The sequence below is a fragment of the Pelecanus crispus genome, chromosome 1, assembly GCF_030463565.1.
Source record: "Pelecanus crispus isolate bPelCri1 chromosome 1, bPelCri1.pri, whole genome shotgun sequence".
Taxonomy (NCBI): Eukaryota; Metazoa; Chordata; class Aves; order Pelecaniformes; family Pelecanidae; genus Pelecanus; species Pelecanus crispus.
In genome coordinates, this window is record NC_134643.1 from 52,395,769 (window position 1) to 52,684,126 (window position 288,358).

The window sequence follows — 288,358 nt, forward strand, 5'->3', positions numbered from 1 at the left end:
GGCACGCATCCCTGCTGGCCGTTGCAACAACCCTTTGCTGGGGCAGGATCTCAACATCCCGCTCGAACAGGGCCCTGGTACCCCAGGTACTGCCTCACCAGCCAAGGGGGTGACCATTTCGCTGCACTGGCGGACCGTGCTTCTCCCAGTGCAGCTAGCACGTGGGTTGCTTTGTGATAACAGAGCAACTGTGTAGAAACATACCCAGCAGTGAGATCCTTCTTCTGGCCTTTGTTAAGGTTGCTGGAGGGTATTTGCTGATGAAGACGCAGAGATTTGGGTTTCCAGTCTGCATAGTGTAGATCCATAAAAAGAGCATTTGCCTACTGCTCACGTGAAAATCAGCAAGAGACAACATCAGGATAGGGAAAAAACCCTTTGTAACAGAGATGTCTGCTGTCTATCCCTTATTTCACACAGGTCACAAGATCTGTGATGAGAAAAGAGTTACCAAGACTGGCAGTGAGGAGTCCAGGATTGCCTAGATCAAAAATGACGAGATAGGGGAGGTGACATCTCACCCCATGCACACTGGGTCATCAGAAGAAGGTCAGAGAAGACCTTAACAGTCTTGCCTCTCCATGGCTTTTCCCAACTCTGGCAGGCCATTAAGGAACCTGTCTCTCTTATCTCATCCACCTCTCTACCGTGCCATCTCCGTCTTGTCCCACTGCCTTCTCCTGGTTCTGTACCAGCATGAAGAAATATTTTTGATCGCCCTGCTGTGGAAGTTGGGAGTACTTTACTGCTGTCGCTGCAAGGCTGGTCTGGCAAGGTGCAGAAACTACTTCGCTGACCGTCACAAGGCTAGGGCTACACAGGCCAGCCAAAAATAGATCCACGGTACCTTGTCAGAGCAGGCAGGACTTAGAAAAGCACCTTGTAAACACATCATCAGTGCTGCAACCGGCACTGGCTGACTGGCGGAGCCCGGCTGTCAGTCAGCAGAGAGGCCAAGCTGCTGGGCACTGACACCGTTGGAACTGGGGATTTGGGAAGGGACAAAGCAGGAGTCGAAGTTAAAAATGAAGTACACAGTGTTAAACCTGAAAGGAAAATGACACTGGGAAAAAGGCCTGTCAGCCAAGTTCACAGTGTGGAAATATAATACCCATTTCAACGTAAAGTCTAGTAGTCTAAGTTTCCCATTAAATTTTTTTTAATTTGAACCATAAGTGATTTTTTGTTCAAACACAGAACACAAGACCTGCTGATTCAGTGCTCTGTCCTCTAACCACAGCATCTGTTTCTTGGTAAGTCTCACGCTTCAGTACATTTGTGGCAGGTTATTTGCATTTTCACAATTAAAACTCTTAGAAAATGTATTAAATATACTAAAATACGCTCAGATGTATATGCAATGTAATACTATACATTAGCAGGCAGAAAAACAGGGAGGAACATTTACAGTCAGAATTCACTCATTTTGTTGTAACTTCATACACAGAAACCATTATTTTGATATAAACTACTGACAATGGAGTGTAAAATATGAAAGAAATATAGTTTAAATTAGGTCAGCCAACTTTTGAAGCGTTGGATAGGCTCAACTCTTGAACCAATTTGTAAGCCTATTCCTGATCCATGTAACTGGGATAATTTTCATTGAGAGTATAATTCCATGAGCATTTTCTCTGCTGGCAGTGAAATAACATCAGTTTTTTTTTTTTCCTAAGAGTTAAAATGATCTGGATCACTTCATGGATCCACGTGGTGCCATGTTTTTTAGACTGAGACACCACTGTGGCAGATAGGGCATTGTGACACAAAGCTGGAAGAAGGGATCAACTCTTAATGTGACTTTGATCCTACAGAAGATTTTGTGGAAATACATTCTTAGTAGCAGGAACATTTTACAGCATCTTTGAATTACATTTTTATTTTTCTTTGTACTATTTTTCTCCATTAATTGAGTCAAATGAGATCTCCACTGAGAATTTCATTAGCTCATAACTGCTCAAGTCCCATCACATCTACTTAAACTGCTTTTGTTAATGTGTTCGGTCACTGAGCATGAAAAAAGAATCTTACTACTGTGTTCAAAATTCTCCCTGAACTCGGTGCAGATGTCATGATCGAATACAGTGGAGTGCAAATGCAAGTATAGCGTCTTCCTAAGAATTTATTGGGGCATCTTTGGGAGACAGCATCAAAATGCTGTCTCGTCACTCAAGTAACTTATAAAACTCATGCACCTATAAAGAAATTTTGAATTCCCAGTTTTTAAAATTTAAGACTCTGTTAGATGTTGCTTTTGTTGCCCAGGAGTTCCTTCAAAAATCCTTGCTAAACACATCTAATGCTGCCTTGTTTTTATTCTGTTGTCCAAGTAAATGGCACAGAATTACTGACAGAACTCTTTTTCAGGCCTAAAAAAAACCCTCTCAAGTCTGAACACATGAGTTAGTTGCTTCTTTTCTAATACAGATTCAGAGTGTAACGAACAAGAACATATTTTTCAAAGACAAACAAATCCATTTCCTGCATGATTCAAAGGATGACATGCAACTTCCCTTGACTTTGATAGCACACAAGTCTCACTGAATCCTACATATTTTATTTTTCTTTAAAGAGCTTTTATTCAGTGATACAATTGATCTTGAAAAACCTAAGCTCATATATTCTCAGAAAGTGCAAAAATCAACCGATCTACAGAATAATTTAGTATTTAGATTTTACCTTAGAAAAAAAAATTGTATTATATTTGTCTATTCCACTGCCATTCCCTCTATTCTTAGTATGGAAAGTCACATAAATTTATTCTGCAGTAGTTCACAACTGTGGAATATATATTTGCAACATTAATTGGAATTCCTTTTCTTAATTAAACTAAGAAACATCCAACAGAAGAGAGACTAACAAATAAGACCAAACTATGTAGATTTTGAAAATGTTATCACTGCCTGCCCCATCCTTCTAAAATTGCAAAGTTCCAGAAGCAAGGTCCAATCCACAAGTCTCCACAATTCACTGTCCTGCAATACTCAAGTCTAGTCTCTAACCAGTTTCTCTCCCTCTAGTCTAAACAATGCAATCTCTAATGCTTTGACTAATGGATTTTTTAGCCAGTCCTATAATCCATATCACTTCCCAAAAGCACAATGAAAAAGTTTTTGTTACTTGGGTTCAATTGCTTTAAAAGGTTAAAAGGTAAATTCATAGCCTGGGACTAAAGTGTAATGTTATTAAAAAACATACATATTTTATAATTTTCAAAAACCATCCAAATATGTATATACCTCTGTGACAACAGTAAAACACTCAAAACCCCCAGAATAATAAATTTACTGGCACTTTTAGAAAACAGCTGCCACTTTGTGGGAGCTGTTCGAGTTATGCCTCCAGCAGTAACTCTACCTTCACCTTCCATTTCCCAATGGCAAAATTCCACTGGTTACAGATTCCACCCTGAAAACCTCATTTTACAGTTGTTCCTCAGCTAGCCTCCATTAGCCAAAGTATGTGGCTATTCAGTTTGCTCCCTAGTAAAATTCTAAGATGAAGCAGATTTGAAGTCATCATAAAGGAGCTTAGACACCTCATGAATAGCTTCTTGGAAGGGGTTAGACTGCAGGTCTGCAGAGCACCAGAAATCTGCAGGACCAAAGCCACAGGGTCGGTTGCTCATAAGTCTCTCGCCAACCCACTTTCTTGTTTAGGAAGTTGGTGTTAACAGGAGGTTCAGAGCATGGCTGTTTGGTCCTCTGGATGTCCAGCGGACAGTTCTGCTGAGCAAAATGTGCTGTATTAATTCAGAAGAACCCATGGTGGAGAGGCTCCATCTAGTTTCTCTGCTCTCGCAGGCAACTCCACCACAGAAGTTTAGTTAAAAGCATCCCCAGAACATTGCTGCTGTGCTATCCCTTTTCCCCTACGAACTCATACAAACCACAAATACTCTTCTCTCCTTATTAACACCCCACCCACCTTCCCCTAACCCAAGCACAGTTAACTTAAAAATATAGTTGAGCAAGCATTACAAGATCCAGTTACTAAAAAATAAGCAGGAAATGCATTAGTTCAGCCAGTATCAACAGCCACAAAAACCTTAAGTGTCCAGATGTTGATACTTGAAGACGGTGATACTCTAGTGGTCCAAATGACTTGCTTTCATCTCCAGCGTGGTGACTCAGAGGACACACTCGGTTCCTACACTCAAGCCACAGTGTACAACTCTGACTTCTGACAAAGATTCATGTAGGAGAAAATTGTGTTCTGTATTAGCTGTTGTATCTCAGAGCAAAGGTAGGGCTTGTGTAAAGATAGCTCAGAGGGTAAAGGAAGACTGAGGTGGCTGAGCAGGGCTGTTCACAGGCGTGTATTAATGCAAGACTTTGTACGCATAGGAAGAAAAACAGAGGAGCTCATGAGAGATGGATTCATATGATGAAGGACAAATGTTCTTTGGGGTTATTTGATAGAGGAATGAGGAGGAAAGGCAAGACGGGGTGCTTCGGATGTTCATTGTGTAGAGGGAAAAAGGGAGATACCACAGGGAAACAAAGTTGGAGAGTTGCCAGACAAGTTTCTGCTATTCACCAGAAGAGCACTTCTTTCTAGCGAGCTTGTGGCGGTGTGCTCCCCCCCGCCCCACCCTGCGTAAGCAGTAGCCACTGGTGGGGCTCCTGATGGCTGCATCCAGCTTGTGCGGGACTTTGGGGACAGATGGCAACACAGTAGCCAAGGGCTGTCTGGAGCAGTGACCCACAGGTCTTGCTGGTATGGAGGTACGGCTATAAGTCAATCATCTTACTCTATAAGTAGTGGACAGCCTAGGGCCAGTTGAGCTCTCCTGCACGGCAGCGGGCTGGGCAACAGGATCTCTTCTTGCGTAGGGATGCCTCTCAAAGTTACTCCTCGAGGTTGAGAGATTCCTTGCCACAACAGATCCTTGGTAAGCGACTAATAGCATGCTAAACTTTGAACTCTTAGCTGAGTGATACGAAGGATTGATTGCACTTATATAATCTTTTAGACATGAACTGTTGACCAAGTCTGGGACTAGGACTGGATCCAGCGCACCTAGACTCTGCTCTGAGGAAGGAGTTTAGAAAGCAAGGGGGTCCTTTCTGAACCTCATGACTCAACAGGAGGGTCTCCCTGACAGTTCTGTCTGACCCTGTCCTCTATGCAGTAAATAATCAAGTGTACCTTGCCATCGAATCTTGTTAAACCACTATCACATTTACCATTGAACTTTGTTAACTAACTGTTTTATATCAATAAAGTCTATTTTTGCTTATCTTATGAGTGGAGTGCACTCTCACTCCATCCATGACAGAGCACTTCCTCTTCCCTTCATAAGTGACCAAAAGGCTGTGGAAAGTTACTGGTATGAGAGAGTAATTGATTAGCAGTCTGATTGGGGAACTGGGCTCTGTAGATGTTACAGCAGGTCCAGAGGAGGGCCACAAAAATGGTCAGAGGCCTGGAACACCTCTCCTATGAAGAAAGGCTGAGAGAGTTGGGGTTGTTCAGCCTGGAGAAGAGAAGGCAACAGAGAGACCTTATTGCGGCCTTTCAATAATGAAAGGGGTTTATAAGAAAGATGGAGAAAGACTTCTTACCAGGGCCTCTAGTGACAGGACATGGGGCAATGGTTTTAAACTGCAAGAGGGTACATTTAGATTGGACTAGAAATTCTATACGATGAGGGTGGTGAGACACTGAAACAGGTTGCCCAGAGAAGCTGTGGATGCCCCATCACTGGAAGTGTTCAAGGTCAGGTTGGATGGGGCTTTGAGCAACCTGATCTAGTGGAAGGTGTCCCCGCCCATGGCAGGGGGTTGGACTAGATGATCTTTGAAGATCCCTTCCAACCCAAACCATTCTGTGATACTATGATTCTAAGTACTGAGAAAGGTAACTTTTTAAAACAGAGGCAAGAGAGAGGCTGGAATAAGTTTTGATGGGGAAGAGACTAAATGCTTATTTCCAGCTCTCATAATTAGTAAACTCACTGCATCATCCAAACTTTATCTTTTACCAGTGCACCTTACAAACATTTTCTCTGCAGTGTGTCAGTGGGTAATTAATTTACTTCATGATAAAAACACTTCAGAATTTAAACATGGAAAGAATGGTAACTCATTTCTCATTTGGGATGCTGTTCTGGGTTATATGCACATTCATGCAAACGCCACATTCAATTATAATAGAAGACAAATACTAAAAAAATTACACTTTTTCAATTATCATTGAGAAATCAGTTCTGGAATAGACCAAAACTCGTGATAATTTCACAATTTTAAACATTAATAAATTCATTATTTATCCAGTAATATTTAAAAGTGAGATAATAGAACCTGAACATCTGAAGTCTGTATTTCTTTCAAAAGAAAAAAACCTGTGTTCAGCCTAACTTCCAACCTAAAACTGATCCATAATGAATCAAATAATAATGTCCAAATATACGTGAGTGCATTACATGACATGAAGATCTGTGATCAGGGTTCATTACAACACATATTTCTATGTAGTGTTTTAAAAAGCAAAACATTGGTAAATTAAATTTTACAATAAATTATTACATTTTCAAATTCATAGGCTAGAAAGTAGTAAGCATGAATACAAAGGGCTAATAGCAAAAAAGATTAGCAAACAGCAAGATATTGCAGCTATCACAAATCCCAGAGACTGAATATAATTGACAATACTACATTGTGTAATAAAAGTGTGAAAGATCCACAAACTCTTTGTAATCGTATACACTGTTTTAGGTCTGTAAGTCCATCCATATAAAACACTAACAAAGTTATAGGTTATTGCGATCATTTTCTATAATAGAAAGTTACAATTTATTTTAAAAAATACAGCCAAAATAGAATTTACCAATTTAGCCAGGTTTCAGGACATTTACAGTGATTTTTTTTATACAACAGCAAGACAGCCTCAGTGAGATTGTAATGCTTACACTGAAACTGATGTACTAGCAAACCGCAAAGGCTGAACAAAATGAACAGACCAGTTTCAAAATGAACAGACTGACTTTCACTGACACTGAAGATCACACAAAGAGAATAAACATATGGACAGGTAAGTTAGTAAATGCAGAAGGTATTGCAATGAATGTACTTTTGAAAAAAGTTTAAAATATAACAATTATTTGCACTAGGAACTTTACCAGTATGAAACAAGCAACCTAAACCCACATATATATGTACAACATACACTTTCATGAAAAATGTTTGAACTAGTAAGCTTATTATGTGTAACATGGCTCTCATCTTTAAATGACAGGATTCTAAAATGTATAAAATTGTTTTTCCTTTCGTGTGATTTATATGAAAATGTTTTTTCTTGCTCTTAACACTGAAAATTTTAAAGCTGTTGAAACTAAACCTGTCCTTTCATTGGCAAAGAGACTTCGTATTTTTTGGCTAGTAAATGCCAGAGTTTGGTTAAATCCTGATTGGGTATGCAAACTGTCAGACTGCTGAAGATCAAAAAGTTGAAAAATAAATTCAAGGTGAAAGGAAGAGGTCACAAAAATAATGAGATATTTTAATGTCCACGGTGGAGCGAGCTTCGATACTCACATTTTTGTTAGCTGCTTAACAATGTTACTGAACAGCATGAAAGAAACAAGTAATATTAGCCAGTCTTTCATTCAGTAGCAAAGAACATTTATTCACAAGACTATAAATGACAATAAATCACACAGGTGGTAATGTGAGATCATGTCATCATAAAAAATAGCTGTTAGAAACACTAAGGGCCCGAGTTGAAGGTAACTTAATATGCTCCATTTAACTGAGCAGCAGTTATCTTAAAAAACCAAACCAACAAACCCAGAGCTTCACTGTTTAGCCTTTCCATGAGCTGTTGCATTATTCTGATGACTGCAATGGTTAACATCCAGAAATAACAAAAACCCATGTTCATCCCTGTATTAATTTACCTGTTTTAAAGCTCCCATTCCTGAGAAAACCCAGCTATGCCTCATTCCTTATCAAAAGCATGAATTCATAGATTAAGAATGATTAATGAAATTAGTTTTAAATGATTAATGGAAAATCTTGGTAAGGAAAGTAAATAACACTGAAGCAACAACCTGCAGTATCTACAGCTTCTACATCATCATGAAGGCAAGAGATATTACCTGCCAGGCAGCACAGACCTGCTGCACCCTACCTTTAAATCAATGCTGAACTTACGATGAACAGTTACTATTATGAAAATAATTAAGAAAATTTTTGGGGAAAAAAGGTTACTTACCAGTAGCCAGAGCTCTTTGCAATGTGTTGTGTGTATGCACATTTGCTTTGTAGAGGTCCAAACATCGGAGGCATCCAAGATCATAAAATGGGGTTTTTTTGGCCCTCACAATACTGCGGGTGTGTACTCGTATCTCTCCCCTTTCCTCAACTTGACAGCAAGCACAAAGTTATAATATTCTGTCAGTCACACTCAGCAAGGGAGAAGGGGATATGGTTATCACATATATGGACAACACATAAGTAGCTAGAATCTCTTTGGGATAAGCAACTTTTCTTTACATGCATATCCATATAGATGGCCACACCACAGATAATTAAGTGTCCCAGTATCCTCAGAAAAACGTGGCTGGCAGAGACTTCTTGGTTCTTTGGTTGAAGATTTCTTGAACTAGTTTTCCAGTTTGCAAAGATATGAAACAGAGAGATTATTGAGCAAAGCCTCAAACATAGTCTGAGAACTACTGGAGTAGATCCTGATTACGGATGCTGACTTAACCATACTATTCAAGAGAGATAATACAGTCCATTACCTGGTTTGGAGATGGTTATCCTGTTTGATTTCTCAGCTGGTCAAGAGAACTAGATTAAAGATAATCTGAAAGTCTCTGTCCCGTGCAAATAAGACAACAATATTCTCTTGCTACCCAACATGTGAAGGGAAATCTCAGACCTGAAAATACAGGACTTAAAGAGAAAAACATAGGTGGGTGAACTTCCTGATTCGGACAGAAATCCCAGATGAAGTCCAAGGGATTTGCCAGGAACAGAACAGTAAAAGGTGTGGGAGGGGAAAAAGTCAGCCATCAGTATTTGGATCTGCTGCTGCCCAGCAGAGGTGATAGGCATCAAAAAGAACAGCAAGGACATGTTTCAAACACCTGAATTTAAACAACCTAATGTGAAACATGACCAAGGTTCTTGTGCTTTTGAGTTAACACATCCTAAGAAAGTAGTATTGACCCCACAGTCAGAAGTATTGGCAGTCCACACATTACTGAAGTAGGCGAACTTGTATTCAAACAGACTAGGGAACAAAGAGGAAGCAAGAAGAGAAATCCAGAGAAAATAAGGTTCTGAGGCCACCTCCTCCAAAACAGTGCTTTGACAAAAAAAAACAGAAAAAAAAAAAGAAGGCAAAAAAGAAGCATACTGGCTATGGAAAGGCAGCTAAATACCCATGAAGGACTACAAGAACCTTGCTAGAGCATGCAGAGATGTGGTCAGGAAGGCTAGAACTGAAATTGGCCAAAGACATCAAGAACAAGAAGAAAGGGTTCTTCAGATACGTGAGCAGTAAGCAGAAACACAGGGAAGACATAGACCCATTGCCTAACAGGGCAGGGAACTACTCACTAATAATGATAAGGCAGACCTTCTCAGCATCTTCTTTGCCTCCATCTTTACCAGCATAGCTGGACCACAGAGCACAGGATCAAGTAGCTACAACAATGCATGTGTCGACCCACCAGTAGTGGAGGAAGGGCTGATCTGCAGCCTCTTGTAAGGGCTCAACCCACATAAATCCATGGGCCCAGAGGAAATCCACCCATGGGTATTAAGGGAAGTGGCTGACATTGGTGCAAGGCCACCGTCTGTAATCTTTGAAGTCTTGGAGATCTCAATATAAGAAAGAAATTTTTTACGCTGAGAACAATCAATCACTGCAACAACCTCCCCAGGCATGTGGCGGAGTCCCCATCACTGGAGGTTTTCAAGATGCGACTGGACAGGGTGCTAGATAATCTCATCTCGGCTCCCTTTCCCAAAAGAGGCTGGGCTGGATGATCTTTCAAGGTCACTTCAAACCTGGGCTGTTCTATGGTAAAGATGGATGGATTGAGGGATTCAATCCCTAACGATTTATGTCTGTAGAAACACTGGTATTTTCTCAGCTGTTTCTGAAGCACGACAGTACCACGTGAGAGGCTGCATCAGCCGAATCTTACGGCCAGCTGTAAACAAAGAACTGCATATAACACCTGAGGCTCAAGCTATGGGGTAAAAGATTTCTTCAGCGATATGAGAGAGATATGCACAATGTACTGCATTTAGAAGGAAAACCAGCTATTTATTTCCATCTTACTCTTATCTGGGTTACATGATGTGGAGAATATTGGAGTAAAACTTGCAAGATTATTGGAATGCCTGGGAAACCACCTCCAAAATATTCAGGTGTAACATGCTGTCAGCTTCCTTAAAAGGTTTAACACAGAGGACTGTAAATCTCCCATGCCTGTTAGGGCCAGAAGTGGGTTAGGGATAGCACAGGGCTAGAAAGCAGCATCAGAATTTCTAAGGAGAGCTGAATTGAAGAATGATGTACCTCCCATCTGCAGCTTGGTCCTGCAGATCGCAAGGTGGGCCTCTAACCCCGGGGGAGAGAACAAGCACAGCATATTAGCAGAAACTGTCTGTCATATTTCCATAAACCCTGCTGATGAGCTGCATACCTCCTGAAACGCAGAGCAGTAGTCCTCATACTGCTCTCCAGGGAACACAGATGAAGAGCTTGAATCCTGCGCCCTTTGAAAGCTGGAATGTGGGAAGAGCTCAGCTGCCATGGCCAACTCCAACACTCTGAAGGCTGTCCTCCAGCAAGTCTGTAAGTGCCAAGGCAGAGCAGGGGGGACAGTTCCATCCCATCAGGGGTCCTCAGCAGCGAGTGCTTTGGTGCGTGGTATTGGATATGACCAATCCTGTAGCACAGCCTCAGATTACAGAGCTTGGGTGGAAGAAGATCCAAGCAGCTCAAGTTAGTGGAATTGAAAAGAACACAGATATTCAGTGTCAGAGGCAGTTCTCTGATTCTTTTTGGTTGGTTGAGATCCTCAGGTGCTGCGAAAAACTACAGAACTCACCCAGGCCTCATCTAGTAGTCTCCTGGTGTTAGGGTGGCCTTGGAGCTGCTAGCGCAGAGTGGGCAAAGGCCCTCATTTAAGCTGATCTTTTGGCTAAGCAATTTCTGGTGCAACCATGTGTTTCTTGATTGGGTGAGGCTCTTCCTCGCCCAATGTTGCCAGAAAAAGAGAAGGTTCACGACAAACAGAACTCAGCCTTGATCCAAGATTTAGGTAATCCTAAATGCTAGTGTCAGAGGTAGACAACCACTTTTACTAGGATACTTCTCTCATTTTAAGCAACAGGTATTAAATGTGCTAGGGATGTATAACTTCCTGTTGCAAAAGTAAGCAAGAAGCAACCATGTGTTAGTGTTACTTGTCAGTGAGGCACATGCCTCAAGATAGAAAAACATTTAAACCCATCCTTAGATGGAGCTATGGAGTATGATTCAGGCAACATATATGAAGTATCTAGACCCATTTCTAATAAGGAAAGGAAAAGCAGCAGAGACCATGCTCCCATAGGGAGGTGCACTGGATTGGACAAACTCAAATTTAAAAAATAATCATACGAGACTGGTTGGAAAAGAGAACTACATAGCTAAAGGCTAACAATAATAAAAAAATAAAGACATCAACACAAGTTAAGAGGCATCTAGAATGCCTCCATTGTTGTGCACCAAGTATGAAAGAGGGAGGGGTAGTGTGAAAAAGCTTTAACTTCTGAGACCAGAAAAAACAGGAGGATGCTGTCTTTGAATACCTGCAGTATACACTTCTGTGTTAGTTTTCATAGTATAAAACAGCTGATGTCTACCAAGACATAATACTACAACACAGTATTCCTTTGCATCCACAAAACAGTACTGACCCTTTGCTGCTTCACTTTTGATCAACTGCATCAACTGCATCAACATATCATCAGAATATTTTAAAATGTGAACGTTTCTGCTTTCCCTGCCCTTGTAGTGGTGTCCAGTGTTTCGTTCAACAAGAAACAAATCTCTCTTCAAAACAACAGGAAAAACTATGTTTGGTTATCACGGTCTTGTTTCCATGGAAACACTGGTCTTTCCAGGATGTTTGATCATGTATTTTCCATTTGATCAATGAGAAAGAACTAGTAGCAAAACACTGAAAACACAACTCAGAGAGGAAAGTTAATTTATTTGTCTAAAACATCAAACTAAGTGAGATACCTTAGTTCAGTCAAAGCTTCTTCAGTTTCTTCACAAGCCTGGATTTCATAAACAAATATTCCAAGTTCATCTATCTACAAAAATAGGATGGACAATTCTTGACTATCTTCAGATATCAAGTTAATTTACAAGTCCTTGAAGATGAGATGAAAAATAGGAAGCGATCCTGTATTCCTTAGTACACTCCATCACGTTTCCCAAGTGTACTGGAAAGGAGGAACATTAGCCTTCTTTGGAAAGGTGCATGGGAAGGCTTATTGCCATCTCTTGGAGACAGGGTATGCATTTACATCACCATGACTGCCATGGTACAGAATCCTTGACTGCTACTTTTATACGGCATGACCAATTATCTGGGAGTTGTAGTCCGCTGTCTCCATTCGCAGAATATATGGGATGATGCTATCAATCTGAACATTTCCAATTAGTCCTGCAAAGAATAGCTCCTCAGTGATGGCAGCACTCATCAGCCTAAGAGCAGGCAATCGGAGAAGAAGTCTAGACAGTCTGGAAAATAAGTTTGGTAAAAAGTGTTACTTCTGGTCACAGATTTTGGTGTTATTCACAATCATGTTATCAGTAAGAGAAGAGAAAAAATTGACAAGGGACAATACTGGTCAAAATTCACTACATCTAGTTCATGAAAGGCTTAAATATTTAAATCAATAGAGTATTAAATTTATGTTCAGTCAGGTGTTCAGCAGTACAAAAAATGTGAATATGCCTGTCAATTACATGCACTGTATAATGTTTGGACTTAGACTAAATGAGGAAATATTCCAAGTAGGTGCAATTCAAAATGAAAACATTAAAAATATTTATTTTATTCCCAATATTTAATTTTGGAAATTAATAATGAGTAGATAAATAATACTCATAATATGTATGAGTACATGCATAATATTTGAAGTGCTCTAAAGGTAATTTACCTTTAAGGAGGTAAGAAGAAAATGTATGTTTTTATTACAAGAAATACTGTACAAATCGGTATCACCGATGCTCTGAAGAGTAAGTTTACAGACCTGTAAGTATCATCTGGATACGCTTTTGTTACATAGTCTTGGAACTCCATGTAAGCCTTTTCTTGAAATTTCTCAATCTGTACCACATTTTCTAGACCTGGGTGATCTGAAAAAAACACTCCACATTGTTATACCTGTTCTATATAAGATGCACTAAAATCAGTACAGATTATCCAATTGTAAGCATACTGAAATAATTATTTGGTAGCTGTAGCAACTTCACAGTTTTAGTGGACGACACTGCTTTGCCTCCTTATATTTCTTTTCATTTATGTTTTATTTAGTTTGTATAAATACAGCCAGACATTTTGAAGAGTTCAAATAAATGCAGTGCTTGCAATGTTTACATCAATCTTGATGATACAGCTCTGTTCTCTGTAGCAGTAGAACAGCATTGTCTCAATACACTGACATTTACTGGAATATTGTATGCACAAATAGCATTTGGGTGGAAGTGAAGAATAAAAGGCTGTGAACCATTTGTTTCCTAAAAACTGTATAAGATATGTAGCAATCATTCTTTATCAGCTGTTTGGTGCAAAATTTTCAAACGTACTAAATGTAATTTTTAGTAGTGATTTAAACACTTGAAATCTAAATCTTGCTAAAATGAAAGGATATTAACCTAACTGCCAAGTCACATTTGGAAATCATTATCTGGTAATTCTGAACATTTTATATGGTCTGTAATTTTTATTATCCATCTATCTTAGTGTAAATATTTTACTGTCATAGTAGCATGACAAATCATGTAGATTTTATTTCTCAGAAATAGGATCATAAATGAGCTGGCAAATTATGTGAGATAAAAGATTATTTCTAACAGTCACTCCTCTCCAAATATATGGTCTTCTGTCAGCAAAACCAGGAGTTTTTGGTCTAGCTCTGCAGTTATAGAAGCTTTCAGAGCAATTTAGCAGTTATGTGATGCATTGGACTCCCCTAAACACATCATTTCACAGATGAATATTTTGTCCTATATAGTAATTCAGTCATTCTGAAAACATGATTTCAAATTTATGCAGAGGACAAGAGTTTAGCATGTTCGTAAAGAAGCAACACATTTTGAAGAGTTGTCGTTGACATGCAATATGCATCACTTCATGATGCTGCTTTTACAGCATGTCAGAAACATAGCTAGAAGTCAACTTCTGAAAACAGTAGTTTGAAGACCACTGCTAGTACACTAGTAGCCATTTATAAAGATGTAAAGTCTTCTAGGCACTCCCTTTACGCTCATCCTTTTGCCAAAGGCTGTCTTGTGACAGTCAAACAGCTGGCTTGGCACAGAAGGTTTTCAGTAATCTTCAAGTCTCCAGCTATGGAAGACAGCAAATCAGCAGGGCCTACTAAAGGAGATGTTCTTATCTTACAACCCTGCTGCATGTGCAGCCCAGCCCCATCCTGTAGCAGAGCAGTAAAATCCCTGAAATTGTAATTTCTGGCCTGTGAATCACTGCCAGAATATCCCTTCTGTTCAAGGTGCTAAACATAACTTTCAGGTATGTGGAGATTTTGTTAAATGGCTCATAGGATCAAGAATATTGACAACACGTTGCCATTAAAGCAGCTATACATCATTAGGAATGTGATCCTGAAAGCATGTGAGCTAAAGAACATTCACCTCAATCATGTGACTGGATATAATCTTTTCCCAAGGTATTTTTCCTTCTACCTTTTGTGTTGTCAAATCTAACTGGAAGGAGACAAATTAACTTCAGACTACACGAAAAGGTAAATACTGCTTTGCAAGTGTGTGCTGGTTTTGGCTGGGATAGAGTTAATTTTCTTCACAGTAGCTAGGATGGGGCTGTGTTTTGGATTTGTGCTGAGAACAGTGTTGATAACACAGGGATGTTTTAGTTATCGCTGAGCAGTCCTCACACAGAGTCAAGGCCTTTTCTGCCTCTCACCCCACCCCACCAGTGAGGAGGCTGGGGGTGCACAAGAAGTTGGGAGGGGACACAGCCGGGACAGCTGACCCCAACTGACCAAAGGGATATCCCATACTATATGACATCATGCTTGGCATATAAAGCTGGGGGAAGAAGAAGTAGGAAGGGGGGGATGTTGGGAGTGATGGTGTTTGTGTTCCCAAGGAACTGCTACGCGTGATGGAGCCCTGCTTTCCTGGAGATGGCTGAACACCTGCCTGCCGGTGGGAAGTAGTGGATGAATTCCTTGGTTTGCTTTGCTTGCGTGTGTGGCTTTTGCTTTGCTTATTAAACTGTCTTTATGTCAATCCACGAGTTTTCTCACTTTTACTCTTCTGATTCTCTCCCCCATCCCACCGGGGGAAGTGAGTGAGCGGCTGGAGGTGCTCAGTTGCCAGCTGGGGTTAAACCACAACAAAGTGTAAGGTTCCTAGAGAAATATTTTCTCGTGTCTAACAGAACTGATTTCTTCCAACAGGCCAACAGATTCTGTCATAAATCCTAGTAGACATTGTGCTAGAAAAATGGGCTTGAGGTATTCTTCCATCATTTTGTTTCTTTCCTGGGATAACCTGTATCAGTTCTGAGTATGGGAATGCCATGAAAGCACTATTTTGGGGTAAGGAACACCTGAAGGAGAATTGTATCTCCTGCAAGCATTATCTACTGAAATTAAACAAGCAAACACCTTCCCACCCTCCACTAAGTTTCTGCTTCTTCTGAAATAACGGTGAAAAGTTCAGGCAACTCTTCAGTCCTCAGCGGAAAAGAAAAATTGCAAGCATTTTCAAGCACTCTTAATATTGCAATTAAATTCATGGTAGGTACTGCTTATCAGAAAACTGAAATCGTTCCTGTGCTTCAGTGCAAGATTCTCCTAGTCAGGAGGACTGACAGCAGGATTATGTTCTATAGTGAAAACACTCAGGATCTGATTTTCCTTAGTGATCCACAATAGAAGAATATCACTGGAATATCCTCTGGGAATTTATTATCTTTCCTGGAGAGTTCTGACACTACTTATACTGCCTTTTATTTGCAAGAACATCTTTCATCTCAGAAATCTTCCATTAATGCAATATTTAAAAAAGAAAAAAAAAAAAGGAAGATATGCAGGGTTTTGTTATGCACTTGGATGAGTACCATGAATTCCAGCTGATGCTGATGCTACCACTTTTACTGGGAGATGTGGGTACTTCTTGTAGATACAACATACAGAAAAGATCATGTAAATATGAGGGAAACTGCAAAGCAAGACCCTCACAATTCTTTTTTAGAGAGAGAGAGATATATCTCTATAAAAAAGAAAAGCTGCTTAAAATTTACATTTTGGAAGTGTCCAAGTTCCAAAAGATTTTCTCACCTCTACTACTTTTCCTGTGAAAGGGTGAACTGCAACTGAATGGAAAAAGAAAGTTCTTCTCAGATCTAAAAAAATCTACAGAACTGACAAGAACCAAATATCCAAATATCCAGTTCTCTTCCATATCCTACACTACTGACAGGGGGCAGGTCACTAAGATTCAGACAGCTTTTTAAAATTTGCTCTGATCTTTTCTGTGGTACATCAGCATCTAAAAAAGGCAGAGCAATGAGGTTTAAGAAATCTGTTGATGCTTTTAAAACTAACGCAAAATGGAGTGACTGAAGATTTACTTTCTAAATGTGACAGTGAAAAATTCCTGGAGGTACAGAAAGTACTTGAGGTTTATACATTTTTCTTTTATCAAAAGATTTGACTTTGGTTTTATATTAAATCCCTAAATTCTGAATGATCAATCTAAGACCTGCAGTATACGGATATAATATCAGAATGCCTTCAGTGAAAAGGTAATTTTACAATTGTCAAATAAAAGAAAAATAACTTTCTAATTTTCTACAGTCCAGGCATACGTGTTACATAATCGAACTATTCAGTCACTATCTGTCATAACCAGAGGACTCTTCTTCCTCCATATTGTAGACTCCCAGAAGGAAAAAATAATCATTATTTTACTTTATCTTCACTGTCTAATGTACGTCCATTAACATTTTGGAATACATTAGGCAAATACTATTCAGAAGACAGAAATAATAACATAAGGGAATGTTTGTAGTGTTCATTCACCAGAAATGCTACATGCAATATTTATTTTCAAAATACATATGTGAAGTGAGGTGGTGTGTTTCTGTAACTTTACATGTGAGAATCCATGCCCAGAGAGATAGATAGTCTTTCATATATTAGAAACCCAAGTTCAACCCATCTCAGCTGGACGTGCAAGAGCAACACTTCCGAAAACTGAACTGCAGGTCAAAAAGACTGCAGTTACTCATAAAGAGTACCCCAGAAAGGAGGCACAGAATTAAAAGCAGTACATTAAAAAAAAAAAAAAAACAAACCCAAAAACCAATGGCAGAAGCAAGAATAAAACTTAAGTCTCCAAAGTAGCATTCAACTGTTTACATTAAAAGATTAACCCTCCTCCCCTTCCTACAGTCCCTTCCAGATCCCTCAACAAGTGAGGCAGTAATTCTACAGGTGATAGTAACTGCATATAATGAAACAGGCAGAAGTTATATGGCAAAAAATAGCATAGATTAAAGGTTTACATTTGGAATAATTACATACCAGGACTGAAGAGGACGATCGCTTTCAAATATGCATATTCATATCCATCTAGGCAAAGCTTAACCATGCTGTTACAGAACTCTTGCAATTTGAAAATATGCTCCATTACTAATTTTCCTCTGTCTGTTGGCAGCTTATCTAAGTCAACACACACATAAAATATAGAACCTCCAAGTCAACACACATGCAAAAAATGTGGTCACACTAGATTTTTTAAAATAATGATTTGTATTGGATTCAAACAGTGAGAAATCTATGCCATCTATAAACTCACATACTAGGTCTGAATAATCTTGACACAAACAATCATGGACTACAACAATCTTCCCCCCCCCCCCCCCCCCTTTTTTTTTTTCCTCCTTATGTTGTACAATTAGGTCTCTAACTAAAGTTTCCAATAATCGGAGGCAGACCAGAGCTTGGAATGATCAAGGAATGGAAAGACTACTTGTAAGTGAAGAATACACTACTACAGCAGATCTGCGCTCTACATCCAAGAGTCAGGTGCCATGACGTAGGTTAGTGTACAGTTTCACAGGTTATTTTAGGCAGTCAAAGACTATGCCACTGCTGAAAAAGAAGGTGTGCTATACACAGTCCCTGATTTGCATCTAGGGGAACGTGTTTGGTGCAGAGCTGTTCCCCTTGGGTCAACAATAGCTAAGTGGCTTGAAAATCTCATTCCCTCCATGATCCATCCAACTGGGGTCCCTGGGCCACACAAACTTCCTACCTCTTGGAGATGCTGCAGCTGGCATACTGCACAACTGGAAGACTCTGGATATAAATTTCTGATTTGTGCATTCAAACTGAATTCCCAAATTAAATGGCAAAAATATGTATTTGTAGTAATGATAAAACCATGATTAATTACTACAATATCCTTTTTGGTGAACATGCTTAAAAATTATAAAGAGCAAACTTCCCAAATTCCATTTGTATCACTCCTAGAGACATTGACAGATTTATTTATTAATATCTTTACCTGATCCATTACATTTAGTGGTCTGATCAATTTGTTTTAATTTTGTCATTTTAATTTTGTTATTTATAGGAGGATCTTGTGGATATTTTTAAAACGTGAAAATCTCTCAGAAATAATTCTTTAATTCCCTTACCATAAAAGGAGAGGAAAAATCTAGTCTTGTGGGCTGTTTTTCTACAGCTTACCAATCTGTTTTTGCATAGCATTCGTGACAGTGACTTTTCATCCACGTAACAGAAAATAACCCTAAAAGTTAGTTAAACCTGAAAATGCTAACATTTTTGTTTGCGCACCTACCTTATTAAAAATGTGTTAAGACTATGAACAGATGAACACTATAGTATTTTTGTTTGGTTAGCTTTTAGTGCTGACAACCTTGTGAGCGTTCACAAGCACACAAAGAAGATTAGCTAAAAGACTCCCCTACTACTCAGAAGAACATTTCCTTCACTGTAAAGTAAATGAAAGAGGAGGCTAACTGGCATCTCTTTCATTTGAATCAAAAATATGCAAAAGATGCAGGATATAGGATTAATAAGGAATGAAGTATACTTAGTGAAGATCTGCTGAAGACTTGCATGTAGTCTAATACTACTATACAGAAGTCAACAAGCCAAGTTATGTAAAGGAAGTTTATCACCAAGCTGGCATTCGGCTGCTTTGTTTCACAGCTATGAACAGCAAGGATAGGTGGGTCATTCTTTACTTTATACCCTTGATACAGAGGAATCATATTCATAGTACACTTGTGTTCTTAACATTGATGCTGCCTGAAATATTCCTAATTTGAGCTGATGTATATTAACAGAACAGCAGAACACTATTAGACATCACTAGACACACAATAAAAACAACCCCAGTAAATGCTAACCTATATTAGATAGATGGGTGATTTTATTTTATTCTTTTTAATTTGGGGTTAAGTATCAGCATAGCTGAGTTCTGCAAAATTACTAAAAAATTCCACCTTGTGAACTGTATTTTCTGGTATTATTTTGTTTCAATGCTAATCACATAACTCTATAAACAGTAATTTTTCATTGACAATTGAAGGATAAGTAAAAGGCTTCCGTGCCGTTCAGAACTTAAAAAACATGAAGTAATTCCCCAAGTCTGGCAATGTGCACAGTATACACCTTACCTTGCTGTAAACTGCCATGAAGGTGATTAACAAATGCAGTTAATATAGTTGCCACATTCATAACTTGTGAACATTGTGCAAGACCAAGCGTAAAAAGTTCGTTCCAGCAGGCTTTTACTAATGATATGCTGTTATCCTGTCTATTAAAAAATACAATAATTTCACTTAATAAAACCAGCCATTTGCATTCACATAGTTTTTTTCAGTTTGAAGAACACTTCATAAAACATTCATCTAATTCAACATTGCAACCAGTACCAAAATGAAGCCCTGCATGAAAAATATTTTTATTTGCATGCTAGGATTAAAATAACTATTTTAGAGTGACTTTTGTAAAGAAGTAGCTTTTGGTTTAATGATCTAAAAGGAGATAGATTTCTATCACAAAAGCAAGCTTAAGTTACCGTAAATGACAACTGTCTGGGCACATTCCATCATGCTAATTTTCTTAGGATTTACACTAATTTTTTAATAACATTGACATGCATGGGCAAAACAAGTTTGCATTGTTCCTGTACTGTGAGTGTAGAATAGACTCAAAGGTCGTTTGGTTTTTTTTTTTTTTTTACTTGAAATCTGGCAGGTTGGTATAATTTCTTAATTAAAAATACATATGAAATGGAACATGTGAGATCAAGTTCCTGAGCTTCCTGACTGCTATTTTTTGTATCCCTTTCATGTTTGGAATAAGGTTTGAAATACAGACTTCAAAGTATAAATAGAAATAATGAGGACTTCTTTGCTGTAAGAAGTAGTCTTTAAATGAAGTTTCATATGTAGTCAATATTTTTTTTTCAAATGCTGAAGCTTAAAATTAGGTATATCAATCCATATTCAGGCACTTCCATATTAGTAACCTAACTTTCAGTATTGCCAAGCATCTGTAACTTGTAGAGCTTAACAAGAGCTCAGTACCTTAAAAAGGAAATCCTACCAGTGAGGAGTCAAATTCAGGTACCATGTTTCACAGTTTTAGCCAGTAAATATAAATAATGGAAATTTAAAAGAAGCACAAGACCTATCAAAGAAGAAAAGCATATTAAAGCTAGGATTTCAACTACAAAAATACAATGGAATGGATCTTTGCAATCTTCAAGAACATTTCTGATGATTTACTGCAATACTAATATGCCAAATGACAGATTAATGTAGACTTGTCCTGCACTGGATTACAGAGAGCTTACCTAGGGCAGTATTTTTTACTATGATCCAGTTCTTGTTATGGTAGACATGATACTGTACATGCAGCTTCTACACATATTTCTCACATCCCCATTCATCTCCTGTCAAAGGGACTATTCTGAGGAGCAGTGAAAATAGGCTATATTGGCTACTCAGCTGGTATGTGCGCAGATAAATGTATCATCTAGAGCAACTTTATGGCTTATCAAACTTAGATCAGAACAAGCTGATCAAACTTGAGCAGCCTCAGAAAACTAGGAGGCTGTAACCAGCTTGATGAACATGCCAGCAGGAATCTCTCTTGCCTACAAAGATCATCATGCAGGAAGAGGAACTAAGCAATAACTTGGTATCATTAACTAAATCAGTATGCCAAAGCCAACTATCTTGCTGAGACTAAGGAAAACATTGCCTGAGGAGGTAAACCACCTGGATACAATTATCTACCTTCCTTACAAAACCATTACTATGGTTTTGTTTTGGCTCATCAGCTCCTCTCAATTACTAGTACCATGAATTTCTCTTCATTTTAAAAGTGAAATGAGTCACCCTTCTGAGAGTCCAAATTATAGTACATAATGTGCTCAAACTAAAAAAGCTGCATTAATTTCAAATAAATCTCCACTTGGAAAAACGTTAGTATTTTAAGCTCTTCAAAAGAAAAACTGCATATTTATGTTAAATGGTGTTTAAATACACTGTTGCCCATGATCTTGACTGGGACTGTAAATGCTAACACAGGTAAATATTAACACTATTAAGAAAGCCTACTCCTCCATTTTTTTTTATTCAAACAGAAAAATATATTAGGAAGTAACATATTAAAAAAAATGCAGATTTTCTGTAAGTATTTCTTGTTAAATCTTTTCAGAGAGAGAGGTCCTCTGTACAACATTTTATTTTTAAAAAGCAATTCCCATCTGTTGTTATAACACTAATTTGCAGTGTCTCTCTGTTACAAAAACCTTTTAAAAATGTATAAGTATATAATGTCCTATGTTAATTTGCTAGGTATTTTGAAGTTCTGCAGGGAAACAAATTCTACTAAAGTAAAACATCGTATTTATCTGATTTTTTACCCTTGCTACTGTTTTAACTTTATAGAATTTTACTTTTTCCTTCTCCAAAACACAGGCTTCAATTACACACAATGTAGTATCTTTCCTTAAACAATGTAGAATCATTTGGCTTAAGCATCTGAGTAAACACAAATGGTAATCGCAGATCATGCTGCTTTTGACAGCCTTCTCGGAAAAGAGGACAATTCCTCACTTTAAAAAGGAATTCTCTTTGCTGCCAGTCATACACTATTTTGATACTGAATTAAAGAAAAACATTGTAGATGAGAACAGACAAGCATGACTTATATTCCATTTGTGTCAGAGCTGATACAGTATCTTTGTTTGATGTGTCTTCATAAAATTACTTCCGAAAATGACATAAATCACTTTTCCCCATGCTGTTTTGAGATGTTTTCTCATGATGATCAGCAATGTACTACTACTACATGTAGCTTAAGAATTTTAAGTGATGCACTGAATTCTGCTGGAAAAGCAGGATGTTATACAAACTGTAAAAAGAATAGTAAGAATTACTTTCTGGTTACAGCAACCATTTGTTTTTGGAAAATCCCATAAAATTAAACAACTTCATCCTGAATGCTTGCTGAATCTAGCTAACCATTTTCTTCATATAGGTTATTAAAGGCAAAATTATTACTACTAATTCACCTATAAAGATAACAATATTTGGGGATCCAGGGAGGAGCTTCTTTTTGGTGACTGTCTGATAAGCATCCTAGTTTGGGATGTAGCTATTAAAAAATTATAGGAAGTCCTATTTACTAAAAATTTATTGAAGTAGCAGCAGTGTGCAGGCATTTGATTGTTATAAATCTACTCCTTTTTCCTTCAAAACCCAACCAAAGTACCTGAATTGGACTGAAATTAGGAGTAGTTGATTCAGAAAATTTACTTTCATGATGAAAATCTATAAAATGGTTTTAATAAGTAGATTTATATTTTTAAATGTCCCTGAAGAAGACAATGAAAATAAAAAATTAAAAAATGCATATTCACAACATGAGCGAATAGAGTAACTGAACACTTACCCTAAAGCTTGGAAAGATGGAATGGAACGTGCCCAGTGCATGGACAAGAAAAGCAACCTGGAGGCAGACTCGCAGATATAGTGAACATTAAGATATTCAGGCATAGGAGAAGGCATGGTGAGCTGGCAACCAAAAAAAAAAAGAAAAAAAAAAGTGCAAGTCAGTTATTTTACTTTCTTCATAAAAACATGGTAAGACAAGAATCAGTCTTAGAGTTTCTTTTAAGTGAAAAGTAAAATTGTTCTTTAAGTAAACATGAGATAATCCTGAAATAAAATTGAATGACTGCCTTTTTCACTATTAGCCACGCTGTTATACCCTATAATAACTACAAAGCAACAAAAAAAAGCAAAAATTTTGAATCTTTATCTTAGATAAGTATTCATGCCTGGAACACCTGGAGATGGAAAATCCCAAATAAAACTCAACTTTTGAGACACTCTCAAAGAATAAAAGTTTTAGAAGAATCATTGTAATTAGAATTAAGTTGCTTTCATTTATGTATAGATAAATATATAAAATATACAAACACAGAGGCATCATTACTTTCTAAAGATTCCCCCAGAGGAGTGGAAGAATTGGCCTGAAAAATTTGAGGAGCTACCACAATTCCTGGCGAGGGTGTGTGTGAATTCTATTTCACAAAACATCTTTTTTTGTACTTCTAGTTAATACTTTACAAATAAATACATCAAAAATCTTTTGATGTGTGAGTAAAATACCTAATATACAGCTGCTCCCAAGTCCTAAAAATATAAACAATGTACATCAGAAAGGACCAGCTCTACCTTTCTCAACATACACGAGTAAAATCAGTGGCAGTACCTGCATATGTGAAGAAAGTGGGATGTGACCCAAAACTGCTACATATAGTGTTGTAGTTTTATCTTCAGAAATTAATACTTCTTAATATAATGGTTTGGCTAACACAATTTAAAAAAAAAAACCCTGACATTTGCATTAGAGAGAGATTTATTTGAGCGATCAAAACGTGCTGATAAGAGGGTGTTGTGGTTTAACCCCAGCCAGCAACTCAGCACCACAGAGCCGCTCGCTCACTCCCCTGCATCGGGATGGGGGAGATAATCAGAAAAGGTAAAAGTGAGATCGTGGGTTGAGATATCTTGTGGGTTGAGATAAAAACAGTTTAATAATTTAAATATAATAATAATAATAACAACAATAATAACAATATTTAAAAGTTAAATAATAATAATATTATTAAAAAAAACAAAGAGAAATAAATAAAACCCAAGACAGACAAGTGATGCAAATGAAAACAATTGCTCACCACCAACCAACCCATGCCCAGCCAGTCCCCGAGCAGCAGCCCCCCTGCCAACCTCCCCTTTAGTTTTATTGCCGAGCATGACGTCATATGGTATGGGATATGCCTTTGGTGAGCTGGGGTCAGCCGTCCCAGCTGTGTCCCTTCCCAAATTCTTGTGCACCCCCAGCCTCCTCACTGGTGGGGTGGGGTGAGAAGAGAAAAGGTCTTGACTCTGTGTGAGGACTGCTCAGTGATAACTAAAACATCCCTGTGTTATCAACACTGTTCTCAGCACAAATCCAAAACACAGCCCCATCCTAGCTACTGTGAAGAAAATTAACTCTATCCCAGCCAAAACCAGCACAGAGGGGCAGAGCTGAATAAAATGCCTGGTACTGAACAAGTTTTCAGATGAGCAAGCTTTTTGATTTGTCCATGAATAAAAAGAGGATGAAAAAACGGACAGAAAAATTCCTGCAGGCTCGTAAAATGAGAAATAAAACCAGAAAATGTATGGCTCACTAAAAAAGAAACCATATTTTCCCTTAAAAATTATTAAAGTCAATTAATACCATACTATCCTGGTTTCAGCTGGGATAGAGTTAATTTTCTGCCTAGCTGTCATAGTGCTGTGTTTTGGATTTAGGATGAGAATAATGCTGATAACACACTGATGTTTTAGTTGTTGCTAAGCAGTGCTTACACTGGTCAAGGACTTTTTCAGCTTCCCATGCTCTGCCAGGTACACAAGAAACTGGGAGGGGGCACAGCCAGGATAGTTGATCCAAACTGACCAAAGGTCTATTCCATACCATATGACGTCATGCTCAGTATAGAAACTGGGGGGGGGGTTGGCCGGGGGGCAGCGATCGCTGCTCGGGAACTGGCTGGGTATCGGTTGGCAGGTGGTAAGCAACTGCATTGTGCGTCACTTGCTTTGTATATTATTATTATTGTTGTTGTTATTATTATTTTCCCTTCCTTTTCTGTCCTATTAAACTGTCTTTATCTCAACCCATGAATTTTACCTTTTTCCAATTCTCTCCCCCATCTCACTGGGGATGGGGGCGGGGAGTGAGCAAACGGCTCTGTGGTGTGTAGCTGCCTAGGGGTTAAACCACAACATGTACTACAATAGGGTATATACACAAAGGAGAAACTGAAAAATACACTTAAGAGTCTCAAAATCCAGTTACAGATTGCATCAGATCCACCTATTAAAAAGTGAGAACGTGGATGCTGACTCTCTGCTTCGTGCAGCTCTTGTCTATCCAAGTCCTTCTGCATGGATTACTTAGTATTTTTAAGGTAAGAAGCTATAAAATAAACAGTGCAGCTAAAACACTGAAGAGAGCTGTATATTCTCCCAAACAGTTAACCAGTGAACTAGTGGCACGTTCATCAGAAATTAATGCCAATAGCTGAACAAATCGTTACTCTTTTAAGAAATTCAAAATAAGATTTAATCAGATCATTATTTTATATTACTATGTTAAAATGGTTATAAATAGTCAACAGTAAAAAAGTATTAAGTACCCTGAATGCTACATGTGCATCACTGAGTAGTGGCCCCTCTATTTCGACGATATTCGTGCTTGTTTCTCCACCAATCAGCTGTACGCTGGCTTCAACACTTTCAGAGTTCTGGCACGCTGCACTCTCTGCTGGGTTTAATGCTTTTGCAAGAGTATCAAATGCCCTGTAAGATCAGAACAAACAAACAAACCCCAAAATTTCATTTTAGAGACCATTTTAATTTAGGAGGAACCTGCACATGTCTGAAACCTGTATTTAGATGTGTGTTTCAAAGAACCAGATTTGGAAAATAAACGTTAGTAGCATGCTTTTCCTGACACTCCACTGAACAAAATCCCTGAAAACTCCAACTTATAGTGGCTCTGAAAAAAAAATTAGCAGCACATCCTGTTCACACTAGTTGCCAACAAATTCACAGTTTTGACATATTGATTGTGCTGCTGAATCACAGTTTGCCTTTCAAGATCTCTTTAGTGATGTTTACTGAGAGTGCTGGCATGAGCATTTTGAGGACACGATCATCAGACTGCTGTTAAAGCAACTTAATGCATGTATAAATTTTACAGATTTTTGCTGCTATGAAGCACAATCAGAATAAGCTTTTTTTTTAAAGTAATGAGTTGTGGTTAGGTTATTCAACTTAATTTGAAGACTGTTTCAAAATATGTAAGAGAAAGCACTTTCATGCTTTTGATACCATCCTTAGTACCCTTTGATGTGGGGCAGTGACTCTTGTCACATGTACAAACTTTACAGGGGAGATGTCAGGACAAGCACAAATATATTACTCATTATTTTGCCGCTTGGTAACAGATCTGTTGTTTTTCTGTTCACGAATACATCTGAGAACCACAACTGATAATATCCTCAATCAAAAATATATATACTTGATCACTGCCTACAGACAGATGACATATCCTGAGAGCAGTATACAGTGTTGCATGAAAAACTTACACACTGAGGTCTGAAAACTTTACAAAAGCTGATTATCAGCTTGTTTGTAGAGCTGATTCTCAATTTATAGAGACCACAGAATCTTAAAATCACTAATTTAATGCCAAAGTCTGGAGTAGAACTTTGACACCTCTTCCCCCCCACTCCATAGCTAGCTATATTTATTAACATACTAAAAAAATCTGAATGTTTACTCTGTTTGACATAATCATTTACAACCAAACGACACACGACAATAAAAATGCTGCCGACACTGCCTCAGGCTAGAGACGGTAAATGAACTAGTTTTTGGTACTATATGAGCCTGTATGCCTTGATGTATACACGTGAGGGTGACTGGGGCAAGCACAAGTGGACTAAACAGCTGTAAGTGGACTACAGAGATATACCTGGGACATTTTCTGTCACTGGTATACAGAAAGTAGGCATAAAGAGAATGCATTCAGGGTAAGCTCTAGAAGTTATAATGGACTCCTGCTAGGAGATCTGAGTGTCAGGTCCTGTATGGCTCACTCTTGGCAGCCTTAGGCAGAATAGGCAAACCCAGCAGCTCAGTGGCAGCTGCTGCTTAGGAAAACTAGGGTCTCTGCAGGGCTCTTCATGTTGCAGAGACAGAAATGTAAGAGAGGAACAAGATCTCTCCTTTCCCCAAAAGGTAAATGTCATATGCATCTGCCACGATCCTGCATTTATTCTAATATAGGCTGAAGAGTCCTTTTTAAATAGGGTGGGCAGGTACACTGGTTAACCATGTCTGCCCGTAATACTTTGTTTCCAACTTACTCTTGAATGCTTGCTTTCAAAGAAATCTTCTCCCTCCTATCTCATAAACTGGCAGTATAAGCCAGCAGAAGTCAGTAGAAGCTTTGCTTTCTTGCAGCTCAGCACTATGGGTCCTTTTCATACGTGAAGCCCCAACATGAGCAACGATTGCAAGGTAAAACACCAAGGAAAAGAGAATCTAGAACAAAGCTTGCCTGGAAGCTATGAAAACCTAGCCCACAAAGTGAGAGGAAAAAAAGGTAAAATCAACATTAAAATACACGGTATTGATATCCTTTGTTAGAAACAACTTTGGTTCTCTTTTCATCAAGCTCAGTCACTAACAGATATATAGGACTGCTGATAAACTGTAAAAAATGAACATAGATAATGAAGCCATCAGAGGACAAGACATATAATATTACAATATAAAAGCAGTGGAATGCTAGCCGCAAAGTTGTACACTAAATTTGTGTCAGCAAAAGTGAAAGCTTAACTACTGTAGCTGCAAGCAATGGAATGTAAAAAAATACATGAAAGACACAGATGGATAAAACTGGCTCCCTGAAATCCCTTAAACTCCTTTTCTTCACTAAACATCTGTGTCTGTTAGATCAAGCTGGCATAGGGCCTGGCAAGGAAATCAAAGCTTTAGACAAAAATTTTAGTTTCTGCTTGGGTAACAACTTCCCTTTCACAGGAATATTTAACTTGAACCTCCCCACTGGAAATCTATTAGGTAACCTGCTGGACAAGAGTACACATTAAGCTGAGTCAGAGCTCTTTCTGGCTGAGAGAGCTTGATGCCTTTTCATAGACAGATTTTTAAAACTGAACAGAAACACTGAAGTTGGCAAAAGCAAGCATCTGCAAGTGCCAGCAAATAAAGAAATGCAAGACTACTGCATCTTTTTGAACAGCCATAGTATTGAATGAAGTTTATCAGCACGTACAACAATACTATTTACACAGCATATTCTTATATTCTTTACCTAGGAGGACACAGCAAAGGCCCAAATCAGCACATATATAAAGTCACACTGACTTTCTAAGCAGCATATAAAGAAAGGAGCAGAACAAATGCATTCTGCTTGCAATTATACAAAGGAGTAGAGACCGTAGGGGAATCCTGTATTTCAGTCAGTACAAACTACTTCACTATATACCAATCTTTTTTTCCTTGATGCATTTACTCCACATACACATTTTCAAAACAGCATGTACAATGTAGATGGTGTGTAAAGGAATATTGCTGGGACAGCTGTCAAAAATTTGCATGAGATGACAACCAAGGAAGAACACGATTGTGATTGACAGAATAACTGAGTACATACTACACAGAATATCTTACACATATGCTCACCAAAATGGCTCACTTAAAACCAGTGCAAGACAAAAGTTTGTAAGATTATTAGTGAATGTATTTGTATTGATGGTGAGAATTCTGTGACTTCTCCTGTGTAGAAATAAAATGCTTTTCAAGCTTTTAAGGTGATTAATAGTTACAGGCATTAAACTACTTACACAAATGAGATCTCTAAGAAACAGTTTTCCAGGATGATACAAAGTACTGAGACTATAGTACAAGATTTAACACACGTTATTAAGGCCAACCAAAAGGTAAGAAAATCAGCTGTAACATTTACATTGAAATTAATTTAAAGTACAAACAACTAAAAGTATTTATTTCTCAAATGGAACTTCCTTAAGATTTCACTTGGAAGAATCTTAAAAGATTTATGTTCTACATGAGCTTAGGCTGTTATTACTATTATTTTTAATGCAGATAAATTTCCTACACTGCGCTGATTTAATTAATGGTCTGAATTGACAGAGACCTTCTTGGAAAGAATAGTATTTTCAAGAGTAACATGCCTTACCTTGTAACATCACTACCAGCTTGTTCTTCTTGATGGAGTTCAGATAATGATGCATCTCCGTTACTTAAACTCTCAATCATAGATAGCTCTGTACTGCTTTGTGACATGTCTTTGCATTTACTGAGATTTGCTAATGAAGTCACCACGTTTGCCAGTGTACTTAAATCTCCCTGACATGCTTCAACCTAAGGGAAAAGTATAGCGTTTAATTCTCTCATATTGGCAGCAGTTAACGTGCAACAGAAGAATCTAACTTTTACATAAATGAAGAATTGAGCATGTGAATAGACCTGCAAGAAAATTATTGTTTTCAGTAAAGGGATAATCATAATGCAGCAATTAGACACCGCACTGCTTCTAAAATATGAAATATTTAGACATTTACTTTTACAAGTAATAGCTATCTATTTCTTACAGAAAGAATGCCACAGATGGTAAGCAACTGCAGAAAGAGAATTTATCATTGCCACTCACTAGTCAGTCACCAGGACTCTAAGACTGCACTAGATTATATTTTTAGCATCTTCCTTCCTTCCTCATGTAAATGAGTCAGTAGTAATAGGGTAGCAAAACATTCGAAAAGAAGGAATGGATACAAAGTCGCCTTTAAAAGCAAGCAGAAAAATAATTCTGCTGCAGCCTTTTTGGTTTTTATATCTTTATTTAACTGCAAGGGAAGAAGGTGATTCAGTACTGACCAGCAACTCAGAGAGGCAGTAAGACATGTTTTCCCACCTGCCCCACAAAAAAAAATTAATAAGGGAAGTGCATGATTACAGACAAGGATGCTGCTGCTAACACAAGTATGCTACATGTCATTTAGCTTGCACTGTCATACTCTACAGACAGAGCCAGAAAAGTGAAATGCAATAAACAACTTCTGATGGGGCCCTTTGCAGACAGAGCAAGCGAGGCAAAATGCATGAAAACAGTATGAGGTCATTTAATATCAGCTAGAAAAATAAAAAAGCTTCCTACTGTGCATGTGTAGGGAAGTTACCACATGGCTTTAGTGGATCAGTAAGTGTAACAAAATGGTAACAAAGGAAAACTAGCTCAGAAATAAGATTGTTGCTGAGATAGCTCTTATTAGCTTTGCAAAAAAACTAGCAATTCAGGGTGGAAAAACTTAATAGTATTCATGAAATAGGAAAAACCAGCTCAGTCGTAAGAATGTTGCTGAGATAGCTCTTAATAGCTTTGCAAAAAAAAATAGCAATTTTGGGGAAAAAACCTAACAGTATTCATGAAATGCACTGTGATAATGCCATGCGATGTTCTGCGAACACCTCACTTTGTTGGTACAAAAGAAATATGTGTCAGGATTGCCCAATACAAAGAAAAATAATGCAGCCCTTAAAGCTCTCTAAAAATGCAGAGGGAGGCATTTACTTTGTAGAGTTTTTAGTGTTCTTACTATGCAAGGCTAAAAGCATTCTTGTGAAGAGAAGGCATTTGCAACACTGGCTAATGTTGTAAAGGATTGTTTTAAAAATGAATTTAACAAAACAGAAGTACAACAAAACAGAACACCCTTCCCTCCCTACATACACAATTACAGCAATCACATCACTTAATATATTGGGCATATCATTTCATACCTTATCTGGAGTCATCAGCACAGTAGGCTCACTTTTTATTGCAGACTGATGAATGTTAACAAACATTCCCGATTCCAGCAGACCTGTTGATCTGACACAAAACAGCACACATTTTAATTTTGATTAATTTTAAGATTAATTTTTCCTGTTTCAGGAATTTGCATTTCAGTAGAATTTACATACCTTGCTGTTTCATTGTCTGTTACAAAAGTTGGAGTTGCAGCTAATGGACTACGAAGATCTTTCCGAATATAAATCTTTTCTGTAGAAGCTGCACAGTTGGAAGATTTTTCTCTTGACACTTCAATAGGTTTCCTCTCACACTGCACAGCTAACAAAACAATATGCAACTATAAAGTCACATCCCAAATTACAGACTAAGAAATAATCCTTTTTTCCCTCTATTTAATCTGCAATTTTAATAATGATTCTGAAAATAACTAAAAAAAAAAAAATCCCGTAACCAATAAGCTAACAACTTGGGTAAAAACCAACACATGGATTTGATTTGTTCTTAATGAAATGATGTAGTAGTCAAAGTCTGAGATCAAACATATAGACACTAAATTTTTCGAGTTACAATTAAGGGAGAAATCCCCTTATACCTTCTTTTTAATTTGGATCTTTAAGTGGAGGCTTATGGCTTCTCCTCCTCTCAATTTCACTACCCCACACTCTCAGTTCATTCATAAGGGACTTGTGGTACCTTTTTCCATGGATTGTGGGTCTGGGTTGAACCCACATAACTTTATGCACTTAAAGAAGCTTCTCAAGTTAGGATCTTAGACAATACAGAGGGAAAAGGCCATTCACAAAGTTCAGTTCAGAACATTTAAGATCTGGACAACAATGACTGACTTCAGAGAAGCAGCAGATTTTTAATTTGAATAGCTCAGTGAAACTAGGTGGAATGAATCTGGACCTTAGCCTGCAGATACATCACCTTGCTTTGGATGGATTAGGGAACATTAAAATGAAACCTGCAGTATTATACCCTATGGGGAACTCTCTAGCTCTATGGAATAAAGCCAAAAGAAACTGGTTTACAGTTTGATTTTAAAAGTTTAAAAGGAAAATTTAATTTCTGGAAAAATAACAGTAACACAACATTGTTACTGTAAAACTTAATTAATAAATGGTATTTACAAAGTACAAATCTTTTAAAAATACACAGTAAGTTGTTCTTCCACAATTTTAAAGCGGTGCAAGTCATTTTATAGGCTGGAATAAGATCCTGAAGAGAGTCACAAACCAGGCCCATATGTAATTTAAAATACGCATCAATTCACCAGTCTGATAAGCACTGGCTACTGGCTAGCAGAGCCTCTTTAATATTGTACTGCACATAGAAACTGTTTAAGCCTATAAAGAGAATCCTGAATGTTCATTATTTTAAAACACAAAGGCAAATAGGAAAAAAACTTTTTTTTTCCAATTATGCAGTTTTGGAAAATGTGTAACTAAAGAAAAAAATTCAAAAGCTTTCAACTTAGTAGTAGACTGTGACGCTATTTGAATTTTTACATTGATAAGTATCATAAAACCAAATGTCATAATATCATCAAGTATTGACAATGCCATTAAAGCTAGCCCATAACCCACGAATGGTGCTTTGAAAGGGTGGGAGATGGAGGCAAAAGTCTTTTATCTTCCTCTGCTAAGCCTGAGCTCACTAGCTGGATCTGAGTTGCTGAGAAAGGGCCAAGGCTTCTTCAGGGGACAAATAACCCCACTAAGGGAACTACAGTACAAGACGGTGCTGAGTTTTCTTTCCTCTCCCCACTCCACTGAGGAATGAGACTTCTTATCCCAAAACAACCCTCTCCTCTGCTCAGTATTCCCCCACAACCCAGAGATCCTTTTCCTGCCTTCTGACCCTCAACCCCAGCGATTCTGTTCTGTTTGAAAAGTCTTCTGCGGAGGGGCAAAGTACTGTCAGCTGAACTAGACGGTAAAGGGGTAAAGATCCACTTTCACTGCCCCAGGTTTTCCTCCCATTCTGAATTAATTTCCTCTGTGCTGGAAAAGTGTTACTGGTTTCTGCTGACAGAATCAGGGCTGTAAGGAGGGGAATGTCCACAGAGGTTCAAGAGGGTCAGCAAAATAGAGCTGAATGGCAGAGAGCAGAGCACAAGACTAATACTGTGCGTATAGCAACAGCATGGCAGTATCGGGGCTGAAGAATTCATCTATTGCTTGATTTGCTGCATATTTAGTATTCTAATACTGCTGTGGTATTACAGTATCACTACACCCAAGGTATGGAAATCCAAAAAGAAACTTGAAATCTACAGGAATCAATAAGAACTGACCTCTAGATCACTATGGATCTCTGCCTTGTGAATAACTGCCTCTGCAGAGCTTTGCTAAGAGTGAACAGCAATTGTCAGCAACCTCAGTTGTGGAAAAAGTGACAAGAAGGCAGAAGGACTCGGAACATTCAGTAGCTTCATTTACATAGAAAAATTAAACTGCATATATAAAAACCGAACATGAAGACATGCTTGACATTTGCCACCTAAGAATAACAATTCATTCACTTTTACCACATGCACTGTGCTTACTGTCAAGCAGTATGTACACTTGAAAACATTTCAGACAACTGATACACCAAATTTGCACAATTCTTTAAAGGAAAAAGATACAATGATTTAAAAATATCAAATCACAATAACCATTTGTATTAATACAAACCGTATCTTTTGTAGCACAAACTTTAACATAGCTGCCAGCTAAAATAATTTACACTTATTCAGACTTACAATCTTGTTTCATCCCAAATGCGATGCATCTCTGCAGCCTACAGTACTGACATCGATTCCGGTGGTGTTTGTTGATGACACAGTCTTTTGTTCCTCGGCATGAATAAACTAAATTCTTCCGTATACTCCTTTTAAAGAATCCTTTGCATCCCTCACAAGTTACTGCTCCATAGTGACGCCCTAATTACAGAACAACATAAATCACTACATTAATTTTACACTGTAATATTATATTTTTAGAGTTTATATTTATTACAAACAAAGTATTTGCTATTTTACCCAGAAAAAGAACACTTTTTTCCCCCATAGGTTACAGATCTTAAACTATATCGTGGCTACAAAACAACATAAAAAAAGGCAAGTGAACCATTTTTCTAGTTCAAAGCACTTAAAACAGGACAGATTTTACAAATAGGCAAGTTGCTTATTAAATTCTTGCTGAATCTGTTGACAGCAGTGTTTAAAAAAGCTAAGAAAACAGGTTAGTAAGAACATATAAGAAACTCTTTTCATTTATACATTCTTTAGCAATTGTTTTAAAATGTCCCTACAGTCAAGCCCTGTTACTGCTCATTAGAAATTCAGCTGTTGAAATTGTATGCATTCAATCTAATGGAACCATGGAAAGCAAAAACATGGCATTTGACAGCAGTAGGTAATCACTTCAAAGCTTTACTTTCACCTTTCATTTTCCTAAGAGGGTAACGGTACTTCCTTATGTTCTTTCAGTAAAACTTCAATGAGAAAATAATCTAAAATAGCTAATTTTTTTTTTTTAAAATCAGTCCTTCTGTGAATTTTCTAATATATAATACTAACATATAAACATTTCTAGGATATACTACAGAAAAAAGTCAAGTTTAAAAATTATTTTTCAGAAGTAAATTGTTTTGATTCTGCTATAGCACAAAATACAAGTATTACTAAAAAGTACTGGTTTTGATTAAGGCCTGCTTGGCAATTCCAACAATTTTAATTCTATGATCCTGAAGAAAAAAAAAAAAGTTCTAAAACCGAAGATGACTGACAAACACTCAAAATACATACTGCGGAGGCACCAAAGCTGCTCTTTGAAGTAAGTAGGGCATATTACAGAATTATATCTCAAATATGAACTAAAGTAAAGGAAAATATATTTTTAGATTCTTTTCTCACTCCTCACAAACCCTTTTTTAGATACATTAATCTTGCCTGTCTGAACTTTGTAGAAATTCTTACAGGTTTTCTAGATTCCTTTACTACAACCATATTACCACACTATTAAAATGTAAAATTTATAAATATTTATTTTATATTAAAAGAGTATCACTAACAGTAACATTTTAACAGCAGCTGGATTGCAAATACTTAATTTCCATCCTGCAAGGTGCCTGGGCTGCTTCTGCATGTCCTCTTTGAAGTAGCTTCTTGGACTTCAGCTTGGAGGTGACTGCAAAGCAGTTTGTGCGACACTGCTTGTCACTGCTCCCCAGAACCTGCAGCTGCTCAGGGAAACATGGCACTCTCCCCAGATTCACTACCAGTGCTCGACAACCCTGGGCCAGGACAGGAGGATCATCTCCTGGGATCTCCAGCCTCTCAAGGAATACTCCAGCCCTCCACTGGGGAGCCGGAAGAGTCTTGCCAGTTGGAACAGACTAATCAGATCTTTGGCTTCTGTTTGGCAGAAATTTCCTTTGAGATGGGTGAAATCTGACATCTATTTAGAGCTCTAGAACTATCATTTTTACGTTAAACTTTGCTGCAATAGAAAATTTTTAATTTATTTTATTTTCTAAGCAGTTTGCTCTACATCCTACTACTTCTCATGATGATATCCTAACATTAACTACTTCTTCCCCCTGGCCCCTCATTTTTATACACTTTATTTCTATTGCTTCCCAAAAGGAGCATTTAACTGCAGCTGTTGTATTTTGGTATTACTGGAGGTCTACCACACAGACTTCACTCAGAAAAACCTTAAGAATTTTCTGATGGAGCAACCATTTCCCTACATAGTCTCATTTTAGCTAAGTAAAGAGCAAAGTTAAATGTCCCATCTCTCTTACACCCCATTATCTTCTGTAACAAAGAAAGTGCAAAGACAAAGGAGCTTTCAGCTAAACCATGCTGAGGAACAGCCCTTGTACTTCTCTCTCTCTCTCTTTTTTTTTTTTTTTTAATAAAAAAGACAAGACACCCTCTCAGTAATTCCACCTCTGACACATCTGGAACACCTGGTGGCAGGCATACCCGCAAAGGGAATGTGGGAGACAGAGTTCTCCAGAGCACTGCTCCCGCTATTCTTCTTTCCAATTTCTTAGCATTATTTTACAAAATTTAGTGCATGAAACATTTTTCTTTTCTTACCTTAGCACTCTACTTTGGTGGCAATATATGAATATACCATTCTTAAGCTTATTTTTACTGGAACTATAATGCATTTTTACAATTTTAGCAATGGCTCTTCGTATAACTAACTGTCCTGCATAAATCTCATGTTAGCACTTTTTTCATATACTCCCTTGTCTACTGGTGTCATATTTAAAATAATGAACAGATTTTTCATATAATCTAAGAGAATCTGTCAACAATAACAAAGTTCACCACATGGCCTTATTTTAAGGAAGAAAAAACTCTCAGCATTGTCACTTAAGTAATTTTATCAGCCAATTTTTTGTAATAGAAAATAAAATTTATCAGCCTAAGAAAAAAAGGCAAAAATTAGCTGGTAGAAAACATTAAATTTATGATGTAAACCAACAATAAATAAGTCCACCCATGGACACTAGAGTAACATTTAGTGTAATTCTCAATTGAAATGGTAGTGTATCCCTTCTGTTTGTGCACGTGTATATATATACATATGCATGCAAACTGTTATATAGCTTCAGAAGAATCTTAAACTGCTTTTATAAAATTGCACTGCCTTAAAAAGAAAAAAAAAAAAAAAGAAAGAAAAAGTAAATACCTGATGCCTTGTCTCCACATACAACACACAGATCAAACACTTTATTTAGGCCCTGTTCATTGGGAGAGTTGTCTGTTAAAATCTGGAAAAAAGTGTGAAAGAATTTAGTTTTTTCTTACCATCAAGAAAGGTTAAAATAAATCTCATGCTTGTGGTTTTCCTCTAAGATAGGGGATCAAAATACAAAGTATGAGGTTTTCTTGACTACATTTTAAAGTCTTCATAGACACCTGCCATGTCATTGAACTCCTTTTCAGGATGGAACAAAAGTTTTACTTGTAATACTTCTGAAAAGATTTCAGGATTTCATTTATTTAAATACTACCTCTGCAGAATGGATTGACATTTTGAAAAACACTTAGCATCTGCATACTCTTACCTTTTGTTCAATTTTGTATTTATATCCTAATGACTTGTTCATAGTACAAAAGAGACTGAAACATTAAACGGAACAAAAAAAATCCCTTGTAAAGGCTACTGTATCTACATTCAGATTTATTACTGCATTTTTTAATAATACACATAAATGGTGAACCGACAGAAAATGTACTCTGGACACTATCATTAACTGTCAAGTGGTATATAGTTTGGCTTGCAGTAACAGTTTGACATTATTACAGTATTCTTGCCCTGTCTCTTTCATTTATCTCTGGCACCCGTAAACTTCATTAAGCACATAATCTTAGAAGGCCAGCACTACAGGGTAGGCACTGTAGCCTTCCATTTTATCTTTAAAAACTCTATCCCACTGCGACATAAATAAAGCACAGCAAAAAATTTAAAGAAGGAACACACATGATCACAAGTAACAACCAAGCATCATCTCAATAATAATGTAAAGCAGAAAAGAACAAATTATTCTTCCCATTAAGAAGAGATTATAATTTAGAAGTTTTATGAGTTTCTAACTTCTACTGTGTCTTAGTGGGAAGCCAGCCTCTCTCATTCTTGCTTTGCATATTCAAAAGAGGACCTCTGATCAAAACAAAGATAACTTACTGAAAGAGAAATTACCCTATCGTCTATAGAGAAAATTAAGAAACCACGGTTTTCTGAAAGTTTGGAAGATAGTATAGATGATACATATGGGAATGTTTAACAAGCATACTTCTTTCTAGTTAGCCTTTGTTAACAATACTGTTTCAGAGATTCATCTATTAAGTTTTCTTTTAATGTAACATCTTTTTAAGAAAAATAATATTCATTAGTTAAAAGCATATTAACCTTTCATTCCTTCCTAATTTCCATTATTAACATTATGTATTTTCATGATATTATATAAAATATATATAAACAAATTCTAAGTTTTTCCGTAAATGAAACCTGCACTGAAATGGGAAGTTCTGTGTAAGGAAGGACTACAGAATTTGGCCCATGAGGAGATAAAAATCCCAGACTCAGAGAACTCATGAACTGACCTTGAACATGAAGAGTAAAAATTTATTATTAAGATGAAGAAGAATCACTGAAGGTGAAACAGATGACAGGAAAAAGGGTCTTGCCAAATAAGTCAATGTAGAGATAAGATAGAATAAAGGAGAGATTTTTTGCAGAGCAAATGAATGGGCATTTCAAATGAAGGCTACAGAAGAACAACAAAAAACGTGAAATTGCAGACAAAAAGATCATTTAGGGGAGAAAATATGAAAGATCCCAAAGAGGCTGCAGTTGAACAACAAATGAATGGTACTCCATATTTCACCAACTTTAAGGGGGGGGGGGAATCTCTACCCGCACATCTTAGCTGACAACAGAAAAATCTAACTAAAGTGACAGAATACTCCATTGTCTCTCAGACAAACCTATTTTGTCCAAACTGCACAACCAGAACTGGAGCTTATCATTTTTTGTCCAGACTTCCCCTATACCTGAATTTTGCTCTTTAAACCAATGTGGCACACTTCTCATCTGGCTTACACTTTTGTTGAGGATTACTTAAAATACAAAATGTATGATACCACTAAACATCCTTAAATGCCTCTCAATAGGATTGACTTTTGTTACTGCTCCCCTATCCATAGCAATCAAATTCCTTGGAGCAAGGACCTTGGATGTCCATTTGCAAAGATTTGTGAGTTTCAAAAAAATATGCAATATACAATACAGAGATATGTTTCAAGCTTGCACAACATGTGGATAGTGAATCAGAGTAGTGCACTGGCTCCCAGAAGAGCACAAACTAAAAAGATCAGGGGTCTTCACTTAGGAAAAGAGATTACTTGAAAGAGGATATGATAGTGACTTATAAAAACGATAGAATCCTTTATTGCTGTTTCTTATAGTGCAAGAGACACCTAATTAAATATTTCTCTCAGAAGATTAAAATAACTGAAGTATTCTTTGCACAACATACAATTATACTATGGGATATTATACAGACCAAAGCATACATGGCCTATATAAATAACAAAAAAGGTTATTAAACTTTAGTGGCAGCTATCAAATGTGGCGGTCTCACTGCAATCTCCAAATCAGGAGGTTGCTCTAAACCATCAACTAATGGAAGTGAAAGGACAGGCTCAGAAGGATCATTATTTACTTGTCCAGTTTTTAATACCTTTCCTTAAGCACTTGTTTCTGACCATTGCTTAAGTTTAAGACACTAAGTGGACTGTAGCTATCCTAATGTTGCCTGGCCTACCACACTGATGTATTTTAACAGCAGCAGAAATGCACACGGGTAAACAATATGCAATAACTATGCTTTAGCTGGAGTGTTGTAATCTCCTACTTCATGCTGAAGGAGCTCACATCTCCCAGTCTGTGCATGTTCTTCACACTCTTCATGTCAGTGCCATCCCATCCTTGCCATGTGAGGAGATGGGGCAGAAAGCTTGGAAGTTAGAGGGTGAGGACTCCCACACAATGTGTGTGGGAGTAAGGTGCGCTGGGGACCAGTTTAGGGAGTTACAACCCTGATGAGTTACAATCTCACATTAGTAAACTCCAAATCTTTAGTGTTATTTTCCCACCCCCACTGAGTAATGTACTTCCCTACTAAATAGTCTCTTGGAGAAACTACCTTGGAGTACAATTCACACAGCTGAACAGTAGTTACAACAGCGTATGAAAAGGAAAACAAGCAGAAGAAAATGTTAAGTGATAAAGACAAGGGAGAAAAAAGTATGTTTTCAACAATACATCAAAACAGATGGAGAATCAATGAAGCAGAAATAAAAAAGGACTATTGGTATGGCAGGAGCTGGAAATGACAATAACAACAACATTATTCTTTCTAATCTCATAAGCCAGGGTATAAATTCCAAAAGCAATAAAAGTACCAAAAAAACCCCGTTTTCTTTATAATTTCCAAGTATTCTTACTGAGTCCTAATGCAAGGGAAGTATACCGTTAAAAAAAAAAAAACAAAAAACAACCAACTCAAAAAAGGAGAACTCAGACAGACATATTTGGAAATAAAACATCTCCTCTTATCCCATTTGAATCAAAATTATGAAATAAAGTGGATTATCTACCTGGATGTGTTGTGCAGATATATCAGGGGATGCAAAAAACAGTTGGTTGACACCTGCAGCATCTGGAGTTGCTAGGATAACTTTTCCTGGAGTGGAATCTTGTCTGGCAAGGATCACCTTGCTTGGGGTAGAGCCATCATGATTTGTTAAGATGAATTGCTTGCCTGCTGAGCTCTGATCAAGTGCTGTAACAATCTGAATCTTCTGGCCCGTCTGCTGATCTGTGACAATCTAATAATACATTTATCTCAAATTGTTACGGTAATTTAAGTTCACCTTTAGGGCCCAATCCGGGCACTTGAAGAAAACGGGAATTTTGCCTCTGACATTTGTGAAGCAGGATCATCTTCCCCTCTATCACACAAGAGTGAAGTAAACTCAGGTGAAACCTTGGATTTCCACTGTATTTGAAACACACTTCAGTCAAGGGTGTTTGAAGTCAAAACCTGAATTCATACTCAAGTTTTACACATGGCCCGGGCTTTTAAAACACCACCAAAACCCTTGACAAATTCTAGCATCCAGAATTTGATGTAGCTCAGCCCTAGGACCCATCAGGTTATGAGAAATCTTAACTCTTGAATTCACTGCATACCACATGAAGTGCTTAGCACCTCCCAGATTTGGCTGCTTAACAAGAAACTTTAAAAACATAAATGTAGACTTCCAAGTGAAAAAAGTAAGCACCAAACAGCAAGAAAAGCAATAGTCTTGTTGCACCTGTATATACATTTTAGGCTTCAATTTTTCTGGTCTTTCTTTACATATATGTTCCTAAATAAAATAGATAAAACAGAATCTCTCTCCCTGCCATTTTTTTCATTTTTTAAAGGAAAAACTTACTTTCATGGTTTGTTTCATAATCAAGAACAGACCTACAGACTGTTTTTTTCCATTTTATCCCTATTTTCAAACACAAATACAGCAGACCTTTATTCAGTAATCCTTCAGTAAACTCAATATTTTGCCAGCTTTGTCAGAAGATTATAATCCTCAGAGAAAATAATCAAGATTCCATAATTCTTCTACTATAAATCTCACTTTTAGTCACTTCCTACATTTCTCCAGAAAACTGCCTGGTTTGTTCTGGAGACTAAGGAGAACCATCCTACAAAGACTGTTTCCTGCAAACTATTTTTGAACTACAGATCAATAAAATAGCTCCAATTAATTTTTTTTTTTACCTATTATTTTACCATAATTTTACCTATAACCAAACATTCATGTCCATCTATCCATCCCTAACATTTGTATCATTCTTATTACTGATTAAATGATTTATTTCATGGCCTAACACTTATAACTAGTTTCATGTAATCAGGGCAGCAATACTAATTATGTTCTCTAGGAGGAGAATAGGGGCACAAAGAAACTGAATGAGGCATAATTTCACACAAGTCCTTATCAACTTTGCTATTGCACCTTGACAACTAGCTTATTACTTTCTCTAAATGTTCAATATACTTAATTTGTTTCAAAAACCTGTCTGTAGCTTACGTTTTTAGAAGGTAAGTAGCGAGAGATATAAGTTATTGAGTACCTAATTCCAGTAGTTGTAAATCAATATGGCCACTTTCAAATATACAGAAATTATGAGTTTCAAAATATACAAAGGGAATCTGTTTCCTTCAGGTGGCCTTTTGCTATTAACTATTGAGCTAATGGCTCAAAATTCAGATTTTTTCTCTGCAAAACACAACTAAGAGCTTATTTAAGAGAGAAGACCAGGTAAGATGACAAAATTCCAGAGGCTAAAGATGTAAGAAAAGAATGTAAATTATTATGAGATTTGGGGTGCAGGGTAGAAAGACAACGCAAAAACCCCACAATAGTTATCAACACAATTAATACAGGGTTTTCCATTAAGTTTTCTCAGATATTGACATGTCTGGGACCACAAATAACTATAGCAGTCCCTTATTTCTCCTTTCTATTCCTTTATGTTGGTTCTATAATCTTTAGAAGGGAAACTTTATTGCCCTTTTAATTCCCTTCTTTGCTTAACTTTCTCCTTCCATTCTGTTTTTCTTCATTTTACAATCTTTATTTCTCCTGTGTCATTTCTGGCTATCTTCAAAGTAGCTGATGTTTGTTTTCCCTTCTCTCCAAACATCTACTTTATTGGTATTAGGAGAAATCCAATGCCTGTTATCCTCAACAGGGTGCATACATGTACAAAAGCCAAACACAGAATATTGTGCTGTTTCTTGAATTTCCAGACCTGCTCTTTGAAAGACAGTCTTATCTAAAATCTGTCTCCCTGTCAAAACCTAAAAGTACAACTATGCGTACATCAAAATAGGCATATACTCAATCTAAGTATAGCATAAAACTAACTCAAAAACCAGCATGTCCCAAACAGTGAAGATACAAATTTGAACTAAAGTTGAAATTATTTTTTGGATATATATGCTAAATTATCTTTGTTCCTATTGTAGTCCATCTCCATAATTTAACAAAGGTATGTATTTGTAGATAAATACGGCAGGACAGTAGACAGAAGAACCATTGCTACTTCACACAATTCACTTCACCTCCTATTTAACAAATAGGGTCCCAATTCTTCAAATGGCTTCCTACAATTCTAGGAGGGTGCCCATGTAGTTTTCACTACATGATATAGTAGGTATAGTGTTACATTAATATCCACACAAAGCTACTCAATCTGCACAAATAGTTTCTGCAGCTGCCAAGCATTTGACAACTGACAGAGGCATAAAAGAAAGCAGTTTAAACAATTAAGCACAGTCTGTCTGCAGCTGACCTCTTATGGCCATATACCTGCAAAAACTCCACTTAAATTGCAATGGGACTCTGAAAAGTGGAGCAGTCCACCAAAGTATAACAACTTGCAGTACCTAAAATGTTGAGATAAGAGAAAGAAAAAAAAATCAGAGGGAAAAATAAAACCACTTATCTTCTCAAGGGAATCCATCAGGGCTCAGTGACAACACATTAAGTTTCTTAATAATCTGAAACTTAATATCACTAAAGGGATAATGTTATAAACCAGGAATATATTAATGCAGAATTGCCTGCTTAAAAAATACACTTCCTCCATGTATTTCATTTAAGCACCCTGATGATAACGGAGGATAGTATTTTCCTTTATTGCTTTCAAGCCTTGTCCGTTACCAAGTTTTGACTTCCATTTGAACATCATTTCAATAAATTAAATCTCTCAATAATTCTGTGCTCCCATTTTAGGAAAAAAAAAAAGTGTCTAAACACAGAGGACTAATCCAATGGTTTATAACAGAGACAGTTTTGAACAGAAATGTCTGTTTAACAACAAATGTGACATTCAACTTTTATTCTAGAGAAATGTTAGCATTCCCTAAAAAGGGTGACTAATGAAACATGTGCCCAGGTGGCCAAGAAGGCCAACAGCATCCTGGCTTGTATCAGGAATAGTGTGGCCAGCAGGAGCAGGGAGGTGACTGTGCCCCTGTACTCGGCCCTGGTGAGGCCACACCTGGAATACTGTGTCCAGTTTTGGGCCCCTCAATACAAGAAAGACATGGAGGTGCTGGAGCGTGTCCAGAGAAGGGCAACAAGGCTGGTGAAGGGTCTGGAGCACAGGCCTTATGAGGAGCGGCTGAGGGAACTGGGGTTGTTTAGTCTGGAGAAGAGGAGGCTGAGGGGAGACCTTATCGCTCTCTACAACTACCTGAAAGGAGGTTGTAGGGAGGTGGGTGTTGGCCTCTTCTCCCATGCAGTTAGCGATAGGACGAGAGGAAATGGGCTCAAGCTGCGCCAGGGGAGGTTTAGGTTGGATATTAGGAAAAATTTCTTCACAGAAAGGGTAGTCAAGCATTGGAACAGGCTGCCCAGAGAGGTGGTGGAGTCACCATCCCTGGAAGTGTTCAAAAAACGGGTAGATGTGTCACTTTGGGACATGGTTTAGTCTAGTCTGCCCTTGATTGGTTTAGAGTTGACTTGGTAGTGTAGGTTAATGGTTGGACTGGATGATCTTAAAGGTCTTTTCCAACCTAAACGATTCTATGATTCTATGTTTTAAAGAACATTGTACTGAGGATTTTTTATTTCAAGATTTCAGGTAATTATTTATGTGCATTTAACAATAATAAAATAAAGGAAAAAATATTGATTCAAAATATAATCTCAAAATGAATCAATTCAACATTTATTTTGAACATATCACTGAGATGTATTTATTCCTACAAACTACTTTACTCTTCACATAAATTCTGCTTTGAGGAAAGTTTTCATTATTAAGTTTTATCTCATATCTAATTCATTATTATTAATATTGGTGACATGTTTGTAGATGCCTGTTCCAAGAAGGATGCCATTCGACTGAGCGCTGTTCCACACATATCAAGAGACAACCAGCGCCCCAAAGCGCTTACCATCCCATTTTGAAGCAAGAATCAATGAGTGTGGTGAAAAAAGACAAGGGACAAAGTAGCTGGGTTAGAAACAAGTGATCTTCCAGCTACATGAGACAATGAAAAACTATATACAGGTCCCTGTCCCTAGAAATAAAATTCTTCCATGTTCATCATATTTGCCGTAATTACAGTGCCTAACCAAAAGTAGTTCTCCCCCCGCAAAACAGGTGACAAACAAGGGTTAGAAGTCTGCCACTGGCTTTGAACCAACAGAACTGTCCTGCTATTCAACAACAAAGGCTCATGGGTTTATATGTCATCGTCCCACATACAGACCCTGATGCCAAAATTACATTAAATGGCTTCACACTGCAGGGACATTATAGCATACAGGTATTGACAATGAAAACAGAGGATAAAGAGATGGTGGTTAATTGATTAACATAAATTAGTTAATAAAAGGTACAGCTGTACACAAAGCAATGGAAAAGGAGTGGAGGTAGCTGAAAGAAAAACATCTACTGGATAGACAAGACTGGTACCATGACTAGAGCACAGGTAGGGGGTGATAAAACAGAAGATCATGTATGGGGGGCAGTTGTGAAGAGTTTTGGAAGGTTGAAAGCTTGAATGCAATGCACCGAAACAGGAAAAAACAGTGGAAAATACTGAAGAGTGAAGCCAGCAAAAGAAAAAGCAGCCAAGATTATATTAGCAACTGGCTCGCTTAAGTGAGAGTGGTTTTGTATGCAACAACATATATCTGAGAATATTTTTAAAATTTATTCTGCAGTTTATATTTTTCTCTAGGATGAAATTTAAAAATAAAACGTTTGCAAGGACTTGCATTGACTTTTAAGGGATAAAATGTAAAATTCTATTCCCCAGATCCTCCTAATCTCCATATACACACATCTATGTTGATTTAACTACCCACATTGCCAAAAACTTCCTATCCTGACTTGAATTGGAGATTATTACCTGGCCAAGCTATGAATTAGCATACTGGGACATACAACATCAGTTGGGACAATCAAAAACCAGTATCCTCAGGTATTAGGTTGCCTTGCACTTTGTCATGACCTGTATCGATGATACAATGCAGTATTTCCCTCCCTCCCTGCTCCAAAATGTAGAAATGTTCCAACAACTCAGTTGAATTATCAAATCTAAAAATTATTCAGCTTTTAAAGAGCAATATCATTACAGTATTGGGAAAAGTCTTTTTCGGTTCAGTGGTTATAATTTTTTGTAAATCTTAAAACTCTTAGGAGGAAAAAAAGAAAAAAAAAGGGGAAGCATTGGAACTATGTTTTATTCCTGTTTATATAGAAATTATCTCTGCAACCCAGGGCTGAATATTTACATTCAAGCAAATAATATGACGCAAATAAAAAAGAACCATATATGAAAACTGGCAGAACTAACAGTTCATCTCTGCTTTTAAAATATGTCAGATGAAGCATACCTGTATACGTTGTGGTAAAGAGAGGCCTGAATCTGCCGGGACAATCTGTATTCGTTGTGCTGTCCCATCCATTAGTGTTTGTGTAACAGCTCCCTGGGAATGGGTAATCTAGAAAAAAAGAAACAAATGTAATGTAATGGACTGACAATGGATATACTACCTTAAGGATGGATACACTACCTTAATGGACGAAACCTTAAGGTTTCACCAACTTTTGATTTCTCTGCACAAGGCAAGGGAAAGTCTGACACTCTTACGGTATAAGGAATGCAAATGCTTGTGATCTAATTTAATAGCTTAATTTTGCTAGTTAGAAAATTCTGTTTGTTTCACTGTTTTAAACCCATTTTGAAATACCTTCCAGTTTGAAATTTAGAAATACATCAAGTAAAACAATTCATTATTGACAAGTCCATGTAAGTCAATCAGACTAAATATTTATTACTGTTGATGTTCATGAGACACATACTAAACACAACACCTTTCATCATAGCTGTGCTACATTTACACTAAAATATTTTTACCTTAATGGCTTACTTAAAGTGACAAAAGAATTTTTGGTGTGGAAACACAGCAGTTGGCCTTTTCTGTCCTGTTTCTGTTCTTCTGTTAAAGCAGCAAAAACAGAACAACAGAATTCTACACTGGGGAACTATCAAGAAAGTTAGAGAAAATTAATGAAATGCACGAAGTTGGCAAGTAGTGTATCTTAAAACAAATTTAAATCTCTGTGTGAATGCTCTTGGAGACAATTTGTGGAAGTGCTTTAACGATTATCAGTATTTTGCTATAGCCAAAGGTATATGTGAGAGGATATTATTAATTAAATTATTTGTCAATAAAAATTAAGAAGTACCACTACTACCACTCTGCTATTTACAGAGGCTTGATCAGAAAGGCCAGACTTTTTACAGTACAAAGGAAGTTTGTCTTCAGAGACTTTACAGACACCTTCAAACTGAAATTTTTGTCTTAAATTCCTGAATAACTCCCTGAACTTTTTGCAGTTCAAAAACTCTGGAACGTCTGGCAATTCTGTATTAATAATAATTCTCAGTATTTACACGATTATAAAAATGCTGCACTTCAACGGTCATCCTCCCCCCCAAGAATTAATATAGAGAATATATAGATATATCTGCAGTAAAGGTACTGTTTCATAACAGGTTGAGCGCTTTTTTCGTTCCTCCTGAATCAGCTTCCTGATTTTGCAACCCCACCACCACATAAATGCTAGTACCAGGCAGAAGAAAGGAGGCAAGAGCACACCAAGAGCTGGAGGTAAGTATGAGAAGGGGAAGGAGCAGTGGGGTAAGACCTCCCCTTACAGCAGAAATACAAGCTCCCATCAGCCTAAAAGCTGATTTTGAAATTTTACCTGAAAATGCATTACTTTTGGTACCAGTCTCAGCTCTTATAACCTACTTGCTCCTATCCCTTCAGCTTGGTAGGTAAAATTGGTTGGTTAGTCATTCAGTGATCTGGAATAGGACACTGATACAGGTTACAAAGCAGCCCAGCAAAAAAACAGACAAAGGCTATTATTAGCACAGATCAAACCTTCAATCCAGATCTCCACAATGCTCAGAAGCAGACACATCAGAGCAAATGAGAAAGTGGGATTAAGCTGCTGGGGGGATCACTTAAGCTGCCAGCAGCATCAAAAGAAATGCCTGTCAAACTACTGCCCAAGCCATTTTCAAACACTGCTTTCTAAAAATACCCGATTTTTCATGAGTATGAATACCTTCCATATTCAAACAATTCATCTACTTCTTTGCTTAAGTAAAGGACAAAGAAGAGTTCATTATACAGCAACATTTAGAGTTTTAGCACTTCAAGCACTAAAATGCTGCATCAGTCTTTGAAATGACATGTACACATAGTGATTTACAGGCAATCGGAGTTTTATGTGAATTTATCTTTGCTTTACAAAATAAGCTACATATTCCAGGACTGTTTTATGCTTGCTCCCTTAAAATGTCATGATCTACATGACTTGTAAGGTAAAACTGCTCTTCAACCCCACAAAAAGTCAGCTTGACAGTTTTACTTCTATACAGAATACATTTTTTTTTATTGCAGTTTAAAAAATACTGGTAAGAATAACTGCAGTTGTTTGTGATAAATTATATTTTGTATGTGTATGACAGACTGTTTCAACAAACACGTAGCTTTCCTCGGTTACTGTTACCTGGCAGGACTGTGGAAACAAACCACCATATACTCAGTGTATCCAACCACAGATTAAAGAAAGATTGCTGGGGGCTCTTGACAGACACCTTCCCTACATGAATCAAAGAATTTCATCTTGACATAGAAATATTAATTATCTCACACTCAGCAAAAGATGGTTAGCAGTTGGCAGAATCTGAGAAAAGATAAACATTGTGCAATGCTCCATATAGGCAAGGCTATAAATTCTTTTTTTTAGTAAGTTTTGCTTTTATGCAAAAAACCTGTCCTACATTAATAAAAACACATTTGTGAACATCATCATAAGATCATTTCTGATAATTTTGTGTTTTAAAATGCTTCATGAACAAGAATTAATATCATAAAGAAATGAAAACCTACGCATGGAACACTTCTGACCATTATTTCAATGAGACACAGGAGCACTTTCTGTTCTCAGAATGGAAATACCTGTCTTTCTCCTTTCTTGTTTTACTCATGTAAATTTTTCTTGTAAATTCAATTAGAACTATTTCAACATTCAAGAGAATTACAAATGCTAGCAAAAGTACTGCTGAAGTTTCATAGACCTTAACCTATGGTTTTCAATGCGTACATTGAATAGGAACACCACCAGGCATTTACAGCTGGTCACAGATAGGTAGGAATGTAACTTCAAGTACTACATGAAGGCCCCTGTAAGACCACTTTCCTTGCTGACTCCACCTTTCAGGCAGTGCGCTCATGCATGGCATACACCTTTGACAGCAATTTTGGCTTACAAAGTCCCACCTTGCACTGCCCTGGATGATGCTTTTCAGTCCTTCTAACCATGTGCCGGGCTGCACCTTGTACCAGATAAGGGAACTGACCCCAACTAGGAGGGAGAAGACATCCCTCCACTATCCTGTAATTTTTTTTTTTTTTTCCAGTTTTGTCGACCACACAATGACACAGAGAGCTGACATGAGGAAGACTAGCAGAAGTGTGAGTATAAGTGGCGAAGCGAGGACTGGGCAATGCTGAAGTCTCACTGCTGCCAAATAAGATGTGACAGCCTCAGACACAGTAAAACCTTGCTAAAGGACAAATCCTAATCTACACTGCTGACAGAATGATATCCATGAAAACTGTAAGGCTGCAGTTTCACCATGAACAGAGACAGCCAACAGCCCTCTGCAGTGTCGCACCTCCACTCCCTCCATCTTCTCCCCCGCCTTCCTTTGGCTACCAGCCATCTCCTTTATGCTGGCTCTGGTACGCATTAAAGCCTTCTCAGACCCTACTCAACGCACTAACCCAGCAGAAAACCTTCCACTTGTTTTAGCTGGGTTAGCTTGCTGCTAGCGCGGAAATTAAACAAGGTAAGAAACAGAAAAAGGGCCTTCCCTCTCCCACGGCGCCGAGATACTAAGTCAGCTCAGTGTCTCATTGAATGACATTATGAAATTGAGAAACAACCCTCACAGAGGCTAAAAACCATCATCACACCACTCTCTTTTCCGAGTGGAACGTACACTTCAGCTAGCTTTGACTGGTCTTTACTTTCCAAAAAAAAAAACCAAAAAAAACCCAAACCCAAAACCCCCAAAAAACAAACCAAAACAAAAAAACAGGAAATACAGTCCTATTTAGACTTCCACAAGGAATTATATTACCAAAACAAAGCTACACTAGACAAGCCATTCTCACCTATACAGACAAGTGAGAGAAAGAAAACACCATACGTTACATAAATCACTTCTGTCCTTTGAGATAGCCTTAGCAACACTCAGATGCTATAACAATAAAAGCTGTAAGAATTTATACAGGATAGAATTAACCACCCCACCCTCCCCAACCTTTCTATTTGAAATCAAGACTGAGAAGGGCTAAAGTTACTTGAAAAGTAAGTCTATGTCTAGACAAGAAACCAAGAGTGGATATTTCAAGCTAAAAAATACTATTTATTTAAGATAAATAAGATACTGCTTCTATCTAATTTAAAGTGGTGCTAATTTTAAATAGACTGTACTATGATGAAACCTTCTAGATAAGTATATGTACTCCTATCTACACTCCCAAACTGTGCATCTCTGAAGTTCTCTGGCTGCAGTACAGAGATTCTGCACACAGGTTACAGAAAATGAAAACCAGAAGTTAGCAGAAACAAGAGTTCAATCTTCCTTTTGACTTATACCAAACACCAACAAATATTTTACAGTGCAGAGCATGGCAAACCTTTACTCATGAAAACAAAAATGACAACTGAAGCAATTGCTTAATTGGAAAATAAAAGCTATGTACAGACAACTCTCTTGGTTGTAAATTTTGTAACTGAAAGTGAGCAAAGCAATTCTACAACCACACGGCTCTCTGAAGACCACTACAGGCCCAAAAAGTAGAGCTGAAGAGCTAGTCACTTACTGGAAACACTGCTAGATTTTTCTTAGCTTCATTTCTGTGGGGCAAACTTTGGCAAGAAAGCCTTTGCAGCATAACTTTAAAATGGACATGGTAAGTTCTTCTTGTCTTCCATGGGAGAGTCTCAGGAAGCTTTGGGTGTACTAAAATTTTCTCTTGTGATTTTGGTTTTTACATATCAGTCTGTGCATTTTATTATTCAATGTCTCTGAAATAGGACTCAAAATTTATGTACCTCTCCCATTTGCTGTTCAATAATTTGATGGGCCAGTTCCTCTATGGTTGCCATGATCTTTAATCACCAGAATTTCCTGTCAAAGAAAGGAAAGAAGATGCTTAACATCTATAGCCTCAATAGTAAAAATATGTTTGGGAAAATATAGTTCACATAAGTAAAGTATGTTTCTAGTTGTCTGAAGGTGACATCCCTGCAGAATTTAAAGTTTGATTATACTATAAAAGTAATAATTTCTTTTCTATTTGCAAACTTCTGTATTTTTTTACAAGCAACTCACACAGAGACTTCCTATTTTTCCCCTTCTGCTTTCCCAAAAAGCAATGATATAATAAACTCCCTGTGAGAGCAGAAGTGTATTACTGACCATGACATCAGCAGGGACATAATTAACATCTTAAAAACTGGAACAGAGCAGTTTTATTAATGCAAACCAAGGCGGGGAATCTAACTTCTTCTGAACTCATACTGATTTTTTAGTACTAACAGGAGTGTTTCAAGGTCAACTTTGTAATTAATAGGAGGCACTACTTGGGAGGCAGAAAATATACATGTTTAAAAAACAGACGTTGTTTTGCCATCAATACTGTAGTTACAACATAAGAAGTCCAAATCTTCATAAGAAGAATTTTGTAGGATTTAACAGACACTACTATATTAATGCAGTATGAAGTATTCAGATGTATGCCTTGTTTGGGGATCAATTTACAAATATTCACTAGGCAGTACTTAAAAGGAACATACACAAATTATGAAGCACCATGAACACTCAATTTTCCTGACAAAAGCTGTATTAAAAACATTGTCGTATCTACTTCTATGAACCAAGACAGTACTCTTACACTAAAGGATTTATCTATATACTAAATTGGTTTTGTTTCAACTACACAAGGTACACAGGTTATACAGCCTTCTCATTGCAGGCAAAGTTATAAAGATGTTTAGTACCAACACGTTTTCCTGTATGAACATAAGAATAAATGCTGTCAGTATAAAGGATTTTTTATACTGTATAAAAGATTTATTTATTTCACAAACAGGAATGGTGCTGTGTAACCATACAAAAAGTTAGAATGCTAATGAAAGTAGTTACATATGTAGAAAAGCTGTATATATAGCTAGCTGTTTTTCACTCCTTAACTTTGCTAGAACTACTAGGAACTATCTCCTACCCCAATGATCTCTAAACTTTTCTAGTCAACCACGCAAATAAAAATGTAACTCATTTTGAAGCTCATTCTGCTCCTACAATTGGAAAGAGAGATCTCTCTTGACTAGGGCAAGAACTGCAGGCCTTGGAAGTGTGCACAGTGGTATACTAAACCCTGATCAATGCATGGAAGGGAAGACTATAGAAATATTTGGGCACTGTAGACCACTCTTAATCACCCACCAGCATGCTGCACTGTTAGTTAAATTAAGACAAAAGATGACAGGCATACACATAAAACATATGAGACTGAAGTTTATGTTGAAAAGCTTTATCTCCTTAGAAGATCTAATAAATGTCAGCACCCTTGCAGGAGCACTCTAGTAACCCACTTCTGCGTGCAGCAAGCTGCAACACAACCACTATTCAAAGAGCACTTCCCAGTCAGCCAACATATTCTGTCAGATGTTTTCTTCTTTTAAATAAAATACTTATTAGCAACAAAATATTGCATTGTTTAAACAAACAGTGCCAGAAAACAGTACTATGTCATTAAAAAAAAAAAAAAAAAGCTAAAAAGAAAAGCTTAATGCCTTAAAAGCAAATTAGACAATTATTTAGTAAGACACATACTTTTGGGTAAGAGACATGTACTTTTTGCGAAGAGTTATTTCAGAGGAAGATCATACTGCTTCGCGACAATTTGACATACCGGAAACACTGTGCACATGATGGTATTTCACAAAAAATTAAGAGTAAACTATTAAAAGTGAACTAAACTAAATGCTGAAATTCTAGTCTGATCTCAGAGCCGATCCTGCTTTGAGTGGGATTTTGGACTGGAGACCTCCTGATGTCCCTTCCCACCTGGAATATTCTACAACTCAAGAATGCACTATTTTCTTAACTACAGGGACAACAAGAGTTGCTTGCAATTACAAAAAAAACCCCAATATTTTGAAAGCAATCTGATTTGCAAAATCTTTTGACTGCCTCCACATAGATCTACTGTACAGATATTTTCAAGGACGCAATAAAGGATTATCTAATTGTAAAGTTTTACTTCACTGAGTGTCTAAAGAGCTATGCACAAGAAAGCTTATTTTGAGCAGTTTAAACCAATTTTATGGAGAATACCTGTTCCCCTCTGTCAGCCTTCTGAGACAGCAGTAACATCTTCCATTCTGCAATCACCGTCTCCAGCATTTTCTACATTATTTTCCCAAAAGAAAACAGACTACATCAGTACCATTTTCCCATCAGAAAAGCCAGGTCTATAATCCTTCCCATAACAATGTATGATTATGACCTTCTCAATTTTAGTCATATTTACCAACAGAGCCTACGGCTACTTTATTTTATGCTTTTCTAAGACTCCTAGTGTTTCGGCCTGCAGAATGAGCATGTTCCAACACGAATATTGAATACTAATTATTAGTGCTATGGCTGTGTTGCACCAACTCAGCAGCACATGGGAATGAACAATACAGTACAGTGAAAAGAAAAGCTTAATTTATTGTTCATCTAGTAAAAGCTTGCAGTCAAATACTGAACTTGCACAGGAGGCAAAGCTTGGAAAATAACTTTTACAGAAATTGACTCAGACATGAAGAATAAAAGATCCTTACCTAACATATCTGTGGCACTGCAAAATTATAATTAAAGATTCTCTTTAATGTTCTCTGTCACGCAATTACTTTAAATTAGCAGATCAACACATCAGTATTTTTGCCCCAAACCCAGTAAATGAAAGATGGAGAGATCTGATTTCTCCAAGCCTCCACGAATACTCTGTCCACAGTCTTAACAAGGAAGAAAGCTCTTTTCTTGTTAACGTTGCAGACTCATTACTACCTTATTCAAAACAATTCTGTCATCAAAAGGGCTAGACCTAATCTATCTCTTGGCTGAGCTGCCAACCAAGCTGCTGCCAGCACTGGTACATCTGCGACTTTGCAGCCAGCAGCAAAGTTTTATTTTTGTCCATGTCAGTTCTCAGCCCAAGGAATGACTTGCACTTGCTATATTACCATGCAAATGCTACTGCTGTACCAGTGGTGGAGGGGAACTGTAAATCACACCTTTCCACAGCAGCAGCAATTTACATCGTCTTAAGCCATCTGAAGTCTCCCATACTTTCCCACAGCTCTATAAATTGTTGAGAGATCAGCCTTGGAGCTTAGACACACTTATTTTTGGATCTTACAGATGAACCTGGTGAAGAAACAAGAAACAGAGGATGAAAAAAAGCAACATACAGCCACAGGACAAAACAGGCAACACTTACAATGGCAAAGTGGCCTAGCAGAGACTTCTGGTCCATAACCTGAAGTACTGGACAAATAGGAGACTGACAGGGATGCATCTTCTTGCCTCATCCCCTATTTCTAGGAAGGGTATTATTTTCTAATTGTGAGCACCTTAATAGTCAAAGCTACTTTTAAGAACAATGCAAGGAAAGCAGTGCAGTTATAGAAGTTTCACGCGCATGAGCTTATTTATAGCTAAACTTTGTATTCTCTAGTAGAAATACTCTTCAGCACAGATTTCTCAACCTCTTAGTAGTTAGCCCTCCAGTTAACAGATATTGACCCTTTCAAGTCTCAACACAGAACTAAATGGTGTCTCATCTCTGAGACGTTGGACTTTGTGTTCTTTGCTATATTGCCAAATCCTCACTGAGAGGATGGGGAGAATTTGTACTGGTTATGGCAGAATTCTGTATTGGTGCTAACAACTATCTGTAACAAGATCTCTCTCTTGTGAGCAAGACAAATAGCTATGAGAGAGAGCACGTATTTTTTCATTATTAATTCAGTGTTATCAAACAGCACTAATAAAATATTGAAAATACACAGCTCACTCAAATCCAGAATTGGCCATAGGCATCCCTCTATTCTTGCTGTTAGGAGCAATGTAAGTATACTCTTGTTTTACTCTTAAAAGCAGTGGAAGAGGTTCTCTAACAGAGATTCCCTGTCTTGGTGATGTATTATTTTTGCAGGAATCCTAAATTAGAGATGAGAAAAAAGTAGGAAGGAATTTCAAACAGAACAGAGCGTTACTCAATCACAACCTCCAAGATGCACTTAGTTGTAGCCATACAGTCTAAATGCCTCTAAAATAAAAAAAAAAAGAAAGGAAATCCAAAAGGCAGTGCTAAGCAAATCCTTTAACAAACTGTTTAGAATCGAACTGCTTTAAAGGTGGTGATTGTTAAATAAAAACCTGATGAAATCACAATGGACTTTGAAAGCCTGACTAGATGAATATTCCCTAAACAAGTGATGCTCCTAATCCCTCCCCAGTCCGAAGAACTTTACTGGTCAAAAACATTTTCTTTGAAATGTGATTCTCAGAACCAAGAAAGAGAAATCTGTGTTCACAAGTTTTCAAATCCAGCTATTTCTGAACTTGAAGAATGGCACTTCTCTATTCAAAGCACCTTCAGAGAGGTTTTTCTCAACAACTATCACCTTTAGAGAATGACTTCTAAATGGCACAGCTCTCAGAACAAAACCAATTCCTTCAAAAAAGCATAACAAACACTTAAGCATCCATCATTAAGGGTCTCAACCACCACTTAAGGACAGCTTTTAAGAATGCTGGTTTTAATGTTAATGCTTCACTGTACACCTGACAGTGCATCTTAGAAAAAATAAATTATTCTCTTTTACCTACAAGTAGTTAGCAATAAAAATTGAAAAAATAAGAGGGAAACTCAAAACTGCATAAATTCTTGATCGTAGTCATGAATTCACCAGCTATGAGCTTGAAGTATGAATCACATACATCCCAATTCTGCTGAGACACAGAAACCTCAAACCAAAACAAAAGCTTTTTAATTGCTCATCCAATCATTCTGTCCTGCTTGTCAGATCATCCTGCGGCTCAGAGGCACCCTTCTGCAGTGTCGTCTTGGTAGGAAACAAAAAGACCAACCTTCAGAATCAAGAGGTGTGTGCTTTAAGGAATTACTTTGCACCTGCTAGTTAGTTCTCCTAAACCAAATGCAACTGCCCTCACAGCTAAGATGTATCAGTAAAACAAGTCGGCTTAAAAACTGAAAGCGACTTAAACTAACATCATTTACCTTGCAGTAAACCAGTGACGGAATACCCATGTATTCAACTATGATGCTCCAGCCATATGGAAACTGACTCTCAAAGAGGCAGAAACCATTAGAGGTGAATTTTCGAAGCTTTATCTAAAAGAGCCATCTGAGGAGCACCTCATTGGAACTAGACTTGTGTGAACAGAGTACTTCAAGCATACAAACAAGATTTAACTCTTATGATGAAGAGGAATCTGGAGAATTGGTTGAGGCTGTCCTACCTCTTCAGGCTGCCTGGAATAAGCACAAGGAAACTCATGGATGCAGAACCAGCTGTCAAAGCGATACAAATCATCTGAGCATGAGCACGTGGGGCACACATACAATGGAAAAGGAATATACTCACTTGAGTAAGAATCTGCAACTACTATGGTCAGACCACAATAAAGAGTTGCTATGTAAAATTGACAGAACATTTTTAATAGCTTGCACAGACTATTAACATGTTTCCTTAACTCAGACTACTACTTAAATAAAAATGTTAACACTGTCAGTGTTCTCCTTGCTACAGCCGTACTACTAGTAGCAACAGAAAACTTCTAGAGAGAAGCTGGTAGAGATACAGTATACACTAGCTCTTGACAACTTAGAAAACAGCCCTGAAACCCATCAATAATCAATAAAATTATTACACAAACCACCTCTGACATGGCAGTTACTATAACCTATATGCAGAAATCCACTGCCTAGAAAAATATTACAATGAAGTACTGCGATAGCATAAAGCGTGTACACATATATATAAAAAATTTTATTTCTGGGACTTAAGTGGGATAATTGAAGTGACAGAATTTGTTAGTATACCTTTACAATTATAAAAAAAAATCTTTGACTAACACAATAACTAGGTTCTTTCCTAGATACAATTCGTATCAGTACCAACTGACATTGAAAAGCTACATTATGAAAGAGCTATGAAAGCAGGCTTTTTTAATTAGTGTTTACAACAGTAATCGATGCATTGGTAGAGTATACTTGGTTTTTCTGCATTTTCATGCATGCATTAGAACTTGGCAACTTGAGGCCTCTTTTGATGTGACATTAATCATCCTACTGGATTCTTTTTAGAAAACCTATCACTTGAACAAACGGAAGGGGGTATTAGCTCTTCACATTTTTGTGTTGAAGTGTTGTCATTCAAAGCCATCACGAAATAATAATAAAATGTATATATAGTTGAGTTTTTCGGCATGAAGCACCATCCTTCTGGTAAAGCCTTATTTATTTCATTGCAAATTCAGTTTTTGAGGCTATTGAGCTTGTGATAACATGTTTTTGAGGACAGACTGCAAAGGTGTAAAGTTCTTGAGTTATAAGTGCTGATAAATGCATTTATGGAGAAGCTGTGAAACTTTAATTGCTTTGACTCTCCAATTGGTAAGTTTAAAAGCTCAGAGTTAAGTTAGAAACAGGCCTATTATAGGCATAAAATGTACTGCTGCATTTACACTGTTGCAACATTGCATTTTTAAACTTCTGTAGTGAAAGTACCCTGTAAACAAAACTAAACTAAGACTGTTTAAAATGGATAAATGCCAATATATCCCTCTGGGGATTTTTTTTTAACACAGTGACTTGTTAAGACTGATATACAACAGGCCTGATCCATGAAGTTATACTGATTATGAGGATATAATCTTATGCCAGCTTCACTTCAGCAGGTGAAATTCCTTTGTGTACACAAGAACAACCAGCAGATTAATACTCCTTAGCAGTCAGTATCTCAGTCCCACTATGGCTCTTGCCAGTGAATCAAACAGTAATTCAAATTCTCCTAAGCAAGTAACAAGTCTGAAACACTGGTCAGACTTTAACAGCTCTTATAAGCAGAGGCAGCACAGCTTGGAATGCCCTACTGAATTAATCCTCCATCTCATCTTCTCACTTGAAGCGTACATGTGCATGAGCTACTTCTGAACTGGCTGCTGAATCGCCAGAGAGCAGTGCATGATTCTGAAGTTTGTCTTTACTGTGTTGTGTTAAAATGCCATGCAGTTAACAGCAATGCTCAGCAACGGGCTCAACAGCACCTTGACCATCTGTATATTATAGGTGGGATGACAGCTAGGAGTGCTAACTGCCAGGAGTTGCACTGATGTCCTTGATTACATATCAGAGTTCCTAAAGTAGAGTGTAATCTTGATTTTGGCCTGAGGAGATAGAATTGCCATGGACTTAAAAAAAAGGAAAAAAATTAAGTGATTAGCATCTCTGACACTTGCAAATATCACGCTCAACTACATCCTAAAATAAAGGCTAATGAAAATCAGGTTCCTCCCTCATTTACCTGACACAGAATAAATGAGGCTATGGCTCACGGTGGTGCACAACTTCATGCATTGCAAACACATCCTTTGTAACCAGTGTGACTTGTAACATACAATGAAAAAGTGATACCTTTTACAGGATTATTCCCTTATGTTTCCTATCTTTTTTTAATAATGTGAAATTAAAGAATATTATTGACAAGAATTTATAGATTAATTACACAATATATTTTCACACTTGCACTTTCAAGTTGCATAAACATTCAGTAGTAGGTTCTTTTGTGCGTTGTTGCTTTATTTAACTTGGTGATCCCTAAACACAAGGGCACTGACAAATCCAGCATTTGTAACAATGGTACTCTGTACTGCAATGCCTTAACTTAAATCACCTCTAATAAAACATGTGACTGCGCTGAAGAGCATGTATAATGGTGAAAAAACTCACCAACTTCAATGTTTAAATGCTAAACTTTCAGGCAGCATTTCATGCTGCTGCTCAGCTACTGAAATGGCTAGTTGAAACAGGCATTCCTATCCCATTCCCCATTTTTGCTTTATTATTTCATCTCTTCTTGTGCTGGCATTGGTATACACATAATGCCCTGCGGAGTCAGTTCAAGGAACTGAACTGGCAGAAACCTCTTTCTTATTTGTACAGTTAGGGCATAGTTTCAAAGGCCGTGTGAACAGAATTACAGCTCACTGCTGGGGAGGAAGTCCTGCTGACCCTGACCAAGCTATGGTGGTGCTGACCACACACTAGGGCAATTCAACTTATTGAAAAGACAGAAAACTAACCTATCAGAAATGCACCAAACATCTGCTAGGTAAGCACACCAAACTAATTTACTTTGCAGTCAGATTCCTTCCACCACAGACAAAAAGGGAGAATATGTTGTTAGAAGTTGAGGGAGGAAAAAAAGGAAGATGAAGGAGGAGGCAAACCTCCCTTTCCATCAGTGGTGGTAGGGAGCTGGTAATTCAGTTCAACTGCAGTGTGAAACTGTACTCTTTGTTTTCAGCCCATCCAGCTGCCTGATGCAGCTCACTGTGGAGTCGGACAAGCACCACTTCCAGCTGTGCAAAGCAGCAAGGCCAACTCTTTGAGCAGTAGCTACCTGTTGGGCTGTGCATCTTGACAGTAAAGACAAGCAGGCAGGACAGGTCAAGAAGAACTGGCTATCAACAAATTCTAAGCTAACTTTGGGACAGATGTAAAAAAGTTTTGTAGTTCACCTTATGCTTACCTAAGGTATCTATGTTAGACTTCACATCAAGTATGCTTAACCACTCTTTAGAGATCCGTGCAAAGAATTAAGTGGAAAAAATGCTTTAGCTGTTTTTTCTTCTGTTATGTAAACTTACTAATTTAGCACATACTTCATGTTTTTAAAAGCTTCTTTTCTCAAGTTACTCCAGCCAACATTCCCAAAAGCTGAATTGTTTTGTGTGAAGTGATGAATATATTCTAAACTCAGAGCTATTTGAAATTCGGAAATATTCCTTAAACACTTCATTTACCAGTAAAGAAAAAGATTTGAATAACTGTCTCCACAGTCTGAGTTTTGACCTTCAATAACTGGAAGTAATCTTCAAGGTGTTCTCACCTGATATGAATATTCCTGATTTCAGAAATGCTTCTTTTTTCCACACTTGTCCAAACCACACCACACACCTTCAAAGCACACATCAGGCAACACACAAGAAATGTTTTTTATTGCCAGTATAGGAAAGAAGTAGATTGAGTCAAACAATTGACAGTTTCTTCCTTGAGAATGCTTTGTTCTCCTTTCAAAGGGAATGAGACAAATCAAGGTAAACAAAACTTTATCCAGATGCTAGTTAAAGACTGCTAATCACATTAATATTGTTGTATTTATTATTATTTTAACAAAGCACACAATATTTTTAAATACACCACTATCATCAGTGTTAGCCCAAAAGTGGTGTTGAACCAGGCATCATTGCCATTGGTTTTCATCGCTACTTTAGATAAGCACTCCATGAGCTACCATGTCAGTGGAAAACTTTCATTAGCTTGCACTACTTCAACCACTCTTCTCTACTTCTTCCTCAGTTTTTATGTGCCATAGTTTTCCCAATATTTTAGTCAAAATAACTTAGGAAAAGCTTACTTTCTAAATTGTTTTTGGCTTACTTCAACTGAAACGGGTTAGGAAACATTCCCACAAGAACAGCCAGCAGATTTGAGGGTTGATAGTCAGAAGCACTAACCTCTCCACTAGTACAGTTATACCCAGAAGACATCAATGTTTAACTCACACCCTTCTCCAGGGACAAAAGTTACACAACTTTAATTATCCTAGTAGGAAGTTCCTACTAATAGTATTTCAAAATATTATACCAGTGTAGACTAAGGACTTTAAAAGCAGTAGCAGGAAGAATATTTATGTTTGGACTCTACATTTGATATAAATGGTAACATCTCTTGTTCCATTACATTGCACTGTTGGTATAGCTGCCACACTATACTGTACCTTGATTCTGATTTAACACCCCTTAAATGAGTAAGAACAAACCATATTGGTATGAAGGTACAACATGAGAAAATTCTGTCTACCCCAGAGATCTTCAGTTTACTTTAAAAAAAAAAAAAGTCATAACCTTGACCAGTATAGTTTTACCGGTGCAAAAACAATGCTTGTAAAATTTGAGTAGTTCAACTTACCCTGCCTGGCACTGTCAAACCAGTTTGACTGTGTGTATACGGAATGCATAATGATTCTGGTAATAACTATGCATATATATACAGAATGTGTGTTAATACAGGGGTCTTTCCTAGATTAAATCCACCTGTAGAAGATCAGACACATTTAAACTAATAAAGTTACGTAAGAACTTTCTAGATACTTTTGAGGTACAGGCACATTAACTAGATATGGCTGCAGAAGTTACTGTGAACTTTACTTTCTGTTCTTGTATCACAGTAACAAGAAATACAGGAAAATCAACATGACTTTTTAGGAAAGCTCAGAAACTTAACATAATGGAAAACTAACTGGAAAAGTATTCCCTCTTAGAAGAAACTGTCTTAATCTCTCTATAGTCATACTGCTCCAGTAGTAAATGACTTCAACAGATCTCAGAAAATGAACTAAGGATATACTCTTTTAGCTCAGGTCATCATATTGCGCTTACAGCTGCTCTGTACCTTAAAATGGAAGCCAGTCCTCATTTCCATTCTCAAACTCATCATGTACTAATTAAGAATTCAGCATAACTGTGCCAAAACTTGTTTAATAAATACCTACACATAAAATAGCACTTAACAATCCCTCTATGATTAAAAGAGTGACAGAGTTAGGGGGTTCTGTTACTTCTTTTAAGCACTAAGATTTCTTTACACTTTGGAACAGTATTCTGCAATGCTTTGTAGATAATAAATTAAGCCAAGGAATCCCAACACATTTGTGAAACAAATGACACTACTCTGCTCAATGCTTCATACAAGAAAAGCTCAATGAACATGGGAAGCTAGATGTGCTATTCTTGGATTATCGTTCTATAAGCCATATTGCTCAAGACTGTAGAACAGTTGGCAGACTTCAAGGATTAACATTCTCTTTATCAATGAACTAAGGAATATTTATGTAACTCTTGATGCCCAGTTCAGTACTGTTTATTAAATTTGCATGACATCAAGATTTAGAGAGTACAAATGTAAGAGACAGATAACCACAGGAAACTGAAGCAGCTAAACCTGCAGGCAAGCAAGGGAAGATGAGATGCTTGTAAAAGCATAAGGGAATAATTAAAAGGCACACAGCAATAGAGAAAGAGATGCATTTGCAGACTTGCCTGTACAATTAATTTAGAATCACTGCTCTCACTGCTTTTTCATGTAAGCAAGTGCAATAGTGGGAGGAGAGGTGAGAAAACAGAATTGCTAGGATAAATTTTCAGGAGACTGCCAAGTCATTCTTAGAGTTTGGGCCACCAAAGGGATGGTCTCACTTCTAGCCCTGGGGTCCTGTTGCTTTTATCATGCCTTCTTTAGAACCTGCCTGAACAGCTACAGAGCTGATTCAGTTCACCAGCCGCACAAACAACGGGGGAAAAGAAGGAGGAGGAAAGCCAAGCGGGCTGTCTGCAAGCTGAGTCCACTCACATTAGCGCTGGCTACGTGCCAGAGCCAGGTAAAGGAGACAGCCATTTAATCAGGTCAAGCTGCCCTGTGTAGTATCAGCCATAGCCTGCATCTCCACCTGAAGCTTGCAAAATCCTGCATTGGTACAGGAAGGAAAAAAAACCAAACTGGTTCCCGGCACCAGATCTGAAGCTGCACAATGAACCAGACCAGGAAGTTCAGCTGACTGAAGACTTCCCCCTCCACTGGATTAGGTTCAACCAGGTCCATTCCCCTACCTGGTACACAAAGATTATGCTAACGCAGCATAGTGAGTGCAAAGCCTTCTTTCCAAACACAGAGAGGCATTGCATCCACCATGCTATAATTACAGCATTTCACAAAGAGGCAGCCCCACTCCTGGCTGTCAGCTTTGCCTCCTCTGCATTTGACCTCCTGGTTGTATAGCTGTAAGGTAAACTGATCTTCTGAATTTACTCACCCTGCAGCTAACAATTGCTATATGTAACACAAGTAAAGCAGGTAGAAGCAGAAATAAGACCATTTCCTTCGGAAAAAGCCCATTATTGTTACACCAGCTTAACTATAACACCAAATTGCCCATATAGGTGCAGTGTGACATGCCTGCTCAGAGCATTCACCGAACTACAGCCACAGATGAGGTAGCTGATACATGAAGGTACACTATGGAAAGGACTTTCAAACCTATTCAACAGTACTACTACTACTAACTTGCACATGTTCATATCTACAGAAACTCCCTTCAGAAAAAAAAAAACAAACCAAGTTTCACACACATCCTTCCCGTAAATTAGTGCTGACATTGTTTCAGATAAAAATATCCCTTTATAAATATAATCACCTGACTCTTCCCTGTTTTGTTTTTTTTTTTTTTTTTTTTTTTGCTTTATCAGCTCCACAGGATTAGATTGTTAGAGGGTGTGTGGTTTGGCTTGGGTGGTTTTTTTTTTTTATTCCTATAAACATGTATGTAAAGCACTCTGGAAGAAATATTCAGATTAAGTGAGTCAAGGGTGAAAGCATTAGTCATGTTGACACTTACACTGTCCTGCTAATAGTTCAAAGGAAACATATTACCAAAACAACAAAACAAATGGGGCAGTTTTCACACCACAAAGTTACTGCTAAGCTATAAACAGCAACCTCAACTTATTTGGAATGAAATAACCATTAATTATAGCTAACATGACAACAGCAGAGGGTTTGGCTTTAGTTTTTTGGTGGTTTATGTTTTTCAAGGTTCTGGTTTAACTTCCTACAAAGATAGTCAAATACTTAGCTTAGTCCAGCCTCTCTTACTATCTAGTTGAACAAAGTTAATTTAAGTTAAACAAATTTGAACAGACTTTCACAGAAGGCCTGGCCAAACCAACAAAATTGATCTAAATATTGATATAGAAGGGCACTTCTTAGACCATGATTTTCAGGAAGGAACATACTTCCTTACAAAATCTGCAGCACTGCATCATAAGATACATGGGACTTGCTCAGAAAGCACAAGCAACCTTCCAGTCTCAGAGAACTGGAAACTAAGAGTTTGATTTTTCAGAAGAGAAATTGTTGCTTTAAGAGTCTGGTGAGTACTATCTAACACAGTAATCTCTGGAATCAAAAACTGCTGACTGAAGGGTAAGAATATGGACAGGTCTGCATACACCAGAGTAAGAATTTGATTGCACCGTTGCTGTTTTATCCATCATTCTCACACTGATGAAATTCTGTTTTGCAGCAGCTTACCTTATGCAAATAATGTACAGGCACAAGTTTAAAGTGCTAAAAGCAGCTTGAAACAGCACTGATAAAAAAAAATATATAGAAAGTTTACCAGAAAGTAACTTAGGTATCATTTAGCTTTCCCTGATGGTCACTGTTGGGTTGCATGCTGCAGCCTACGTATGACAAAAAACCCCATACACAGGCAGCTGTGCCAGGCAGAGCTTGCAACCCCTGCACCCATCCCAGCTGCTTATCACTTCCTCACAGTAGCTCTTAATACTCCCACAGGTCTGGGAAAGCAGATATTCACAAAAGCCCCCTGACCTGTATCAACCAAAATAACTCAGGTTAGCAAAGCCTACTATTAAAACTGCTTAAGCCAGCATGGCTGCTGAAGCAGGAGAGACATCTGCCAGCTGTGATCCACACTTTGTCCACCAGCAGAACAAGTGTGTCCATTTTAAAGATTTGACACCACTCTATTCCTCATACACAGCTAAGCTCCCTACTTTAAGCAAGGGGTGCTGGGGTTTTTTTTTCAGGGTTTTTTGACCCAGACATTAGACACAGGTTACTTTCTTTAGGGAGACTGCTTTCCTTCACAAACTGTAAGGAAACTCCAGCAATTTCACTGGCTGCACAAACTTTAGTTGCATAATATAATGAGCACACAATAAATCAAAACAAAGATTTAGTATCAGCAAACTTTAGGGAACAAGCAAACTAATCTGACCAGTGTAAATATTTAGATTTCACAGTATAGATGAAAGCCAGTTTTCACTGGACTAGCACATTAGCCTTAAGGATTCTGTAATTATATTTTGCATGTGAACTATTTAACTGCATGCTACGGTATCAGTGGGTTTTTGTTTGGTTTTGGTTCCCCATGCCCCACCCCCACAGTTTTAATAACACAACACAATCATGAAATAATTCATGTTGAAAGGTATGTCTGGAGGTCATCTGGTCCAACCCCTTTTCCCCCAAAGCAAAGTCAGCTTCAGAGTTACACATGTTGCTCAGGGCTTTGTCTTCAGAGGTTAAGAAACCTCACCAGAAAAATCAAGGCAGGCTTTAAAAAACAAAACAAACACCAGTCTCCCTTCCTATCCCACAAGCTAGCCTGGGCTATGGCTATTCTTAAAGATATCAGAACTCCCACCAAATTTGTTCCCTTCAACACAACTTTTCACAAGAAAATACAACCAACAAGAAAACCAGAAATATTGGTAGGAGTTAAGGGGAAAAGTTAAAGCTAGTTAATTTATCTACTGCGAGCTCTTTTCTGTAGTAAGCACCTTGATCTCTTGTTGCAGAATGCAACAGACTTAGCAAGTGGTGTCCAATCATCCAGCTAGAGCAAACCGCAGAAGCAGCCGAGGACTGTACACCCCACCAGGCGATGTCAGCTATGTTCCTTACATTACCATGCACGTGCACACGTACAGTTGACCACCATCACATGAAAATACTTAAGTCCTTTGATAAGAGAGGGTCTGCAATGTCTCTGGAGGAAGAGCTACAGACAGGAGCAGAACATTTCACAGACCTTAAGACTTCCCTCAAGCAAGTGTCCCTGAGGAAAGTTGTACAGCAACAAGCAAGCTGTGGGCTAAATGCTTGGCTGAACTAGGACATCTCATGTCACAAGTGGCTACTACAGACTAACAGGGGGAAAAATATTTATAGAGTTATTTTCAGGTAGAAATGCTGTTACAGGAAAAGCCACCCAAAATTAGACTGCAGAAGAAAGAGTCACCAGGTGAACACTGCCTCATCCAGTGCAGTAATGTGATGTTTTGCTTCGCCCCTGATACTTGTATTTCTACTTATACAATGCTGATTCCAAACCCAGGAAGCTGTCCTACAGAAAACTATTCGTTGCAGCTCTTCCTACTACACCACTTCCCCAAGTCCACCTTAATGATGCTGGTATCAGTGTAGCTTCAGATCAGAGATGTCACATATGAAGAAAGCCCAACCAGTATCAAAAGACTCCCCCCCGTTGTGTAAGTTTATTTGCACAACACACACCATCTCCTCTCTTCCCTCCCCAAGGTGTAAATATAAATCTACCCTGCGGTACAAGGCTATGGTTTTTACACTTAAGTCAATATATTGCAGCACTGAGAAAAGAACGAACCCACAAACACCGCATCTTAAAAGAAAAATCCCACACAACGAGACAAAATAAGGAACAGCGATAGGCTCATCTGCCCCAACAAAAATAACACCGGCTGTTACACAGGACATACTACCTTAACCCAAATAAACCCAGACAGCCGCCGGAGATATCCGAGAAGAGCGAACCGGCGGGGCGAGAGTATCAGCAGGCACAGAGTGGCCGGGGGGGGGGCTGGGGAGCAGGGTCACCCGCCCCCCGGCAGGGCCGAGGCCGCGCACGGCAGCCGCCGGCGGCCAAGCTTCAGCCCAGCGCCCGGGCCCGGCCTCCCCCCGGCAGGCTGCCCCGGCCTCTCCTCTCCCCGGGGAGCTCCGCGGGGCTGCGGCCAGGCGCCGCGGGGAGGGGGAAGGGAAGGGGCGGCGAGCCAGCGCCCCGGGCTCGGCCTCCGCCGCGGCCAGCGGGGCCGCAGAGCGGCGCCCCGCACAAGATGGCTGCGCGGAGCCGCGGCGGGCCGGAGCCCAGCACGAGGGTGCCATCGCCCGCCGCCGCCTCCCCCCGCGGCCCCCTCTCCCCAGCAGGCGGGGCCGGAGCCCGCCGCGGCGGCGGGAAGCGGCAGCCGGCGCCGCCCGGATGCGGGGCGGCGGGAGGCGCAAGCGGTTCCTGTAGGTGAAAGGTCGGGGGGCGCGGGGCCGCCGGCGGGACGCGCCAAGGCCTGAGGCGAGGCGGGACGGGACGGGAGGGACGGGCGGCGCCCCGCTCCGCGGAGGCGGCGGGCGGGCAGCCGGGCGGGCCCGCACCGTTAACGCGCTGCGGCGGCCGCCACCAGGCCGCGGCCGCCGCCGGGAGAAGTCGCTCACCTGGCGGGCCCGGCGGCCTGCTCCGGCGGCTTTATTTGTCGGCGGCGGCTCCGGCTCCCGGGGGGGGTCAGAGTTCGCGACCCCGCCCCCTCGGCTCGGCTCCGCTCGGCGCGGCCCCGCCCCGCCGCGGCGACTGCGCCTGCGCCTGCGCTCGCGCCCGGCCGCCTGGCGGGGAGGGCGGGGGTCCCGGCGCGGGGCGGGGGGGCTCCGCGCGGGGCGGGGCCCGGGGCGGCCGTTAACGGCCTGCGCCGCCGCGGCGGGTGCGGGCGGCCATTGGTCCGGGCGCTGCTGCCGCCGCCGGGCATGAGGCCGCGGGGCGCAGGTGGCAGCGGGCCGGGCCCTGAGGAAAGCGCTGCTGGGGAGGGGGCGCCTGAGGCGAAGCTTCCTCACAGGTGGGGAAACGTGGCTCCGGCCCGCGTCGTTGTGCCGGCCCTGCGGGCCTCACGGTGCCCGTCAAGAGGAGAACTGGAGTCTCCGAATCCCCGCTTGCCGTGCTTCGCGAGGAAGCGGGAATGTGTCAGCTTTCAACATCACGGGCGCAAAGGGTTTTGCTTTTGGCTTTGGGTAGCTTGGCGGGGTCTTCCCACTGAGGCAAATACACAGATGAGACCTGGAGATTGGTTTCGAAACGTGCAACACGATGAAGACGTGAACCGCTTCATCACGCTGTGAGTTACCCTCGCAGTTAACTGCAGCAGTTCCGCCAGCGGTGTTCCAAAGAGCTGTCTTTCTCTGCCAGCATGGCAGCAGCAAATTACTTCCTTCAATGTCAACGCTGCTCTGAACAGGGTTTGGAAAGGCAGTGGGGAGCCTGGCTGCTAATGAGCGCGCTCCCAGCTGGAGTAGGACTTTCTAAAAAAAGTACCAGAGGAACAACTTACTGCTGTTCTGGCAATGTCTCTACGTTCGATTGGACCAAAGTTGTGTTAGCTAATTACTTAGTTTATGCTGATTATTTTAGTGACCTTGATTTTAAGGAAGAGTTTTATGCTTTAAATAGGTCCCTTTTCCCCCTTCCTCTTCCATCTGTTCAGCAAAGATTGTATAGCTGTGGTTGGAGATCAGCAGGAATTTCAAGATCATTTAGGCCACCGGGGCTGCGTGCACAGTTTCACTCTCTGAAATTCATTTAGACTATTTTATGCAATTTCTACTGAATCAGATGACATAAGCATCAACATCTGAGAAGCAGAGATGAAAAAGCTCCAAAGAATACAAGCAATTTATGTGTTAACATTAATAAAATCATTCATGCACGCTCTTATCTTGCCAATTCTGCTGCTGCTTTTCTTCCCACCCCCGTTCCCACAGCTGCACTTACATCTAGCCGCCCTAGCTCAAGATCACTAGTTCAGTCAGTACTTGCAAGCATCGTATTTTGCTTTTTGATCAGACACATTCCCAAAAGCCAAATGCAAATGAACCTTATGAAAAATGTTAAAATTGGAGCAATTAAGTTGCTAAGCATTTCCTGAAAGTGACAATGTTACAGCACTCTCAATTTACAGTACTTGTCACTTCCCAAACTAGCCTGAGCTGCACATCCACTTTCTAAATGAAGGAGCTTACTGCAGTTTAATTTAACAAATACCAAATTTTATTTCAGACAAGGATTCTGATACCCTCAATAGAGCAGAAATGTCACTGTAACCACTAAAACATGTTTTGATTTTTTTTTTTTCTTAGCAAGTGACCTGATTCATACTTGATCTGTATTACAAAGCTGTGTCAGCCAGGATTACGAGAGACATCCCTATCAAAAACATGCAGAGAAGCAAAACCCTTTATGTTGTTACTGCAAGTTATCAAAAAACTGCTTTCAAACATCTGTCAGAGAAGCACAAGGAGGCAGCATAACTAACCTGACAGAAAAATCTCTCCCTTACAGGCCCTGCTAAAATACTTAGGCCAACAGAAACTGTGATTCAGGCATACTTGAATAGATACAGCAGAACTGGATTTTGCAAAAGGATTTATTAGTGTAACACCCTTCATTTGACCTTCACATAGACGCAACTCCCTTAATTCTTTAGAATGATGATTTCTTACGATGCTTTCTTTGCCATGGGTACATCTATTCACCAGGAGACTGAAGAGAATAGCCCTCTCGTTCTGCGTCCTATGTCCCAGAACTGTCTTATCTCCACTGATAAATGTTCAAGAACATTGCATTAATGAAGTGCTTTCTCTATGGGTTAATGTATCCTTATGAGCTGTTGCTGCAGCTACAGTTTCTGCTCATAGACCTGTAAATCACACTGCATTGTGGCACACCGGTGTAGGGAGCCTGGTTCATTCCTGGACTGACGAAACTCGCAAGGACCATCACGCCCCAGGGCTGGGAGGTGGCTTCAGGAGATAAAGCCCCACTGCTTGGCATCCTACAGGTGGGACTGCTCAGGAGCAATTTTTTGGATTGTCACATTTTGTCTGCAAGCCGCATTCCACCACAGGCTCTGCACCCGGTTGTGGAAGGGCTCTATAGAAAACAAACATCGTGAATTTGTGAAGGCATGGGCTTTTAGTTTGGGGGGCTGGGAAAGAGGGAACAGAGAGAAGAACTAGACAGCAAGAGGCAGTTAAGGAAAGATGGGGGGGCAGGAAGAGGGAAATAATTTTTGTAGCAAAGACACCAGTTTTGGTAGTGAGAGTGTGTAGTGTCTTGGCCGACATGAGCAAGGTAACTCACTTAAAATGAATGTTTCAGGTGGTCAGACCCAGCACCAGCATCAGTCTGTGCACACAGTCTACCTTTTCAGGCCGTCTTCTGTTCATAAGGGCAAAACATAGTACAAATTTTAAAGCCAGACTGACGTGCAGGATAATGACAGCAAATTCTGCCATTTGAAAATCAATGAATACACGAATTACGTAATACATAAAAACCTGAAAATATTAAAAAAAAAAAGATGCAGACTCAACTAATGTGAATTTATTTATACAAAAATGATACATATCCACAGGAATATTTACAACTTTAAAATGTTTTAATTTACAAAATCAAGATTCTATTCTTTCATTCAGACTGTACGATTTAGGACTGCTCCAAATAAAAGCCTATTTGGATGGTAAATACAGGGGACAGCAGTTATGGCAAACAGATGCATTGAATGTGTCCTTCCAAACATCTCTTTACATTATGATTTAATATACATAATAGAGTAATCAAGTTTCCACACACACAAAATATTGAGTAAAATGTTTTCCATAGCTGCTCAGCTATCCATTTGTTTTAAGTCCTTTGGGCACAAAAAATAGTTTTCAGTTAAAGAGAATTCAGGATCCTAGAACCTTTCATTTGTCCAAGAATAAAGATGCTAGAGCTAATAATGCTAATGTCTGTCTCATACTCAACTAACAAACCTTAAATTAACTATAGATTCTTATAAGAAGAGGTAGCCAGGTGTTTAAAAACTTCTGCTCTTGTTTTAGTGTTTAGTCAAATAAAGAAGTGAACACTTCTAATGGTAATGAATCAAAATGGGAGGCAAGCTGGAAAAATAGGGTAAGTCTGAAAAGCAACCATCTCAAAATGTTATGAAAATGCCTATGTTGTGGGTTCTTCATACGACATGAAGCACTAGTGCTGGAGAAAGAGGAAAAGAAATATTCAAACATGGACAGAGACAATTTATTTCACACAGAATTAGACTGCAATATGTGTACTGCTGTTTTTAAGGCTCCGTTCCAATCTATTTCTGTCACAGAAAGATTTTTTGATTGATTAACTGCTTCTGGAAGAAGTCCTCTGACTTTTACAGAATACTTTAAACTATTTTCTCACTGCACCAAATCCTTGAGAGGTAGTTTGACGCCATACGAGGCAGAACTTGGGCACCATATTCAGTATGTATTTGACTTATTGCTCTGTTTTGCAGCAGGGAGATCGATGTCAAACCATAAATGGAAATTAGCTGGCTCCTAGCCAAATTTCTGATTAATTTGCTGGTTCATGGCTTTCTATCTTAGTTGGTGTGCAGTCCCTATAAAAACATTAAGCAGCTTTTCCCTTTGACGGTATCAACTGGAAGAGCCACATCACATCTACGTTACATTGGTATCAGTTTTGGTTTGGATACAGTAAAAACCATGTCAGAAATCACCCTGAAGAGACATGCTAATAGCTTACATGGCTTCAGTCAGCAGCTGTTTTTGAAAACTAAGTAAAAGCCCTTTATATATAACAAGAAAAAAATATTAATTTATCACTTTTGTATTAAAATATAAGAGAATAAAGGCTTTGATCAGACTCGCACGGAATTCAAACACTATCTGGTCAAATCGCTAGCGTTGAATGGGGGAAGGCAGATCTACAGCCTTACGTCCCTGATTCAGAAAGGTACTCTACCGAAATGCTGCAAGTCAATGAAATTACTTGTATACTTAGTATCAAGCATTAGGCTTCCAAGCCCACTACTAACTTAACAGAAGCTCTGGAAAATCAAGCTTCTTCAGAGCTATGTTAGTATTTTAGACCCAATCTTGAGGTATTTGAGGGAATAAGAGAATTTTGGTTCGCGTTTTCATTCTTGGCCTTTCTGTGATGACTACTAACTATACTATCATCTATTCTCTTTCCTTTGTCAGGCCATAGAATAGCTATTAACATGGGTTCAAACTATTAATTAAAAGTGAATTGCTCTTAATTCTGTTACCACAACTAGCTTTATTCAGAGGACTACTGAGAAGTGTTTCATACAGTAAAATTAACTGGATACATACGCATCGCATTTGACATAAAAACGGCTTCTTTCCATGTGTTTTTCATAGTTCTAGTTCCATTTATGCCATTGTAGAGTTAAAAATTTTTCAAAAGTTAAATAGAATAAATGCACCAGAGTCATCAGTAAGTATTTCCTAATGAGGTATACTGATAATTTTCTTAAAGGAAAAAAAAAAAAAAACCAACCAAACACCTAAAACTTAATTGTGTTTTAAAGTGTCAAACAGAACAAATCATAGTGTAAACAAAAGGTATTTCAAAGAATGGTATACATTTCAATGCCATCTGCACTAAAAAAGCTGGGTTTTCTTGGTATGGCAATTCCAGTTTAAACACAATATTTAAATTGACAATAGCTAAAAATTTTGGGAGAAGGGGGTGCATATATTTAACGTTCTTTGAACAATAGTTTATACAGTGTTTCATACTGCGTACAGAACTCATTTGACACAAAGTTTTGAAACAAATAAAATATTTCGTCTTTTCCCTGTATATCAAAAAAAAGTATTTTTTTACTCCGCTTTAAATTACTACTGGAAACATAAAAGAAAATATATCCTGCAGTTGTTTTGAAGATAACTCATTTAGTCTCTTTGGCATTTGTAGTACTGTAAAAGCTCTAGTGCCTTATCTCTGTAATTGCAAAGTCTGTTTTAAAATATTTTTCCCCTTTCTCTTTTTTAATAACTGAACTGTACTTTGCAATTGCTTCCGTGACACAGAATCCGTTGTACTGTTTTAATGTACTGGTATGCAAGATTTCAACTGCCATTCAAGGAAAGGAGCAGCAATATTATACAACTTCTCACAAAGGAGTTCACATAGCCAACAAAGATCCAAAACCTTTGAAATTCCTATTCTGATCTGTTCTTGCTAAATTGCAGAGAGAGCATCAGCAGCTCAAGACCTATACACAAATCATGAGGAACTGTACAATTGCAACAGATTTGTTTTGTGTTTTGTTTTGTTTTTTAAAAAAGCACAAACTTTACGAATATGTTGACCAACCACCTGCCATTCTGAAGACATGGGCACTTTGGACCTCATTGCAGATCTCACAAATAATTCTGACCATTAAAGTAAACATTGGAATTTAATAAATAACACAGTTTGTATCAACACAGAAATACACACAATTCTTTAAAAAAAATACTACCTTATACTAAAAATGCAACAACTCCTAATCCTGACAAATATACAGTTTTGTGTAGGTTGAGACGGCAGGATTCTGTTTCTTTGAACAGCTGCTGTACTCTGTTTTACCACCATCCTTGGACATTTTCCTTTAAACTTGCAGACACGATGCTGACACTGCTATAATATGGTGCCTTCTTGAAAAGCTTCTATCCACCTATTAGAAAATTAAACACTGTTAGGAAGTTGCTGGTAAAAGTATAAATCACACTGCTGTGACTAGCTACAGATTCACACAAGTAACATCGTACTTCCATCACCAGTTTGTTAGTGCAAATGTCAGAAATCTGTCCGATGAGTCCAAACACACAACGCTTGCTAGAGACTATTAGGTATCAGTACAAGGCCAGACGATAGAAACTTCTTGCTGTACCTCTTCCATACTGAAGTTACATGCATAAAGAACAAGCGAAGCTGGGGAAGCAAATACTCAAAAAGCAAGATATGCCAAGGTTCTGCCAAGTTTAATAACATGATTGCATACCTTTTAAAAAAACCCAATGCTGCTTTCTCTTATTTCACTGCAAACGTGATCTGGGATGAAACAGGACACTACTACAACTGAGGTAGCCACCTGCATAACCCACGCCCTCCGCTACTGCAGCTGGTACACGGGTATTAGTGAAGGACTAATGGGGCTGAGGGGGGAAGCCACAGGGCACGTGGGCTGGGGTGGAGGAATGCTGCCTTTGCATGATGACAGAACTTCCCCTGTATTCATACACACAATATGTGCCACTTACGAACTACATACTAACAAGATACCCTGTACGTTATATCCGTGGAAATACAAGTATATGTAAGGGGCGGAGGGGGGGAGTCCCAAAGAGCTGATCCAAGGTGTCCTAAACTGGAAATTGCAAGTCAATATTCAGATACTTTTACCTACAGCTGTGGTTTCTGTTCCTACTTGATTATGAGGGTGATAAACATCCTCAACCTTCTCAAGGTTGCAAAAATTTATGTTTCTGAAGCACTCCGATGCTACACTGACAAATACGGTAAAAAATGGAATAATTTTGTCTTCTGAGTGAGGGCTGAACGGTCTGCATGTAAAGTTAAGGGGCCCACATACTGATGATTTTTTTTTTTCCTGAGTGAAAATCTTGCAAGAACTGAATGAGACAAAGATTGTAAAATTATCTTTATCATGGAAATTCAACCCTGTCTTAGTATTCATGGAGTATCTAAATGTTAGTCACAGATGTCGGCTCTTTCTAGCCCTGACTGTTTAACTTTGTAATTGTGTGCATGTTCTTTGAATTTAAGCTTTTGGCATGAATGTATACAGCACGTGTAAGTGCTCATGCCTGTCTGCACACACAACTCAAACTTCTTCTTTTTAGGGCTCACTGTATTTTCCACTGCCATCTATTCATTAAAAATAACTAAAATGGAATACAAATAAAACAAACTCATAAACAGTTTAAGCATTGAACATAGTACTGGACTAACAAATTTAAAAGCTCAACAAAAAGTAAACATCTGTTAAAATTTATTACTGCACTTACACAAATATGTCAGCTATTTCTTTGGCCCTAACAGGAAGAAAAATAGTGTCCACTGATGCAAACAGGCCAACAGCATGTTCTTTGTTTTTTCTTTTAATGCTATCAAAGCAGCATTTATTCTGGAGGTTCAGCATAAATCTCCCAAGGATATTAAATTCTTGGAGAAAGCTTGCCATTTAAGGTACTTAATGTTATTCCTAGCCTCAGTAAAATAGAGTGTGTCCAATTTCAAGTTTTCCCACTGATGACAAAAGCCATTGTCTGCATAGGAAAACAAAGCTGTTGAATGCCTTGGATTTTTTGTTTTGTTTTGTTTTATATAGTACAAATGAGGACACAGTGGAAACAAGAGAATACTATCTTAAATAACAAGGAAACATTTGTGTGCATCTGCAAGAAAAATACCCCCAAAAACCAAATAAAGACTTCCAGATTTTGTGTGTAGAGAAATGTCATTAAGCATGTTCTCAGCTGTTCAAAATTTTCAGTAGCCCTGGGTACTTTGTTTTTCAGAATATCTGTACTTCCACAAAACTATACCTGCAGCCATTTGAATGCTTAAGTATTAATAATGGACTAGTTAATGCATTAAATCTATTTTATTAATGTAAAATCCATTTGGGAAAACTGCAGTGAAACCAGTCAGATAAGCTAGGCATACAGGCAAGATAACTTAAGTGTATTGCTTCCATGCTCATTTCTAGTTTACTCCATGATTCATGTAGCATATGTTTTCTACTGATTAATGACCAAGGTTCTAGGTTACTTTCTATAAAACACACACAATACATAAATAGGTAAATATGACTCCAACTCAGACACATCAGCAGGACTTGACATCAAACAGCTTGTGTGAGTGTTCTTTGAATTCAAGTTTTTGGTCTGAACACATTAAGTGTGCCTAGGGGCTTGTGCACTTCTGCACACACAGTTCAAACTTCTGTCCCTTTACTTTTTAGGGTTTGCTTTATCTTTCACTGTCATATATTAATTAAAAATAACTAAAATTTACAGCTGGAAATAAAAAAAAGGACACATCAGTTAATTCTTAAAACACATTTTCTGGATTTCTGCAAAGGTAACATTCAATTTTCACTTGAGCAAACCATGGATAGAGGAATGGGCTAGAAAAAAAAAAAAGATTTCTTATTTTGTCTTAGACTTTTCCGTTCTCCTACATTCATTCTTTTGCAGAGGACAGTCTGCTTCTTCATTTAAAGCATTTCAGAAGTCCTAACAAAACCAGGACCTTGTGCTTAAGTAATTTAAAAGTTTTATTTACATATTACATAATATGCATCTTTTGTACATATGCTTAATCTGTGACTATTAACATTCATGACTTCTGAAACATTTTCTAGAAAGAAATAACAGAAATGAATTCAAATAGTTTCTTACTTTTGAGCTGAATGGGGATCATCTGCTTTAAATATGTAAAATAAAGTGTTTTTGTGCAGTAAATGGAACACTCTAGACTCTGAGTTTTCATCTTTTACTTCACTGACTGTGAATCCAAGTAAAGGCTGGCTCTCTAACGCTGCCACATCCTATTTTACAGGGAAAAAAGCAAACAAGACAAAATTAGAGCTTGTAAGACATACTAAGGAATGCATTTAGACTTTACTCATGCACCATACCGTTGCAACAGATTACACCACAAACAAGTTGTTACAAATAGTCGTGCACAAAATGCCGCTTTTTATAGTCTCCACGCACGAATCAGGGGACAGGAAATGACAAAACCTCATAGACTTCAACATTGCTGTTCCTCTTTTTATTTCCCTGGTAACATCTACCTTGTCTTTGACTGTATAGTCTCATCATTCTGCCTGGTAAGGACCACTTATAGCAAAAGATCAACTACCACCTGGCAGCAGACCAAAGGGCCATCTAGCCCACTGCTCTCTCCAGCAACCTTAGCAGTGAGTTTTCATGTCTTAAAAGTGATATGGGATGCAATTAGCTGCACTGAGTATACTAAAAGGAGGAGCTATGGATGTAATCTATGTTCTCAAGCACTGGAGTCACACTCCAAATGTTTTTGATGGCTAAACTTATTTTGCTTTCTGTTGCTGAAAATTAACAGGATAGGGAAAAAAAGTTGCTGAGTGTTCACAAGTGGTTGGCTAGGAAAGAGTAGCAAGAGAAACTGTACCTTTTTACCTTCTCTTCATTTAATTTCAAAACCTGGCTAAAAAGGCAACCTTTTCCCTTCCTCATTCATCTCAATTCCTTTTTTTTACGCTCATGTCTTTTGATTAATAAATGCAATGCACAGCATTTTTGGAAGAAAAAAAGGAAAAAAAAAAAAAAAGTATTTTCATCCTGCACCCAATTCCAAAAGAGTGTTTTGTAACTAGGCAGGGTCCTGCAATGCTTCTGGACAGAAAAAATAAACAAAGAATGTACATAAACTGTACTGACGCATCAGGTGAAGACTTTGGTAATTGCCTCTACATTGAAACAAGAGTATCCTGTGAAAGCAGCGTTTCTTGACATCGGAAAACAGTCAAGTAAGGCTTAGCAATCTGTTTTATCATCTTAGGTCTCTGTACCACTAATAAGTGGTCTTTGTATCACTGGGAACTAATACAAGTAGCTTAAGTGGGGTTTCCTGGCTAAGGCCACACTGGACCTTCCCTTGAGACTCTCTAAACAATGTCTCCCGCAATGGCTCATCAAGATGAAAACTACGGACAGATCTTCCTTAGTTTAAGGAAAGTAGCAAAGTAGGAAAGAGTTAATTTTGTGATTGCAAGCTGCAAACTGAAGCTACTCTGGAAGGCTGGTATCTCAGAGGAAGCCAAGCAAAAGAAAATTTAAGGTGACTGTCACAGACTAATACGCCTTTCTTTACAGTTGCCAAAGTCTCCTTTGCAACTGCCAGAAGAGACACAATGCTCTAAAATATATTTCAAATCTTTGCAAAAGGAGTTGTTTTGTACGTAATTATTTAAGATATTTTCAGAACTACTTATGGTTTTTTACTATTGCCAATGCTGTGGTAGAAATAACATCACAGGTTCTGGACATAATTCAGAAGTTCTAAAATAAAAGTTGGCACTACAGCAGGAACAACCCAGGAACAAATCTGAGCACAGACCAGGAAATAACTAGAGTAGGGGTGGCATGGGGGTGAAGAAGAGTAATTCTCTACATGGTCAGGATAGGTTGGGCCTTACATTTTGAAAGAAAGTGAGGGATAGCAATACCTTTAAACAGATGCTTTGGATATTTTGCTCTTGAAAGCTATTAGCAAACTATAACATATGATACAAAGAAGTGAAAACCAGGATCTTCCAAGTGCTACAATACATCCATACATGTTCCAAAGCATTATAAGATGCAATAAAACTACATCCTCAGCACATGCTAGGATGTGCAGAGCTTATATGTATTGGTTAGACATTATTCCACACTGCAATAGGACTACACATTCTAAATAAAAAAAGCAAATGCCATTAGATAAGATGCATTTCTTTTTTTTTTTTTTCTTTCTCCTACTGCAGCACTGTATACTAAATAATAACTCCAGGCTGAAGATGACAGTTTGGGGACAAGTAAAGAGATGTAGTTTGTTCATTTTCTAAGTGTTCAAAACACCTTATGGAACTGCAAAACAAGACACTTCAAGACGCTTTTAGAATGTTGGCTTTGCCACTAGTCCAGTGTGATGCATCAAAAGAGACACCCATGTATTTAACTGACTCAGAACATGCCTACAACTGTGCAATGGTGTGCAGTGCAGAGGTACTCAAAGCTAGGTCTGGAATCAGAAACAGTGTAGCTGTATGTCCTGGTTTCAGCATATTATGGTACCAAGCTTCCTGGGCCTTTTCAAAAATACTACATGGCAGTCAGATCAATTACTGTTAAGGTAATCTAATTTTATAGCTTGTTTTTAGATTATAAAAATAAACAACTTTGTTACAAAGACAGTATTATCATTGGATATTTGATTTCTAATACGTAGTCTCTTACCTCACTAGCAGCATACGTGTATAGCACCTTATTTTTTATAACAAACCATAGGTGTTTCCATGGTTTCTTACTGCCCTTAGATCTGTGTAGGTAGCCACTCATTGTAGAGTCTTCCGTATTTGCTGAAACCTGAAGAGGGGAAAAAAAAAAACCCAAAACAACAACAAACCAACCCCAAGAGAATATATGCATCTGTCCAGGTTTTTGCAGTACAGTTTTTTTTAAAAATGGATCTCCAGAGCCCTGTCCTGTCAAAGACTCTTGATTCTTACCTGATCTCAAGTTTATGTTGCTAATTAACTCAGATGGCTGAAAGAAAAACAATTTTGTCTGCCACCATCTATCTGGTCTGGAAGAGAGGTTTCTGCAGTCACTAAGGGTTGGAACTTAAACTGGATGCAACAGGACAAGAGAGGGCTGAGACTCTGAGGACCACGTACAGCTGGAGAACACACATTCCTATGTAAGAAGAAAAATTACTTCCTCCCATTCCCAAGACCTCCAGTGTAGGTAGGCAGAGTTTAGCTCTACCTTTCCTAATCATAAGCCAAGAGCTGAGCTGGTGTAGGAGTCTTCTCATTGACTGTTGGTACAGAGGTAAATCACAATTCCTTGAAACACAGGGAAGCAAGAAAGAAATTACAATTCTGACTCTCTCTGAATCACAGTCTCACAGGAGTTTATGCAGTTTATATACTGCTTCATCATTCAGGTCCCCGCCTATATAAAACTAAGGCCCAAACCACTGTTACAGGAGAATTTTGACTTTTGATTCTAGAGAAGATGGCTAAAATACAGAATTATTTTTTTCATTGGTAATATGGATGATGTAATACCAACAAGGCATTGCTTTTGACCAATAAAGCACTTACTTCTTTGAGGGCTGCAGGGATTTTTTTCTGCTTTCTTCCAGAGGGAATACTATGTAATACTGTAGACAAGGCACTTGATGGAGATTTATGGTTGACTGGGGATCCGCTCTTAGGAGTGCACTGGTTATCTAAAATGCATAGGATGAATATATTGCTTTCATGTCACACATGACTAAACACAGGCAATGAGTCTTGGACTTTTTTTCTTAAAAACAGCTGACAGTTTTATTCTGATTACAGTGTTTCAATAGTAACACCCAATCACATTAAATTCAGTGTTGAATTAACTTTTCAGTATTATCATCAACACCATGAGTTAGAATTCCCCAAATCACAATCAGACTAAAAAAACCACAAGAAATTTAAAACTAAATGGATTGGTCATGTTTGTTTTCAAAGTCTGTTTTCTTGATGTTGAACTACCTTTGCCCATTAGCAAGGTGAAAATTAAATCTTAAAATCCACACCAAATTTTTAGAGCTGTCCTCTGCAGTTCAGTCTGTGCTTTACCTCTGTTCCCCAACTCTGTCCTTCAATTCTATACATCTGTTATCTTCTCAGCTTTTTTCAGCATGTATGCTGTAGAGCTCACACACACACTTCTGAAGATTCCCATCTCCAGAGCACGTGCTGTCTTTCTCCACTGCCGCAGGCAGTTCCTTCATCTCTCTTGGAAGATTTCTGCAACACCTCACTCCTTTAAACCCCCATTTTCTAGCAACACCCACCACTATTTTCCACCCCAGCCTGGAAGGCGTAGGGCTGCCCTAAGCTTCATTAACTCCCCTTCCAGAGTTGTCACTGAACATGGTGAGGCTCTGAGATAATGAGCAGAGCAGGAGAGTAATTGGATTGCCAGCTGTACCGCACCTGCTCCGCAGCTCTTTTCCCAGCTAAAAGCACCTGCCATTGCCTGCAGCACAGCAGCCCCTAGGGCTGAGTGCAGAGACCTGCAGGTGATCCAGGCAATCCACCTTCCCCATCACTGCAGGCTCCCACCGCCACTTCAAGGGTTGTCAGCGCTGCTTTCCACATCCCCATGACAAATGCCACTCCGAGCATGCTGGAAGCCATAGCTTGATTATTTCACTGAGGCATCACAGATTTCCTGATACCCTAAGAGAGCTTGTGTCGAACTGGAGCCCCTGCCAGAGTGAAGGGCAGCAAACTGTTTCAGTCCCTGCTTATGGTTCATTTGTGTATTTTATACTAGACTCTTTGGACAGAATTCAGAGCAAGTCTTCTGAGATGGGACTGGATTCCCACCTCACTGGGAGGTTTCCCCGTTGATTCTACATTCATTTCTGCATAGTGATACGAAGCTTCTTCAAAGAGACAGATTTGAGTTCCCTCAGGATGAGAAGGAAACTGACCCTGGATCTCCTCCCTAAGCAAATGTTATTACCGCCATGCATCAGGAGTACCACGTACTCTGAAAGTGTTTCAATGAAAATAGCTCTAGCGATGGTGTTTTACATTGAAATACATGTTCCCAGTGGGCGGCAGGCAACTGTTAAGAGTTTGCCCTCAAAACTAAGGCGCAGATATGCCAAATTCTCGAATTCCAGATGAGCCAAGGCTTGAGGCTGAAGAAATTCAGCTTCAGTAAGATGAAGACCTATGTCTTCACAGAGCCCCAGAACCCCAGCAATCTCAGCAGCTTAGCTGGCAAAAATGAAGTTTACAGGCTGTCCTGGTTTCGGCTGGGATAGAGTTAATTTTCTTCCTAGTAGCAGGCACAGTGCTGTGTTTTGGATTTAATAGGAGAAGAATGTTGATAAAATGCTGATGTTTTAGTTGTTGCTAAGTACTGCTTATGCTAGTCAAGGACTTTTCAGCTTCCCATGCTCTGCCAGGTACACAAGAAACTGGGAGGGGGCACAGCCAGAATAGTTGATCCAAACTGACCAAAGGGCTATTCCATACCATATGACGTCATGCTCAGTATATAAACTGGGGGGGGTTGGCCGGGGGGCAGCGATCGCTGCTCGGGAACTGTCTGGGTATTGGTTGGCGGGTGGTGAGCAATTGCATTGTGCATCACTTGCTTTGTATATTGTTATTATCATTATTATATTGTTACTATTATCATTACTATTTTACTTTCTTTCAATTATTAAACTGTTCTTATCTGTACCCAGGAGTGTTTCTCACTCTTACTCCTCCAATTCTCTCCCCCATCCCATCGGGGTAGGGGGAGTGAGCGAGCGGCTGCCTGGTGCTTAGTTGCTGGCTGGGGCTAAACCACGACACAGGCATACAAGTTACAGAGAGTAAAAGTACACATGAAGGACACTGGGAGGTCATGATAAGATGCAAGGACTTTAATGTACACTTGTACCCTGTTATTAATAAAAAGCAATGTAACACTAGTTATCTCAAAAAGAAAGCGGCATAAGCTACATGTCATTATCATAGGGCAAATGCATGCATGTTTCTGGAAGGAAGAGCTAATGTACTGCAAATTCAATTCCTAACTTACTCCACAGAAACTTTTTGGGGGTCTTATAACCTCAGATGCCTTTAGATTGGATATTAGGAAAAATTTCTTCACTGAAAGGGTTGTCAAGCATTGGAACAGGCTGTCCAGGGAAGTGGTGGAGTCCCCATCCCTGGAGGTATTTAAAAGATGTGTGGATGTGGTGCTTAGGGACATGGCTTAGTGGTGGACTTGGCAGCGCTAAGTGAACAGTTGGACTGGGTGATCTTAAAGGTCCTTTCCTACCTAAATGATTCTGTGCCTATTGCTTTTCAGGCACTAGCAGCATTAGGCACTTGAACCCAGCAGTAAAGAGGAAGCACAGACATACCGTGGTAATAAGGGCCACAAAAATAAGACAGTTTGTGCAGATTTTCTTTACCTTGTTTCTGTAGCTCCCTGAAGCAATGATCACATACTCTTGCTGGCTGGTTTTTCATATAGTCTAAACCATGTTTATTTGATGAACAAGCTTGACAGACAATCTGGAAACGCATAAAAGCATTATTGTACATGATGTGCACCTGTAAATCACTAAATGGTCAAAGACATTCACTTCAATACTGTTAATCCGATAACAGAACCTGAAATAGGCACTATTTTACACTGAAAATGGTTTAAGATCTTGGCTTTTCTTTATGTCCTTATGTTCAACACGCTGCTCTTTCCTCCTCTAAATGAGAAAAATTTAAACAGAAAAAAAAATCACTGAATTACACAAGTCAATAAGACAATGTTAACAATCCATGAAAAGTAGAATAAGCCTACTGTGTTACTGAACTGTTTAGATCATAAGCTTTTAAAGAAATAACTAAAAATAGTCATTGCTCTCTTGACAATTTCTCCACAACACAGATGTCTCAACTGCATTGAATTCTGTATGCTTACTTGATTAAAACAAGAAAAATAAAGGTTTATTAGATATACCTTTCATAAGTGTTAAATACAAAATAAGTCTGGTACTAACTTAAAAACAAAATCATTATTTATCTTACAAAAATTAGTGAGGAAGGCATTTTTCTAATTTCAGCTAACATTCTTCATTTGTACTACGTAATTGCAGAAGCAGAGGACAACCGTAAATAGTACTCCAAAATGCAAAGTAAGAAACACGTAACAGGTTAAAAGGTTGAACACTGGTCTGTCATAACACCCTATTCAAAAAAAAAAAAAAAAACAAACCCAAAATCCCCAAACAACCCAACACGTTGTTTTTAATCCATACAATTGTGTCATAGTACAGTGTTCTCTTAAAAGAGTTGTTTGGGCGCAATCAGGCTCCATCTGTATTTGTCACACAAGGAACCTGATGACTAACTGAAAAGGTAATCACAAAATTGCCTAACCTTTCCACATGCCCTGCAGTGATGCCTTCTCCATGTCAACGTGAATTCACTTGTACAGATCATACACATAGTGGCTCTAGTATCAGGGATCCAAATTGGAGCCTTTGATCCCAGCGGACTATCTTCTTCCTGTTTCTCTGGATCTGCCTGAGAGAACATAGGCAGAATACCATTACCTTCAGTGATGAGAAATAAGATTAATATTTATCAGTGATTATAGGTTAATTATGTTGGAAAGCCTCTGATAAATTGTCATAGTCTTAAATGTTATCTACTATTTCATCAGTGACCGTTATAATGCAAGCCTCAAGACAGAGCTGCATTTAATTAGTTCAAAAAAGCTGTGTGACTTTCAAGCTTTACCAGCCTATTTATATGAATAGCTGCTATAGTTTAAAATATTTTCATTTAATTTTTCTGTTCACAAGAGTACCAGGAGAACCAAGAAAGCTGATTTGGGTTTTTTGGAAGAAAATAATTTTAAATTTATGAAGTAGATAACATTGTGAAATATCATTCTGTTCTATCATTTCTTCACTTATCATTTACCATCCTGTTTTATTATTCATCATGGAATGCCTCTCATTTCTCTAAACACCTGCAAACAAGTTTTATATTCAAAAAGGGAACAAACCAATAATAATGGTGTGATATACCTCTTCAAGACTTTTGCTAGGATTAAATGTGATTTTCTTTTTTGTATATTCTTCAATTGACTTTGAGATAGCTTCTAACCACTCATCTCTTTCTGTAGCAGAACTGTTGGAGGAAAAAAAAAATCAGTTTATTATTGTTATTAACATTTAAGACTAACAAGCAAGTGTTGATTAGAATTCTATTAGCTTTATTACACATTGACTTAACTCTCTTGCAATTTCAGTTTTATAGACCATCTCCAGTTCCTACTTAAACTGCCATTTTTTTTAAGTGTCCACATGGTGTCAGTTATTTGTGTTGATTAACACTAAAGAAGATTTCTGTGTTTGTTGTTATGATGTGGATTCCCTCCCTCCCTTTCCTCCTTCCAAAATACCCTGTGATTGTTTCAAGGCTTGTATGTCAATGCTTCCCCCTTCTCCCTGGACCCTTGAATAGCTTGAGTAACCCTGGTGTAAATGGTGTTCCCAGAACAAAGGCATGGGCCCTCCCTCTTGAGAGGGTCTCTGAAATTTCAGCAAGCCCTTTTTCCCCCCACTTCCTTCTGCCTCAGGGTGCAGTTTGTTTGCTGTGAAACCCCGAGCTTCTGTCAGAAAAAACATGCTGTCTCTTCCCCAGCCTCGTGCTTCTGACTGACTGTTCCTACCAGGTCATGCTGCTTTGAAAGAATCCTTTTTTGCCAAATTTTTCCATTGGATTAGCTGACCCAAAGAGATAAACAGATAAGCTTACTGTATGTCTTTATCCCACAGCTGGTGGATCACTAATCAAGTGCAAGGAAAGCCTTAGGCTGACGTGGCATGGCACAAGGAGTAGGGAGAACAAGGAGTGCATGGCACAGCAGGAGCCTGCAGCTATACTGGGTTACACGCAGTGCCAAAGCACTTCTGAGGCCATGGGCTGACAACTGCTTTCACATAATATAAATCCGTGCTGCTGCTGCTGCAAAGGACAGCCCAATATACTCCCTCTCAGCCACTAAGTCTCATTTTCTCCCTTGTGCCAGAACACACACGGCTTCACAGTGGGCTGTAAGTGCAGTGGGCTGGACTGGGAAATAAATCCTTATTACAGCAAGCCATCGACCTGCCCTTCCTCTGGATCAATTTACCGACTGGGTTCATCACACAGCTGAACAACTACTTGTGCCAGCACCATGGAGGGTGCTCTGAGGAAGGAAGAAGCAGTTTTTTGGCAGAGGAACAGCTAGACCGCTTGTTTAAGATGCCATGCCAGCTTTAAAAGGGCTTCTAAAATTTAAACTAAATTTAAACTAATTTAAACCTACTACCAACATTTTTTTTTAATTCCTCACTTCTTAAATAGTATCAAATAAATTAATTAGTTTAAACCAAGGAACTGAGCATGATGAAAAAGGAAAGTTAGGGATGAGGAAAGCAATGATTTACACACATTAGGTGTGCAACACCGATTATTATTTAATGGCTTTTGTAGGTGAATTGGGAAGCTTTGATCATCTTTGAACCTTTAAGGAAAATCCTTTGAGCTGGGGTTTTGAACTGGATGGAACTGAGTACTATACAGAATCAGAGAGGACAGATCTGGTAAGGTAAACACAGGGGAAGCCTGTGAGGCACGAGGGAAAAAAAGGATCTAGCGCACACAGCAACAAAATCAGAACAAAAGGAGAGGAAGTAAGATACAAGCAAGGGCAAAGCAATGTATTATTGTCTGTCCCAATATCTCACACTGAGTGAACGTTTCGTTCAGTTTATTTACCTTTGCTTCCTCATCCGGTAAGAACCATCCTGGTCTGCATTAGCTACATAACATTGATAACTAGCTCTAATCAACTCCTTCGGCTTTTTCAAAATCTGGTTACATTTAATTAGGTTCCTAAAACTGTATTAAATAATTTAATAAGTTGGCTCAGTTTTGGGAGATTAAGCATCCCCAATCACATGGGGATTGCTACATATGCGGCTGCTTGCCCAATGAGCTACATGGGTTACACCCCAATATTTCACTAGGGAGCTCACACTTGGTAGGTTTGCTAGTGCTGGCTTTTAGGGTTGTTTACAATCCTTCAGAACTTAAGAGGAAAGGCGGTGTCATCAGCAACTGAACTGATGTAATGGTTTGCTGCCGCAAAATAGACAGTGTTTCTTCTGCTGTTGCTGCCAGCCCCCGCCCCAGCTGCACAGCCCTACCACCTCCCTCACTGCAGGTCCAGTATTTGTTGCATCCTTCCAAAAGCTGTTTTCTTTACTAAAATGGCAAGGTTTTCTTCGGGTTTATTTTAAATTTTTTTTTTTTTTTTTTTTAATTTAAGATTCTATTTAACAAAACAGCATAAAACTTTTAAATAGATTGCAGACAGCCCCAGCAATTGTTATTGCCGGTAAACGTGTGCGAGGGCCACACGTCGCAGCTGCCCAACGGAGTAAGCGGCTCGGTGGTCCCAGGAGGGCTCACGGAAGTGTGCCCCTGTTGTTTCCAGGATCAGAGCCTTAGGGCACCTCTCCCAGCTGAGCTAGTCTCGCATGAGCTACCCTTATGTTAGGTGAGGCAATGCAGCTATGTGTGCCTGGGGTAGCTCTTTGCTACCTTTATTGAGGGGGACGGGGCCAGCTGGCCTCAGACCACATCAGGCTGGCACAACTATTGTTTGCAGGACCAAAGCTTGACTTCTGCACAGCGCTGTATCACGCAGATGCGCTAACTTGTTTCTCCAATTAAGAGATTTCTAGTACAATACTGCATTGTACCCTGTAAACCAATACACATTCCTACAGATACCCCAGGAAAACTGAAACCTCAACCCAGACTAAATAAAGCAGAATATAATACAGTCAGTAAAACTAAACCCGAAGTGACAAAGACTCTTGCCTAAACATTAATCTATATGTCAGTTATTAACTGGCTTACATGTGTATTACTAGCATTAATAGCATAACATACTATTACTATACATATGTGTTTTTCACCAGCTTAATTACTCCCCTCCCCATCTCTGCCCCCAGGATCATTTCAGAATCTCTTTCTTAGTGTACACTCCATATAAGGCTTATTATTTGAAAAAACACAGAGGTGAAATTTGTCTCCAACATCTGTAAGATTAATTTGAACAGTTTTGTAATCGAGATTTTTACCACCTAAGAGCCAAAAAGCTGTTAGAATGAGGTATCATCAAAAGGAAGATGCAGTCTGTATTGACAAGATACTGATTCTCCTCACATCCAGGATACTTATCAATAGGAACAATAAAATTAATTGGGAAAAAATACATGCAAGCACCTATTGCTGGTAGTTTTTCACTTGTTTCCCTCCTACACCACAACAGACCCAGGCCTCGCTTATAGACAGATAACAATTTGAAAATCCTCATTTACACCTGGGGTCCCCAGCACTCCTTCATCCCAAGCGAACACAACCTCTCTCCGTCACTGTTGTGTAACTTAGGGCTCTTGCACACACATAGCTTCCAGCAAGTATAAAAATAACAGAGCTGAACATGCTCCAAAGATGCAAGATCAACAACACTAAAAAATAAAGATCAAATCAGAGCCGCTTTAGTCAGTAATATGAAGGTAATTTCAGTAATTTCAAGGTCAAAACAAAAGCATGTCACAAACTCTGCCCAATTTGATGAGAATGTTATATATAGGGGTCTTCCCCTATGGACCAGCATGTATTTCACAGGAGTTGCTTTTAATTTACCACTTAATGAGTTCCTCAAAAAGACAAGTCTACGCTGGTTTGTGGAAAATAGGTAGGTTGTATTTCAAGATTATAATCTTTTCACAAGTTCCAATGATTTTTTACAGTTTTTTAAAACAACTGAATTAAAAGTGAAATGCTGTTTCAAGTCAAGCAGAGATAAATCCACATTGCCTACTGCAATCCTAGAAATGTCTTGTGACACCCAGTCACCAAGACACCTAAGCAGCACGGACCTGCTCATATTATTCTGGAGCAGAATCATACCCTGAACTGTGAAATGCATCTTTTTTTCCCAATGTGCAACAGAACCATAAGAAACATCTAAATTTCTTGAAAAAATACAAAAATATGCCTTTCAAGTCTGTTGTTATAAATAACTACTGCTCAGACAATTGAGCTACTTCCTTTGGCTACTTTGACAGGGTTAACTCTGGTCTACCCCTCAGCTAGAGATACTGCTATCTTTGTGCAGACATCCTCATGTTGGTATTTACAACGTCACACAAAAAGCAGCAGTCTGGCCTTGCTCAGCTTTGCTAAACAAAAGAGAAAACACGTCTTTCTTCATTGGCATCAGCACTGTCACAAATGTCAGAACATATAAAACTCCAACTCAAACACAGTAAAAGCAACAATCCACAAAACCAGGTCTTTGCTAAAGGCATCTCGGTGAAGGCAGACCAGAGCTGCGCTGGTTTAGCGGCCATGTATCCCTTTGGTGCCGCATGGAGAACTGGGTTTTCTGGTGAAGACAAGCACCATTCCAGTAATTGCTGCCATTTCCATAATTTCAGATTCACTGAGATCCATTTCTTGTTTCAATTACACTGTTATTTTAGCTAGAAGACCAGGATGATTTCTTCCAATTCATATCAGTTACCAATAATAATATCAACATGTATTGTCATACTTTATATCCTGTCCTGTTAATGCACTGACAGGCTATATCAGTAACTTTGGAAGAACAAAAAAATACTGAAAAGCAAAGCCTAAAATTAATTGAATTGAAACAATTTTAATTCATGTTCCTCTCAAGGAAAGGCAGTGAGAGGATAATATTTCAATTTACTTAAAGTTTCTGAATGTGTAGCTAAGCTGAAAAGGAGGAACAAAGCAAGAGTTTTATTTACTCTGATTAGCAGTTAAGTGTCTTGAGGACAGCAGAATTCCTACCAGCTGCAGCCTTAAGCCCAAATTGCTCAAATTCCAGCCACATTTACTATAGCTTTTGTGCTTCTATCCATCACTTCACAATGGGCAGTCTTCCTTACAAGTCAGGGTGACCTGTATTAGAGACTGCAAATTCCTATGGTGTCTGTGAAACTTACTACACGTGACCAGGCTTCCTTTCTGCCACCCCATTTAAAAATAAACTTAAATTTTCAAAATCCGATTTTGAACGTGAACAAAAGTAAATTAGAACAAAGCCTACCTTATTTCCAGAAATCCATCTGTCACTCCCTCTATTCTGTAATTACTCTAGCCAAGGGTAACTTTTTATTACGTAAGTGCAAAATAAGCTATAAAAAGCTTATGTGGCCTGTTTGAAACCATGTGGGTTTTAAATAATTTTTCATTTGTAAGACTTACCTTGCTGAAAGAATGAAGGATCTCTCTACGCTTTCAATGTTCAGTTCATTCTGATATGCTTCCTGGGTTGGCTTTTTAACCTTCAGTTCAGAGAGAAAACTTGACATTCAAACTGAAATTGTACTTTTATAGTTGCTTTAGTTTTACTTGCCATAAAATCGCTTAGATTTTTATTGCAAAGGGATACACTGGAGAGAAAAATCTCAGAAGTAGATCACACACCAGTCCAGAGAGCCCAGCTACACTAAGATTACATGCAGCCTACCTTTTTATTTCACTGGGGCCCCATACAAACACCAGAGCTGTACAGGGGAATGAAGCTCAACAGCTGTCAGACACCTCCAGCTGTGCTTCAACACGCCCAGGCCCATTGCCCTCTAAGCACTTCCTGCAACTGGGCAAAAAAAGGTACTGCTGCTGCTGCTGCAGGGCAAGATGTAGCCTACTGGTGTACCCCAGAGTGGGCATCTGCCCCATACCCCCAAGGGCTGGACCACCCTGCTGATGCTTCTGAGCTACCAAGTTTCAAACATAAGGAGGTTTAACAGGTAAGAGTGGTTCTGAGCCACCCCGAGATACCTGCTGGCAGAAGAGATTTTGCAGCTCTGCCTGCAAAAGCTTGGACCTGGGCACCAGATCTGCACTGCAGCTGGCCTTGGTGCTTTTCTCCGACAGGACCAGAGGCAAGTTACTTAATTCCCGAGGCGACGGTTTGTTGTTCCCACTAACTGTCATGTCACGGACCATGTCAATATATGGCGTGCATGTCCCTTATCACTACCCAGAGGGGCTCAGGGCTTAACTTGGATGCTTGTCACAAAGGCTCAGAAACAAAAACCCTCACAGTTAGCAGATCTCTATAAACCATGGAGATTTGATCCACCAGAAACTTATCAGGCAGAGATGTCTAATCTCTGTGTGTGGGCAATAAAAAGCAGTTACAAGGCAAAAGTAAGGCAGTCTAAGCAAAATACAATACAAAAAATAAGTAGGCAGACTCTTTCAAAGTAGGACAATACTGGATGAAACGCACATAAGATGATCCTGTGGCAACAGAGTTTTTTAGGGAAACCTAGACAGCAATCCCACAGGCCATATTATGCAAGAAATTTTGTCGTGGCTAAACCACGACAAGCCTGTAGGATTAAAGCATCTTTAATATCTCTTTTCAACAATGAACATAGTTGCGTTCTGAAAATTTGAAGGCCTGAGTTTAAATAGATTTGGAGAAAGACTCATTTTAACTAGTGACTTACCTTCATTCCAGCCAACGACAGCATGTTGTTGAGTTTATACATCCCTGACTGAACTGGAGTAGTATACAACAGGGCATCATTGAACTGTAATATGGAAACAATGCTTTTAATGACTAAAGATTGTTTAGAGACAGATAATTTCAGATGCATTTTACTGGAAGTACAGAACTCATAAAGCACTGAGATCAACTGTCCAGAAGGGTATTTTCTACTTCCTATTATTCCACTTAGAACCCAAGAAACATTTTCATGTATGAATTTAGATAACAATAGGTGCCTATTTATATCCTCCTTATGTAAATATGTATTTGGCACATGAGTAAACAGTCCACGGATGTCAAACAGGCTGTCAAAAAGGACAAAAATGTTTCTCGTGTACACAGCTATATTGTATAACAAACTACTTTAAAAGGATATTAGAATTAACCATTCAAACAGGGCAAAACATGCCAGAAACTCGGAGATAGCAGAATTAAGATTAGCAATTCATGATTATAAGGACAAACTTATCCATATGTACCATGTGAATTTTACCAGTTCAAATGTGCATCTACTGTTTAATTCCTGTTCTACCAGACTTGGCTTCATTCAGTGCACTTACTGAACAGCTATTAAGATTTTTTTATTATTATTTTCTGTGTTGTTCAACACATGGATCCAAACTTCATTTACTGCAGATAACCACAGACCAGAAAACTGAACTGTCTCGTAAGTTTTTGCTATGAGGTTCTTTGCAAAATAACCAAATGTTTCACAAGCCTTACTAAATTTTCACAACATGATCAACAGAAAAATCACTGCTTAACTGTCTAAAGGTATAAACACTAACCTAGACCTTTTATATTAAAAAAACCCCAACAAAAACCCCAAACAAACAAAAAAAACCCCACCACCCCAAAAAACAAAACAAAAAGAAAATCCAAGCTAGAGCCACTCAAATTAGCAACATGTGATTTGGGAAGTCCAGCTTGAGATAGCACCAGATATTTGAGAGCTTGACCTTAATTGATATCATTTGCAGTTATCTCAGTGCTTTACATGCTACAAAGTCATCTCCAGAGCATAAGACGGGCACTTGCAAGCTCAGAATACATACTCCATGACTGCCTAGGGAAATATTTATTCATACTACAGTAACTACAAGACAGATTTCAGCCAGGACTGTAGACCAATAAAGCCACAAATTACACACGGCAACAGTCACTTTACTATCTAAATAGAAGATATAAACAAAAGGTTCAAGTGGAAACAGAAACTTCAGAGACGCACAGAAGTTTCAAAACAAAACAGTGGCAAAGACAGGAAGAGAACCCAGCGCTTAACTTCCAGGCCAGTGCTCCGCGCAGGATGCAAGCAGGCTCGTGCAGGGGAAGGAGGGAGGAGGAGGGAGGGAGGGAGGAAAGGGTGCAATAGCAGCAGACAAGTTGTAGGTTTTAAGATCTGGTATGGCTAAGTGGGACGGAGTAACGGTTAGTTTTCGCACTACCGCAGATAACGTCTTCTCATAAAAGCACTCAAATTTTAAATGAGCATTGTTCAAAACAGCACATTTTAGTGAGAAATGGCTTTCTATTAAAATTAGTGCATATGCAACAGATGATCTCTCTAAATTAGAACTGAGCAAGCAGAAGAACAAGAATTGGTCATTTTTTCCACTACCTGAAGTTATTAGTTATTTATGGTTGCGGTGTAATGTTTCAACCACTTAGAATTACACTAGTGTTAGGCACACAGCAACATACACAGCATCTTACCAGAAAAAACATTCGTGGCTGCATGACCTTCCGGGACAGCTTCATCAGTGTTCCCTCTTTCAGAAAGACCTAGCAAATTAAAACAAGCAATTCAAAACCTAGCTTTTCAGGGCACAAGCCATACAAATGAGCTGACTTTTTCATCATCATCATTATTATTACTACACTAGAAGGGCTGCAGAAGTTTTGGGATTCAAGGTTCCCTTTCTGAGAAAGGCTGTTCATCCTTGGGTTTCTCTAAAAGTGAGTGTGAATGGCTGCATTAGTTTTCCACACCGCACTTGAAACCATGACAAATACAAGGTTAAGCTTGAAGAAAAAAAAGCCTGCCTGCAAGATCTGGCAAGGAATCGTATTCTAAAAATCGTAAGTTTTCATCAGATAAATGTCTAACAAAAAGCCCCCACATAGAAGCAGTATTCACTTGACTGTTAGAACCGAATAATTAAGTGATGGACCATTTTTCTTCTTGGTATATGCCAGCTTCAGTACTTTGCTTGCAAATCATCTGTGCTGCACTTTTACTGCAATCTGCTGAATGCCACCTGGAGGACCTACCCTTCCTGGCTGTACAATCTCATGGTGTCCATTTAAACTGTACTGAATCTGCATGAGTTTCTGAAAGTTATCCTACAGGGAGAAAAAGCAAAAGGTAAGTAATTGCCATTCCATCCGTGAGAGAAAAAGCTTTACTCAACCAGCTTCGTAAGTCAAAATACTTACTCCCTGCTTCATGATGTCATTGGCATGGTTTGCAACTTCTATGACAACAGCTAGAGCATCTGAAGGATGAAGAAGTGATGCTTTGGTTATACAGACTCGTTCACATTGGTATTATGTAAAGCACAGGTACAACATTCTCTTCCACATCACGTCAAGATTCAAGGACCTGATTGTACAGTCACTGCATTCAGGAGCACTTCTAGATCCCAGTGTCTTTGGATCATGGTGTAACAAGTGTGCCCTAGCAAGTCATTGCTTCAACCAACAGTGTCAATCTTTTCTTAGAGCTGATCAAAACAGTCCACAAGCAAAATTAAATTCTAGTTTCTTACACAAAGAAATACTTTAATTTCAACATCTCTACTTATAGCAGAAAAGTTAACAACATTTTAACTGAGACTATGTAGAGATTAAGTTTTTTCCATTTTACACAACTGCCTCCAGTGCCAGTCATGGAATACTACCTAGAAAAACTATCCAAATCTTTGCTATTTCCTTCTTCTGCCTTTAGCTTTGCTGCACCTTATGATAACAGTATAAAGTTCAAATTTCTAAATTTCAAACTTTTAATACCAGAAGGAAAAAAAAAAACAAACCTCTGAAAGAAAAGAGCTACTCGACTGTAATATATGCTAAGGTGTAACTGCAAAAAAGGGTTACATAAAAGGATTATGTAAATTACTGAACAGTGATTGTATATGAGACGGAACCCGTCCAAGGATCTTATCCAAAAACCTGTAATTTACTTAAGGGGGGGGGGGGGGGGGGGGAAGAGACCCATTTAATTGAAACCTAGAACAACTGCTCTGATAAAATGTAGTCTCTGAAGCATTTAGCAGCTTCTGAGTAACTGAAGTGCAGTCAGGCACTTCAAACAAAGGAACTACATTTGCTTAAAAGTCCACAGAGAAGGAAGCCTATCAAACCAGGTAAAACAAAAGCCTTAGGGTTTTTTTCCAGATAATCATTAGAGTATTATATTCCAGTATCAGTAGAGTATGTAGAATGTATATACTTCCCTTATTGTTGAGTTCATATTCAGAAAGAAAACATGTTGAAAGATACCGCTTTCTGAACTGAAGGGTTCAGAAGGTCCTGAAGCAATATAAGTAACTTAACTGAGGTGCAAACAAAAAGCTCCTCCTAAGTCAATCTAAGGAGAATTTTGTTCAAGATTTTCATGAAGCAAAGCCATGCAAGCACAGGAGTCAAACAGTTAAAAGGCATAGCACATATCAAGCATTTGATCAAAATTTAAGTTTAGATATAGATGTCATGTCAACTGAGTCTGCTGAAAAATAGCTGGTGGTCTCCTACTAGGAAATGTTGGAGCTGCTCCAGCCAAAGCATATCAGGCATTTGATCAAAATTTAAGTTTAGATATAGATGTCATGATGTCAGCTGAGCCTGCTGAAAAATAGCTGGTGGTCTCCTACTAGGAAATGTTGGAGGTGCTCCAGCCAAAACACTCCCCAGCTCCTATCCGCTTGAAAGAAAATGAAGGGAAATTTAGCTTAATTCATGAAGACAGGAACAAGTACCTGAATTTTTTGTTATACTTTCCTTCATCTATCAGCTATTACATCTATTAAAAACTTAAAATTTTATTCATTGACTTCAAGAAAGATTGAAGAATGTTACAGCAAATTTGCTGGTTATTGAAGGGAAAGTTCCAGGCTTTCAGGGCTACTTATAGAGCCAAGACTAAACAAATCTAAACAACAACATAAAATAATCTACAGGGTCAAAGTCCATAAACAAAGTGGGTTTTGGCAGGGAATTTGGCATTCCAATTCCTACACCACTTAGCTGGACCAATGTATTCAAATGAAGCTCATCAGGAGGAATTGTGTTGTTTGGGGTTTTTTTCCAAGAATACTAACCATAACCAAATGCAGTCTTCCCCCCGCCGCAATGGAATTTAACAACTAAGCAAAGTCAGAACTAAGTTAAGCTTAAGTATCACAAGAAAGATCTTGGTGAGTAAAGATTAGATTTTCTTACCCAGTTTCAAAGATAGACTATCAAACATGTCAAATGCATAAAGTTAACAGTTATTGTTACAACTAAGCTTCTGCTTTTATCTTTGATGTATGAAGGGAGAGAAAAATGCTGTGGAAGGTACAACTACGAAAAACACAGAAGCTGGAGAAATCACAAGAAAATGTAAAGTAAAATATATACTCAACTTGCTCACTTTTGAAGTGGTCAATTATTTAACGTGCAGTGCAAGCATTAGTTTGTTCACAGCCATAAGAAGTGCAAGACAAACTTTTCTCTTAGAGTCATAATTTAAAATGTTTTTGGCTTATATTTTCAATATACTCAAACGTGTCTAAATGTCCTAAGAAAGATATTTACTTATAAATTTTACTGTACTGTATCAGCAGACAAAGCTATAAGAAAGCAAACTTGACTCAGTGTATTGAAGGCACTCTGTACTGCAGTCCAATCGACTACATCTGCACAACCCTCCTAAAGATAACGGGCTTGCACAAATGTCACTAAGGAGACTGAAATAAGTGACAGGGGCTCATGTAAATGAAATGGAAACATTGACTGGGAGCATTTTTACTACTGCTGAGGCACACACATGGAAGAAGGAAACAGTCTGAACATGCATTGCATTGCTACTCTCAAGTTAAACCAGCTTAATCCCAAACTACCATGAAACATGTAGTCCTGTCCTCTTCCATCGCCAACTATTCCTTCTCATTTCTTCTTATCTCCTTTCCCCCCACATGCAGGCAAACTTGTGGAAGTCACTTGTGTTTGTGCAACTTGGTCAAACTGGAGAACTCCTCAGGTTAAATATAACCCAGAGCAGCTCCTTGATCTTGCTCATTCCTGCCACATGAACACTTGTCCTGGCAGAAAGAGAAAGGAGGAGGCCAGGAAGGCTTATAGCTGGGGAGAGCAGCTGGTAGACCAGACTACCTATCATGAAAGGTCTACAGATGCAAGGACTGTCTCTTTCAATAGCAGTGCCCAAAATACCTGCTTAAACTGCCTGTGGAACTTCACTCTTATCTCTTGGTTTCAACTCAAGGGTGAGCTGATACCACTGTCAGCTACAGACTTCTTGAAACACAAGTTTGCAATCTTTCAGTATCTCTGCTGAGAAACTTAGAACTAAATAGAAAACATTTCTATTACTGGCTTAGCATTTTGCATGCATTTAAAATTTAGAAACATTATCATATGTACATAAGCTGTTATTTCTTTAATCTAAAGAGACATTTACCTTGAGTATCCCTATAGTCTGCAGATTCTTCTAAAAGATTCTTTAAATAATCTGTATAAAGAAAAAAATAATATAGAGATAGTTTTGTTAAAGAAATAAACAGCACGAGAAAGTAGTAAACCCCACCTTTTTCCTGGAAGTCGTCTTTTCCAGCAGACCTATGCCACAAAGATCTACTAAATCTTTTCAATCCGTCAATGTAATGACAAAAGGAAAACTAGCATTTCCATAATGAAAGTATACCATGATATCTTGCTCAGGGACGAGAAGGTTATTGAAGCGGCGGCCTTCTCCAAAGACAAATGCTGTGTTGTATATATTATTCCAGAACAAAACAAGCAAGTGAAAAATAAGTACATACTTGCAATCATTTACCTTTAAGATGATGCAAAAAATTTGAAGATTATAGGTATTTTCCTGAGCACCTAACTTGTCTATAGGAGCTAAGAAAAATAAAGTAGTCCATTACAGAAGATCTGATTATGATTAATATTTTTCAATAATAGAAGTATTATTCCCCCCTCCAATGTTCAAAAAGGCATTTTTGCTTTTCAATTATAAATTTAGTTCCTCAACCACGAGATGGCACCCTCAATCCATTAAAGTCTTGGTAGTTTTAAAATCTACTTTACTTAAGCTAAAATTAACTCCAAATGTATGACTATACAAGAAAACATCCCCCTCAAGTTTCCATTCCCTGGTTGAGGGTCTAGTTCACCAAAAAGTACAATACCCTGTCAAAGATTAATATATATCCTCAGTAAAAAGTCAACCATCTATTCTCTACAAGCTACAGCTTTGAACTGCTTAAAATTGAAAGAAACCACATCAGAAACTTTCAAAGAAATATACATGTTAGATTGATAGTATCTACAAATACTGATTTAGAATTACCTTTTAAATGAGGTATTAAGATTCTGGCAGGTCTACTGAAAACTAATCATATGTGATCTAGCAAGCATTCAATTTTAGCTTCACAGTTGTACAAGTTTCATGTAGGAGTGAAATAATTCAACTCCCATATGCTTGCCCTACCCATATTCATCCTTTTACTCAAGAAGGATCAGGAGCCAATTGTTCCTGCCTTCATAAGATGTCTTGCTTCATGCATGCCCCTCAGAGACCGCTCGGTGTATTGTAATCTTTTCCTTATGCAAAAAAAAAAAAAAAAAAAAAGAAAAAGGAATTATGAAACATGTTTCTGCAGTAGAAACACTATGAAGAGTGAGAAATCTTGTCACAGTTAATGAAAGCTTTGAGAAAAACAGAACTACAGGAAGAACAATATTTGGCACTGAAATTTTTTTTTTTTTGGCAAAGACCTAAGGGAGGATGCAAGAGAGAAGCACGAAGAGCAGGTTGGGGTGAAGGAAGAGGAACTAGCTGGGGTCTCCTGCAGGGAAAAGGGAGGGAGCACAGGGAGGTCTGGCTGGCTGGGCCACGGGAACACACACAGCTTTCTGTTCTCCTCGAAGTTTTGCCTGATTGCTATCAGGCGCTGGTCAACGTGTGATCTTTTAAGACAAGTCTGACATGGCACCAAAACCTCTCCAGCTACACTCCATAAATACTGCATCCTTCACACCCCTCAAGATCTTGTGCTGTAGTAGCTGCCAGACATTCCACTGCAATATTTAGGTGAACACATATTCCATTAAAAACAAAGTTCATCTTGCTTCACCTTGGGTTATGCTGGTAAGAAGCTGGTGTGAGAGAAAGAAAAAAACCAGCAGGAGGTATTTGGAAAGGAACTGAGAAGAGCTCACGTTGGTTTTTTAACTTGGTTTAACCTAGAGGAACCCACATACACCACCAGCTGCCCCCTCCTGCCCTGCCTGCTGGTGGGTGCTCTCTCAAGTTGGAGCTGTGCCATGCTGCCCGGGCAGAGCACTCTTGGGACTCCACTGTAAAGCGAACAAGTTAAAGCTTTACAGTTGCAACTTGCTATTCATCGGGGCCAGCACAAAGGACTTCAGTGGGAACCTCCCAGTATAAAGAATGAGTCCTCACAGCTTATACAGAAATACCAGCTTCTTAAATCTGCCAACCACACACTCACCTCTACGGGCTGGGAACAAGAGGTGGGGTAGGTATAATGTACTCATCTGCAAAGGTACTGCTGGCATTCTAAGAAACTGTCCCCAGTACATGGAGACATCCAATTTAATATGCAAAGTAATTGCACTGGAAACTTCAAACCAGAGACCCAACATGGGAACTAACTGTTTCTTGGCATATTCACACTTTATGACATGTTCCCCAAAATAACAACACTTTGCATTAGTCAAAAACATTTTTTTGATGGGTACATTCTAGCATTTTAAATCATATCATCAGTGAATAGAAGAGGGAAAATTAGAGATTTTAACATAACTGCATTCATTTAAAATTCTGTATTTAAAAAGGAAGGCAGCTTTGCATTACAAGACTGAAGCAGCCAATAAAACTTGCAACTGTAAAATCCTGAAAGTGATAAATACATAGTTTTCATCTTAATACTCCCTATGTACATCTGGTAAGTGGCCCTCAGTTCATAGCTAAAACTCTGCTTCAGGGAAGCATCAGAACAGGTATTTTCAGTCTCTTCTGTGCATACACACTGGAATTCTGTGCTTGCAACTACTTTTTGGAGGTACTGACTTAAACTATACATACAAGTGGATTTCACAGACATTAATAACGTTACAGTAAAAATTTAGCAAAAATATTCCTAGATAAAATAAATACAGAAGTCAAATCTTAACGTGGAATGGTATCTACTGTCTTTGCCAAAAAAATTTTCCACTCTGAAATGTGCTTTAGTTGTTCAGACTGGGAAGACCTCAAGCATACCTTCAGAAGGCAGGCTTAGAGATTAAAATTCATAGCTCTGCTGGATACCCCAAAACACAACAAAAATCAACACAAAAGCACACAAGTACTGCTTCTGTGACAAATAAAATTTCCTTATGCCCTGCTTCTACCTGACAGCAGCCAGCAGCTCTCTCTTCCTTCTTGCTGGGGGGCAGGAACTATCGCTTCTTCCCCTACTAAAAATTCTCTTCTGCTTCATTAACTACTTTTTGTCTCGGGTTGTCTAATTTAATTAAGTTAAACTCAAAGCAATCGTTCCCCAGCACGTAACTGGCCTCAAGTCTGACAACTCTATTTCCGATCTGCAAAGCAGCAGTGTGCTGAAAGGCTTATTTTTCATACCCCTCAGCCTCGCCTTACTATAGCCCAGTTAAGGATAATAAAAGACTCTCTCTCTGCAAACCTTATGTTGAGAAAAAGAGGAGAGGGGCTTATTCTGTGACAATGAAGACCCTGTTCATATTGTACACTCTCAAGTCATCTGCTCAAATCAGAGGTTTTTGGGAGGAAAGAATCCCCTCTCCTTCATTTATATTAAAAGTCAGAAGCCTCTAATTAACCTCCCCAAAACCCCATCTAATAGTTGCTGTATAGAGCTCAGGGCCACTACGTGGAGAAGTGGAAGCTCACTTGCCGGACTGGAGAAGCTGTATAATTAAACAGAAACACAGCTGAGCTGCGCCTCTCCTTGGCTGATTTATGAGTCCACCTGGCTCCTGCTTTTGTTAGCACAAAAGTAACTCCACTTCAAAGCACAGCAACAATCTTGTGATGTGACCATGTAGCAGCAGGTTACCAGTACAAAGCTGCCCCACTGACACAGAACATCTAAATAGGAAGAAATCCCTGCTGACTCAGACCTAGCAGCTTCATCTCCTGAATTATTTTCGCTCCCCTGCTCTTTGCTGCCCCTTCCTCCCTCACCCACAGATCCCCTGTCTTCGGTTGGGGTGGCTGCTGCATCGCTGCATCTCGCCCACTGCAACGACAGATCCAAATATTTTGCGTGTCCTCCGACGGTTTTGCAGCACAAGTTTATATAGAGATTGCTCAATATTACACAGAGCTGCTGGAAGGTAACAGAGCAGATGGGTCATCCACAGAGATACAGAAGAGTGAGAATCTCAAGGACAACAGAAATGCATGATAGACTGAACCGACTGAAAATGAAACAGATCCAAAATAACACTCCCCAGCCCCAGCATAATTAAATTCTTAGTCTGACCTCTTTTATTGCTCCCAAAGAACAAGAGAAAATTACTTTTCTAAATCAGCAGCCAGCATTGCAATCCCATTCCTGTCAACAGCAATTGCATTTGCAGGTGTACTTAAAGCTGGGCAGCCACAGTAAGGTCTGCAGACTGGGGATACCCACAGCAACCCTCATCACCACAGAATGATTTTTTTTCAGCTCTGAAACAGCCTGTCCCAGCCACAACCACCATTAATGACCATGAGGGATTCCCCTTCAACATCTGAGTTTTGTTCCAGTGCCATTCACCCCTGACATCTCTCGCTTTGCTGTGTATATTGACAATGGCATTTACTCCATCCTGATCCTCTGTTCAACCTTTTTAATTAAAACCTTTGAACTTACCCAAAGCTCCGCTGATGTACTCTGCTTTGGAGTGTATAACAAGCCTATACCATGCCCTAAGTCAGCATCCTTTTCAAATAAAGCAACTCCCCAAATGCCGTTTTATGGTTTGATTTCATCAATTAAGAGTCACTAAGATTTTCCCCTACAAAGTAGTCCATTTAATAAGGGGGTTTCACCCTTTTTTCAACACCTGTGACTTTAATGAGATGATTAAAATGAAAACAGTCAATGTTAATAACTTGGTAACTGCTGTATAACACCTAAGTCTGTATCTCCCACAGCATCACTCGTCTACATATTTGCTGGGGAAATGCCAACAAGCTGCTACAGAGCCAAAAAAAAGGTCACAGCATTTTATTTTGCAGTTACTACATAAACAGAGGCTATTTTTAAATTGCTCATCAAGAAGCAATGGCTTTCAAAAACAATGCCTTAAGTATTTCCAAATCTTTACAGGAGGCATCCCCCTCTTACAACAAACACATCTCAAAATACTTCACAAAGGAGGCCTCTATCATCGCCCTCCTTTTACAGAAAAGAAAGCACTGCATCACGGAGATGACTTGCTCAAGGTCACCCAAACATGCCAGTGCCAGAGCAGGGTGTAGAGCCCAGATTTCCCAGTCCCAAGCCAGCTCTTCAGCCTACAACGCCCCTGTAACAAGTCTTAAGCACTTACTAGTAAACATACACTAAAAACATGTGTTTTGCCTTTAAAAGAGAATGGATTTTACAGACACAACACCTGGGTGGGGAAGAAATGGAGAAGCTACTTGCCGAAGTTCACAGTTGCATAGATATCTTTCACTTCCTTCTCCCGGCTCCAATTTTCCATACTATTTTTTTCTTCATTTAGAAAAAAAACCCCAAAAACCACCACTGACAGAAAAAACAAAACCCAAAGCAAAACAGGAGCATTCCAACCCTCTAAGGAAATTACTGGCTTCTATTACCGCAGAAGCAAACAAAACCCACCACAGGTTTCATGTTTTCCAAGTATTGCTGAACGTACCATCAGAGAACACACCACAGTGCTGGGAATATTAGTACCTCGTTTGTGTATCTTGTTGCAATCAGTATTAACAAAGAAAGCCTCTAAACCCATGCCATGTTTTTAAAAAAGCTTCACGTATCTGAAGTCAGATAAGCACGCTTTACAGGTGGATACAAGTGCCTGAAAACAAGTTTCCTGGGACATGTGAAGACCGGCTTCTTAAGCCTGCAAAAGAGCTTGACTGTACCTGTCAACAGGAGCCTGTATTGCGGAATCCTCTGAACCGGCTTGAGCAGATAGTGTTTGAGGGCCAGACTAGCGCAGCGGGGGCTCATCTGAAAGAAATACCAAAAAAAAGTAACCATTCTGTGATGGTCAAGGGTTCCAGCAAAAGAAAACAGAGCTATAAACTACTGATTATCTTAAAAAGGTGTCACTACCATGGCGTTAAACACCACACTACAGAGCAAGCATTTCCTTGTGGAAGATCGCATGCAAAATTAATCATGCATTTAAAAACATTGGTAAGCACTCATACTCTGGATTCAAAACAGGTGCTTTCGCTTATGAGGAAGAGAGAAGCTTCCCAGAAATAAAGGAAACACCAGTGGCAAGGGCAACATGCTCCTTTGCAATCGCCGCCAGTGTCCATTAGGCAGAAAGGCAGAGACGACAGCAGTGCTCACTGCAGAAATTTTAATTAATCCACAACTCTAAAGACAACACAGAATTACAAGATCCATGCTTCAAAAACATTAATCTTCTTGAGTTTGCATTCAAAATAATGCGCATCTGAAACACTGAGACCTTAAAAAGGCCGCTTCTTCCTGTTTTTGCTGACTCTACCTCAAGCTCTTCCTTTGCCCACTGTAAGTAGCCTTACGAGCCACTTTTCAAAGCAAACAGAGCAGGGGTTACCCAAGGGAAAGCCCGTGTAATAAGAGGTAAATTCACAGTTTGTGTGGATCATGTGCTTAGGGAGCTTACACCTCTTCTCTGATTTGTTTTAAGGGAGTTATATAAAAATCTGGCAATGTTCTTAAAGAGACATGAATCAGCTTTCATCTGATTGCTGCATGTGCTGAGTTTGAAACTTCTAGAAATACACAGATGAGAAAATTCACTTTTTTATGTTTCCAACTGAAATGAAACACCATTCCCATGAGTAAGCTATGGCCCTATGATGTGGTAGAGAAATCAACCCAGTTAAAATAGGACAATTAATCAGTGCATAGTACAATCAGGAGACAAAACTAAAAAAAAAAAAAAAGGCAGCTAGAGATTTTGTTAATGTGTCTTTGATATAATTTGTAGCAAATGCTGCATTTTCTGAAAATCGAGGTCCTTTATCATATCTCACAGTGGTAGCCAAAATCACTAGTTACTTCACAAAATCTGAATTTACTTCTTTCCACTTCCACCCTACTAAGTCTCAAGCCAAGACTGCAGAGAAAAAAAAAAAGCAAACCACCAAACAAATTGGAGGCTAGTCTCTAAAGCATTATGGAAGATCACAACTGCTGAAAAGCCACAAAACAGGATATATCTTACAAAAGACTACAGTACCTCAAAGTCTTTGACTACTGAAGCAAAACCTGCATTCTTCTTACACTGTTCATCTAATAGTGCAACATTTTTATCAAATTCTTTGATGTAAGTTGAATACATCTTTAGGTAAGGACCCTTTTTAACAAATATATCAGCAATTCTTTGATGTTCGAGCCTAGAAATAAAAAACAGAGCAATTAGAAAGAGCTAAAACGAGTGTACATCTTAACCCTACAGCAAAACATCTTTTTCACAGTAAGATGTGATAGTTTATGTTCTGAACAAAAAGCTTACAGTTCAGCAGACAGGCATCCATCTCAGTAGCTACTCTGAAAAACCTTACCAGGCACACCTCGACACACTAGTTTAGTGTTAGATGAAAACCACGTAATAGACAGTCTGTTTAAAATGGTCCTGAACTGTTTGAACACAAGGCTGGATTTCTGAGGAGACAGGTCTTCAAGATGCAGTCTCCATCCCTCAACAGCAAGCATGGGATTACAGTCTTTACCCATTTCAGTGCCTTTGTCAGTAGGCTTTGTGTAGCCAATTTAAATCAACCCACCAGTGTAACTGAGAATGGACTTCAATGGGATTGTGGCTGTCAATCAGCACTGTGTCTGGTTAGTAGATCTCAACTACCTTTAAAATGCAAACCGGTCTTCAGGACAGCCTCCTTTTCCTTTAATGAAATCAGTCCACTTATCATGCCCATGCAGGGACCAGAACTTTATTTAAAATTTCATTTTTAATTGAAAAAAGCATGATTGCTAAAACCATGTATTGACATGTCTTCTGGACCTTTTTGGATACATCTAAATGTCAAAAAGTACATCTAAACGGAATATTATCTCCTGTACTTTCAAAGTCAATTCTGTCATTTAAGAAGGCACGTGAAACACAAACAAGAGTCAAACCATGGTCACATGGAGTCACATAAGCCACAGAGATAAATTTCGACATCAAAGGAGTGGTATCCCTTTATTGATAGTCACCAGTGAGATAATCGCTCTTCCAGTTCCCTCAGGAGGTCCCGATTGAGTTCGTACAGCTGAGGTAGGTAGTACAGGATCTGATTCAGGATTCTGTCCTCAATCACTGGCTTTCCAAGCTGCCTAGAGGCATGCGCCACAGCGTCCCGGAAATCCTGCCAGAGTACAAAGAGGACAGAAACCCCCCTTCCCATGAGCGAACAGCCTTCAAAGCACCAACGCTGTGCAGACAGCGGCGTTCCCTCTGCAAACATTCCAAGCGCTGCTCCCTATTACCAAAGGCAAAGCGGGCACCATCTGGGTTATGTTTCTCTGCAGCTTCAACTTACTCCCCTGGGACTGCCTTAATCCCTTTGGTTTGACGCTGGAGCTTTACTTTCTTGCTCCTGCATGCATAATGTAGTTGTTGTTCATTATTTTTATAACATGCCCTTAAGAAATTTGCTGGTACGACATATGAGGAAACTAAGGGGGGGGGAACATGCTTGTATCTGCAAGGGTGTTGGCAGCCTTGAGTATCTTCTTGCTAATATTTGGGTCAAAAAGCAAACATGTTATATCAGCTAATACAATCATAATATCTTATTTTAAAATCATACTAGTTTTCATAAGTCATCTACAAATGCCCGTGTGGAAGATGTACCTCTTGGACAAAAAAAATATAGGGTCACAAAAAATTACTGTATGTAGCAGCTCTTCTATATAGAGGAAAATTAACACCTAGGAAAAAAATATTGTAACAACATATGGGAACCATGAGATTTGAAATGTTAATGATGATCAAAACCAACAGTGGTACCTTCAAAACATTTATAGGGAGGAGGAAAACCCCGCTTACACTTGAAGGATCATTTTTATGCTATAACCAGCTCCTGACAGGACAAAGCTGAGGCTTACTGGTCCTCATTAAACTATTTAGAATTAAAATCTTGGCCCCACACAAGTCAGTATGGCCAGGATTGTATCCATATTGAAACTCAGTACCCATTACACAAGGTATTTTCCCTGATCACATGCAAACAACATTTTCAAAAAAGGTTAGCAATTTAGCATTTCACTTGAAAAATAACAGTCTGAACTGACAAAAAAGAAAATCCAAATTAGGTGGTGCGCTGTATTGTCATGTCTCACTTGAATTTGGGCCACAGTGGAAAAAAATATCAATCCGTAATAGCTCTTTTTGAGTTGGTGGTCTGCTGAAACCAGATAACGCGTGCACAATATATAGGGATCCTGAAAAAGGTGACCAACCACATGTTCCTATTCCTAAGTACAACAATGAGTTGTATTTTAAATGTGGATGGGGTCTACACCTGCCTTTGAAAATCTGTAGGGTCCTCAGGTTGAAAAAAGAAAAAAAATTTAAGCCCCCACCTTCCCCCTCCCCAGGTCTACTATTACAGGTCTTACTAGTTATCTCATCAGTCCAGCATCTGGCACTATTTAAGGTCTCTCAAAGTTAAGCCTCAACTTTCCCCTGCCCTCCCTCCTCATTACGTCAGCTCTGGGCAGCGTGAGCTCCAGACACACTTTCTTGCTTTGTGACCCTCTGGGTCATGAAGGCTGTGACTGGGCAGAGTTATGACAAGAAACTGAAAGGAGATACAGGGCAATGGCTGTGATGGGGGAAGGCTGAGAACTAAATGCAAGGGAGTTAAAAAACAGATGGCGTTATTCATATGGAAATGTTCTGTTTTACATCCTCTGTGCAGACTAGTGACACATAGGTTAACTACCAGCTGCATCTTATGGGTTTTCCTGACCCTAGGGCATTGCTTAACACTGAAATGATACATGGAATTACAATGGCAAAAGCTCAAACGAGGCATTCTGGAGAGCTTCGCGCAAAATGCATCATCATATTATGATAATATTCTTTCCCACCCCCCCCCCCAATCACATGAACACACAATATACTGTATGTACTTTGCCATGGGATGAAACAAGAATTTTGTCTGAATGTTATAAGGCACGATGAAAAGAAAAGCAGTTTTGTCTGTAGCGTAATCAACAGCCCAGGCTTTTCCCTGACCAAACAATAAAAGGAGAGCAGGGAGCCAGGTTTAAGCACCAGTAGATAAGACAGGAATGTAATTTGTAGTTAAGAGCATTTATTTAATGTCTAGATAGAGCTTTCAAAGAGTCTGCAGGATGTTTTCCAAATACAGATTGGGTTTTTCAACTAGCTTGATCCAAAGTCCATCAGCTTCACCAGGCTTTGGATCATGCCATGAAAGCCTCTATCATTAAAACAGCCAACCAAAACTCTGTTTCATCACCCCTTCCATCCCCCTCCACAACTGAGTAAACGGAGGAAGGCCTGCAGAGAGGAAACACAGGAAAGAAAGATAATGTGAAGCTTTTGAATGATGCAAACCAGCCTGCTAAACAACAAAAGAGCTAAACTTCAACACTTTTTTTTCTTTTTCTTTTTTTTTTAATTATCAAGTCTTCACTACAGAAGCAGCACAATGCATTTGTCACTGTAATCATATTAAGATTTATTTTTAACCTGGCAGTGGGTGTGAAGTAACTGTCATGCCAAGTTCATCTTGAGATAAACTTAAGAGTTGAAGGCAGAGAGCACATGCCTGAGGAGTGGGGGTAGGAAAAGTCAAACAAACGTAACAAGGTTGGAGTTAACAGGGTTTACACTTCAAGGTACTGGCCTTCCGAGAAAGTAATTTCTTATCCAAAAGGACACAACGTAGCATAGGCCTGTTTTAATTACCAAACATAAAATATGTTAACTTAAAAAGTAAACCCTGAAATTTCACTCCAACTGGTGGAAGGTATTCAGAGAAGGACAACTTTTTATACAAATAGGTGAATGACTCAGAAATTAGAAATTGCAGTAATAGTAATTTAATACACCAGAACCTAATTCCTTCTAAAACTAAATCCGTTCACTGCTAAATAAAAACAGAATCACTGTTGCAAATAATACACACATTGCTCTGATATCTATATATATACCTGCAAGGAGTGATTCGTATTACAATCACATTTAGCATGTAGTACTATGTAACACTGCTGAAGAGCCCTGCTTTCATCAGTCTGTTCAAAGAGTCACCTGAGCTGTCCTGGAAATTATTCTGTTTGAAGCAATGCAGCAATCCATTACAGTGAATTTTAAAGAGAGAGATGTTCTAATTAAAAATGAGCCTTTCAAATATTACAGTCTTACTCATTAAAAAAAAAACTTGCCATGCTTTGGAATTAATGTGCTTATTTCACTGAAAAAGACCATTTGCGACTCTAGCCAAAAGTTTCATATGCCGCATGACAGAAAACAAAAGATTATGCTAGTTATACTGAATCATCCCAGCTTCTTAGCAGGATAATTTTTCCTTTCAGAAGCAGGGAGGCTATTGTACACTTTCTGAAATGGTGGTTTACAGTTTCTAGTTCTACATTATATTTTGGTCCAATAATAATCTTCTGATACCACTTTTTACTGCTTAGGCAAAGGCAACTGTCTTCACACAGCTACTTTAAGAGGACAGCACCCATCACCGTCCCTGGAAAGCACATTCTTTCCAAACCAGCCACAGTTTATTCTAGACTAAGACAGCATCCCACTGCGTACTTGTCCATATGAAAATCTAGTTTAGACAGTTTTAAAGGCTTCTGAGTACATATTTTTGCTGAATTACTGCCTGATAAAACATTCCCAACTTTAGGGAATTTTATTTATTCTGTTAGTATACACTCCCCCTACAGCTGTGCTGCTTTTTAACAATATTTGAGGAGGATACCACCATTCGCTGCTTTTGTTTCCTCCCACCCCTCCTTCAATGCAGCTTCCTTAAATAAGCAAAGGACCATGATATCTGAAATAACTGTGACCCTGTTGTGAATCATCTGCGACCAGCCCACGCACTTCCCCTCTGCAAAGGCCCTGACTCACAATTCCTCTCAGTTCTTTCCACCCAGCACGCGGCGAAGCGACCTGCTCGCGTCCCTCTAAGGAGCAAAGGAACAAGTTTAGTTGTAAACCAAAATAGGTACTGACCAGACTAAACCCTCGCTCAGGTGCTGATGGGTTAAGTGCACCTTCAGGTACCTACTAGCTGAATGAAGATGATTTCAAATGGGTGAAATTAAAACTCCCCGTAAATTTAATTGGAAGAGAAAGAACTACATGATCTAAACTCAGTCACGTATTTTACTCCTAAGGCTTCAACCAATATTCATCTTGGATCTGTTCTCCTAGAACATACCATCAGCAAAGCAAAAATAAGCCATAATCCCTTCCGCTGAGGTACAACTCCCAGCTAAATACACCTGCAGATAGCTCAAATATCAGTTTAATTTAGGGAAAAAAAAAAAAATGTTTGTGCTTGGATGCTCTTCAAGGAACACACACACATCCTACCAGGGGGAGGAGGGAAGGGGAGGAAGTTTCACGCTCTGGGGAACAGCCAGGCTGCTATATGTGACAAACTGTAAACACGACTGCTAGGGATACAGCTAAAGATAATTTCACAAATACATTATTTAAAATATAAATAGGCAGTCATAACTATAGTTAGACTATTAAGCAAAGACTGTTAAGTTAAACTATAGCAACGATAGTTCATGAAGACCATGAGTAAGTGTGGATCGTGACATTTTTCAAACATACAGAATTGCTTCTGGAAAGCTGCCAAGTAGTTCCACACCTTTTCTCAGGTAGCAAAATCATTTATGAGTATTTAACAATATAATATAAGTTAATTTTTTACAATAATCAATGATTTGACTGTGGCATATTCCCAGAATGTTATTTCAAGGAATAGGCTGGGTAGTAGAGCAATGTTTCCTTCCAAACCAAAACTATTTCATTAGCCTTTTTAATAAGATGACTACAGCTGCAATTCGTTGCCAAATGCCTCAATCAGCAACTCTAAAGCACTTCATAGACTAAAACTTTATCAACATGTTCACCACAGACTGGTCAAAAATTAAAGTTCTACAGTTGGAGAAAAAGGAGTTGGAGGTTGAGGGAATTTTTCACACCCAAACAGTAGGTCAATTGTAAGCCAGAACCAGAGGTCAGGACTTCCCTTGCTCCAAAACCCATAGCTATTTTATTCCTCAATATGCACATTACATTCTTTTTCCAAATCTACTATGAATTATTTTTCATAATATTTGGCTACAAAACACAAAAAGTCTAAGTTTATATATTAAAAACTTTATGTATAATTTTTATATATACGTAATTTTGCAAATGTCTTCTGAAAATGGAAACATATTAAACCAGAATTTCTCACTCTTGTAAGTGCCTCTGGAAGGATACACAATAGGAAAAAAGAAAGATGTTTGACCTCTTATCTGCCTTCTCCAATAAGAAGCTGATCTTGCGGCTGCAGAAATGTTACAGGTGCCTCCTGACAACCTCCTACTTGTTCTCATAGTCCTAATAAAGACAGAACTGGCGCCTAAGTCAGATGCGCAGCTCTAAAGGCTCAGGCAAAAGCTGGAAGGGTTAAGCTTTTCTTTGCTCACACCGCACAAAGTCATACACTAAGCCTTGCAAACCAAGGAGCCATCCCAAAAACCATGTTTCTCTGCCGGACCAGAAGCCTCACTGCCCATACCATAGCAGGAGAGGAAACAAAATCAGAGTGGTGGGTTTTGGCAAAAGAACAAAATTAGGAACAAAAATGGGCAAAAGAGGTGACAGCAAATAAGCCAAGCAGCTTACCCTTACAGCAACAGGGTGCTGCTGAGGAGATCCTCTCACTTGTGCAAAGCAAACCATTTCCAAAGAATCCCATACAAACAAGTACAAACAGCACCAATCCTGCCTTACTCCTTTCTCCAGGAACACCAGGTGGGTTTTGGGCACAGAGCATCTCAGACTGCCGTGACAAGCTTGTTTCTCTTACATCACTTGTGTTTTACATCCAATTCACAGCTCCTTTTTTTTCCCTGCAGGTGCCCTTAGGGAAAAAAGGGCGCTTCTCTAATCTTCTTAACCCTTATTTACCCTCTGGAAGCCAGGCATGAACCATCTCACAAAGATGCATACAGATGAGCTGGTTTCATTTAAGCCCCTTTGTTTTCAGGAATTTCTAACAGCATTTTACTGGAATCCTGTCCTCTAAAAGGGCATTACAATAATTACAGAAACAAAGAGAATTCAAGATTACATCTGTTTGATCCCTCCCTCAAGCAACCCCATTCACCTAGTATGTTTGAGAGAGCATCAGTGTGCAAAGCTGGTTAAGTCCCTTATCTCTGTTATGACCAGCTTATTTCGTATTACAGAAGTGTCCCCAAGCATTTATCATTTTCTAGAGAACTTTTGTAGTCTGTCTTCAACAGAAGCAGCCAGGTGTTACAAAGCACAACAGTGTCCAAATAGGCCGGCACCCTGGTATCTTGGAAGAGTTGCTCCACCCAACTCAACTTTGTCAATATAAAAGAGAAAAATGCTAAAAAAAAAAGTCAGTGGTACTTGCAACCAGTTTGCAACCACATTCCCACCTTCTCAACTGCTTTAGACTCCACTTCAAGTGCTCTAAGCAGCAGCAACTTAAAACGCTTTTTCTTACATCAACAGTCCTGTTCCCTGGCTGTGCTAAGGGCCATGAGCTGCATTAACTGGCATTGGTAAAACAGACTGAGGAGAATAGTATTAATTTCAGATCATCACTAATGGAATTAGTCACTAAATTTCAAGTATTTACTCTTTGGAAAACCACTAATAGGTGGTTCAGAAGGTGTAACGGACCATCACCTGAGCAACCAAATCTTTACTATGGGTAAAACAGCCCAGCCTGGGGAGAATCTTTTAATTCCAGAAATCTGACAGAGGTTGTTTGACTGGCAGTTAGTAATCCTGACACTGAAGCCAAAGTGGTTAAGTACAGGTAACATCAACAGGGTAGTTTTATCAACATTTACATACTATCCATAAGAAATATATGATTAAATAAACAGACTTAAGAATATGTCTGTGACACATATACACAAATCCTCAGGCATACCACTTTGTGTAAATAAACCAACATGTTTCTGCAACCTTTCTCAGGTATGGCAATTTTTATTTAATGAAGAATGCACACACACACACACACACACAGAGCTTCAAAACTAGTGCCCAGTTTGACAAGGACCCTCACCAAGGTTCATGCTGCAGGCCAGCAGGCAAGTTGAGAGCAAAGTACTTCCTTGACTCCTAGCCTAGCCTAGCATCCTTTCTGTTAGACCAGGTTGAATACATGTCGATTGTTATTGCTAGCCAACAAAAACATTTCTAATGGGTTTTTATTTGGCAGCTAGAAGCTAGCATACTGTCATGAACAGAGTTGCACGTTATCCATTAAAACAAAGTAAAACACATCCTACAGCACTGCGCACTTACAATGTGCAGACAACCTGAAGTTTATCCCCAAAACTTCCTAAACTCCCTACTACTTTCCCTCTCCCACATTCTTCCTCTGCTTGCCTCCATCCTCTGCACCAACAGCCTTTGCTTCCAGTACTGCTCATGTTACCTGAAAGACTGGTACACTGAAAAGCAAAGACACCTTTAAGGTGTAAGTTACACGCCTGAAGAATATAATGATTAAAAATCATATAGCTTAAAACTTGTTTCTTCCTTTAACCAGTATTTAAGCTTGAGTTCTGTACTAGAAACCATACCGAATATAAATTATACATTGGCCGCAACCGCCTGACTCAGCTGTTAAAAACCAAGCCTTAACAGAACAGGAAAATCAATTACTAAAATGGAAGGCAAAAGAGGAATCAGCAAGTGGTGTGGTAAGTTTTTTGTTTCCTGAAAGATCTCCATATTACAGGACTATATACATCCATCTATAAGAGCCTTTGTTCCCAGTTTCACAGAACATGCTTCTCAAGAGACTAAGATAGACTAACGCATCTGTTTGCAATATAACCACTTCTATTGCCCAAGGAAAAAAAAAATCACTATGCTTGCACTTAATAAAGTGACAAAATGGTACAAACACATATCACTTAGAAGCTGACAGAAAACACATAAAATGGAGCTAGAGAAAGCTAAATTCTTCATTAATTTACTATTATCACCTTCTACACAGCATGTTTAACAGATGACTGGTCTGCATAAGCATGGATTAAGGACTTAACCCTTGCTGTGCACAACACATTGCATATATGACAATCACAGATGCTTTCAGAAAGCAAGCACCTGTCAAAGAATTGCAGCCCCAAAAAATATGCTGCCATGGTGATGGATGCATCATTAGAGCTAATTAGATTACCTGAAGAATGTGTATTTTTATTTACCATTTCTAAAGGTAAACTGTTCCCACTTCCCCCCCTTACTTTAAAAGTTATTCGAACCAAAGATTTTATTTTGTTTGCTAAGGTACAAGCTGGCTTATAAATATGATGCTGATTAACATAAATGGATATATATTCCATTTTCAATATTCAAGCAATATCCCCACTCAGCTGGAAGACCGCATACATTAATTAAGGAGTTGCAGAAGGAACGACCAAAATATTAATCTATTATATAAAATCTGAAACTTTAAACTTCTGCTTAATTAATTTTTATGTTTTGAATACGTAGACACAGTAGGAAAAAAGTCACGTTCACTACCATAAAGCCTAAACATAGAACTTTAACAGATTAAACATAGAAGAGGAAGCTGCTTTTTTTTTTATATACTTACAATGTGTAAGAGCTTTAGCACATCCACAAACCTATCAGAAAAGCAAGAAAAAGCAAATAGTTACATTTTAATTGGCCAACTGAAATAAACTGAGTAGCTGTTAAGTTTAGATTGACACTTACACTTTCTCTGAGCTCATGATCTCCTTGGCAATATGGTAAACCTTTGTTTTCTTTCCAGCTGCTTTACTCTGCAAATAAAATTATATGTTATACTATGCACCTATTAAAACTGTCGTAAAGATCATTTCAGGCTAGTAGTTCCTAAAACCCATTGTCATTATTCTAATGTTATTTCTAATAAAAGTGTTTTATACTGCTTTGTAATCTCCTGGCTTTAAAATCTTCTGGCTTTTCAGGATCTGTGAGAAATTCAATTTAGCTGGTAGCTGGAAACAACAATGTTAGCTAAGAGTAGTTTTTATAACAGTAGCAGCCTTTCTATTTATTACAGGAAGCACTGAAGCCCATAACGAATGTAGCTCTAGCAAGTGACAATTATTGGTTAGCAAAAGTAGTAAAGTACGGATAATATTTGTATATTATTCAATTTTTTTCTGATTAATACAGTAATATTTGCAGTAAACTCAAACGGGTTCCAGGAACATCTTAAAAGAAATACATGTTTTCTTTACTGAAAAAGAAGATGAAAGGAGTAAAATATCACACTGAAAAGTCAGCTTCTGACCATCTACTAAAGGAGTTGCTGAAAAACTTAGCAACCGTACTGCAAAGCTGTAGAAGTGTGAGCCTTGACATCTACCTGAAACACTGTGAAGATGATGATGTTTTTTACATGCACACATTTGTCTTCCAAAAAATTCAATGCTACTATTCCACATCAGATATAAGGAACAGGTATAGCAAAGCAAAAGAGTGTAGGTGTCAGGATGCAAATAGGTTTTCTACACAGTGTAACTCCCGTGTATAATTTCCCTCAGATAAAACACCTTTCTCCATAACAGCTCTCATGGTTTGCCATATGCTTCTCTTCTGCCAGCTGTCAGCACATCTATTAGATATTCAGGCTTTCATTTCAATGGGCTGCAAAGAAAGAGTGTGGATGAGGAGCACTAAAACGTCACAGGACGTACAACACAAGTGCGATGGAAGTCCTGGGGAGACTGTCTTGAGTATGGTAGTATAATATAGGCATTGAACAGTCTATCTAAAAAAGCAGATATCAGTGAACCTTTGGTTCATAAGCACTTATTTTGCAAGATTCATCTGGAGTTTTAGATCTTCTCCAAACCTATAAACAAGTCTGAAGTACTAGAAATCAAACCATAGAACCGATGATATTCATAGATTGGTCTTAATGATATTGTTATATTAAAAAAAAATCTAAATTATTTTTTTCATTTGAATTTAATTGACACAGTGCCAAATTACTAAAGTAAAATCAATTTCTAAATTTAATACTTCAGTGTTGCATCACATATATGCAAAATACATTATTTATTTTATATACTACACAGACTTCTTCACACAGAGCTGGGATTTTACCTCTAAAACTAAAGTTATTTCCAAAAAACCCTTAGATCTACCCAGTGAGGGTCAATCAGATTCAGGCGAGATTGTAACACCCATCCTCATGCCTCGACGCCTGTTTAGAAAGCACAGCTGACAAGACTACAAGACTGAATTCACAAGTAACTCAGTTATGCAGAGCAAGGTATCTGCCATCACTATAGACGTGACAGTTGCAAATGAGATGAAAATTAGTGTTTTGAGAACAAGATGCTAACACTAAACAATTACAAAATGAAATATCACAGTCTGTTTTCAATGCCATTTGAAAGACTTTTCACATACCAGCTGGCACTGAAAAAGCCACTTTGCATTTGCTCAGCCAAAGATACTCTGGGCCTAAGAGAGTCTTTAGTGGGAGAACCGAAGGGATACAAATTGGGCTCTCAGGCACGGCATTGGGAAGGAACCTTGTAACTCCTCTAATGGATTTAAAAAAAAAAAAAAAAAAAAAAAAAAAAAAAAAAAAGCATCAAAACAGCCAGATGCTAGTGGTAAGGAAAAATGAAAACAAGCCCAGCTGACGACTGATGCAGAAACGGCTTCATTCTCCTCTGCAGCTGCTCTCCCTGTTAGGAAGTTGGTTGTCAATCCCCAGCTGCCGGCCGCACGTGCCGCAGGCGGCTGAAGCAAGCCGACGAGCAGATGCTTCACAGCAAGTGCTCAATTACTGCGTGAAACCTGCCCGAGAAGCCTCAAAACAGGGACGCTTTCCTGTAAAGCTCCATCGTGAAAGGCTGAGGGCATTTCTAGCCGCCCGCGAGGTAAGCTAGCTTCTATACAGGTACAGTCCTGCTTAGTTTCACAGGAACGAGCTTTTCCCTCGACTCTCCATCCTCCAATTTATTCCTCAGAAGAGCTGGTTAAATGACATTCAGGTCTGACACATCATCATCAAGTCTTCTCTTCCAGCACTAAAATGTCCCTTTTTTTTTTTTTTTTTTTAAATTATTATTCATTTTTAAGGAAAGGAAGCAAATATAACAACTGTCAAAAGAAACAGAGCTGCCAGTGCCGAGGAGAGGCACTAGTCTGTGGGCAGGCTGGTGTCAGGGCATCCAGGACTGAGACGTAAAGCGGGTGTCCCCAAGGAAAGGGACAGGACCCCCAGAGCTTCATTTCATTCTAAATAGCGTTGTCTTCCTGCTCCTCATTTGAAGAAGAAATAAGGTTAAAATAGGGGAAATAATTCCATGCTGGCACTCGCAGAAGCTAGCAGAAGGTCAGACCTTGACCACAACAGTCAAGTGTGGCTTACACTGCTCCAAGAGCCACGGAGGTGGCTCTGCAACCCTACAGCGACAGGTCTCTCACGCACACACCAGTAGTCTCTCCTGAGCACCAAAGGAGTGAATTAAGGAACTGAAATGCTGAAAGGCAGGTTGAGCCCTTTGCGTTTCATGCCATTGAAATGGAAGAATTAAGAACTGATTCCATCATCTGTCCCCTGTGCACCAAGCAGTGATTTGGCAGGTTAGCGTGCAGAACCTGCAAACACAAGAAAGCTGTCTGCACAGAAATGGTTCCTGAGACACAGCCGTTGCTGCATGGCCGAGACATCCAAAATAGGAACATCCAGGCAAAACTACAGCTTCCGAGAGATTTTTTTAGAAGGACTTTCTCAGACCTTGCAGCCTTCACCTGGACTCTTTCCCTGAGCTTCACCAAGGCTGACAAATCAAAGGTTGATTTTAAATGCTTAGTGCACAAGAGACACTGTGCAGTCTAGGATCAGTAAGGCATAGACAACCTCATTAAAAGGTCTTCACAAGTCTCAAAACTGAAGATCTCTAAACGTACATCTCTGCATGTAGCTCTAATAGAGGGGCATGGTAGGCAGGTCTACAGCTCTACAATTCAGTGAAAGATCAAGAAGAGATATGCCAGGCAACACACACTTTGTACTGGCATATTTCTAAACTTGACCTCCTAATACCAGGCTAGCATACACATGTTAAATTAAAATTCTAGGAAAAAACCCACCCACTAAACAATAAGAATGATGAAATATATAAAGTTATGTTGACTCAGTGCCTTTTATTTGAAAATATCCCAATAGGGTACAACTTACAAAATAGTGCAAGAGTGAGGAATAGCTTCAGGAGATAAAGATAAAAAGATACCTGTTTATCTTCTTGAGCATCAGGCTCCCCTTTGCTGGAATCAGAATTTGTGTCATCATCTTCATCAGAGCTGTTCATGATATCTTCTTCATCTGACTGAAGATCTCCCATTACCATGTTAGGATGATCATGGTGTTCTTCTAAGGACCTAAAATTAAAATATGTACAGTTAATAAGCATACCATACTTTATTTACGTAAAGAGCTTTCTGGTTTACCCCACAATAAATTGTCTACTTGGTATCAGAAACATTGAAAATAGTAGCGGGTAGTCTGAAGATGATGACGACAATGGTAGGCTTTTCCATAGTGGACTCATAACTCTGCAATGTTTAGCTATGCTGGCACTGACAGTGAGCAAAAGCCACAATACCTTTGGAGTATTTATGTTATTCTTGTCCATTAGAGTTTGCCTGACAGCAAAGTTTGATAAATCTAGTCCCTTATTGCTATGTGCATGTATAGAGCAACATTTGTACCACATGTCGGAAGCATAAAGAAAGATCATAGACATTTTGCTCTATCTCACAGCATCAGGACTTGTTCCAGACATAGTACTCAAACTGGAGCTTTCTGTCTGAAATTTTAGATGCATGTATATATACAGGGTTGTACCATTCTGCCCAATAATTCTTAAAAACAAGAAAGCTGAATCTTTTGTGATTAAAAACTCCCATCCCCCAGAGATAGACACCTTCCAGGTAGCTCTCAAAGCTATAAAATATAACCTTGTTCTGCTGCTGTACAATGATTATAGAGGTCTCTTTTCATTACCTTCAGCTGTATTTGCAATATAGAAACTGCATGAGACAGGCACACAACCTTCTTCCTCTAACTAGCCTTGACAACTTCAGTACAGATTTAAGAAATGCAACTCTAGAAGGAAATAAAAAAGGGGTAGGGAAAGATAAAGAAAACAGAGACTAGAGGGAACCGAGCCCGAAGTTTTGGTAAAGTTACAGAGAAACACGGCAAATCCCTAGGCTCCTACTTTTAATCCTTAAAAATATCTGCTAATTGCCAATTACACTAAAGCTGTGTCTAAATTCACATTTTCTGTATTCAGGGCCTGCAAAAAGATGCTGGGATGCCACAGGCTTATTGTGATATGAGCCAAAAGCGATTAGTTACCCTACAAAACAAAACGCAAATCCAGAAACTCATGTGCCCACGCTAGTGCAGCCAGCGGAGATCTCTCTGTGCTGATCAACACCTAATTTTGTGCAGCCAACATCTGTCAGGGCTACACACTTTTCCACATAGCTGCCCTCTGCCTCCCTACGTGAGGGGTGGTTATGGCTGATCTTTTCCTAACTTTGAATCACATGAAAGCAGGGATGGAGGGCAACTCTTCAGACTCACCACCTCCAACTGTGATAGTTACCAGAAAGAAAAGCTGTCAGCGTGGATCCCATGGGAGGTGGCTGCCAGTAACATGAATAGCAGAAGTAAGAAATACTAGCTGCGTGAGGATGCTCTGGCAGCCACAGCAAGGCGTTGATTTTTCAATGCTCAAGGCAGAGTTAAAAAAAAAAAAAAAAAAAAAAAACCCAACCAAAAAACAACACCACACAAATGCTGATCACAAATAGGAATATATTTAGAGATGAAGACAAGATAAGTTGGCCTGCAGACAGACTTTGGTCGGGCACGAAGACGTAGAAAAGATTAAAATAGCTTGGTTCCATTAAGACAACACAGGAAGGATGCAGGAAACACCCAAGCTGTTACTGTCTCCCAGAACCAAATGGGGTGGGGGGGAGGAAGGAGACTGCAAGCTCATCCCTGAGTTCAGATGAGACCCTGAGCTAAGATGGCAGCACCCAGGATGCAGAGAGACACCAAGTTATTTCAGTTTGGAAATTATCAACTTCATGCAGAAAGACAGCGTGCAGCAGGGAGACAAGCACTGAGGACGACAGTGCATGGAGTACACCAGGGACGGTTCCTGTGGAGCCTCCGAGAGCTTCAGGAAGGCAAAAAAGTGGCTTTTCACGGGAGCTTCCCCTGGAACTGCACTAGCAGGATGATAAGACTTCTGCAGTTCCTTGTTAACCTCAGCAATTCAGAAAACTCTTTGCCTAGTCTATCTCATTCAAACATCTTTATATCATCTGTAGCTTTACATGAAGTAGATATATCCCCCTGCTTTATTCAAAACCTGCAACAGAAACAACTACTGCTACTCCTTCCTTTGCTATATTATTTATAGTTTTACCATGCACATCTGTCACTGAAGCTACATCTGATCTGGGATTTCTTTTTTTTCATTGCAAAAATGTATTTAGCGCTTTATCTCCAACCACACTGGAATTAACTTTTTAGTCACTTATTCATCAACATTTACTTCTGTTAATGTACATTTTATTGCCCTTTTTCCTATCCTTAATATTTAATTGCTGTTTTAATTTACTTTAACTACGATTCCTTCCCACCAAGAAAACATTATTTCCACACTTGTGAAATCACAGTCCTTTTGCCCAAGCACGTTCTACAGGATGCCCGTTCCCAGATTTTGCTATCATTTTTCATTTAAACATTTCCGGGCAACTGTGCTAACACTTAAAATTTTAGAAAAGCTGCCTTTTTTGAAGTCAGAAACAAGCATATTTCTAGGTGAGGCTGTATTCTGCTTGCGCAAACATAACCCTGCCACCACTGAAGGATGAAGATCAAGCTAGCTGACCTGTGCTGGGTGAAGAATTTTCTAAATGAAAGGTTAATCGGCTTATCTAATAGGAAGTTTCAGTAAAAAACTACTAAAAGTTTTTAATAATTAACTACTGATTATTTAGAATGTTTAGTATGTGTCCACAGATGAGAGCCATATACATTTTTTTTTCTTCCTGGGAATCACAACAACCCTTAAGCAGTAAGCTCCTTTTCTTGCCTTTGTGGTGTGTATGCACCTACTATTCCCGTAAAGGAAGCTATAAGAGCCGAGACAACCATCTACCACATCTTGCCTACAGTATCTGCCCCACCAAAGCACCTCCGAGTAATCCCTATACGTCTTTACCCTGTATTTGCTCAGCTCACAGCCTAACACAGTCCTCAGGTTCTTCCACCTGATACATTTTGTTGAAGTTTTTTTGGTGTTTTTTTTTTTAAATTTTTTTTTCTTCTTTCTTTGTTTTTTAAAGAAAAACCACAGTGGATGATTAGATGATTAACAATCGAAAGTCGGTTCACCCCCAGCCATTTTCCAGAAGCAAACAAGCTGCCAGTTCAGGGATAGGGTGCAATACTGTAGCCATGGGTAGATGCACTCCTGGTGGTATCGGTGGTTGTGTCCTCTTCTTCAGAGAAGATGGTGACAAAGTCACTGTGTTGATCTGCCTTTATCAGCCATGTGCTGGAAAACATGTGACTCTCCTTGCACCTTACGCCTTAACCTTTCATCATAAATACTATGGCTTTTCTGTTGAAACAGAATGCACTTTACTGATTATTCTTTCTGTACTTTTACCTCTGAAGTCATCTATAACGTAAGTGTAGAGTTGTCTTTTAAGTTATCTCTGGACGAAGTGGAATCCCTTGTAGCCTTTAAACGAGTTTGGTAATAGTAGCAAATCTTTAAATAATCAGAATCTTTTCTACCACATATCAATTCCTCTATTCCAAAATACCACAGGCATGCAGTAGTGGTTATTTTTAAACAGCTCTTCTGATAGGTATTTTGGGGATACTGTGAACTATCACTATCTTGTTCCCTCTTTTTTGTGCTACCCACAGCACTACTAAGAGAAACTTCTGCATTATCAGTCATGTGAAACACTATCACTGCCAACGCACTGTGCTACCCACTGAGTAAGAATATCTTGCCATATCTTGTGAGCAAGTTACCTAAATATAGATGTGGGGCTTTTTTATTTGACACATAAAACAAAGGGATCATTAGTTTGCCTCGGAATGAGCAGTTTATGGGATGACACATATACATTGTGCTGTATTTTCCTAACGATTTTTTATTTTTCTTTACGCCAGTAAAATATTAATGAAACAAAACATGCCAGTCCCAGTCAGGCATACAGCAAGAAACTCAAAACTTAAGAATTGCCATCAAGCTATTACAGCCAGAAAAATAAATCCTAATCAGCATAAAAACCTCTTACTGTCTTCAAAAGATGACCAAGACTAGCTTATCTGTATTATTATAGAAGCTTCAAATAAGCCTGAGGCTTCACTTTCAGGCACTGTTGATTTAGACACTGCATAGGACACTATAGCCTGAAGTCACAATTAACATTTCAGTCTCAGTTCCCAATTCATTTAGAAGGCAATTAGTATTTTAAGCTTGACTGAGATGACTCAGAGACATTCTCTACCATGGAATGCCCCAACATTAAGTATTTTATAGTATATTGGAATTACTTCAAGTGTTAGCATCACCATAACTACTAAAAAGCAAGTTTCCACAGCTCCAGAGTATTTGTTAAAATAGATTCATCCAAGCTGCTGCTTTACACATATTTCCTTGTGATCTTCATTATTTTTAGATGGTTTTTCTACTTCCAGTAAGGAATAAAAATACATAGGAATGCTGAATGAACAGAACCTTGCATACAACACTCTGCTAAATTCTTCTTTTCTCATCCTTTCGTTATTTCAAAAGGAGTGTCCATTCTACTCTGCTTTTTGTAGGAGTGTCTCGGCATCTTTATTGTTCTTCTGTCTCTTCCTCCAGTATTTCATTGCGGTTTTTTGTGGGTGTTTTTGTTTGTTTCTTTATTTTTTTAAGAAAGCCTTCAACACGCAGGCAAAATTACACAAACAGAAGTTCCTACTCAACTAAAAAATACACACCAGAACACCAGAGATCCAATAAGCATACCCTACTATAACATTTAATCTCAAATCCTTTTTGTATTATTACAGCATTTCACAATCCTTTCACAGCTGCTTGCATCTCACTTTCCTCTGGAGAGGTAGCAATTACTATTGCTGGTTCATCCATTTTCATTTTTTAATATCACCAATCCCTGCAATCAATTTAAATAATTAAGGCATGTTCAGCTGCTTTTTTTTTTTAAGACCTAAAAGCACACTTGCTCTCTGCGGAGGCAATAGCTGATAAGGCTGTTATGTTTTTTCAGAGCGCCTCATACTTTTAATAGCTGTAGTTAACGCAGCACTGACCGATTCCCTCAATGGATCCTAGCCGTATGCTTCTGGGAAATCCCACAAATAAAAGACTTAAAAGACTAAAGGAAAAAAGAAAAGAAAAAAAAGTTCTATGGCATCTTTTCTGTTAGGTCCTATCTAAATTCAGGATCTTTCTTTTGAGGTACAAAGAAGGGCTGTAGATATAGAAATCAAGCTAAGATCCCAAAACAATTTAAGAAGCAATTATCTGATTTGGATGCTCAAGGCAATAGAAGATGCTCTTGGAAAGCCAAAGCAAAAGTGAAATTATTGCTTGGTTAATAATTACTTGATTTCGTTCAGTGATCTTCCTTTTGCTTTAACACTTTTTATTTAAGACAGTTCAATGTCTTTAGTATTTATTTACTGCAGGTTTTTGGAAAAAAGGAAATCAGCTCTAGAAAGCAAGCATAGATGGCAAAGCACAAAGATAATGAATGCTAACCAAGATCACTCTTGACCTCCTAGGGAAGTTTTAAGAAAATATATGACAGGATTAGTGATCAGCAAGATTAATAAAGGCATCAATTAATGTACTTTTTGGATGAGTTACATTGTTGCTGCAATACCTCAGCTCCACAACCATCCTGAAGAAGCCAACATCAGTGCATTTCCTTTTGCAAACCAGTCTAGAAAGCGTAAAGATGAACTTCATATCACTCCAGATGCACCTGGACCCTAACCCATCATATTCACCTCATAATTGAAACTTCAGATTCCCTGAACAATTGTGACTGTCTACCATTGTAGCTAAAAAATTTCCCCCCTCATCGTCCTCTTCATGTCCCCCTGCTTTTCATTTCTCCTTCAGGCATACCGGACCATTAAGCAGTAAATGAGGATGAAATGCAGCCTGGGCCAAGTGGCTTACTTATCTGAGTTTTTCCTACAGCATCAGTCACCTCTCTGGTTTAATGACAGATGCACAGATGGAAAGAGCTGAAGGTGAGGTCACGTCTCTCCTCTCTAGGTGTAGTGGACAGTTTGAGAAAGGCTGGTGGATACTGCTGCAGCTCGCGCGGTGCTGGCTTGGCTGCCAGCACTGGGGACTGGTTGCCTTATTGCAGCCAAGCTGCCTGGGCTTCAACTTCTCTGCCAAAAATGGTGCTTTTTTACAGCGAGCGAGTGAGATAGCAAGGTGTCCTCTCAAATAGGATTTTGCATGATAGCATTAAAGTTATGCCATTAGTTCTTCTGCAGTGACAACTGAATGATTTTAATAAGTTCTTCATATTATTAGGACTAATGACAACAAAAAAGGCAACAGACCAGGAGTTTTTATTGGTCTGATGCTAAGGAACATGACAGGCAGTTAATCTTGACCTCCCTTTTATTTATATTTTTGAAGACCACCTGAACAGATCACACTTGCGAGATTCATCAGCTCCTTTTGCAGGCTATCCTCCCATAGGTGACATGGCTGAGGAACGACACAGACCTCTACAACAGCCTTTAAAAAAAGCATCGCAAGAGGCAAACGAACTAGACCAATGAATCCACGATTATTTGCACCACTTATAACTGTTGTGCTATATTCTGTCTGGGCTGGTTAGGGAACTTTAAGGATACAATTGCAAACATAAACACTCCTCAAGAATCACAGCTAGAAAACAGAAACAACCGGCCTCCAGCTCAGCAACTCCAACTGAAAATGATCTGTGCATATCAGGCTACTTTTTCAAATTGCAATTTAAAGGCTTCAAGAATTCAAGCAGAATTATCTTAAGCAATATCATGTGTAGTGTATGCATGCATAAGCATATATATGTATTTTAAGGGAAGTCAGGACCCCTGATTGTGATACTCTCAAAAGAGAAGCTCAAGACAATCTCTTTGAAATGGATTTTGGTTCAGAGCTGCTTGTACTTCGAAAGCTGTCTGCTGCCTCCCAGGCAAAGGGCTGGCTGCAGAGAGAGGCCAGGTGGGAATGCCGGGAGTTTGCTCCTGCCAAGAGAAACGCCAAGAACTGCCCTCTTTGTCCCGGTCTTTACCTCTGGCGCTCCCTGCTCACACCTGGGTTTTCTGGGCAAGGAGGATATCACAAACACTGCCGAGAGCTGCCACCACATTTAGCCTGTTAGATCATGCCACTGGCAGCTCCTTCTATACTTGGCTGAGCATGTTGCAAACTGCAACACCTGACTTGCTGGAACCAAGTCATCCTAGCGTTGGCAGCCAGCAGCATTTAGTTTAGAATTTGTTATCCTCAGGCCAAGACAGCACTTATTTCTTTCCTCAGCAAGAAGAAAAAAATAAATCTGACTCGCATTCTAAGCAAAAAAATAAGCAAGGCATTTGTCATATATGTTTCATACTTAATCAGTTTTGTACCTTTTTTTTTTCTAAGCAATCCATTCTGTCAGTCACCCTACTTCAGGCATACTACCATCAGTACAGTTGTGTGCATGCTTCGTTGCATGATTTTAAAAAGCACGGTTTAAAAAAGGTGCAAACAGCTCTCAGATTATCTCCATATTTAGTTGCAATTTGAAAACACGAGCTCCTACAGCCAGAGGCGCCCAAGGACCACAACTCGTCTCAGGCAGCCTCCCATGCTCACAGAAGCAATCTTCAGTGAGACCATTTGTTGACAATTCCTCAATTCCTTGGAAAGTTCAATATAAACACACATGCATGCTTCAGATGTTTCCACACTCACCACAGAAAAGCCACATTTAGAAAAAAAAAAAAAAAAGAGACATCTCCGTCTTAAAAGTCTTCAAGAAAACTGGTGCCCACAGTGGGACAGTTCAGCTCCCAAGCAGAGCGACACAGCTGCCGTCATGACAAGCAGGGGGGAAAAAAAAAAAAAAAAAATCATCATTTGCCCAGCAAAAGTGCCAAAAGGAGATTATGCCAATGTAGCAGAACATAATCCGAGAGTATACAAGGGGACAGTCCTGAGCATTGGTACTGGAAAGTGAAACACTGCGGCAAAACCCAGGGATTTAAACCCCTGCCTTGAGACTTGTACAGGGGAAGGAGTCGCTGCATCAGTTCTTCCCATCACCACCCAAAACTGTGAGGGATTACCTGCCTCCCAGCGTAGGTAAAGAGGGAAGTCTTTGCAGAATTTGCAGCTTTTTGCCTTTCCTTATCATTAGTTCTTGTTTCAAAGGGAGAGCTGCGATGCTCATGGCCAAGACCTTTGGAAAAAACTCCTGGCATAGAAGTGATAAATATAAAACAGGACCACCAAAATACGGCACTCATTTACAATCAGGACCTGCTATTCTAACTTCTGTCATTTCACAAAACAGACCCTACTCGGAAAACTTTTACTGGGAAAGGACAGCAGGATCAGAAGAAAAATAACACTTTACTTTCCAGTCACACATACAAAAACAAAGAGACAAACCACAACACAACTCCAGCACACACTGAATAGACTTCTAGAGAACTATAATAAAAAAGTGACAAAATCTCAAACTGAACGCATCAAATAGGAAACGGAAAACTTAGACCAAGTGAGAGCAAAACCTCTTATTAATACCCATTTCCAACAAAACTGATTTTACCTTGCCAGAGTTACCATGACATTCCAATGTATAACTACTTCTGCTCCACTAAAATCAGAGTTAATGCAAAGCCCAAAATATCTTCTGTATAGACTCATCATTATTTTTATGGTTTTTGGGTGACTTTATCCCTGAAATCAGGGCTGTAATCCCTCTCTTCAAAAAGCTGCTCATCCAATTTAGAAATAACGCATAACCTATTGCACTCCATTTTTTACATGTCAGATACCTAGAAGATAATGACAGAGAGCTGAGTAGCAGAGTAGTCAAAAAGTAGTGACTTAGATCTAAAATAAACATGGAGTGTCTTAACTCTTAAACACACGACTGTCTGCACGCACGAGAGCTGACGCAGCTTCCTGGGTAGTCTGCCGGAAAAGAGAGGATGAAATAGTTTGGTTGAGACCAACACAGACTAGCTGTAAAGAATAACTGGGCTGCTTGCAAGATTGGACTTGTGCTCTCTCTTCCTCTAATCTTTTGCACAGATTAGAAGACTGGGATTTAGAAACTTCTTCTAAACTTTTCAGCTCATCTCAAAGTCAGTACAGAACATCTGACCCCCAGGAACACCACTGGGGGGGGAAAAAAATAATAACAAACCAGAAAAATCAACTGAACTCTGCGCAGTTGAAATCACTGAGCCATAACGCTCAGGTTATAGCTATCAAAATGGCAGTTTTGATAAAAACTGCTTTTATTTATTTACATACATCTTAGAGATTTTTTTAGTCCACTTCTGCTTGAGAAGAACAGTTTTTCATAAGCACAAAGATATTTTAAGGAAAAATTAAAACTTGTGTAAACTTAGTATTTTTAAAAGAAACTTCTTGGATCCTAGCATCTGAAGTAAAACCTGTATTCCTTAACTTAAATTTTGTCTAGCGCATTGAAACAACATAGCTGCATAGTTTTCAAAGTCTATTCGTCCAAACATCTTTAACTGGATCAAGTACAAGTGTTGGGTAAATAAGGCATATTAATATCACTGTTGGCATTTAAATAGAAACTGAAGTTAGTATTTTGATTGCTTTCTTTCCCAACATTTATTTTATGCCCCAAAAAATCTTACTGTTTTACACATACAATTACTTTAGACCTTGCTGCAGTTAAAATATCACCATACAAAGCAGAGTACCACAGAGCTTCACAAGCACATTTCCTGAGCAAATGCTGAAAATAACCCACAGGAAAAGGCTGTTGTTGAGCATATAAATGGGTCTTTCATCAATTCTCATGTCACACTTGACTATCCATTCTACAGCTGAGATACTCTCTGGAGCTACATTTTGTTAATCTGTAATTTACACCATGGTTGGCAGCCGGAGACAGAGCGCGCGTGGTGGAGACGGGGAGAAAGGCCAACATGCAGTGACAAATACACAACACTAACTTAGCTTCCCACATCTTAAGGAAAAGGAAATACAAACAAAGAATGCCAAAATTAGGAAAAAAACCAAACATGGAATGTAAGAGGAAAGAAAAAGATAAAGTGTTGGATATTAATTCCTGAAAGTGTGTGACACGTGAGTTCCTGTTATCCATAAACAGGGAATTGGGAAGCAGGCTAAAGGACGCAGGGTTTTTATGTGTCTTTGCTTACTTCAGGCACCCCCACATCACAATGAGCCACCCTTCGGCGGAAGGCAGGAGCTGACACGCTGAGCTGAGGCGACGTCACCGGGAGGAAGGACGAGGACATCCTTGTATTGTACCAGGGGGATCGATGGGAACAGCACAGTTAGGACATTTTTGCCATCTGTGGTGAGCACTCCTTCAGTGGGAAACAAAGGATAGCGCAGTTTACCCTCAAAAAGACGGTTTTAATGCATACGGACTGCATGTGCTCCAAGGTTAACGTGCCCTAATTTTCTAGACTGCACAAGACTGTGACAAATGTAACCACCAAACCTTCTGGAGAGCAGCAGAGGGATTCGGCCAGCAGCTGGGCAGCACAGCCCAGCAGCGCCTGCCTCATCACCGCCGCCACTGTCAGCTTGCTCCCTCTCATACTCACAAACACGCCCAGCCCCAACTACACTCAGTAAAAAGATAACATCAAGAACTTAAACCGCAGCTATTTTTATGTAGCACTTGGAATACCATCCGATAAATTAGGAGTCTTCCATTACTGCACCTCCAACTCTGTCAAAAGTTTCCCTATGGGCTGCGTCCACGTCAACTTGCTTCACCCACCTCCTTCTTTTACCAAAGTCAGCAGGGAGCCCTTGAAAAGAGGGATGAAAGAAATACCAAAGACAAAAATTCTCTTTTATGACAATCTTGGAGATCTTCACAATTGTTTTCATTTCATAGACCTTTCAAACCTTTTCAAGACTAGATTGTATACTACAATAATGGACTTGGTATTGGAAAAATTAGTTCTCCAACTCCTTTCTCTCCCTCATTGGAGAGGGGGAGTATTGGACCTCAGAATCTTTCCCAATGCCAAATAAGATGAAATCAGCACATCTCAAACACATTTGAATGAGAACACATCAAGATTCTTTCAAAGCAAGAATGTTCCTATTTATTCTGATTTAAAAAAAAAGGCGGGGGGAGGGGGGAATTGGCATACTTCTCCCGGATTGCTTTAGGAGATTAAAGTATTTTCCCAGAATGCATATCATCATCTTATAATATATGCATTTTATTTCAGGTTGTATAGCAGACTAAACTTTAAAGCTCTGTGACTGAAAGCCACCCCAATACTAAGGAAAACTCCTTTTCTTATTGGAAAAGCAGACCATGGAGACACTGACTTGCATAAAGTTTCTTGCAAGGAAAGAAAAGAAAACCCAAAACACCTCATATGCTTTCCTGAGAAAAAAATTCACTGCGAGTCTTTCATGTAGTTTCACATGCTACCCTAGTAGTATAAAATAATTAACTTGGCACTACAAAATAGAGTAATTCCAGACCCAAGGTCAGTGATTTGACTGACCCTTGGGAAAGAGAAAGAGCTCCAAGAGCAGCGTACAGCTCCAGGATGAGGGTCCCACCATCTGCATGCACCCAATTCCTTCCCAAAGTCCTTGTGTCCGAACATCAGTATTCCCAAGGAACAGTACTACCACTTCTCACTGGTCTGGACTCTGATTAGACATCCCAATTTCATTACAGAATTTATTTCTTCATAGTCCATAAATGCAAAATGTGAGAGTCAGCAAGATGGCATATTCCTTGTGTCCGGTAGCCAAGAACTGCTGTGTCCTGAGTGCCAGAGCTGGGGGACTGCCAGATAGGCTTTGCGTTCAGCCTCGCGGGGGACGGAAAGCGGAGAGATCTGAGCCATCTGACTCACTCTTTACTGACAAGCCCTTGGAGTTGGCAGAAGCCTACCAGCTGCATAACATGTACGTGAGAAAGCGAGGTAGGGAGGGGAAAAGAAAAAGGCAGGCTCAAGGAAGCTGAATACAAAAAGAAAGCCAGTGATAACACATGACCGAAGATAATGAAGCCTGATAGGAAACCTAAATAGCATATTATTGAAGCTATGCCATTAAAACCTGAGGTACAATTGCAGAGAAAGAATTTAACATACAACTACAGGTGGCAGAAGCCAGCTAGAAGCACAGGGTGGAATCAGAAGACAGGACAAGACAGCAGAGCTGATGGAGGAAAAGGAACCTGCCTTCTTCAGATCAGAAACTAATCCATTACCATCTTTAAGAAGATGAAATCCAGCAAAATCTACATACCTGGCCTCTACTTAACAGGAAATTATATCCTTCAATAAAATTCAGTAAAAAGAAAATGGGGTTTTTAATGTATAAACGTAACACCTTCAATACCTAAAATTTATTTTGTGCATCCAAATCTCAGCACAAGTGTTTGGAAACTGTTCTTAAATGCTATTTAGACCTTTCAGTATTTTACGCATTTAGTGTTTCTCTTCAAATGTTTTTGAATAGGAATTTTGCAATTGCAAAAAAACCCCCTTCCCTAACATAGCCAGTCCTTAAACACCACCACATTCATCTGGTGCAACACTGCTCATCAGAAGCATATCTCAACTCTAACAAAGTTCAGTACATCAAAGAGGAATGTGTATCAAAGCAAAGTGCTTAACCACACAGATTTCAATACTAAATTCAATATTCCAGGAAGGCTTTCATGGACACTTCATTGACCTCTGGGGACTCAGTCACCAAAGCAGAATTTAGTCCGGAAAAGTAAACTTACATTTTGCATTGAGATGCTAATTTCTGGAAAACCAATGGATTATTCTAAATCAACAGGGGAAGGAAAAATAGGAAGCAGCATTTAATTAAACCAACATTAAGATCTCAAAGGATTGTTGCCTCCTGGTACCCCCTGCCCCGCCCCCAGCCCTTTCCAAAGAAAAATCCTAGCCAGAAACACGACACAGCTATAAATTTTCTCAAAATCAATCAGCAGTCACGAATATTTGCAACATCTTGAAGGAACACTGTCAAGTAGCCAGTAAATACTGTATGCTATTCCCTGAAGGGTGAAGGAGCAGACTCACTCAACCTGAAGTACAACTCTCTTGCCTAGAACAACATAACAAATACGAAAAGGAAGCCCACAAGATCCAGAAAAGTTTAAGTTTCTGTTCTCTGCAGCGTGACAGATGTTCCAAGGCACATTCACTGTTCCTTTGCATGTTTAGATTACTGGACAAATTTTACTTTTGGTTTTAAGGAAGATTTTGCTGTCCTCCTCAGAATAAAAGGTTTGTCACTAAAAAGAGGATAACCAATACATAAATATTTCTCTTTCATTAGGAGTTTCTAAAAAAATGGTGTTACTTCAAAACGAAACCATTTCACCACTGGTCTCTGACAACATTAAAATGAATCGTGGCAGTACCAGCAGCACTGCCTTTGCACCTCACGTTTCAGGCCCGAGCCATTCATTTCTCAAAAGAAACAATCCCAAAGAGCTGCTTTCCCTGTTATCTGCAACTGGATAATGGTATTTAAAACTTCTTTTACATTTAACAGTACATTTTCTATCCCACAGCATCTATTCTTCACTCACTTTGTTTACAGAGTCCTCATAATAATGCATTCACCTTCATTATCTATTTTAAATTGGTAGTCAAACAGGTAGACTAGGACAAAATAAACAATCCTTTAAAACTGTTTCAAGAGATTTCTGTTTTCAACAGTGGAAAGAAAACATGGATTATCTGCTCCCAATGTATTGTCATTACTTTCTTTATTGAGAATATTCCCCTGAACTACTTAAAACCAGCAAAACCCATCAGTCTCCCATCAGCAGCATCTGTCCCACCTCAGTGTTCACAGGACCCTGGTTCTCTTCCTTTCAAAGCCAAGCCCACCTTCAGTAGAAGGGAGGGTGACATCAAATAACTCAAAAAATCAACGGTGACAACTCATACCCCACTATTAATTACCCAGGCCCACCATTTGCATTTAAATCCCTGTGAGAAGGCCCAAGCAAACAAAATGTATCTAAGTTTAATAAGACATATAAGTGTCAGAAGTTATTACCATTCTCCATTAAAGCATACTGGTTTCACCAGGTGGGATCGGGAAGGAATTTCTCAGTAACCACCAAAGCACTGGGTACATTATGAAAATTTTATTTCTTCCTCCAGAAAGAAATGTAACACGGGGTAAAGACACCACCAAACTATTCTGGTGATGGCAAGCCTGGCATTCAGACTTAATATACTGCATATGTGCTATTATGACTAGAAGTGTAGGCAATCAGTCTATGAATTTCTCAGAAGAACTATCTCATTTGTACGTTGGCTTTAATCATAAGATAATTTGCTTTGAGATCCCCATTAGCAGTGCATTACAGGAGTTTTATGTGCCATGACCTATGACAAAGAGCTAAGTGCATGTTCTGACAGGCTGGGGAAAACGCCGAGCGCTAATTATTTCAGTAACATCAGCACTGTTTCTCTAACCAGTTTTATAATACCACCTGGCCCAGGAAATAATAAAAGGCTCTTAAAGAACTATGCAGAAAAGGTAAGATGACATTGATAAAGAAGCTTCAAAGGATTTGAGATAACAACGGATAGGAAAACTGGAACAGCTGCCTGCCTGGCTCCGTCTAGGTGAGGACCCTTACACCTCTCAAGCCAGAGCCAAAATGAATACCTGTACCTGCTCGTCCAGCAGCAGCTGATCCGGGTCAGGAGACCACTGCCCCATTGTGTCCCTTTTTCTCTTAGGGATTTCTTTGTTCCCTGAGATCTACTGAAGTAACTGCAAGCATTAGTCCTAAGGTAGTTTCTGACTATGTAATTTAGTTTAAAATAAACACTTACATAAAGGGTTCTGGTTATGGTTTTCTATGTGTGCTTTTTAAAGAAAACACAACACAAACTCAGTTATGTCAAGAGCATCTGGCTTAGTGAGCAGGTATAGTTGCAGATGTGCCACGGTGCAAGAGATCACTTAAACCCTTAAATCACCATTGGTACTAGGGAAGGTTTGTGTGGAGACAGAATAACTATAAACCTCTCGCCCCACTCTGTCAGGTAAGAAAACTACAGAATTTCACTCAAGGAGCAACTGCAGTCTCACACCTACCATGCTTCATACAGCAAAACTGTCCTTTTCTTTTCCTAAAGCAAAGACATACATTAACCTGATCCAGAACCACAGCACAAACCAAAACAGGTCACATAAACATATAAAATATATCCTTATTTAAGTTTGGTCTCACCCTTCTTAGGTAAACCAAATCAAGGGAATACTAAGAGTGTGGTCAAAATGCCCAAAAGATACCCAAAGATTAGATTTAAACAAAAAGTATATGCTCAGTCAGGAACTTAACCTATGCCAAGGCAAAACCAAAAAACACCCTACTGTAAACAAGAAAAATACTCAACAACCAGATGAATAAATATACCAATACCAAGCCCATAACCAGAAATCCTACTTCCCATGATAAGGCTTCATGCTTTCCATCAAACAGTGCAATGTTGAGGATATCAATTCTATAAACAATTATTAACACAGGATGCCACTTAAAATACTTGTCTCCTCCTATAAAAGAGGAAAAGCTCCCCTAAAGAATGGTCAGCTCTCAGATTCTTTGGAGTACGTGCTTGCTGCACACACATCCAAAATAAAATGAAGCTTAGTAACTCCCAGTGAAAAATGAAGTTAAATGTGACTATCTATAAGCTAGCTCATTTATTCTTGTCAATATGCATATACTCTCAACAGCGTAAAGAAGTATGCTGGGGACTATGAAGTATACAGGCTGCATATTTCACTCAAACCCTTATTGCTGGTTTGAGATAAATCTTGAGGATCTCTAAGACCAACTGATTAGCTCAAGTTAAGAAGTGAAATAGTACCGTACTGGGTCAAAACAATGCTTCACCTGTTACCACACTCTGACAGACCCGGTAAGTGATGCTATTTAGGGAGAACATACAAGCCTGGCCACTCTCTGTGGCCCATTCCTCTTCCCAGCATCCACAATCACAGTATTCCCCAACATTGGACACTTTCAAATTCAGCTGGACAGGGTGCTGGGCCATCTTGTCTAGACTGTGCTTTTGCCAAGAAAGGTTGGACCAGATGATCCTTCAGGTGCCCTCCAGCCTGGCGTTCTATGATTACAGATATTAAAAAACCTGTTTCTGCCTATTCCATTATGCATCTGTTCTGGACATGTCTGTGAATCGGTCCAATCCCTTTTTGCATCAGCTGGTATCATCTGTCTTCACCACCTTCTGAGACAATGAAACACAGCAACAACGTGCAGAGTCACCAAACCCTGTCTTTCGGTACTATTCTGTGTGAGTCACGCAGAACCCATGCGCTACTACTACCTGTGCTGGAAGCACAGAGAGATACAGAAGGCTCACTGTATTCAGGGAGAAACAATATATTTTGTTATACCCAAAAAGCTTTCAAGACTTGATGACAAATTTACATACCCAAAAGCTTGTCTGCTTTTCCCAGCTCTATCAGCTGACCTAAAAAGATATTAATTCCTGCAACAAACCTAGCAACTATTCACTCTATGGACACTTATTCAAGTTCATCCTGAGGCTGTGGTAAGGTTCATTCCTCCCCATTTAAGTATTCTTGGATACAAACACATGACTGTATCTGATTTGCTTTAAAGCTGGAAAAGCACAAATTTTGATCGTATATAAGAAATAACTAGCTTATTTTTCCTCTTGACTCTTTACCAAGTGCAAACAGTTTTCAAAACAGCAAAAGCATATAAAGATATACAGCAACAACTGTCCTGCTGCCATTTAACGAAAGGGGTACAGCCTCTCAAGTCATCATCTAAACATGTTTACAACCAACAGAGTTGCAATGGAGCTGTTTAACTCCCCTTTCCTCTTTATTTTACCTGCCAAGTCTCAAACGCCTGCTTGTAGCTTCACAAGGCTCCTCAACCTCATAAAAGCCAGGGCTCTGGTCTTCCACACTGCTGGAGTTCTGCCATTCAAAACAGAGATTTCTCCCAGCACCCATAGCAAAAGGCAAGTTCTCATACTCAGGTATTTCCTCATAGTGACGCACATTCTCATACTCTGGAGCACAAGTGCTGGTTACAGAATTCAAATGCATTTGTGACAAATTCTCTCCCAAAAGTACATGCCCATCTAAAGACTCCAGCCTTTGGTTACTTCGCATCTCAGGTTGACTTCTGTTTCTCTGCCTCTTCTTCTGTAACACTGGACTACTTATTTCTACAGAATGTGCCTTGGCAGATTTCGCTTTCCTTTCACTGCCATACCCTTCCCTGGTGGAAAGGTTGGCAATAGCACTATCCATTGACTGGCTGCCTTTAGACAGGAATTTTTGGAAGTCACTTTTCATTAAGCAAACCGACAGTTTCATGTTGAGAAACTTTTTCAAGCTGTTTTTCTTCTGATGGTCTTTGCAAGGCTTGTCTGTCCTTTCCATGTCCACAGAAGAGAGAGATTTGGCCCTAGGCTTCGTCACAACAGTCAAGTGGTTGAAGCTGGTAGCAACGTTAGCAGTTTTTAATGATTCAGAATTTCCTGAAAATGGAAGAATAGGATGAGGTAACTTCCAGACGGGTTTCTCAGAAGAACGTTTGGGTATGTCACAGGATGACAGCGCAGCTTGCTCCTTGGCTGGTGGATGTGTGAAGTGAGATCCTTCCAGAACGCTGTTTGATTTGTCCTCACTAGAGGTGTAAGAACTTTTCTCCACAAGCTCTGCTGATGCAGCCTTTTTCAGCAGGCCAGCAGCTGGTAGGCTGTGCCTCTGTGGTTTCTTAGGAACGATTTTTGGAGAACTTTCATCCTTTGTTTTAACTTCTTTATCTTCTAATTTTTGTGGGGAAACGTGGAGGCTATTGGAAGCAGACGAGTGCTGACTGCCAGTTAATTTGAGTTGCTTTGGCAAACTCATGGACAAAATATCACATCTGACAAAGTTAGTCCTTTTGTCCACAGCATCTAGCATACTGGCATCATCTGTCATCTCATCCATGGAGTTAACTAAGTTATGGTCTGCATCTAAAGAACATGCACCACTTTCCACCAAATCAGAAGTTGTGTGTGACAACTGAGGCAAACAATTTTGTGAAGTTGACCCTTCCGTAGCAGGTTCCTTCACCTGATGCGTTTTGTCTGCATTGCTTTGAGTTATCTCACATTTTTCAGGATGAAGCACGTCTATATTGTTGTTATAACAAACACTTTGACCAAGGATATTAATTTTTGCTGGCTTTTTAAAGCTTTGTTCTGCAAGCCCAAAGGAATCTTTCTCTGAATTAGATGGTTCCTTTGTTCCGTCTCCTGTGGTGTCTATGCCATCCTGACGGACTAGACATGCAGCACGTGGCTTTCTAGGCTTAGGAATAGGAAGCACTTTTGAGCTCAGGACTGAAGACGCTTCAGAGGAGGTTTTATTAGCATCTGTTTTCATACCCATTTCACCTGGAAACATACTATTGCTACTTAAATTTTCATTTTCCAGGATTTCCTGGTCCAATGAGCAAGAGCAACTGTGGTTATTTTCAGTCAAACTAGGACAAATTTCAGACATCTGAAACTCATCAGCAGTTAGCTTACCATCAGTATTTTGTTGCTTCCCTTTAGCTACCTCAGAAGACGGCGAAGACGGTACAAGTTCCATAAACTCTATTTTAACATCATTCTTGGAACTGCTGCCATCTCCTTTGTCAAGTTTGTCTGCATACCTGTGCCTCACAGGACTGCTGTTAGGAAACACACTATGCGTTAGAACGTCCTTAAGTTTCTCTTCCAAAATGCTAGCTTTCAAAACCACCTGATTTCTATTTGCCAGTTTTTCATTGTGACTATCACCCAGAGCTAGTGTGGTTTTTTCACCGACTTTGATGTTCTCCAAGTTTTCAAAGCGCTCAAAAATTATCTGAGTTTTACAAGTGTTCTCCCCATTTCCAAGCTTGTGAAGGCATTCCAATTTGCAAGATGACATTGGTAGAATATACGCTGTGTTACCATTACTCCCTTCCAAGGCTTCATTTTTATAGTTCAAGTGGTCTAGCGTTTGAGAAGAATCTCCCCTGTGCTCCTCAAAGCTTTTTGTGCTTTTTCGTGTGGACGATGGAGGTTTAACTTCTGGAACAGATGAGCTCTTGAGAACCTTTGGTTTTGGTGCAATTGCTGGCTTGGTTTTCCTTGCTGTTTGTATAACACCAGAAAGTACAATGTCGGGCTTCGGTGCGACAGGTGGAGGCGTTGCCTTGTGTCCTACCACAATTTTTGGTTTGGGGGCCACCGGCGGCTTCTTAATTTCTAGGAAGGATGGAAAACAAAGACTTTAGTCATCATCAGCCCAAGGAATAGTTTCACCGGCACCGCAGTATTATTAGGAGTTTTGTAACATTTAAATCACATGATCTACAGGATCTTTGTGTGTGTATGTATACATTTTTCACCTAAAAGCATGCCTCGCTTCCCTACCACCACTTTTTTACTAGTTGCCTTTCTTTGTTTGAATAGGCACAATCAAGAAGTGGTGGGAAAATTCTTCAAGGGTAACGTGTTCTATAAAAAAATAGTTTAACTTTATGAAACTGCATGTCCTTGCTCAGATACTAATATGATGTATCATACTAATATTAGTATGATGTTAATAAAAAAAAAAAAAGAGTATAGTTAGCCTGTTTTTGCAGTTTGAACTATTACAATACCATTTAAAAATGGTGCAAATATGTTAAGTGCCTCGCATATAACAAGCCACAAAGATAACAGAACAGCTAGGGTAACTACCAGGACAGTTCAGTCCCTTCCCCTACCACCTCTGGAAATGTGTAAGCTAAAATTCCTTTTTCCTTTCCTCTTCTTTTCAAACAATATTGAGATGGATTACCATACCAGCTGTAAACTGGCATGTCACTACCAGCAGTTTAGTGAAATGAGTCTGTGGTGTGAAGTTAATGCAATAATTTGTAGCAGTCAGTACTTTCCTACTGTAAAAGTAAAATACCATTCCAGTGCATACTATAAAATTACTCTTCCCAACATGTTACTGTGTGACCTAGAAACACTCACTTCCGCTATGACTTATGACCCACTTGACAGCACAAGATGCCAAACCCTGGGGAGAGTGGACAGGAGGAAAAGGAGCACATGAGGAACTTGGAGATTATGGAGTTTTGATTGTGTTGTTTCTGGGCCATTCGGCGTTTGGTTGGTTGGCTGGTTTGTGTTTGTTTTGGGGGTTTGTTTGTTTGTTTGTTTTTTAAGGTACACCTGAAACATTTTAATATTGCAGGAGATAATTTATGACCAATTTATTCCACGTGCTGGCTGGAATCATTTAAGATTTCTAAGTGCTTTGAGTGATTTTTGATATATGAAAACTGATTTATAAAGTAAACAAGTTTTTCATTTTTTTTTTTTTTTTAATCTACTACCTGTACTATTTATTACCTCTGTTTTGAACAATGTTTTGGTATACTTTCAGGAAGTCATGCACATATTAAATGAAACTCTCAAAAAACATGCTAATTAATGTTTCACACCCAAAGAGATTGGGTAAACCATTGATTTATTATTCCCTTTGAACCCTGGGTTTGGTGTTTGGTTGTTTTTTATCACCATTATTATTACAGATGTGCAACTATATCCTGATCTCTAGCCTAGAAATAGGAGAATAAAGTTTCAGGCTTGGGGTTTTTTTCTGTTTAGGATTTTTTTTGTTTGTTTGATTGAGAGAAAGCTAGATGGTTAAAAAAAAAAAGCAGATGCCCTCAGTTGCAAGCATTTCCCAAACACTAGGCCACTGCTCTAAGCAGACGGCCAGAAACAATGTATCTACTATAGCAACAGGAAAACCATGTTTTTCTAGGACATGAATCATTAAATGGTATCCAGACTGACTCCACTTACACTTAGAATAGCTACCCTCTCTGCAGTTATATTAGCAAAGAGGTAAACCTGATGGTAGAGATAATTTTTGAGACATTTTGCAAGAGGGAATGCAGAATGCCCTTCAAAAGGCACAGCTCCCTATAGCCAGCAGCAACAGGCAAGAGTGACCTAACTACCAGCAAAGGACGTACCCTGTCCAAAGACAGAGGTTTCCCACACAGGGAAGAGTCAATAGTTTGCTAGGTAAAAAAAAAAAAAAAAAAAAAAAAAAAAATAACCCTTTGGATGGGCAACCACTGATCCTGAACAGCAAAAGAGACTTGTACACTTGCTTTCAGACAAGGCAACTGCCTATTCAGTTGGAGAATGAAGGGTTGGCAATAAGGGAGACTGTTTTCTAAAGTAAAAACAGAGGAAGGGATGTCCAGTTTGTCACAGAACACAAGGCAGCAGTAGACCTGGGCCATGTTCAGTAATATTTATTAAGATATTAAAGCTCCCTGAAAACAGGAGAGAGACAGTCTGCTTGGGAACCCTTCCTGATGCCCAAATGAGAAACAGATTGCAGAAGATACAGGAGATTAAACGCTGGCTAGGTAAGCGATACCCTGTGGATTATTTGTCCCACTCCACAAATTGAAGTCCATAAACACTGGAAGTTTCTCTCTCTCTAGATGGACTGCCTAATGTTTTGGATAGCAATCAAACTAGATTATTCTTGCAGGGCTTTCAACTAGTATTTATTAGGGAAGACACTCAGAAGTTATGATATGATAGCATTACCTGAATATAAGATTCAAAACTAAGACATGAAAATATAAAGGGATGCAAAGAAAACAAACCAGTTGCTTATAAGCCAATAGTGGAAACCTGGATAATGGACAGAGTGAGAAAAATTCATTTCTGATAATAAGTGCAATTCAATCTGATTTCTGAAGCCTACAAGAATTTTTCAAATTACTTCAATGTTAAAAAACATTGGGACAGACAGAAGAGACGGGCAAGTTGTGTGGTATAATAAAGACACCACTATCTGCTTTAAAGTGATTGCTCATTTCATCTAGAGTAGATATGGGTCAATGTATTAACAGGCACTTTACAGTCTTGGTATCAATACGAATCTGCAGTCAAACGCTCAATCAGAAAGGAATGTGATGAAGAGCCCTTTCAAACATAAATATGACATGAGAGGAAAGACTCCAGGAAGGGAATGCATACCAGTAGTTTTCCCCAACAAAATATGTTTACGTTTCTGAAAAATACAAGTGATGAACTTCTCAGAAAAAAATTACAGCAGCTAGGCAAGGGTAAAAGTATATTAGATTTCCATTAGAAAGCAAGAATTAAAGTTCAGTTTATTATAAACTAATTTAATTCACCGTGTGTGGATGAAAACCAGTTCTACATAACACAGTGCTTTAAAAGGGACAATTTCCCATTTTGAATAGAAAGAAAACTCAGTAGGTGGCAATGGTTATATATAAAGGTGTAAGGAATGACTGAAGTCATATGAGAATGACTTTTTGTTAAATGACACGCATAAGCAAGCCTCTTTGGTGAAAACCAATAAATATAATCAAGGAAACATTATACAACAAATGCATGGAGTGGTGAGTTGTTTGGACAACGGGCTTTCTCCTGGTGCCATATGGAACTGTTTGCCTAAGAATAGAGATGGTTGGTGACGCTTAGGAGAATAAAAACTGAAGAGAATTTGGAAAACATTGTAGATAGTTATTTTATGAGAGCTCCATGCAGGTCTGCAGCTAAGCGGTAAATAATCCTCAGAATTACAAGGAGGTAAATACAAAAAGATGAAGGGAGCTGAAAATATTTCTGCACGCTGCACCTGCCAGACTATTAGTGACATGCTATGTCACCTTCTGGCAGTCTTAGATGAAAATTTGGGATGAATGCAAGAAATAACTACAGAAGCATCCAAGATCTAAAAATCATGCCTTGAATCCCAAGAAAGCTCATCCTGCTTAATTTAACCAAGAATTTAAGAAGTGACATGATAATAGTATACATACTTATGCACATGTGAAAGATTTTTTGATAACAGATGACTCTTTAATCAGGGAAAAAAAAAAAAGACAGGATGAGATCCCGTAGCTGACCACTGAAGTCTGACAAGTTCAAACTAGAAACAAAGCTTTAAATTTATTATTAAACCCTAAGGATAATTAACTACAGGAACATCTCACCTAGGGTTGTGGTGGAGCCACCAGCACTTACAGTCAACCTAAACTCACTTTCTGAGATGTGTGGAAGTTTCAGAGGAAATTTTGGACTGAACAATGGATTCTCTGACTTGTCTTACTCAGGAGATTAGAACAGAGAATCACTATGACTTCCCTGCTCCCCCCTCCAATCTTACCCCATTTGTCAGAGAGGATCCCTGCATCCCGACTAGCATCATGGGTTACCAGTAATAAACCCAAATGTAAGAGCAGAACCACAAAGTTTCATTTACATAAACAGATTAAATGATTAGGAGCCAGAGAAGCAGCCAGAGATATCCTCTGACTTGCTTGACTAAACAAAGGAAGAAATCCATAAATAAAGTGACTAACAAAGCTGCCATCACCAATAGGAAATCTACTGCTCATCTAGCAACAGCCAGCACCATGTTCAGTGCTGAAGAAAAAAAAAAAAAGAAAAGATGCTTAAAAATACCAACACACCCAACACCCTGAAAAAAAGTGGATTAAAAAGGGCATTATTTTTCTAACTCTAAATAGCCATTAGCACCACCTATACAGGTCAATGCTCTTTGTCCGATTTCAGGTCACAGCACAGAGAATAGACATTTGTCCCTCTGGTGAATTATCTCCTCCAGCATGCTGAGGAAAAAGCAACACCCATTCTCATCCTGCTAAACTCCTCTGCGGCTGACATTCGTTACTGCTCAACGAGCATGAGTTCCTGGCCTACCTTCAAGTTGTTTTAAAGGAGGATGAGAACACCCTAGAGCAACTTCTACTCTCAATGTTTTGGCCTTAAAGCGTTCACTTCTGTTCTTCAGATGACAGGATTTGGCAAGCGAGGACCTCACTTAAAAATGCTCGTGTGTCTTCTCCTATACAATATCATGAATGAGCAGGGACAAGACAGTGCAATCTTAAGCACTATTATTACACAGCTTTCAATTTTCTCTTCAAATTTTGACCTCTTGTTATCTTGCCTGTCCAGCACAGGAATAGGGAGAAAAAAAATATACATGAAGTTGAACTGAGGCAAAAAAATCAAATAGCGCTACCTCTTCTGCAATAAACCCTGCTATTGCTAAAGGAACATTTCCCCAGGTTATGTTTATGCCCATACTTTTGAGATTATATTAACAACTTCTGCACTCGGGAACAGCAAAAGAACAAGTTATGTTCACCTGCACCTGTCCAAGAAACAGGGACAAATGGTTCTGGATGCTGGCGTGCGAACATAACTTGATATTCGTTTCCTTGCAACACTCCACATGAACAGAGGCCTCTCTCCTGGTATTCAGGGTCCCCTATGGGACCATCTCTAGCCACCCAAGAGGTACTCCCGTGGCAGGATCCTGCAACCCACCCTAAAGCAATATCCTTTTTGAACCACAAAACTGTGGGAAGACAGTAAAACAATTAATCAGTGTGACATAGATTTTGACAGCAGCTGAACCTAAACTTAAGGTACAGGTACACAATCAAGTTACTGTGGGGGAAGCCAAGGTGTGAATTTAACAAATCAGCTGCTGTGTAGAAGCTGGCCATATGTATACTTTTATCACACAGTATATGAGGTAGTTTATTTGTTCTTTCTTAGGTGAAGGAGGAGCTCGCTCCAACAGCCAGTTTACTGTTCCTGGGACTACTTTTGGCATTAAACACTACAACTCACAGACACAGAACAAGAAAGCCAATCCCTCTTTTAAAAAGCATGTAGGGAGAGAGATAATTACTGCTATATTTGGGATACAGACAGAGATTATTGCGATGGTAGTTAACACACTGCACAGAGAAACAGATAAAGTATTTTAAAACTCCAGCAACTTAAGTTATGACTCGCAACAAGGCTTTGCAGTTCAATTACTTCGCTTTCAGTTACAGAAAGAAAGTTTCATTAGGTAAACACCTCAAAAAGTATTCTGTGATCATTAATTTATTTCCTGCAAATGTGTGTTTATTTTCTCATTATGCAGAGGCTCTGATTTTCTCAGGTGCCACAATGCTCAAAAAACAAAAAAAGGAATGAGTCATGACATCCCGGAAGATAACACATGTAGTTTTTAAAATACAAGGGGAAAATGATGGTTTCCAAGCCACTACAGTTTTAGAAAACATCCTAAATAAACTGCAAAAGGAAAACATTAATTTCAAAATCTCAGGTTGTTCAATGACTTGTTGAAATAAAACAGGAAAGTTTGATATAACCTTAGAATAAGGACAAGAGATGAATAAACAACCTTTTAAGATTGCATGCAGAGATAGAGCTGAGTAACTTTAACGAGACTTGACATATTAGAGGGTTAAAGGGACATTAAACCCTGCAGGCCTCATTTTTTCAATCCTTGAAAGCAATGAAGTTTGACTGGAAAAGTCATATTGATTTTGTTTATTCTGTTCCTGCTATGGTTTTTTTTTCCCTTTGAATTACATTTTTGACATTAAAACACACTACATATTTCTCATTGCTGTTGTCAAATCAGATTTCAGGTCTAAGCTATATGTTCTGCCCGCATTAAATAAGCTGTATAGATTCACATATAAGGACTGTTTCTTCAGCAAGAAATAATAAATGTCAAACTCATAACTCTGAGCTTTTGCTTTTCCCTTTTAAAGGCAAAGCACATACTTGAAGACAGCACAATAGTTCCAGGCAGAAAATGAGTAAATGCACATTAATCAGCATCACATATAAAGAATATGCAGTACATGAGAAAGCAGTAAGAGAATAGCTATAAATGAAGGTTGAAACGAACATACAGGTCGATCACTACAATAAGATAGTTTTCAAACTATCTAGAAGTATTTTAAATAAGTGCTATAGTTCCTCAGTTCTAAGAAGTCCAGATTTACATATACATCTTCATGAATGTAAGCAGCAGCTATGAAAGAAGTGCTTCACCTATCACTGAATTACATCCAGCCCTGGACTGAGGTTTAAATAAAACATTTCTGTAGAGGAACTAGAAAAGATATATAGCAATAAACTGAAAATGCACTGCATTACTTAGAAAGGCAAAAGGCAAGCTGCAGTGGAGTTAAGGCTGGGTTATCAATGTTGGACCTTCGGCAACTTCTGTCCATGGACAGAAGCCATGTTCGGTATTTCTCTCCCTCCCACAGCTCTCTCAAGGAGCACAGTATCTCTTTCAGAGTCCTGCATATCCAGCTGAAGTCACGCACATCTGCAAATCCTACTTAAAAATATTAAATCAATACCAATGATGCAGTATCAGGTTGCTTTGTTCTAAAGGTACATTAAAACAAGACACAAGAGAGAGACATTCAAGCCCTTCAAGTTAAACTGAAGGAAGAGCAGAATTTCTAGGCATTTCAAATTCCATCTGAAGCCTTCCACACAGGATAACGTTTTTACTGAAAAGCTGTATTACCAATCAGTTGTCAGAAAGCTAGCTTACGTAGCACAAACCAGAGTAGTAACTGAATTCACAATCTAAGTAATTTCAGTGTAGGAAATAGATCCTATAGATCACAGAACTGAAATTACAATGTAGGAGTTGGTAAGTTTTTATTTGAACCGTAGCTTTATAAAGCATGTCTACTTATTTCAGGAGCAAAATTCTGCAGCAACACAAAGAGACAGATATTAAACTTTCAGAACTGTCTTCTGGCAGTCCTCAGTCTCTTCCTACCCTGCCTATAAGCTCCTTAATTGAAATGTCAAAAGCTGTCATGACACCGTCAGCAGGATCATGAATCTCTGATCTTGTTTCACCCGTTCCCCATGTATTTTTTTTTATCCTCACATAATCCATCACACAAAAAATACTCTTAATCCCCTCTTCAGTAGCCTTCACATACGCCTCAGCTTCCCTCTTCCTGCCCACCAGGACTCTCTCTATGCCTTCCTCTTCAAATCCCTCTCTAAAATTCACATTTTCCATGAAACTGTCCCACTTTCTTCTTACTGATATTCCTCAGCATCCCTTTCTCTTTTGCCTTCTAAGTGACTTTGCTCACCAGAAGCCCTTCCTCCTCACCTTCCCCACAAACACCATCACAACATAAATTAAAACAGACTCAGTCACACAACCTCAGTCCTGAAATCACTGTTTAGTGCTGAAAATCTACCCAACTTTCTGAAACTTAGTACCATATCAAGTTTTAACAGCCCAGCTCTAAGCTCTTGAGCACCCCCTAACACGTATTTTTTATTTGCACAGCTGTTTAACTCTTAAAAAGAGCAGCAGTGAATTGTACTACCAGCAGCGCTACTAAACAACATGAACATACAATGCAGCTGTTAAGTAGAGATGATAACCTGCTCTATTTCATGTTTTCCCAGATCTAAACAAAATCAGTTCTATCATACATATTGGAAGTGGAAATATATTAAATGGAGTAGAAAGATGCATTAAATGGCTTTGTATTTTCCAGTAAATTCTGATTAACTAAGACAGCGTAGATAATTAACGCTGGACTTGATATCGATTTGACATATTTGAGAGGAAAACACTGAGAATTAGCTTGATGTTTTTGCTTTGTGTGTTGCTTTTTTTTTTTAGACACCCCACCCCCCCCCCCCCAAAAAAAAAAAATCCTTGCAGGAAGCACTTCGCTGCTTCAGATTTACACTGCAATTAGTTGTGTTTCCACCCAATACATCATAACTCACGCATGACGTCTTTTCAACGCAGAAACGACTCCTATTCTCGTCTTCCAGCAGACTGAGAAAGGAATCCACTAATCTAAGAGATGGGTGAAGAGCAGCACTAACAGCACACCACCGTTGCAGCCAAACACACGCAAAATACGAGCAACTCCCTTAAACACGGCGAGCTCTTGTTCGAAACCCAGCCTTTGCCTTGCAGGTCCTTTAGCCATAAAACTGGCAGCGGTGAGGAAAAGGGGGAGGAAAGGCCAGGAAAGCACTGGAGGAGGTCAGTTCAAAGCAGCAGCGGGAAAGGCCAGAAGCGAACGCTTTCCGGGACCCCTGCCTCTGCGGGAGGGCTCCCGCTCGTACGGGCCGACCGGGGCAGGTACGCCCCTGGAGCAGAACCGGAGCTCAGCCGCCGACAAACTCCCGCCGCTCCGCGCCGTCAGAGGCAGCGACAACCCAAACCCCGCTGCTGGCTTTCCTGCCGCAAATCCCAGCCCCCGGCGGAGCCTCTTGGCAGGTTCCACCCGGGGCCAGCTCCGCCGCCGGGCACCAGCACGCCGGGAGGGGAGCGGAGCGGAGCGGAGCGCCCGGCCCGGCTCGGCCCAGCGCCGGGGCAGGGACGTGCCCGCACAGCCCTGCGGCCGGCCCGGGGAGCGGGGGGCAGCGGGGCGCCCGTAGCGCAGCCCGGGGAAGGGCTGCCCCCCGGGGCAGGGGAGCGGGCGGCGAGGCTGCGCCCCCCGCCCGCCTCCCCCGGGGCGAGGGGGCACGCAGCGCCCGGCCCCGCCGCGGCGGTGGGGGAGAGCCGGGCGCAGCCGCCCGGCGCCGCCGGGGCGAGGAGAGCGGCGGCGGCGGCGGCTCCTCCGGCTCCTGTCCCGCGCCGGCACCCACCGCGGCGCGAGTCCCTCACGCCACCCCCCCGCCCGCACGGCGCCGGGCCCCGCCGGCCGCCACGGCGTGCGGCGAGGCTCTCCGGCCGCGGGGGCACGCGGGCTCCCCGCCGGGCGGGCGGAAAGGAACCCGCCACTCCCGAAACTTTCCCCGGGCACTCACCGGCGGAGCTCATGGTGCTCCCCGAGCGCCGCGCCGTCCTCCCCCTCGTCCCTTACGCCACGGCCCCTCTGAGGGCCGAGGAGAAGGAGCCCATTGTTCCCCCGCGCCGCCACCCAGCAGCAGCAGCAGCGGCGGCAGCGGCAGCACCCCCCGCCCGCCGCCGCATAACGCCCCGCGGCTGGCGGCAGAGTGAGCGCCGGCAGCGCCCGCCGCCGCCGCCGCCCAGCGGCGCCCCCTGCCGGGCCCGCCGCCCGCCCCGGCCTGGCCCCGCCCCCTCCCCTCCCCGCCCACCAATCAGCACCTCCCACTGGCCGCCCGGAAGCGGGCCCTCGCCGTGCCTTCTGGGGGCCGTAGTTCCCCCCGGCGTGAGGCAGGGCCGGGCCGGGCGGGGAGGGGTCGCCGGCGGCGCGGCGGACTCCGTTTCCCAGAGTGCCCGCAGGGGGTGGCATGGCGGAGAAGGATGACACCGGAGTTTGACGAAGAAGTGGTGTTTGAGGTGGGCGCGGGGGCCACCCGGGGCGGGTTGGGCCCGTGTCTCTCCGCCCCTCGCCGGGGCGTTGCGCCGCGGCCCCCGGGGGCGGCGTGCGCCGGGCGGCCCGAGGTGACCGTTGGGCGTGAGGCGGGCGCGGGGCCCGGCCGCGGGCAGCCGGCGGCGGGCGGGGGAGGGCGAGGGCGAGGGCGGGAGCCGGCGGGACCGGCAGGTCGGGGCGGTGCTGTGCTGTGCTGTGCTGTGCCGTGCGGTGCCGTGCGGTGCTCGCCGGGACCGGCGGGACGGCGTGGGGCGTCCCGCGCTCCGGAGCAGCCTGGCGACCAGCGTCGCGCCGCGCCCCGCCGCGCAGGCCGAGGGCGGGATCGCTGGCGGGAGAGGGAGCCGGGCCGGGGAGGGCGCGATCCTTTGTGCGGCGGCCCGCCTGGGCTGCCGGGCCGCCTGTCCCCGCCTTTCGGGCTGCCGGCGTTGCGAGCTCTGTGAGGAGGAAGCGCGGCGGAGCGGGAGGCCCGCGTCGGCGGGGGTTCCCTCAGGGCCGCCGGCGCCGGCCTTTGAGAACCGTTGGGGGCTGCGGAGGGCGAAGGGCCGCCCCGCGGCGTGGGCGCCGTGTGTGCCGGCGGCACGGCCTCGTAACGGCGGGTGCGGAAAGCACAGCGCCTGCGGGAGGCTTCGCACCTGACCGCTGGAGCGGGCCAGCGGGGGCAAAGACAGTAAATCCGCCGTGTAGCTAATACATACAATCCTGCTTCCAAATCGGTATAGTTCACGTAAAAGGTACATTCCAGCACGCACTCGTCTGCGTAGTAAGTACCGAAACTACCTTATCTTAATAGCCTTTGTATTAGTGACAGGATTCGCGTAAAACTTTTACAGTTATATTGCGTGTCTTGTTAGATAATGGGGCCACGATATCATCTTGGCCTTATTTAAAACAGTGGATAAATAGATCTGCTGTTGCAGTTCAGTAACAAAATCGGATGAGTTTGCAGCAGGTAAATGTAATTGCATCTTCATGGAGGGCACACCTGCTTTTGCAGGTGTACAGAGAAAGTGGTTATAGAGAAATACTGTCTTTAAATTTCTTAATTATTATAATAGTAGTAAGGCTTTTGGTTTTATCACGATGCAAAAAGCTCCTTATGTAAGGAATTACTTTTTTTCTCAGCTGTGTACTACTTGTATATGGCTTTGGTCTGTACCACAAAGGTTTGTGTTTATCCGCAACCAGCCTTGAATCCTAGCAATAAAATCTGTTATTTATATTGCTGCTATGTTAAATCGCTTCCTTTAACGGCATAAATCCATGGTGAGAATTTATTTCATGGGTATAATGTCTGTCTTCTGCATTTCCTTCTTCAGTAAGAGTGATACTCATTTTACAGTTCCACAGTCCTTCAGTTCATGCAGCAGTTACTGTTTTGATTGAAAAAGTTCTGCTGCAGAGGGAGTAAAAGATCTCCCTGCATGTGCATATGCACTTCACTATTTTCTTTGCATTTTGGAAATGGATTTCCATCACTAGTAAAGGTTCTTTGATACGTTGCTGTATCAAGTGTGTATGTGCGTATACAGACTTACAGGTATACTGAGTGACATAGTAGCATATCTTTCATATATTAGGGTACAACTATAACATCAGATAAGCAACAGTAGGAAAAATACAGATTTTTTTGGTTGGTTGATTGGTTGGGGTGCAGAGCTGGGTGAGATACATACTGATAATAACAGGTACCTTGAAATACCCGCAAAAATTATCTTTGGAAGTGCTCAGCAGGGTTCATGCTACTGTAAAATAAAGGCTACGCAGAACATACTCCACACAGATGAGCCAAAGATGGGAATTAGCAAGGAGCCAAAAAGTGTTTGGGTAGTTAATGCTACAATGTATTTATTTTTTAATTACTGCTTTAATTTTTTTTTTTTTCTTGGGCCCCAAACTCTCCCCCTTAATTATTTGTGGTCTCTGGTAAGCAACTACATTTTTTTCTGCACCTCAGTAGGTCACTTCCCATGTTGTTCTTCAGTGGTCACTGTTGCAAGGAGGCCTTCAGCATTTAGGCCTAGGTTACTGTCAACAGCTGTTTTCTCTGTGCTTTTGGGGCTCTTGCAAAGAAGATATCAGTCAATATCATAAGCAGCGGTGGTGTGCTAACAAATGCATAATCAGGAAACAAGTGGTCCTTCATGTTTTTAATACCCAACAGAATGGGTAGGAGAGGGAAGCAAAGCAAATGGGGTATGCTTCACCTGTTCCATATGACAGTTATGCGCAGTGTTATCTTCTGCACGTTTTTCAGGTCATAGCTCTGACCAACAGGCCCTGAATGCATCGGTGACAGCTGTCTGCGTTATGAATTTTGCAGCCTCAAACAGATGATGGCCCGTTGATAGATATTTATGAGCTTCCAAGGACCGATCATTTTTCTCACTATCAAAGTATCTTTTACATTAATGTATCTCTGAAGGAAGGGAAGCACAAACACAGCATCACTGCCCTGGGAAAGCGTGTTTTGCATCCAGTTCAAGAGCTGTTGCGGATCATTGTGATTGAACAATAATGAATGATGGGCATTTTACTTTATCCAGTAAGTGCTGCCATAGTCTATCCAGTTTATAAATGAATTCCTACAGCAGCCAGAAATTTTCATTCACTGACTGCATAGTCCTCAGCACTTCAGTTCTTGCATTTGTTAAAACCAGTTGCTCTTGTAATTAAAATGCTACAAATATTGGGGGGATGGGGCAGAACCCAAGAAACACAGAGGTGCACCTGATGTGCTTGACCTGGGCTCATCTGCCAGCAGTGTGTCAAATTAAAAATTGTTGCAGTGTAGAGCAGATTGTACGAAAAAATGGAGGAGCAACGAATTAAATTCTTTATTAATGCCTGCCTTAATTTATTAAGGGAGATCATAAGATTGGAAATTTGATGTTAAGTTACTTGAGATGAGTTTTTTACAAAATGGGCTAGAAGACAGAATGTAACTGAAGTGCAGTTACAGTGTACCCCAAGAGTCTTCTGGAAAATTGCAGTGTTTTGTGTATTTTGAGATGAGACTGGAATTGTGTTAGGTTTTTTATTGTTGTTCGGACAATGACATCTCCTTGTTGTTTTCTTTTTTTCATGTATAAATTAAAGAAGCTCCTTGTTCAAACTGGCTAAATTTCTGCATCATTATTCCAGTGGGAGGACTGTGTAAGAATTTCATTGCTTTCATAGTTAATAACTGCCATCTAATTTCTGACTTGACATTTATTCATGGCCACTTCATACCTACTTGCACTTCTGCTAATATTGTCTGTTAGCGTATATAGTTCTTATATTTTTCTAGAATTTACCTCTCCTAGTGTATTCATAGAAAGCAATCTTATCCTGGCTAATGATTTTGCTAAACTGAATATTCAAATATATTTTAGCTTCCTTTCACAAAACAGATTTTCCTGTTCTTCATTTTTTTGTTTGTTTTGGTTTTGGGTTTTTTTTTTTTTTAATATCTACTGCAGTTTGAGTTCATCTTTCTTTACCTGAGCTTGCAGCATGGTGCTTGGCGTTCTTGCTGGGGTCTTGTACAGCTATTTGCAGTTACTTCTGCTGGGAATACTTTGTTTCTTGCATCCTAGGCCTACAAACAAGTTTTTCAAGTCTTCATACTGTTTGACTCGGTTGTAATGTAATAGAGTAACTGCTTGTGTCTGTCCTTGTTTTTATCAACAGCTTCTACATTACTGGAGAGTTTGTTTATATCAGTCCCTCTGTGTAAGGTCTTGCTGTTGCCTACTGTTTAATTGCATGCCATTATCAGTACCCACTCAAGGTCATCCAGTTCTTTTTGTATGATGTTTCAATCCTTTTCTACATGTATGATGTTACTTGGTGTTACTGGGAAATTTCATTAGCATGCTTTTTTTGGTATAAGGTTAATTAAGGAAAATTCAGAAGCTTTGACTAAAGACTCATCCTTCAGGAACTCCACTAGTAACCTTCTGATCTGATAGCTTTCCGTTCAGCATAACCTGCTGTTATCTCTGCCATCTACATATTTGGTTCCTTTCCCATCTTTTTCATCTTAACTGATAAGGCACAATATCAAAAGTCCGTACACCATATGGCACAGTATAAAAAGTCCATATAAACTTCCTGCATTTCCTTTATCTAGAAAAACTAGCTGTCTGGTCAAAGAAAGATGTTGAGTGATTTTGGCACAATCTACCTCCGGTGAACCCATGTGATATCTTCTTTGATGATCATCTGTTTTCTTCTTTGTCTTTGAATTTTGCAAGAAAGAATAATTATTCTCAGTGGCATGCTGGCTTTTGATCAGATTCATAGGCCTGACATACACCTGATTGCTTTTTTTCTCCTTGTAAATATAGGCACTATGTTTGCTTTTTTCCACTTCTGATTTACAGATTTATTAAAAATCCTTTCTGCTGGGTCTTTGATCTCCTGTGCCCATTCTTTCAGAACACTGGGATGAAGGTGATCCAAACACTGCTCTTTGAGTGCACTTTTGGCTCCTGATTTCTGCTTCCAGCTAAGTCATTTGTCCTACATTTTAATGAGCTTGTGCAAGTTTGGTTTTTATGTTTAGATAGATACTAAAGCTGTGTTCACAGAATCACAGAATGGTTGAGGTTGGAAGGGACCTCTGGAGATACCACCCCCCCTGCCCAAGCAGGGCCACCTAGAGCTGGTTGCCCAGGACCATGTTCAGATGGCTTCTGAACACCTTCAAGGTGGGAGACTCCACAACCTCTCTGGGCAACCTGTGCTAGTGCTCAGTCACCCTCACAGTTAAAAAAAAGTTTCCTGATGTTCAGAGGGAACCTCCTGTGTTTCTGTTTGTGCCCACAACCTCTGGTCCTGTCACTGGGCACCACTGAAAAGAGCCTGGTTCCATCCTCTATGTACCCTCCCTTCGGGTATTTACATACATTGAGGAGATCCCCCCAAGCCTTCTCTTCTCCAGGCTGAACAGTCCCACCTCTCTCAGCTTTTCCTTATGTGTGAGATGCTGTTTCCTTCAGGTTCACCCAGACCATTGTTGGAATCTAATCCCAGAAAGTCTTCCTGACCGTGTCAGCTGTATGGTTCTGGTGGAAGGATTGGAGCTGCCTTTTGTTGTTTTCCATTTTAATGCTGTGTTCACAGAAGAAAGTTAATCCATGCAAGATTTTTCACCAGATTGCACAAAAAAATGGATTTTGACACCCATAATGTCAAACTGCCACCACCTTAGTTTTTTAAGGACTTTTTCATACACAATATTTGAAGTATAAAGCTTTGCATGTAGAATTGTATAAAAGATAGTAGTGAATTAATTTCATTGCCATAAACATCTCTCTCCATTTTTTTATTTTAATTGGGAAAGAAAGCTTTCCTTACTTGAGACATTGTTTTAACTCATGAGTCTCGTGCCATTCCTACACCAGTTCTGTCCATATTATTTACTTAACGTTGCTATTCACTAACTAGTTCAGTACTAATGGAAATACATGTTAAAGAATAGCTCCAACTAAATGCTGGCTGAGTGTCGTGATAGTCATGTCACTGTTGAATCCGATCTTTTATTCTAGATCTAGAGGATCTGATGATTAGTATGGCTCCAGACTTTTAAATTTGGGATTTATTGTTTGTCCCGTTAGAAATCCCAGACTGAAAAATACAATATAAACTGTATATGTGATCTTTCTCAACTTCCAATTTTATTTTGTGCAAATGGGAGAATAATACCAAATTAACAAAATGAGACTTTCTTTGGCTCATCTATCTGCATCAAATCTCGGAATCCATACTAATCTGTATTTAAAAAGAAAACAAGCTGGGGATGAATGCAAAGAGAGTAAAAAAAATCTCATGTCCAAATTCAAATGTTTGTATCTATGTAAAATATTGAACACAGTTCTACTGAACCTAGAATTGGAACCCACAAACTCAGAAGAAAGATTTTGAACGTATAACAGGTGCTCTCATTTCACAGCCAGCCCTTGCTCAAACTGTCATCTTCCCGTTAGTTGGGGTAAAATATGCACAGAAATGGAATTACCCTTTCCAGAGTTTGGAGAGACATGGTCTGCGTTCTTTGTCTTCCTGCTGTAGTGGAAGAAGTTAATGTGAAAAATGAGTCCTGAAAACAGTGAAGTGCTTTACAAGCAGCATGTCATCCTGAGGGAGAAAGGAAGCACCAGGGCTCAGCAGAGCTGGCAACTACATGGCACTGGGTCTGGCCTGTGTGGGGAGGAGGTAGGCATGGTGGAGTCATACTGCATATTTAGGCAACAAGCCAAGATGCTGCTTGGTGCTGAGGGGCATGGAGGATGCCTGCATGTAATATTCCGATATACAGATTTCTGTAAGATTTAAGAGAGATTCCAGCAAGAGGCACCACCATTTGTCAGCATAATACAACTATATGCAGAACTGCCTTTAGTCGATGTGTTCTCTGTGTGCCTACAATAGTAAAAAAATGTCTAAAATATGGTATTTCTTTGCTTAGAATACTGGTGCATCACTAAATTGAGATGTTCAAATTGTCATCTGAACCCTTTTAAACCAAATGTAGCTTTTATCAAAACACTTGGTGATGTTTGTTTTCACAAATGCTTTCTCCACCCAAACTGAGCTGTTCTAAAATTATTTTGTTTAAGAAATGAGACAAAACCAAATGAAAGCACTAGGAATGGTGGTGCACCAGGATGAAATTTTTAGGTCACGTTCATTCAAAAACCTAAAAACTTCAGGACTTGCAAAGTAATGGGATTTTTGTCAAGCATCAGGCTTATAATGTTGTATTCTAAAAAATAATGTCTGAAATATTATAAAATAGGAAAAAGAAGCAGCCAAAAAAGAATATTCACACAACTTTAATGGTAGTGTTAGTAATGCTCCCTCAACAGGATTTTTCTCACCAAATATTGGGTGGACTAAATGTGTAGTACTCTCATTTTATACATATGCATGAAATAAAGCCAGTTTTAAATACACAGTTCTGTCAAAACCACAGTTCACTTGTCATCCTGATGAGCTGGTTCTGAGACTGTGCTTTGTCTGCCTGAGGTGTGGGCTGTTGCCAGAAGAGGTGTTCAGGCTTCACTCCTCCTTTCCAGCTTATTCCTGTCCTCTTCCTTACGCTGGCACCTGGATTTGTGGGTGATGCTGTAAGCTGGCTCAGGAGACTGATTAGACTATAAACCATCCTGGCTAAGAAAGAAAAAAAAAAAACCCATGGATTTTGTTGGGGTTGTTTTTTTTTGGTTTGTTTGTTTTTTTTTTACAATCAGATCAGTTCCTTGTTCCATCTGATCATTTGGCTTTATAAATATTACTATTAGTGTTCTAAAATGGTACTGCAGCTTTCATCTGCACCCACTGGTAATGGCAGATTAAATTGACCATGTAAATGCAGCCTGGGGAGATATCTGCTGCAAATTGCAGTGTGCTGTAGCGGCACCTGGACTAGTGACGGATGGACTATTTCGGGTATTTTGCTTCTCAGCAGTCTGCTAAGAGGAAGGGGAGGACAGGCTGTGCTCCTTTTCATCACATGACTGGGAGGCAGGTGATACTGGAGAGAAAATAAAGGAAACTGCAAGCTTAAAACTTGCCTGGTTGTTGTGGAGGCCAAGTAAACTCATCAGGTGTTTTTGGGTAACACTAATGTCATATCTGAACAGATGGAGAAAAGTATTATATGGGCCATATGGTGTGTGAACCCGTATTGCCTTTATTATTTTTAATAGAAGATTTGAAGACAAAAGTACATGATGATCCATAGTAAATTTTGAGGTCTGATGGTCCAAAAATATTTTATTCCTCCTCTGTGTTAATTACTCTGGGGTCATGTTTACACAAGGGTTAATACCGTAGTACTGCTCTCACAACTTCAAGTCATGAATCAACTTCTTGAGACACTTGAATAAAAAAAAAGACTCACTGTATTTTTAGTCTTTATAATGTGACTGTCTCTCTTATTTCTTGGATGCTTTTCACTTCAGTAAAGATGTTTGCTTACTGTGTGTTGTCATTAGGAGTCAGAATTAACATGATTTATAGTGGATAAACAAGTTAGTTCTTTGGAGCTGGTGTTTTAAAGAGGTTTCCAAAATGTTTCAGAAATACTCCACTCGTTTACCAGTCAGATGTGTTAATTTCATTAATTTAGTTCTGAATGTAAGTCAAGAGTAGAATCTGTGAGTTGTTAGTAACTGGTATAAAACAAACCAATTTTCCTGTACCAGCCTAGTCCGATGACCTGCATGATCAGTGACTTCCCACCCAAAGGTACAGAGTCTGGCTGGCCTGTTACCCTGTCCTCCAGGGAAGGTAACATTTACCACTTTTACTTTCAGTTTTTCAGGTGTTTTTCATCTCTGTCCTTGTCAGAAAGGTCCTGCTCAGCTTTTCAGCTGTATTTGCAGGACCACTTTTGAACTGGTAAATAATCCAGAGCTCTCTGTGAGTTTCAGGGCTTTGTCTAGTACGTGATAATTCTTTCTAAGACTTTTCCACAGTAATGTGCAACCACCTGCTGAAAATGCAAAGGAAAGAGCTTTCCCATGTCACAGACCAAGTGATACAGAACTATACACAGGCTATAAAACTTTCCTGACTCTTCAGGACACATGGGTGCATGCAGAATTAGATATATATTGTGCATCAGAAAATATCCGGGAACAGTAATAGATTAATGGCTTCAAAGTAGTTCTCGGAGCCTGCTTCTAAATCAGATGATACAGTAGTGCTGGAAAAACCAACGTCTACACTCCTGTGGTGGTGAAAGCAGAATAGGAAATTTAAATTACTCTTTCGCTGCCTTGAAGTCATTGTCTAATATTAGCCCTGTCAGTGCCTGGCTCTTTGTCAGCTGGAGCACAGGAGGAGGTGGTTACCAGCCAGGAGAATATGACCAAGGCTTTTAAATACTGTTGCTTGGAAGGTCTTATTAATGGCTGCATAAAAGATCGATGTGCAATAATTCTTTCAAGCAGTATCTTTTTAAAAGCCTTTAGCAATCTGTCATCCTCATTTCCCTCCCCCCAGTCAGAAAGGCACATTAGTCAGGAGAAATCGCACAGTCCTGGGAAGTTTCAAACTGCATCCGCTGATGCCGTCAGGAAAATGCTACTGTGCAGGGGCACAGGTGCAATTACACTGACGGCTGCTTCTCATCCTCGGCTCGGGTCATCCTGGAGGGACAAGCGGAAAGAATCGGGGAGGCGGGCGAGATTCTGTCAGGTGCATGGGAGCAGTACCGAAGAGAAAAATTGAATACCCTCTTCCAGGAGACAAAGATCGCGCTGTCTGTGAGTGTTAGCTCAGCTTCTTCAAACCTGTGTTTTGGGGGGAGGGGGGAAAATTTCAATACTGTTTATTTTGTTCTGAGTTTAGCCACCTGTGCAGCATATCTTAGCCTTTGCTGTCACTATGGTAGAAATGTTTAATCTTTTTTTTTTTAACTAATAATTCATAACTTGTAATTATTGTGAAGGTGGTTTAAGCTCCCACAGTGGTCTTGGCATATTGGAAACCTCAGCTTTGGAAAAACATATCTGTATTTCAAGAAGAGATGTTTAAACCTCTTACTTTGTGAAGAGACCTTTAAACCTCTTATTTTGTGCAATGGCATTAAATATTATTTTTAAGGTTAATCTGCTCTATTAGCTATGGTTGGAAACTAGAGCAGGGGTTTACTGGGTAGTAAATTTTATCATAGTAAAGAACATTGGGTGTAGGAAGCCCCTGTCTCTAATGGAGAAATCCTGAGTCATTTACTTCATGATGCATCAGCAAAAATAACTTGGGTGTGGCTTTGATTTTTCAGCTGCTATTGTAACAAGACTATGAAAGCTAACAGTGTCTTAATCTGATTTGTGATTGCAAAAGTTTTTTCTCAGAATACGCGCAAAATGCCTCACATTAAAGTGCAATATCTGTGCTTGCAAGGCTGCAATAGATGTAAGTATTTGAGTAGATATCTTCAAAATTAAGTTCTTTTCTGAAGCTAGGGAACTCTCTACTGTAATAACCTTTCCATCACATAGTAGTAGGCAATGTTTTATATGTTTGATTCTCTTTTAATGTTTGGCTTTGTTTTTATTTTTTTGTATTTATATTTACTGTAGGCTTAGAGTTGCAAACACTATGTTTAGTCTTCTGTTTAGGTGATGCTTTTTTCTAACCAAGTCAGTACTGTATGTCAAGTGGCATTAAAATAAGCATTGAGAAAGGGTTAAAGAATAAAACTAATTTAGTGGACTGTTCTTTAATCCTGGATGATATATCTTGGGTTTAGAATGAGGCTCAACCGCTTCCAACAATGAAAAAAGGAGAGTTGTAATTGAACATATGTATGCGAGTGAAATAATTTTTAATAGTATGTATCTAAAATAAGTATGCTCAGGGAATTATGAATGAGGAGTAAAGGATTTTCTTTCTTGATTCTGGAAACAGAAGCTTATATAAACCTATACTATACTATAAATGTCTAGTTACAATTGAATGGCTTTGCCGTATGACTGACTGTAGTGAATTAGAAAAGTTATAGGAAGGTAAGTGGTTTTTTTGTTGTCAGTCTCCACTGAGTCCCCAGAAAACCCTAATTCTTAAAATTTTCAAAAAGTATATTCCCACTCAGTACATTGACTGTTTCTGACTACCTTGCTTCAGTTACTAGCAACATTTTCCGTGTATAATCTCTACGAAGTATACCAAAGAATAATGGCATTTTGTCTTTTGTCTGTCCTGGAACTGTTTTCCATTTCCAGCACCCATTTTGGACAAGTAGCATAATAAAAAAATGCCCTGGCTGTAAATGTAATGCCTGTCTCTTGTATCTAGGTGGTCTCAGAAAGTGACTTAGAAGAAGAAACTTAGAAGAAACTTCAGAATTAAATACAGGATATTGCTGAAAACCCCTGTCTTGGTATCCTCGCTTACTTTAGATAGTATTTCCCATCAGTAACTGGCAGTATGATGGTAACATAACAATAAGCTGAATTATTAAATTTTTTTTCTCGTCTACTTTGTAAATGATTCATTACCATGTTATTCTACCAGAGATAACTAGAAATAAAGGAACCCGAGTGTGAAACATGAGTAATACTATCCTAGTTATTATCCAAGTTAAGAGTGGTTGAAAGTAAAGATTCAAAAATACATGGAAATAGATTCCTCTAGAATAATATGATGCTGTATTAATAGGAAGATGAGATTTTATATTTTTAATTTCCTTTTCATGCTGTCCACTGAAACAACCTTGCTGTCCCTTTACCTCACATTCTAACATAAAAGCTTTCTCTCAAGTCTAAATTATATATTTTTTTAAATTACAACCTATTACTGCTTGCAAGGATAAACTTTCTGGTATGTCCTGAATTTCTTAAACTAAAAGTGTAGTGTCTATAATATATGCAGAAATGTAAAATAAGTTGCTCTTTCTTTGTTTTTTTTTAATGTTGGGCTGTTGAAAAAAGGAATGCATGAATTTTGGGCAAAGAAAATTAGGAGGAAAAATGGCAGATTCCCAGCCAATAAGTAGATTTTTTTTTTTTTTTTAATATTATCATGGCATTTGCCAGTGAAGACAGCTGAGTTTGACAGTGCTGATGAATGACAGTACAAATTGAAACCAAGGAACTTTTCTCACAGTTAGAAGTGCATGTGCAAGAATATGTGTGTATCAGTGATCTTTTTTATGGGAAAGAAGGCATTTAGGAGTGAGAGGTTTGGGTAAGGATGTAAGCTAGAAATTCAGAGCTATCATTTGTGGGAGATCAGACACATTATGAGATTTAATTATTGGTTTTAAATATTTATGAAGATGAAAAATGCTTTGTAAGCATTAAGTATAATACTTCCGTCTCTTGTATTGAAGCAAGCAGTATATAGAATAGGATATTTTAATGGTATCATATTGCAATTCTGTAGTTGTGTAATTAATAACTTTCTGATTCTTTGGTAATATTGGAACTTTTCTGTGAATGTTCACATACATAAATCTGCCCTTCAACTTTTAAAAATTCCTTTACTGGGTTTTCTAGCCATTACTTACATATGCCATGGGAGAAATTTGTTATAGACTGTTGGAGACATCCTCAGTGGGCTATACAGGCCACACAGCTTTACAGGTGACAGGCTTGTCAGTATCATTCAAAGTTGGGCAAGTATCTAGGACATGAAAGATAACAAACAAATAAATAATGTGTGTTTTTATCTTAGCATAGGCTAATGTGTGTATGTCATCAGTGTCTAACAGAAGAGGAGTGTAATCTTCAAAGTTTCTAAGCAAAATGTAGAGCTGAGCGTGCTGCACAGGAGACCTCACTCTTAACGGAAGAATTTTATGATCAGTTTGTTAAGGTTCTTAATCTAATTTCACACAGGCCTCAAACCACTTCTTATTCAGTGCTTTCTTTACCCACATCTTACATGCCACTAATGGATTCAGAAAGGGGAACAATGGTGGTTTTACTTATAGCATAAGGGATTTTAGTCACAGCATAGTTCTCGGTCATTTAGGTTAATAAAAAATGAGGGTTTCCAATGTGCACTTAAATTCCGCTAGTAATCTTTTAGAAAAGAATGGGAAAGAGAAAGCATGTGAAGTGAGATAAATGTGTTAGAGGAGGATTGTCATAGCCTGAGTACTTTCTGAGAAACTGAAAGAGGAGAACCCTTAGCTACTTGAAGGAATATGTGATAAACATTCAAGTTAAATTTTAATCAATTATCATTTGCTAACTCAGTAATCAGAAAACTGATTTCCAGTTCCGAGCAGTGACAAAAAATTGCAAATTACCCATAATGAGACCCTGTAAAAGCCTTCGAAAAGTTAATCAGAAGGAATTTATGTAAAATCTAGTAAGGTGCCTGTATTCTACCTTGATTACAAGAACAAATAAAATTACTCATCCTAGCTAGGGGCTAAAGTTTCACTAGCATTTGGAGAGATGGTGTATTTTTTACTATTGCTGTAGAGTAGAAAACGTACTAATTACAGTCAGATGGAAGGTTTTGGTGTTGCCAAATACCCAGTAAGAGGGAAGAATTGGGCATTCTTACATCTATGCAATATTTCACTTACTAAATGTAGCATTCATTATTTTAGCTAATTCTGTCTGTCTTCAGTGGACAGAGACTCTGTCTCTCTCTCTGCCTTCCTTCCTCCATTTTTGTGAGGAAATGGAACCAATCTAAACAGCATTAGACCAGTTTTCTTGATCAGCTTTTAGAAAATTGTCTCATCATGGACCCCAAAGCGAAGTGCACCCTGAGATACTAGTGGAAAAACTCCTTTGTATATTTGGGTTATTTTGCCAGCTGTCTGTATGTAGGTGAGTACTAATAAAGTACAAGAATAGTCATGTGTCACATGATGGCTGGCCTTGCTTGTGACAGGTCTGGTCAAGATGATGGACAGGTCTGGTCAAGATGATGGACAGGTCTGCCAAGAGCCTAGATACAATTTTCTTGGAGACCTGCCTGGAGCGAGCATCAAAACTATGATTTTGAATAAAACATTCTCTGCTCACCCACTGTTTTGTCTATGTGTCTTCATCTAAATGGAGAAAATTCTGTCTGTTTCTGACTGAAACCTCCATGCTACCCTAAGGCCTCTCGTGTGGGGGTGTTCGGATTGTTCCAGGTGTGCTGGCAGCATGCAGCCTGGCTCTGTATGAAAGCCATTTTAAGAAGATAAGGTTATGCATATCCATTCATATTCCGAGTTATGGCCTGAAGTTACTAAGCGAATTTAACAGTGTCTTAAATAAGAGAAGTACTCTAGTCTATTATATTTTCTTTTCTTTTTTTGATTAAGTAATTCTGGTAAAGTGGCATCTTCTACTTAGAAAGAAACATACCTTCTTTCCAGCCAGCCCAGAACAGCACATTGTTTAACCAGTTAGATGCATTTGAAAAAAGTACTGAAACCTGGAGGAAGGGTACTTGGAAAAAAGATGGTATTGAGTTGTCACACTAGAAAAATTCCCACAAGGAAATGAGTCATTAACCTATCCTAGTGTTTTGCACAGTTGTTGTCATTGTGGGTGAGGGGGATTGTCTGTACCTGCACAGGGCTGTGAGTTGGTACGAATGTTTGTGTTTCAGGTTATGACTGCACACTGAATCTGTTGTGAGTAACTCAAGGAGAGCGTGCAAAAGTATGAATTTGCATGCCTTAAATAGGTAACTGATCAAAATAGCACTTTGGTGATGGGGTTAAAAAAAAAAAAATCCCTAAAAGTAACAAGTTAATTTGTTCAACTGGTATGAATGATGGCTTCCAAGTTTTATTGTATGGCAAGCCATCATTTGAGATTTGGCCATGTTGGTACGTGATCACAGTAGATGTGCCTTTTTCACAACTTGCACCAGCAAGTTAATGATGGTTAACAATTTGTAGTAGATGTAGTAGATGGTGGTTGTTTCTGCAGACCTCGGCAGCTGTATTTACTGTAAAGTTTTTACTTACAGTATTTTTGTTACCTCACCCATAGCATGTTAGAATTCTTAAAATGTTTTGTGTTCTTCCTATGCATTTTGCTAGTGTTTGCATACTAGTGTGGGATGTTGATATCAGAGGCCAAAAAGAATCCCTAAGACTGACTGCTGAGAGGTGTTCTAAAAAAAGTCTCTTTACATCTCCTGAGTAGAACTGGAGTTAGCATAAATATCCTTTCCATCAAATCTATCACAGATACTGCCATATATGTGGATTTCAACAGAAAAATAACAGTTAAGTAAATCTAGGTATCTGATGCAGATGAAAACAAGAAAATTCAGAAGTCTGTGGAGATAAATATCTAAACATGTAAAAACCCACTCTCTGGCAATCAGAATTCCGTACTTCTCTAAGAAGTTTTATTAAGGACTTTTTGTAAATTAGTAGTTCTGCCAGCAGCTTAAAAAAGGTGCGGTGTTTTTTTGTTGGTTGGGTTTTTTTCAATAACTGTGATACTCCTTTGCCAGAAGTGCTACTACCATCTGCAAGGACAGCAGAAGCCTTTTTCTAATTTGTTTTTCTATTTCTGTAAAACACTCTAGGTACCTAATCAGGTTACACTGAGACTTCATTTATTGAAGATTGAAAATTTCTCTAGTTATGAAGTTTGTTTCAGTAGAAGTGGTTCAAAGTATAATCTATTCAATTTTTATAAACTTTAGGAAAACAGTGTCATTAAGTGTTCTGGAGTCACACAAGAATATTTTAAAATATATTACCAAATACATTTTTTTTTTTTTATTGAAAACATGTAAGTTATAAGCTGAAGAACCCTATCAGGTAACCTAGAAAAAATATTGCTATGGGAAAAGTTGATTGGTTGCATGCTTATTTCTCGTAACATTGTTTTGTATGTAGACTCTCTTGCAGCCTCTTTCATTATGGTCAGGATAAAACTTAAGGGAGATATTTAAAGCAAAATTTTGGCTTCATTGCTATTAACTGTTGGTTTTTTTTCCTGTTGCATGGAATCACAGAATGGTTTGGGTTGGAAGGGACCCTTAAAGATCATCCAGTCCAACCCCTGCCATGGTCAGGGACATCTTCCACTAGATCAGGTTGCTCAAAGCCCCATCCAACCTGACCTTGAACACTTCCAGGGATGGGGCATCCACAGCTTCTCTGGGCAACCTGTTCCAGTGGCTCACCACCCCCATCGTAAAAAAATTCTTCCTTATATCTAGTTTAAATCTACCCTCTTTTAGTTTAAAGCTGTTACCTCTTGCCCTATCACTACAGGCCTTGGTAAACAGTCTGTCGCCCTCTTTCTTATAAGCCCCCTTTAATTATTGAAAGGCTGCAATAAGGTCATCCAGGAGCCCTCCCTTCTCCAGGTTGAAACACCGCAACTCTCTCAGCTTTCATCGTGGGAGAGGTCTTCCAGCCCTCTGATGGTTTTTGTGGCCCTCCTCTGTGCCTGTTCTAACATGTCCATGTCTTTCTTGTGTTGGGGACCCCAGAGCTGAATGCAGTGCTCCAGCTGGGGTCTCACCAAAGCGGAGCAGAGGGGGAGAGTCGCCCCCCTCAACCTGCTGGCCACGCTTCTTTTGATGCAGCCCAGGGTACAATTGGCTTTCTGGGCTGCAAGCATACATTGCCGGCTCATGTCCAATTTTTCATCCACCGCTATCCCAAAGTCCTTCTCTGCAGGGCTGCTCTTGATCCATTCATTGCTGGTTGTGTGGTTGCTGTATTCACAGCTGTGTTTTGTGGGAAACAGGGAACAATTTTTAATGCTGTTTTTTTCTCATTTTTCTTTTTTAACTCTCTTTCAGAATTCCCCACTCTACCAATATCTGCAGGATTTGGGACACACAGATTTTGAAGTATGTTCTTCTGTGTCGCAGAAGGCAGAGCAATGTGCAGCAGCAGAAAGCCAAAAAGAGCGGACTGTGCATGCTGCCCAGAAAGTGAGCACTCTCCCGTTCCTGAGTATTTATCTTCTCAAAAGAGAACTGTGTTACTTCACAAATAGGCAAAATCAGAAGGGATAAAGATGAATCTCTTACTGTATTTAAAAAAGAAAAAAAAAACCCAAACCAAAAAAACCCAACCAGTTGTCATATCTTGTCTGCAAATATGTTTGGAAATGCATGGTTTGCCAGTATAGTTTGAAGTGTTTCTTTGCACTTGTGTAAGCTAGGGAAGCAAGAGGCTTTGATAGTGAATTTTTTGAGTGTTGTAAATGATCTTATTTACTGGATATTATTATGTTAGCTTAACATGCCATTCTGGGAACAAAACCTGTAATTTTCTGGAACAGAATATTTATAGTTCTCAGCCCTTCTCAGGCTAAATATTGCTTACTCTGTGACAAAACGTATTAAGAAAGAGGATTTCTGGGAAGTATAAATACAATAACCAATCTGAATGAGATAGTAGAACTGTGGTTAGGTTATGGCAATTTTCTAACAGCTGACAAGGATCATCAACTGCTTAGCTCAGGCTTCTTATTTATCATTTTAACTGAAGTCTTGTGGATTTTTTGTAAACATTTTGGTCTTAAAATTATGCTTGATAATTTGGCTCATTAACACCTACTGTGGCCTACACGTTTTTTGTTTTCCTTATTAAAAATAAATGGTATTTTACCATTATTGGTAGTGTACAAGCAATGTGACTCAGATGAGGAGCTGTAGTGTGGGCGAGGAAATTCCTCTTTTGAGGGAGCTAATGTAGGAATCTCTTTGCAACAAGTATATTGAAAATTCAGTAGTCAGTCTGTCTTCTCCTTAGCACCTAGATGGAGCATGCAAAGAGCAGTTATTTTCTGCCTACCTCTTTCACTTCCACAGTGGAGAGTGCGGTTTTTTGTGGACATGCTCCAGCTATGTGCTAAGCCAGGAGGAAAAGGAGGCCTCCATGCAGACCTCTCTGTCCTGGCCACTGCAGGCTGAGGTGGGCAGTGCCTTACAGGTAAGAACCCAAACCAAGCATTCATGGGTTGATGTATTGCCTCTGAAGAATTACCATTTCGTTCTCCTCTCTCCCCACCATCTCCAGTAGCTTCCATCTTTGTGCACCTTAGTTCGTCTGTTTCTTGCCCACTCTGGCTTTTAACCTTCCACTGGAGCTCAGTTTTCCTGTTGTTCATTCCTGGTTTATATCTCTTCAGCTATCTTCAAATCAGAAGTTCACGACCCCTTCCCTCTCATTTGTAAGCTCTGCTGCTTCCCTGCTCCACCATGTTCCATCCTCCCAATTAGCTGGCAGTGAACTCGGGACAGCATCCTATTTTTCCCAAACACAGGCAATATGAGTGGCCCTGAGATCTCCAGAACGTCTCCCTGCAGATTGTGGTGGATGGAAGATCATATGGCAAATGAGGGGATCTGATGCTTTTCTTAGGATCTTTTCTCAAATAGTGCCATCTTGTCGTATATCTGCTACTCAGTTCTCAAGATGCTTCAAGGAATTAGCCAAGTAATAGTCACAGTTAGTTAGGCTTTATTTCAACAAAGTTTTTTCACTTTTGTGCATTTCCCTCTTGTAAGGTTGGAAGTATTTTTTTCTTGTGGGATTTTTAGTCTGTTCTGCTATGTGTAGGATCTTAGGTGGGGTAGGATTCAGAGATGTATGAATTGATGTGGATAACACTGGTCAGTTTTTTTCTGATCAGGGGAAGAATGTGTGGGTTTTTAAACGTTTGTAGTGTGTACTTGCAAGGACTGACATGCCCAGTCTTTGAAGTGGAAATTTAGAAGTTGCAGTGTGAAGCTTATTCATCTAGCAGTATTCAGAGAAGTGTTGGTATGTCATATTTTCATATAGTGATACTTGTTTCAACCACTCTCTGTATAGACTCTGTAAACGTCCTCACACACTCATTAGTCCATTTGAAAAGACGGTAATAAAACATGAAACATTTTGCTCTGGTCTTCAGTCCTGTTGGAGTCTATCTTCATGCACAGGTTGGCCATAGTTTGTGTTTACCTGCTGGGCGGGTGCACTGTGCACTTTGCTTCACAGCCTCGATCCACAGTTTCTGAGACTTGTAGTCCTATGGAAGTGTGTCATGTCTCCCTTCTTCTTTCATGCCCCACTTCCTGATCAAAGATGACCACGTATATAAGATACAGGGTACATATACCTTGAGCAGACCTGTGAGTACCACTGCATGCCTAGCGCATGGATTAGACAGAGCCTGTAAAAAATAATCATACTATCATTGTAATCCTTAAGTTTTGTACTGTTCAGCTGTGCTCTTGCAGAGCTTGCAGTTTTTCAGAGAGCTCAGCGATCATGTAGACAAAAACTACCAGGCAGCTTCATACAGAACTCCAGTCTCATATACTGAGGATTTGTGAGCCTAAGAAACAGCTTAACTGAGGGGAGAAAGAGAAGTGATACTTGTAGTGTCCCCATGCTTCATTGGCTGGTTTCGCTAATGTAAGATTATTTTAAATTTAATGATTAAATTGATTTCTAGTTACTGCTGATGTGGATAGCTACTACATTTGTAATAATGATTGCTTCTATCAGTGGTCACAAGGCAAGGCTGAATTTAATTCAGGGTTTAACTCGCAATTTGTTGTACTTTAATTTAAACTACCTTTAAAAGGATTCATGGAAATATTAGGTCCACTACCCTTACTTTTCAGAATTGTCAGCTGGCACTTACCATAGCCCTCAAGAAACCGCCTGAAAATGTATTTTCCCTTTAAAGCTATTGGCAGTTCTGTAGTGCATTTACATTGAAGATACTTATTCTGGCTTAGTGCAGGAAGACTTTAATTAAACCACTGTTAATTGAAAATTAGGGTGACATATTTCATTGGCTGGTTATCTGTTCGTTACTATGAAGTAATGCATGGACTATCGCTTGTTAGCTGCATTACTTTATTTTTCATAATTACTTTTGTGGAAGTCAGTAAAGCAGTATGATGCTGTGTTCATGTACATGATTTCCACCAAATTTAATACAAAAGTGCTGTGGGGTTAAGAACCTCACAAGTATTAAGATATACTGCTTTTAAAAGTCTCAAGTAGTCTGGTTTTTTCCCTCCCTTCCCCTCAAGCATTTTAAACTTAATTTTACTGTGTTGGGAGCAAGTCCTCCAGTATTGTGTCAGATGTAGAAGTAATTTGTCATGGTTTGCCTTGCAACTTGAAGGGAGTGGGTGTGTGAAGATGGGCTGTCCATTTCTTTCAAACACTAGGATGACATTCACATTGTCTCATCTCCGTCTAGACAGTAGTGGAAATAAGGAAGAGACCTGTGTGTAATTTCTAGTGATAAAACGTCATAGGTTCTTACTGCTGCTGTTCCAGTATCAGTTTGGGAACATTAACACTTCTCTTTTGTAAACTGATGTCAGAAGGTCTGGTTTTGTAATTTGATTTCTGTGTCCCATTGTGGTGGGGTGTCTTAAAAGAAAAGAGAGTGAGGGAGAGGCAGCTGGCCACACGTTTAAGGAAGTAGACTGGATTTAGGAGGATCCGAGGCTTTGTTGCAACTTTTGCATGACATACAGTCAAATCATTTACGTTCCCATCCAATCATTTCCTCATTTTTACATGAGACTGTTATGACTTCCCTTCTCTTGGCCTTCGCTGGCCTAGTCTACTGAAATTATAAAATGTCTGGGAAACAAGTGGTTTCTGAGTTCTGAATATGTACCTAGCCACAATCCTAATATAAAATGATCTTAGTTGAGGCTTAGTGTAATGCAAAGTATAATCACAGGGAGTAGATGATGTTCCATGCTGAGTGATGCATAGTATGTGTGTATCATTTTCCTTCTGTTCTGAAAAACAAATTTACAAATGCCTTAAACACTTTATTAAAATAAAAATAGAAAAGCTGCAGTACTGCTTTGTCTTTGAGTTGAGATTGTTTATTCCTCTTGTATTCAGTCAAGTAGGATCCCTGTGCAGATACAATCTGGTGACATGTAGCAAGATTTTGGCAAAGCAAAGATCTAGTTTGGGATCTTCAGAGACTGGAAAAACAAATCTGGAAAAAAAAGAGGTTCCTAGTGACTAATACAAACGTTACTGCTGTGTCTTGCTGTCCTGCCAAGCAGAGCATATAGTTCAGGCTTAATGAAAGGTAGAGGCATCAGCTGAATTTGAAACACATCTTTAATAGTGCTCTGTGTGTGTGGTTTTGGTGTTTGGTTTTGTTTTTTTTTTTAATTGGAATATGGTCTTAATGAACATTGAGCTGAAAATCTGTAAAGGTGCTTCAAGGTTGTGTTCTGAGGGCTGATGAAATGCCAAGCTCCCGTCTGAGGGAGTATAGAGATGTGATTTAGAATGGTAATTATAGGTGCAGTGTTCCTGGCTGCACCAATCTCTGGAGAAAGTTACAGCTAAAGTTCTGGTCTCATGATCACTTGATACTCAAAACCACTGTTTGCAAGAGCTCCTAGACCTGTTTTCTGGAATTAAATCCTATTTGGGTAATTCTGCTTGATCTTTAAGGAATGTATTTCTTCCCATTTACATTTTTCCTTTCTCACTCATTTTCCTAGACTGCTGTGCATATCTGAATGTTTAAATTGATTATACTGTCACACCTTATCCCATCTTAGATGTGATAATATTTCAACACTAGAACAGGGCTGGTGCTGGAGGCAGCTACTGAGGATTGTGTTGGGGCTAGCCCTCAGTAGCTGTGCAGGTGATCTGATGTGGAAGCGCAGAGGGACCAGTCCTTTGCCTTTGTCTAGGGCTCCCACCCACTTAATGCTAGCTCTGGGGAGCTGGAAAGTATTTAATATATAGCATTACCTTCTTTCTGAAGTGCACAGAATTGAAAGGTGCCAATGTGAATGATGATATTTTAGATACCTGCTAGTTTGCCATTTCAGGTTCATCCTGTACAAAAAAGAAATAGTCTTTAGAATTTTATTTTAGATTCAAATGAATGTACCTAAAACGTGCGTGTCCTATGCTATTTTTTTTAAATGTTAGGAGTTATGTATCTTTGTTATTCAGTTTACACAGAGTTTCACTGAGTGGTGTTCTAAAGTTGTAAGAATACTCCAGAAGCATTGGCAACATGACCTGACTTGTGTGTTGATGAAAGTTGTTTTACTTGTCAGTAACACTCCCAATGGGAACACAAACTGTGAGACACTATGCCCAGGATCTGAATAATGCAACGTGTTACTGTACTCTACTGGGTCACAGCCCAAGACAGTGGGTTGTCTTGTTTTGTGTTTTCAAGCACTGACATGCCTGTTGAGTATTTATGCAAGCTCAGATATTTATTTTTAAACTAAAACACGGAAAATAAACCAAAAGATTACTTATGTAGCACATTAGTATGGGATTTTTTTCAGTAATTCCACAGTCTAGTTTAGTCAGCTGGTAGCAGTTTAAAATTACCCTTGGTGTAGATTTAAATGTTCATCATAAAAACCCAAAGACTTATGAAGGCTAAGCAGTTAAAAATGGTAGGCTCCAAGAGGCATAATTTTTAATAGTAAATGGACAATTCTTTCTGTACTCTGCTTTCAAAGTACTGGGAAAAGTACTTCTGAATGAAGTATCTGTCTGCAGCTCAAATGCAGAGCAAGAACCTTTGTTTATTTAATGTAAATTTTCTACAAATTGTAATTGGAAAAATTTGTTTTATTTTGTACCACTTTACAAGAAACCTGGAGGATAATCTAGTGCTGCAGTTTGACACTCTTCTCCTCTTCCAACTTATGTCAGTGCCCTTGAGCAACATCAAAATACAATCGTGTGGATTTATTCCATAGTCCGAGAAGTGTGGATTGCTGGGATAGCTCTTCCTAATAAGCCACGATGGTGTCTGTGTATTGGGAAGAGCTATCATTATGAAACCCCTATTGTTGGTTTGCCTCTCCACTGACCTAAAAACACTTCCTTTTGGCATAGCTCTGCAATTCTAACTGTACACAGAAAGACTGAGGCATACATAAAGAAAAACTTGAGTTAGGTTACCTAAATGGACACCAAAGCAAGTTATTCCAAAAATTGTTGAAGCATAAGGGCTTTAGGGTGACAATTTCTGATGTTACTCAAAGCTGTTCTGCCCTGGCTTGTTGCATCAAACTTGCGTGACACTGCCTTTTAGAGGGCTGTCAGGCTGATCACAGGGTGAACCACAAAGCTCCAAGCTCCTGTTGCTTGGTTTTACTCTTCTATTTCCCACTTTATAGTTGGGGGGGGATGAGAAAAAAACCAAAGGGGGGGGGGGGGGAGAAAAAAAAACAAAACAAGAGGGAGAAACAGAAGAAGCTGATTTAATGCAGACACCCTTTATACATTAAACTATTATAATCTGTTTGGTTTGGGGCTTTTTTAAATTTTGAAACAGTATGCCACAAAATGTAAGTGCTCCACAATTAATTTGTTTTGGCATACACTTCGATCGATTGTATTACATGTCAGCAGTCTGAAGATTAAGAGGCAGGGCCTCAGAATTCATGAAATATATGTAAGTAAATATTTTGAAAAATGCTTCCTGTCAGCTGAGTCTGAGGAAATTAGATGTACAGTGTGTGTCAAAAACTCCATTTTTTTTCATTGAATGGCTGCAGAATGAAGAAAAATCATGCATCTATTTAATTATAATCTTTCATGCATCATATTTTAAGAAAGTACATGAGTAAAATCTGTGATGACCAAGAGGGAGTCCCTCTAATTAGTGGTGTTCAAAGTTATGTTTACAGCTCAGATGAAAGTGTGGATTTAGGTTGCGTGGGAAGCCGCATGGAGACAAAATACCTGATAGCACACACTGGTTGGGACAGGGAGTTTCTGGGACAGTTCCTCTTCTTACAGTCACGCTTCCCTGTCTCTGTTCACAATTCCTCCAGACCCTTGTCCTCAGGCTGCGGTGGTCTGCCAAGGAGAGGTTGTTCCTCTCCTAGTCTTTTACTTTTCTTCAGTCCCTGTCAGCCACTTAACTTCACTAGTTTTTTTTTTATCCTCAAGGAGAGGGCAAGTCTTTCATATCGATGCGGTAGCTGCCAACTTGAGATCCACCTAATTCTAGCTGTAGTTATTTTTAACAGTACAACATAACAATCCATTATGCTCCAAATAGGTGGGGTTACTGAAAGCTTTATTTCATGCTCTTGTGTACAGGCAAACTGACGGGAAGCAGATGTTCCCTTAGCATACTCTGAAGTTAGGCCAAACACAGTAAGCGAAACTTCCTTACAGGTACTTGGGTCTGAGTTAACAAGAAAAGCAAATGCAGAAATAAAGGAACTGTCTGTTGTTATTTATTTATTTTTGGCTTCAGGGATTTTTTTTAATTGGAGTAATTTCTGTTCTCTTCAGCAAGGCATCCTGTCAAAACTAGTTGAGTTCTTTAGAAGTTGGTTTCCTTTTCCACAATATAAGAAAAACGATGACATACTTCACCGACTGGTAAGTGATCACTTTCCCCCCCCCCACCCCATTTCCTTTCCTAATCCACAAGTCTTCCTCTCCTCTGTACCTCATCCTCTGAGCTCCATCTTTGGTCTGTACTGTTGAGTTTGGTTCTAACAGTTTTACTTCTTCAGATAATATCGATTCTGGTTTTCAGAGTTACTGTGCCAGGCAAATTTGGCACACAGGAACAGGAAAAATATCAGTAGCCAGCTCGAAGATGTTAAAAACATGGAAGAGAAATTAAAATAAAATGTGTGAGAAATTAAAGAAATTCTTGAAAGCTGAAAGGAGTTAACCTACAGTGTAGCTACCCCATTTGGTGGAAGGCAGCCTGGAGACACTGACTCCATATGTTGCAGCCTAGCGCCTTGCAGACACAGCTCAAGACAGAATGCTCTAGAGCTTCATCTGAATATTGCTTCACCCTCTGTTTCAGCTTGTTAGCTCAGGCCCAGCACCACTGCAGTGCAGCTGGACTACCCCTGGACCCATCCTGGCCTATTTGTTTCTTCGCTGCTCTCCACAGTGCTTCTGCGTTTGGGCAAAGCGAAGCAACTTAAGGCACGTCTGTTTATAAAGTTTCAGAACAGTGGTACGCATTAAGAGCAGACGACATCGGTGTAGCGGTCTGGCTGTAGGGTGAGGCAAGAACAGTTCTCTGTACTGCCTATGTGCTCTCATCTCGGCAGTTCAGAAGCAGATTGGGTGTCTATCTGCCTCACCAGAATTTGTTTTCTCCTCCTCCTGGAGCCTGCAGGAACTTTTAGGGCCCAAGTCAGCCTGTGTGGGGTAGACCTGGAGGGTGATAATTCTACCCCAGATAGTTAAAAATAGTTTTATGCTGCCTTTACACCTGTTCTCTGCAACGCCACTTTCTAGCCTGGGCTTGTCCAAGATCTGCTTTAACTTGCATCCAGCTGCCTCAGGTTCCTACTCTGGCTTGCAAATGTCACATTAGTCAGACTGTTCCAGAATCTAAAAGTTAGAATTTTGATTTACTTTTCCCCACTATGATACAAGGATGATATCTTCAAATGTAGCTTCAAAAAAAAAAAAAAATTGAGCAACATGAGAAGTTAGGGGTTTCCATTCTCAGACAGTTCTGCTGAGTCCAATTGCTATCTCTTCTCCCTTATCTCAAAAGGACAAAATTTCCTCTGAAACCTCTCATTAGTGATCTTTGGTTGTCTTCTTTCTTCCTCCCTCTTCCCCTATGAATCAAAGGTATTATCTTCACAGCTTTTTTTAGTCTTACTTTCTTGAGATGGAGACACAACCAAAGAATAGGGAAAACATGTTTCGCCTGCTGCATGCTACAGTAGGGTACTGAAATGACACAGGATGCGTTGGAGGAGGGCAGAGTTTCCTCTCACACACGGTCCTGAAACGAATGTTTTCTATTAAGAGTAGAATGCAAGTTATCACTAATGACATATGGAATTAAACTTTTGACTACCTATCTTATGGTTTCCTAAATAATCTCATTCTGTCAATGACAGAACTAAACAGATTTTGTACTGTGAAATGTCATACTTCTGTTAACAACTTCTATTAGAGGGGTTTACAGAAATATTCTCCTTTCCCTCCTGTAATCTAGCTAGATGCAAAGATGCACGTGTTCAGTGTTTGTTGGGGTTTGTTACAACATTCTTAACTTGAAGTGTTTTGTAATTATAATTTGGGGCAGTATGCAAATTAAAATTTCAGGGGGCTTCTCTGTTGGATATTTTTGTGTTCAAGAGCTGTGTTTTTGTCTTGAAGAGCTATAGCTGTAGGGAAAAAAATAGCAAATGCTTATCATGGCATCAAATCCACAAGTAAGTAACTCCCTGAAGTTTGCCTGGAGTTTAGCAAGTGTGAGGTCTTCAGAGTCCCATGTTGTTTCATGTTGGGATTGAGTTCCCTTGGGAAAGGCACAGAATCCTGCAGGAGAGGACTTCACTGCCTTGACTGGGGGCTTGAGTCCAGTGCATTGACCCTACTGTTATTAAATGTCCACAGATGACTTTTTTGTAATATCTCTCTTTCTAATTTTTGTTTGTTTGTTAATGACGTAAATTATGTCATGACATTTTTTTTTTTAAAAAAAAGTGTTTGCTGTTTTATTAATGATCTTCTAATAGATATAGTACCTCTCTGATTCTTGCACAAATATATTGGCATAATCTGTGGCATGTTTCCAGGTAGTGTTACTATCTAGGTCAGATCACAAAATCAGTGCAATGCATCCTGCAAGTCTGAACTGTTAGGTAGTATGCGAGTTTCTAAAGTTAAGCAAGTTGACTAAAAATGAAGTAGCTACTTGTGATATACCTGAAACATTGCTGTAGTCTTTGGGGATGGATTGTTGTCAGTAAAGTGAAGAGTGTCTGGGTTTTTTCCTTGTTCTGCTAACTTAATTTTAAGAATTTGCATATTCTTTATTAATGTCAGTTTTTTCTCTTGCCCGTTTGTGGTAAGGATGTTGGATTTCGATTTGACACGCTCCGTACCATCCTGCAACAGGAAGTTCTGCTGCAGGAGGATGTGGAACTGATTGAGTTCCTTGACCCCAGTATCCTGTCTGCAGGGCAGTGTAAGCAACAGGAAAACGGACAGCTTCCAACGCTACGCTCCCTAGCAACGCCTAATATTTGGTATTGTATAGAGAATATCTACCACTATATTAATGAGAAACAAGCAAAAAATATATTGTGTGTTCTTTATATAAAATGCAGCAATAAAGTAACTACTTTTTTTCTCAGGTCTTTGAGTCTTTGGTCCAGTAGTCCCCAAATTTTTGTATAAGCATGTTTTTTTCCTCAGGCGCTTTATTTGAAAGAGTGAGTTTTAATCTGAGAAAGCTACATGAACATGAATGGATACTTCCAAACCCTAATATGTGCTATAAGGAAGAACTAACACAGTTGATTAATTCATTAATTTCTGAAGCTATACAATGGTGATTTTCATAAATGAGACATGATTGTGAAGACTGAACTGAAAAGTGTTTTCTTTGCTGTGGTCTTCATAAAATATGTTGGGGGTGTGTATGCAATTAATTTTCAGACGTAGAATACCAGAATAACAAACTAAAAAATGTTTAAATAAGATGCATTCAAGTCAGCAGAGGCTGGTGAAATTCACCCTAGAATACTGAAGGAGCTAGCTCCAGCAGTGTCTGATCAGCTGCCACCTATATTTGAAAAATAACAAGGATGGTGGGTGTTCTGAGAGAGTGACTTGCTCAGAAATGGACAGGAATCAGTAGATAAAAATATCTCATAACACAGCCCAGTGCTGTTTTCATGCATATGTTAGGAAAATAGATGAAATTATTATAAAGCCACAGCAGGTTTAAAAACTCCAACTGTTTAAGTTGTAACATGTCATTATTGATGCTCTCTGTCAAACGAGAACTTTTGAACCAGATCTTCCCAGTGGTTTGTCCTGGTCCTAGCACTATTCATTGTTTCTTTAACTGTTCAGATGATAAAGTACACTTAGAAAATTTGTGAATATTGCTCAACTTACAGATGACACCAAGTTTGTAAGTGTTTTGGCAGAATGGATTTCAAAAGTAGCTTGGAGAAATATCTTGAAATCAATAGAAAAGTCAATAAAGACAAAAGTGTAATGTTACACTTGGGAAGGAAAAATCAAACTAAAAAACACAAAGTGGTGAGTAATTGTGTAGGCAGTACTACTTCAGACAAGGATCTGCACATTATTGCAGAGCATAAATTGAATGTGTCAGCAAATTATTCAAAAAATGGCAAATCTTATCCTGGTGTCCTTGTTATATGCAGGGCACAGGGGTTTACTTTCCTGTCTGTTTCCCTAAGCCTTGTATTAGACTACAGCATCTGGTTTTTGGATGCTACACTTGGAGAGGCATAGGTAATTTAGAGACAGTCCAGAGCAGAACAAGAAGCATAATGAGTTTAGAAAATGTAATCTTTCAGAAACTAAATTAGAGTGTGCTGGGATTGTTTGGCCAAAATGGAGAAAATTGAGGTGGGCTGGAACAGTGTTACAATGTGTAGAAGGTAGTTAATAAGAAGCTGGAGATCAGTTCTTGTTTATTCTGTTCAGAAAAGGGAAGGATACGAGGAAAAATAATGCGATTAATTTGCCCATGATTCAGACTGGACTTGGGGGAAATCTTTTGAACTCTAAGGATACTTACAAGTTGGAATAGCTGCCTGGGTGAGTTGTAGAGTCTCCATTTTCTTCTTCAGTTTGTCCATGATAATCTGGATTAACCAGAAACTGAAAATGGACAAAAGTGAGCTCTTAAATCCCTTCCAGTCTTTCATTGTTGCGATACCTTTTTTGTGTGTGTGATTTTTTTTTTTTTTTTTTTTTTTTTTTTTTTAATGTGCCAAGGAAGTTATAGTCTGTGTGTGCCCCTTTTCAAGTCAATTACATATCTGGAGTATTTTAACCCTGGGCCTTTAGTGAAACCTATCAGTAGCCCTGAAGAGTTAACACTTATAAAGCGTGTTGAAATATGACCACAAAACTGTCCAGAAAATAGAAACCCAGAGATCATGTCTTATTTTAGAAATGGCAAAATATTTCTTGTGAATACTTCCAAAACTAAATACAGGATATGCAGCTTGAAGGGCTGAAGAAGGTGTATATTTTTCTTTCAAAAAGTTCTGAAAAAATAAAAGTTGTTATGCACCTTGAAGCCCATATCCCATCCATCTCTGTGAAGACTGTCATAATTTTACAAAACTGCAACTATATATGAAACACAGTATATTTTCTAGCAGTTACTTACTTTTGTTGAATTTTTCTAGATGAAAATAACAGCTTTATGAAGTTTTTAAAATGTCCTTGAGAAATAACTGAACTGAGATACTAGTAACTCTGTTCTTTAAGGATTTTCAAAAGCTGTCAAATTATTTAAAATTATTATTCAAGCCATCTTTATAAAGATGTGTTAAAAACTAGTGGTGTGTTGGTGTCCAAGTTAAATGAGTCAGAATCTGGAAAAAATAAAGCTGGCATTAGTTGAGAGTTTTGTTACCAAAAGAAACATGCCCTTCCCTACTGTACTCTTGAACCTGGAAGTACAGATATTCCAGTTCCTACCCACCCTGGCTTATAATGCTGAGTAGTCAGGTTTTTTTCTTTTTCTATTTTCTTTTCTCTCTCTCTCTCTCTTTTTTTTTTTTTTGAAGTCTTATGTGTAAGAGAAGCTGACCTTTCACAGTGGTACATTATTCTTTTATTTGTGCCATAAAAAAGCCGGATAAATGTTTCCTTAGAGTATACTGACCAAGTAATATCATGTATGTATACATCTAAATCTGCCACTAGCAGTAGTTTTTGGCGTTTACAGCTCCCTTCAGAACCTACATAAAAGCCCCGTAATAAGATATCGTAATCTCAAATGTAACTGAAAGCTTCATGATTTTCCCACTTGTTTGACCTCGGGAATCTGTGGTTGATGATACTTTCTCTGTTTGCAGGGATGTCTCGCTGTTACTTGCCTTTGTAAGTGCAGTCCTTATGCTTCCTTCATGGTGGAAGGAATCATCGTGGCTGCTGTGGGGACTAGTTCTGCTTGTCTACGCAGTCTTTCGAGTGTGGGGCACATGGAGGACAGCCAAGCTGCAAATGTCCCTGCGAAAATACTGTATCCAGCTGGAAGAAACAGTGGCGAATAGCCGAGCTTTTACTAATCTCGTGAGGAAAGCTCTACGACTCATTCAAGAGACTGAAGTAATTTCCAGAGGATTTACCCTGTGAGTCTATATTTCACTTTATTTAATACACAGACCCATTCAAGCCAGATGTCTTCTAAAATTGTCTTGTTACAGTCTCCCATAACAAGTGAAATTACTGAACAACATAATACTTAAAGCTAAAAGTATGAATTCTAATAACTCAATGTTAAAACCCTGCATCCTGAAGGAGACTTAAGTATCACAAAAGTCGTATGCATTTGAAATCTCCTGCTATGCTAGCAATGAAATACATGAAGAAATGGATTTTGAACCAACTTAGCTAACTATTTTGGGGAGTCATTTAGAAGGTTGGTTGGTTGAGGGATTTTGTATCTTATATTACCGAATCTATGTAAATAAACTGACCTGCAGATAATCATTCATATTTTAGATTAATATTTTAGAAAACAAGATGACACAAAAACCATTCTATTCTTATTTAACAAATAACAGTCTGAAGTAATGAGAACACAGCAATCAGCAAAGACCATCAAAGGTCATTTCCCACCTCAAATAAAGTTTACATTACTGTTTTTTCTTGCATACAGTTGTTGAGATGTTTAGATTCTTAAATCATTTACTGCTGAATTTGGCTCTCATCCACTTAAGGGATATGAAAGTGTTCCTGGTTATTTAGCTCTTGTAGCTATTTGGTAATTTTTGCTTTTTTGCCATGTTAAAGGACATCAGAACATGTTCAGTGTATGCAATGATTCCAAAGCCAACAGGCCTGTTTCTGTGCACTCTCATTGCCATGTATGCTTTTTCCTTGTAACGGCCTATGGTTAGATACCTACCTGTGCCAGTTAGACTTAAGGTTAAAGGAGGTGGGAAATGCCAACAGCTAAAATCCAGTCGACTTCTTTCTAAAAACAATAAAAAATTCCTTTGTGTGCACCAAGAATTTGTTTGTTCATGCCAAACCAACTGTTCTGTGCTCAGGCACATGTTTTTACATGCAAGCTTGAAACTGTAGACTTAACATTTTGAATTAATTTTCTAGCTTGAGATACCTTCAGTATGCTTCACTGAAGAAATGTTTCATTCTCCCTTTGGAATGCATAAGCATGTCTTCAGTCTGCCTAGCTATGTGTTTTGTTTTGGTTTTTTGCTGAAGAAGCATATAGTTAAGCAACAGGCAGTCTTATCTTTGCAAACGGGTTCTTAAAAGAAATTATTGTTAGGGCTTGTCTAAATTACAGATGAGAAAAACATTTGGATTTTTTCCTAAGTTTAAGCAAACGAACTTGTGGTCAATGTCTAAATTGCTGGTGCCTTGTTCTTTTACTACATATCTTAGATAACAGATTAACAAAAACCAGACTGGTCTTTAAGCTGATGCTTGATCTAATAGCCTCTTTACTTAAAACTTTGGCAAGCTTTTCAAAAGACTTTGGAGTATGGATGGAGTGGGAGAAGTCTGACTGTGCCAGTATCCTCATTGGAACAATTGTCCAGTATGAAGAAGTCAGTGCTGTACTGGTTTTGGTTTGGTTTAGCCTGGAGGAAGTTCTAACTCCAGAGTGTCCTTTTCTGCATCCACATATGCAAGAGATGCTGCTGCACAGGGCACCATGAAATTCTTTGCTTGAGATAGCGCTTCATGTATGATCCAAAAATCTAGCTACCCCTTTTTTCTTCCAGAACTTTGCTACAATAAACCTTAGCAGAACAAAGTTTAGTATGTTCTCCTGTAGTAACCTTGTCAAAGTCTTAATGCTTGTTCAGAAAGAGCCACATGGCAATAGAAGTGGTTGCAGCTAAGAAGTTAATGAGTATCTTCTTGTGTCATTTTACATCCTTGAAGGAATGGGATTTCAACCAGGTAGCACAGCATCCTGTCTAATGATATGTATGCTGCTGTTTTAATATACCGCTAGCTCAGCATGGTTTGGCCTGTGCATTAACCATGTTGTGAATGGAAAGATACTGAAGCTAACATTTAAATAGTACTGACTTCAGATTTTGGCTAGCTGTACTTAGCTAAACGCTGATATGGCAAGCCCAGGTCTGCAGCTTTGGCCTGAAGTGCCTTGCTTTCCACCACTGTTTTCTCTCCCCATTGCACCATCCATTGCTATGTTCCTGTAGGCTAATTTACATATGCTTTGAAATATCTGTGGCTTTGCTTTATTCTACCCTATTTGTCCCTTCTTAACTGATATTTGACTGTCTCTGTAAATGTTAAATTATTCTTGATGAGGTTTTGGTCAGTTGTCCACTGGTTTACTACTGTGTGGTAGTGACTGCTATATGCTTAACCAATTCAAGCATCGTTTTGCCTCCATTCCCCTCCCACCCAAAAAAACCCCACAGCAGCCACTTAAGAAAGGAACCAAGAACCCTGTCAGGCCTCTCTTACATTAGCTGCTGTCAAAGGCAACTGGATATTCTGATTTCAGAATGGCCTTCAGAAGTGTTTCATGCTGCTGTTGGCATTTCAGGTATGTCTGTGTGGTACAACCTCTGCGATGCAGAGATGGCCGAGACCTCACCAGGGTAGTTTGGATTACAGAAATTGTGTAGCCAAGGTAGGGCACTGCTCTACTCGGGCAAAATGGCAGTATTTCTGTCTAATTTCTTCATTTGCGATTAGGCAAATGAAGCCTGATCATGGGTTGCAGCCTGGAATTTCCACTGGGTAATGAAAGTATGTCCATTGTCTTGTACCTTGTAAAATTAAAACTGTAGGAATACATAATGAAAGCAATAAGCAGCAAGTAGTTATTTCCTTGTCTGTCACTGAAATAATTGGCTTTTCTCCAAAATGCTCCCTTTCTACTATATTTTAAACGAGAAGCAAGCTCTACAAGCACATATTGGTGTATATAGTATCTTTGTAGAACTGCTTTCATGTTGGAATACAGTAGTAGGTTTTTATTAATGTGTCTATACAAGTTTGTTAAAAGTTTAGACCCTATTTAAAATTTAGCTTGTGAGATTAATGGAGAAATAAGTCACTGTTCTTTACAAGTAAAATAGGTTTGGAGCAGTAGGAAGAACGAAATTCACCCTTAACCTTTTTTTCTTCTTGCTATTCGTGGCTGATACACAAAGCTGATAACATTTTATAAGTCCAATTAAAATATATAGAAGATAAATGGAACATTAGGAAGTTAGGGATATGGCATGTCTGGCACATAGACATTTATAGCAAGTTATACTAATTTAAGATTACTGGAATAAAGAAGAATTATTTTATAAAAAAAACACTGAAACAAGCCTTCCCAGAAGGAAAGCAAATTGTTTTGCTGAATACTGGCAGCACATGCTGTGCATGAGTTGTGCTGTATTTGTTCTGTATAGGAGCTGGAAATGCTTACATTGCTGTAGCGGAACATAGATCTCTCTCTCTCTGTTTTTTATGGTAGAAGAATTTTGCTCCTTTTCTTTGAGCCTGCTTCTGACAATTCACCCAGGGCTTGAGTCTGCGAACTGATGTGAAAGTTTATCCATAAACACTTCCAGTTGTTACCTTCAAAAGCTAGGGAAACTTTAGAGATTGGCATGTACTACATTACATGCTGTGTTCCCTAGTGAAATGTATGGCAAGACTAGCATTTTAAATATATATTTAGAAATTCAAATTAACACAGTTTGTTTTTATTTTATTCCAATTTTAAAGTAGTTTATGAGATGTTATATAAACCATTTTAATATCACTCGTAATTTCATATGGTACACAGATAATTTCATATGGTATTTCAGTTAGCTTATTCAAGATACTGCAGTATTTGGCATGAATCTCCTTGTGTTAATCATATTTAACATACTGATATGGGTCCAGCCTTGCTCACTGGGTGGGCTGCATTGCTTTTTCTATTTGACAGTGAAGGCGATAAGCTATTTCCCCTCCCCGTCAATGTGCAGCATGGTGCAGCTAAGCACATGCAGTAGGACTGATGTTTTTCCAGCAGGGTCAGGTTTGCTGGCTTAGTCAGCTCTTCAGTCAGATGGGCTACAGAAATAGTTACCAATGCAGCAACCCATCTCAGTCTTGCCAGGTACCCTGTATGCTTTTCCCTTTTAAGTGACTATGGACATGAAATCATCTGCTGACCGTGCCCTGGGAAAGGTGAGAGCAGAAGCAGGTTTGCAGTCCCCAAACAATTCATCACAATTCATTGTCCTGTTGTCCACACTATGTCCATTCTTGAGTTGATTCTAGTAAAAACAGTCCCAGCAAGTAGAGTGCACCTAGGCTATTTTCAGTGTCTCAGTCATAGGTTTTGCGTCAGACTGTATATGAATACATATAACTGGATATTAATCTTTTTTTCCTTTTCTACAGCTTAATGTTACACAGGCACGTTTAACATTCACCCGGTTCACAATTCAGTTTATTTCCAGCTGAGGCAATTTCTTATAATTCTAAAGCCGTTCAGAAGTATATTCTAATAGACAAATGGCACAGTTTCTTTTAAATGGTATATTCACCTGAATATGTGGACACCAAAATATATTTTCAAATATGCTTGTGTAGTTGCATACATTTCATACCTGTCAGACTCCCACAAACACAGCTGTCATTCATTGCATGATGATAAAATCTATGTCACCACTCAAATAATATTTCTGTTGACCTAGAGAAGATTCTGCATGGAGAAGGCTGAAAGAATATAGTGTTTTGCATGAAAAACAATATGTAGTAGCACATTTTTTCTGCAAAAATTATTTAAAGAACAAATTTGCATATAAAGAGGTATATGTTAAATATCTGTGGGTTAAAACTTCCAAAGCTTACAGTGGGCTTGTGATAGTTTTGTATCGGAGATAATGTTATGGCCTGTCTACCCTTAATGTACCAGTTTGGAAAACTTAGGAGAAAACAAATGTCCTCAGGAGTTTTGCCATGGCTCAGATGAGACTAGAATCAGGCTGTCTACTGAGGAATCCTGGCTGCTTATCTGAAATTTTGATTAAATATATAATTTATATGATAGATTTTTTTTTTTCTCTCTCATAGTTACTGAGTGGTTTGAAAAAGTTTTCTAAGTAATGGAATAAGAAAACTGATGTACTGTCTTTTAAAAATACTTTAGGACATCTGTACAGTTGTATCACATTTTACTTTTCAAGTTTGCTTGACAGGGTCAGTGCCGCTTGCCCATTTAATAAAGCTGGACAGCATCCTAGTCAGCATCTTATCGGTCTCCGGAAAGCCGTTTATCGATCTGTCAGAGCCAACTTTCGAGCTTCAAGACTGGCTACTCTATACATGCTGAAAAAATATCCTTTTTGTAAAAAAACACGAGTTCAGGTATTCCGTGTTATCTATCTGTAATTCTACTGATGTTTAGAGTTAGTATGTCTAGAAACATACAATACCTAATTACCTATCTAAATAAGATAAAGAAAAGGTAGCGTAGTAAATTGGGGCTTATGCTTGGTTTGGAACATTCTTAAAATTTTTTTCTTTTTGTGTACTGTACAGTGTGAGATAAGATTCTGTGCACTGAAAACATTGTCCCAGTTACTGACACCCATGCCTTTGATGAAAGTACTGATAATGTATTTCAGAGTCCTTCAGTATTTTATTTTATAATTCCACTTAGCCATCTTTTTCCCTTGCATCAAAATACCCTCTTTGAACAATGTGGCCTTTCACGCAACATCCCCCTGTTCAAAGGTTAATTGATTTCCTGTTTCAGATAACCTGGGTGAAACTCTGAATACATTCATTAGGCAAAAGGCACATTTAAGAGCGAGGAGTTTCTACTCTGAATCAAAGCAGAACACTGTTCAGATTCCATTTTGTGAAGTGTTATCTGTGTTTCTTCGGTGAATTGCCTACTTTCTTTAATGGCATTAGCATTTCAAGGGTTTTTTCTATTTATTGTACTTACTGTACTATATAGGAAATAACAATGTCTTCACCCTCTATTATAGCAAAAAATAAAACAGATATGACATGTACACACACAGAGGCACACACAAAGCTACTAGTGCATGCATTCACTTTGAAGGAAATGACTATTTCTTTGCAAAATAATAACTTGTGTAGGGATAGGCATCCTCATTCTGGGCTCAAGACTTCACTCTTAGCCCTGAGGAATAAGGTGTATTTGCTATGTAAAAAAAGAAAAAAATACTCTGACTGGTTCAGACACGTTGATAGGAGCAACTGATACCTAGCTTGGAAATAATCAAGAATCACTTCTAAGAACATGGGAAGAGAGATCTGAAAATAGGATTGGTTAACATGGCCTTCCCCAATAGCCTGCAGCATGAAGAAAGTCAGTCCAGCAGTGGTGATGACAGATGTGTAGATTGTTGCTGTGGCTGGGGAAGTTACAGGTTCAAGGAATATTGGTGTGTATTAGACTGTCCACTAGTTCAGTAACTACTAAACTTAAGGAACGGCTTTTAAATTAAAGAATGGGAGAGAATAAAGTTTAGTTTACTTTGGATAATTTGACATTTATATCTGTCTTTGAAAAGTGTTAAGATGGAAATGCTATTATACCAAATTATCATGCAGATATCACAGTAGTAAGGACCAGCAGAAATAAATGGCCAAAAATTTACTGAATTTGCATGTATATATAGGTACGTTCTTGACAAATGGAAAGAGAAGCATTATATTTGTGCAGAACGTAGTGGCAAAAACAGTGGTAGCATGTGAGCTGAGATGCAGGCTGGGCCAGTTCTGCAGTGCATGAAAACTGAAAGTAAGGAGTTTAAATGTAAGGCAGGTGAGTAAAGGATTCCTCCTCCCCACCAGGATAATTAAGAGCAGCTTTAAGGTAGTTACAAGTTGCCTTAGTTTGAATTTTACCCTGCATAGCATGAATGCCTGGAAACGTTATGTGTATTCTATGGGTATTGATGGCAAGGAGCATCTTTCAAATAGATTCCAGTGTCTCATGCAATTAAATAGTACTCTTATGCTGGAGGAGCCAAAGATTCCTTCATGTCGAAAGCATTCACAGCTGCCACTGGTGACAACTTTAATGCCCTTGTCCCTCATCAGATTGTTAGCACAAATCTGGCCTACTGCAAGGAGAAAGAGGAACTGGAGAGATTAAATAAAGGAGTGAGGTGATAAATGGAAGGAAAGGAATGTTGATAAATTAAAGGAAAGGAACTTCCATCCAAAGTCTGGAAATGAGATCCCAGTTCTGACTTTTACAGTTCTTTTTAGTAAGTTCTGCTTTGCACAAAATCAGAAGATATTCTCGACATTAACTCCCCTAGGTTATTTGAGTATGAATTAATGAATTGCTATCTGAAATTTGCTTTTTCTGAGCATTGTGAGAGACCTGAATCCAGTAGCACTATTAGTCATTTACACTGGCAACAGCAAAACAAAATGCTTTTATTAGAGAAAAAGATATTAGAGAAACATTTAAATATTTAAAATTTGGATTAATATTACATAATGACATTAAAAACCCCCAAAACCTGTTTTCCCTGGCTAGTCATAATACTTTTTAAATAAAGATTTTGTTGGTTTACTGGATATTGCTTTGTATTTTTGTTGCAGAGTAGATGTATCTCTGTATTTAGGCAAGTGAAAACTTAATTGTTTTTGCTTGGAACAATTTTCAGTAGGAATGTAATATGCAAAACACCTCCTGGTCTCAAGGGCAACAAAAATTGAATCTCCCAGCTAATACACTAAAGATCAAATCTTAGTTCCATTTTAACTGATGGCTGATCATTCTTCAGGGTGATTTTTCTCTTTAAAGAATAAGGAAGTAGTAATTTTGCAAGAGTGTGAGCAAATACATAGGACAGGCACTTCTTTGCACACCACGGAGTGTGCATTTCACGGAAACATTTATATGCACGTATAAATGGGAAAATCAACTTTCACATTACAGTTTGCTTTCCTTGGTTGATGGTATTCAGTTGACACTGCAACATGGGCGTGATACTCATCATTCAACAGCAGTGGTGAGCCTTTGACTCCAGAGATCCTTTCTATGTGATGTCCAGTTATCAAAATAAGGTCCTAGTCTGTGACTGGGCCTTCTGAGTGGTATACAGGCCTACGAAAGGATGATAATGTGAAGTATGTCCTATTTTCCTTCATCCTTGTGTTTCTTATAATAAACCTGGAAATCTGAGATTGAAGTTTATAATGCAGTGAAGATAATTGTTGCCTTAAGGCTATGGTAAACATGTCTTGAACTGAGACATGTCTATTATTAGATACAATGGTTAAAGTATTGTAGAAAATGGTATTAAATTTACTAATGTAGTAAAAGGTATGCTTTGATTTATGCTTTCATTTAAAACATTCTTATATATTTATAAGAATTCTTATATATATTATATATTCAGAACTTACTAGAAATATCTGTAGCTGAATTATTTTTCAAGCTTACTATGTCAGAATATCCCTTTCAAAACTAATTTGCAACAAGATCAATTTACTCATTTATGGCTTAATAAGGACTGATAATTTTCTCTACTTTGAAAATATGTATTCATATGTGCTTAACAAAACCAGCCGAACAGCCTCTTATAGGAACTGTATGGTTCTAAAACAGGTTGCGTGTATGTAATATTAAGTCAAAAAAGTGTTCAGAAATAAGCAAAATCTATTTCAATGGTTTTTTTTTTCTGAGAAGTCGTCTTTCAGTGAATGATGTTGTACAGACATACGTCTAAGCTAAATTCTACTGTGAATTTTCATACTTTTAAATCTAGACCTTTAAAACTATACAGTGAAATAGAGAAATGTTTGATCTGAAAAACATTTATAGATTTGTATCTCATTTTGTCAACAAGTGCAAACTGCAAAGCTTATTGTTGCTTTGTTTTACACTGCCTTGAGAGATTTGTTGTTGTTGTTAGTAATCTTAAGTAGGTTGCTAAATGTATACTTTAATGTATTTGATTATTTCTGAGAAGAGTATCAAATTCATACTTTGAATCAGTACGACTAATCCTATTGGAAGCCAAAGGGAAACTGCTTTGAACTTAAGCCACTTGCTTTGTGTTATAACTACAAGAGAGACAAGGAAGAAAATATACTTGAGGGGCTGAACTGGTAACTGTTGGGCTGAGTCTTAAAAATTGGCTAATCTAAGTATTAATCTTAATTGTAGACATAAACTAGTGACTAAGTAAAAAAAAATAAGTAAAAACATCTTAAATGTTAAGGGATATGTTGATCTATGGTAATCCATTAAGTGTAGATTTTATAGGCATCAGTATTATTTCTCCTACCAAATATCTGCAGCGAAATAGGCTTTTATGTTAATGTGTATCTTAAATGCATTAGAGGGAGGTCTGTCTGATGAACCTGTTACAGAGAATTAAAAACCTTAATTCACAGTTTTATTCATGGCAATGCAAATTGCATAAACTTGGTAAGTTACCATTACTCGCTTCAATAAAACTAGAAATTCAGCAATATTTGCTTGTGGCTAGTGCGCCCCCTTTTAGCTAGACAGCTGCCTTCAGTGAGTAGAATAAATTAATACTGTCCTGACTAAAATTTGTTCCCATGTAAAATACAAAAATATACAATTATACTTTAGCCTTATACCAGGTGTTTGTACCAAACTTGGTGGACCAGTAATTTAATGAGATGGAAAGTCGTATTCCATACTTTTTATATAAGGGGACATTTGGGTACTTGCAGAAACAATTCAGCATTTTTTCATGCTGTTCTTATTCTGATTTGTTCATATCGGCAAGAGTACATTGCTCAAAATCATAGAAGAAAAAGTCAGAATGGAGAAGAGAGAAGAGTATTTCTCTTTTAATCTGGAAGATAAGAGTATAGCAGGATGCAAGGCTGAAAGCTGAAAGAAATTAGGCATTCTGGGTCAAGTGTTCACAGGATGTGCAGACCAGTCACTACTAGTTCAACAAACCTCTGCACTATACTCCATTGAATTGTGTAATAAATCAGGCAATACTTCAGTCGGCGTGCTAGTTGCTTAATATTTTTATACCTAAGAGCCTTGTGGTTTCTGCGTCATGGGAATCTATGGTTTGTTCACTGATTTAATTACATGCAAGCTGGGCGGAGGAAATTTTGTAGCTTATGTTACTGGATGATGTTAATAGTCTCATCATCAGCTGGTGCAAGATGGTATGATACTCCATTTCCATTGAACTATATTGATAGGTAGGACCTGGAGGTTGGACCATAGAAACTGAAAAAACTTTAATTTTGTTGTAAGTGTAAGGTGTCATTCTCTGATGGAAAGGCATAACTAGTGTTATAAAAACAGACGTTGGATAGCAGTATTTTAAACTGAATGATATCTTAACCCATTAAGGTGGAATGGATGTAAAATGCATCCTATGTCTTTGAGATGCACTGCGCTCAGGGAAACTTGCAAATTTCCTCTAGTAAATCTAGTAAAAAATTATTCCTTCTCCTCTGTAAAAATTTAGTTATTGCATCATGAAATATTAGAAAAACACATACCTTTTCACTTGGGAAAGAGAAAGCTCAGACAAGAAAACAGTAAGCTAAACAAAAAGTAGTACCCTCTTTGGGTCATAAAAGCCTACATCAGAAATCCGATGCTGGAAGGTCTGAGTAAAGATACTTGGGCATTTTTCAGTACGATCTTTCTTCCTTGATCAGCCAGTTCATCACATGCTTAGCTCATCCCTTCCTGCCTGGAGAGCAGGTGAGAATTTTATAAAAGAGCAGCTTGGATTTCTCAGGGATATTGTGAGGCCCTCCTGTTAGATCTTTAGATGGGAATGTACTTTTGAAGAGTAAAGTATGAATATTAAATTGTTACGTATAGGGGTGCAGTAGTGTTCTTGCTTTTCTATAGGTAAATAAGATTGGCCTCATGACAGAGATTAGACATTCACTGTACAGGTATTTTATTCTGGATTTGACTATTATTATGTAGCTTTGCCTTCTCCCAAGCTAATAAGGAATGCAAGTTAAACAGATGAATGAAATATTTTCACCAAGACATAGAAAAATTTAACTAACCTAATGTTAGTTACTGTATTTTGGCTTTAATGGAAAACATTAGCACTAAAAATACTTGTGTTTTAGAGCAAAGTGCATGAAGGAGGTGTGTTTGTGTATATATTTGTGTGTATGTGTTTAAACTTTCTGAAGTCCTTAGGAAGCTAATGGGGGCAGGGGATCAGTTCTCTGCTTTCATCTGTCACATAGAAATGGGAGTGGGAGGGCTACAATACAGGACAGCAAAGCAGGAGGTGCGGGAGTCCACTGGGAATCCCTAGTGGAGCCATAGTATCCATAAGTGGCTCCTTTGGTCAACCCACTCATTTGAGATATTGCCTGGCAATTTTTTTAGCATGACTTAGAAATTCATGTGTGTCCAAACTGGTTTTTATGGTGTCCATGCTGTTGGAAATATCTTGTTGCGGGAAAAGATTAACAAGGAATATAATTAGTCTCTGAGATAACTGGTCCTGAAGGGTTTTGACCTGACTTCTCAATCTCTGCTGGAGTTACCATCCTCATCCCATGTGCTCCATCTGCTGGGCATGCTGTCAGGTTAACTTAGACTAGACACCATTTTTGCGAGGCAGCTGCTGGTGGCAACAATAATATTCTGTTCCTAATTAATTTGCATTGCAGGCTTTTGTCTGAACACTTAATAGGCTTCTTTCTTCCTGGACTTTGGGGAGAAATTAGGTATTTGTTTGTTTAGAGCCTGGACACTTAGCATTGCTGTTTCCTGGACACGATATTTTTTTTGTATGCAATGTTGTTCTACTCAAGTGGTAAAAATTTACTTGAGCAAATCACTTTTACAAGTTCAATCCTATGAGAATTTAGCATGTGGAAAATTTGGGAGTGAAAGCGGGTGGAACTTGTAGCTTCCTCAGAAAACATGTTAGCTGGACAAGAGACAAGTTCTTCTAATTGGCTTTATGTGCCCCAAGAGATGAGAGCATTCAGTTTGTAAATCAAAATATAAATGAAAAAACCCCATAGTTTAAATTAAGGCCTTATATTCCTGAATGCTTTACAAATATTTTTGTATTTTTATATATATGTATTTCTGTGGAACAAATGTGCTTATGACCGTAAGTTGTAAGTTTCTGTTTTAAAGCGAATTTTACTATTTTGTGACATCCAAAATGTACAGAAATCTTGAACTGTTCCTCCTCCCCCTTCCCCAGCATGAGGTTAGCCTAAAATTAGTGCTATTTTAAAATAAATGCTGCCTAGTCTATGAATTATTTTTATCTGTCTTCTGGTATCAGTTACATTGTGCTTGCTTACTACTTTTTAAGCATTTCTGAGGACTGGAAGCGTACATTTTCCTACTCAGAATTTAAATGTGCTGAATAGCGTTGGTAGATAACAGTCCGCCGCTGTTCCTGCCAAGATCATGGTGGCTTTGCAGTGACATAATCAAAAAAATTAATGGTATGACAGTGGGGGAACTCCTGTTCTTCACGGTACTATCTGAAATGTCAAAGAGCAGTTATTGTAGAGGTCTCTGAGTGGTCCCTCCACAGACAGAACTTGCAGGGAATTTCCATCATCCTGAGTTTGGCCTATAACACAGGCTATCTTTGAAACTTAAAATTGCACAATTGTTCTCCTCTTTCCTCGGTTAAATATCTGATTTCCGGTTTAAGATTGACATGAGCTACTTCTTTGAAACTTAATATTTAAAGGTAAGATATTTTCCTCACTTGAAAGGAATGCAGAAATTTTTCATCAATCTGTTTTGTTTCTTTTTATGTGTTTGTATTTAGACGTAGGTGTTTTGTGAATGTCTTCTCTCTCATCCTTCTAAGAGCCTTTAAAACTTGTGCTCCGAATAAGGATGGCAAAACCTTCAATTAAGCAGGATTCAGGTGGATTTGGGTGGAATGTACGTGCTTTCATACAAATTGCCAGAAATAAGAAACCTTATTGGGTGTGTTTTCATTTTCTGTGTGTTTAATGCAAAAGTTCCTTTGTTGACCACCTTAACTCCAGCTAAACCTACCCTCTGAACTCGGAGAGCGACAACGTGACCAGCTACATCTGTGTCGTCCCCTTTAAGGAGCTGGGTCTGGGACTGAGCGAAGAGCAGGTCTCTGAAGAGGAGGCACACAATCTAACCGATGGCTTCAGCTTGCCTGCGCTCAAGGTAACCTCTTCTAGAAGGACATATGCATCCATGCAGGCTCCTGCTAAAAATGTCTTTCAGTTGTCTTGAAGCCCTGTGGCTTGTACATCCTAGCCTGTAGTAACACGGTCAACTGAGGGGAGATGTAATCAGTCTCATCTCGTGTGTTTCTACATTTATTGGCATGTAGGTGATTTCTTTTTGCATGTAGTTGAAGAGAAGTTGCACAATACAACATTAAGATTTTTTTCTGCAAATCATGTAAATCCAAGTCAGTGTTTTGCAATCAGCTTGATCCATCTCCTTAAACTATTTTTTGCTCTCTGATTTTACTTGATCCCAGCTGAATAAAATAATTTCCAGATTTGTACCTACATCTTTTTTAGCTAATCTCTTGACTTGAATAAAAAGAGAGACATCAGAAGATATGAATTAGTTGTAATTGCCAAAGGGAATAGCTGCATTTAGTTAGACTGAGGAGTAGAAATCATAAGCTTGGACCCCTGCTGCCATGAGCCAGTGTGGTTCTTTGATCTTTGAAAAACGTTTAACTGAACAGAATGACAACCACATAATTGCCTTTTTATCTATTTTGTTTTGAGATGTTAGGTACTTTTAATTTGCATGAGTCAATGTTTGCAATTGGAGAGAAGATCTAATTTGAATGCAAACCTTCTACACTCTAGTGGCTCTCTGCTGAGGCAGGTCCCTTTTAACATTATTTTTTTAATGGAAAATTCCATTATTATGTGACTTCTGTGTTTCTATGGGGTTGGCTCTTGTTGTATTTTATTCACTTAATTCCTAGACCTTGACTTCTTTTGTTCTGACAGTAAATGTTACCAGTAATAGTGATTGCTAAGCTTTTCGGCTTTGTCTAATTAGTTGTAAGCTAAGAGCTACATCAGATGTAAGCTTTTGGGATTTTTTTCTTGCCTTTTCATTAGCTGAAGTTCTAATTGCAACCATGCAAGCCCACTTATTTACCCAGTTCCTTTTAAGCACAAGAAGCTAGTCAGAGGTGCCCAAGCTTGTAAGCTAAGTCTTTGTTTACCTGCAATTTGCAGTAATTTAACTGAAATATGTGTTAGTTAAACTGGTTGGGATGCTTTCTGGGTACAGTTAAGCTCACAACTCGTAAATCTCAGTTTACATTAACTCATAACAGACAGTGATGTAGGCTGGGTGTGGTGTAGTTGAACCAAGCTAAATTAACATAAATCAGTCCTAAACAGATTCGTGCATAGATAATAAAATAGATATACTTCAATAACCTTGGGACATATTTGTGTTGCAAGCCCTGGATTTATGTGCAGTCCTGTTCAGTTTTTTTTTTAATTTGAGAGAACTTGTCTTTATATTAAAATGCAGCTAGACTACAGACATATATCCAGATTTGGTTAATATTTTAATTTTCATTCAAGCCCATGTCTAGGCCATATGACAAATGTAGCCTGTGTCTCTTGGCTACCTTGTCCTTGAACAAAACCAATTTAAAGAGTGAAAATTTTTGGCTTAAGAAAAAATACCGATTCAAGCTGAGAGCTAGTTGGATGTTTTGGGTGAAGTTAAAGTGTCAGTAAAAATCATCAGAAATCATTGGCAGAGCAAGGTATTTGCAACCCTAAATACATCTGGAATTTCCTTTTCTCTCATTGTTGTGTCTTTATTCAGGTAGGTTTTGCATAATTATTATCAATTCCTGAAGCCCACTACTTTTGTGTGCTACTTTTTCACTGTTTTTGCCTTATGTCTGGTGGAAGGGATTGGTCTTTTGTGTGTATTATATATAGCATGCGCTCTTGACTTTCTGTCCAGGGCACCACACCTTCAGAGACACTTGGGTGATTGCTGGCCATTTGTTTGCTTTTTATTTTAGCACCCAGCCAAATCACAGTCTTGCATGTGTGCCCAAAATTTATTTAATATAATTCTGTGTTCTTTCTTCTCATAACCATCGTTTGTAAATTGAGATATTTTTTCTTTTTCCCTTTGGAATATTTTATCAGTTTGCATATGATTCAAGTATTTTTGATATACCCTTGGGGTATATCAGACCACATCTATCTGAAGGCATTTAATTTTTTGTGTTACTATGCTGAATGTTCTGCTTTTGATTGACTGCTGACTGGAAAAAACTGCTACTTGTCCATAGTAGTATGAGTACAAAGATGTAAATATGTTATTTCAAATCCTGTAGATCCAAAATCTCAGAACAAGTAAATTATTAGTCCTATTCTGTAGCTAAGGGAGGTGGACAGAAGCATGATGAGTAATTACTTTGTCTTCTTCGGTCTGGAATGCTTGAGAACAGGTTTCAGGCTATACCTCATAGCCACCTACAGTTGATCCCTTTTAATAAGGGCCAGTATTGCAGAGAAAAGTGTCATAACCTTTCCTTCTCATTTTAGAGATTTAAGATGCTGCTGTTCTGTCATGGTCTACTGAGCCAACAGTCTTCTCTAAACTAAGAAAACAGTTCTTTTCATTTCATTGGAAGTGGAGGTTCTCAAGAAATTGAAATTGTGGGTTTCCTTGCTCCCAGATGGACTGACCTCTTTTGTACCGTATATAACATCATGAATTGATTTATTTCTTACAAGCCTTTCCCTCCTTAGTGGTATTGGTGAAATCTCTCACTTTGGCTGAAAAAAAATCTAAGTTAGCAGCCCAGCTTTCTTCAGATGTAGAATGTTTTTTGTTGACATACAGTGCAATTAGACTCATGTTTCAAGGTTGGGTGTGGGGCAGTGCAGTAGTTGAATCATAGAAATGATCGCTTGGCATTATAAAGGGAAAAATGTCTTTGCTGCCACGGGAATTTGGCAGCCTTTTATGAGCTGCAGGGTATGTGGAGATTATAGCAAATAATCAAACTGCCTGAATATGAGTTTTTAGGCCTCTGACAACCTCCTGAGCATAATTGCAGATAATATCCTTCATCAAAGAATTAACAGCCACCTAAGGTTCACAAGATCCGAACCTCACATGGTCTGGGATACCCTCCAAAAACATTCAGCGGATTTTCACAGTTTTTCAAAGTTCCTGTTGCTGGCCAAGGAATGTTTTCCCGTGGTGTATGTGTACATTTACTTTGGAGGCTGGCTGTCTTCCCAGGTGCACAGAGCTAACCCTACCCTGTTTTGCAGGTCCTCTTTCAGCTCTGGGTAGGGCAGAGTTCAGAATTCTTCAGGAGGCTGGTTCTGCTCCTCTCCCCAGCCAACGCGTCCCCCAAGCCCTTGGTCTCTCCTGAACGGCTGCCTCATCATATCTTGTCTGATGTGACTCAAGGCCTACCTCATACACATGCTGCCTGCTTAGAGGAGCTTAAGCGAAGCTATGAATTTTATCGGTACTTTGAAACTCAGCATCAGTCGGGTTTTGAACGGCCAACCAGAACAAAGCAGAAGTCAAGAGAGCTGAACAGTCTTCAGACAGCGGTACGCAGCTTGCAGCTTCATCTCAAGGCACTGCTCAATGAGTAAGTTTACACATGAACTAAGAGAATATGCCTGTAGGAAGAAGGCTTTGGACTTGAGTTCTTTGGGTTGTCAGCTTGTATCCCAGATTAAAAACAAAAAGGCACATATGTATAGGCATATCTTCACATAGTATGGGGTCAAAGATCCTTGGTTCAATATGGAATCTGATATTGTTTCTTCATTATTCTTTAAGTATCTGGTGAAAAAATCAAAGCTTACCAGTGCATTAAGATCTTGCCTCGCTTTTGTCGCTCCCTGGAAAAACTCTGAAAACATACTTATCTTTCATTGATTTTGCAACATACCAAATGCTTTATAAGAAAGTTCAGCTCATAGTAACTACCTAGTAAATATTTTTAAAGATTCGTCACTGCCTTGGTGAAATAGTTGAAACCGTCCTACTCCTTTAATCTTACATATAAGAATTACTATAATGAATGCAGGTGAGCAATGTGTTTTGATGTGGAGAAAAATATCTTATTTTAAAAATTTTGGGCCATCTTTGAGGAGTTGGCTGAGTTAGATTCTTAAAACTTGAAGAAAATAACAGGATATTAAAATGAAATACTTGAAGTAATGGTGAAGTTAAATATTTATTATTTCTTATTTCTGTTCATCTCCTCATCACTTAGGGTAATAATTCTTGAGGATGAACTTGAAAAACTTGTTAGCACTAAGGAGACACCAGAGTTGACAACAGAAGCCCATCAGGTTCTGGAACAAAAACTAAAGTTTATTCAGCCTCACATCCAGGCAAGCAACAGCTGTTGGGAAGAAGCCATTTCTCAGGTGGAAAAAATGAGTGGAAGAAACCCAAATAAAAAAGGTAAATGTGAGAGATTAATTTGGCAGCTAATGGGATACACCTTAGAGATGGAATGGTCAAATGGATCAAAGACGGCATTCAGCCCGTGTATCAGAATTTTAGCTGAAGAAGGTGTTACAACCATACACTTTGAAAAAACTATATACATATGTCAAACTTTTTCATTGTGATGACCTTGAAGCTTTTGTTTCCGCAAAAAATGTAAACATGTTAACTCAGTCTGTTAGACCTGTGGATTCAGATTGTTACATTTCCAGGTGTAGATTAATAGTGACTTTTTGCCTTTGGTTGGTGAATCACATGTGTAGGGGTAGGATTTTGATGAATCATCCCTGAGATTTTAATTTATTTACTGCATAAAAATTACATAGTTAATTGAAATTACAACAGCGTTGTCATGAAACTTTCTTGGCAATGACGTTTCCTGGAACATTTTAAATTGTAGAGGATGTATTGAGCATATAATACCCATTTACCTGCTGTCTCAGAGAGAGTGACCTAATCTTGTGTGTGCTTGAAAGTCATACTGAGCAGCATATCCCAATGTTTTGCCTTATGTCCCTCTCCGTAGTGACCTGCACTGCCCATGCTGCTCTCCTTGTGAATCACAACTAGCTTAAATAATGGCCTAGATAAATTATGCTCTCCTGACATGGAGTTGAACCTATAATTTCTAATCTTTCTTTTTTCCAGGACCTTTTTTACTGTCCTAGGAAGGCACAGCCCAGCATCTGAAAAATGCTGGTAATGGAGACTGCATTAGGAAAATTATGACTTGGGGTATCAGCCAGTTACCTACAGAAACCCAAATTTGTAGTGAGCTAAGCTTTTAATGATATATGGGTGGGATATCCAGTAGATGGATGAATATTGCTGTGGGCCTAGCGGTGTGCAAGCTGACCTTGTTCATGCTTACATTAGAACCGGGAGCACTGGGAGGCTTAACGCAGGCTCTGTGCAGGTCCAGACACGGTATAACCAAATTTGTGTGTACTTTGTCTGATAGTCTAGTCTTGCAACTTCCCTCTCAGTGCTGCGTAAAATAACCTATGAGGATATTAGATGTAGTCTGATACATCTGCATGTGCTAGCCTGTTGTGTTTTGTTGATTCCTTCCACAACCAGCAGTTCTATTGATCTTTTTTTTCCCCTTTCTTTAAATGTTCTTTCTAGGCTGCATGCCATAGTGTTTTTAGTTATTTTAGTTTTATTTTTACTTTGTGTATAAATTTCACAGCAGGCACTTTTATTATAACTTGCTTCCTTTTAAAGTTCAGTACAAAAATAACCTAGTATGTGATCTAGAAGGGAGGATTGCATGGGAAATAAAAAATATAAAAATCCTTCACTTTCACTTTTGCCCAGTGACTTTCCAGGAAATGTGCTGGGGTCGAATCTATTTTGCAACAAGTTTACTGAATTACTCCACAGGAGCTACTTTTAAATTATGTTGGTCATCGAAAACTATTTTTATCTGACTACATTTGACTTTCCTGATATATTTCTAAGCAGTCCAGCTTCTGTGAGTTGACCTTTTCAAGCTGTGCATGAAATCAAGTCTAATTCTTCTGCTGTCTTTCTACAAATCTTAACAGCTGGTCTGTCAGTCATGATTATGTGAATTACTTCATTAAATTATCTCAGGTTTTTTTCAGCGCTTCCTGAAAGTTCTTTGGAAGATACCTTCCTGCTGAAATAATACAGCAGCTAAGCACATCTTTCTTTTGTCTTTATGCACTATTATCCAAAACCAAATGAATCTTTTGACAAGAGCTGTAGCGAGAACCCCATGGTAGTAGAACATTGTGTCTAAGTGCATGCCCAGTACTTTTGCTGCAATAGATGTTTAGTTCAACTAACTAGTTCAACCAGTAGAGCAGTGGGAATACTGTTTTCAATGTCAGTTATGAACACTGTTGAAGAGATAGCTGTTTCTGATGGCTTAGACCCAGTTTTGAGAAGAAATACTTCATCACATAAAAGCCGTATATATTTGTTAAATGTTTTTAGCAGTATCTCATAATTGTGCTTGGTATTTAAACAAAATAACCCTTTCTTGCTTCTTCATCTATAAATACAAAATGTATCCAGTATTTAAATTTTTGCTTGGGTTTCATACTAACCATGTTTATATACTGAGCAAAAATGCATCTTTGCTTGTCCTTCTTGGTTCCTACCACTCTCAGCATGGGAAGGTTTCCTTCCATGAGAAGTAGAAGTCAGCTCAGCAGTTGCAGCAGCAAAGGGCCCATGTTGCTCCACGGAGAGGAGAAACTGGGAACTCATTGGTCCATCCAGCATCAGAGTGCTGCTGTTGCACCAGGAGTTGAAAGTTTCCAACCATTAAGGAACGGTTTTGAACGGTGGGCTGTGCTAGCTGTGGCATCCTATGTAGCTGCCTATCACTTATTTTCAGAGCAGTTTTGCGTATCTTTGTTTTCTATATAAACAGATGAGAGATGAGCCTCCTTCAGCAAGCACTGCATGCTTCTTGCCCTAAATTCTGTGTCAGAGCAGGTTTCTTACAGCTACATTAAATAGTTCATTGTGTCAAACTCTGTCAAAGCAAAGCCTTTAAGTCTGACTGATTGAACATTCATACACTCCCATCAGCCTTTCATGGGTGGTGATACTTTAGTGTATGCTGTTTGGTTTCTTTGTTTACAGGACTTGGTGTATTTCTAGAACCAGTGCCATTAGTCACTGATCCTGTCAGATACAGAACAGCCTGAGAGCAAGTGGGGCTTTAGCACCTTGAGGGGGATTCACCTCAAGGTGAGGGGAAGAGTGGCTGGAAAGCTGCCTGGCCGAAAAGGACCTGGGGGTGCTGGTTGACAGCCAGCTGAACATGAACCAGCAGTGTGCCCAGGTGGCCAAGAAGACCAACTGCATCCTGGCTTGTATCAGGAGTAGTGTGGCCAGCAGGAGCAGGGAGGTGACTGTGCCCCTGTACTTGGTGCTGGTGAGGCTGCACCTGGAATACTGTGTCCAGTTTTGGGCCCCTCAATACAAGAAAGACATTGAGGTGCTGGAGCGTGTCCAGAGAAGGGCAACAAGGCTGGTGAAGGGTCTGGAGCACAGGCCTTATGAGGAGCAGCTGAGGGAACTGGGGTTGTTTAGTCTGGAGAAGAGGAGGCTGAGGGGAGACCTTATCGCTCTCTACAACTACCTGAAAGGAGGTTGTAGGGAGGTGGGTGTTGGTCTCTTCTCCCAAGTAGTTAGCGATAGGACAAGAGGAAATGGCCTCAAGCTGTGCCAGGGGAGGTTTAGATTGGATATTAGGAAAAATTTCTTCACGGAAAGGGTAGTCAAGCATTGGAACAGGCTGCCCAGAGAGGTGGTGGAGTCACCATCCCTGGAAGTGTTCAAAAAACAGGTAGACGTGGCATTTTGGGACATGGTTTAGTGGGCATGGTGGTGTTGGGTTGATGAATGGAATGATGATCTTAGAGGTCCTTTCCAATCTTAATGATTCTCGTTTTACTTCGTTAAAAAATAATCCAGCCACCAAGCCAGGAAACATGAAATTGCTACTGTACCCTTAACTGGTTTAGTGGTGGACTTGGTAGTGTTAGGTTAATGGTTGGACTGGATGATCTTAAAGGTCTTTTCCAACCTAAACGATTCTATGATTCTATGACCTCTACTTAAATTCATTGGGCAATGATAGACCTACCTATGATTGATCTGCGTTGTAGATCTTTGCTCATTTCCAACATGAGTTGATTCTAGACATTCAGCCATATTCTTTTTCTTCTTTCACCTTTTTTTATCACTGATAAAACTGATTTACCACTTAAGGCCTTGATAATTTAAGCGTGTAGTAGTCTGCTGCTAATTTTGCAGAATGGAATTTCCTTTATGGCTAGTTACAGTGTTGTTTTAATTATCTTTGAAACAATATCCCTCAAACTGTTTAAATTCCATCCTTTTTTCCTTTCAAACTGTCTCTATCTTTGCAAATGTATCCAACTATTTTACATATTTATAAGAGCAACGCCATAGTACTCTGCTGCAAGCTCCTGGATCTTGCAGTTCTTTGACTCACTGGAGAGTGACTAAAGCAGCAGCAGTTTGAGTTAAACACTTTCATGATCTTGAAGCATATCCTTAGCAATGGTATCATCCCATATAGGTGGCAAACAGAGCAGTCTGTACATATTAGAGCAGCTGTTTTACTCCTCTGATTTGGCAGGTAATTGGTAACTTCCATATACTCTTCCAAATTTTTCGTCATACCTTCAGGAGTGTATTTCTATTGTTGCTGTCATTATTATTAAAATATTTTTATTACAAGGCAGAGTTATGCACTGGATAAGGGGGCTTGATATTTATGAAATAAGTATCTCATGTCAATTTTCCATTTACTTCAAATTTCACTACATGCTTCACCTTTCTTTTAAACTTTGCATTTAGATACTTCTGGAATGTCAAATCTTTAGCTCAGCCCAGGCAACTAGGGAGTTACATATTTCCCTTGTTTGCAAAAGCAGGTAACTGAGCACCACTAAAATTGTAATTAATGTGAACTGCCTACTTTCAGAACACCATTCCTAAGTATTCAATGTGTACATTAGAAACTGAAAATAGGGATAGGTGGGGCTTGGTGAGGTCATCCAGCCCATTTCCCTTCTCAAGGATAAATTAGTGTTTGTGAGTAAATGTTGTTTACCAGTTCCTAAAAACCTCTCTTTAGAGACATTTTACAGTATTTCCAGGCATCTGTTCCAGCATTTAACTCCATTACCAATAGAAAGTTATTACTGAATATAAATATCTCGTGCTGCAATTTAAAAGTGGTACTTTTGATCCACCCACAATGGAAATCCATTTCCTCTTTATAGCTCTTACATTTTTGAAGACAGTTAATATGTTTCTATCTTCTCTCCATGACTCTGTATCCTTCAACTCTTCCCTGACGACTATACTTTATTTAGTCCTCTGATAATTTCCACTGTTTTCCTCCAGACTCCCTCTAGCTGGTCCACAATATTATTGAATGAAAGAGCCCCAGACTGGGCACTATGTTCCATCCACAGCCTGATCAGTGCCAGAGTAGAAATGTAATTTCATGTGTCTAACAGTCAGTGCTGTTGTTTATATGCACTAGTATGTAGTTTGGCTTTTTGCTTGCAGCAGGGTATAGTTGACCACTAGGCTCCTCACGTCTTTTTCTCAGTGGCGCTGCCCAGTCAGTTGTCATATATTTGTGCCTTTGACTATTCCAAAGCACAAAAATTTGCAGCCACTGTCAGCAAACTGCTGTATCTGAAATCCAATTCTTCCTGAGCTGTATCTCTGATTTTCCAGTATTATTTTCAATTCTAATTGTGCCCTTCAGTATCCTTGCAGATTATCCCAATGTCAGCAGATTTAATGAGCTGAAACACTTTTCTTTCACCCATTGGAAGTATTAAAGAGTATTGGACTTGAGACAAATCCTCACTCAATATATTGTTCCCGTCTGAAAATGGTAACTACACCCTGCTTATCCAAGAGACTGTCCTATGCACCTAATAGCAACTTCTCCTGGCCTATGCATTTTACTTATGAGTATGTTGTGACACCGTGTCAGAAGCCATACTGAAAACAAAATGCAGAATGTCTTTGGCTTCTTTCTATTCGTAAGACCTGTTACTGCACTGGAAAATGAAATTGGAGTGATTTGACATCATCTATTCTCAACAAACCCACACTGGCTGTCACTTATCGCCTTGCTACTTTCCAAATAGCTTCCTGTAAATTTTGCTTGATTATTTCTTCCAGTATTTTCCAATGATTTGAAGCTGATTTGCCTATAATTTTACTATTTTACTTCTCTTTTTAAACTTGGGTTCCACGTCTCTTTTCTGGTTTTACCAATTTTTCTTGCCATCTGCAGGTTTTCAAAGTCTATAAAAATTTTGAGATTTTTTAGTTGAAGTATTTCAAGATGAGTTTCATCAGACCCAGCTTACATCAAAATAGCTATTTAAGTGCTCCCTATCACAGTGTTTCAATGTATTCTAACCAGCCTTCTCACCATTTTTTTTCATGTGTGCCAATCCTGCCTAATGAAAATGCCTGGGCCCTGCCCAAGTGAGTCAAAAACATCATTCAATACTCAGTCTTTTTCTTTTTTTTAATCCCTTTTCTCCTTTCCCCCTAAAGGCAAACTTGAAGTTTCCTGTGACAACCTACAGCGTACTACAGTACCTTTAACACAGCCTGCCATATACATAGAAAACAAAGATCCAATCCCTGAAGAGCAGGTAAAAAAAAATAGGACCATTTAAAATAATAATTGGGGCTTGTTTGCTGTATCCATTCCTTTTTCAGTTGCTTGTGCAGTGACCTTCTTGTCTTGCCAAGACAGATCAAGTAGGTAGCCAGTGCCATTTCGTAATTGGACTTACAGAAAAAAAATATGTATATTCCTTTTGCTGTTCCATGGGGAGCATGGAAAAAGGAGCACTAGCATTCACTTCTTGAGCAACAGCACAAGTCAGAGTAATATAGAAAAAAATGTGAATTGCTAAAAGGCGGTATATAAAATAGAATTCTACTTGCATATTGTTAGATGAACTGACACAGCTGCAAAAGGGACAAGTTCCAGAACAAAACAGCCCGTCTTCAGTTTGAGTAATCTCTGCATTTTTGGATACCTAAAACAGAACAGTTTTGTGTTGTTTCGGGAACTTGTGTGTGATGGTTGGGCTGTCTTGAAGAGAGGCTGGCCTCCTCCATGCCAGAACTGGGTGGCAGATACATTCTGAAAGCAAATTGAACACCCATGCTCTGCTCTGTCCCTCCCTCGCCTTCTCCCAAGCCTACCCCACATGTATTCTCTCTAGATTTTTTTCCATATCAAAGAGCTGGGACTAATAACTTTACTGTCTGTCTGTTATAACATAAATGGAGCTGTGTTTTTTTCATGCTTGTAAGCCAATATAGTTAAAATTGGAGGAGGAGTTTTCTGTTCTCAACATGCTCTTAATAAGGATTTACGTAAGTTAAATTAGCAAGATGCCTGACTGAGGAAGAATTGCTTATGGTGTAAATTAGAAAAAAAAAAACCAAAACACACACACAAAAAACTCGCATCATCATTGCTTATTTCCACATGTAATAATGGGGAAACAGACTCCCGTTTTCAAGGTATATCACTTGATCATACTTGTGTATGAAAGTAAATCTTAGGTGACTGCAGTAATGTTAACTTTCAATGAGTGGACTTGCACCAAAATTATACAAATACAACTGAGGGCAGTGTCAGATCCACTGGCTCTGCTCAAACAGGGCTCCGTCCTATTACTGTGATTGGCTTGTGTTGAGATCACTTAATCATGCATCAGATTGTAGGACATGGTCTACACTGACAGTGAAGGTCAAAATTCTTCTTTCTTTCTTTCTTTCTTCCTTTCTTTAGGAATTGGAAGCATATGTTGATTATTCAGATATGGAGAACGAATACAAAAGGGAAGATTTTTACTGCTTTTCCCAGGAAGAGAGAGACAGACAAGAACGAGAAAGACAGGAATCTAAGAGGGTGTTACAAGAATTGAAATCTGTACTGGGATTTAAAGCTTCAGAAATAGAAAGACAGAAATGGAAACAGCTGCTATTCAGCGACCATGGTAAGCATTGCTTTTGAAAAATAATGCTTTTCTAAGAAAGGGTAGGTGTCTGTTTACCATCAACTTCTGACTATGTTAGAATTCAGACAGTGCTTAGCTATAGTAGTGTCTTTGATAGACCTGTATGGCCTTATTTTGCTATTCCATCTCTCTCTTTATATTACTTGTGGCAATCATTTTACTATATATTGAAAAGAACTCAAAGAAATGGGAATTTGGCTCTAAACAAAATATTGAGCTAAAATATTAAACATACAAACTATTAAGACAGCATGAAGAGAACTGTCAGGCTATAAACACGCAGGCTGAACTGACTTTCCTTCATGGCTTTCCAGTAAATACGAATTTTAATCAGGGTGCATAAATAAATTACTTTTCAGAATGTAAAGAAACCATCAGAAATTATCCCAAACTAACAAAAATAAATAGGTTGAAGTGAAGAGCTAGACTTTGAAATATTAAAGGCTCATAAAAGAGTAAGACTGGCTTTTGTTTCCATGAGAGAATAAGTATACAGAATATGTTTTCAAAAAAACCACCAAACCACAAACCTAATAAGGAGAGTTCTTCCAAACTAGCCTTTACTAACTCTGAGGACTGCTGGGTAGCTCCATCCACTTGCACTTGAAGGCAGGAATATTAAAGTTTCTCTTGCCTCAACAACACAATCTGTCTCTGTTCCAGCAATAAGAATGGATACAACTTGATTCCTTTCACTGCTTGAGCTGTTTGATTTATTATCTTTAAGAGGAAGGAATGATCATTCTTCTTAAAGACAGGCTAAGAAAAGCACTCTAAAAATTTCATGTTCTGTGTTATGAAAAACAACCCTAAAGTCTGGCAACATATCCAAGGATTCTGCCTCTGCCCGTGTCTACCAGAAAAAAAGACCATGGATTGCATCTTTCAATAATTTAGTGGGAACACATAGTAAAGACCATACCTTTTTATGAGACTGTTTCTTTTGACATCAAACCCACAAAAATATCTGTTCTTCACAACTTTTAGCTACAACTATGGTAAAAGAAATCACTTGGCCATTGGTATTGACTTCTCTTCTAGTTGATTTTTAGAAAAAAAGACATCAGATTGCATCGGAATCTGCTCAAGAACAGGATTTCTGTTTTACCCTTCTGGTGTTAGATGCGACACCACACAACTCTTCACATAAAACTCTTCATTTCCTCCCTGTTGAAGGGAGAAGGAAGGAATCCTACCTCCAGTTCAAGTCTTGACAGACCTAGTGACTGTTGCAGAAAGAATTCTTGTTAGGAGAGCTTGCATAGAATATTTCCTTATCTAGATAAGCAGCTGATACCTGTCCCCATCAGTATATCCTCAGGGCATCTATGGCCATAGCTCTAAAGAGTCAGCTGACTCCTGCAATCTTCAGTAACTGTTCACCTGAAAGCCTTTGGGGCTCATGTTGGTTTCTTTCCTTTCCATGTATAGCTATTACATTGTTTTGGGATTCAGTGGTGGGGAGGGAGGAAAGTGTGATTTCGTCCAGCTGCCTAGGACTAATCATTGATTGCTTCCATCCTGTACAAAACTGGAAAACGTGAGGGTGGTTCATGAAAGTAATTAATATTGTCTCCTTTTGGCTCAGAGACTGCATGTGTCTAATCTGAAAGATGTGATGTGGACAGCAGACATAACGTCTTCTACTGGTTTTTAAGGAATTTCTTCATTATTTGTTTAAAAGAAACACAAGTCAGTTAAATATGACATAATGGGCCCTGGCATATTACTACTGCAGACTTTAATTTATCCATATGCACGAGTCATTCCTTAAAGAAACATTTTTGAGCTGTGCTTTCCACATTTGTGGCTTGCTTTATCTTGAAGATTGAAACCCAGGAAGGTTCATATTCTTGTCTCCATTGGCCCAAGCCAATAGATGGCCATAATATCATACTTTTCCATAGCCCTCTTAAATCTTGCTTTTACAGGACTACTGTATTCCAGAAATCCTGTGTTCTCCTAACTTGTGATTATTGTGAATAAAGATCCTGAAATATTCAAAGGCTTTAATCTGTTGGTCAAGGCACCCAGCAAGCTATTCTGATTTGTTAAGGTTTTTGGCTCATTGAAGGAGGGGCTGGTAAGGGTTTCCACATAAATGAGGTCAGCTCCAGACAAGTCGGTATGTCTAAAGAACACAGCATGGAGTCAACTGGAGATGATAGGTTGGGTTCCAGAAGAAAAACATCATCTTAGCAGAGTACCAGACTAAAGCAAATTTGCCCGTCATGGTAATACTGCTTACAGTCTGGGCAGTAGGTAATTTACTGGAGTGTAAGTGAGCTTGTATTTTTGGTCCTTCGGCATCCTTTGAGACAGTAAAATGGATGTGCTTTAGAAGAGGTCTGTGAAGCTGTTAGTGGTTTCGTTTTCATTTGTCAAACATTGTAAAACAACTTTCTTTGGGTGCAAAATCACTTCTAGCCTTTCCCCTAAGCTCTCCCCCCGAAAAAGTTCATTCTGTCAGTGGTTGCATTGTACCCAGCTGTTTCCCCTTCTCCCACCTTGTCCATACAACAGTTCTTATACAGCTGTTTCTCAGATTTGGAAAGCTACACTCTGAGAATTGATTAATTCCACCTTGCTTATTAACTAATCAGCAAATTGGCCAGCTACCAATCTGAAGTGTCTGTCTATTTTTCAAGAAATTGTGGCTTTGGAAGTATTCTTTGGAGGAAGTAGGCAGCAAGTTTGCTCCCAAATGATAAGATTACTGTGCATATTCCTGCCTCTTCAAGCAAATGGGCAGAAATAAGCAGCAGCATGTTTTTTACAAGATGGGGAAAGAACTATCTTGTTAACAATTGAGATGAGTCTGGTGCAGTGCTCCTTCGGTATCTAAGGTTTTAAAACAAACAATACAATAGAAATTCGAAGCCACAGTCTTTCAGTGTGCTAATGACAATAATTATCAATGTGACAACCAGAATGATGTGCCTGCCTTCAGCTAGCTAAAGTAAATATTACTGAAATAGGATGCGATGGAAAAATCCTAATACCGTAAATTTTGTTTCCCGTGAAAAGTTTGTGTATTTCCCAGAGTTATTTTCATCTCTGCTTACAGGGGTAAAGTCAGAATGGAATTAGAAAGGGAAATGCCACTTGGGAATCTGCTGTTGCCGCTCTCATTTATGTTCGTGCTGCTACTCTAATGGAGCTACTGCAGTTTAGGGAATCTGTTACTTGGAAATGGACATTATATCATTTTCTTAAAAAGAAAGACGTCTGTTCTTCAAGAAGTGATTGTACCGAGTTATACTAACCCTTAACACTGGGAGGAGAGACTTCCTGGCAAGCATCCCGTTGCTGGCAATGGGACTCGCTGCTGCTACTAACTTCAAGAGAGGCTAAATTAAACCACACTTTATTTGTGAGGACACCTTACCTGACTGTATGAATCTGTGTTGTATTTATATGTTGTGATGTATGAGATCAGATATTGCATATAAGGACTTTTTCATGTACCAGCTGTCTTTATTGGATTAGGTAAACTGTTGTTTAAAACAAAGACAGTTCAAATCTGTATACAGTGCAGTAATTCTACTTGGTTTTTACTTTAATATTGAATGCATCATCTGTGTTTGATGCCACTTTTAAACGTCATGAATTTTGTGCTCTCTTTTTATGTCACAGATTTTAAGGAACAGTTCCAAGAAAGTAGCTATCACATTTTATTTCAGCTCTGTGATTAGAAAACACTGGTTTATTTTAAGTTTTCTTTGATTGTGTTTTTTGTTACTGTTGTTTTGATTTTATTTTTTAGTCTATTTTGACCTCTACAATCTTGCATCTTTTCAAACACAAATAAATTATTTATGTATAGCAGCTTGCTTTTAGTTATCATTTCATTTTTTTCCCCCTTTTTAAGCTGCAGTGAAACCCTTGTCTCCTGTAGAACCGCTGAAGCTACTAAATAATTTGGAATCACATATGAATTCAGATACAGAAAAGCAGGACTGCAGCCAAAGTTGTGATAAATCTGAAGAAAAAGACTCTAATCCAAAGGTGAACGCTGCTGATAAAAGCAGGACAGAATATTTGTATGAAGATCCTGAGATGGAGGAAAACAAAGACAGTACTACTGACAAAGGTATTTCTACAGGGGCTGAAGAAAGAACGTGTTATCAGCATGAAGGGGAAGTTGAAGAACTCAAGCCAAGTGATATGGATGGAGTAGAGGTTTCAGTGTCTCCCTCTAAGGATGCATTGCATTCAAAAATCAAGCATAGGCTGGCCCAGCTCCACATATCAACAGATTTAAACTTCACATCTGGTCTGGCTGCACAAGTTGCTGCCAGGTCTTTCACTTTTACTACAATGCAAGAAGAGACTTTTGGAGATGAGGAGGAGGAAGAGGAGGAGGAGGAAGAGAAGACACAGGAGCGTGAAGACCTTGTGGAGGACTGTGAGAATGAAGATGGAGGCTCTGAAAGTGAAGGGAAAGTATAAGTCTGAGCTGACCTTTGTTAAACCAACAGCAGGCAATTTGGTGGAAAAAACTGAGGTGGGGGTTTGAAGATGAAAATACTGGATGGAAAAAAAGGAGGCCTAAATGTAATACATCTTGTTCCCTAAGTCTGATACACTAAATAGGACTTCTAAGTATATTGAAAATTTGCAGGTAAGAGAAGTTTAGGCTGCATCCAAGAAATAGTTGGCTGTTGCCTTTTTAAGATCCTAGAGGTGGGTTTTGGAATTTACCTTTGTGTTTTCTGTTTTATTTATTTGTATTATAATGTATTGTGTTTGTTTTTTTTTTCTAAAAAGAAGGAAAAACAATGTCTTGAATTACAACAGACTGTGTTTCTTTGCTCTCTGATTCCGTTGTCACGGTATCAAAGTTTGTTCCAACAAAAAAGCCAGGACATTTCTTTTGGAAGAACCTGAACTGCTCCCTGTGATCTTCCCCCACCACTTTTCGTTTCACTTCTTGTGTCTGCAGTATGTTGGCTGTGCCACTGTAGGCATTTGTGATTCTGTGGCTAGTGATGTGGCTCCCAACTAAAATGTAGAATTTTAAATAAAAACTTGAAAGAGCTAGTATTTGATGTGTCCTGGGGCATGGGGCTGAAATAGTATAAAGTTAGTCATGCTTCATATTAAGGTTTATTTAGAATTTTATGAAGGGTTAATAAATGATTTCTAGATGTTGTAATTCATGTTAGAGAAATGTGTAGTATATGTTAGGGAGGGTTATAAGCACATCAGTAGAAAGTACTATAGACAGCTGGAAGCTATCTGTTGGATTGATAATAGATGAGAAGTAAATACCTATTTATTAAAACAGCTATTAATTATTTGTTAACCTTTTGTAAATTGAACCTTAATATAATTGTTCGATTTGATATAATGATTGATTGTACTTTTTTATGTCCTGAAGTAATTTTCTTAAAGCAAAAATTATCCGAGTGCTTAACAACATACAGTATTTTGTTTAAACAGCATACTTGCTTTTCCTTAATGTTCTTTCATTTTTCCTTAGATCACAACTATAACCTGTGTGATTAAGAATCCATGAGAGAACAAGAATTGTGTATTTTCTAAGGTGTATCTTGTAACTTAGTTGGCACCAAAGTCTGGATGTTTGGTATGAGGTTATGTGGGTTGTTTTTTTCTTTGTGGTGGTTTTACAAGGAGCAGCAAATGGATGCTCACCTCACAGAGGGGCTGGTGAATGGTTTCACTGCCTTCTCTTCCTTCTGCCCCTGGACACAAAATGAAGCAAAGGTCTCGTGTCTCAGATGGCGAGAGAGCTGCCTCTTTGTATGGAATACTCTCCTTGGACCTGGATACATTTCCAGTCACAAAACACCTCATCAGTTACTTAGGGTAACTTGGTGATTCTATAGAATAAAGGGGTTTTTAGATGCAAGTGGTTCAGAGCAATATCTTTCCTAGGATGCTGTCATGGGAAGTGGGGAAGCTAATGAAGGTCAGCAGGTTAGGGTGGAACTCTCGACCGGATGTCAGAAAACAAGTGCTTTCTTTCGACCTCCCTCTCTTCTACTAGTGATTTTGTATGAACGCTGTTAAGTACGTGGATTTTTTCACAGACCATAAAGAGGTAAATATCAATTGATAGAGAAGGGAGTATGTGACTTACACTGTTCTTTCACAATATAATGCCTGTCTTCTCCCTCACACACAGCTTTTGGGAAGAGAATGTTTTGCCATTCTTCATTAACCAGTAATGCTGTGTTCTGTGCCCTTAATTTTCTGTAAGTGACTGGAAGCTGAATGGATGTTGTCTTGGGGAACTTGTAAAAGAAAAAAAAAAGATGATTCTCATAGTGTATTTAGAAGCTAAGCCTCTTCTTAGTGGTTGAGTGTACTCTTCTGTAACCTGTAAAGGTTAGGCTAAGATGATGAAACACTGTTTTATTTTCCCTGCAGTAGGCAATTTTTTTTATCAAGTCTAGAACAACTACTTTGGATAAATTGTGTTTGAAGCATTGTCTGTGCTTCTGAAAAACAAGTCTTCCTCATCCTTGACTTGAGATCCTTGAGTTCACAAAGTGCCCAGATATTTTTTGTTCCTAGCTAATTGTTCTGACTGCCGAAATGTATGTTCCACTAATATTTTTCCATTAACTCATTTACCAGCATCTCATGATCTGATGTTGTGCATCCCAGAAATGATACTCCTGAGCTTTTCCCACGGGATCCAAATCTTAGTTTACAATGTGTATGGCTATGATACCAACCTGGAAAAATGGTCAGATTTAGGATATGAATTATCACTGTCCTCACAGTTTTGGATGAAGTCAGTAGTAGCCCGAGTGCTTTGCATTGCTACTAAAATAGGTTTCAGATCTCGCATTTATAAAAGTTGCTAGCTCTTTATTCCCTTGCTGCAGTCCTTAGCAAAAGACCTGGAGAATCTACTTCGGTGGCTCACTTGGGACCTAGTTTTATAATAAGTTCGTCTTGGTGATGAAACTGGCCTAAGAAACCCCATCCATCATTAGTTGCTCATTTTCACCTATCAGCTGGGTCAACACAGGGTTTTGTGCCGTGTTATAAACCAGCTCATGAGTCCACCTGGGTCAAGAGTCCACCTGGGTCAAAAGTCCACCCTTTTTAGGGGTTACTTTTCACTGTTCTTATTGCAGTGATGGAGTTTATAGCACTTGCCTCCAAACAGCTGTATTGGCACATACTGTGTTGCTGGTGTGAGACTCAGGATTGCTCACATTTACATTACTGGCAAAGATGGTGTAGTGTGAAACTACAGCCCTGACATTAGACATGGGTATGATCAAAAAATGACTTTTTGGAGCAAGTTCTGGTCCTGCTTTGAACAAATGGATTTTCTACAAGCAATTGAACTGATTTCCATGGTCTTACTTAACACAGTCTTAAAAGCTGCACATATGAACACCTGGGCTCACTTGCTTTCTCTGCCTCTCATCACATCTGTATATAACAGCCACCAGGTCATTTATTTTGATTTATTTAATATCCTCCCTGCAGGAAAAATACAGTGTACAGCACGCAAAGCATGGCTTCCCTTGATTTGAGAACCAGGTTCCATCTACCTATAAATAGTCTATTATAATCCAGATTTTCTCATGTCATTTGAAAGGACTGTGCGTACATGCTGTAGACTCCTTCAAGAACCTGACAGATTTCTTGGCAATCATAATTTATTGTTGCATTTAAAATAATATATATGAACACACTGAAGTGCGCATTAGCGCTAAAGAGTTGTGTTAATATATTGAGCATGTCAAGGTCTGAGTGCTGTCCTGTGTTCTTTGGCTCATTACCCTAGATAGGGACTTTTGTGAAAACAAAACATTTACTTCTTAGACCTTTGTAACTTTTTGAATAGTGTTAATCAGGAAATCCATACTAAATAATGGGTTATGCCAAAGGATATCGGCAGCCAAAATTCTTGGCGAAGAGCAGAGCTAACAATAAATGCATTTTCCCTATTCCATTTCCAATTAGCAGCTCTGTGAAGTTGTAAAGAAGCAAGTAATTATATAGGGTTAAATAATTTCTTCTCCTTCTGTCCTACCTGGAAGGCACTCCAAAGATGATTATTTGCTTCTTAGGTTGCAATCTAGCACTACATCTTTTATGTCACTTAATTCTACAGCTAAATATCTAGGTAAAGGTTTAAATGGGCGCAAAGATCTGCGATAAGAAGAGCACTTGTCCCTTTTTTTAAGTGTATGTCTTCATGGCAGAAGCAAAACAGTGGTGTAATGGAAGCAAATTTGGAGAATTACAGATAATCGAGTATCTTGCAAATGGAGTCAAATGTGCCTGTGTCAACTACAAGCAAGATTTGTGAATGTGAAGGCTTCTGCTGTCATTTGCAGTAATGAGACAGTTTTACTCCCAACAGAGGATTACTAGACATTGCTGAATCTTGCACTTAGTTTCCTAAATACAAGATGGAATCTGGTAGAGTAGCCAGTTTTACTGAGGTCTCAGACTTTGTCCTGAGCACACCTATCTGTGCGTAACCCGACTGTTTGTTTACAGTATTGGAAATTTTTATGTGTATCTGAAGTGCAGAACTTGCAGCTGTCTTATTAATGTCTTTGGTAGTAAAAAAGCATCTAAATAGTGGACTGTGTAGAGTTGTTGGCCCACACTGAACTTTGTAATCTTGTAGTCTATCCCTTTTTTTCTTTTTTTCCTTTTAACAGAAACAAGGGGTCAAGGATACTAAACTGCCCTTGTTCTTTAAAGCATTTAGTGAAGGGCTGCTGTTGCTCTGCAATGGCTCATTCCCAGCGCTAATTACTCTTTAGAATTAACAGGTTTTTGTACTCTCTCATCTGAAAAAAGCGGGCAGAGTGTGAGAAAGGCACCTGGTGAGTGTAAAGGGTCAGGCTACTCTAGGATCTTGTCTGTGACAGGGACTAATAGCAGATGCTGAGGGAAGAGTATGAGAAAAGGGAGATCGTGTAGTGATGTTTCCCCAGGCTACTCCCCAACAATTTGTGGCTCTGCAACTTGTTGAGCCAGTGGTGGTGGCTGTCAGCTTAACAGGTCCCGAAGGAATTCTCTTCCATAAATTTGTTCAGTCTCGTGTTTGGTCAATTATTACTAGTCCCAATGCCAGTATGCGCTCATCTTTATTACAGTCTTTTACAAACCAGAAGATTTGCCAATAATGGTTTTTCACTTTCCTTTTTAAACTAAGCAAGCCCACTTCTCTGTCCTTCTGCAGAAGTTGTCTACCTTTTGGTTGCTTTCCTTAGAAATGTGTCCAGTTTTTGCAGTATAATGACCAAAGTGTGGTGTGGTACTCCAGACGTAACCTCAGTAGTGCTGAGTATGGAGTAATAATTGCCTCCCATAAAACACTGAACCATTCAAATATATTTGAGTCCATATAGGAAAAAATCTTTTCAGATCTTTTACCCCTAGCTGCTAGGATGACAAATGAAAATATTTGATCTAATGGAGGAGAAATATTTATTCACTGTCAGCAGGATTTGGCTGGACAATGTTTTTCTTTGCTAACAAAACAAAAAGTTGTTAAATCAAAATGATCTTCCAACAGCTGCCACCTGGTCTAACACAAACTAAAGATGCCAAACAACACTTGTTTAAATTGCAGCTTGGCTTTTCAGAGCTGTTCTGATCTCTGATGAATAAGCATGTATCACAAAATGTATTATCGCACAAGAAACATGGGGGTGGATATATGGATATCAGAGATCAAAACTGAAGGCTTCTGTGGCTAATTTTTAAAATGCTTGGAGGTGCGCTTTATCCATATTCTCATGATACTTAATTCCCTCATGTGTAAGTTTTTATTTTACCACCTTGAATTTTAAATGCCAAAAAATACATTTCGATTTATTTGACTTGGAAATTTGTGCAGTAATCAGATAAGTCGTGATGGTACTGTAACTGTGATAAGATGACATGGTCATAGGTAGGGGTGAAATCTAGCTGCCATGGACTTTGTAGATGGATACAGCAATATAGTTTGAGCTACAGATCAGCATGTAGCTGTTCTCAATACTCTGTCTCACCTTTCACGCTGCCGTCTCTTAAGTTATTGGCAGGTTTGTCAGAATAAAACTTGACTCAACAGCTGGAATGGTCTGTTAGCCCACGTTACACTTTCTGAATTGAATGCAGGATTCTGAAGAAGTGACTGTAATTTAGTAGATGAGGAGAAAGAGTTTGTTTCTCTGTAACAAAGTGGCTTATTTTAAAAGGGTTGAATAGGACCAAAACTTCTAATACTTTCATATGATCAGCATATTTTCACCTTTATACCTTCTCAGCTTTAAATCTTAAAGGCCTCATGGACAGCCTGCTTTAGGGGATGCAGTTCTATAGCAGCTTAAACCGGTCCAGGTCCAGGCTGCCATGGCCCTGCAATGGCCATGCAATGGCCATGCAATCTCAGTCCCTCCTTTAGGCTGGCTTTTGTAACCACTCAGTGATTCAGGACGTGGCTCTGGCTGAAAATGCACCACTGCTGTAACTTTCAGCCGGCTCCCTCAACTAATTCATTGTGTGGTTGAAAGAGCACCAGTAGCATCTCAGGGGAGCGGGAAGGAATACATGCCTGGGTGATGAGGAGGAATGCCATAGCTAAAATTTAAATCAGTTTGAATTAATGTTTACATGCTGTGAGTTACATCATTAGCGTCTGTACCGAAGAGGGATAAACTCACCTCCATATCGTTGCTTCCTGCATCTCTGTATTTTCTGTTGATTGAGGATGATGCCACTCATTATTTTCCTTACTCATTTTGACTCCATTTTTTTTGTTCTTCAGGCCTAGGCTGCCCAAGACCTGTTGTGTCTTATTCCACAGTCTCTAAGAACTGTTTATTATACTGCCAGTAAAACTGAAATTATCATGCGTGTTTTTTTCTGCTTACTGTTTTCACCCTTCTGGTCCCTCCGACACTCACGGTCCTCTCCCTTTCCCACCACTCTTAAGAGGTTCTTTTTGTGTGTGTTTGTAACACAGCTTGATTCTTCTGTATCTTCAGTATTGGAATGACTAGGTCTAGAAACATATACTGACTTTCCCAGTGGATTTGAGAACTGAAAGAGAAGGCAAGCACCATAATGGGGACTGCTACAGTAGAAACAGAAACAATAATGTATAGCAGCTCAAATTTATACCACACTTTTGGTGTCTATTGGCTTTTATAAGTAATTCCGGCTTACTGAAAAACACCAGTTGTGTTTTAGAAGTAACTGCAATTCTAGTACAAGGTCCCAAAATAAGTGTCATTAGTTGGCTTGATTTGTGCTCAAATCTTAATATTTAAAGACTGCTTCCTGACCTTTTCCAGCTGCATGGACAAGAATTGAAAATAATCTCAAATTTCCAAAGAGAGAGTGACCAATGCTTTCTGTTACTTTGTGCTGTTCAAAAGAGGTCCATTCCTAAATAAACAAAAAGAAAAGTCAGTGCTTAATATCTTCGGTAGTCATTAATAACAGAGAATCATGCATTTGATCTCAACAGAAGTACCATAAATGAGGGCTGTTTATAATGTTTGATATCTGTGTTTCTAAAATAATAATAATAATAAAAGGCTTTAAATGTATTATGGGATAAAAGCCAGAAATCTATGAATTGTCCTCCAGATCTTTCATCCAAAGCCACAGGTGGTCAAATTTAAACAAGTTCATGCTGTCTGTTCCTGTGCTGCTCAGCATGACATTGTACTCAAAATTTTTCATGTCGTAACGTGAGTGTTCACAGAAAGTCTGCATGTACCTGTGTGCTCGAGGTCTGCAGGGCTTGTAGAAACCATGGAGCGTTGCTGAGTGAAACCTATACAGGAGCAGGATGCCCCAAAAGCATTTGGGGTTTATTGTCTCTGTCTTGCTCTCTTGCAGCATCCGTGCCATATGCAATCCCACTCATAAAGTTTTTCCTTCTCGGCGTTCCTCTTCATAGACCATACAAACCAATTGTGGAGGGGTTTCGTTTGTTTGTTTCGCGCGTAGGTTACTATCCTATAATGCACCAGGTAATATATTTCCAACAGAAGCTCAAACATTAGTGGCCACACTGCAAAACACGGGGCCTGGGCACACAAGGGCTGGAGAAGCTTTTCTGGTTTGACCACTTCTGGAAAGGGTTGTACTGAGGTGATTGACGAGGCAGGTGCCGAGCTAGGCTCAATGACTCCGCAGGTATCTTCCAAAGCTCCGGTTTTCGCTAGGTGCATTCTTTCCTCTGGTGGTCTCTCTCTTCCCTCTTAGCAGTCTTCAGCCTTCTCCAGCATTCTGCTCCCAACTCTTCAGGAAGTTGGCCACTTTTTCCCTTCATTTCTGAAGCCGTTGTCTAAACTTTATGAAAATGGCAGGTTAGAGGGAACCCACGCCGAGGCGCTGCTGCGCATTCCCAGCCAAAAACTCGTCAACAAAAGGATTGTTAGTGCTGGTAACTTGTCTGTCCTGATTTTCCTTCCAGGTAGCTTTGACCTCCATTTCAACCTGGCCCTCCTATTCCTTCCTGGACTTCAGAACATTCATTTTCAGAAATCTCCCTCCTTAATGATCATAAGATGGTAATGTCTCCCCAGCAAGACTGATCCTTGAACACACATTCCTCATTACATGAACTTTACTTGTTCTGTGCCACCCTCCTGTTGGAAAGTTATGGTTGAGTCTGTGTTCCCCTGAATAAGCTTCCTTCTTCCTGCATTAAGGGCTTGAAGCACACTCTCCAGCTGCTATGCCAATGTGCTTTGGCTCCACAGCTGCCTAGCCTTGAGCTCTGGAAGCTCAGGGATCTCGCAGTTGTGCTTAAACCTTTCCAACTGTCAAAGAACATGTGTTTTCAGAACACAATTACTACTAAATCTCCCCTGAATTGAACCATTTTGAATTTTTCTTGAGCAGCATTAATGGATTGCTTCTTAACTTAATTTGAGGAGTTAGTGTGAGTTTTTTAGATATATATATGTGTGTGTATATATATATATACACACACACTTCATATTGTATATGTGTATTGCCAGGTATCACATTGACAGGCTTGTCTAGCAAAGCGGTTGTGTTTTTCTCATATCAAACTTTCCAGTTACTCAGAAGGTAAACAAAAACTTAATTCTTGCTATCTAAAGGCAAAAGAACGGAATTTTGTTCTACCAAGCAGGCTGTGTGGAGGTATTTAAAATGCACGCCGATTTTACACTCTAATTAGAAAAGCTGTTTAACCTTGTTTTCTCTTATCAAGGCTTTGCACCTGAGCTGCTGTGAGTGCCTGCATGCCCATCTGCCCCATCTTAAACACATAAACAAATACATGTTCCTGAACATTTCCTGCCTGCTAAGTCTTAGTGTTTCCCAAAACAGGGCCGAAGGGCAGCATACATTGCCAAGGAAACCACAGGGAAGGGAAAGAAAAGAATCTTGATAAGCTGCTGTTTAATTGATTAATAAATGAGAGCTAAAATATAAGATGAAATGTTTAAAAGAACAAACTGCAGCAAGAGCCTTCTGGCAGGGCTACAGAGGGAAATCACGTGTGATACACCCTGAAGTTTGCAGACACTGGGAAGGATCCACAATTTCTTTTCAGTGTGAAGCGGAGACAGGAAACATTCACCAGACTGGTAGTCTTCAGCAGCTCTTAAAATACCCCTCTATTTTATCTACATTTCGTTTCCACAGAAAGACTCGCTCCTGCTGTGCTGGTGTATCAAGCTGTACGTAAATCAACCTCCGTATCTCTTCCTTTAAGCTCTGTACGACGTCAGCCTCTTTCCTTCGACCACGCTGAAAGCCCAGGTGGTTTGGCTCCATGGGGAGCCTTTTCTGCACCTGCCCTGCCAGTTGCCGATGCTGCTTTAAGCACAGCTGATTAGGCTGGCCTCAAGCAGGTTTAGCCCAGCGGGTCTTTAAAGCAGGTATGAAGCCTGGTGGCTGGCTGTGTGAGGGCTCCAAGAACTGGGTTGGATGTCAGCAGTAGCAGGAAGACATTCCTGGGTTCTGCCCTTTCTTTGTGATAGGGTTTCTTTCCTGTGATATTTTCCCAACTGTTTCTGTTTCTCTTTTTCTTACTTTCCCGCATTACCTCCTTCCTTTTTCCCATAGATATGAATCAGGACCTAAAGTCTTTGTTACATATTTGATGATGTGTATCACCAGGATTATTTTTAAGCCTTTTTTTTTTAAATTTTTGGCTGGGTTTTCCCAGTTCCAGAAAGAGTTTCCTCAATTGTAATGCTAATCACTTTCAAAGTCTTTTTGGTTGTTATTATTTCTTCAGCGTCTGTAGTAAAATTCTGCCTCACTACTGCATGTATGGCTTTTTCTCCTTATGCTGTATCCCTGACAGCTGCCTCGATGGTGTGGATGTGGCTTATCCATCCTTCAATTAGCAATGATTGAATGGAATAGGGAATGCTTTTACAGGGATGCATAAATGCTGTATCAGCACTTTGTTTGATCTTTTATACAGAAGTTTGTTTATAATTCCTCATTCATCCTGAAGATGAAATTAATTTGAAGCAATCCTGGCAATAGTTTCTGCAGTTAGTTTCATGCTGGCTCCTTAGTACAAGCACTTTAGTAATGAACACTGCTTACTCTTGTCTAAATAAGGGATGACTGAAGAAAGAATGTTTTTCTGTGTGTCAGATGCTCCCAGTTGCACCTTCCCATCATCCTTCAGAGGCCATATGCTATGCAACCGTGTGACAACTATTAGCAAAATCCCTTTTAGCATCACATAAATGACTAGGTAGGTGGGGCTTTAGGAAGAGAATAATGTGTCAGTTGAGGAGACTGGTAGCAGGTAGATCTTTAACCTAGGAACCGGGCTTAGGTGCTTTGCAGGAGATGTCTTCTACTTGTCTAGCTGTACGACTCCTAAGCAACAGATTTTCTCTGTACGCTTCGAAAGTGCCAAAATAGTGGCAACAGTACAGACCGGCTCCTTTTATCTGAAGCTTTGTGGCTCCCTCGTAATGCTTAGACTTTATTAGCAAAACAAAGGCTGTGTTCTGCTGATGTCAGGAGCTATGGCTGATGCACACCTCTTCCTGTAAACTTTCCCTGTATTGGTTTTAAGGTTAACAGCTGTTGACTGCTCTTCTCGCTTAGGTATGACTCACTCTTACCTAGTTTGTATCCCCAGGAAGGAAAGCTTAGAGATGACTGGGGAAGAAGGGAAATAATTTGATCTTGAAAAGCAAGGGGAAGCTTGGTGAGGCAGGAGTATTTATTCTTATGTATTGAATCTCGCTGCCTAACCAGTGCATCATTTGTTGTGCAGTACAAAAGGTCTTGCTTATTCTTTGCTATTCCCAGGCTGGTTTGTTTGTTTTCATATGGAATACTGAACAGATCCAATTGCTGCTGTTAGAAGGAGAAGCCCGTCTACCTAGAGGGGTCTGTAATGTTTTCCTTTACTTGGAGATTTTTTGAATGCTAAATTGCCTGTGTGTATTCTTCATAATGTACCATATGCAAATATTCTTCAGGAACTGATATGACCACTTCAGACAGTCAATATTTTCTATGTAAGAACTGTACATTTCCTATACTGCCAAGAATGTATATATATCTATGAAGACTTAAGATTGTATCTTTTTGAGGAAGCCTCTTTCTTCAACCATCTGAAACTTTCTTCCTGTTTCTCAAGTTCTCTGCTAATTTATTAGACACTTGTGTTATATTGTGTACTTTTTTGTATCAGCTGTATTGCTGTATTTCTCCTTTCTCTCATTAAAACCTGTTCTTCTCATCTTTCTACTGTGCTGCTTCATATTGGAAATACTCACACTGTATCGGGTAACTTGGTCTGGTGTAGTGGGTCTGGCTGAGATGGAGCCAGACCAGTCCTAAAAAGCCAGTCATTCAGACTTCTATTACATTTTTCCACTGATCCCAACATGTAATCAGTTTTACTTTATTAAGTTTCCCTAGGGTTATTTTGCAGCATAGTTCATACTTTTATAAGATAGCAAAGAAGAAACCTGGAATGGCACACCCATGGTATAAATGGACAAGAAACAAAAAAACGTACTGAGAGATAAAGTCCGTAAGTCTCATGGATGGTTGTTTCTGCTGACATACGCTAAGAAACCTGTGGTCTTCCTGAGTGAAGCAAGTTTTGAGGAGCAATTTGGAAGAGGAATCTAAGGGCACATTTTTCCTAGAAATGTGGCCTTCAATTTAAGCCAGTCAGTTCTCTATGCTGTCTCCATGCTTAACTCATTTTCCAGGTAGATGAAGAGGAAAAAATGAATGCAAGGTAGGACCTGTTTGCTTACTTCCATTAGAGGAACGGCTGATTTACAAACAAGAAAATGCCATTTCCCAGGAAATCACTCCATGAACAGACAGAGAAATGATAGTGCTTCTTTTCTCCTCCCAGTGAAAAGCAAGATTTTCAATGTTTCACTGATGCTAATCCCCATTTAGCAGTGCAGGATCTTTCTTGACCTACAGCCATACTCTCTGTTCCACGGCATGGTACGCAGGAGGAAAGAATTCAAAGGTCCATTACAGTGGACCCAAGGTATTGAAATAAAGAAAGTGAACAGAACATGCACATGCACCCATGTGTTAGCTATTTGGCAGTTTTTGAGGTGGGAGATCAGCTGGCAAGAGGGAAAATAGCAGGAGCATCTGCTCTTGGAGGGCCTATTGTTTCATCTGTAATTAGACACTTACTTAAGGATGCAATTAATCTCATCTTTAGCATCACCTATATAATTATAGTAGCATATATAGAAATAGCTATGTCACCTAGCCTTGGTTTTCTCTCAGACTCTTCATCACCCTCTCCTTCTTTAAGACTGTTTTTGTGCCCCCAGGTTGCACCTGCTCATGTGCTCACAGCCTGTGCATGAAAGAACCCTGAGGAACGTCCCAGCGGTAGCATTTAAGGATTTCTTGTCACGGTGCTGTGGTAGCAAGGAGCAGAAATGCACGTGTAGAATAACCATGCTGGCTCTGACCACATGTGACATTGGTTATACTACATTAGGTTAGGCAAATGGCCTTCTGCATGACTGCATACATCTGCTTCTAAAGTTGTATTTAGGGATGATGCCACAGTGGGAAATATTTAGGAAAACTCTAGTGCAGAGAAGAACTAGCACAGGGCATTCCGCAGGCCAGTGCAGCCCTTCCAGTCACTCAGAGAAGCATTTGGAAAAACACCCAGCCTAAAGCTAATCTGTCCTGACTGCAATCAAGAAAGCTTGCCACTGACTTGGAGGGAAAGCCTGGTAGGCCAGTAATTAATGTGTTTGAAAATGTTACTGTTAATTACCTGTCGTATTTAATCCCTGACTTCTTTACTACTCCAGTAATTGTTTTATGTACACATGTGAAGTGACAAGCTTCCTTCAGAGAAGAATGGACTACAACTATAGTACATGCTGTTTTCTGCTGTTGTTCGGTATAAATGAAATACATTGTTTTGTTAAACTAAAAAGAAATACAAGGAAGGAACAGACTTTCCATGACCTGTCAAAGCTAGCTAAGAGCAGCTCAGCAAAAGACTGCACACTTCATTTTGGGCTATATCCTGTGTTCTCCTTTGCTGTCACTGCTGTCAACTGCTTCTCAGCTATTAACAGTAGTTTAATAGATCATCATCATCCCACCCTGCAAGAGGTATTGGTTAAATCAGTAGTGGAACGCAGTGGCCTTTGCATTCATACCAGGCACTCTGAAGTTCCGGTTTGAGTACTGGTTTGCAGCACCACTAAATTAAAAATAATGATATGGTTCCCAAAACCTATGTAATAAATACGTTGCAAAAGTTGCAACTATTTCCCCTTTCTGCCTGTCTGTTTCTGCTTTGGAAACCTCTACAAGAGAGCTAATTGTTGCAGCATATGCTTTAGCTCCTGGGAATGCTCCCTCTGTGAGCTGCATGCTCAGTATGCAGCTGTGGAGTATTTGACCATCTGCTGCTATTTCTCCAGGTTGTGATTCTAAAGCTTCCCCGCAACTATTAATTAAATGAAGAAGCTAGTTGCCAGAAGACACCTGACTAAAATAATTGGTCCTTTAGTTGCAATTAAATTTTTATGGCTAGTGCCAAAATGTAAATATAACAGCCCATAAAACAAGTAAGTCTTAGTCAGACATGCACAAAAGAAATGGGGGATGTGCCCAGGACCTTGACCTCTGTTTCCTTATTTCCTCCTTGCCAGTAACTGCCAGTAAAGATTCTGTAGCTCAGCAGTTAGGGTTAGACAGTCCTAACTGTCGAATGGGACAGGAAGGAATATACAAGATGGAGAACTTGTAAACACACCAAAAAGGTGCACATGCTTTGATATTGAGACTGCTGTACTTCCTGCTCTGAGTCACGGTGCTTCATGTTTAAGAAACTGAACACAGAAGCCAAAGGTCTCAGAATGAAGTGATTAAAAAACATGATGACGGAAAGTAAAATACCTGAACTTGAAATCACTTGGAAGACAGTAACCCATGCGATAATCACTCCTTGTCTTAGCTATTTGTTTTTGAAGGTCTTTAGCTGACTTGCTGCACCCATTGAAAATATAGTTGGCAAAGAGTAGCTTTCCTTGAATGTACATCTGCCAAAGAAGAGAACAAAAAAAGACACAGAATTGGCAAGAGCAACCTCTTGTTCTAAATGAAGATGATAGGTTGAGAAACGAAGAAAAAAGGTTGTTAGATAGCCTGACTTACAACTTTATTATAGCTTACAGCTTTCACCTTTCATGACTTTGCTATATAAAATATTTTATTTCATTTAAGAAATTAAAAAATAAAACTAATCTTTTTCTGGTCCCTCCAAGATTCCAAAATACAGCATTCTGGAGTATATAAAACAACATTTTGCATGCTGCTTCATGGACTACCAAAACCCACCACCACCCATCCCGGTAATATTTCAGTTTAGATATGGCATAACATGACGTATTTGAAGATGAACACAGACAAATACATTAGGCATAGAGAAAAAAAACAGCTGTTTGTTTTTTTCTTTTGCATACGTTAACTAAATATTTTTCTTTGATTTTTTTGTTCGTTTGTTTGTTTGGTTTTTACTGAGTAGAAGTAGGGTATCCTACTTCTAAAACTTTTATAAGTAGCAATGAACTTTCCTGTTTAAATACTGTATCTCATAGGAAATGGTTTTCTAGAGAAGAAAGGTGACCAAGGTCATTTGACAAGTGATTGTAAACCTACAGGAATTAACTAGGCCTGATGTTCAAAGCCATAAGGATTCAAAATATGGGCAAAATCTGAAACTTTAGCAATTTTCTCTCCCTGGAAAAGAAAACCAGGACACTAAAGCTAATTCAGAGCTGTTCAGAAGATCCAGAAACATTTTCCAGCTCTATTTCCACAGTTTCAAACTTGCTTTTGATTCTGAAGTATATTTCATGATGTCTCAGTCATTTGCATGTTTCCCAAAGCTGGCATTTGTAAGTGACTGTCTTATCATGACATCCTCAACAAAACAGATGAGTTAAAAGCCAAATTCTGTTTTGTGCTAGAACTCAAAACTCTTAAACAAGTCAGATTAATGATGCATTTTGTAGTAAAATCTCAACAACTGAAAGGAGGCGGTCTTCTGGATTTTTAGAGTATTTCTATTGGTTTTGGATCGGTTTGTTAGGTTGGGCCTTTCGGTTTATAATGTCCCCAGACTCAAAATTACCAGAGCAAGTTAAAGAAAAGATAAATAATTTTTCAACATGTTGCAAAGACCTTTCCACACGGATATAACATATGGATGATCTCAGAATTAGGGCTTGAAGAAAAGCCTGTTGAAATATTAGATAAAAAAAGAATGAAGGTGAGAGCATCAGCCTTTTCTTGGTCAGTAAAGAAACAGTGACGTATTTGGGCCAGATTCTCCCTGACATGAAGGCCTGTGTCATTGTTCTGGCAGTGTAAAGGAGCCTTTGTTTAAGTGAAAATTGGCTTCATTGAATTTAAAACTGTAAGAATCATTTAAGCTGAGGTACTATCCAAAGCTCCTCGTGTTGTGGCATGTTCCCAGTGTTTCACAATTGGAAACATCTGGTTCATTTCATGGAAGCTCTCAGCATGCAGGACTCCAAGTCAAGACTCTTTGAATACTTCAGGGTAATGCATATTCAAGTAACAGTGGATGTATTCATTAAAAGGAAATCCAGAGGAACACTGAATTGTCTTCATCTTATGATCACACCAATATATATTCATCTGTAATATAACCAGTAATTAACATTACGTACAACACTGCTTTTACTTGTGGGTAACTGAGAGGGGAAAAAAATATTTTACATCATGCATTTTTCATTTTTATAGGCAAAAGTTATAAATGATAGCCCTGTTTTACTCAACTCCAAAACATTTTTCTTTCACTCAGGTAGCTTGTCTCATTACAATGAAAAGCTCTACTTACCTGAGTGTGAGAAGAGCACTCACAGCAGGGCAGATTTGAAAGTGATGACCAGTTTAATGCATGTTGCACTAAGACACAGGTCCTCATTTCTCCACTCCCTTGCTTAAACCCAATGTTGTGAGCAGCGTCAGCATCATAACAAAGGGAATCCTATAAGCTCTCCTTGGGGCACAGTTTTGAGTGTATGTCAGCAGGTGGATATGACAGTAACATTTGGCCTCAGCTACTGATTCTCTGGCGATATGTACCCCTTCGTGCTGTGAGTTTTCCCCTTGAGGCAAGCTCTTTGCATTCATTTGTTCTGACTTTCGTGACTCTCTCTTGATTTTCCTATTCTCATTTCAGTTTCTTCCTTGTACTTTACTCGTACATGTTTCTTTCCCTGCTTATTTTTTTCCTAGTCAAGGCCTTGTCTTCCTTCCCAAAACTGGTCTTACCTCCCCTTCCCTATTGTATTTCTCATCACACAGATCCTTCTGATCTGATCTGTTCTAGCCTTTGGGTTCCCCATACAGATAATCTGAATTAGCTTCCTCTTGTTGCTGCAAGCCCTTGCGTGTTGCGTTGTCCAATTTAAGTGCCTTTCACTGCCATGTTGATGAGGAAGCAACACACAGTGCTCCTCTCGTGTTGGCTCTCTTTAACCACTGGCATTGTCCTACTGCCAAAATGTGCTGGGGTGCGTACCAGTTTTGTTATTTCATTTAGAGCTCTGACTCTGTTTTCATTGTGGCTAATGATGAAAACTATAACAAGCAGTTAGGGAACGAACCTTTTGGCACTGCAGGATTGCTTACAGAATGCTTTGAAAATAACACTGCTATTCTCTGATACACGTGTTCTGTAATTTTACAAAATGAAGAGGTTGATAGAAGGGGTAGATAAATCTATTCCAAAGATGATCTGATGCATTAATACACAATGCACTGAAACTTTTCTAAGTGAATATAAACAAGAAGGCTGCCTCTGGCAATCACCATTGCTGTCGGAGGAATGTAGCCCTTTCCATTACAATTCACCTGGTTGACTCTGTAATGTTATGACACGGAGGAATTTCATTATTCCTTCCACCACAAGCAATCAATTTGTGCCTTCAAGCATAAAATTTAAGTATGCTTGAAGATTTGCTTTGCTTGCGTAATATGTAAATGTTACCAGTCAAAGTTTTCCAGTGTTTTTCAAATTCCTGTCACTCTCAGTATGGCCTTCTGTAGCATGTGACTTTCACAGGCTGGCATTTTATGGCATGAGTAAGAATTTTATCTTCTACAGGGTATCCTTCTGGCTTGGTTCACTCCTAAAACACCAGGAATCTGTAGAATAAGAAGGTTCATTAGCAAGCAGCTCTGAAGGTCAACTTTTCTCAGTAGGTATAAACTGGCATAGCAAAGCTTTTTTTACCCCTATTGGGGTAAATTTAATCTAGAATGTTTTTAAAACCCAAGTCTTTACTGAAAGCCAAGAGAGAAATTTGGATGGCAGCATTTTGGAGTGGGGGGCGGTTCTTTCTTCTCTCACAGCTAAACATAGTTCTGGCAAATGGCCTCAGACTGAAAGTCTTTAGGGAGTCATAATAAGCAAGCCAGGGCAAAGAGGAATGGTTTTTCTCCCTGACTAATTCTTCCACATAAAAAGGTGAAAGGTCAAAGATGAACTTTAATAGTAATGAAATTCTGAACTTCAGAGCAGTAATATGTCAGAACATTAAAAAAAAGTCAAAATAAAAAATGTTTTATTATTGCCAGCAGTAGGTTGGTTTTATAAGTATATATATCTCTGTCCTGATTCCTTTTAACCTTTGGGAGAAGGGGAAATTTTAGATATTAAACACAGACATTAAGCAATCCACAGTTGGGGTTTTGGGAGTTCAGCCCATACTTTTCCCCTTATGTGCCCTTCTGCATCTTTCTAGCTGACTGAAGGAGTAAAATGGGGCTGTCTTCAAGTTATCGCAAGTTCTCTTTCCCTGGCTTTTGTGACCGAGACAGTCATTCTCGAGGTTAATTTCCTTCTTCCTTCTGTCTAGGAATATTTCATGCAGATTAGCAAACTTCACATCTTCATATTATAGAAACAATTCTGTTAATTCAAACTGCCCCTTAGAGAAGGAACTTGACAAATTCTTGTGTGTATGTGCATGTGCATTCAGATGTTCAATTAAAAAAGATTTGCTCACGCTAAAGTTCATTTAATCGCCAGAGCTGAAATACATTTAATGAAAGCTTTCTTATCTGCGTGAGTTTTGTAGTGCCACCCTTCTTGGGCTGGCAATGTACAAACAAGATGGTTGGGTTGTCCTTTTCATGTTAGAGATTACCTGTGCTGCTGCTGACATACAACTTTTAATCATTGTGAGCTGTGCAAATAGGAGTCTAACCTGTGAAATACGAAGTATAACTTGTAAGCTCAGCAATGCTGGAGTGGCCAAATGCCTATCAACCAGCAAGAATCTGCAGGAAAGCAGGGGGAATGACCAGAGCTCCAGGAAATATGACCTATAAAGCAAGGTTGCGTAACCTGTGCTTGTTTAGTGTACAGACGTGAAGACTGAGTGTGGGAGTATAGTTACGGGAGACAGAAGGGACATAAAAATATGACCTGCTACAGAAAGAGAGAGAACCGTCTGTTTTCCGTTTCTGTGATAAACAGAGCAAGAAATAATGGGCTTTAATTACAGGAAGAAAAATTAAATAGGAAAAGCTGTCACACAATATGAGTATAAAGCATTCAGATATATTTTTGTAAGGATATTGTGGCTTCTCTATCACTGTGTCTTTACGAACAGGTTAAGCAGCAAGAGTGGAATTTACCTCACCTACGGCTGAATCCCACGGGAGAGAAACAGGAATTTCCAGTATGTGATTCATTTGACCCACTTCCATTACGCATTGAAAGGAGATGAATTACACTGTGGAAGTGCCAGTTTCTCTTCAGGGGCTGCGAAAGACTCTAGAAAACTGATTCAGATCTAAAGGTGTGTTTTGTAGATGTCTAAAGCTCTGTCGGGACTGTACTATCTCTTGTGCCAGTCATAGCACTGACGTAGTTGATTTTGCACTGGTGAAAATGGCGAGGCTAGATGACCTCTTCAAGTTGTTTCTATACTATGAAGGATATGAAGAACTGTCATTGCAGAAGGTCTGCCTAACTAAAGGACTAACTGAAAGTAAAAGTTGCCTGTTCAGTAGGATGACAGTAAGAAAAACTTATTAGTGTTTGACAGCTGCTTGGCTGAATCATTTGGAATGAGAAAATGAATAATTTAATTTGCTAACAAGCAAACAAGTACATCATCACCACACAATGGTAAACGGGTGTTCTTAGTCAGTCAAGGAAGTCAAAAGTAGAAGCACAGAGACTGATCATCCTGTAAATTCCTGACTATAGTCTTTCCAGAATAGCTTTTGTGAAACAGAAAACTGTACAAACAGTTGCTGGGTGTATTTTTAGGTTCTGTGTATAAACAGAGGATTCCACATCCTGGGCTCATTTCATAAGCAGTATTTTTACTGGAGAAAAATTACTAAAAACATTGTCATCTTGATTATCTGCAGCAGAAAATGGCAGAATAAATTTTGAATTATATTCCCAGAAGACTCCCATTCAACCCTTGAATCCAGAGAAGTGCAAACTCACTGAATGGCCTGATATAGCACTAATTCCTTCCATGCTGTTGAGAAGCTGCAGAATCAGCTTGAAGCATTCAGCCTGTATCATAATGAGCACACTTATAGAAGCTGGCAAACATTTAGTCCACTGCAAGGCAAATGCAATTATAGAACACAGCTTTCCTTTAAAAAGCTTTGCATTTTGAGATCAGCTGGAATGAAATGGGTGTGATTTTCTCTCACCGTTTTCAGGGGAGTACTCTATTTTTCAAGGAAGAAGAATCCTGAAAACCACATCTGTGGAGTTTCTCATACAGAGTTTAGCTTGACTTGTACAACCAGTTATAAATGTTACTGCTATGCTGTCTCAGTATTTTCAACTTGTAGTCATCTGGGAACGACAATAAAAAAGTCACTTGTGGATTTAATGAAATCTTTGTTACATTTCCCATCTCAAACCTGCATGCTAGAGTGCTGGCTGGGGATGGGGAAGTTTGGGATAGGTTAAGGTCAGGCTTTGGTTTCACCGGACCTTTTCTGGAAGTCTTGTGCATATTCACACCTTGGGGGGGAAAAAACACAGATTCTTCTGCTCTTCATCCTAGGCCTTGCATCTATGTTTGGATGGCTGATTTCTCCGCAGATGTCTGTGAATTTCACCACTACTGGCAAATGCAGCAGGTGTTATTGAGAGCAACCTTTGTCCCCTTCCTGCTTTGTTTCCTTTTTATTTTTCCTCTTCTAGCTTTCTCACACACTTGGGAGACTTCTGTCTGTGTTTCACACTTAGCAGAAGGTTACCAATGGCACAAACCAGGCACATTGCTGCTTGCTGGAGAGGCCAGTTACCTTTGTTGTTGTTTGGGATAAACAGAGAATCTGGACTAATGGATTGAAATCTAAAGCTGCTGCTTTCCATCTGTGACTACCTGGCCACACTGCAAGTGAAAGCTAAGTAATTTGCACAGCTCATGTTGCATTCTTCAAGTGCAGGCACAATTTTCCAGACCCATGGATCTGGTTTTGACCGCCGGTTGCCTTCTCCTCTCCATTCCATCACAGTGTCATTCTGATACGCTTCAGAAATTGGAAAATGCAACCTTTTAAGAGTTGTGCTGCTGGGGCTCAGGTAGTCACATCCAGAGATAATTATAAATCTAGAAATGTAAGCATTCGATGCCAGTTGCCCTCAGCAAGCTCTTAGGATATTCAACCCATCATTCCATGTAGTACAGCACTGATGAATGAAAGCAAGTATATAGGCTTAAGTTCATTCTTAAACTGGAACAGCAGCATGTGTTCACGTGCATGGATGTATGTAAGCACACCATGCTTTGTTATTGTTTGTCATATGTTTGTTATCCTAGTAATTTCTTAACAAATAACGTATGATTATAAATTTATAAACTACACAGAAAAGGCATCTGCTTTGGAAGAAAGGGGCATTAAAATCCTATGGGAAAGAAAACAGCAGGAACGTTTGGTGTTTGGTGGTTGTTTTTTTTTTTTTAACTTAGCACAAACAATGCTTTTGAAAAGCCACTTCTTGCACAAAAAAACCCAAAACTTTGGTTCCCTTCTGCCTCCTGTCCCTCAAACACACAACTCTCTAACATTTTGAAGGCACAGGAATTAAGTCCTGGCTGAAGATCTTTAGATGGGGGGCAGGGGGAGAGAGGGGGACTGTCCATATGGCAGGAAGTACATGCCACGATCAGAGAGAAGCAACTGCCCCTGGGAGCAACTCTGTTACTGCAATGCTGCTGTAAAACCATCTCCTTGAGGCATCTAAAAGACTATATAGAAAGCTGTCTAAAAGCAAATGTTTAATATCATACAACATTTCCTTCTTGCCTAATACATTCATTAAAACTTGAACTTAATTCTTTTTCTCTGAAGCCATGAATTCCTTCTCTGAAGCTCACTTGTATTTATTTAGCTGAACAATAGTTATTTTAGTAGGAAATTAAGGATGGACTCTGTCCTTCTAAGTGTACTAAGGGTAGCCTTTTGATTCATTAGACACAGAGGACAATTGTGTTTCATTTTGAAGTTTTTTTCCTGATCATCTGAGGAAATTCCCAAGGACGAGAGGAAATTAGTTATCTGCCTCAAGAAGAAAGCATGTAAAATTAAGTAAATTTTTAATCCTACTTTTACACAGTTTGAGAGAGACCTTCCCTTCCTGGGAACATTAATTTTGCTTTATTGAAGCTTTACAAATGAAAATATATACAAAATTGGTATATGTAGCTGAGGATGATTTCAGAGGCAAAGAACCTTTTTCTCATGAACTCTGGGCATTTTCCCCCCCTAAACCTTTTATTAAAGTTTTACCCAAATTAAAGCAACAACCTTGCACATACTGGTGTAAAAGCAGCTGTGTAGGACTATACCAAAGGCTCATGTAACCTGCCCAGTATCCTGCCCCTGTGAGTGGCTGGTAGCTGGGGGAGGAGCGAAAGAGCATTTATAAGAAAATCCTATTCTTTGTGACCCGTAGCAGCCATAAGCAGCTAACAATTCAGGGAATCCCTCAACCAAAAGCTTTGCCTGGGCCCTAATGTTTGATAGCTGCCAATGGAGCTAACCTTCAGGAATGTATCTAATTCCATTTTGAACACACTTATACTTTTGGCCTCCACAACATCCTGTGGCAAAGAATTCCGCAATTTAATGATGTGCTGTGAGAAAAAGAACTTCCTTTTGTTTTAAATCTGCTGCTTATCTCTTCATTGGTGCCTGATCATTCCTGTGTTTTAAGAAACAATGAATAATTATTCCTCTGCCACATCATTTTTGCTTTATAAAGCTTTCTCATATCTCGTCTTAGTCTCTTTTGTAAGTGACCCTATTTAGTCCTTCCTTATACAAACAGCCATTCCACATTATATCCTTTTTTGAGATGTGGTGAAGACAGTCACGTGCTGTGTACCAGAATCTCAAGAATGTTTTATTTACCCTTTAACTAACATTCTGCTTGCATTATGACCATTGCAGAGCACTGATCAGAAGTTTTCAGGGACATGTCAATGAATGAGTCTTGGATCTCTTACTTCACTGTTAAGAGCTATTGTGTCCATCTTTGCATCTGTATAAATAATTATGATTCTTTTCCCCCATGTAAATTACTCTGCACTTATGGACAGTGAATTTCATATACCAACTGATAATCAATTACTGAGCATTTCACGATCCTTCTGGAGCTCTCTGTGATCCGCTTTGAACATTCCAGACAATCAGGTGTGACCTGGAATTTTGTCATCTCTGACACATGACCAATTTTTAAGAACTACAAAAAAGTGGGAGTTGCATTCTACCCTAAATGCAGTGACTTCATTCTTAATGATTATTACTCCTAAACTGCAATCTGGCCAGTCCCAGTTCTTCAGCAGAGGTCGTGCTGTTGTCCAACAGAAAAAACCCATAGCCTATTTTAGGTTCCAGAACTTCTGAGTATTATTTATTGTTTTGCTTTTGAGCTGCTCTGGAAATGCTTATATAAAATGCTGTGACCCTTCCCAATTTGTGACTGCCGGTAGAGTTGCATTTGACAGCTTATCTTTCTCCTGGTCTTTGCAAGTCACCACTGTATGCAGATAAGGAGAGCTGGAGCTGCTACCTCTAGCAGGTTTCCTTAGTGCCCCCTGGTCCATAGAGAATGCTCATATCCTGCACACAGCTTTGGTCAGGTCTTGCCCCTCAAAGCCAGGCCTGTGAAATTGTTCTGAATTGCCGCGGCTCCTGCTGGTAGATTAAACTGCTCTGGCTGAGCATGGTAACAGCTGGATGAGTCTGACTGGGAATTGCTTGAGGATGGGTTGGATACGTCTCTGGAAATAGCGAAGAAGGCTCCATCTGTATAGGATGGTCAATGTATCATTTGAAAGGTCATCGGGGTTGTAACCAGGTGAAATAGGCTCATACCTTTGGGACTTTTTGTTTGCTCGGACTGATTTTTTTGTCAGCTGAGTGACATTGGGAGTATTGATAGAAAGGACTATTAACACATTCCTTCTAAAACCAAACTCCATTCTTCCTTAAGCAATGGTTAGTTTCTTGTTCAAGCAAAAGAACTAGCCACCTTGCCCTTACCATTCAGTTTTTTAAAACAGTAACTAAGACCATGCTGAAAGGCTAATTAGGTTTCAGGTTTTACTCCTTATGCATCTTTTGTGTTTATCTGTGTGTATCTAGGGACTGACTGAAACTGAGCTTGTACTGGTGGCTAATCTTTGTAGCAGTGAATTACAGGTAAAGTAAAAAAAAACCAAACCAAACCAAACCAAAGTGCTGCACATATACCACAGAATGTCTTTAAATTACTTTTAAAACAAAAGCAGTTTATGAGCTATTCTAAGGATTAATCAGCTCATCAGTCACAAAAAATTGCTTGTTATCCTGATTTTTCTTTCAAAAATAATAAACAATTTCCATATGGGAATGCAAAAAGGTTAACACAGAACAGAATCAAACTGCACCTCTTTAATTGGCTTCCTGAGTTCCTCAGAGCTGTTAACAATCATTTTCATCAACTGTGGGTCATTCATACTAAAGCCTATCATCTTCATCTTTTTCTAAGACAGGCCCTCAGTTCATTGTGTATTTTACAGAGTATTTTCCCACTTTGTCTCCTTCAGCGTTGTAAACTACATGTAGCAGATTTGGAAGAAGTTTTGTTTTTTCTGCATTTTGTTTTTCCTATTTATATCACTTTGCCACCAGCGAGGAAAGAAATTGTTATTAATATTACTAGGAAAAAAGAAGCTGTGTGGTTAAGAATTTATTCTTCTTCAGACATGTTCTGTGGTACTATACACAGCTAAGCAATGTCGGATGGGCTGCTGGTGTCACCCAGTGGACAGAGAAGTTGATCGCAGATAGGTGTCATGTAGAGGAGTTTTCCTTTCTGCAGGAATAGCTCGTTCCTAACTGACCGAAATAGCCTTAATTTTACAGTAGCTGAGATGACATGATATTTGAAAGATCCTCTGTTCTAATGCCATGGCCACGACTAAAAATGTACAGAGCAAACACAGGAAGCAGTACTTGTTCCTCACTGTTATTAGGAAGTAGACAAAGAATAACCAAACAATAATTAGTGGGCACTCTCTCCTACTGGGAGAAAGTAACTAAAATAACCAAGCAAAACAGTGTTTGTGCTGGCATTTATGGAAAGATGTGAGAATTATTAAAATCCAATTATAATGCAATTCTGTATGATGCAAAACAAGATTGCATTTTCTTAGCCTAGTAACAGCTTGTGACAGAGGTGAACAGCTTGTCAACAGAGGCGAACGAGACCTGGTGAATCCTCTCTTCACAGTGTTACAACAATAATGTGTTTCAAAACATATAATGTATGCTTTGCGCGCAAAACTTCAGTAGAATAAATCACCTATGAATTAATCTCTTACAAGAAATACTAATGTTTCCAGGCCACATACGAAAACTGTACAAGTACTTAAAACTAACTTCAGTGCATGTTTCATCTTAGACTTTTTCCTGATTTGCAAAGAGTACTTCTCAGAATGTTGGAAAGTGAAAGTCAGTTTCTTTTTAAGACTGAAACATGCTGTTGTGTGATGTGCTTCAAGACTTTTTGCCACAGATGAAGCAGAAATGGGGTTAAGTGCATATAGATGGTTAGATCTAACCTACGAAGTCCAAAGGAAGAAATCATGTTCCTTTTCTAATGCTGTGGCAGCCAGCGTGTGGTTCTTGCCCTTTGCACGTGGAATCAGAATGACTGATGCATTGTAAATCCTGAACTGCTAATAGATAAAGAAGAGTCGGAGCTGCTGGGACAACAGTCGGGACTCCTGAAGAAGGAAGATTAGCATTCCGCTCTCCCGATGGCCCAAATACTCATGACATGGCAATCCCAAAGTCACTTATTTGTAATCAGATCACAGTAATAGCATTAAAAGTTAAATAATTGACCGTAATGGTTTTAACATACCAAAAAGACGCCAGGAGCTACATTATGTCTCTTTTCCAATAAGGAACCCTTATGATCTGTAAATGCATCTGCAGAACTGATGTCATATTTGAGGAGGTGAAAGGAATCCAGACAACCCTGAAGCAAGGAGGGAAGTACAGTTATATAATTAAGTAGGTGGTAAATTTTGCCTGACCAATTAAGCTAGTAACATTCTCTCTAAACAAGTCCTTATGAACATAACTGAATTATATTTCTCTTTCAGACCAGGTAGCAGTGGTTCTTTACACAGTAAGTTTGATGACAGAGGCTTCTAAATTTCTCAGTTTCTCTTTGTGGATGTATTTCTCTCTTCTTAAAAGAAACAGCTCCTCTGATTTGTAAAACTAGACTTCACAGTTGCGAGAACAGGGGTGGTAGCTAGTCACTGTGCAACCTCCTTATGGATTTGTCATAATCCTCTGGAATTCTGGCTTCCAAAAGTCTTGTGCTCCTGCCAAGGAGCCAAATACAGGACCACGCTGTGAGACAAGGAGGCAATACACAAGCCTTTTTTCCACTGATTTCCCAAATAGGTTTTCGGGTCAGGCTTCCAGGAGGAAAGAACAATATGAAAATTTAGGTCTGTAAACACCCTTACTTTCTTCCTCTTCTCTTTAATAAAATGTAGATATTTAATTCATTTTTAGCCTCTGTTTCTTGGACTAAAAATCCTGCCAGTGCTGAAATGCACTGCAGTTTTCCCAAAGACTTCATGAGGGCCAGAATTTGACCCCTTCTATGCTAACTTTTTCAAATGCAAATCAGAAATGATAGTTGCTGTGTGACCAGTTTCTCAAGGAATGGATAAATAAGACATAGTGAAAGAAGTAATTTTAATGCCTTAATTGGTACTGAAGCTGCATCTACGCAGGCTCAAATCCTCAACATTTTCATTTCAGTGCAGCTCCACTAATGTCTAGTAAAAAGCAGAAGATTTTGAATACAGCAGTCACTGATGTTTACTGTTGTGCCCACTATGTCAAGATGATAAAATGCCTGGTGAGTGTCTACTGCCACTTCCACTGTTAGCTTTATTGAGAATTTTTCAGGTAATTACAAGAACAGACAATGTCCAGGGACATTGAAACAAAAAAACATTCCTTGTTTTAAAGTATTTATCATATCACCTATCTTTTGCTTTTTTGCCCTTCCAAATTTTAACTTGCTCTTATTTCTAGTCCTTCTAAATACAGACTTACACAAAGATACTTTGTGCTGTGTATTTCCTTAGTGCTTGGCTATGTGAATGTGAGGACAGAGTCTTGTATTAAATCACTACTCAGTAAGTTTATACTGCGAGGAAAATGAGCTGGTTTGAAATTTTCTAGCAGCATGCTTCTGTGTGGAATTATTCATCTTTACTAGAAAGTGCTGATTCCTGCAAGCCAAAATGTTTCAACAGAAAAAGATATTTTGTCACACTGCTACCAAATCACAGATTTCTGCTGAACTGATGCAATAGATTGTTGTGGTTACTAATCCCCAGGGCCTGCAATGTCACAGTGGCCATACACACACACTGCCTCTGGGTTTCCTGGTACTGTGCCACAGAGCTAGAAAGCCACCCAAGACTCAGTTTTAGGGATTTTTAATCAAGGTTTGATGCCCTTGGTCTACATCAAGGGATTATTCAGGGTTACTCCCTCAGCTGTTCCAGAAAAAAGAATGATGTGAGGAATTCCTCTAAGTTGGGAATAGCGTTTGCTCCATCTTCAAGGATATGGATTCAAGTAATATTTAGTTTTCAGAAGCAATTTGTTTTGAAATGCCCTTTTTTTGTAGGAAACTCTAGCATTTCTAGACTTTTTTCCTACTTTGGAAGTATTTTTTTAACATTAAATTTCCTATAGAACACATATTTGGAGTTGGTGCCAGCCAGACATTTCTGGTGAGACAACTTTTGAGATATCTTAGCAACCAGATAAACAGAAAATTATTCCAAAAAGACTCTTTAAAGTCTTCATCCACGTGTTGGAAAAAACTACCTACTGTCTGATAAAACCCACCTGAGCACAAGGCATACTTCTGTTCTTTTCTTTCTTTCATACAGCTGCTCTATCTTGTCTTCACTAGAATCCTTGTTTGTTTGTGAAGATGAGACACAGACCACTACAATCTGCTCCTTAAAGGACATCTGACTGTTAATGAGGTGATCATACTCCAGGTCTGACACATAGGGAATCCGATGATTACTACACCTGCACGTCTTCCCTTCCTCCCCCATCATAATTCTTCGAAGCACGGCAGGACAAGCAGCCTGGGATGTTAACCACAGCTTGTCCCGGTCACAAGGAAGAGAAAATATAGGGGAAAGGGTTAGCAAGTTAGATTGTCAGATAAATCAAGTACAGATTGAAGAATCTTTCAAAATCATCTCTATAAATGACAGGCCTAGGCCCAGTCATCCTTTGTCATCGGAGGTGTGTGGTTATCTAAAAGTTTCAGGTATTTCTTAAAGTCTGATGCAACCATGAGTGCTGTGGAGTTCCTGGCTCTGGCCAAAACACAGCCTCTGAAACCAAGCTGACAGGAGAAGGAGGGATGTGCTTTAACCAGATGAGCTAGCCAGGCAGGCTTTGGTAGCAGCCAAGAGCAAACTTCAAAGGCTACTCCCTAATTATTTGAAGGTCTCATAGGCACCTCTTATCTCTGACAGCTGATTGTAGTATATTCATTTTATATTCATGTGTATGTGCTATGTGTGTTGGTATTCTTTGTCCTTCACAAGTGTGGTGAAGACTAATTTGTTTGAGAAGTCCTTTGACATCTGGGGGGTTGGGAATTCTGTAGGCTGGTTTGTCATGTAAAGCAGGCAGCAGAAGTGCCAAGTTCCAGAGCCTCATCTTCACACCTCTAGTGATGACATCATGTCGTCAATAAGAACCTGCCACACAGCTCTAGGTGATGGTATCTTTTGAACACAGCTTCCTCATAGTGAGAGCAAAGCCTATGAAAGTTTGGACCAGAAAAAATAAAAGAGATTCTAAAGGCCACAGGCCTCCCCTGTGGCCTTCTGAAGCTAATGGAAAGATTACTGTATTGGGACATGTTGGATCAATCCCTAAATTGGCTGTACCAAGAGAAAAGCATTAAACCAGAGTGAGCTATGAGGAGCACTGGCCTGAATTAGATGTTTGCTGGGGGTATATTGTGCTGGCGGGAGCAGAAGGAAAAAGGAAGTAAGTCTAAAATAAATGGATCAGGGAAAAGAGACCATAAGTGATCTCACAGACAGCAGTAGAATGCACAAAATTTTGGTTTTCAGCGTCACATGTATGTAAAACAAGATTACAATTTCAGCAAACTAGAAGCAATAATAAAATACTTCAGGTTTATGGTATTTTTACTTTATTAGTTGACCTACAGACTAGTAATATGAAATTAAAAGTAGTTTGTTCCTTTAATTTTGTTCATTTTTAGACATTGTTGAGTTTGTAAAAAAGCACTGTTGCTATTCACCCATAGGAAAGCAATCAATAAAAGCAAACTTGCCTCAAAGACACAAGGGAACCTTGAGCCACCAAAAATACAGTGAGAAATCGTGTCACCTTGTTTTCCTGCTATGAGAAACTGCAGGCACAGCATGAATGACAGCTGTGGATTACTTACGTTTGAAAAGTTACTACTGCTTTTGATCCACATGCAATGCATCCTATGCAATGGTGTAAAGGCTTGGAGGCATAGGTGAACTACTTAACCATATCCAGAAATGAACTGCTAGTAAACTACTACCATCAATGTTTACACTGGAGCCATCATTGTCCAATTTTAGCTTAGATTTCCTTACCGTGAACTAATGACATTCAGTACATTCCTTCTTTTATTTAAATTGAACCGAGTCATATGCAGCTTCTCTGATTTGGTATTGCTATTTAGTAAAACACAAGCCCTGTATGAGAAAATAACAGCAAGTAAGGGAAAGCTTAATGGCAAAACAAAACAGACAAGCATCTTGCATTAGCAGGATGTGCCACGGATGGGTGAAGTCAGGTTTCAGATAATTGCTAAGGATATTGCAAACCTCTTTGCTTTAATGGATTGAATAAAAAGACATTTGTCTGAGACTAGCAGATAATTTGAAATCAAATACAGACTGTCTTGTACTTGAAAAGGCAAGGACTTGGGAAAGATGCTGAAAACAATATTCCCTCCATTTCTCTGACTTCCCTTACATATTTTTAAGAAGTGAAATGAAGTAGCATGACTGCGACTCTAAACAAGCTCTTAGAAAGCAACTCTGAAGCTCAGATCTTCTCTATGTTATAATTGGCAGATGGTGACACTTGTAAGAGCAGAGCATCAGTCAAGTGCATGACACATGGGGTTTGCACCTTCATAAATGCTGGTATAGGGAGGCATTGCTCCCAGAGTTTTTTGGATGCTACTAGCACAAATGTGACTGATAATGATAAAAAAAGTGAATCGTATTTGCTGAAATAGTATTTAAAGATCTAATATGAGCATTTTTCCAAACCTTCTCAACTGCTGCTTCATTGCTGTTGCTGCTATCACATTACCATACAGGGATATGTGAAGGCTCTGAGGTACTGATAATACCATCTCACGGAAAAAGGATGTAAATTCTTACTGCGTGGCATAAGTAAGTGATCATAAAAGAACCATTTAGTGACTTGTGACTTGGTAGTTCTTTCATCTCCTCCCTTTGTCCCCCTCATTTACCTGAGAGGATAAGAGTATGGTTCCTGCTGCATGCTGCAAGGAGACGTCGACTGTATTTGATCTAGAAGGAGAGGAGTTTCTGATTTGGGAGCTTGGCTGTTCTCTTTCCTCTTCCCTTGTGATCTCTGCAAACCCGAGGTAACTGGGAGAGCATCTGCAGACTGAATTGTGCCCTTTCTTAAGGGTCGCAGAGGACGATCAGACATTTTCTGAAGGCGTATCCGGTCAATTCCTGAAATACACCACCACTGCTGAAATCAGTGACAAAGTAGGCCCTCATTTGGTAACTAATAGCGGGTTTGTGCTTGTAAATGTAACTCATATGCTGTGTGATCCAAACTGGAAAAGTAATAGTGAAAGTTAATCATAGAATTACAGAATCACAGAATGGTTGAGGTTGGAAGGGACCTCTGGAGATACCTGGTCCAACCCCCGCTGCTCAAGCAGGGCCACCTAGAGCTGGTTGCCCAGGACCATGTTCAGATGGCTTCTGAATACCTTCAAGGTGGGAGACTCCACAACCTCTCTGGGCAACCTGTGCTAGTGCTCAGTCACCCTCACAGTTAAAAAAAAGTTTCCTGATGTTCAGAGGGAACCTCCTGTGTTTCTGTTTGTGCCCACAACCTCTGGTCCTGTCACTGGGCACCACTGAAAAGAGCCTGGTTCCATCCTCTATGTACCCTCCCTTCGGGTATTTACATACATTGAGGAGATCCCCCCAAGCCTTCTCTTCTCCAGGCTGAACAGTCCCACCTCTCTCAGTCTTTCCTCATAGGAGAGATGCTCCAGTCCCTTAGCCATCTTCATGGCCCTTCACTGGACTGCCTCCAGTATATCTATGTCTCTTTTGTACTGGGGAGCCCAGAACTGGACACAGTACTCCAGGTATGGCCTCACTAGTGCTAAGTAGGGGAGAAGGATCACCCGCCTCGACCTGGTAAGGCCAAAGTCTTAACTCAGGTGGTAGATCTTAAATCTGATGCTCACCCTTTTATACCTCCCTCTTCCTACCCAGAACCAGTTATCTACTGTTGGATTCGGTATAACTAATTGGCAGGTTGGCAGGTTTTTCTGGTGGCTAGATTACAATCCAGAAGAAAAAATTATCAGTGTTGACAATGATGTTGACAAGGTAGAAAAGGGAAAATGGATCCTGCCAAAGGAACATGGTGATGCTCAAGCTGTCTCCCCCATAAGAGGACTCCACTACATGGAATGTATGTTTTGCTAATTTAATCAGCAAAGATACAGAATTCAGGTAGTGCCCATTTTACTGAACCATGTTCAGTAAAACAGAGCATTTTCTTACAGCTTTTGTTTGTATTATTAAGGAGGCTTTTATGTATCAAGCACTCACAGAATGATTCCCATGGCATGTAATGCACCAGCATGAGCTCTCTAAATCAATTTCATTCTGTTCAAGGCTGAAATCAAGTTCATATTAGCCTACTGCCCAGGCCTGGCTTTCATGCTGTCAGGAGTTGTATGAACTCACAGTGGATTATGTTATCAGATAGTTCATTTAAATGTTATAGCTAATGCATATAAAGCAACAGTCTTCAAAAAGGTTAGTAGTTACAACACACCTTTTTAATCTCCTCTTTTCCAAACCTTTCTTCCTCCATCTCCACAGTCTCATTCTAACAAAAGCTGCGCTACCAGGGAAGTAGGGAATCAGAGAGGTCGTTACCTGTCCCGTTGTCCCCAACAGTTTCCTCAGTACAGGACTGGAATCCACTGTCTTCTCAGCCCAAATATATATCAAGGATCTACGCAGGGCATGTCTGTACTGTGCAATGTACCTCACTGCAGCGATCCCTGACCAAGTCAATGTGCTTGGCTCTGTGCAGAACCATGCAGAGGTATTAGCCTGGCCCTGGGAACAGTACAGTGCATTAACATGCTGCTGTGTCTGTGCTAAATGGCCCGGTCCCTGTAGGACTGGTAAGTCTGAATGCAATGGCACTCCGACGGAGCTCTACCACTGACAGTTGTAGAGTGGGCTTCTTCAGCACTTGCCTGGCAATTTTAATGCCATGCTGTATGGAAACACTCAACGTAGAAATATCTGCTAACCTAGAGGAACCATGTGTTCTAAGTACCTGCTCAGCAATTTGAGCAACGGGTTACCCATTGGACTCCTTTCTAGTTCAGTGTTCAAGCCAGCAGTGTCTGCACTCTCTAATGTGCAGTCTGGGGCTGACTTTCAGAGGACTATTTAGTCTTCTCTGGTACCTGCTGATACAGAAGCAAGCTCATAAAACCACGTCCCCAGCTGTTTTCTGACCATGCCTGACCTAGGGCCGTGCGATAATACTGCAGCCAGTCATCCATAATGCTCCGGATCTTCCTCTGCAAATTCCTCAGTTCTCTGGCCACACTGATGTCATTTACGTGGCTTACAGTTGCCTCTGGAACTCCATTTTTCATCAACAGCTCTGTCAACTTCGGCTTCAAAAATAACAATGGAAAAACAAATTAAAAAACTTAGTGATTCCATCTGGTGTTTAATGGTGCTGACACTGGCATAACACTATTAAATGCCTCGGAGATATAAACACCTTCTGAGTCCAAATTATTGATAGAACGAGGTGTAATTTAAAAGGAAAGTTTTTTAGCCAACGCAGCCATCACTGGAGGATAGTTGTAATAGTGAATCCTGCCCTCTTCTAGCCTGGACAAAGGAGACTATAAATACTGAAGAGCAAAGCAGATACTGTTAGTATTTGTCTGCTTGGCTGGACTCATGAAAACTCCAGTGGCTAAAGAAGATAGCACTTTGTGCTAGGCAAAAAAAAAAAGCATGAAGCAGATATAACTGCTAGATTTTTCACTGAATCTAGAACCATTTAAATCTTTGCATTCCAAACAAATGCGCTACCTTTCATTTGTTCTGAACATACATACTAACGGTGTGATGCATGTAATAACATTTTAGAAACAAGTCATACATCAGTGTATGTTTGAAAGAGCCCTTGATAACTACAGAAAATTAAAATTAACCACTAAGGCCCCTCTGAAGAATATAAATGTAGCCTCAAATTAATATAAAATTAATTCCACACAGATCTCTACTTCATACCTTAAATAAAATAACCTTAAAAAAAAATATTTTTAATACTGTGACCCTTAAGATTCTTTTTTTTTTCAGCCAGAAGGTAGCTGTGGCAGGACTACTGTTGTTTTTTAAATTGGAGTAGATACCAGATAACCCACTCTTCTCCAGAGCTGTAGGATTCTCTCCACTTAAGGCTGAAGTGTATTTTTCATGCTGTACAGATTTTGGTCTTGTTGATTTCTTGCATAAATCAAAATCAGCCTAATACCTGCTTCTTTACTTGCAATTTGTCAGCTTACTCGCTGAAGGTTAATGTAACTATTTTTTATTTCTTTTTAACAAAATCTTAGGTTTGCATGCCAACATTCTGTAGTCTCTAAAAATGTTACAGATTCTGCCATGCCACAGTGTGACTATTAATTTAAATCTACCTGAAAATACTTCTCTCCCTCTTTCAGATTTGCCCCTGAGAATTGGATCTTACCTAGCCCTTTCAGAAGAAATGAATACAAAGGCTCTGTGGCTAAACATATTTGAGGGCTAGAGAGACAGGAATCAGAAGAATTTCCTCAGAATGAACTCTAATCTCCTCTAAATTTCCAATAGTTTGCCCAAATTATCTCAGCTTTGACGAAAAGAATTTTCTGCTGGTGGAAAATATAGATGCAAGGGAACTACTGAGTGACAGGTAGTGGCAAAATGTCTGGTTTTAATGATCTCTGATTATGCTATGCTTACTTAGTGCAGAAAGAGTTGAAAGGATTAACTGGTTTATAAAGGTGTAGCCAGCAGCAGGATATGGATTATGTTGTCTACTGTCCAACTCCTCGTAATGATGACCATGCCTAGTGCAGGAGAGTTCTTGGGGTGAAGAACCTTCACAGAGAGCATAGACTGATGTGGAAGTGGATGCTAATGAGACTCCCAAAAGCATGGTATTAGTCTTAGAATCCATCACTCGAAGAAAACCAAATACCCAGTATGTCTAAGTGGCTTTAAAGACAGTATTCATCACTTTTGCTACGATGATTCACAGTTTTCATTGTGTAGCATTTAAATATTTGTTGTTTTCTGAGGTTTTACTGTGCAGTGTCTTTAATTATTTGGATTGCTGACAACTGAAAAAAAAATCAGAGCTATTTTAATTGCTATAAAAGGAGATTATTTGATTTTTGGAAGAGAAAAAGATTAATTGAGAGAGAGAGATTCTTGCTGACTATAAATAAGAAGCACTGTCTAAAATTCAGTGGAAAGATCATTTTCATTAATAAGAAACAAAGGGCAAAGTACAAAGACAAATGCTGATTTACCTCAAAGTTTAGACCATTTTTGGTGTTGTCAGTTAATCTATAACGAAGTAACAGGTACAAGTATTTAAAATGCCACTAACTACAGCTGATACTCTGATGTAAGCAAATGCCACCTTCTCATATCCACTTTCAAAAAAGTCTGACCTTTCAAAATAATTGGTTCTTTTGGACCAGTAGTGTTTAAAATGACAGAATTCTGCTTGGAGAAGGGAGGACAATAAGATTGCAGAGTGCCATATACATCTCGTGTGTGTTGCTGGGGTATCTCTTAATGAGTCAATGTGGAGTCTTAGAGAGTAGAGACCCATAATCAAATTAAAATGACTCAATAAAAGCTTCTGGTCACACCTTCTTCATAGGTTTTTACTGACACACCCTCGTGCCAGTAGACTAAGTAAAGACACAGGTTCTCTCTGACTCAGACCTTAGCTGTCTGCCATATATTTTCTATAATTTTTTCCAGGTGGAATTTGCTATGTCAGCTATTTAAAGTCAAATCCTCTTAAAGTCAAATTCACCACCTCAGTGCTCTGTCAAGGAAGGGTTTGTGTGCAAAGAAGTAGGTCTGAACTGAGAATTGTATAAATTCTAAACACCTACTCAGGGGTGTGAATGAGCCAAAAGACTTATTCCTGCTATACCAATTCTCCCTATTTCCTTGTAGTCCCTCAGAGCAGTGACCTTTCTGATTCCACCAGGGAAAGATATTCAGCAAATTCCTCATGGTGCTTCATCTTCCCTCGTTCTACTTTGAGAGAGGCTCAAATTCTCCATTCTTCCATAGAGGAAGCCTTGTTCTGGTGGCATTTCAGATGGCAGTCTTACAGGGACCCAGGAGCAGTTCTAGTATTGTTATGGCCCAGCCATTTCTAGAATTAGAAGGAATAAGGTATTGTTTCTCATCCCAGTGTTACAGAGGGATTACATCTTATTAAGGAGGTATTAAAAGCTTCTCAATCTTTTTAATCAAAGAACAGCCAAACTGTTTAAAAAAAAAAAAGGTCCAGTTTATGAAACGTAGATTGAATTTTTGTTTCCAAACAAATAAAAAATAGGTTAGATTGTGAATATGTTAGTTTACTACATTTATCTTCCGTCATTTAGAATGTTTCCTTGCCCACATAAGCAGAAAGGTGTGTGAATGAGAAGTTGGGGTTTTTTTTGCTAATGATGGTGATGTTACTTGCAGTAGTTTCACGGATTGCATTCTAACATCTAAGCCTATGAGCCACACATTGTGAAACTCTTACAAAATGCCATTTAACAACTTCAACAAATTTAATTTCTCAGAAGTTCAGAAGTTAATCTAAATTTCTCTTAAATCAATAAGACATGTATAACATGCCTCTTATAGACCTGCAATGTGTGCTTCTACATTTTCTAGGCTAAATGCTTTCATATATAACAGGAAGAAGGAAATAAACTCTGAACAAACAGAATTTTGGGTTTGTTTTACTTGGATCATAGATTTCTTCTGTTCTTCCAACAACTGTTTCTTAACTATCTTTTTCCTGACCCCCAAATCACACAAAAAACCTGTTTTACGAACAGTATATTTCAACCCAACTATAAGACAGCATCTGCCATTAAGATTTAGGGTTTTGGCTGGATGATTAACCTAGCTGGACAGCCAGCTCACTGCACGGAAGTGAAGACCGGAAGGATTTGGATCAGGGTTTCCTGGGGCTTCATTCAGCACCCCCCACCTATGGCACAATAAATTATACCTAAGTGGGCTGTCAATGCATTTAGTATCCTGTCTGTTAGATCAGACAATTCTAGATAAATTACAGGTAATATTTAACCATCCTTTCTGAGCAAAAATGAAGATTCATCTGTGTTCTAGCTGCACCTATAGAGTAAACACTGGATGTAGGGTAGTAGGGATTTAATCACCAAAAGTTGTGAATGCTAAATAATTAAGGAAATCAGCCAGAAAAAAAAGACAGAAATAGGAACCTAAGTACATAGAAATAACTGTCCCTTTGGGCCAGACCTACAGTAGGTAGACATTGGCATAAATTCACTGGAGTTTATATTTAATCTCTAGAAGCTCTTACTTGATCACTCTGTGGCATTGCACTTAGCACACTTAAAAGGAAATAAATTTGGGAAGTGTATTTTATGGGAAAACTCATCAATTCCAGAGTTTGCAGAGCAAATAATGTCTTTAAAGAGCCTTCATAAATGCAATACTGTAGCAGTTATGACATACCAATTCTTCTAACTGTGGAAAAGCCACACCCTGCAGCGGTGACAAAGACAAGCACACACTTTCATGTTGCCACTTGTCGACCAAGCTAATTGCAAAGCGCTCTTCAATCCTCACTGTGATGTATTCATCAACCTGAAAGAGCAAAAAAGGATACTTACTAACTCCACCAAGTTTTCGTATTTATGTTTGGATGGAAAAGGCAGTCTGAAGTCTCAAAGGGTTGTCCAAGACAGTTCGTCATAGGCGAGGGAATGATCAGTTACTCTAGGCTTAAGTCTACAAAGAATTTTTAGCGCTGTTGCTCTCATTTGAATCCTGCGAAGTTAAGCTTGTAGCATAAGAACTGTGGACAGAGGCAGCTCCCAGCCCTTTGTCTGGATGACTCCTGCCCAAAGCAAACGTACTGAGACTGTGCATGTTTTGGAAGGTGATCTTGTATAGCAGGAAGACCTGAGAAACTCTCAAACCTCTCAAACCACTCAGGAAAGCATGTATACTTCTGAGGCAGAGGCTGTGGAGTCAGACACGGACAGACTCGAGAAGCTCTAGTCCTTGCTTGCCCTTTAACTACTGTTGCTGGTGAGAGTGGGCAGGATTTGGGCAATGTTTCGTCCCCAGTAAAGAATCAGCATTTTGACACATACAAAGTACTTTCTTAAAATCATGGTTACTAAAACCTTTAGCATTGTCTGTGCACACAGACCATGAAGAATGCCCTGGTGACACCAAGCAGGGGACTTGGAACCACTTCCATTTAATTCAAAAGCCAGTTTGCACCAGCCTTTTCCCGCCTCAGACACTCCTACCCATTCAAACAAAGTAAATATGATGTTGCAAAAACTAACAGCTTTACTAAACTAATTTCCATTGTCGTGTGGCTCTTGAAGAATGTCACGTTAATTTGATATAGCACATAATTCTCATTCTATAATCTGTAACTCTATAATCTGTAACACTCTATAATCTGTATTTGATAACCCAAACTGTTTCAATAATTATCTGCTTTAATTTTTACAGACTTTGTAAAACTGCAGATAGAGCATGACATTTTGGAAGTCTCAAACTCTTGCAGACTTTACAGAATAAACAAAAGTCAGTTTACACAAAAAAAATCCAACCCCCCAAAAGAATATCTGCCTATATGAAACAATCATGGTAGCTGTAAGAATTTTATTGCCATTTGTTCAAAGTTATTCCTTCATGTCAGCTGCCAGCCTGGTAGTATGAGCCAAGTAAAGAAAACCTGGTATGGGTTTGACTACCTGTCATTCTGTCAGGGCCTTATGTATGCCTTGTATAAAATACTAAGCATGATGCTCTGTATTAGTTAGCACGGAATAAAAAAACCACCTGATCCAACCCCTGTAAATAATGCGTGTGTTTACAAACTCCCATGCTTGAAGGCACGCTTACTGACTTGAGTCACAAATGTTTTTACCTTTGTTTCTGGTATTTTTGCAGCATGCTAGGCCCAGCTCTGATAACTACAAAGCAGTGGGAGACTTTTCATGAACTTCAGTGGCAACTGGATCAGGCCTGAAGTAAGGCAAACAACTGCCGGCTGCTGAACATGCCCAAAATAAAAATGAAGAATGGCTCGTTCATATTCCCAAGCTCAGAAAAGATGCTTCCAAGATGCTTCTAGCACGGAGGACAAGCCTCTGTTTTATTGAAATCCTGAGTTACAACAGTTCCAGGCAATTTGCTTTTCCTTCTTCTCAGTAAGATGCCACATGAGTAAAGCAGAGGTCAAGATACCCCGCTCATGTAGAGGCTGTTGGGAGAACCATTCTTTGTGAAGAATGTGTTAAAGAAGAAATGTAAGCATCATCTTCCTTGCAATTAAGACACTTCAGAGAGACCAGAAGATGTGAATTAAAAAAAAAAAGAGGTAAGAACAACAGTAAGAAAAGTAAAGCAATAAATATTACCTGTGCTATAACTGACTGGGCAAGCTTGCCATCCCAAGGCCACTTCCATTCTCTGACCATTTCTCCATCTTTATTAGTCACCAGCCCTCCTTCCTGATTAAACATCACTGCTATGGTGTTGCTGTAAACAAGCAGAAATATGAGACCTGTTTTTCCTGGTGTATCTCAGTGAAGCCAAGCAGTCCAAGAAGCTCGCTTTGATCTATGAGTCTTTAATTAAAAAGCCACTTTGCCTATCCCCTCCTTCATCGAGCTTTTCTCATGCTACAGGCCTGTGAGGCAGGCATAAATTATTATCCCTGTGATACAGACAAAAGAGTCGGGTTAAATTCTTGTTTTAATAATTCAAATTAATAAGAAACTGCTGTCAGATTGTGTGATTTTAATGCCATTTCCACTTACTAGTACATTCCTAGGAGTTGTAAAACACTTCAAATTCTATTGTAAATTTAAAGAAAGAAAGAAATAAGGTAAAATGGCATGCAGATGTCATTCATGTATGAGCCTTCAGTTGACAGTTTCAGGAACATTTTTATGTCTCAATCCTTAATATTTACTAAGAATAATATGTATTCTGATGCTTCTTTTATCTACCCATAAGCAAATAACACTTGATGACCTACAGAAAGACATAAATTTTGAAACACACAGAAAAGGTCCTGAGATAATCAAAAAAGGTTTTTTAAGTGGATTCTGTGTGTTGATGGTCTTCCTTGGATACAGGGAATTGGAGAATTTTGGCGCTTATCGTTTAAACTATCAGGGATAGTTCTAGGTTGCTGTTTTTTCTCACAACTTAACTGAATACAGCAACTGAGTTTTTAATAAAAGGTATGTTTTTCTTGAGTTTCCACTGGGTGCTGAAAAATAAATACCTATGTGTTAACAAGGACAAAGCAAGAAGCACCAGGAATCCTGAGATTTAATGCTTGCACTTTATATTTTCTACATATTTTTTCTTGCTTTTCCACAATGTAAGGTTGGCCAGTGTAGGTAAATTTGTTTGGTTTGATTTTACATCCTAATTGAGAATTGTTTGGGTTTTGGGTTTTTTTTTTAATATTTTGGACTCCTAGAGGTTTTTTTTTTAATAAACAAGGGCCAGCTCCTTCCACTAGCTATGAAGGCATTCAACTCCTTTTAAAGTCCTTTTACACAAGAGCTGAACAATCCTGCTCTGCACAGCTCCAGTAAAACATATTCCTCCAATCCCAAGAGCTCATTCAGGATGGTAAGCCAATGAACTTGACTTCTTTAAAAATTAAGGCAGCTGCAAGTTTATGTGTCCCTCCTTTTTAGCTACTGTTCCTCTCTGCAGAGCATGAAATTTTGATCCCAGATGTCTTGAGTACTCCAAAGTCACTAAAGGAGCATTAAAGAGGAAAACCAAGGAAAAGACTGTGCTGAAAGTAGGAATCAATGACAATCTTTGTTCACATCATGTAAAAGTGCAGAGGACTACACAGAGAGATATAAACAGAGAGTAACATTATCCAGAAAAGAACTGTTGTCCTTCAGTTTACATGGTCTGGTGGGCCTGAAACTCCAGAGAAAAACACCTGTGTGCTTGCTTTCCATTAAGTGGGGATCTGCTCTTTACAACCGCATTTGAAATCGACACAGAATACTGAGAATATCAGTGTTCATCCTGCAGCTTTTGTTAGAGAGGTTTTTAATGACAGAGCTAGCTATGCCCCTTTAGATAGGGGACACACCCACAAAAGGAAGAAAGCTGTATAGAAGGATACGTATCCAAACAAACCTTTGCAATTGTTTTAACAAGATGGTGTAACATGCACCTGGGAAAATAAATGAAACCCAGTGAAAGAAATAGAATCAAGATGAAAATGTAAAACCATGAGCAATACTTTTTAAAGGACTTTTCTTAAAACATGCATCTATCTAAGATGTAGTGAAGACAATTATAGTCTTAATTTCCATCCCTATTAAAAACAGACCATAGAAAAAGGAGCTGGAAGGGACTTACAGAAGTTGCTCAGAGACATTTAGAGGGATGGGCCAAACAACTCTGCAAATACTTGGTGGCGGCCAGACACAAAGATCTCTGTTCTTTGTTGTGTGTAAATTATTCCAATTAGGTCAGTAGCTCCACTTTCTCCATAAAGGTTTGCCAATTATTTTTAATACAGAAAATCATAATGATGATTGAACAATACATAGTACAAATAGCATTTCATCAGCTCTTTTTATGACCTGTATAATGCACTGCACTGTGAAGCACTAAGAAGTGGCAGGGGTGGAGGGGGAAGAGGGTGTCTGCATTTTGTCTGTGCGGAATATCCATCTGCAGCTCATCTCATGCATTCAAGGCAGCCAGAAGGCTGGCTCCCAATTGCCTGCTGTCTCCTTTGTATGTGTAAATTTTCTAGTAAGTCAAAGTGCATCCTGTCCTCACAGCATGGCTTTCACAAATGGGAAATTCAATTTTCAAAGTGATTTCTGTCTAGCTTAGCAATTTAGATAACATAGTGCTTTTGGCTTGCTTGAAAAAATGGTGGGATTTGACTCCTAGAGGGGACATGTAGAGGGGACAAGCTCCTTCACCTCCAGGTTCCTTCACCTCCAGCTGACCTGCAAACAAGATGGAAGTGGTGTTTTTCATCTTCCCACACATGTAGATGTCAACCTCCTCCAATGCCAAACTCCCCATTGACTATGTGTCTGTCTGAGCAGAAGTTTGGTCACCAAAGACTGTGTCTGGCTTTACTTTTTTGAGTGAAGAGGGTAGATGAAAAACAACCAACCAAAACAAACCCATCCCATTGTTAGACACCCAACTAAGATATGACTCTAAACTGCAGAAAAAAAATTGTGTTGCACAACACACCACCTTTCTCATGTCCATTATGGTTTTGAACATTGTTCACATCCTTGTACAGCTTCGTGCTCTCCCCTCTAATTTGCAGCATCAAGCAAGTGCTCATAGTGCTTCTATCTACCTGCCAGGAAGACAGATGCTGCCATGTCCGAAAGGGGTGAAAGTTCCCACTATAGAGTGATCTGGAGAAGGGCTAAATATGTTTGTATAGAAACCCCGACATGGGAGATTGCAGCAGCTTTGGCAAACAGCAAGATACTCAGAAGGATAGCTAAAATGAGAGTCAAGGCGTTAACTTGTTATCATTCTCCATTTTTATGGCTTCTGTTACATGCCCCTGCAGAGAACACAGGGACTAACACTCTCTATCAGCTCTATATGCTGGGTATTGGGTCCAGGTGCATATGGATAAGTGAAGCTACTAACCCAGCCACCTCCTTCCTTGAACAAGTGGAGGATGGAGGATGGGCAGAGCTCTCACTACAAAATCCACCCACCTGACTAAGCTAACATGGCTGGTACAGGCCAAAAATGACCTTTGGAGGAGCAACATATGAATCAGAAATATGCTTATGAAGCACAGTATCTTTGGTGGTTTTCCTTGTGACAGAGCAGACTGTTCCTAGTCCAGTTTGATGACTGTGGCTGATAAAGTGATTTTTCTTCAAGACAAGGCTATACTCTAAAAGGATTGCAGCCTGATGCCATTAACTTGTAACTGCATTTTTCATTCTGGAATATTTCTTTCTGAGGCATGTCCACACACCTGACACATCCTGGGCTTTGTTATAATCTGACTGCCTGGCTATAGCTCTGGTACTATATAAATACAGCCTGATAAGAAACTAACATTTTCATGCAGCTCAGTCTTGGAAGCTGTTCAGCTATACATTAAGTATGAGTTTTCCCCCTGTAGAAGTCTTCCCACTAGCTCTCACACTCTTGCTAGAATTCACATGTGCTGTGTAAACAGAAAGGATATTAAATGAAAGATGAGCCATCGTTCAGCCCATAGTGCAGTTTTCTCTGTTGTGTCTGCTTTCTTGACCACTGGGATCTGAGGTTTGCCATATGTCAGCTCTGGTGTGACAGTCATACCAGTCTGAACCTTCCATGTCTTGGAGAAAGTTTCTTCTCTGTGATCACCATAATGCCAGAGAATTATCAGCTTGTCAAACCCCACTTCTTTTCAGCTTGGATGTTTTCTCTTCTCTATTTACATGAGGGAGGAAAAAAGATTACACCTCTGATTAGTTCTTGCTAAGCAGAATCCTCAGGCAAGACTTCCATTAATTTAGAATTAAGTTTGACCTAAGCAGAAAATATACCTTGATTTGTGAGTTTCTCAGCCAAGACAGAAATGATCAAGGTTACTAATTTAGCTAGGAATTCATGCAGCCTCACAAACATCAGTGAACAGCCCCATCGCCTGTTGAATTTGTTACAGACATTTCAGTGCTTTGTCACCAGACTCAGCCCATGAGTTGCAGTACAGTGTGCAGGTTCAGACTCCTTACTGATCACCATGGCCAGTATGAGTGACAGTGAAAAATTCTGGTTTAAAGTCTCAGCTATTGTACACTTACAATTATCTTAGCAAGTGACTAGGTTTATATCTTCAGCTACCGTATGAGTAAAATGTGCCCAAATGTTTGTTCTTCTCTAATCTCCTCCTTTCTGCTTAATGCAGAAGAACCTACTGATCTCCCAATTCCCTCCACAAGCAGCATCAACCTGAAGTGGCAGATTTCTGTTTTGTTTCATCAATAACTTCTCATTAGGACCTCTCTACAGCTAATTATATGATTTTGCACTCTTCTCCATTGTTTTTCATGTGAGAATCCTGAGGAGGTTTGTAAACATTGATGATAAATATTAAACACATTACTCCCAGATAGAAAGGGGTGAAGTAAGTTGCCCAAGATCACGTAAGTCACCTGTGGTTAAGCTGGCACTAGAACTGACTGCACCAACCCTCTACACATGTACATAGCAGAGATCCTTTGACTGTGAGGGGCAGTCAACTTTACCGCTGTTGAAAGTCTGTCTGCCTGATTTCTTTTCTTCACCTTCACCACCCTGTATTACATACACCTACTGTGCTACTCTTCATTGCTATTATTTCATCCTTCTGAGAAAGAACAATACTTAAATATTTAAAAATTTCTTTAATAGCCAAGTTTGTATCTATTTCCATCCCATGACTGCTCTTGAGAAAAAAGCGGAGAGAGTTTGAGGCTGGCTAAATTAACCTGAACCTAGGAGACAGCTACTTAGTCCTGCCAGCCTTTGGCTGACATCCTTTTCAATTAGACGTTCTATGTGTACTGTTCTACATGTATATATAAGTGCATGCATACATATTTTATCTGTTAGTCTTTAAGCAGTTATAAAAATGTGCAGGTCATCACAGTAGTATTAGGTAAACAAAACCATTAAAGGAAAAAAATGAGCACAAAAGCTGGTCTCTTTTGAGGAAAGCTAATTATGTAAAACATCAGCTGATAAAAATCAAAGGAATATTTTTGTCTTGAAGCCAATATTTCTTGCTGTTTCAAATTCGCCATAAAATTTTGCTCAGTATAAACTTTTTGCTGACCAGGCTAAGCATAAATATTCAAGAACACTAAGCCAATTCTCATGGCACTGACACAGGAATCTGGTGACAGCATCAGGGTATTGCAATATGAGGAGCAGCGTTTTACTTCTAACCTGATGGGCCAACAGAGTCTGCAAATCCTGCAAACATACTCAGGTCCTGTGAAAGGGAACATGTTGCTTGTAGGGAGACCCTATGACCCTATTTGTGGCATAAATGTTGTCTTCAACTAGAGGATTAAATCAGCTGACTGCAGAGCTTTTGGGAACGGTAATATGGTAGACCCCAGAACAGTTGCACCATAGACAACCACAGGTATCCTCAGTGTCTGGATGAGCTCTGTCCAGTTCTTAACAATTACAGGCTGGGGTGTATCAAAACCCAGAATCCAGGAGGATAAATGACAGGTACACTTGAGAGTGTTCTCTAAACCAGGTAATTCTAAGACATGATATGTCTCACGGGTGGGAAGACAACAGCGCTCATTTAAATAAACAGAAAATATTCTAGAATAATCCTCAAACATTAAGCTGCTTTGTTGCTTTTCTTTTTCTTGGCTTTGCAAACACATTACATAGCTATTGGAGGGTGACATACAGAGGTTGGTCAAACAATGCAAACTCCAGCTTTTGCTGCAGCATCAATTCTTTTGGACTTTGGGCTACTCAGTTCCCCAAGGAATAAAGCAGTGACAATAACCCATTCCAAGATGAATAATACACCAGTGTACTATATTGTACAATGTACAATACATTGTAGCGTATACACTCTTGCACACTGAAAACTGGTTGATTTTATACAGCCACTAGCTGCTAAACCTATTATTATGAATGATGATTTTTCACCTAAGATACAATGCTGATTTAATTACATCTGAGTACGTTTATAATTTTGCCAGTGTACAGGAACTGTCAGTTAAATAGCAGGATATGTAATGGCTGAAATTCAGAAACTGTGCTGTAGACAGAAAATTATACAGGTTAATCTTAATAACTGTCCTTGTAAGTAATTAATGCTTATAGTTAGTTATCAGCAAAGATTTTTTCATTTAAACCTAGCCTGCTTTATAAATTCCAGTACTTCTTCCTCAGAGAATTGATCAGGCAGGGTAAATCTTAACTATTTCTGACATCTCCTCCATCCCTTGATACTATTTTAGCACTATAATTGGTATTCAGAGAATGGCTGATGTATTTGGAAGATACCACACATTTTAAGCACATGGCCAGTTCTCTATGGGGACCCTCCAGGGTGTTAAGGCTATCTTGTGCTATGTAAAAATAGAAAGCTTAAGTACAAGCAGCATGAAGAAGTCTAAAGGCCTCATTCTGGCCACAGTATCTTATGGTAATCTTCTTTCAGGCCCTGGCAAGGCAACAGGCTTGTTGATCACAGCAAATTATCAAAATGCAAAATGTTTTTCATGGACCATGGTTTCTTTTGCAAAACATATTCAAACAGTTTTTCACAACTACTGGAAAGTTCATCTGCAGATTAATCATAATCAGAAAATATTGTCTCACCACTAATCCCTGAAAATGTCTCTGTTGAGATAATTCTTATCTTCCATTACAGTAGCTAAAATAAAATTATATGTTTCTCTTTCATGAATAGTGAAATGTTAAGCAGAACTCTAGGAGTTTTCAAAGCAGTAACGCCCTCCAGACTAGTGTGTTGGTTTGGTTAAGTGGTCTCCCATAATCTGTATTCTACATCATGAAAACATTGCCATTTATTCTAATTTTGCTTATGGAAGTTAAAACATCCGTTTGTTACATTCGTTTTTGAATTTGTTCTAGCCTCTTCAGTGTCCACACATAAGGCAGCTTCTGGTGAGTATCTTCAGAATTTGAGTCAGAAAGTTGGAAAATCCAGCCTACAGAAACAGAATGAGAGATCAGAATTAGATGCATAAGTAAAGCCTGATGTTAATGTCAGTCCTGTTCTATGGCACCTGTCAATAGAAAGTAAGGTTCATTTGTCTGAATACAAAGTGCTGAAGCTTTGGGAACTGCCTTCTTAAACAGATCAAACAGATTCTTTGCCTTGAAGAATACAATGGGAGAAAGAGGGAATGTGCGTTGTATGCACCTTCAATCGAAAAACAGAGAATCATGTCTAGGAAGAAGATGGGCATCCAGAAAAATGGATTATTCAGATAAATTCCAGGTTAGACCTTCATATGAACTACCTTAACTTCCCTCATCAGTCACAGTCACTGTTTGATTTGTGTACAGCCCAGGATCACTGCTGAAAAAGGATGCAGGTAATGCAGACTCTTTAATTATTCTCAGCAGCAGTCTGAAGAAGTAGTTGGAAAATTAAGCCATGCATCACTTCGAGCAGCAGGGGTGCATTTTTAGTGCACATTTCTGTAAGACGTCTGTGGTTGCAGCAGCACTATGGCAGGCATATTTTACTTAGTTTGCATTTGCAGCATTTGTGGATGCTTTCAGAAGGCCTGTGGGACTGTGGAGGAAAAAGTTCCTTAACTTCTGGAGATTCTCAGTTATTCTCACTCAATTTTCTAAAAAGGTGAGAACTCCCAAGATGAATGGTCAGGGTGTGATCTCTATTCAGTCTGAACATCCTCTGTTGCAACGGTTATCATGAAATCAGATTACTTGATATGAAAGTCCAAATGACGTAATAAAAAATGGCTACAGACACAGACTGCTAGAGAATGGGCCAAGCAATTGTTAAAATTAATGCAGGAAAGCTCAGTTTCCCTAGATTTACCTTTTCACTATGAACAAACTGAAAAGTAAGTTAGTCAGAAACAAGAACTCGGTGGATTAGAATTGCAGTCACAGAAATGCATGACCTGCTGCTGGGCATTCCTTTCACCAAATGAAAAACAAACCTGTGACGACAGACCAAGCAAATGGGAGCTGCCAAGAGATAGCAAAGGGTAGGGACAGTTTAGTGGAAGCTAGCTGTCTCGACCCTTTAGACGTTCATCTGTGATTAACAAAACTCCAACAGCTGACTACTATACAGTGCCCTGGCAGATCCACTGGTGGAGTGCTGAAGGGAAGTGTGCAAGATCTTGAGATCACTCAGAAGAATAAAGAGGCTCCTTGCGAGCACAAGAGCTAAAGGTGGAATCAATACTCTTGCAAGCTTAATAGCTCAGAGACACCAAGAGCATGCAACTCTACAGCAAAGCACTTCAGAAGTGCTGTTGCTTTGTTACAACCAGAAGAAACTGGATGCCACATTTTCAGAAGACAACAGAAGAGTGTATAATTCCCTTCAGTGCCTGTGTATTTTTTTATGGAGCTCTTCCTCCATGCTGGGATGCTGGGTGTCTCTGCAGCACTTTCAATCTTCACCAGCCAAGGAATTTCAGTTCTGCAGTCCTGGTGGCACCTAACCAACTTCAGAGCCAGGATTAGGAAGCAAATGCACAGATGTTTGGGTTTGGTTTTTTTTTTTTTCACATGGCAATGTTCTTGAAGGAATCCAAAAAGAGGTGCAGAGTAAGCAGTTCTTCCCTTCAGATTATCAAATCTGTCCGTGTTTTAGGCAGAACTGGTGTAATGCCTTGTGAAGAACTTTGCAGTTAGTGCAGTACTGCTCCTATTCAGAGCAAAAGTTATTAAGTCAAATATATGTGGTCAGGTGGTTTCCAGTAGGTAAAGGCTTAAAATAATATCCTAAAGCAGTTATCTGCCCTGTATTCTGCTAGCAAAGAGTAGTGGACATACAGTGGCTATGTAGAAAACCTTGTTGGCAGATGATCAGAGATAATCAGAGAAGGACTGGGTATTTAAAAACAGATTGTATCCAAAAAGCAGGGGGGTTATTGCTTGACAATAACTCCCTTCTCGTGCTAATCTATACTTCAGTTAATTGTTGTGGTTTAGCCCCAGCCAGCAGCTAAGTACCACACAGCCGCTCGCTCACTCCCCCTGCCCCAGTGGGATGGGGGAGAGAATTGGAAGAATAAGAGTGAGAAACACTCCTGGGTTGAGATAAGAACAGTTTAATAATTGAAATAAAGTAAAACAGTAGTAGTAATAATAACAATATAATGATATACAAAGCAAGTGATGCACAATGCAATTGCTCACCACCTGCTGACCGATACCCAGCCAGTTCCCGAGCAGCGATCGCTGCTCCCCAGCCAACTCCCCCCAGTTTATATACTGAGCATGATGTCACATGGTATGGAATAGCCCTTTGGTCAGTTTGGATGAACTATCCTGGCTGTGCCCCCTCCCAGTTTCCTGTGCACCTGGCAGAGCATGGGAAGCTGAAAAGTCCTTGACTAGCATAAGCAGTACTTAGCAAAAACTAAAACATCAGTGTGTTATCAGCATTCTTCTCATCCTAAATCCAAAACACAGCACTATGACAGCTACTATGAAGAAAATTAACTCTATCCCAGCCAAAACCAGGACATTAATTCAGCCAGTTCAGAACAGCTGACCAGGTACTGCAGAATTCTAGCCATGTCTGCTGACCACCAGCCACCCAGCTGAGCTGCCTGCTACTCTTACCTCTTTCCTCATAAACACTGGATGAGAGCGAGAAGCTGATTGTGACAGGTGACTGGCCAGCATCATTTTGGACAACAGGAGCTACACAGGAAGAAAGCAGAGTGCAATCCTTATGATCACACATGCAAGGGTGAGTCAGCATTCAGAAACATAAAGTTGTGTTGTTTTTTTTTTTTTAAAGAGAAAGACTGCAATAGCACCTGGAAAGCTGGAGCAGGCTTGACCCCAACCTATGGTTCTGCACTGAGGATTCCTGACACTTGCTGAATGAAATGCTCTGGAAGCAAATGATTTTTACTGGCGCAATATGTTATGACTCTATCACTCATCTTGAATGAGGAGACTAAATATGCTTGATAAATGCTTTGAAACATTGCCCAGTTTCACTGGCTTTGTTCTTCTAAGTGTTTGTACCTCTTGCTTCAGCTGCAAAGCTATTTCATCATGTCCTAAAACAATGCTTTGCAGAGAACTGCAGTATAACACGCTATAAAGCGGAGATGTTGGCATGCCCAGCCAACAGAGAATGTAGTCTTAACAGAAAGTGGTTTTTTCCCTTTTGCAGCCAAATATTACAACACAGCACATTTACACAGCACAACCTTACCTTTACTTCCTACAGGCATGTTTGATGCTGTCTCAGGTTTTCTTTTTTCCTTTGTAGTGCAGGCTGGTAGAGCAAAGCTTTTCTTATATCATTCTTTTCTGATGGCAGTGATTTCACACTCTGTACATTTGGACCCCAGAGTACCACTCTTAACTTCCTCTGAGGCTTGGCTTCTCCTGGATTTCACACTTTTGTACGCTAGTGACTTCTGGTGCCATTTACGGTAATCAACCCCCTCAGTGAGTTCTCTCCAGCTACAGGCTAGCACATTCACAAGTCCCTGAGGGAAACCAGTCTCATACCTAGCAAGGAGCTGCAACTTCTCTCCGAGTTCCTGTAACATGTTGGCAGCCACAGACTTATTCAACATGTTCAGTGGCAAGTCCTCATCTGCCCGTGGGATCAAAGATGTCTGGGAGATCTTTGGGTTTGAGTCCTCCGTAGTGGTTTTACACAGGGAATGACAAGACACTTGTTGCAAAACTGGATATTTTTCTTCTCTTGTATCATTGTTTAAGAAACCATCTTCATGCCTTTCTGTATGCTCACCTGTACAGATGGCACTCCTGCCTTCAATCGGGCTGAGGAGAAAAAAAAAAGCTGCATCATTAAGTAAGAGCAGTAACAGTTAAAGAACACAGAAAAGAGACCTGTTAGCTTTGCTGCCTGAAACATATGTGGACAGGCTGGCAGTGCTCCCTTTCACAGTTGAGACTGCATCACATTACCTCCCAAGGAAGACACTCCTAGATCAAGCTCAGAAATATCTGTGCAGAGCAGCACGAGGAGATTTAGTGCAGCCATTGATAAACCAGGGAGTCTCTGCACTGACAGTGTATGCTTTGGACTATATCCGCTTCTTGTGGTTTAGCCCGTCGGCAACTAAGCACCACACAGCTGCTTGCTCACCCTCCCCCACGGTGGGATGAGGGAGAATAATTGGAAGTGCTAAAGTAAGAAAACTTGTGGGTTGAGATAAGAACAGTTTAATAATAATAATAATAGTAATAATAGTAATAGTAATGAAAAGGAGAACAACAAGAGGGAAGGAAAAAAACCCCAGGAAAAACAAGTGATATAACCGCTCACCACCCACCAACCGATGTCCAGCATGTCCCCAAGCAGCGATCGCTGCCCCCCAGCCAACTCCCCCCAGTTTATATACTGAGCATGATGTCATATGGTATGGAATACCCCTTTAGTCAGTTTGGATCAATTGTCTTGGCTGTGCCCCGTCCCAGCTTCTTGTGCACCTGGCAGAGCATGGGAAGCTGAAAAGTCCTTGACTAGCATAAGCAGTACTTAGCAAAAACTAAAACATCAGCGTGTTATCAACATTCTTCTCATCCTAAATCCAAAACACAGCACTATGCCAGCTACTAGGAAGAAAATTAACTCTATCCCAGCAGAAACCAGGACACTGCTAAAGTGTAATATAATGTAATTGTAACATGCTGACTGATAAATAATAAATCCAAACCTTTGCTTTCTTAGATGTGACATGCAAAGGACTTTTAGATGTGATGAAACTTTGAGTGTCTAAAGAAGTCTTCTCCAGTAGCTGCTGATTCTATATACTCAATCTTGTGTTGGGCTTTTTTTTTTTTCCCCCCAGTTTGGGAACTCTGATCTTTCATAGTCATGATTTTCTCTCCCGTGTCCAGTTGAGAAGGGGAGTGATAGAGCAGCTTTGGTGGGCACTTGGTATCCAGCCAGGGTCAACCCACCACAGAGGACCATCTTTATTTTAAACTATAACAGTTTAATTAGAGGACTGCCAATGTGGAAAATTTATTAACAAGTTTTAGGAGTTTTAAAAGCTAAAATACAAAGAAAGTTTACCAAAAAAGTCAGTCCTCAAGCCTCTAAATACACACAAGCTTAGCTGTAACCACATGGTTACCCCCTCCAGTTTCAATGGTAGCTTCTTACACTCTTTGAGTGCAAACAAACATGTTCATAGACTGAAACAATCTGCAGTAAATTTCTGAAATTCAAAAGCAAGTTAGGCAGAACAAGGTTTGTCCTTGGAACAAAAATCTCAGTTTAAAGCAAATGTGATGAAACCTGAATGTAAAACCCAGTTATCCAGAGGAGTCACACCCCAAAGGAACGCTGTGAACACCGGCTCCCAGTACAGCTGACATGTCAGCAGACATGAACTTCGTGAAATCCACAGAGCTCTGCAATGTGCTGTTGTTCAGTCCATGCCAAAACAGCAGAACAAGGCTATTATGCGGCATTCTTTAACTAACTGCTCAAGAGTTGTATGTTAAATATATTAAGCTCATGAAATGCTGATAGCAGAAATTAATGTTAGGTAGTACACCTCAAGGAGTTAGGGTTAAGTATAGGACACTGTCACCTTCCCACTTGTCTCCCTCTGCTCACACTGCGTGGCAGGATGCCAGTTCTGGTCATGTGCCTCCACCGCCTCTCCAGTTCTGCCTTGGCCACATCTACCTTGGGACTCCTTTGTGTGTCTTCCCTGGAAAACTAGTTGACAAAAACTTCCCTGCTCCCACCACTACTGGCGTCACACTATTACCTGGGAGTAAAGCCAGGGGGAAGATTTGTAGCGAAATATGAGGACAGTTCTTCTGGTATCTTCTTGCCCCTCTCTTTCATTCTAGTTTTCATCTACAACAAAATGAATGTTTCCAATTTAAGATTGGAGGAGGTGTGAAGGGGAAGAGGGAAGTAGAAGAATGTCCTGGATGTAAAAGCAAATACCTGGTCAAAGAAATATACAGGTCCTGCCTCCAGCACTGCAGCTGTAAACACTGGTTCCATTACTCCCTAGAATGAAGAAGGGGTGGAGCACCCCAGAGGAAAATAGTAAATAGTTATGTCAGCAGGCTGTGAGAAAGGAACTGTTTCTGGTTTTTATACTAACAGTGAAGCTGAGGAATTACTTTCTGTGTGAGGCCTTGAAAATCAGCGTCAAATGACACAGGAACCACCACTGTATGAATGGGAATGCATTAAGGCAGCAGTGGATTAAATTATATGAAGCTGATTACAAAACTGAAGATCAAAATATCATTTTTTGATAATTTAGATTCATACCACTCTAAGCTACTGTTTTCATGAAATATGACCTGCAATTATTTCTACTGGTAGGTAATGTCTCAGTTTGTTATCTGAAAAAGAAGAGTGCTCGCATCTGCAGTTATGACTCAATGAGTACATCAATAAATATGCTTTTCTTAAAAAAAGGGGGGGTTATGACTGTATCATAAAAACAAAAAAAAATTATTTGAAAGATACCAGTGTGGGGACGCCTGCCTGTGCAGCCTCCCATCCCCTAGCAAGACTGCACACAGGCACAGAGATGTGCTGTCCAGGAGTTGCTCACTGTAGCACATCCTAGTGCACATATCTGCACACGTGCCTAATGCAGTAGCTCTTTATCACAGAAATATAAGGACTCTTTCTGAAGCACTGGCCCAGACAATGCCTTGTTTTGTTCATGTGAATCTTGTTGCTTAAAAGCAATTTTAAAAATGAGCTCCAGACTTATTTTTATATTTCACAGCATGCATCTATTCATGCAAACTGAAAAGCGTTTGCTTTGTCCTAGTCTGAGTGCACAAACAGTGGTCTGTGCTTCTCAAGGTGACTTTCAGCAGCAAGAGAGATGAAATTTGCTTCTTTTCAGAAGCACTCATTGAATCCTTTGAAAACCTGTCCTCCAAAGGACACAGATGTGACACTAGCTGATGCAGCCAGTATGTTTGGATTACAGCTGACAGGCTGTACTCAAACTAGTGTTTGGTGGAAAAAAAAAGAAACCACTAAGGAATGTGGAAAGTCCACAGTGAATAGTGTTAAATGTGAATTCTTTGGCTGCTTTTGTCACTTTTAACTTCGATTTAGCTACTTCATCTAGGTTTTAAGTAAAATCTTAGAGAAGGAGCGGTTTCAGAATTAAGGAAGCCCTTTATCCTGATCATGCTAAGGAAGACACTTTTTGGTGACAGCTATCATTCCCATAGTAAATGCTATGGGTGATGATGGCTGAGGAAGTACAAGTGTCCTCTGTCTTCAGCGATTGGAAAGGGGGAATATCTTCCCTTCTAGAGTCCATAAGACGTATTTTCTTTCATGCAAGAAACATTTTCTTTGTCTACATCCAGCCTTTAGGCCTGATATTAAACCTCCCGTCATAAAAATTGTCCCATTGACTTCACTGGATTTTTAGAGCTGAGTAAGGACTATGAGTTTTGGCCCTAAGCTAGGAAAAAGAGTATTAAAGTGTCATAAACACATAAATAATGACATCAGTCCCAGAAATACAAATAGAAACAAATATAACATCCCTCTGTTCAACTCTTCTTGGGACTGACATAGGCCACTTACTCCCGAGTCGTGCTTCCTCCCCCTCTTTCCAGGATTAAACCGCAGCTGTCAGAGACAGCTCCCCCACTCTATTCCATGCCATTTCTTGACACATACAGCTTGAAAAGAAAACACAAAAGAAAACATAACATACCCTGAAAGAAGTCTTTTCCTGCAGATCGTAATTTCTTCTGCTAGGAAAATAGTGCAATCGGAGGTGCCTCGTTGGAAGAAAAAGAAGAGGTGAGTCTCTGTGTTGTCTTTCAGGAAAGGGTTTGAAGTCCTGCTGCTTAGTTACCACATGTTTTGGACTGCATTCAGACCTTCCCTTAACTCCCCAGCCACTGCCTGCCTTTGTCCGGGAGGCTGGTTAGGAAAAAAGAGTAGCCCCTGTGAAAAAAACAAAAAACCCAGTATCTTTCTCCAGCTAAAAATGGTATTCGCATGTCTCTTCTGGCCTATGGCCTGTCCGATACTGTCTTCTTATCACGCTGCCAAGTATAGCATGAAATTGGAAAACATAGCATTCATCAATATAATGTGTATTAAATGCTAGGAACAGATGACTGGCAATAACAGAAGGACAAAAAATTCTGAGCTGGTAAGGGCATGTTACAAGATGTGGCTCACTCTCTCTGCTTCTGAGAGACCAGATCCTCTTAAAAGCAGCCAGGTGGAGAATGTGGAGTCCAGTTGTTGGTCTGTTCATGTTAATGTTCACTTTGTTAATGCAGTCAGCCCACCGTCTTACTCCCACTTTGCAATTTTTTTCATACAGCATTCCTATTTTTGCACGTTGGTTATCATGCTATTATTCTGTTGGCTATCTGTACTCTCTTATGTAGAGTATAGCACTAACTCTGGGGCTGGAAGCAGTGTTACCTGGAAGGTGCTTAACTTTGCTCCGTCCAATGTGCCCTCTTCTCTGCAAGCCTAATGAACACAGCTTATGGAGTGCTCCTGGGCCCAGTTACACCACCTCAAACTGTAGAGACACACTGTTAATCCTGCCTCTTCTAGCTCACTGCCAGTTTTTATTCATTTTATTCTGCTAGGTTTTATTCATATTCTTTGTTAAGTAAAGTGTGACTCCCCTCTACAATTTATTTGCAGCCTACTGTTTTAAGGAAAGGAGGTTTATGCAAATGTCCAGTTTCAGCCAGATTTGGCAGAATAGCACACCCAAAGATAACGCCTGGACACACTTTGTGAAAATCAGCAGCTGGGTAGATGATAGAGGCCAAGGAAGTGTCCCCACCTAAAGAGAGACGGGCCAAACTCTGCTGAACTGTGCAGCAGCCGTCAGCTGGCCAACTGCACGTGTATTACTACAGTGCAAGCCATCTTTCTCTCTCCATTGGGGTATCACAGTGATTATGAAGGGTGCTAGAATCATTCTGGGGAGGAAAGAAACAATGCTCTGAGAAACCTGGTTTCATTAATTTAGCTGATCACAGAAAGATTTGTTCTGCTTGTTGCCCTTTTTCCTCTGGTGCCCTTACTTCTGGATCTCATGTCTGCAGCCTCTGCACAAAATGTATTCTTACCTGCCTTATTTTTCCTTTATCTATCTCTGGTCAATATCTCTTCTTCTCTATTCCCTGGGCTTCTGTAGATTTTATGGCCTCCTTTATCTGCAACTTCAGTTCTAGAGTCAACAAAATCTATGGTCTGGCAACTTGTCTGTTTTGGCACATACCAGAGTGAAGAGCCCAGGACCACAAGCTAGTAACTCTTTTTCAAGCTGTCAAAGGCACCAAAGGGAATATAGCAAGGGGTAAGAACAGTCTGGTGTATGAGAGACTAATGGATTAAAATCAAACACAAAAGTAGAAACACTGCTATAGGATCTCTCGAGACCATTACAGTGCCCAGCTACAATAAATATACAACAGGAAGATCTAAGATTACTCAAAATGGAGAATTCAGGGAATTTGAACCCTGATGTTCCCCCTCCCCCTGCCACCAACTACAAACCCCCCCCCAGCTCTGCAGATTCCTCTTCTACCTAATTAGAAAACTAGAATGGAAAGCAATAAATAAAAAGTGTTCTAGGCAACATTAGTGCACATGCTTCTGTGTCATCCATTCTCAGCATGAGAAAGAGCTATTCCTCCATGGTTCTCATCATCAGCCTCGGACGACATCAATTCTGACAGGAGTGGGGGCAACAAAACAGCAGGAAAATAGCAGCAGAGCATTAAATGGCTCACCTGCTCTATTGCGCAAGGTTTATTCTGCTTTAAGCATAGCAATAGGACCCTGCTGGAGGTGGTCCAGTTATATTAACTGACATGGAGATAAACCAGCATGGTTTAAATGGGGAACAAGTGGTACCACAGCAGTTCCCAACTGGTGGGGCATGTCTCGGTGCTCTGAACACGCCTTAAGCCCGGGGAAGTCAGCTTCCCAGCACCCAGCCCAGCCCCATGAAAGGCCCAGCTGGATGTTCCCATGTTCGAGTGCTCTTAACAAGCAAAAGCACTGGAAAACACTGCTGTGACACCTGCACAGACCAGGACGGAGTCCGTTTGATCAGTACAAGAGCATTAGCTTAGTCTTTTAAAGCTTTGTGCTTGCTGAGAATTGTAGCAGGCCAGGAGCGAGGAGATGCCCATGGGTGTGAGCCAGGGGGGAAAAATGGAAGCGAGCAGCCAGCCTTAGTGGGGCTGAGGGGGCAGAATTTGTACCTCAGTGAGCTACAAGGCATTACCAGTTTTCCCAAGCAAAGACCTGGCTGCAGAAGCATTTTAAAACACAGCTATGCAGGATAAGGCCCGTTTATAACCTTTATATGTTGTAAGTTATTATGGCACTATACTATAATACCTACTATAAATACACCGTGGGCGAGAGTTGTTAAAATATACCAGTAAGGAAGGGGGGAAAAAAAAAAAAAGGATTTTTAGCCAGCATGGTTATACTAGCAGAAAACCTGTGGAAAGTGTAAACTCAGTACAGGAATTTTAAGGATTAGGCTGATTAATGAACCATTAGTCGATGCTGGTAATATGGGTATTTCTCCTTGGTTTTCTAGGTAGTGGTGGAAATGGGACAAGGCAGTGCCCTTTACCATGTATTAGAATCTTCCGGTTTTTGCTCCACAGGACTTGGAACAAGTTATTTTTTCTTACATTATTTTCCTTCTGTACAAGTTCTCTCTCATGTGACTTATTTGTTCGGTGTTCTCAAGCTGTAAAATCTTAGCGATCCTAAATGCTGTAAAACCTTTCATGGCAGCTGTTCCTACTGGGAAAGGACTGCTTTGTTTTAGCAAGATTTTCCATTTTTTATTCTACTTCCCCAAGAAGATACTTGCTGATGAAGACAGAGTAAGTCTCTGCTGTTGGCCCTCAGCCTGCATTTCTGAAACCTTCCTTTGGCGACGGCTACCGGCTTGTCATCTCATTCCACCGCCCCTCTGCAAAATGAAAGATGATTATGTGAAGGGGGTTTGTGTCACCCAAGCAGTGTGAATTGGACTCCTCCGATTCCAGCCTGCCAGAAAAAGCCGGAGACCAAACCGGGCCTTCCAAACTCACGGGCAGACGCTCCCCCTGAAAAACACTCCCACGCGTAAAATGCCACCTGCTCACAGCCCTGCCCGTCAGTGGGGGCTACAAAAAGGAAGCACGAGTTGATCCGGCGTGGGACAGAGGTTGACGGCGATGGCGCCCAGCCGTGCCCACGCCGCGGGCCGCTGGCCCGGGGGCGGGCTGCGGGGCACAGCGGGGCTGCCGGGCCGCGCCGCCCCGCCCCGCCCCGCCCCGCCCCGAGAGCAGAGCCGCGCTGGCGGCCGGGCGCACGGAGAGGCGGCGGGACAGCAGCCGCAGGCAGGCGGGCACAGCCCCTAGAGCCCCCCACGTCCCCTCCCGGCGCGCCCCTGCGGGCCTGAGGGGCGGTGCGCGGGAAGGGAGGGCGGGAGGAAGGCCTTCAGGCGCTCCTCCTCCCCCCCCCCCGCTGCCGGAGTCCTCCAGCCTTCCCGGCGTGCCCCGCGCTCACCATAGAGCGCAGGGCCGGCCCCGCCGCTCGCTCGCTCGCACCGTGTGTGGGAGGCGGCGCGGCCGCGGCGACATGGCGGGCGTGGGGCAGGCGGGCAGCGCTGCCGCCGAGGCGGAGAAGCACCTCAACGGCGAGCTGCCGCCGGAGCCGGAGGACAAGGACGGCGCGGAGGGCGGCGCGGCAGGGCTGGGCGCGGAGGATGGTGCCAAGAAGAAGCGCAAGAAGAAGAAGAAGGGCAAAGCGGGCCCCGCGGGTAGGGGCCGGGCCGCGCCGCGCCGGGACCCTCCGCTGACAGGCCGGCGGGGCGGGCCGCGACCCGGCAGATGGGGCCTCGTAGGCGGCAGCGGGCGGCTGCAGGGTCCCGCCGTGAGGGGCGCGGGCAGGGTGATGGGCGCCGTCGAGGCCGCTGAGCCGGCCCGTGGCGGCCGTGTGGGCTGAGGGGGATCCCCGCGGCGGCTCGGGGGTGGGGGGGGGATCCCCGCAGCGAGGAGGCGGCTGCCGGCGGGATGCTGCTGCCGGTCGGCACCGGGGAAGCTGGGTCGAGGGAAGTTCTCCCTGCTCCGGTGCGCGCAGGAGAAGCCACCCCTTCCCTCATCCCCTCCTATGCCCCGCGGGGGGAAAGGCGTAAGACTGCTGCTGCTGTAAAAATCATCCCGCATGATGGAGTCTCTGTACCCCTCCCAAGCTCTCTGAGAGAGCCGGAGCAAGTCTGGGCAAATAGCGTAAGGGAACTACGCTTTGGGTTTGTTTTAGCAGGCTAGCAGTTGGTGATGATCATGCTGTGCGTTTATAATTATCTACTTCACGCCCATATTATCTCACAAGAGCAGGCTGCTGCTATGGCAAGAAGAATTACCCTGGCAGGAAAAAAAAGTAATCCGAAGTGTCTGGATAATGCTACCTTTATGTGCAAGTTTCAGTAACAGTACCTGTCACTGTAGTGCCCTACAATTGTACACAGTGGGTCTGCTTTAAAAAAAAATGCAGCATGTGCTCTGGTATTTGTAGGATGAGTACCACATAATATTTCTATAAAGTTCTGGGGGCTATTGTTTACTGATTTGGAACTGTTATACTTTAATTTTGCAAACAGGACAAGAAACAGATAAAGAAATGGAAGGTGCTCTTGATGATGTAGCAAAACAATTGGATAAACAAGTACTGGAGGAGAAAGAAAAAGATGATGATGATGAAGGCAAGTGTAACTTACTTGTTCTCTTGGCACTTCGTTCCAACTTCTTCCTAGATTCCCATTTTAACAAACCTTTACAGATGCCTTTTGGGTTTGTTGTGGGTGTTTTTGATTTGGGTTTGTTTTTTTTTTGCTTGGGAGAGCTGAGATGCAGCTATATATACTTTTTACTTTTTTGGCAACAGTTTAGCTGTCACACATGCATATATATAAAAAATAACAGGGATAACAGCTTTGTTAAAGCTGCTTGTTTTCAAGGATCTTATTACTGCAGGCAAGTGTTTAGTTTAAGATAAGCTAAGCTGTAAATCATTCTCACGTGCATTACCGTGGTCAAGTATAAATTTATGTTCCAAATTACGTCTATTATTCTTGGCTTAGAACAAAAAATACAGAGAAAATTTTAAGTGAGCATTTTAATTAATAGATGGTCTTAGGAGTCTTTACCAGTGACTGGAAACCTGTTCATTTGTAATCCCAATTTTTCATTTAAACTGAAATGGGGAGAGATTAATACACAAGCAAGGCATACACCTTGTGTGTTGCTTGTGTTGTGCTGGTGATGTTCTAAGCAAGTGCCTTAGAAGTGTCTGGTATTGAAATCCAGGCTGGATGCATCTTTTCTGTAGGAATATCAGATAAAAATGCTGTCTTTCCTTTGCTTTGATGAGTGGTTCTCAATAGAATTGGACATTTCAGAAAATACATTTCTCAAGTTAGTAATTTAGTTTCCTTCTTGTGAATTAGTATTTAAAGTTGGCTCAGCACCCTAAAATGGTTCTTATTATTCTGCTTAGAAATCTTCGTAGTTGACTGTTGCTGGAATTTATCGTTCCAGAATTTCATTTAATAAGTTAGATATAGAAGTTTAAAAAAATGAAATAAGTGTGCTGGGATACAAAAAATTACAAATAAATTGATCTTTGAACATTATTAATCTATATATAGCGTCCAGTTTTACTCAGTTACTTTCTACAGAAGTATATTCTGATGGATTATTTGTTTTACCATATATTTCAGGTTATGGAGTTGGAAGATAATTAATACAATATGTGCTTTGCCATCGTTGCAACTAAAATATTGAGGAGGATAGTGAAAACTTTATACAATGAAAAAAATTCTTTGGAAATTATTACAGTAGTTATAGTTCTGTCTCAGGAGAAATAACATTGTTAGTCGCAGATCTTTTATGTGTTTCTTTTATGCTTTTTACAGTATTAGCAATTAGTATTACAGTATTAGGAAGTATTAAAAAATGAAGTGGTGCTACCACTGAAATAATTATCTTCCTTTTTTCCGCATATTAGACTTGGATGTGTTTTTAGATAAACAATAATATTTTTTCAGAAAAAATAAAAATTGCTGTAAGTTTGGTTTTTTTGAAGACAACTGTGTGTTCTTGCTTGTCCTGGTTCTCACCACTTGCCACCTTAATTGTGTAGTTTCAGAGGTGTTGCTTAAGACATGGTGCTGCATTAGATTAAAACCAATAAAATACCTACCACCCCCCACCTTTTTTTTTTCCCCATTGATAACCCCATAACTGAGTGGCCTCAGAAATTAGACTGTATACCTTTTGAAATCTGGGAGAGATTAGGAAGTGCTCTTCAGATTTCCACTGCAGTGTTAAAACATGCTGATAGATAACATTTTTGCGTGATACTAGGCTAAGTTATTAAACAGCTATACCAAAATGGCATAAGGTTGGGCTTTGGTTTTGCAAAGATTGCTTTTCTGGTGAAAATTTTTTTCATTACCAGCTAAATAACCTGAAGACAAACAGGGTATTGGTCAGATGCAGTAGTTACGTTTCTGGCAACACAGTTAGTCTACAGCAGTATTCAAGGACGTGAAAGTATAGGCCCGGTTAGTTTGGCGTGCAGTTGGCAGATTCACGTGCAGTGATGTATGAAAAAGCCACAATAAGCAGATAGCAACAGTGACAACATTTAAGAAATGCTGTGCTCTTTTTGCAGTTTAGGCCTAGCGTCTAAAAAAAAAAAAATCCAAAAATCACTTGGTGAATGAACTGGAGTCATGTCTAATTCATTTCTTGATGAATGGTTTGAGCACAGCTCAAGGTCAAGAGAAATGTGGCAAAGTTACCACATTTTAAAGAAATTTATATGCGCTGTTCAGGATTTTTGGCTGCCTATAAAATACGGATCGATGGAGAATCTGGTAGGCTGGACTACATTGTAGTTACACTAGTAGTACAAGTTATACTTGCAATTTTTACAACAACTTCAGGTACTTAATGCTACAATGAGCTGGGGAGGAGCAGGGGTGATACATTACTAAAATTTGCCCCAGATGCAGGGTTGCAGCAGTCACTACAGCATAAAAATGCGGATGACACTGACCATCATGAGAGGCTTGAAATCTAGTGACTGGAACAACTGGTCAGTGTTCTGTTTTGGTTTTGTTTTTAAATAAATGAGGAAATACAAGTTTCTGTATAAATGCATTAAAAATGGCAGTGCTTTGACTTGGTTCTAAAAGTTCTTTCAATTTTACTTTTCGTTTTAGATAAAAAATAAATGTTCTAAATGTAGATGACTAGTACTTACGCATTTTGAAATGAACTGGTGGTTAGGTCCAGAAGGTTTAGTTAGATGGTATCACATTAGATAAAGACTTCATTGTGGATGAAGTAACAAAGCATTAGATGTAGCCAGACCTGAAGTCCACAGGGTTATTGTTAACTCCTGAACGTGACTGTAACATGGTATGGCCGATTCTTGGTGCTTACATGCGGTGCTCTCTGAAAACCTCCCACTGGTACATCCCACGCACAGTGGTTTTGCTCAGTGCTGGTTGTGACTTTCCCTGTTATCTCCAGGTTAAACTCATCCTGACCTTAGTGCTGTCATCTTTACATGTTTGGGTTTTTTATCTTTCCAGATGCATTAAGTTCCTTTAGCTGAAGCATGAGAAGATGGGTTTGAAGCAGTAGTTCCTAGCTTTCTGCTAGCTGTTTTGTCTAATACATTCTCTCTCACCCCCTCCCCCAACCCCAGGCGTCTTTTTAGGTGAATTGAAATAGAGGAATTTGAAGTAGGGCTTTCTGAAAACTCTTTCCCTGAGCTGCCTTTTTTCCCCTCTCTTTGGTGATAATGTTTAAGTCACCAACTTTAGAAAGTATTTTCTTAGGTCTGTGTTTGGTCTAGGGACTGAAAATGCTAATGGTTTTGTGGCCGCTTCTAGCTGTCTTCTTTTAATCCATTAAATTCTGCTGTGAAAGAAGTGTTTCCAGATAGGCCAGATGGTTTTGTCTTACTCAAAATTCTTCGGTTCTTTAAGGTTATGTTCACCTGAGCACTTTCTTTCCTGTAGATGGAGAGGGTGAAGGAGATGGAGCAACAGGGAAAAAGAAGAAGAAGAAGAAAAAGAAGAAAGGACGTAGGTATCAAGCACAAAAATAAAGATAGATTGCATGAGTGTTTGGTGTAAACGTGTAAGTGCTGTTCATGGCAGTTGAAACAAATTTTGGGGTGCAGTTTGGGTTTGTAGGCTAATTCTGGCTGAGTTTTCTTCTTCCTGGTGTCCGTGAATGCCACCTTGAGCATTGGCCAAATAAAGTCATGTGAGGGCATTGTGATATGATGTTATCTTGGTAGAAGCCCAAATTCTAGTAAGGGGATCTTAAATAACTTGTGCTGTTTAACTTTTATGGTTGAAGAAAGATACTTAGCATTTCCAGTGTACCATATGTTAAACTTTCTTAAATTATACTCAACAGCTAAGGTCCAGACAGATCCACCTTCTATTCCAATATGTGATCTATTTCCCAGCAACATATTCCCGAAGGGAGAAGAATGTGAATACCCACCAACACAAGATGGGTGAGTGTTTTAAGCTTAAGAAATAAATGCTATCACCTGGATGTGCTGAATCACAAAACTCTTAATATACAACTGAGTGGGCAAAGTGAGTTGTAACGTGTTTTGTTGGTTTGGGTTTGTTTTTTTTTTTTTAACTGGATAAGTCTTCAGGCTAGAAACGTTCCTCCTTCCCTACCCTTTTAATTAAGGTATAGCTTGTGTGAGCAGAATTGCCATGAGGCAGGGGACCTTGAGACCCACAGGACCAACAGGATTTCAATAGGCAGCTTGTAAGAAAAACATGGTCTGAATTGGAACTGAGTGAAGGTTTAAAACTTAGGGAGAGGAGACGCTATTATGCACCAGTTTCGGGGGCATCTAGATGTCAGCTTCTTTTTACTTTTATTTATTTATTTTTTGTAGAGACATGTCAGTCTCAGAGTATGAGACAGTTTAATTTAAAAGCCTAAGTGGTATATTCTGCACTTTGTTTCTGTTTGTTTGTATGAATATGTAGTTGTTGTTATAACCTAAACTGGTTTTTATAGTTCATAGTGACGGGGAATAATAGTGCAATTCTACTGAACAAGCAATATCTTCTAGGGGTTTACTAGAACAGAGATCTGCATCCTTATGTTTTCAGAAGGTACTACTATTCCGTTATGCTTTGTTAGGAACTAGGATATCCCAGCTTGACAGAGTTTTCTGATTTTCTCCTACATGAAGTGTTGTAGAAGGTCATGTTTTATTTGGTTGCTGGGGGGGGGCAGGGAGCGCAGAGGCAGGGCATGGAATTGGCTTGAATTGGATGAAATGTGAATGAAAAGACCAAGAAGTATTACTTCTTGAAGGGAATTTTGACTCAAAACTCTGAAAAAATAGTTTAAACCAAAGCGGGGGGAGTAGATAAATATTTCTATTTCTGAAAGCATTGTTTAGTTTTCAATTACTTTTTTTTTCCCCAGAATCAAATTACTTTGAAAGATTTATTGTTTTTTTTAAAGTCAATGCCTGTTTCTCGTAGAGTGTAAGCAGCATAGTTCAGAGCCTAGTACCTCTAAATTGTGTTTGGATATTCACAGATAATATGGTTTCATTTTTAGGAGATGAAAATTTGGTTTTGAGGAACCCTTTCCTTCTTTTTAATGACTTCAATTTGGTCACAAGGTGTGCTTATATTTATAAATGACTGCCTTGTTTGTATGCACAATATTAGCATGCTAATGAAGGACTTTCACAGGGTAGTCCTGATGGGCTGAGCCAGGAGTGATTCTTCCATGCTTAAGAGTTAAGTGTTTGTGGGGTTTGTCTGCATATGCATATGCCACGTTCAGATGGACATGAGTTAAGCAGTTGAGGAAATTAGATTATAAATATCTTCTGCATGTTTGTAGTTTATTAACAAATGACACGTTCTTTTTGCACCTCTGTTATGTATCCGACTATTGAAAATTAAATGTTTTACTCCAGGCTCACTACTATTCATTTGAAAGGAAAAAAAAAAACCCAAAAACAAAAACCAAACCACAAAACAACAAACCACCTTTTCTAACACTATTTCAGTGGGGCATCTTTTCTGTACCAAGAATGTTCTGCTATGGAAGAAGAATATATTCTTCTAAGGAACCTGAAATAGTTTCCTTATATAATTTGCTTAATTAAACAAATACATGCTTAATTTTGTTCCTAATTTAAATATTTAACTCCTATGATGCTACTTTAGCATATCCTAACATAGGCAGCTACTTAAATTAGTAGCTGACATGAATGCTTGGATATTTCCTATTCTGAATAATAGTTTCATTTTATATATTGGTGAAGCATTTTTGTGCTGCTTCTCTTATTCATGCTGAGGTCAGTAGGGTTTTGTCTTTGATTTTTTTAAAGAGTTGCACTTCTAATCTTACTTGATGTCACATGCTTTCTAAAGTTACCTCTCATCAACCTAGGATTGTGTATTTTGTGCAGGAAGTTGAGCTAGAAGTGGGTATCATTGAATTTTTCAGGGGAAAAAATTGCAGAGAATCAGTTCTTGTACAGACAACAGACTAACAGCTTTGATATTTTTGTATCTCGGGTATTTAGTTCTGTTTGAAGGCTTGCATTTTTTGTTGAAGACGCCTGAATTTGAAATGATGCGATAGGGAGGGCAGAAAAGCTATAAGCTGTGTTACATGCTACACTGATTTTGTTAAAGTGGTATTAAGGAATTCTTGTCCCTGCCTGCTTGTTTCTGCCCCCATGCTGTTATCTGGGTTAAAATAATCTGGGGGAGTTATTTTCTGGAATTCTTACGTTTTATCACTAAAATGTAGTTTACAGCACAATCCTATAAAGATTTGTACTAGTGAAAACTGGGACTGTGGAGTGAAAAGATGGGAACAAATGGCTTGGAGTAAGAGATGAACTTCGTAAGTTGATTTATGTGGTAGCCAGCACATTAGGAAACTGTCCTCAGAAAAGCTTGCTAGCTCATGTACCTGTTGGAGGACTTGATGTTTGGTGTGAGACCTTTTATCTGATCAGTCAATTTTTCACATGGCCTGAAGTGCTTAGGCCCAAGCAGGATTTCTTATTGCCTCTTTTCCTGAGCTCCCAGGTGGCAGTGGTGCAGCTTTGGCAGCAAAATGCTTTGGGTCTGATACAGTATTTTTAAATGTAGGGCTATTTTGTTCCCCAGTTGTCTTGCATGGAGTGACTATATGCTCAAATGCAGTAGGACAGCTTCCTGCCAGTTTGCTGGAGTTTGCACTTGAGTCCATGACTGATGGCAGAGCAGCTGCCCAGACTCTGTCAGCAGCTCTTGCTACCAGAGGGTGTTCCCTGCAGGAATCCAGAGCAGTCTCAGAGGATCCTCGAGTCCCTCTCCCCACTGTTTTTCTGCAGTACACCTTTTCCATCTTGTGCCGTGACTACTGTGCTGGCTGTAGTCCAATTGTCCAAGTGCAGTAAGGAGATTTGGGTGTTGCAGCCTGTTGCCTTTCTTTTTGGTGGCATTTACCAGTGTTGAGGCAAATTCTAAAAGTAGTATGTGTGATGCTTGCATTGGAGCAACAAAACTGCTCAGAAAAGTGAGCATGGGATTTCTCCTTTGCACTGTTGTTACTTTATCTGAAAAGGAGCAGGAAGTTGAAGGGAAACAACCAAAAGGGTCTTAAAATATTTGGATCCTCTGGTCATCCTGAGAAAAATTTTATGGAATAGCCTGTTATCCTTCTTTATCTTTTCAACTCCGCTTTAGGATTGCAGGCCTCTTAGCGTTGTATAAACACTCAGTTCAAAATGCAGCAAAATTGCAGGGCATAGTCTCTTGGCTCACTCATACCTGTTTTTTGGCGGTGAAGGAAACTAATCTTAGAGTGGAGCCAAGTTACATGTCTATGAAATAGGTAAGTAGCTATGCTTCTGGATTTCAAAAAGTAATCCTTTAACTCTGCATATTGAGTTGTTTGCTTAGAATCAGCTCACATACATGAAGGTAGAAGTTAATTTCTAAATTCGGAACTGGCATAGTTCAGCATCTTTGGTCCATCTTGTCCATCATCCCGTTTCTTTCATGACCCACCTACCAGGACGTGCAGCTATGTATTGGTTTTAGTAGTAGTTGTCCTGCATGGCATGTACTGAGTTCTTTGAGTTATCACTAGGGTTTTTTGTGTACAGGGCTCCAGCTTCACCATTTGAAGGGTATCTCTACTTTGTAGTCAGAAGAGTAGTCTTTTAGTTAAGTTCTGACAGTTGCTGGAGTACTTAAACTACTTTTTTGTTTGCTTTCTTGGAACCTTAGTTGTAGGGTTTCTTGCATAATAAAAAAATATATTAAAAACTAATCTTGTATTGAAAATTATTCTTGTACTTGTTCTATGAACCTACCAAAGAGCCAAAATGAGTGGTGGTCTCCTGGAACAAATGTTAATTCACCATCCAGCAAATTTAGAAAGTAACTTCCTGGCATGTGTCATGGTTACTATGCACTGTGTTAGGTGTTATTACTTAAATATTCTGAGGATGAGCGAAGTAATACTGGAACTGCAAGCTCTTAAATTTTGAAGGAGCTTATTGTCTCTCTGTCAGTTTCTGGGCCAAGTAGCTACACTGTGGCGCGGAGATTCTTCTCCACATAGGAAGAGCATTGTCTGAATGAGTAAGATTGTGCAAAAAATAAAACTTTTCGCATGAGCAGAGCATGTTGCCCTGCTAACCTCAAGGTAGAATTGCAGGCATTGATATAAATTCTGTACACCTTTACTGTCTTTTTGAAAAGTGTTATGCATCCTGAAATCTACTTCTCTGGGCTTTTGGGAGGGTTGGGAGGTAAGGCTTTTAAAAGTGTAAAGGGAATAATATGGTTCACGGTCTAACTGAGTTAAATTTCTATGTATACGTAACTATTTTTTTTCTGCAGTGTTACTGCCTTTCATAGGTGCCAGTCTGTGGTGCTGATAGGTGGTTTGTTGTTTTTTTTTTTTTTAATAGGCTTCCTTTATTCTGAAAATTTTATAAATCAGGATCTTTTCTGTTGCAAAGGGGAATGTAGGCCTGTCTGGTTAATAAAGACTTTGCAGGCTTTAGACAGAAGTTGTAGTGACTACTGTGATTATAATAACCTTTCATGACATGCTTTATTTATTTTGAAGGCGAACTGCTGCTTGGAGAACAACTAGTGAAGAAAAGAAAGCACTAGACCAAGCCAGTGAGGAAATCTGGAATGATTTTCGGGAGGCTGCAGAGGCACACAGACAAGTGAGGAAATACGTTATGAGCTGGATAAAACCTGGAATGACAATGATAGAAATCTGGTGAGGACACAGATCTTCTCAAAGACCTCTGCTGTACATTTTTCTTCTTTCTCCAGAGGGGGAGGGATTTAGTCTCAATTTTGTGTGCTTAATTGACTGTGTCATGAGTGTTGGGGGGATTTCTGCTTGAAGTATGCAACCAGTAGCCCCAATTATTTCCTTTAAGTTTCCTCTTATGACATACTCATGCTGATCATACTGGATTTCAAACTAAGCTTTCAGTTATGTTCACTTTGAGCACATGCTTGATTTTAATATTCCAGGGCTACTTTTGCACATAAGTTCTGCAAGCAGTGCTGAGAGAATCAGCAACAGCGGTAGTAAACATCCCGGCTTTTGCCAGAATTGTCAGTGAAATGCTACATGGATGAGCAATGCAGGTGCAATCTGAGGCTGGGAGTGGGCAAAGAGGCATAAAACCAGCATGGCTGTGTGCTCAGTCCAGGGCAGGAAGATTTTGTCTATATTTAGTCTTCACTGACTGATGTTTCTGGAGAAACACACATGTTTCTTTGTGTTGTTCTCGGCTGATAATCCATTTGCTCAGTTATTTCTTAAGATAGATAAACATGAGTTTGATTAAGGTAAAGTTTAAAGAAATAATTAGCCTGGACTGATTCTCTTGACTCTTCCAACTATTCCTTTTTCTGTCCCTCAGTTTATCTAGAGTGAATGTCTACTGTCCAAGTACTGCACTGATCCAGGACAGTTTAGCTTCCAAAATCAGGTGCTTTCAGCCTGGTATGACTGAGGACTGTGCTGACGAGAGTAGGATAGTAAGAAAGCTAATCAGAGCCGATCCCCAAGGTAACTGTGCGAGGATAACGGAAAGAAATCATGTACCATCAGGGAAAGTGGAAGAAAGACAGCTGCCTTCATAATCACTAGTCTGGCTGAAACAAACCTGTCATATTGAATTACACAGTTTGACTGTTAATAGTTATAAGCAATAATTTTCTCAAAACATGACTTTTCTTCCTAAAGTACCTCAGGCTGTGGGGACTTGCCTATTAAAATAAGCTGTCTTCTTTTTCCAGATTGCTCTGAGTGAATAGCTTTCTTAAATAAAATCAGAGTATGGTGCACTGATGTGAGCTACAGTTTAGATCATTTACTGCCACTATAGGAGGATGCACTGGTGGATGTGTATCTGTAGCTTTCCAGTAGCTAACAGCTTGAGAGTAGACAAAAACCAAGAGCAAATGCTAGTCTCATAAGGTTTTATTTTATCACAGTTATCGCTTTTTAAAAAAAACTGCTATTCTTCTTTAATTAGATTTTTTTTTAATAAATGAGAGGACTATACTATTGTGCTTTTCTTTTTTTTTTTTTTTTTTTTCCCTTTTAAATCCCAGTAATTGGGAAAAATGCATTTAATTTGCCTAAACTTTAGTTGTATAACCTCTGTTGCTCAGGAAGAATGGGTTAAATGTAGCTTGTAAAGGATGGATATTTTAAATTTAGAGTAAAAACACTAGTGAAGTACTCAATTTTGCCCAAGGAAGGGTAGAAGAAACAACACCAAGAACTGTAGATCATTATGTTGCACTTATGTTTTACAGTCTAGGGTCTCCTAGTTAGCGTACAAGTAGTTTAAGATTTCAAATTAAAACATTTGCTTGAATATTTTTCTGAGGTTTTGTTCTTGCATTGATTTATTTGAAGTCATCATAAGAAATAATAATGACAACTGTTCTTTTTTTTCTTCTCCCTTCTCTCTGCCTTTTAGTGAAAAACTAGAAGACTGCTCACGTAAGCTGATAAAGGAAAATGGTTTAAATGCAGGTCTTGCATTTCCTACTGGGTGCTCTCTGAATAATTGTGCCGCCCACTACACTCCCAATGCTGGAGATCCAACAGTCCTGCAGTACGATGATATTTGCAAAATAGATTTTGGGACACATATTAGTGGTTAGTTTTCATTTATGAATTAAAACTTTGAGAACATTCTTCAGTGCAAAGACTGTGAAGCTAATTAACCTCTGCTCATTTCAGGTCGTATTATTGACTGTGCTTTTACAGTCACATTCAATCCAAAATATGACAAACTATTACAAGCTGTAAAGGATGCCACAAACACTGGAATAAAGGTATGATCATTATGTAAGTCGTTTACCAAGTCTTCTACAGTAGACTTTGCAATTATTTTCCATTTATATTTGCACTTTATTTTCAGTGTGCTGGAATAGATGTACGTCTCTGTGACGTGGGGGAGGCCATACAAGAAGTTATGGAGTCTTATGAGGTTGAAATTGATGGCAAAACATACCAAGGCAAGTTCTTTTCTTTATATAAGGATAGTTGCTCTTAGAGTATATATATTTGTACAAGTATTGATTTATTTGTATCATACTGAAAAGACCTCTGTACTAGAAGTATGGTATGAGTGACTTCCATAAATACGTGTTTCTGGCTGGCTTGCCATTCCTCTGGAGAAATGTTCTTGGCTTATCCTTCCAAGTATTGGATCTTTAACAGATAAGATGAAGGCTAAACAGCTGTTTCAAAATGTACAAATGATTTGATACCTGCTGTTTGGCTTAATTAATAAACTTTTGTTACTGTTGGAGTTGCTAGTCTTTAATAATGAACTTTTGATGTAGCATACAAAACTAACTTGTGTCTTGGCTGGAGTTTGTACAAGATGTGTGGGCAGTTTTGTGTTTAGTTTCTCTGCACTATGGGTCACTATTATACTTTCAGTATGGGCTAACAAACCAAATTGCTTTAAAGGGTTTAACGTGTTCAGAAATTGCCTGTAATATTAATGTTTTCTTCAAAAGTGAAACCAATTCGCAATTTGAATGGACACTCGATTGGGCCATACAGGATACATGCTGGAAAAACGGTGCCTATTGTGAAAGGAGGAGAAGCCACAAGAATGGAGGTAAATGGAGTTCTTAAATCTTTGTTAAGTTTCCCCAGCTGTCACTGCAAGAATAATGTCTCCTGAGCAGTCCTAATGTGTGGAATTTGTGATCCTGGTGGATAATAGCAGCAGAGGAAAAACTTTGCTGTACTTTGTAGTGTTCCTGTAAAGGAGTGGTCACTCTTGTTTCATCTCAGTGGCTTCTCCGTTTAGCCCTGGAGTGTTCTGGTATCTAACACTTCTGAAATTGAAGTCTTGGAACTGTGCTACTTTAAAAAAAAACCAACCAAACAAACAAACAAAAAACCCCCAAACAACCAATGATTAAAAAAACCCTTGAAATCTGAATGGCCTTAGCGATGCTTACAGAAACTCTTGCATATATATTGCTCAATGTGTGTATGTTACTTAAACGCAGTGTTGGAATGTTGCACTAAGGAATGTTGCACTTAGGAGCAGGGAAAAGGACAGGAATTCAGATTTTGGGGTGAACTTGAGGGACCAGAGTTTTCCTGAAGGGTGTTTGGATTTGCCAGTCATTCTCACTTTCCTTATTTGTTCATTCTGTGATTAAAAAGACAAAATAACAATCTTCTCTTGCTTGGGTAGTTCCTGAGAAATATTTCTGTAGTGTTGTAGCTTTGGATGACTTTTTGATAGTACAGTTAGATATGATATTTTTCTTGAAAAGCTTCTAGTGCAGTTTTTCTTTGCAGATACAAAATAATTAAGCATAGTTCTAGTTCATGTGAGAGGCTAGATGGAAGATGTTGTTTGAATAGCGTTTTGGAGCAGGGGAAGAGAAATTGCTGTATGTGATGTGGCAAACTATGCCAATCGGAAAGGCAGTATTAAAATATGTAACCTGAGATTTAGCCACCATTTTGATGTAAGCTTGTGTTCTAACGAGATAAGAAGGCTTATTTAAAAGATTGGTAATGAGATAGAAGCTTTTCATTTCATTCTAAGCCTGATCAGCAATGATCACTAGTAAGCCCATCAGAGTAAGACAGACTTGTAAGAGCTGAATAGGGACAGGTGTGGTCTGGGCGGGATTGTTTTTTGAGGTAGGCTCACTCTCATCACCCAAAACTTGTATCGTAATTGTTGATCACCTTGTTAACGATGTGAGCAAAAAGACAACGTTTTAACTGTCATCTTATCTATAGGAGTGTGCAAAGGAATTAAAGAGTATTGGAAAAGGAAAAGAAAACGTTTGTGTTGTGTCCCCTTCCTGTTTTAGCTTTGTGAATGGTTAGGTCTTTTATATCATCCATCATCAGTGTATTACTAGTATAACACTTAAGTGTTCTTTAAGCAAATCTTACTTAAAGATTTCAGAGCTTTGAGAGTGTTTTAATTCAATATCCAGACACTAGGGACAAGACTTTTTTAATTTCTTCAGCTTCTGTAGGTTACTTAGGACACAATCCTGCATCATTAAAGACAGTGAGTTTTGCCAATGAAGAATGTGGAGCATAGCCAAGCTCTTACTGTACTCTGCTAATTATAGTATCAAACTGCAATGGAATGAGTTTTTTTGTGACAGAGAGAAATATAGCCTCTGATGATCCTTATTCTGAAAAAGTGGGTGTAAAGTGAATTTTTTTTGTGGCATTGTGTGTGGGTTTGTGTGGTTTTGGGTTTTTTTAATGAAATCAGTTGAATATTCAGGGGCATGTTTAAGAGGTTTTCTTGAATTTGAAGCCTGTGTTACTCCTTTTCATATGGCTTCTTATTTTTGGCTTGTGACTTTCAAAGTAGCTTAATAAATTGAAAACCCCAGCTCCTGCTGTGCGTTGATGTTTGATGCCCTATCTTGTTAAGTCCCTTTCACAGTCCTACCGTTAAGGACATGTGAGTCCACTTGGCAGAAATGAGTTTATATAATGGCATTTCAGTATGTTCTTGGCTAGAATCTTGATAATGCCCTTGCAGATATATATCACCTTCATTTCTTGAAGAAATTCATCTTGTGGAGTGGAAATGAGCAGGTTAAGGGTTTATACTAGCAGCTGTTACCAGAAAATTCTTGCAGAAATTGGGCAGAAAGTTCTTCAGTGCAGTAAGTCTCTGTAATCAACATCTATTTGCTATGTCTAAACTATACATTTCCTAGGACTTCTGTCTGAATAGCAAAGGAGAATTACTTCCAGTTAGCAAATGTTTTGCAGCAGAATGTAGTTTCTTAGCTATGTTAGATGTATGCTTTGACAATGTTATAACTGCAATGACTTTGAGAAATTGTGACTAGAAATGTGCTGGTATTTATGGCTTGAAACAAATAAAATGGTACTAACATAAATAGCTGATGATTTGGAGATGTCTGTAACTTTACTGTGTGAAATCTCCATATTGAATTTTTCTGTACATTGATTTGGTGATTGAATATATTCACATTTATTTACTTGTATTCAGCAGTTGTTATACTGAGATCATTATATCACAATGGCCCAATGTCACTTATTTTCATGTTGCAATATGTTCCCTCTTTTTTTTCTCTCCTTAGGAAGGTGAAGTATATGCTATAGAAACCTTCGGTAGCACAGGAAAAGGTGTTGTTCATGATGATATGGAGTGTTCTCATTACATGAAGAACTTTGATGTTGGGCATGTGCCAATAAGGTTGGATTTTGTTTGGTTTTTTGTGTTGGTATATTGTGCTAGAGCTACCACCCTCTCGGGGTTCAGATTTGATACAATGCAGGTTCTTCACTAATTAATAAGGCTGTCAGAGGACCCAAAGGGTGGTGTTAGCAATGTTCTTGTTATGAAATACGCTCTGATTGTAAATCTGGACCAATACGGAATTATTCCAAAGAATCTGGAAATGGAGAAAATACATTATTATGTCTTCAGAAATTTAGATTGCTTTTTAACAATCTTGCCATCATTAGTCTTTTTTAATAATTAATAATGTATAGATTATGTTTGTCTATTTGTATATTAAATGTATAGAATTTTTTTTTTTAAAATCAACATCTGTATTATGGTTGTGTGACACGGTCTTTGTCTTAGTGCTGTTCCCAGAATGTATCAAGCAATTCATGTAATCTGTTTTGTTCCTATGGCTGTTTTGTGGGTTTTAAGTTCTTGTTTCAGTGTATTGCTATAAAATGAAATAGAGCAGTAATTTTCAGTTTTCACTGGGATTGCGTTTTGGCATTTCTAAGAGTGCAGCATATTTTCTGAAGTGAAAGCTCTTATGGTTAGAAACATAGCAGGCAGACGTGCTTTTCCAGATCTATTTAGTCTCCATAGAACAATCTAGTAATATGAAAAAGGCGAGGGGGTGGAGAATTAGCCTAAGGGTTGGAAAGGAACTGCTTATGTTTGGAAATAAGTTTATTTCTTAGCAGATCTATAAATCTCTAATTTTTATGCTTATATATTGTAAGAAGGATGAATAAAAAAAGCTTACCAAGTATTTGACTTCAGAAGTAAGACTTCAGAGTTTTAAGCCAACAAGCTTACACCTAAATTAGTTCAGATTATTAACAACTTTTGATCAGGAAGAATTCTGTTTTTCTTTATAAAATGAATTGTCCTTTTGTTACTTAAGAGAATGATTCCTGTCACTGCACTTAGTTCTGCTTGCGTAGTTAGATGCAGGTATGTTCACAATCTAACTTCCCCTATTTGAAATGGATGGCCAGTGTGTTTGGCAGCATTCAGAGTTTTTTTGAAGGCTATCTTTTTGCAGGAGGAAAATGCACCTTTTTTTTTTTTTTGCAAACAGAACACCTGATTGATGTAGAAAGGCGTCCCAAGATGTGTTAAAATACCTTGAAATCTAACCTTTTTCTTAATTGGTGTGTTTTATTTCTGTAGTGAATGCTTGCTGATGATACCTCTTTCTTCTCAAACTTGTTCTTCCTTTTTTCTGCAGGCTTCCAAGAGCAAAACACTTGCTAAACGTTATCAATGAAAACTTTGGTACTCTTGCCTTCTGCCGCAGATGGCTAGATCGCCTGGGGGAGAGTAAATACCTAATGGCATTGAAGAACCTGTGCGACTTGGGTATAGTGGATCCATATCCTCCCTTATGTGACATCAAAGGCTCGTACACAGCACAGTTTGAGCACACTATATTGTTGCGCCCAACGTGCAAGGAGGTTGTCAGCAGAGGAGATGACTACTAAACTCAAAGCCACCTCAGCACCTTTATACTCTAGGCGTTGTTGGAACATACTATACCAGAATTAATTTGCAACATTTGTCTGTTTTAACAGTGGACTGATGTAATACTTTCCATATTTGGAAAGGAAGGTATTTAATCAAAGGCAAGTCTTCTTATGTAACTAACCGAGGAAAAAGCTTTCAGGCCTTTAGAAATATTTCAAAAGTTACTTATTTTTTCTGTTCAGGGAAATACGTGCTATAAAGCTCAATTTTTAGTTTGGAATGAGTTATACATTTTGTTTTGAACATTTATGATAAAAGATGCTTTTCAAATATTTATATTACCATATTCCTACTTGAATGCTTTGAATGACGACACCTGATTTCTGCGCCCAAGTCCTCTATGATATTGCCTTTTAAACTTCCTGGAATCCATTTTGTAAAAAATAAAGACAAATTTTCAGATCTAAAAATATAATATACTTTTTAGAAGTCTGGTTATGATTCTGGTCAGGAGTCTGCTGGGAAAACGCTCTATTAAATATTTTACAAACTTGATTTACCATTTCTCGTCTTGAAACTGCAACTTGTCTTACCCTTAATATGAAACTTTGCCTTTTAGTGCTTATGTAAATCGTCGTGTCAGTGCTGGGATACAGGGCAAGAAGTCATCAACTCTTTGCAGGACAGAATGTGACTTTAGTAGAGACGCGTGGCGTGATTTGGTTTTGAGAGTACCAGTCTTTGTGTTTGGAACATGTCAAACACATTTTTTGGTCTCTGTTGCTGTTACCAGCAACATGCAACTTTGGGCTGAAGTCAACTGTGAATATTAGTATGTATCCCTACATATTCTTTGCCATTGGCATGCCTTTTTGCATGGGGTATAATTTTCCTTCGTGTGATTCCCAGTTGTCTTTTAAGTACGCATTAGATGGGACAAGTTGTGGGGACAATGAAAATGTTAATTTAGTTTGGAGGGTTGAAAGTTCTTCCATACAGGCAAACTAGTCTGGAGAATTTGATGTTTTCTTGATCTGAGAGGTCATTCATTACCTGTCTTCCCACTGCAGCGAATCTGACTGGTGAATCTCATTTCGAAAGGTGAATTAAATACCATGGCTCGTCAGGCCTAGGTGCCGTATGTCTTCCAGTGCTGTATATTTACCTCATGACTTGCATATTAAAATTTTATGTAGTTATTTAAAACAAAAACAACAGCTTCTTTAATAGGGCAATACCAGTGCCTTAAACTGCTTAGGAAACAGAGACACTTCACCTGCTCCTTTTATAGTGACAGCGTGTGTTTGTTTATAGAGGAGTTTGTATTAATTTAGAAATGTCAGTTCTCTCCCCCTCTGTCTTTGGGTAAAAGCTGCAGTTTGTCCTTTACGTGACAAAACTCTGGTACGTGAGCTGCAGTTTAGAGGGGAACAGTGTCATGTACTGCCTACACCTTAAAAATAATAGACATCAGTGGGTTTTTTTTCTTGTTCGTAAGTATTATTTAAACTTAGTGCTGTTTATAGAAATGGATTTAATAGGATACTGAAATGTGTATTTTTGTTGTTGCTGTTTGGGAGTCTTGGCATCCCAGCAATGAATTTTAAGTAATTTATGCAGCTGTGTGGGCATGTGTGTCTCAACTTCCAAACAAATGGTAGCTAGCGTACGTGTTTGTGCACTGCAAAGTAAAAACTGGCACTTGAAAGGATCTGCGATGAACAGGGTAGAATTAATGGTTTCCAGCTCACTTACCCTGTTTGGCAACAAGCCTGGTTGCTACAAATTCTGCTAGAAACCAGTAAGGCAAATCGGCTTTGGTTCTCAGCCTCTTACTCACTAATTCCAGACTTTTCTCTATAGAAAGATAGCCTGTTAGTAGCTCAGTGACATTTGGTACTGTTCTACAGCTTCAGGCTTTCTTTATCTTCACTGGTGGTTACTTCAAGAACACTTAGCATTACAGATCAATGATATGTTTTCCTCCCGTTATCTTTTCTTTTACCTGAACATAATCAGAAGGTCCAGACCAGCAGAGCTACCTTGGACTATGGCCTATTCTTTTAACTTTTAAAATTACTGGCTGTTTGCTAATTCACATACAGAAGCTGATAATCATGCATAACAAATTGTAGAGGAAATGCCTCAGAAAACTACTTGCAGAACAGGATGATTATTTGTTGCCATTAAATTTATTTGGGTTTGTCTGGATACGTGCTGCTTGTGCTGCTGACCGTCCTGCATTTACACCTGTCAGTATAGAAAGCAAGCTCTATTTCCACCTCCTCCTTGCATTTAAAAAAAATAAAATACATTCCTGTATTGCTTTCACGCTCTTCAGGCTTTTCCTATTGCTGTAAGTGTAGTTACGAAGTCCTGGTCATGCTGTCTTATAACTGGACCATGTTGTCTTGTCACTTGAGAAAATCAAAAGTTTATCAAAGGCTTTTGAGGCAGATACTGAAGTCTGTCTTCCTCAAATACCCAGAAGATGGGAATCATCTTGTTTCTTGAGTACATGCAACACCAGAAATGGTAATAGTTTCTGTAGAGACTATGTTTATTAGAGGTGCCGGAGAGTTCAGAACCTACTTTGGAGGGTTTTTCCTTCATGCGGACCTTGTGAGACACGTGCGTCATTAGAGAATGTACAGCTTGACCTCATATGATCTGTCCTTTTGATGAAGGTATGGCCTAAGATTTTCCTAACCAGGAGACTAATTTTAGAGTCAACACGCTTCTCTTAGATGTGGGTTTGGTTGGGTTGGGTTTTTTTTCTCTCTTCCCCCTGCTTTTTGATCACCTACTCATAAAGTCTTCAACCTAATTTAAGTCTTCTGTTAATATGGAGTCTTGTACTAGATTTCTGACTGTAAAATAGCAAAGTTACTGTGTCTCATGTTTGCGTTAGCAGCACCCTAATGCAGTGCATGCGCTTGCTGGGGGCAGCGGGTAGTCAGTCTGTGGGTGTCTTTCCCAGGTTGTTGAAATATTTCAAGCCTGCCCCCTCGACCTGTACGAAAGTAGCAGGATGAGGCAGAAACTTTTTGACTGCAGCTTGCGAAACCAAAGTTGACTTTGTCCCAAACCAAAAAGCTCTGTTGCATTAGAGTTTCGGTGAAAGCCTCTTGGCAGTTGCCAAGAAAGCGACTGCCCGCAGCAAACGGGGAGCGCTGGAGCTGCCCCAGCGCTTTCCCTTGGGCAGCGTGCCCCTCGGCCGGAGCTGGGCGCGGGATGCCCGTGTCCAACGCTTTCTGTAGCGTGGGACGGGGAAACCGGGGCTGATGGGTGCGAACGCAGCCAGCCATGAAGTGGAGGTCTTGCATGGAGGGATGGGGTTGGTTGTATTTGTTTCTCAAAGCTTCTGCAGCGTGGGTACTTTGTAGAAGATATAAAAAATTCTTACAACTAGAGGGGCTTTCCTTCTAAAGGATAGATTTTACTGCTTTTACTTGAATCAGAGGTAGTAGTATTCAAAGTCAAAAGTCTTCTGTTTAAAAATGTCAGCTTGTGGTGTTGATGGTAGATTTCCTCAGAGTTTCACACTTCACATTTTAGCTTAAAAAATACCACCTTACTAGAAAGATCAGCGTTTTCCCTTTTTAGTGGCAGGTTTTATTGAAAATTGAAATAAATTTGATGCTAACTAGCAACTGTCAGGTATATTCCTAGGGACGTACTCTTCTACTTCAGACTCTAGCTTGCCAAGTAACAGCGGTTCTGGCACCAGCTTCATGGAAGCTGCTGTGTCGCAGCCTGGCTTGCAAGGGAGCAGGATTTTTAAGTGTGAGTGTAACTGCAACTTTTTGGAGAGGAGGCGGAAGACAGGCCGAGAGAGTTGGGGTGGTTCAGCCTGGAGAAGAGAAGGCAGGCTCCAGGGAGGCCTTATAGCAGCCTTCCAGTACCTGAAGCAGGGCTACAAGAAAGCTGGAGAGGGACTTTTTACAAGGGCATGTAGTGACAGGACAAGGGGTAATGGCTTTAAACTGCAAGAGGGTAGATTTGGATTAGATACAAGAAAGAAACTCTTCACTATGAGGGTGGTGAGGCACTGGAAGAGGTTGCCCAGAGAAGTTGTGGATGCCCCATCCCTGGAAGTACTCAAGGCCGGGTTGGATGGGGCTTTGAGCAACGTGGTCTAGTGGAAGGTGTCCCTGCCCATGGCAGGGGGGGTTGGAACTGGAGGATCTTTAAAGTCCCTTCCAACCCAAACCATTCTGTGATTCTATGAAATAGGGCACCTAGGGAGGGAGATAAAGTTGCTGTTACAGTGAGAAAACTGCTGTTGCGTCTTCCAACCTCATTGTGTATGTTACCTTCAGTAAATTAAAATAATATTACATAAAAGTACAAAAAGAGAGTAAGATGGTATCGTGGAAACTTAATGATGTGATGTGTAAACATGACTGGAATTTGTTCATTTGATTTTTACAGGTGGTGGTTGGAGGTAGAGCAACTTGGCCAAATCCTACTTACTTCAAATATTTTTCTTACAGGAAAGAAGAGGAGAGTTAGGCTTTTTATAGTTAATCATTTGCCAGAATTTTGCATTTCCAACTTGTTGGTACTCGGCATTCCGTAGAACATCAATCAGTTGTCCATAAACAAAGGCAGGCGGTATATTTTCTTAAGTCCATTCACAAAATAATGTTTCTGCCAAATGGCTTTATGAAGGTGTGTTTAGAGATAAAGACCATGTAACTTGAGAACAGCAAAGCGTGCTTTGGAACAAATGTTATTTTTATATGAATTTTTTCAATAGTATTTTTTTTTTTTTCTACACAGATTCAGGAGGCGGTTCTGTTTTTACAAATTGAAACGTTTGAGTACTTTTAAAGTAAATGAAAAAATAATTGGACAACTGTGCTGTGACTTTTTCGGGGGTTTTGTTTTGTGTTTTTGTCATGGCAGCCACCCAACTCTTGTAACTAAGGTTAAAAGTCATAGATTTTTTTACCTTTGCTTTTATACCAATGCTGACTTCTCTCGTTTTGCAAAGCTATAGTGCTATTAAAAAAAAAAAAAAAAAGCTGTGTAGACTAGTAGCAGTTAAGATGAAGAGTAAGCCTTTTGCCTAGTTGTTTTTGAGCTTTAGGTGCCTACTTCCCCAGTTCTTGAAGTTTAATGTTTCCCAGTAAGGCCAGATCTCGGAATCCCTTAAATTGGAGCAAGCTGTATAGAAGCCGTATTTATCACTAGATACCAGTGAAGACACACGATCCCACTGCATGCTGTCTGGATGCATGTATCTGTTACCACCTGGGACTGGAATATGGTATTATTTTTCAGTTTAAGATGGGCTGCTTTGAGCTGCATGATGGGTCTGAGTGCATTCCGGGCAGGTTCGCCGATGATACAAAGCGGGGAGGAGCAGCCGGTAGACCAGCCGGGGGCACTGCCGCCCAGAGGGACCTGGGCAGGCTGGGGAGACGGGCCAACAGGAACCTCACGCAGCTCAACAAACACAGGGAAATGCCTGGTCCTGTGCCCGGGGAAGGAATAACCCCCGGCAGCAGTGCAGGCTGGGAAGCAGCTCCCCAGAGAAGGGCCCGGGGGACAAGCTGACCGTGAGCCAGCAACGTGCCCTTATGGCAAAGCAAGCCAGCAGCCGCCGGGGCTGCATCAGGCAGAGCATTGCCAGCAGCTCGAGGGAGCTGATCCCTGCCCTCTCCTCAGCCCTGGTGCTGGGAGTCCGGTGCTGCCTTTCCCAGTACAAGACACGGACCTACTGGAGTGAGTCCAGCAAAGGGCCACGAAGATGAAGAAAGGGCTTGGAGCACCTGATGGAGGAGGAGAGGCTGAGAGAGCTGGGAGTGTTGAGCCTGGAGAAGGGAAGCTCAGGGGGATCTTACCCATGTGTGTAAGCACCTGATGGGGGAGCAAAGAAGACTGAGCCAGGCTCTTCTCGGTGGTGCCCAGTGAGGGGACAAGAGGAAACGGGCGCAAACTGAAACACAGGAGGTGTCGTTCAGACAGAAGAAGAAACTGGTTTTACTGTGAGGCTGGTCTAGCACTGGCACGGGCTGCCACGAGAGGTTGTGGTGTCTCCATCCTTGGTGCTGTTGAACCTGAGTGCACACAGCCCCGAGCAAACTGTTCTAGTTGACCCTGTTTTAAGCAGGGTTGGTCTCTACAATCTCCAGAGGCCCCTTCCACAAGGAACAATTTTGTGCACCCTCCTCAAATGTACTTGGTAGGTGACTAGTTATGGCGTGGTATCACTTCCCTTGTGTATCTGGGGAAAAAAAATCCAGCCTCTCTCCTGAAGGGCTGAGGAAGGGAGTCAGCAAGTGAACTCAAACAATGCGTGTAAAACTGTAATTACTGGTAACATTTCTAGCGTGAGCGGTAGTCTGTGTGCGTGTCCACACTGTGGTTGGCTGCCTAATTACTACTCATAAAGCATGACCGTGTGTGTGAGGTGGTCCTGAACCCTTCATTAAAAATAATTACTACACAATTGCTTTACCAAGTTCCTGCAAGCACTGATTGCTTGTGCAATGAGAGAAAATTCAGCGAGGGCAGCGTATGGAGCTCTAGGTAACCAGGTAGCAGGTATCTGGGCTGGAGACAGCTCGGCAAGGGAGCAGAACCTTCAACCTGAACCTGTTTTTCCAAATGTGGATTGAAATGAAAAGTGGAGAGGGGAGAGAGAGAAGGTTTGTGGCTTCTTGAGATGCTTTCACATGATTAGTCTTTCATGCAAGGAACTCAACTACCAGACCAGCTCCCTGCTGATAAAGGAGGGAGCTCTGGAACCATCAGGTGGGTTTGCCTGAGTCTCTTCTGTTATAACAGACCACTCCACCTAAGGACACCCCTGTTGCTGATACAGGTCCTGGACCCTTAGCTTTGCAGCTCTGCAGAACTCCTGCAAGTGAGTTGTGGAACCCTGACCCCAGGAAAAGCGGCTGCTAAAATGGGTGGGTGGTTTTTGATCAAATCACTGCCTGGTTTCCTAAGGCCTACAGCATGATGTAGGTTTCTGCACTGGCTCTGGTATTTCTGCTGGTTTTGTCATTGGTCCTGAACCTTGCAACGTCCTTGGCTCCAGTTAGACCTCTATTTTAAGTACTTACTTGAGTGAAGCAAGGTGGAATATAGGCATTGACTCACACTGTACTTGAGCCTTACCCTAGGTAAAGGGTGCAGAGCTAGATACTTATGAGCCAGCAAGTATTAAGAACCAAAGGAGAAGCTGTTGAGAAGCGCACCTGAATTGGCTCATCCTTAGGCTGGACTGCAGTATTCACCTCTCTCCTTCCTGCTGCTTGGATTAGGACTATAACTCTGTGCTTGAGCGTGCCCTTTCTCCTTCCATTCTGTTGTTCTACCCCAGAGAGCACCAACGGGCAGAAAGCAGACTGCTTTTGCTAAGCTAACAATGTCTTTTAGAGAAAGCCTTGAGACTTACTAACGCTTGCTATGGTGAGAGGAAATGCAGGGGAACAGCCTGGGCAATCCTTCTAGAAAAGCTGGCAGGGTAAGATTCTTTCTAAGGGACCTGAGTATGTGCTTAACACTGATAACTGAGGCTAATGAACTCCCACCCTCCCACTGCTCTCTACAAGTAAGTCCCAAGGGAGACTCTTCCATTAATGCCTGAGTCTCTTAGGACCCCTACATACCTGGTTGCGATGCTCTCAGGGGAAGAAAAAGTATCAGAATTTGGAAAGGTAATTAGCACAACTCTTTCCCCTTCCTTTCTATTCCCCTCAACTACCTGTAAGTAGAAAGAAGTGTTTAAACTACATTCATTTCCTCACCAGAAAGGGCAGCAGAGAAGGAAAGTATCTGGAAGACAGCACAGCTGTAACAAGTAGATTTGTCAGACCATCTTGCTTCAGCAGGTGGCCCTTGGCTTAAAAGCAAAAGGACCAAACTGCTTTTACACAATTAAGTAAAGAAAGTTTGAGATCCAAGGCTGCTATGTGCGCACTATAATATGGCATCTTTCAGAACCATAGATAGAAATAGTTGGAAAAGTCATTAATAAAACTAGCTGTTAAGTCAGTGACAGATGGCCACAGCACTCTTACAGTTAATGCCTTCACCCATGTCAGATAAAGCTTAATAATAATTTTTAAAAAAAAAAGATTGTAATGCTAGGAACTAATTCCAGTACACGCATGGTTTTCCGTCCACATCAAGGCATTTTATTGAGGTATAAACTTTGCAGAAGATGAGGTAACAATTTGCATAGGACTTATGCAAAATAACTTCACAATTAAAATTTACTTGGCATTAACTACTGTATGTGGAGAACAACTGATAATGCCTGCTTCTTAGATTCTCCTCAATGCACAGTTCTGTTAACGCTAGTGGTAGGACCATGGAGAAGGTACAGCAGTTGTAGCTAATGAGACCAGTCAGATTGAAAATGTTTTCACACAAATTTTACAGCTTCTTTTCAGTGGTTTGTGTTAGAGACTACTGAAATATCAATGCTTGCTACAATTGAAAACAAGTTTGTCCAATGCAAGAAAGGGGGTGCTAACATTCTTGTAGCAATGACTGTGGGGTGGGTGAGTGTGGCTTTGTTGGTGGTGGTTGATTTTTTTTTTTTTTTTTAAAGAAAGCTTTTTAAGTTATTGGAATAAAAAGCCCCTAGTTGTCAAAAGCTAGTACTTTGAATTTGGCACTTGAGTTTTAAGGTGTCAGACTTCTTAAGGCTAAAACACACAAGTGTTGGTAAAGATACATTCTTGTGCTATTAAAACTCCTCTTACATGAAAATAAGTACAAGCTCCGTTTCCTTAATTTCAGATTTTAAGAAATTCTTATCAATGTATCTTTAGTGTAGCTCCCCTGAAGGCTCCTTTGAAGCTTGTAAAATAATTTCACTTTAGTCATAAAGAATATACAGAAAGTTTTCTA

General features: G+C 39.5%; 4 protein-coding genes across 7 annotated transcripts; 2 read left to right on the forward strand and 2 right to left on the reverse strand.

Annotated features, from left to right (window-relative positions):
• Nucleotides 1-12,238: 12,238 nt before the first annotated feature.
• NR2C1 (nuclear receptor subfamily 2 group C member 1) lies at nt 12,239-51,124 on the reverse strand. 2 transcript variants are annotated; one of them, XM_075708847.1, is made up of 14 exons: nt 51,071-51,124; nt 46,258-46,365; nt 40,435-40,665; nt 36,959-37,040; nt 34,009-34,188; nt 31,430-31,577; nt 31,247-31,337; nt 29,646-29,830; nt 26,050-26,212; nt 23,244-23,365; nt 19,952-20,091; nt 17,826-17,963; nt 13,281-13,386; nt 12,239-12,765 (listed from the first exon to the last, which is right to left on the reverse strand). In XM_075708847.1, exons 1-14 carry the CDS (start codon nt 51,122-51,124, stop codon nt 12,591-12,593), a joined length of 1,923 nt encoding a protein of 640 aa, XP_075564962.1. In that variant the 3' UTR covers nt 12,239-12,590. The 2 variants fall into 2 exon arrangements, with proteins under 2 accessions (XP_075564962.1, XP_075564971.1); XM_075708856.1 differs by lacking the exon at nt 40,435-40,665.
• Nucleotides 51,125-73,310: 22,186 nt separating this feature from the next.
• Nucleotides 73,311-145,618, reverse strand: FGD6 (FYVE, RhoGEF and PH domain containing 6). The gene is made up of 21 exons (XM_075717277.1): nt 145,592-145,618; nt 133,729-136,135; nt 116,736-116,883; nt 113,206-113,273; nt 113,084-113,114; nt 104,430-104,581; nt 103,453-103,609; nt 102,134-102,221; nt 96,440-96,490; nt 93,196-93,254; nt 93,031-93,102; nt 92,473-92,541; nt 90,719-90,802; nt 89,463-89,542; nt 84,188-84,290; nt 83,532-83,678; nt 82,568-82,670; nt 79,707-79,834; nt 78,835-78,963; nt 76,252-76,400; nt 73,311-73,499 (listed from the first exon to the last, which is right to left on the reverse strand). The coding sequence occupies exons 1-21, from the start codon at nt 145,602-145,604 to the stop codon at nt 73,463-73,465; spliced, it is 4,275 nt and encodes a 1,424-aa protein (XP_075573392.1). The 5' UTR covers nt 145,605-145,618; the 3' UTR covers nt 73,311-73,462.
• Nucleotides 145,619-146,015: 397 nt separating this feature from the next.
• On the forward strand, nt 146,016-205,355 carry VEZT (vezatin, adherens junctions transmembrane protein). 3 transcript variants are annotated; one of them, XM_075705042.1, is made up of 12 exons: nt 146,016-146,087; nt 162,355-162,489; nt 169,844-169,933; nt 172,400-172,575; nt 175,402-175,677; nt 180,751-180,888; nt 188,570-188,717; nt 191,846-192,177; nt 192,811-193,004; nt 199,155-199,255; nt 200,413-200,620; nt 204,513-205,355. In XM_075705042.1, the coding sequence occupies exons 1-12, from the start codon at nt 146,052-146,054 to the stop codon at nt 205,091-205,093; spliced, it is 2,415 nt and encodes an 804-aa protein (XP_075561157.1). In that variant the 5' UTR covers nt 146,016-146,051; the 3' UTR covers nt 205,094-205,355. The 3 variants fall into 3 exon arrangements, with proteins under 3 accessions (XP_075561157.1, XP_075561151.1, XP_075561163.1); XM_075705036.1 differs by lacking the exon at nt 146,016-146,087 and adding an exon at nt 157,736-157,783 and having other exon boundaries at nt 180,739-180,888; XM_075705048.1 differs by lacking the exons at nt 146,016-146,087; nt 162,355-162,489; nt 172,400-172,575 and having other exon boundaries at nt 169,914-169,933; nt 180,739-180,888.
• A 57,389-nt stretch (nt 205,356-262,744) lies between these two features.
• Nucleotides 262,745-279,968, forward strand: METAP2 (methionyl aminopeptidase 2). Its single transcript, XM_075718181.1, has 11 exons — nt 262,745-262,925; nt 263,766-263,867; nt 267,201-267,266; nt 267,607-267,709; nt 272,326-272,487; nt 274,217-274,398; nt 274,483-274,577; nt 274,664-274,760; nt 275,271-275,374; nt 277,866-277,981; nt 279,246-279,968. The coding sequence occupies exons 1-11, from the start codon at nt 262,745-262,747 to the stop codon at nt 279,496-279,498; spliced, it is 1,461 nt and encodes a 486-aa protein (XP_075574296.1). The 3' UTR covers nt 279,499-279,968.
• Nucleotides 279,969-288,358: the final 8,390 nt, after the last annotated feature.

What these genes read in the sequence shown, in the direction of transcription:
- FGD6 (XM_075717277.1), bottom strand. An exon ending in ATACAGGCTCCTGTTGACAG is followed by an intron (nt 96,491 to 102,133) that starts GTACAGTCAAGC and finishes TTCTTTATACAG; the next exon opens with ATTATTTAAAGAATCTTTTA. An exon ending in AGACTATAGGGATACTCAAG is followed by an intron (nt 93,255 to 96,439) that starts GTAAATGTCTCT and finishes TTCATCCTTCAG; the next exon opens with ATGCTCTAGCTGTTGTCATA.
- METAP2 (XM_075718181.1), top strand. Translation starts at nt 262,745, where the DNA reads ATGGCGGGCGTGGGGCAGGCGGGCAGCGCTGCCGCCGAGGCGGAGAAG. An exon ending in AAAAGATGATGATGATGAAG is followed by an intron (nt 263,868 to 267,200) that starts GCAAGTGTAACT and finishes TCTTTCCTGTAG; the next exon opens with ATGGAGAGGGTGAAGGAGAT. An exon ending in GAAGAAAAAGAAGAAAGGAC is followed by an intron (nt 267,267 to 267,606) that starts GTAGGTATCAAG and finishes TATACTCAACAG; the next exon opens with CTAAGGTCCAGACAGATCCA.
- VEZT (XM_075705036.1), top strand. Translation starts at nt 157,736, where the DNA reads ATGTGCAAGAATATGTGTGTATCAGTGATCTTTTTTATGGGAAAGAAG. An exon ending in TCTTTTTTATGGGAAAGAAG is followed by an intron (nt 157,784 to 162,354) that starts GCATTTAGGAGT and finishes ACTCTCTTTCAG; the next exon opens with AATTCCCCACTCTACCAATA. An exon ending in AAGAAACCCAAATAAAAAAG is followed by an intron (nt 193,005 to 199,154) that starts GTAAATGTGAGA and finishes TTCCCCCTAAAG; the next exon opens with GCAAACTTGAAGTTTCCTGT.
- NR2C1 (XM_075708847.1), bottom strand. Translation starts at nt 51,124, where the DNA reads ATGGCAACCATAGAGGAACTGGCCCATCAAATTATTGAACAGCAAATG. An exon ending in TGCTGATGACTCCAGATAAG is followed by an intron (nt 29,831 to 31,246) that starts GTATGAAATGAT and finishes CTTTTCCCTTAG; the next exon opens with GTTGAAGCATGTCAGGGAGA. An exon ending in GATCGTCCTCTTCAGTCCTG is followed by an intron (nt 13,387 to 17,825) that starts GTATGTAATTAT and finishes TGTTTTTTTCAG; the next exon opens with ATCACCCAGGTCTAGAAAAT.